The 258,653-nt window shown below is 39.3% G+C and overlaps 2 protein-coding genes, 1 long non-coding RNA gene and 1 pseudogene across 13 annotated transcripts; 1 reads left to right on the top strand and 3 right to left on the bottom strand.

Annotated features, from left to right (window-relative positions):
- Positions 1–24,022: 24,022 nt before the first annotated feature.
- On the bottom strand, positions 24,023–27,072 carry LOC144309454 (bromodomain-containing protein 3-like; annotated as a pseudogene).
- A 10,594-nt stretch (positions 27,073–37,666) lies between these two features.
- LOC144309455 (uncharacterized) lies at positions 37,667–79,027 on the bottom strand. 2 transcript variants are annotated; one of them, XR_013375449.1, is made up of 4 exons: positions 78,673–79,026; positions 78,108–78,256; positions 77,401–77,615; positions 37,667–38,357 (listed from the first exon to the last, which is right to left on the bottom strand). It is a non-coding gene; the product is annotated as an uncharacterized LOC144309455 (long non-coding RNA). The 2 variants fall into 2 exon arrangements; XR_013375450.1 differs by lacking the exon at positions 37,667–38,357 and adding an exon at positions 38,368–38,507 and having other exon boundaries at positions 78,673–79,027.
- Positions 56,242–97,165, top strand: LOC144309464 (MAM and LDL-receptor class A domain-containing protein 1-like). The gene is made up of 4 exons (XM_077890537.1): positions 56,242–56,272; positions 56,332–56,745; positions 60,395–60,806; positions 97,041–97,165. The coding sequence occupies exons 1-3, from the start codon at positions 56,242–56,244 to the stop codon at positions 60,766–60,768; spliced, it is 819 nt and encodes a 272-aa protein (XP_077746663.1). The 3' UTR covers positions 60,769–60,806; positions 97,041–97,165.
- A 3,494-nt stretch (positions 97,166–100,659) lies between these two features.
- LOC144309456 (ankyrin repeat domain-containing protein 26-like) lies at positions 100,660–257,849 on the bottom strand. 10 transcript variants are annotated; one of them, XM_077890499.1, is made up of 27 exons: positions 257,697–257,848; positions 257,366–257,539; positions 250,488–250,591; positions 237,280–237,394; positions 236,949–237,122; positions 229,912–230,018; positions 226,096–226,166; positions 223,041–223,074; positions 217,177–217,246; positions 210,545–210,599; positions 210,248–210,429; positions 203,543–203,766; positions 198,729–198,899; positions 196,979–197,012; positions 196,438–196,591; positions 186,408–186,621; positions 184,439–184,535; positions 173,738–174,688; positions 168,308–168,378; positions 167,668–167,761; positions 163,760–163,872; positions 156,163–156,295; positions 145,941–146,234; positions 144,458–144,672; positions 142,340–142,568; positions 114,690–114,806; positions 100,660–101,289 (listed from the first exon to the last, which is right to left on the bottom strand). In XM_077890499.1, the coding sequence occupies exons 1-26, from the start codon at positions 257,769–257,771 to the stop codon at positions 114,723–114,725; spliced, it is 4,239 nt and encodes a 1,412-aa protein (XP_077746625.1). In that variant the 5' UTR covers positions 257,772–257,848; the 3' UTR covers positions 100,660–101,289; positions 114,690–114,722. The 10 variants fall into 10 exon arrangements, with proteins under 10 accessions (XP_077746625.1, XP_077746626.1, XP_077746628.1 ...); XM_077890500.1 differs by having other exon boundaries at positions 100,660–101,267; XM_077890502.1 differs by having other exon boundaries at positions 168,341–168,378.
- Positions 257,850–258,653: the final 804 nt, after the last annotated feature.

The raw sequence follows: 258,653 nt of genomic DNA, 5'->3' as shown, positions 1-258,653 counted from the left end.
AAATGCTGAGAATCTTATTATGTACCATGAAGGATATTGAGTTTTGGGATGCCTGGGTGGCTCAGCGGTTGAGTGTCTGCCTTTGGCTTATGGGGATGGAGTCCCGTATTGGACTACCTGCAGGGAGCCTGCTTCTCCCTCTGCTTCTGCCTCTGTCTCTCTCTTGCTCTGTGTCTCTCATGAATAAATAAATACATCTTAAAAAAAGATATTGAGTTTTACATTTGTGTATCCAAATACTTTTATGTACGTAGACCTGAGTGTTTGCACGGGGCTCAGACCTTTCTTTCTCTGGTGTGGTTAGTTTGGGCTCCTGGAGGGCTCTGTTTCATCATAAGCCCATGGAGTTTCCACACTTAGACACCATCTTTCCTATTCTATAGCTTCCAGGAATTCGAGGTCCCTTCTTTACTGACATCCCTTGACCATTGAGTCTGAGACTTGACCTCATTTACTCATGGCAAAATTGAGGCATTCCCAACACTTCTGACATGTGTGACCTTACAGTCACATCGACACAGCACCTCTGCAGCTTCCCAACTACCTTCCTTCACACATATCATCCCATTTCTCTAATCCTTGTTTGGGACACAGGGAAAACTTGATTCTTTCCATTTGCAGATGAGAAATTTGAGAATCTGAAAAACTATATGACATAGGAATGATCACATGAGTGATAGAATTTTGGGTTATTAATTATAAATTATGCCATTTAGGAAAAGTGCCCGATGGCAGCATAAATTATCATCTATCTACAATTATTAGAATGATATTAAAATTTGGTAACTCCCCCGTTATGTGTCGAATTGCATCCCCGCATCCCCCACTCCCCCAAAGATGATGGAGTCCCAATTCCATTCCCCTGTGAACGTGATCTTATTTCAAAATAGGCCCTTTATGGATGACCAAATTAGAATGAAGTCATCAGGGCAGGCCTCAATCCATACTAAGAATGTGTCGTAATGAAAAGGATAAATTCAGACACAGAGACAGACGTGCACAGAGGGAAGACAATGTAAAGACACATGAGAATGCCACCTACAAGCCAAGTAACGTGTGAGTCTACAGCAGCTAAGAGAGAAGCAAAGAATTGGTGATTTCCCCTCACAGCCCTCAAAAGGAACCAGTTGTGCTGACACCTTAATCGCACACTTCTAGCTTCCAGAACTGTGCAACAATGCCTGTGGCTTACATCTCTGGTACTTTGTGATGGCAGCCCCAGGAGACAAATACGCTCACCAAATGTTTGCCTCGCTTGCCATGGTACCAGAGTAATCTCTCTAGAGATGCTGTAAAAGACTCATAACCTACCTTTTTTGTTTCCAAGTGTGTGGTCTTTGGGAGGTCTTAGGGTTTGATGAGAGCCAACTCCCAAAGCCCAAAGTTTTCAACCAAGGAGTTTTGCCAGCCACACCAGCCTCTCTCAAAAGTACAGGAGGTACCACATTCATTTTCATCAGTCTCATCTCCACAGTCATCTACAAAATTACAGCTTTGCTCTGGTTTATAACATTTGCCGTTCTGACATTCTCGAAAGCCAGGGGGACAGATACCTAGAAGACAGAAAACAAATGAAGATGAGGAAATACTACTAACACATCTGAAACTACATGACATCCTTACTTAGCTTAAAAGCTAGTAAGAGTAGATTCACTTTAACACATAAAGAAACATGGTGTTCTTAGGAATGTGAGTTATCTGACTCCTATCCTTCTCTCCTGGTCCCCTCCAGGGTTTTGCCCAATAGATCACTCACGAGGATTACTCAAAATGAAAAAAAAAATCAAGTATCATTTTACTGATCTAGGAAAGTATCCCAAGTCGCCTCACATACAGCATTTCCTGTAAGTTCAAGGATATAAATTAGATCTGAAAGCCAAAGTGAGGCTTTCAATTTTTTATCCTGAAACAAAATCTTTAGGGTACTCAGAGCTTATGTATTATGTTGTATTTGGAAGTCTATTCCATTACCACCCACACATTTCAAGATTTATCAGAAACCAAATAGATACATGGTACTTCTTCAAAAGCAGGTGTATGAATATATAAGTAATATTCAACTTTCTAACAGATTTTTTTCCTTCAAAATGCACATATATCTGTCAATCATTTAGAATTTTAGAACCAATTTGCCTACATAGCAATGTCAACAATAAATATTTTTTCCCACAAAGCTTAAAATAAAGGGCAATGTTTTTGAAGACCTGAGTTTGAATCCTGGTATTGATACTTCTCAGCTATGAGACTTGGCTTAATTAGCTAAGCTCATTGAAGAGACTACTGTTGATATTCTCAGCATCTAGAACAGTGCCTGGCCATTAGTAGGTGACTAAAAAATATGAGTCAAATAAACGGAGAAGTGAAATACAGTGCTCTGGAAATGACAAAGCAGTTCCATATTCACATTTAGGGTATAATTGTTATCCTGCTCTAATATTACAATAGGGCATAGCACCAGGGTAACAATATTTCAGTAGAAAAAGCCATTTGAAGATCCATCTTGGAATATCTACTTCCCAGGCTCTGTGACACTATGGTATCTGAGACTTTCTTCCTTCCTGTCTTTCCTATCTGGTAGGTAGAGGAACCAATAATGCCTCCCTATTTTACTTCTACTTGAGCTTCTATGGCCTGGAGTTGTCTGGTGGCTGAGGATTGGTGTGGATTAGAGCTGAGAAGTAAGTTGGGAAGGTGTTCTGGAAGCTAAAATCTCCTGCTGATTAAAATCTTCAAAGATTTTACAAAGAAGCTTTCATGTCCTCCGTCAGTCCCACATTTTAGAAAATAGAAGGCTAAGAGGGAAGAAGTGGGAGGAGATGGATGTGATGTCATGTAGAAACCACTGGGGGAGAAGACTAGTGTTCTGGAAGCTTCTAGCCATTTTGTGTGTTAAGCTGTTTCTGGACTGCTTGTTCAAAATTGCCTAATTAAATGCCCTTTACACTTGCAAAGCTTTTGAAAATAAGTTTCAACCATGCATTCTGCCTCTAACAAAACTTTCTTGTCTGGGTTAATTGCTAACATTTTCTTTTTTTGCAGCGTGGGATTAAACTATTTGTATTTAGCTGCCCAGTTCAGTTTTAGCAGATTGGGGGTAAGGCAAAAGACCTTTAATGTTTCAATCACAGAGCTTGACTCAGAATCAGAACATTAAAGCATTCCTGAGCTACCTAGAAATGGAGATCATTTACATTAACCTCCATTCATAGATGAAAGATAAATGAGGATTATAGATGTTAAATGACTTGATGATTTTTTGATAGCAGAGGTACAATTTGCACCCAGGTCTATTATCTTCTGAACTATTTTTTAAATCTATTGACTTGAAAAGAAGAGCAGTGATCCAGGTCAACTATCACAAGACGAGACCACCAAGGAAGAGAAATGGTGGTGTTGACCACCAGATGAATTATTTCTCATGGGACTGTTGAAAACCTGTGAAATTACTAGATCATTTAATTTTACACAAGTAGGCATTTGTATTGATTCCGTCAATTCCAGTTTATTTGGGGAGTAAAAACAAAACTGGTTCTTGAGATACTTTTCTCCAAAGAGACTGAATCAAGCTTATATTTAATCCTTTTAAAGCAAATAAGAAAATAATTTGAACATGTTTCTAAATGGAATCACATTACAAATCCCAATATATTACAGAATCAATACAGCTCATATTTTGGAATAATCATAATTTTTAAGTTCTAAAACATAATAGCTACATAATTTAAAAATACAATAATTTAAATATTACATAATATTAATTTTGAACAGAAAACCCTTCACATTAATAAAGACAATTTTACTGCTATCATGTATCCTACCAATAAAACACCTTTTTGCTAAATATCAAGCAATAATCAAAATTATCGACTAATGTTATTTACCTATTTCCAAATTATTTTCCATGTCTGTTGTTTTGTCCAAAGAAATCAGCTACTAAGGGAGGATGTATATCTTTAAGTGATTCTGGGATTAAAGCTTCTATGAAATTATGTAACTTTGATTTTTAGTAAAAATATTTTATTTACATTAGGCAGAGACCTTCTTAGTGGGCAGGGTTTTTTTTTTTTTTTGGTAAAAAAGAACAAATTATGAAAGTAAAAAATCTCCAATGCAAATAAATCTTAGAGACTGAATCTGAAGCTTAACATGCTGAAATGCAAACTCTGATTCTTCCCCTCCAAATTTTTTTCAAGTTAATAGCTTTCTTCAACTGTGTCTATGGCAACTCTACAACACCAGTTACTCAGAGGCAAAACAAATCTTGTAAGGAGCTCTGTGTAATAGAGTCTGACTCTACTTCTTGATGTTAGACTTGATTGCTGACAGCTCTTCCTTTGTGTTCCACATCTGGAAACCTAATAAGATAGTCCAGGTGCTTCCCTTATTGGCAGGAGGTTCACACCAAGTATGCCCTTATCAATGCACAGAAATTCTCACCCCAGACCCATCTTCCAAATACCATAAAACTCTAAGTCAGTTTCTTTTCCTTGGTCTCTTAAAAAGGATTGAAAATGTCTATTACTCACATAATGAGGCTTTCTGTGACATAAGGGTAGCTCCAAGGCATGTCTGAAAGTAGTTTTTTTTTTCTATTTGAGTGAAAGCTCACAAGCAGGAGAGTGACAGAGAGAGGGGGAGAAGCAGACTCTCCTGCTGAGCAGGGAGCCAAACATGGGGCTTGATCCCAGGACCCTAGGATCATAACCTGAACTGAAGGCAGATGTTTAACTGACTGAGCCGTCCAGGTGCCACTGGTATTGTCAGTCTTAACATCCAAACCAAATTTTGAATAGAGGCCCACCTTCTAACTAAGTATTGGCCCCAGTAGTGTGTGTATACAACTTTTTATCTCATAACTCATATACAATTTTTCACCATTACTATTTTGGTCTAAGTGACTATCATTTTGTGTGACTTTATTACAATGCTTTCCTTTCTGATCTCCTTTGACCCTTTATGGTCCATTAAACAAAAGATAGCCATGTGATATTTTAACATAATTAAATGTCACTCCTCTATCCCAACCTCTATTTAAATACTATTTCACATTAAAATGAGCCAGGTCCCCTTGAGAAAATGGTCTGTTTAGAACTAAAAACAAAAAAAAATTCAAAATGAGCCTAGATTTGTTTCTGTACCAGAAAATAAGAAAGTGCTCAAAAAATTATAGCATTAGAATGAAAGGTTTAAGGAGCCAGCTTTTAGAGAAACTTACTGGTCAAATCAGAGACAATTAGAATATCAAGATTAAGTAATTTGTGCCCAATTTAAACACAGTAAGAAACAGTAAAAAAAAATAGTATGAAATTATTCTTCAGCAACAAACAACTAGAAACTTGGGCAAAATACATAAAACAAGTGTTTTCAGATATTGAACATAAGGAAACACAGGACTGTGTGAAAAAAGGCACACCCTATGATCACCCCTAGATTTCTGCATGGAGGCACTTATGAACTATAACTCCTAAAAGGTCAGCCTACCAGAAAATGGGCTTACACATAGGAGGAGATAGAGTTTGGAACATCTAGAATTTTCAATACTGGGTGGTGGAGGAAAGGGAGCTAGACAGAGAAGAAGATCAAGAGATATGCTTAAGTCTTGGAATCTAGCTTTTATATTTGTAGGTAAAATCCCAAAGGATAGATAGAAAACAAACTTCTAAGACAGCAATAACTAGGAGCTATAAACTGAAAAACTGCCAGAATCCACAGAGGGCCATATATATGTGAATTTCTACCAGCCAGAGTGGAGAGAGATTGGTGAATACACAGGGTATTCAGTAGGAACTCCAGAAAGGTACACTTTAGTATGGGGCAAAGTAACTCTAGAAGGAAATAGACTCTACTATAATCTTAAGAACAAATCTGGCCAACCACCAGCTTAAGTAAATAATGTTTTATTGGGACTTAGCCATATCCACTTGTTTACACATCATCTATGGTTACTTTCACACTAAAATGGCTGTTAAGTGGTTGCAATCAAGACCAATGAACTAGGGATCCCTGGGTGGCGCAGCGGTTTGGCACCTGCCTTTGGCCCAGGGCGCGATCTTGGAGACCTGGGATCGAATCCCATGTCGGGCTCTCAGTGCATGGAGCCTGCTTCTCCCTCTGCCTATGTCTCTGCCTCTCTCTCTCTCTCTCTCTCTCTCTCTCTCTCTGTGACTATCATAAATAAATAAAAATTTAAAAAAAAGACCAATGAACTATTGGGACTTCATCAAGATAAGAAGCTTTTGCACAGCAAAGGATACAGTCAACAAAACTAAAAGACAACCTACAGAATGGGAGAAGATATTTGCGAATGACTATCAGGTAAAGGGCTAGTTTCCAAGATCTATAAAGAACTTACTCAACTCAACAGCAAAGAAACAAACAATCCAATCATGAAATGGGCAAAAGACATGAACAGAAATCTCACAGAGGAAGACCTAGACATGGCCAACATGCACATGAGAAAATGCTCGGCATCACTTGCCATCAGGAAAATACAAATCAAAACCACAATGAGATACCACCTCACACCAGTGAGAATGGGGAAAATTAACAAGACAGGAAACCACAAATGTTGGAGAGGATGCAGAGGAAAGGGAACCCTCTTGCACTGTTGGTGAGAATGTGAAGTGGAGCAGCCACTCTGGAAAACTGTGTGGAGGTTCCTCAAAGAGTTAAAAATAGACCTGCCCTACGACCCAGCAATTGCACTGCTGGGGATTTACCCCAAAGATACAGATGCAATGAAAGGCCGGGACACCTGCACCCCGATGTTTCTAGCAGCAATGTCCACAATAGCCAAACTGTGGAAGGAGCCTCGGTGTCCATCGAAAGATGAATGGATAAAGAAGATGTGGTTTATGTATACAATGGAATATTCCTCAGCCATTAGAAATGACCAATACCCACCATTTGCTTCAACGTGGATGGAACTGGAGGGTATTATGCTGAGTGAAATAAGTCAGTCGGAGAAGGACAAACATTATACTGTCTCATTCATTTGGGGAATATAAATAATAGTGAAAGGGAATAAAAGGGAAGGGAGAAAAAATGGGTAGGAAATATCAGAAAGGAATATTAAAACTTTTTTAGATAAACCATTTACAAATATCTTCTCCCATTCAATAGATTGCACCTAATATAATAAGATACCAGGGAATAAGCTTAACCAAACAGTTGAAGGACCTGTCCCTCTCAAAACTATAAAACACTGGTGAAAGAAATTGAATACAACACAAATAAAGGGAAAAATATTCTTTGCCCATGGATTGGAAGAACAAATTTTGTTGAAATATCTATACTATCCACAACAATCTACAGATTTAATACAGTCCCTATGAAAATGCCAAGAGCGTTTTTCATAGAAATAAAAAAAATTATAAAATATATATGGAACCACAAAAGACTCCAAATGGTCAAAGCAATTTTTAAAACAAAAGCTGAAAGTATCACAATTCTGGACTTCAAGTTCTATTACAAAGGTGTTGGAGTCAAAACCATATGGTACTGGCACAAAAATAGACGCAATGACCAATGACCAATAGAAAACGCAGAAATAAACCTACAACTATGTGATCAATTAATCTTCAATAAAAGAGGCAAGAGTATCCAGTTGGAAAAAGTCTCTTCAACAAAGGAAACTGGGAAAATTGGTCAGCGACATGTAAACAAATGAAACTGGACCACTTTCTTATACCATACATAAAAATAAACTCAAAATGAATTAAAGACATAAATGTGAGACCTGAAACCATAAAAATCCTAGAAACGAGCACAGGCTTTCTTACGTCTCTGACATAAGCCAAAACATTTTTCTAGATATGTCTTCTGAGACAAGGGAGATAAAAGCAAAAATAAAGTATTGGGACTATAGGAAAATAAAAAGGTTTTGCACAGCAAAGGAAACAATCAACAAAACAAAAGGCAACCTACTATTGACCTTTTGACCATACATCAGAAAAAAGATCATCTGCTTCCTGCAGTGCGGTTGACCTTGGGTAACTGTGAAACCCCAGAGAACAAAACCAGAGACAAGAGGGGAATACTGTCATATTTACTCTCTGAATGTAAAGTGCACACTACTCAAGTGAATATTTAATGAAGTCAGCCAGAATGGAGACCTTTATAAAACTAAAATGACTTGCAGTTGAAAGCAAACCAGATTAGCTTTAAAACAGTAGCAAAAAAAGAAAACCTCTTTAACTTTTGGTTTTGCTGTGTTGGAGTGTAGAATTTGAAATAAATGCAAGATAGAACTCAAAAGACAAGAACAAGGGTATAGTATAAAAATTCCTTTACTAATTTTTTTCGTATATATAAGAACGCTAGCTCTTACTCTAAACAATTGCCATTCAAGTAAAATTAATGGCAGAAGACTATATAATACTGAAGAATATTCTTTCAAACTATAGTGTACCAATAAATAAGTTGGTCATAAAACTATAGATCTCGCTTGGTTGTATGTTTACAAATCTTTGAAGGTCTCTTTTAAGTTTTTCCTTTCTGAAGGCAGTGCATCCGTTCTTTCTGCATTATACTTATATGACTCTAAAGTTATCCTACTGTCCCTTGAAAATTACTAAGGAAAAGGAGGGGATGGGGTTGGTGGACAATGTTTTGCAAAATTATTTAATTCCTGTTGAAGATCTTTAAGTCAGGCAAGAGGGAAGGTTATAGGAATATCAGATTTTATTGATCTACCGATACCTGAAATGAAACTCAAGTAGTTTTGAGTCAAGATAATATAGGGGCATGGTTATTTTTATGAAGTTTGGTGGAGCATACTATTGGGAAGACTCTTTCAGCAATCCATGCAGAATGTAGATCAGAGCGATGAGAAAAAGGGTGCCTGGGTAGTTCAGTTGTTTAGGCATCTGCCTTCGGCTTGGGTCGTGATCCCAGGGCCCTGGGATCGAGCCCCACATTGAGCCTGCTTCTCCTTCCTCCTCTCTCTCTGCCTTTCTCTCTCTCTCTCTCTCTCTCTCTGTCATGACTAAATAAAATATTTTTAAAAAGAGAGTTGAGAAAAATCAGGGACATTGTTGGGTTGTGATATGTTGGCAAGGTAGCTGTACTCTGACTCATCACAAACCTACATGAGCATCTATACTATACCAAGAGATTCAGTAAATAATAAAATGTGACGATTTTCCTCAAGAAGCTGAGTCCTTTGGGTAAGAAATAGTTTGTATATAGTAGGGTTGTACTGTAATTAGAATAGAGGTCTAAACAAGGTGTTGTTACAACTCTAAGGATTGGAGAATGTGTTCTTTAGAAGGTAGATAATTTTTTTTTAAAAAAGAAGAAGGTAGATAATTTCTCAGCAGGAATTTCTTAAATTTTTTTGTTTTTGTTACAAGAATTATCTATTGAAAGTTTTGACAGGGATTACCAGTTGTAAACCTGTCTCTGAATAGATAAAGACTATTACCAATCTACATGGTTTAAGAACTTTATCTAGGGATTGCCTGGGTAGCTCAGCAGTTTAGAGCCTGCCTTCGGCATAGGGCATGATCCTGGAGTCCTGGGATCGAGTCCCCATCGGGCTTCCTGCATGGAGCCTGCTTCTCCTTCTGCCTGTGTCCCTGCCTCTCTCTCTGTATGTCTCTCATGAATAAATAAATAAATGAAATCTTATCAAAAAAAGAACTTTATCCATATAACTCCTATAATCATGAAAACCAATCTAAGGAGTCACTATTACTAGCCTCATTTTATAGACTTTCTTAACAGTTTGTGTCCATTCAGGAGACAGAAACCACACTAGAAATGTGAACAAGGAAAATGTAATAAAAAGAATAACTATGTAATTTTAAAGAGTAGTTATGTACAACGAGAAACAAAAACAAAACAATAGGAAGAGAGGAATGACAGATGTGAGGAGCAACTTACTACTTCTAGTTCTGACACAGACAGTCCAAGGGAGGCATCATTTTGGATGAGAGCACCCCCCCCTCCATATCCGAAAAATGAGTTTTAGACTTTATTGGAGAGGGTGTGTTACTGGGACCCATTGGAAGGTAGAAAAATTTGCCGGGATATTGTGACCTAGATTTGGTTAGTAGCTGGTAGGGAAAGGGAGAATTTATTCATCAGGATGCCTGTAAAACTCACTGAAGGAGGACTGTAACTGGGTTGCTTTAAATTGCTAGCAGTCACAGGGCCAAAGCAAACAAGCCAAAAAAAACAAAAAAACAAAAACAAAAAAAAAACAAAACAACAACAAAGAAAAGAAAAAAAGAAAAGAAAAGAAAAGAAAAGAAAAGAAAAGAAAAGAAAAGAAAAGGAAAGGAAAGGAAAACCAATAAGTGCACTGGAACCAAAAGGAGAAGCTTCCTACACGCTGTGTTTTGTGGTATCTGACTTGTGCTGTCTGCTAACAAAGCCAAACACTGTAGGAGCTATTCAGAAGAGAAGTGTGTATCTGTGTATGCATACCACTACTTCTTTATTCATTAACTTACTGATGGACACTTAGGTTGTTTCCATGTCTTGGCTTTTGTAAATACTGCTGCTGTGACAATGCGGGTGCAGGTATCTTTTTGCATTAGTGTTTTTGTTTCCTTCAGTATATTCTCAGAGGTGGAATTGCTAGATCCTAACTAGATCTTTTTTTTTTTTTTTTTTTTTTTTTTAGGATTCTCCATGCTGTTTTCCATATTGGATGCATGAATTTACAATCCTATCAGCAAGGATTCCCTTTCCTCTACAGCTATGCCAATAATTGTTCTCTTTTGGTAGAACCCACTCTTTTTCTTTTTTTGCTTCATGTAGGCAACCCTTTTTCTTTTTTAAAAAATTAAATTGAATTAGCCAACATGTAGTACATACTTAGCTGCAGATGCAGGGTTCGATAATTTATCAATTGCATAGTAGCAATTCTAACAGGTGTGAAGGGATATTGTAGCTTTAATTTGCATTTCCCTAATGACTAGTGATGTCGAATGTCTTTTTTTTAAGATTTTATTTTTTTATTCATAAGAGACACACAGAGGCAGAGACAGAAGCAGGCTCCCTGCAGGGAGCCTAATGTGGGACTGATTCCCAAGATCCTGGGATCATGCACTGAGCCAAGGGCTGACCCTTAACCCCTGAGCCACCCAGGCATCCCTGTTGAATGTCTTTTCCCATGTGCTTGTTGACCCTTTATATATCTTCTTAGGAGAAATGTCTATGCATGTTCTTTGCCATTTCTTAATGGACTTATTTGGTTTTTGCTATTGAATTTCATGAGTTATGTTTTGTATAGTGATCCCTTAGAAGATAAATGGTTTATAAATGCTTTTTTACCAGTTTGTAGGTAGTCTTTTCACTTTGTGGATAGTTTCTGTAGAGTGCAAAAGATTTTTAGTGTAGTCATACTACATTAGTTATTTTTGACTTTGTTGCTTTTGCATGAGATGTTGTAGCAAAAAAATGATCCCTAAGACCCATGTCAAGGAAATTTGGTCCTATGTTTTATTTTTGGAATTTCGTGTCTCACACTTAAGTCTTAATCCATTTTTGGTTAATATTTATAAGTGGTGTAAGATATGGGTCCAATTTCATTCTTTTACATGTGAATATTTAGTTACCCCAGCATCATTTATTGAACAGATTGTCCTTCCTTCATACAGTATTGTTGTCTTGCCTGTCAAATATTTGTTGACTTTATGTGTTTGGGTCTATTTTTTGGGTTTCTATTCTTTCTATTGATCCCTTATCCATTTTTGTGCCAGTACCATAATGTTTTGGTAACTAGAACTTTATAGTATGGCTGGAAATCAGGAAGACTGATGCCTCCTGCTTTGTTCTTTTTTCTCGTGATTTCTTTGCCTATTTGAGATCTCTTTTGGTTCCATATAAATTTTAGGAGTGGTTTCCTTCGGGGAAAAAAAGCCATTGGAATCTTGATAGGGATTTCATTGACTCTATGGATGGCTTTTGGTAGTATTGACATTTTAATAGTATTAAATTTTTTAATCCAGTTTGTGTCTTCCTGGATTGCTTTTATCAATGCCTTCTAGTTTTCAGGGTAGATATCTTTCACTTTCTCAGTTAAACTTATTCCTAAGTATGTTACTGTTTTTGATGCAATTGCAAAATGGGATAAGTTTCTTTTCAGAAAATCTGCTGTTGCTATGTAGAAATTCTTTTAAATTTTGTATGCTGATTTTGTGTCCTGTAACTTTATTGCATTTGTTGGTTGGTGTAACAGGCTTTTGGTTGAGTTTTTAGGATTTTCTTTATATAAAAACAAATCATCTTCAAACAGAGACCATACATTAAAAAAAAAAAATTCTGATGGCATTTATTTAGTTAGCTAGTTACTGATTGCTCTAGCTAGGACTTTTATTTCTATATTGCATAGGAATGATGAGAGTGGGCACCTTATCTTGTTGCTGATCTTGGAAGAAAAGCTTTCAAACTTTCACCATTGAGTATGATATCAGCTATGGGCTTGGCATATATGGTTTTTAGTATATTGAGGTATGTTACTTCCATACCTAATTTGTTAACTGTTTTTTCATAAATGTTAGATTTTGTCAAATGCTTTTTCTGTGTCTATTGAGATGATCATAGGATTCTTTTCTTTCATTCTATTAATGTGATGTATCACATTGATCGATTTCCATATTTTGAACCATCCTTTCAACCCAGGGATAAATCCCACTTGAATATGGTCAATTATCCTTCTAATGATTCTTTTGATAGGCCGCTGAATTTTTTTTAAAGATTTTACTTGAGAGAGTAAGAGAGAAAGCACAAACCAAGTGAGGGGCAGAGGAGCCTGATGCAGGGCTCACTCTCAGAACCCTGAGATCATGACCTGAGCTGAAGGCAGATGCTTAACTGACTGAGCCACCCAGGTGCCCCATAGGCTACTGAATTTTTTGTTAGTACTTTGTTGAGAATTTTTGCATCTATAATCATTAGGATATTGGCCTGTAGTTTTCTTTTCTTTCTAGTAGCATTCTTTTCTGATTTTGTTATCAGGATAATGCTAGCCTCCTAAAATGAGTTTGAGAGTGTTCCTTCATTATTAATTTTATGGAGAATTTGATAAGTATTGGTTTTAAATCTTAATTTAAATGTTTGGTAAAATTCACAGTGAATCCACCGGGTCCTGGACTTTTCTTCTTTGGGACTTTTTTTTTTTTTTTACTCAACATATATTTATTGAGCACTTTTTATATGCCAGGAATGAGCACTGATCAAAATGACAAAAAGTCTTTGCCCTAGGTGAGTTTATATTTAAGAAGTGGAGGGACGCCTGGATGGCTCAGCAGTTGAGCATCTGCCTTTGGCTCAGGGTGTGATCCTGGAGTCCTGGGACTGAGTCCCACATTGGGCTTCCTGCATGGAGCCTGCTTCTCTCTCTTCCTGTTTTTCTGCCTCTCTCTGTGTGTGTCTCTCATGAATAAATAAATAAAATCTTTTAAAAAATTTAAGAAGTGGAATGTAGGCTATTAAAGAAGTAAAATGTTTATAGTATGGAGAAAAACTAATCAGGTAATGATAATAGGGAGATACTCATGTGGGGAGGGAGGTTGCAGCTTTAAAAAATTATTTATTTTAAAAATTCCACTATAGTTAACATACAGTGTTATATTAGTTTCAAGCATACAATAAAGCGATTCAGGAACTCTATACATTACTTAGTGCTCATCATAATGAATGTACTCTTAATCCCCTTCACTCATTGCTCATATCTTCCCACCTACCTCCCCTCTGTCAACCACCAGTTTGTTTTCTATATTTAAAAGTCTGTTTTAGGGATCCCTGGGTGGCGCAGCAGTTGCGCCTGCCTTTGGCCCAGGGGGCGATCCTGGAGACTGGGGATCGAGTCCCACGTCGGGTTCCCGGTGCATGGAGCCTGCTTCTCCCTCTGCCTGTGTCTCTGCCTCTCTCTCTCTCTCTCTCTGTGACTATTATAAATAAATTTTTTTTAAAAAGTCTGTTTTAGGTATGTCTTTTTTGTTTTGTTTCTTAAATTCCACATGTGAGTGAAATCATATGGGATTTATCTTTCTCTGACTTATTTCATTTAGCATTATACTCTCTAAGATCATTCCATGTTGTTGCAAATGGCAAGATTTCTTTTTTTCTTTATGGCTGGGTAATATTCTAGTGTGTGTGTGTGTGTGTGTGTGTGTGTGTGTGTGTGTCCACCACCTCTTCTTTTTTTAAGATTTTATTTATGAGAGAGAGAGAGAGAGAGACGGGGGGGAGCAGAGACACAGCGACACAGGCAGAGGGAGAAGCAGGCCCTATGTAGGGAGCCCGATGTGGTACTCAGTCCCGGGACCCCAGGATCATGCCCTGGGCCAAAGGTGGTGCTAAACCGCTGAGCCACCTGGGGATCCCCACAACCTCTTCTTATCCTTTCACCTATTGATGGATGCTTGAACTGCTTCAATAATTTGGCTATTAAAAATAATATTTCAGCAAACATAGGGATGCATGTATCTTTCAAATTAGTGTTTTCATATTCTTTGGGTAAATACCCAGCAGTGGAATTACTGGATCATATAGAACTTCTATATTTAATTTTGTGAGGAAATCCCAAGTTGTTTACCACAATGGATGCACTTGAGTTTGCATTCCCACCATTATTGCACAAAAGTTCCTTTTTCTTCATATACTTGCCAACATCTGTTTCCTGTGTTGTTAATTTTAGCCATTCTGACCCATGTGAGGTAATATCTCATTGCAGTTTTGATTTGCATTTCCCTGATGGTGAGTGATGTTGAGCATCTTTTCATGTGTCTGTGGGCCATCTGCATATCATCTTTGGAGAAATGTTTGTTCATGTCTTCTGCCCATTTTTAAATTGGATTGGTTTTTTTGGCATTCAGTGTAGAAGTTCTTTATATATTTTGGATATCCCTTATCAGATATGTCATTTGTAAATATCTTCTCTCATTCAGTAGGTTGTCTTTTCTTGGTGGTTTCCTTTGCTATGCACAAGTTTTTATTTTGATGTAGTTGCAATAATTTATTTTTGTTCTTATTTCTCTTGCTTTAGAGACATATCTAGAAAAATGTTTCTGTGGCTGATATCAGATATGTTGTCTTCTGGGATTTTTATGGTTTCAAGTCTCCCAATTAGGTCCTTAATCCATTGTGAGTTTATTTTTGTGTATGGTGTAGGTCCAACTTCATTCATTTGCTTGTAGCTGTTGGATGTGAGGGCGATCTGGCTGCGACACCTGTCACCCCATTGATCACCAGGGTTGATTCGGCTGATCTGGCTGGCTAGGCGGGTGTCCCCTTCCTCTCTCACTGCTCCATGTGCGTCCCTCCCGAAGCTGCGTGCTCGGTGGAAGACGACGACCATCCCCAATAGAGGAGGACCGTTCTTCGGTCAAGGGTATACGAGTAGCTGCGCTCCCCTGCTAGAACCTCCAAACAAGCTCTCAATGTCCAGTTTTCCCAGAACCTTTTAGTTAAGAGACGTTTTCCCATTGCATATTCCTGCCTCCTTTGTTGTAGATTAATTAACCTAATAACTGCAGGCTTATTTCTGGGCCCTCTGTTCTGTTCTTGATCCATGTGCCTATTTTTGTGCCAGTACTATATGATTTTCATTACTACAGCTTTGCAATATAACTGGAAATCTGGGATTGTGCTACTTCTAGTTCTGTTTTTCTTTTTCAAGATTGCTTTGGCTCTTTGGGGTTTTTTGTGGGTCCATACAAATTTTAGGATTATGTAGGTCTGTGAAAAGTGCTGTTGGTAGATGGAGATTTTATTAAATCTGTAGATTGCTTTGCGTCCTGTGGTCATTTTAACAATGTTTATTCCCCCTTGGGGCATTTTTGATTACTTATTCAATCATCTAACTAGTAGATGGTCTAGTTGCATTTTCTAATTTTTCCTGATTCATTCTTGGTAAGTTGTACATTTCAGATAATTTTTTTCATTTATTCTATGTTGTGTAGTATATTGGTATATTGTTAAGATCTTTGTATTTCTGTAGTATCACTTGTAATGTGCTTTTTTACATTTATAATTTTATTGATTTGGGTCCTTTGCCTTTTCTTTGTTAGTGTACGTAAGGGTTTGCCTAAGGGTTTATTTATCTTTTCAAAGAACCAGCTCCCACTTTGGCTATTCCTTTCTATTGTTTTTCTATTCTCTATTTCATTTATGTTTACTTTCATTTTTATTTCTTCTAATTTTGGACTCAGTTCCACTTTTTCTGGTTCCTTAAGGCTTAGAGACTTAGGTTACTTATTTAGGATCTTTTTTTGCTTCTTAATGTAGATGTTTATTGCTGTGAACTTCCAATTAGAATTGCTTTTATTATAGCCCACAAGTTCTGGTATGTTGTACTTTCATTTTTGTTTGTCTCAAAAAATAAAAAATAAAAAAACCTTTCCTATTTCTCCTTTAACTATCAATTGATCAAATGGTTTTAAGGAGAGTGTTATTTAATTTGCATATGGTCATGAGTTTTCCAGCTTTCCTGTTGGGATTGATTTTTAATTTCATGCACGGTAGTCAAAAAAGATATTTGGTGTAATTTCAGTCTTCCTGAGTTTGCTAAGACTTGTTTTGTGGCAAAGTTTATGGTCTGTTCTAAAAAGTATTCCCTGCCTGCTTGATAAAAATATCTGTTCTGCCATTGTTGAAGAGAATGTTCTATGTATGTGTTAGGTCTGTTTGGTCTGTAATGTTTTTTAGGTATACTGTTTCCTGATTGGTTTTCTGGATGATCTATCCATTGCATTACTGTTGATTTCTCCTCTGAGCTTTGTCAGTTTCTGCCTTATATATATTCAGGTATTCCAACGTTATGCACAAAATATTTACAATAGTTATTATCTTATTAAAGCATTGGTCATTTTCTCATTATATAATAACCTTCTTTATCTCATATCATTTTTATAATACATGTAATGTAAGTAAATTTAGTGCCAGTAATTTAGTGCCATTTGCTTGAAACGTCTTTTTTCATCGCTTTATTCTGTGTGTCTTTGAGGGTAAAGTGAGTCTTTTTTAGGCACCATAATGTTGGGTATGGTTTTTAATCCATTTAGCCATTTTGTGGCTTTTAATTGAAGAAATCTGTTTACAACTAAAGTAATTATTTATAGATAAGGATTTACTATTGCCATTTTGTTCATTATTCTCTGGTTATTTTGTACACCCATTATTTCTTATTTAAACCTGTTACTTTTTTAGGGTGTGTTTTGATATCTTTTGGTATCATTGTGCTTTGAGTCCCTATCTATGTTTTATGTAATTACTAAAGGATTTTCCTAGTAATTACAATGAGGCTTACATATAATATCTTAAACTTATAACATCTCATTTTAAACTGATACAACTTTGATAAAATTGATAACCTTTACACTTTTACTCCCTCTCCTCCTTTTTGGTTATCGCTTTTACATTGTGTAATAACAGATTAACATAGTTATTTTTAGTACATTTTTTAAAACTTCAGCTAGAGTTTTAAGTGAATTAACTATCCCTGTTACCATATTGCAGAATATATGACTGTATGTTTACCATTACCACTGAGATTTTTGCTATCTTTTTATGTTTTTGTGATCATTATTGTTCCTTTACTTAAAGAACTTCCATTAGCATCTTTTGTAAGGTAGATATAGTGATAAGGAACTCCTTTACTGGTTATTTGCTCAGGGAAGTCTTTATCCTTGCTTTGTTTCAAGGGACAGTTTAGCCAATATAGAATACTTGGTTGACAGTTATTTTCCTCCAATAGTTTGAGTATGTCATCCCATTCCTTGATTAAAATGTTTTGTTTTGATTTTTGACTAAAATGTTTTTGTGAGAAATGTGTAAATAATCTTTTGGGTGTTCCCTTGTGTGTAACTTTTTCCTGCACTGCTCTTAAAATTCTTTCTTTGTCTTTGACTTTTGGCAGTTTGACTATAATGTGTCTCAGTGTAGCCCTATTCAGGTTCATCCTATTTGAGGTCCTCTGGACCTGATGAATCTGGATGTTCATTTTTTCCCCTAGATTAGGGGACATTTCAGCCATTACTGGTCTTTCTCCCTTTCTTGTCTCCTTCAGGAAATTCCTATAATGCAAATGTCATTCCTTTTGATTGTGATTTATAATTCCCGTAGGATTTTTCACTCTGTCATTCTTTTTTCATTTTGCTCCTCTAGATTATTTTCCATGACTTCTCTTTCAAGTTACTGATTCCCTCTTCTGCATGGTTGAGTCTACTTTTGACATTTTCTGTTGAATTCTTCAGTTTACTTATTTTTCAAATCTAAGAATTATATTTGGATTTGTTTTTGATGGTTGCTCTTTCAAAGTTCTCATTTTTATTATTCATTATTTTCCTAATTTCATTTGCTTTTCTGTGTGTGTCTGTGTTTGTGTGTTTTGTAGTTCACTAACTTCCTAAAGGTGGTTCACTTTGAATTCTTTCTGACAGTTCCTAGATCTCCATTTATTAAGGTTTAGCTTTTGGATCTTTATGAGTTTATTTTGGTGGTGTCCTATTTACCTGATTTTTTTTGTGTGTGTGATCTTTGATTCCTGATGTTGGAATCTGTGCATTTAAGTAATTGGGCTCCAATTCCATACTTGACAAGTTTGCTTTGGCAGAGACACTTCTTCACCATTCAGCTCAGTTTCAGTTTCTGGGCATTTGCTGGTAATTTCTTTGGGCAAATGGGGTCTGCTATTGTGGTCTTTTCTTGGATGGGGCCATGCTTCATACTTTAAGGTCAGGGATAGGAGATGTTCCAGTGACTGAGAGAGTTGTATAGGACTGCCAGCTTGGTTCCCTCCCTAAGAAAAGCTATAGGATGGGCTTTGCAGTTGCCTGGCTTCTCTACAATTGCTTGGATTCTCTCCTAATCTGGTTAGGCTTCATGGATGGTCTGGACTGGCTACTATATTCAGCAGTAGATAAGACTATGAATTAGTTTCCCTTCCCTAGCACGACAGCAGATAGAACCAGGGTCTGTATAGCTCATTGTTGGTGGACCCGAATCAGTGTAGTGTCTGCACTGAGTTGCTTGGTCAGGTGAGGCTACTGGTTTTGCTCTGCAGACTGGGGAAGCCACAGGCTATGCTCTTTGTTCAAATGCCACTGTAGGTAGGGCTGTTGGATGGGCTACAGAGCTTTCCTTGTGCTTTGGTTAGATTCTCTGGTTGGATAGACTGATGGCATTCAACAATGAGCAGGGTTATGAATTAGATTCCCTGTCTGGGTGCAGTGGGAGAAGCAGTTAAAGCTGCTATTGTTCTTTGTTTGTTGTTTCAACTCAGGCTGATCCATTCCCCAAGTTCCCTGACCAAACAGGGCCGCTGTGCAACTTCAATTCTACCAGCTTCTCAGCTTGACTGCTATTGGGTCACAAAGCTTTCAGGAGTTTTCTCCAGCCCTTCTTGTCAAATTGGACTAGAAGATACTCTCCACAGTCGAGGAAGGGAGCTGTGATTCAGTTCCCTTCCTGGGCTTAGGCAAACTTGGCTCTATGGTCAACAGTATTCATTTGATCAGAATAAATAAGATCTATATTCTGCTAATTCCCTGGTCAGAGTATATATCCATCTTGGTTCTGATAATGAGGAAAGCCGCTGGTTGGTATTATTACTTGGACACTGCAAGTATGAACTTGGTCGGCCAAGGTCGTATGCTAGTTGTTGCAAGCCTCTCTCCTATTCTTTGTCACAGTTAGAATCCCAGTGTTTGAACCTTATAGTTTTCCAGCAATCCCTGTGTAGGCATGAGATCAGAGTAGGGGTTCAAACAAAGCAGCCACAGTGCTGAGTTGGGGGGCTGGCTATTCCCCCCTGTGCTCTCTTTTCCCACTGGAAGAATTGGAGGCTCAGTTGAGACCTCAGGTTGGTGCTGAAATGGCCTGGATTTGGGGGAGGAAGTGCAGCCAGCGTGTGGCCCCTTCTCTTCCTATGCAGTTTGTCTTGGCCTCTGAGGTGTGGGGAGTACCTCACCATCATGTTCTAGGGTTCTTTCAATGTTGTCTTGCTTTTTTTTTTTTTTTTTTTGTCTTGCTCTTGAATAGTTGTTCATTTGTTTTGGGAGGGGAGTGAAGTCAGGAATATCCTATGTTGCCATCTTGGTGATGTGATTCTTCATGTTCTTTTTTTTAAATAAAAAGAATATCCTTTCCCTTTAGTAATTATTTATTTAATCACATTACATTTAATAAGATAGTTGAAAAGAGGATAGGAGACCATGATTTGGCTATGGACCCACGATCATAGTGAATTGAGTTAGAAAATTAGCAAATGAGCTCCAAATTTCTAGAGTATTTATTTTTATTTCTTTGTCTGATTTTTTGGCAGAGGTAATGTTATACTGTGGATCTGTTTTATTTATAGAAATTGTTTTTTTTTACCCCATTTTTATGAATCTATGTGTTAAAAATTCTGACACTTGAGTTGAGGAAAAGACAAAGAGTTCAGGAGAATAAGAGTAGGGGTCTTTGTTTTGCAGCAAAGGGAGAGAAGCCCATGGATTTTAGGCTGAGAGTCTGGTGGTGGACTGACTGACATATCAGTTTCTCCACAGAGAACCTTAATTGCTTGACAAAACAGGCGTTTCCTATGAGGAGAAAAACACAATACCACCCTGAGGATTTCTATTCATAAACATAAATCCTCCTTAAAAGGAATACTGGCAATCTAGAATTTCAGATATTTAATATTTTTAATGAAATTTATCCTAATTTTCTCATTTTTGTAAGCATCTGTAACCCAACTCGATTTCTCTTTCTTTTAGATGAGACTATTACTTACCTCCAAAGAGTTATTAAATTTGCCATGGATTTAGGTTTTGGGTGCTTCTAAAATATCTCCAAACTTTTTAGGAAAGAGAATACCAAACATATGTTTTAACACAATTTTGGCATGAAAAAAGAATTTTTTTCAAAAATTGGGGATTTCAAAACTAGAGGTTATAGCAATTTGCAGATTATTGAGAATCTTGATTATTTAATTGAATGTTTCCTTATTTAAAATACTAAACTACAACTACTTTAATTCAACCTAAGTGTATTTTATGAAGCCTATCTTCCTGCCACCTTGCCCCCCACCCATTTTTTTCCCTTAAGGGTCACTGTGTTAAAAAAAAACAGTCAAAGCAACAAAATAGAAATGTTCTAGTTTGTCTGTGCTTAAAGTGCATTTTGAAATTTGCTTTTAATCCTCTCATGGTCATGAAGATACTCTTCAGAAGTTTCTATTTTTGTGAAAACATATTAGCTTTCTCAGACTAAAATACACTGAGCTTGATTTAGTCCCAGAAAATAACCCATATACTGGAAAATGAAGATTTCATACATCAAGTAGCACCAGTGGTGCATTTTCTCAAGTCTACGTTGTGTAAACAGGACATTTTTACATTATTTTGTTCTATTCTCCATGGTATAATGTAGATGAGAAAGCCAAAGTTTTCATAAACAACTCTGTACACAGTAAAGATATTTTAATATTCCCAAACAATATTTTTGATCACTGTAATTTATTTCTGCCTGCAAACTTTTGAGTCATGTGCTTTTTTTTTTGAGATCTAAACTATTTCTCATTTTCTACTTTATCTGTTCACAGGAAAACCACATAAGTCAATACTTAGCATTTGGATTCAGTAAAGGCTAAGCAAAGACAGGTGGAGCAATATAGGAAAAAGGAGTGATTTATTATTTTTATGATGTTCATTTTCTTTTTTTTAATTTTTTTTATTTATTTATGATAGTCACAGAGAGAGAGAAAGAGAGAGAGAGAGGGGGGGGGGCAGAGACACAGGCAGATGGAGAAGCAGGCTCCATGCACCAGGAGCCCGACGTGGGATTCGATCCCGGGTCTCCAGGACCGCGCCCTGGGCCAAAGGCAGGCGCCAAACCGCTGCGCCACCCAGGGATCCCTGATATTCATTTTCAAGCTAAAAATACTAATTGTAACTTTTCCTCAAACTACTATATCTGCTAAATATAGGAATGTTGGTTGGCATTTCTGTAGCTGAGATCTAAAAGAGAGTCTTGAATGAGTTTGTGTGTTGGTGCTTCGGAAGCCAGTTCCAGTAGTAACTGTATTCATGTTTTCATTAATTCATTACCCTCTGGTAGTAATTGTTCTATTCTGCATTGAGATTTAGGAATTTCTTTCATCCCATGTATGCTTTGGGAGAAAGCCTGAATTGCCCACCCCTTATGTTTTTTTGCTGTGAATATATTGAGCATGTGGATTTGTGTGTGTGTGTGTGTGTGTGTGTGTGTGTGTGTGTGTGTGTGCGTCTTGGTCTTCTATTTAGGGCTGTGCTTTTTCTGCATATATTGTGAAAAAAATGTTTCAAGAAAGTGTTTTTTTGTGTGTGAGATTTGGCATTTTTAAACTTCATTATAGATTTAAAGTCTTCCTAAAATAGAAGATGGGGAATGAAGCGACTATTTTCTTTTCCAGTTTATGCTCTTTTCTATAAACGTAACTGCAGAATAAACCTAAATTTGTTAATTATCGAGCATCTTATTTTTTATTAAGTGCATATTCATAAATAAGTCCTTGTAGAAAGAAGGGTATCTAGTTGTTTTCTTCTTAGTAAACTGGATTTTCATTGTCATCTTCATATTGTCCTCAAGTTATAATTTAGACACTGTTTGGCAGTGAACAAACACAGTCCCTCGACAGAAGTGATTGTAAAAGACTGGAATGAGAAGTTGTTGAGGTAAAAGTTTCATCGTTACTGTGACATAAAACCAAGAAATGGAGAAAAAGTCCATTCCTTCCCATTTATGGAGTCACTGATCACTGACTGGGGGAAAATATATATTTTTTGTAGACAAGTAAAATCTGGTAAATAACCCATGGTATTTTGAAGAATCTTTGCCGTAGATAATTATGTTGCTGGATTAGAGAAATTCAGGTCAGTAGAAATAAATAATAAAACATAAAGTATATACTATGGAGTCAAGACAAAAAAATAAAATATTTTTCTTATTTGAAAATTCTATTGAGAATAAGATCCATATTTAATAAGAAAGTATTTTTCTATGATTATTCAAGATTAAATTTCAATGAGTTACATTATCAAGGATGTCTATGGAGAGAGTAGTTTTTTTTCCTGTGCCTTTTCTTTGAGCTCCTTTGGATTTTATTTTTCTGCAAGATCATTGTTCTTCACTCAAAAAGTTATAAATTAGAACTATAAGGGGCATTTTTTGTTTTTGTTTTTGCTTGTATGTCAGAACTTCTCAAGTCTTTTTCTTTTCTCCCGTAAGTATCGCTCTGGTCCATTTTGTTTCTATTTTCATACTAGCAGTGTGTATGAAAAGTATAAGAAGAGACAATGATCCTCCCCTAGTCAACACCAAGTTTCCTTAGCAGCCCATGTCTCCTTGCCTTGCAGAACTTTACCATGTAGATAGTGAAATTTACATTAGATTTTCGTAGAAAACTGCTGAACCTTACAAAAAAGTCTCCTTTAGTTTAGTTTTGTTTTTTTTTTTTTATCTTTTTTTTTTTCAGTTGAGGTAAAAGTTTCAGTGTATGGAAAGCTGCCCGTGGCACACGCGCCCCCGTGTTCCCTCCCAGGAGCTCCCGAGGCCCCTCCCTCGGTGCCCACCCGCCTCTCCCCACCCCTGCAGAAGCCCGGACTGGAGCCCGCAGCACCTCCACAGTCCCCCCACCCTGCAGCAAGAGGTGACCCCAGCCGCGGGGCTGAGCTGGGGGGACAGAGACATCGCCTGTTTGCAAAGCTGACAGCCTTCGGTGCAGTACCATCTCAGAGAAACTTCCTTTCAAACAATGCTTTCTGGAGCTACAGACCAGCTTGGGCATAAGAAAGGGGCTTTGCAAGAAACTTCAGATCACATCTGACATGGTTTTCTACGGTCATCAGGTCAGCGTTTGAAGTTGCCGTCTCCAAGCAACTCAACTCAGTAAGGAAGGGAAGGCTTTATGCGGGTTCACACCTTCTCATAAAGCCTCACATACACACGAGAAAGATCTTAGACCTATTAAAGCCAAAACTGGAAGATTCCATAACACTGAGTTTATTTATCTTTTTTAATTTTTATTTATTTATGATAGTCACAGAGAGAGAGAGAGAGAGAGAGAGAGAGGCAGAGACACAGGCAGAGGGAGAAGCAGGCTCCATGCACCGGGAGCCCGACGTGGGACTCGATCCCGGGGCTCCAGGATCGCGCCCTGGGCCAGAGGCAGGCGCCAAACCGCTGCGCCACCCGGGATCCCTGGATTCCGTAACACTGAGTTTTAAAGAAAACCTGCAGGCGCGGAACCAGAGCAGCAGATCAACCAGAGCAAGGGACACTGCAGAGTTCCGGCGGGTGCGACTTCGCTGGTTTTGTCCTGATGTGCGAGTCCAGCGCTCAGTCTGAGTCGCTGCAGTGGAGCTGGATCCGCCGAACTGCTGCTCCCGGACCGAGGAGCTGCTGCTGCTGAGCCGGGCGGCCCTCCCGAGGGCGCAGAGCCCGCTTTCTCCTCCTTGGCAGGCTTCTCGTTGTTGTTCAGCTGCCCACGGACGTCCTGCCGCGCGTCTCCGACTCCTTCCTTTCCGGAGCTAACTCCTCCTTGGACTTGGCCGCCTGCTTCTTCCCGCTCGTGGAGAAAGGCTCCCTTGGCTTTTCCTGTCAACAACACTTGACGCATCTCTCTAGCTCCCGCACAGTGGTGGGTTTCAGAGGCTCAAAGTCAATCTCTCTCTGCTCAGGCCTGGGTCCCTGAGCGAGGGCTCCGGGACTGGATGAAGTGGACCCCGCAGCCCCGTGTCCCCGGGCAGCCGGGTGGTCTAGGCTGAGCTGGCGCCCTCGGCCTAGCTCACGGGCAGGCCTCGCTCCTCCTCTCCGGGTCGTCGAGGCCGATGCCTGCTTGCCGCCCTGCTTCGGCTGCCTGCTGGCCTGGCTGCGCTGCCGGCCTTCTCGGCGGGAGCCCTCTTCGGTTGGGCCTGCTTGGCGGCGGGGCCCCCTTGGCCTTCTCGTCCTCAGACTTGGCCTTGTGCCTCTCCGTGTCCTCGTCTTCGTCCGCGTCCTCCTCCTTCTCCTCCTTTCCCTTCGGCTCCTTCTTCCTCTCTGGCTTGTTCCCGGGCCCGCGACAGGGCGGCGAGCTGCTCGTGCACAGCCTTCAGCTGCTCCTGCAGCTCCGCCAGCCGGGCCCGCTCCTGCTCCTCCTCCTCCTCCTCCTCTTCCTCCTCCTCTTCCTCCTCTTCCTCCTCCTCTTCCTCCTCCTCTTCCTCCTCCTCTTCCTCCTCCTCCTCCTCCTCCTCCTCCTCCTCTTCCTCCTCCTCCTCCTCCTCCTCCTCCTCCTCCTCCTCCTCCTCCTCCTCCGAGCTCTCCTCGCTGCTGCGGCTGCTCTCGGCGCCCCTGCTCAGCACGGGGGCTGCGGGCGCAGGCAGGGCCGGCGCCTCCCCCGGCTCAGCCGGCATCTTAGCAAACCGCACCTCAAACACGGCCGCAGCTTCCTGGCCACGGCCACCACCTTGTGGCCTGGGGGTTGTACTGGTAACAGCTGGAGAACATGAACCGGATGTCAGCAGCGAAGCCCTGCGCGTCTGGGCACTCGCGACTGTCCGTCTTCTTGACAGTGCTGAGGTCCATCGGGTGCTCGGTGACGTCGTGGTAGTCGTGCAGCTCCAGGGCCTCGGCGTCCACCGGCTGGAGAAGGGCCAGGCGCAGGCCGCACGCTTCTTGCACGGCATGTCCTCGAGGACGCTGTCACAGTGCCGCGAGTGCTCGGCAGCTCGCCCTTCCGGCCCGCATGCTGAGGCACCTCGCCGTCCTCTAGACCCTTCCAGGGCGGTGCGATGGGGCGGCCCCCACTCTCTCGCCGAGCCCCCACCTCGGCCTGCTTGGGGTCTGACGATGGCGGCGGCGATTCGCTCCGGCTCGCGGATGGAGTGGGCGTCGTGGTGGCTGCTTTCCGCTTTGCACCCTTTTCCTTGACGACAGGCGCTGTGGGAGGGACCACAGGGATGGATGATGGGCGTCGAGGGAGGGGGTGGGGCGGCGGCGGGGGCGCAGGGACCGACGTGATGTTTGCGGTAATGGTTGGCAGAGGGGGGGCAGCAATGACAGGCGTCTGGAGACAGTGGGGGGACGCTCTGGAAGGGGGTTGCTGGGGAGACAGAGGACACGGCCACCACTTGCTGCCCACCTGCACTCCGGGTTCCTGCGCCGCGTTCCGGCCTTTGCCCTTCGGAGCAGGGGGTAATAATTCAACTTCGTCCTGGGGCACCTGGGCCACTCTCTGCAGAAAAATTTTCTCTAAGGCTTGGGCCGTTAGCACTGTGTCATCTGTGGGCTTGTTGTAAATGTAACAATTTGTAAACATGGTGTGGAAGTCCTGCACGCATTCGCTGGCGCTCCAGTAATAATTATTTTCTAGTCTCTTCTGAATAGTCCCCATATCCATTGGGTGTTTATGATTTTATGGTAATCGGGCAAGTTTAGCTTGATTGCATCCACGGGCTGGTAGAAGGGCCAGGCGAGCTGGTGATTCCAGGGCGTCTTTACCACCACGTTCTGCGCGTACTGCAGCTGCTTGGTCTTGCGGCCAGGCTTGGCGGGGTTGGAGACCTCCCGCGGGTTCCCCGGGATCCCCGCGGGCGCGACCGTCCTGGTGGTGGACATCCTCCGCGGCTCGCTCACTGGCCGTCACAGCAGCGGCTCAGGGAGGCCCTCGCTTCCACTGCGCTCCTTTTGGAGGCCTGACATCCCCTTTGTAGGCCCAGCCAGGCAGCACTTGGCCTCGGCGGCTCCGACGGCCGTCCCTCCGCTCCCTATATAGATTCTGGATAACAGTTCTTTATTAGATGGTTCTTTTGTAAATATTTTCTCCAACTCTGTGCTTTGTCTTCTTATTCTCTTGACATTGCTGTTTGCAGAACAGAAAATTTTAATGGAGTCCAGTGTATCAGTTATTTCTTTCATGGATTATGCCCTGGTGTTGGATCAAAATCATAGCCATACCCAAGTTCACCTGCATTTTCTCCTACATTATCTTGCAGAGGTTTTATAATTCTGCATTTTATATTTAGAACTGTGATCTGAGTTTATATTTGTGAAGGATGTGAAGTCTGTGTCTGGACTCAGTATTTTTGCATGTGGTGTCCAGTTTTACATTATCATTTGTTGAAAATACTGTCCTTTTCTTTCACTGTGTTGTCTAGTCCTTTGTCAAGATCCATTGACTATATGAATCTCATTAACTTTTAAAAGGATGTGATAGAATGAATTTGAATAGCTAAGTGAACATAAATGGGAGGTTCCAAACAGAAGAAATGGACTGTGGTAAGGCATTAAAATGAGTGAGGAGGAAAGTAATCTTGATTTATTAAAGAAACTGTGATAGTTTGAGCTTATGTGCAAGAGAAGTTTGTTGAGTATTAGCTTAACCATGGTAAGGATTATTATACTAAATAATACGAAAGCCATTTAAGGATTTTAATGCAATTGCATGAATTTTAAAGGTCTTTAAATGTTTATACTTTGGCAGTGTGTAGAATGTATTGAAGGGGAAAGTAGGGAAATAATGGTTTCAGTTGGGAGGCTTTAAGAGGAAAGGTAAGAGATTATCATGAACAGAAATGACATGGAAGAGATAGGTCATAATAAAAATTTAATAAGTAGAATAAAGAAACGCTTGGCTGAGTTTTGGGAGAAAGGGAAAAGGGATGTTTTAAGTAATACTCCTGAATTTTTATCTTGACTTATAAGATATAGAGTGGGGGGGGGAGCAGGAGGGAGGGAGGAGATCATTACTTTTTTTTGACACTAATAAGAGAACAGTGCATTAGAGAAACAATATTTGGATTTATTGACATAAATAATTGAAGCTTTGATACTGTACTGGATTTACCTGGGTGAGAGGAAGGTCCAGTGTTCTTAACTAAAACTTTGACATGGCGGCACCACTTTAAATTTTCCATTCTAGCTGAAGTCTGAAAAATGAAGTCTCCTCTTTTCAAAGGAGAGAGGTTGTTAAGTGTAAATATAAATAAGGATAAAGGGTCAAATACTAAACCCTAAGGAGAAGCTCATAATTAAGGAAATGTAAGGAAAGATAAGCCTTTGGAAAAAAATTAGAAGTGGATGAACTATTAAGTAGGGTTGTTTTGGGATACCAGCAAATAGGTCTAACTCTTAAACAGAACCAAGAATTTGATGAAAATGAGAAAGGAGAAAATTTCATATTAGAAAAAGGAATGTCACTAGTGCTCGTTTTTTGAGTACCTGCTATATATCATGCATGATCTGAGATCCCACAGTAAGCAAAGATGCAGATATTCCTCTGCTCTCAGAGTCTGCTTCCTAACTGGGGAGAGACTGAACCTATAATAAATGAGTAAATTACATCTTTTTGAAGGGCATAATGCTGAAGGAAAAAAAAAAGTCCTGGTAAGGGTAATGGGGAAATGATGTGGTTGGCAGAGAACTTTGCAAACTTAAATAGGGTGGTCATAGTAGATCTCAATGACACAGTGATTTAAAGCAAAGACTTGAAAAGATAAGGAAATAAATCTTAAGGCTATTTTAGGTAAAAGTGTTCCAGGCACAAAGAAGGAATTGAAAGGGGAGCATATTTGGTGAGTTGAGCAATAGCAAGGGGACCAGTGTGGCTGGAGGAGAGTGTTTATGGGGAAAAAATAATAGGATTTGAGGTTAAAGGAAGAAGCAACCCATCCAGAGCTACAGTCCTCAATCTTGGCTTCTTTGGAGAAGCTACATAGAGAGCTTCTAAAACTCTGGATGCCATGACCAATTGGGTTACAATCATTGGGAGGTGGAACTCAGGCCCCCCATGTGACTATAACATGCAACCAAGGTTCACAATCTGTCTGCTAAGACCTTAGGAGTCTCTAAGAAAAACTTATGTTTGAATGTTTGAAGGAAAAGCTCAGAAGATCATTCCTGGTTGTATTACATTGGAGATGCCAGTTAGATATTCAGGAAAAGATGTATTTTTTAAATATATATTTTTAAAGATTTTATTTATGTGTGTGTGTGAGAGAGAGAGAGAGAGAGACAGAGAGAGAGAGAGAGAGAGAGGCAGGCAGAGACATAGGCAGAGGGAGAAGCTAGCTCCATGCAGGGAGCCCGATATGGGACTTGATCCCGGGGCTCCAGGATCACACCCTGGGCTGAAGGTGGTGCTAAACCGCTGAGCCACCTGGGCTGCCCAGAAAAAAAATGTCTAATAGAGAATTAGATATATGAATCTGGAGTTCAAGGAAGAGGTTCAGGCTGGAGATACAGATTGGTGAGACATCAGCATAGAGATGACACTTAAATCCTGCAACTAGAAGAGTTCTCTAAAGTAATGAAGATAGAAGATCAAAGATCTAGAAACAAGGTCAAAGGAAGAACCAGCAGAGATGAAGAAAGGAACAATGAGGAAAGAAGGAAGGAAATTCAGAAAATTTACTGTCTTGAAAGGCAAGTTCTCAGTGTTTCAGGATAGTGGAAAACCTGGTTAACTGTCACATATTGCTGATAGACCAAGATGAGGACTGCGAATTGACTTCGGATACAATGTTATGAAGTAATTGTGGATCTTAGCAAGAGGAGAAAGCTTGATTGGAGGGAGCTCAAGAGAAAATTGGAAAGTTATAATTTTCATCAACCTCTAAGACTTCATTTAGGAAAACTGATAAATGAGGTGGTGGCTCTTACATGAAATGGGGCCAAGAGAGTTTACCAACATGTTTCTCTAGGCTTGTGGAAGAGGTGTGGAGAATAAAGAAGGATAGTGTGCATGATGCAAGAGGGGGGAGGATTTTCTGGAGAGATGGAGTTGTTGAATAGCCAAGAGAGGATGTGACCCAGTATATGAGTAGAGAATGGCCTCTGCTAGGAACCCAAACAATTTATCTGTGGTAACAGAGGAGTGATGGAGTATACAGGGGTAGACTCTGCAAGGTGGGGAGCTGTGGTGGTGATCACTATGGAAATTTTGCCTTGGAAACTAGGACTAATGGAGAAATAGAAGATTCTTGGGTGATACTAAAGACTCTGATAGTGGCGGGGGGAGAAGCACATTCCCCCCCTCCCTCACTGGATTAATGACTCCCAACTTGGACCTCTAGGGTCCTTCAGGAAAGAGGAGTCAGTAGGAGGCTACTGCAAATATTTCAAAAAAGCAAGTGACAATTGTATCTTTTCATCTCTTTTCACTTTTATTGAGAGATAGTTGACATACATCACTGAATGAGGTTTAAGGTATACATCATAGCGCCTTCCTTTCTTTAGTTTACCTAATTGTGAGAATACAATATATAATGCGTAAACAAAGTATGTATTAGTTGACTGTTTATGCTATTAGTAAGGCTTCCAGTCAACGGTAAGCTATTAAGAGTCTGCCTCTTAATTTTGGAAAGTCAAATTTTATATGCAGATTTTCAACTATGTGGAGGATCACACCTCGTTGTTCAGGAGTCAACCATATATGCCACAACTGCTCTAACCATTCCTCCATCATTGGACACTTCGATTGTTTCCCTGTTTCTGCTATTATAAATAATGCTGCTGTGTATCGGGAGGTTCATTTATCTTTTCTTGTGTTTTCAATTCCTTTGGATACATTCCCAGAAATGGACTGTAACTAGTTCTATTTTTAATTTTTGAGGAGCCTTCATTCTGTTTTCCACAGTGGCTGTACCAGTTTACAACACACACCGCCCCCAAGAGTGCACAAGGGTTCCCTTTCCTCTACATCCATACCAGCATTTGTTATCTTTTGTCTTTTGGATGATGGCCATTCTAACAGGCATGAGGTGGTATCTCATTGTAGTTTTAATTTGTATTTCCCTAATGACTAGAAGTGTTGAACATCTTTTCATATACCTGTTGCCTATCTGTGTATCTTTTTTTGAAAAATGGTTATTAGGTTTTTTGCTCATTTTTAAATTGGGTGATTTTTCTGCCATAGAGTTATGTGCATTATTTATTTGGTTTGGCTATTAATCCCTTATCAGATATATGGTTTGTGAATATTTTTTCTCTGTTCTGTAGGCTGTCTTTTCAATTAGTTGATGGCTTCCTCAGGTGTGAAGAAACTTTTTAGTTTGATGTATTCCCACTTGTCTATTTTTTATTTTTTGGTTACATTTTAGGTGTGATTTCCAAAATATAATTACCAAGACCAGTGTCAAGGAGCTTTTATCCTGTGTTTTACTTCTAGGAGTCTCATGGTTTCAGGTCTCACAGTTAAGCATTTATTTAATTTTGAGTTAATGTTGTGAGTGGTGTAAGCTATGGGCCCAGTTTCATTCTTTTACATGTGAGTATCCATTTGCTGCAACATCATTTATTGAAGAGACAATTCTTCATTGAGCATTCTTGACTCGCTTGTCAAATATTTGTTGACCATATATGCTTGGATTTGTGTCTGAATTCCTTATTCCATTGTTCTCTTTGCTTCTGTGCCAGTACTCTACTGTTTTAGTGACCATGGCTTTATAATAAATATAAAAAATCAGGAACAATAATGCCTCATGCCTTGTTCTTTCTCGGGATTTCTTTGCTTTTTTTTTTTTTTTTTTTTTTTGCTTCATATAAATTTTAGGTTTTTTTTTTCGAATTTTGCTAAAATAAAAAAAGCCACTGGAATCTCAATAGGGACTGCATTGATCTATAGATGGTTTTTGGTAGTATTGACATTTTAATAATAGTGATTCTTGCAGTCCAGTAACATAGGATACCTTTCCATTTTTTAAAAGACTTTATTGATTTATTCATGAAAGATACAGAGAAAGAAACAGAGACACAGGCAGAGGCAGAGGGAGAAGCAGGCTCCATGCAGGGAACCCAACGTGGGACTTGATCCTGGGTCTCCAGGATCACACCCTGGGCCGAAGGTGGCACTAAACTGCTGAGCCACCTGGGCTGCCCTATCTTTCCATTCATTTATGTCTTCTTCAATTGCTTTCATCATTGTCTTACAGTTGTTAGCATAGATCTTTCACTTCCTTAAATTTATTCCTAAGTATTTTATTGTTTTTCATGCAATTATAAATTGGATATGTTTCTTTATTTCCTTTTCAGAAAATTTGTTATTATAGAAATTTTATTTTGTATGTCAATTTTGTGTCTTACAACTTGGCTCAATTTGTTGATTATTTTAACAGTTTTTTTGTTGAATATTTAGGATTTTCTCTATACAAAAACATGTTATTTGCAAACAGAGACCATTTTACTTCTACCTTTTGAATTCTGATGCCTTTTCTGTTTGTTGACTAATTGCTCTAGCTAGGACTTTTAGTACTATATTGAAGAGGAGTGGTGAGAGTGGGCACCTTATCTTGTTCCTGATTTTGGAAGAAAAGCTTTCAACCTTTCACCATTGAGTGTGACATCAGCTATGGGCTTGTCAATATGGCCTTTATTATTTTGAGGCATGTTACTTCCATACCTCATTTGTTAACTGTTTTTTTCATGAATGACTGTTGGATTTTGTCAAATGCTTTTTCTGTGTCTATTGAGATGATAATAGGATTCTTTTCTTTCACTCTATTAATGTGATGTATCACATTGATCGATTTCCATATTTTGAGCCATCCTTTCATCCCAGGGATAAATCCAAGTTGATTATGGTGAATGGTCCTTTTAATAGGCTGCTGATATCTTTTCTAGTATTTTGCTGAGAATGTTCACATTTATAATCATCAGGGATATTGGCCTATAGTTTTCTTTTTTAGTAGGGTTCTCATCTGTCTTTCAGCATGAAGATAGTGCTGACCTCATAAGGCTTATTGGGAATGTTCTCTGCTTTTTGTTTTTTTGGAGAAGTTTGAGAATATTGGTATATTAATTCTTAGAAGTTTGGTAAAATATACCAGTGAAGCCATCTGGTTCTAGGCTTTTCTTCATAGGAACTTCTTTTTCTGTTTTTTTTTTCTTTTTTCTTTTTTCTTTTTCTCTTTCTCTTTCTTTCCTTTGTTCTCTGTTTCCTTCCTTCTTTCCTTCCTTCCTTCCTTCCTTCCTTCCTTCCTTTCTTCCTTTCTTCCTTTTCTGATTCACTCTCCTTACTAGTAATTAGTCTATTTATTTTCTATTTATTCCTGATGCCATTTTAGTAAGTTGTATGTTTCAAAGACATTTTTTTATATCTTCTCAGTTGTCAGTTTCCTGGTGTATAGTTGTTTGTAGTAACCTTGTATGAATTTTTGTACCTTTGTGGTATTCATTGTAATATCTCCCTTTTCACTTATAATTTTGTAATTTGAGTTCTTTTTTTTCCTGTTAAAATGTATCAATTTTGTTTATCTTTTCAAAGAAACAACTATTAGTTTGGTTAACTTTTCTATTGTTTTTAATTTCTCCATTTCATTTATTTCTGCTCTAATCTTCATTGTTTTCCATTTTCTTTGCTAACTTTGGGCTCAGTTATTTTCTGGTTCATTAAGGATAGAGTTAGGTTATTTATTTGGAATATTTCTTGCCTTTTAATGTAGACATTTATTGGTATGAACTTTCCTCCTAGAAATGCTTTTGCTTCACCCCTTAATTTTTGTAATGTTTCCATTTTCATTTGTCTCAAGGAACTTTTATTCCCCCCCATTTTTTTTGGATTCATTGATTGTTCAGGAATGTGTTATTTAATTTCTGAGTATTCATGAATTTTCCTGTTTTCCTTATTTTCAACTTCTATTGTCTTTTTTTAAAAAAGGTTTTATTTATTTATTTATTCATGAGAGAGAGAGAGAGAGAGAGATGCAGAGACACAGGAGACGGAGAAGAAGGCTCCATGCAGGGAGCAGCATGCAGGACTCAATCCCAGGTCTCCAGGATCACGCCCTGGGCTGAAGGCGGCGCTAAACTGCTGAGCCACCCGGGCTGCCCTCAACTTCTTTTCACATCATTGTGGTCAGAGAAAAATATTTGATATGGTTTTAATTTTCTCAAATTTGGTATGGCCTGTTTTATGGCCTACCATATAGTCTATCCTAGACAATGTTCCATGTGCACTTAAGAAGAATGTGTTTGGCTGTTATTGCACAGAATGTTTTGTATACGTCTAAGTCCATTGGGCCTCTAGCATTGTTCAAATCTGCTATTAACTTATAGATTCCTTGGATAATCTACTATTGTTGAGCGTAACATGTTAAAGTCTTTAACTGTTATTGTATTAGTGTTTATTTCATCTCTTACCTCTGTTCTTTTTTGCTTTATTTATTCGGATGCTTTGATGTTGGTTCCATAAATATCTAGTTGTTATATCTTGTTGATGTGTTGACCTTTTTATCATTAAATAATGACCTTTTTGTTCTCTCTTTTTATAGTTTTACTTTGTTTTTTTCTTTTTTTCACATATTTTACTTATTTACTTGAGAGAGGGAGGGAGAACATGAGTAGGGGTAGAGGGAGAGGGAGAAGCAAATTCCCTGCTGGGGACCCTGGGGATCATGACCTGAGCCCAAAGCATACACTTAATTAACCGAGCCACCCAGGTGCCTCTCTTTTTTATGATTTTAAAGCCTCTTGGTTTGATATAAATGCAGCTATTCCTGCTTTTTTTTCTCATTACCATTTTCTTGAAATATCTCTTCCTTTCCCTTTAGTTGCAGTCTATGTGTGTCTTTGAGGCTAAAATATTAGGTCTTTCTTTCTTTCTCTTTTAAATTCATTTAGCTATTCTGTCTGTCTTGGTTGGAGAAGTATTTACATTTAAAGTAGCTATTGATAGATCAGGACTTATTTTTGCCCTTTAAAAACTTGCTTTTGGGATGCTGGGTGGTCTGTGGTTGAGCATATGTCTTTGGCTCAGGGCGTGACCCTAGGGTCCTGTGATCGAGTCTTGCATCTGGCTCCCCATGGGGAGCCTCCTTTTCCCTCTGCCCATGTCTCTCCTTCTCTCTCCATGTCTAAATGTTTTCTAGTTGCTTTGGAGATGTATTGTTCCATGTTTTCTTTTTTGTTTTAATGTATTTTGGTACTAGTATCCTTTGCCTTCTTTGTCCTGTTCTTTTGTGTGATTGCTACAGTTTTTTCCTTTGTGGTTTTCATGGGCTTACATAAAACATCTTAAAATCACAAACCCTATTTTAAGCTGATAACAACTTTACTTCCTGAAATTCCTAAAGTTGATACTTCTACTTCTTCTCCCCCTCATATTTTAGGTAATTTCTTATAAAATTTACATATTTTTGTATTTGTAACTAATAACAATTACTGTAGTTATTGTATTTTTACTACATTTATTTTAACTTTTAAACTAGAGTTGTAAGTGAATGATGTACCACCATAACCATATTACAGAATCTAACCTTAACTGTTTACTATTACCAATGAGTTTTATACTTTCTTTTTTTAAACTTTATTTATTTATTCATGAGAGACACACACAGATAGAGGCAGAAACATAGACAGAGAGGTAGGCTCCATGCAGGGAGCCTGATGTGGGACTTGATCCCTGGACTCCAGGATCATGCCCTGAACCACAAAGGCAGACGCTCAACCACTGAGCCACCCAGGCATCCCTATACTTTCTTTTTATATTTTTATAAGGCTTATGTTTTACTTTTACTCAGAATTCCCTTAATTCCCTTAGTGTTTCTTAGAAGGCAGGTGTAGTGGTAATGAACTCCCTCATCTTTTGTTTGGGAAAAGTCTTTATTTCTCCATTGCTAAAGGACAGCTCTGCTGGGTATAGAATTCTTAATTATTCTTCAATATTTTGAATATGTCATCCCATTTTGTCCTGCCCTAAAAAGTCTTTGTTGAGAAATCTGCTTATAGTCATAGAAGTTCCCGTGTATGTACTTTTCTCTTTTTTCCTTAATGCTTTTAAAATGGTTTCTTTGGCTTTGACAATTTAATTGATCCTTTTTGGTACAGCTTTTCTCAAAGTCAGCCTATTTCAGGTACAGCCTTTTTCAAAGTCAGCCTATTTCAAGTCTTTTGAGCCTTATGGTTCTGTATGTTCATTTCTCTTCCCAGGTTTGGGAAATGTTTAACCACTATTGCTTTCAGTTTGCTTCTGCCCTTTCTCATTCTCTTTTCCTGGAATTCCCATTGTATTTATGAGTCCCTTAGGATTTTTTCACTCTTTCTCATTTTATCTTTTTGTTTCTCTGACGGGATAATTTTTCTATGTCTTATATTTTTAGGTCACTAATTCTTTCCTTCTGCATGGCTAAGTGTACTTTTGAAATTCTACTAACTAATTCAGCTCAATTACTATTTTTTTTTAACTCTAGGATTTCTCTTTATTTCTGGGTTTGTTGTTTTTTTTTTTCTGGTTGCTATTTCTTTGTCAAACTTCTTGTTGTTTTCATGGATTATTTTCCTAATTTCATTTAATTGTCTGTATGTTATTGTAGTTACCTAAAGTTAAGAAAATTATTATAAATCTGATAGTTCCTAGATCTTCATTTTTTTAGGGTCAGTTTTTAGAACTTTATTAGATTCCTTTTTTTTAAGATTTTATTTATTTATTCATGAGAGAGAGAGAGAGAGAGAGAAAGATGCAGAGACACAAGCAGACTGCATGCAAGGAGCCTGATGCGGGACTTGAACCTGGGAATCCAGGATCACACCCTGAGCCAAAGGCAGGTGCCCAACCACTGAGCCACACAGGCGTCCCTATTAGTTTCCTTTGATGGTCTCATATTTACTTGGATTTTGTTATCTTTGATTTCTTACATTGGTATCTGCACACTTGAATAATTTGGCTCCTCTTCTAGACTCTATAGATTTGCTTTGGCAGAGATAGATCTTCAATAGTCACCTCAGTTTAAGTCACTGGGCAGGTGGTACCTGCTATTATGGTCTAGTTTTTGGCAAGGCAACTTTCCAAGCTCTAAGTTTGGGTATAGGGAAAGAGGTGGAAATCTGTAGGATGCCCCCCCCCCCCAGTTGCATGAATTTTCCATCTGGCTTACTAGATGGTCTGAACTGGGTACTATATTTAGTAGACAGGGCTGTAAATTCATTTCCCTTCACTAGCAGGGGAGGACCCAGTGTCCGCATGGCTCATTTGAGGGTACCTGAATCAACACAAGAGTGTGCACTGAATTTCTTGGTCATCTGCTCTGCAGATGTAGAAAGCCATGGGCTGTTCTCTCTTTTCAAGTGCAGCTAGAAGCAGAGCTTTTGGATGGCCTGTACAGCAGCTCCCCATGTGGTCTTGTTAAGTTCCCAGGTCACAAAAGCTGAAGGCTATATTAATATAATTGGGGCCATGAATTAGTTTCTCTGCCCAGGAGCAGTGGGAGGGGCACCTTTAAAGGCAATAAAGCTCTTTGTGTGTTATCTTATCCTGACCTGTGTCCCAAGTTCCCTGGCCAAATATGAGCCACTGGCTTTGTTCTGCTCACTGTTGTATATGCCTGTCTGTCTCTTGGCTACAGTATTGCTGGCTTTTTGTAGCTCCCTTTTTTCACCAGCCCTTCTGGTCAGGTGGGGCTGGGAGATGCTATCCTCAGTGGTGGGGCTGTTTTAGTTCCCTTTTCTGAATGGGATGGAGAGGTGCTGCTCCAGGCTTCTCTGCTTTTCTGTCTTTTGACTCAGTAAGAGCCAGAAGCTACTCTCTACCTTGGCTATGAGTTAATTCCTCTGCCTAGGTACAGCAGGCCACCCCTCGACACCTGGTACTGGCTTTGCTCTAGACAGTTAGCTCTGCCTTTCTGCTTATTGGCTTACACATTGTTGGTTACAGAGCTTCCAGATATCCTTGCCAGCCCTTCTGGTCAGATGGGGCCTGGGAGCCACAGTGGGTGTGGCTGTGTTTCAGGTTACTTGCTTGGGTGGGGTTGGGAGGGGTGCCTCCTGGCCTTGCTCACATGTTCCCCAAACGAGTTTTTCTTATGGGTGAGGCCATGATGCACCCTCAGCCTTCACTGTGAATTAATTCCCCTGCCTGGGTGCAGCAGGGGAATTTTTCATACCCTGTACTGGCTTTGCCTCGGGGACTGTCCGAACCACCCACACACCTCTTGGTTGGAGTATTGCTGAGCTATACAGCTTTTAGGTTTTCTTGTCAGTGCCCTCTGGCAAGATGGACCAGAAGACAGTTTCCCCAGCAAATGGAGCTACAACTTCTTGCTTGGATATAGTTTCTAGAGTCAGCAAAACTTGTATGAGAACCCAAATCAAGCAGATATGTACTCCAGTGAGTTCTCTGATCACAGTTTGTCCCACACTTGGTTCTGGTGATGAGCAAAGCTGCTGGTTGGGGCCACTACTTGGATTACTAATCACTTAGGGAGTTGTAGTCATGAATTGCATCTGCCAAGATCTGTGTGTTGGTTATTGCAAGCCTCACAGTTTCCCCTGCAATTCTCATGGCACGAGACCAGAGTAGGGGCTCTCATGAAGTAATCTGCAGTGGTGGTGGTGCTGATTGTCCCCTTGAGTTCGCTTCTTTTGGGGGGAACTGGAGGTTCAGGGAAGACCTTTCCATGTGGTGTTGCTCCTGTCTGGGAGAAAGACAAAGTAGTCAGAAAGGAGTTGCTTCTCTTACGCTTCTAATACAGTCTATCTTGGTCTCTGTGATGCAGGGGATGTTTCAGTATCATCTCTATTCTAGGATTTTCTCAGCTGTGTCTTGTTCATCAGTAGTTGTTTTTCTGAAGGGGAATAAAGCAGAAATGACCTATGTCAGCATCTTGGTGATGCCACTGTCTCTTAAATTTTCAGAGTTAGCAAGAATCTAAATTTATCTTCTTTGGGATACACACATACATACACTATATATTTTGGGCTATATATACACATACATAAATTGTGATATATGTATACACATATTTCCATATATGTATATATGGAAATATAAATTAACTCAGGCTCATCAGGATCTCATAATTATATTTGGATTGTGAAATTTCATTAATTTAACATGTTAATTAACATGTTAATAATGGTAGTCATGACTATATTTGATTAGGTTAGTTTAAACAGATAGCTTCATATCTTAAGATCAACTGATTAGTAGCCTTAGTTACATTGGCAAAACTCCTTTGCCATGTAACATAACTTAATAATGTTATAACAGCAGGGGTTGGAGAGCATGAGGGCTATGTTACAAATCTGCTTACTGTAATTTAATCGCTGGTCCCTGTGATTCCTCTCATATACAAAATGCATTCAACTTTTCCCATGATTTCCAAGGACCTCACTCCATTATAGCCACAATAAAAAGCCCAAATCTTCAATTAAATCTAGTCTCTCTGTAAGTCTAGAAATCATCACACAAATTATCAGGTAAATGTAGTATATCTCCTAGACACAATTCCTTCCATCTGTTGACCTGTGAAATTAACTATAGAAGTTATCTGCTTCCAAAATTCTTAACATATAATCATAAGATTGACATCAGGATAACACCTGACATTTTAGTTAAAAAGGAGAGGGAGAATGGAAGGTAGAAAAAGAAGTCATTGGTTCAAAGCAGTTTTGAAATGTAGCTGGGAAAACTTGAGCTGGAGTTCTTTAATTTGGTTGTTAGATATGGGTTCTTACTTCTGTTGTCTGGACTCTTGGTTCCACCTTCTGAGTCATTCTCCCTTTTGCATGAAAAGTAGTATGTGTTTTCTTAGCAGTAACTAGAACCCCTAATCTGCAACCATCTTCCTTTTTTAGCTACTTCCTACCATTTTTAGCTCTCTTCCTGTGTTTCTACCATTCCATCAATATACCAGTGTTACCAGTACCTACAATCTGCTGATCATACCAACACTTCAGTGTCTCTCATCCTTTCATATCTAACTTCCCTTCTTAGGCAGTTTAAATTCCATTGCTTCATATTGGAATGACTGCCTTACGTCGACCTTCAACTTCCTTGTTGTCCTTTGATAGTCACTAAAGCACTAACAGATTTTCATAAAAAGGTTTATTTATTCATTCATGAGAGACACAAAGAGACAGAGAGAGAGGGAGAGACAGGCTCCCTGCAGGGAGCCTGATGTGGGACTCGATCCTGGGTCTCCAGGATCACACTCTGGGCTGAAGGCAGTGCTAAACTGCTGAGCCACCTGAGCTGCCCAGCACTAACAGATTAACTGTGCCTCTCAGCCCCCTCAGCTGCCCAGCTGAATGTGGCTGGGGAAGAAAACAAAGCAGTGTTGTCTGTCCTCACTGTATATGGATGATCACTGCCTTAATTTTGTTCTTGTACTTCCGAGGAATCATTGTGTTTCTCTACTCCATTCACTCACCCATTTACCTCAGGGTATAGCACATTTTTCTCCTGTCTTTAATATCCATCTTCAGCGTTCGTGTCCCTAGCCTCAGCTGATGATCTTATATCTTATTTCACTGAGAAAAGAGGAACAATCAGAAAGATTTTAGTAAGCTCCAACAAGCCTTCAACCTATCTACAAACTCTCTTTTCTCCTTTATCCTGGATAAACTGTCCATGCTCCCAGCAATTGTCACCCCTTTCTCCTGTAAGTAGAACCCATGCCTTCCTGACATGACTCCAGAGACTTTTCTATTGGCCTAAAGACAGTTTTTGTATCTCACATCTTAAAAAAAATGTTTTTCTCTCCATCCTAATTCTTCCTCAGCTATTATATCATTTTCCCCTTTTCTTTATAAAATATATACCTAAAAATAATTATATATATTGCCTTTAGCTTTTATCTTTAGAATTTCTTTTTAATTCACTTTAGTGAGGGCTTTGCTGTTACCATCAAGCAGACACTGTTCTCATCAAAGTCACCAGTGATTTAGATCCAGGGGTCTCTTCTCAACCTTCATCAAACCTATCACCAGCTTTTGACATTGATAGTTTAATAGCTACTTGACTTGATGTCCTTGACATTAGGAATCACTCTTAATCTTTCTCTTATTTTTGTGCCTTATTCTTGCCACTTTGATTATTTTCTGATTTATATCTCCAGCCTGAAATTTTCACCTGAGGTACAGACTGATTAATATATCTAGGTCTCTGCTAGACATGATTACTTGAATACCTAACAGGATCTTAAATATAGCATGTCCAAAACATAGGTCCTGTTTCCAACTCACCGAAAACCTACTTCTTCACAGTCTTCTCCATTTCATAAATGGTGTTTCCATTGTTTCATTTTTTAAAAATATTTTTAATTGAAGTTTGATTTGCTAACATATAACTCCCAGTGCTCATCCTGTCAAGTGCTCCCCTCAGTGTCCATCACCCAGTCACCCCATCCCCCGACCTGTCTCCCCTTCCACTACCCCTCATTCATTTCCAATACTTGAGTCTCTCATGTTCTGTCTCCCTCTCTGATATTTCCCACTCATTTTCCCTCCTTTCCCCTATAATCCCGTTCACTATTTCTTATATTCCCTGAATGAATGAAACCATATAATGTTTGTCCTCCTCTGATTGACTTTCCTCACTCAGCATAACACCATCCCATTCCATCCACGTTGAAGCAAATGATATTCATCCTTTCTAATGGCTGAGTAATATTCCATCATATACATAGACCACATCTTCTTTATCCATTCATCTTTTGATGGACACCAAAGTTCCTTCCACAGTCTGGCTATTGTGGACATTGCTGCTAGAAACATCGGGGTGCAAGTGTCTCGGTTTTTCACTGCATCTGTGTCTTTGGGGTAAATCTCCAGCAGTGCAATTGCTGGGTCATAGGACAGTTCTATTTTTAACTCTTTGAGGAACCCACACACAGTTTTCCAGAGTGGCTGCACCAGTTCACATTCCACCAACAATGCAAGAGGGTTCCCCTTTCTCCACATCCTCTCGAACATTTGTTGTTTCCTGCCTTGTTAATTTTCACCATTCTCACTGCTTTGAGGTGGTATCTCATTGTGGTTTTGAATTGTATTTCCCTGATGGCAAGTGATGCAGAGCATTTTCTCATGTGCTTGTGGGCCATGTCTTTGTCTTCTTTGGTGAGATTTCTGTTCATGTCTTTTGCCCATTTCATGATTGGATTGTTTGGTTTTTTGCTGTTGAGCTTAATAAGTTCTTTATATATTTTGGATACTAGCCCTTTATCTGATATGTCATTTGCAAATACCTTCTCCCATTCTGTAGGTTGTCATTTAGTTTTGTTGACTGTTTCTTTTGCTGTGCAAAAGCTTTTTATCTTGATGAAGTCCCAGTAATTCATTTTTGCTTTTGTTTCCCTTCCCTTCATAGATGTATCTTGCAAGAAGTTGCTGTGGCCAAGTTCAAAAAGGGTGTTGCCTGTGTTCTCCTCTAGGATTTTGATGGAATCTTGTCTCACATTTAGATCTTTCATCCATTTTGAGTTTATCTTTGTGTCTGGTGCAAGAGAGTGGTCTAGTTTCATTCTTCTGCATGTGGTTGTCCAATTTTCCCAGCACCATTTATTGAAGAGAATTTAATGAAGACCTTCATTTTTCCAGTGGATAATCTTTCCTGCTTTGGTAATTATTAGTTGACCATAGAGTTGAGGGCCCATTTCTGGGTTCTCTGTTCTGTTCCATTGATCTATGTGTCTGTTTTTGTGCCAGTACCACACTGTCTTGATGACCACAGGTTTGTAGTACAAGCTGAAATCTGGCATTGTGTTGCCCCTGGCTTTGGTTTTCTTTTTCAATATTCCCCTGGCTATTCAGAATCTTTTCTGATTCCACACAAGCCTTAAGATGAATTGTTCCAACACAGTGAAGAAAGTCCATGGCATTTTTTTTATTCATAGAGATGCAGAGAGAGAGAGAGAGAGGCAGAGACACAGGCAGAGGGAGAAGCAGGCTCCATGCAGAGAGCCTGGGGTGGGACTCGATCCAGGGTCTCCAGATCAGGCCCCGGGCCACAGGCGGCACTAAACTCCTGTGCCAGTGGGGCTGCCCAGTCCATGGTATTTTGATAGGGATTGCATTGAACATGTAAATTGCCCTGGGTAGCATAGACATTTTCACAATATTAATTCTTCCAATCCATGAGCACGGAGTATTTTTCCATCTCTTTGTGTCTTCCTCAATATCTTTCAGAAATATTTTGTAGTTTTTAGGGTATAGATCCTTTACTTCTTTAGTTAGGTTTATTCCTAGTATCTTATGCTTTTGGGTGCAATTGTAAGGGTTTGATTCCTTAATTTCTCTTTTTTCAGTCTCATTGTTAGTGTATAGAAATGCCACTGACTTCTGGGCATTGATTTTGATCCTGCCACACTGCCAAATTGCTGTATGAGTTCTAGAAATCTTGGGGTGGAGGCTTTTGGGTTTTCTATGTACAGTATCATGTCATCTGCAAAGACGGAGAGTTTGGCTTCTTTTTGCCAATTTGAAAGCCTTTTATTTCTTTCTGTCATCTGATTGCTAAGGCTAGGACTTCTAACAATATGTTGAGTAGCAGTGGTGAGAGTGGACATCCCTGTCTTGTTCCTGATCTTACGGGAAAGGCTCTCAGTGTTTCCCCATTGAGAATAATATTTGCTGTGGGCTTTTGTAGAGGACTTTTAAGATGCTGAGGAATGTTCCCCCTATCCCTGCACTCTGAAGGGTTTTGTTCAGGAATGGATGCTGTATTTTGTCAAATGATTTCTCTGCATCTATTGAGAGGATCATATTGTTCTTGTTTTTTCTCTTGTTGATATGATCTATCACATTGATTGCTTTACGAGTGTTGAACGTCCTACATCCGGGGGATAAATCCCACTTGGTCATAGCGAATAATCTTCTTAATGTATTGTTGGATCCTATTGGCTAGTATCTTGTCGAGAATTTTTGCATCTGAGTTCATCAGTGATATTGGTGTATAATTCTCCTTTTTGGTGGGCTCTTTTGTTTTGGAATTAAGGTGATGCTGGCCTCATAGAATGATTTTGGAAGTATTCCATCCCTTTCTATCTTTTGGAACAGCTTTAGTAGAATAGGTATTGTTTCTTCTTAAACATTTGATAGAATTCCCATGGGAAGCCATCTGGCCCTGGACTTTTGTGTCTTGGGAGGTTTTTGATGACTGCTTCAATTTCCTCTCTGGTTATTGGCCTGTTCAGGTTTTCTATTTCTTCCTGTTCCAGTTTTGGTAACTTGTGGTGTTCTAGAAATGCGTCCATTTCTTCTAGATTGCCTAATTTATTGGCATATAGCTGCTCATAATACGTTTTTAAAATTGTATGTATTTCATTGGTATTGATTGTGATTTCTCCCCTTTCATTCATGATTTTATAATTGGAATATTTTCTAATTTCTTTTGAATGAGGCTGACTAATGGTTTATCTATCTTATGAATTCTTTCAAAGAACCGACTCCTGGTTTTTTTGATCTGTTCTACAGCTCTTCTGGTCTCTATTTCGTTGAGTTCTACTCAGATCTTTATTAACTCTCTTCTTCTGCTGGGTGTAGGTTTTATTTGCTGTTCTTTCTCCAGTTCCTTTAGGTGCAAGATTAGCATGTGTATTTGAATTTTTTCCAATTTCTTGAGGGAGGCTTGTATTGTGATGTAGTTCCCTCTTAGGACTGCTTTTGCTGTATCCCAAAGATTTTGAAAGGTTGTGTCTTCGTTTTCATTAGTTTCATGAATCTTTTAATTCTTCTCTAATTTCCTGGTTGACCCTTTCATCTTTTGGCACGGTACTCTTTAACCTCCATGTGTTTGAGTTTCTTCCAAATATCTCCTTGTGATTGAGTTCTAGTTTCAAAGCATTGTGGTCTGAAAGTATGCAGGGGACAATCTCAATCTTTTGGTATTGGCTGAGACCCGATTTGTGACCCCGTATGTGGTTTATTCTGGAGAAAGTTTCACATGCACTTAAGGAGAATGTGTATTCAGTTGCATTTGGATGCAAAATTCTGTATATATAGGTGAAATTTGGTCCAGTGTATCATTTAAGGCCCTTGTTTCTTTGGTGATGTTGTGCTTAGAAGATCTGTCATTTGCAGAAAGTGCCATGTTAAAGCCTCCCACTATTAGTGTATTATCTAAGTGTGTCTTTATTTCGGTTATTAATTGACTGATATACTTGGCAGCTCCCACATTAGGGGCATAAATATTCATGATTGATAGGTATTCTTGTTTGATAGACACTTTAAGTATGATACAGTGTCCCTCTTCATCTCTTGTTACAGTCTTTCGGATAAACTTTAATTTATCTGATGTGAGGATTGCTACCCCTGCTTTCTTTTGAGGACCATTTGAATGGTAACTTGTTCTCCACCCTTTCATTTTCAGACTGGATGTGTCCTTAGCTCTCAAATGAGTCTCCTGTAGACAGCAAATAGATGGGTTTTTTAATTTTATTTTTTTTCCAGGCCGAAGCCCTGTGTCTTTTGATGGAATCATTTAGCCCATTCATGTTCAGAGAAACTATTGAAAGATATGAATATAGTGTCATCGTAATACCTATTCAGTCTCTGTTTTTAGGGATTATTTATTTGGGTGTCCTCTTCTTTTTACAGTGTTCCCCTTAATATTTCTTGCAGAGCTGGTTTTGTGGTCACATACTCTTTCAGTTTTTGCCTATCTTGGAAGCTCTTTATCTCTCCTCCTGTTTGGAATGGCAGCCTTGCTGAATAAATATTTTTGGCTGCATGTTCTTCTCATTTAGTACCATGAATATATTCTGTCAGCCCTTTCTGGCCTGCCAGGTCTCTGTGGAGAGGTCTGCTGTTAATCTGATATTTCTCCCCATATAAGTTAAGAATCTCTTGTCTCTGGCTGCTTTAAGGATTTTCTGTTTATTTTTGGAATTTGCAAGTTTCGCTATTAAATGTCAAGGTGTTGAACAGTTTTTATTGATTTTGGGGGGTGACCTCTCTATTTCCTGGCTCTAAATGCCTGTTTCCCTCCCCAAATTAGGGAAGTTCTCAGCTATTATTTGTTTAAATATACTTTCTGGTTCTCTCTCCCTCTTGGCGTCTTCTGGAACCCCAGTTGTTTCCTGAGGCTGTCATTTATTTCCCTTAACCTTTCCCCATGGTTTTTAAATTGTTTTTCTCTTTTTTCCTCAGCTTTCTTCCTTGCTATCACCTTGTCTTCTATGTTACTCACTCTCCCCCCCTCATTAACCCTAGCTGTTAGGACATCAGTTTGGCTAGCATCTCATTTAATTTATTTTTAATTCCAACCTGATTAGAGCTAAATTCTGTAGTAACAAAGTCTCTAGAGTCCTTTATGCTTTTTTTCCCCAGAGCCACCAGGAGCTTTATAATTGGGCTTCTGAATTGGCTTTCTGATATCAAATTGTAACCCATTTTCTGTAACTCTGTTACAGAGAGTACTGTTTCGCTTCTTTCTTTTGTGGTTAATTCTTCTAGTCATTTTGTTCAGTGCACAGTGGCTGTGTGAACGGGCTGAGTCAGGAATATCAGTCACGACCTAAGTAAATTTCACCGTAGATGATTCTGATGAGGTCAGAGACCAGAAAATGAAAACGAAGATGAGAACAAAATTAAAGGAAAGGGCCACTAAAGTGAAAAATAAATTTTTAAACAAAGCAATAAAAGATAAAAGGCCAAAAATACCATAGAAGAAGGAAAAAGTAAAAAAATAAAATAAAATAAAACAAAACAAAAAACAAAAGAGGAAAAAGAGAAAAAAGAAAAGAAAAAAGGGAGATGGTGGTGGTGACGAAGTTGTAGTGGAGGGAGAACGTAGTCTACCTGAGGGGTCCTAGAGGTTGATCCTCTTGGTTCTGAGTATATTAAGTTCTGTATGTTAGAAGATGCTCAGTTCTAAATTTATATAAACCAGAAATACATGTAGAGAGCCCCACCAATGACCACCAAAACATAAATGAAATAAAAGAGGGGGGCAGAATGGGAATGCAGAGAGAGTATAATCTCACAGAATGAACCAGCACGGTATACCACTTGGTTCTGGGTGCATGCTGGCATGGTTTAGAAGGTATGAACTTGTGCCATTGTAGAACAAAATGAGGCAGAGAGAAAACACAAAACAAAACAAAAACCATATCTTGTATATATCCCAAAATTGAGTATGTTGTAGGGAATCTAGAAGTGGAAAGTATATCTAGGACGTGTCATTGTAGAAATTTGAAAGTCAAAAAGGAAGCATCTTAAAAATGAAGAGTTGGTAAAATATTGTAGTAAGGTGGGAAAGAGGAAAAAAAAGAAAATTTACAGTCTGATATAAAAACAAGTTGTAGTGGAATAGGCAGGAAAAAAATAGGAGGGGTACCCTCTGGTTCTATATCGTGTAAATCCCTGGACTTGCCCTGGAGCTTTCCAGTGCTGCTCGGTGAACTTGCTCTTGCCCTGACCTTCCAGCTGGTCTTCGGGGGAGGGGCTGCTGTGCTGACTCGCAGGTGTGTGCACCTGGGCGCTGCCCCGCCCCCCTGCCGGGTGTAGGGCTCAGGGGGAGCTGTTGCCCCGGTGAGGCCCCTGTCCCCTGGCAGCCCCGCCTCTCCCAGGCACAGGGTGACACCAGGAGGGACAACCCCACAGGCGGCGGCCAGGTCTCCCCAGCCCTGGAGTCCGCTCCCGCCGTGACCACCGCGGCTCCCAGTCCGCAGGGGCCTGGGTGCTCCCGGGGCGGGGGCGCCGATCTGCACAGGTCGGGGCGCCGGAGCAGGAGCCTCCTCGCTGTCCTGGGCCCTCCCCGCCTCGGCCCGTCCCGGGGCAGCGCAGGATCCCGGCTGTGTCCCCCGGAGGCCTGGGGTCCGGGGCCTGCGCCGCTGGAGTCGCGCTCCCGGGGAGCCCCCTCCGCCCGGAGCCCCGCCCGACCCTCCGGCTGCGCCCCCAGGCCCCGCGGGGCGCGCTCCGGCCCTTTACGGAGATGGGCGGCTGTGGGGCGCGCTCTCCCCGGCGCCCCGGGATCCCGCCCGGGTCCCTGCTGAGCGCCTTTCCGTCCGGGAAGAGTCGTGGGGATTGTCAACGTGCCCGCTTCCCGGGCGGGGCGCCCTGTCCCGAGGCTCTCCCCGGCCTCGGCGGCTCCTCGCGGCCCTCCCCCACCGGATTCTTTTTTATTTTATTGTTTTCCGCCTTCCTGCCTTGTCAGAAGCGAAAAGCCTTCTCTCTGTAGCGTTCTTTACATCTCAGTTCGAATTTGAGGTGTTCAGGATGGTTTGAAAGTTATCTAGGGGTGTTGGTGGGGCCGGTGTGTGGAGGACCCCACTCCTTTGCATCCTGGCCCGCCCCCGTTGCCATTGTTTCAGATGCTCAGGTCAAAGACTTCAAAATCATATGGATTCATCTTTTTTTTACATTTTGTAACTGATGCCAGTTATTTCTATGATGTCTGCCTTTAAAATATAACCAGAATGCCTCGTTTTTATCTCCTCATTACCTCCCTGGTCCAGACCATTATCATTCCTTATCGGAATTTTTGAAATCTCCTTTTCTTGCTGATGTCACCTTATTTTTATCTTTTCTCAGTACAGTAGCCATGGGGATGGGATTAAGTCAGAATTTGTTAAAGCATCCCTAATTGTTTCCAATACCTCAAAATTAAGGCCAAAAAATTAAAGTGATTGCTCTGAGTTTACCTAGTTGTCAGGTTTTCTAGGACACCTCCCTTGATCACCATCTGTGAATTTTCAACCCTACTCTGTCATGCTCTATTCCTTTCTCTTTTTTTTTTGCCTTATTATCATTAAATGAATTATATATGTCTTACCTATTTCTTTTGTTTTTCAATATCTCACCTAGTATCCCTACCTTTCTCACTCACATTATTTAAATGCCATGAAGACAGAGATTTTTTTCTGTTTTCTTTTCCCCATTTTACTTTTCTGTCTTCTTAGAAGACTCTATACCTGTGCCAAACATATAGTGTGTACGCAGTACATCTTTGTCAAGTGAATGAAGAGTGAATGAATGAGTACTTGTTATTCTGTTGTCATAATTTCCTGTTTATAAATTTCCCATGCTAGATTTTAGGCTCCCTATTGGTGAGCACTATATATATATATATATATATATATATATATATATATATATATATGTATTTTATATGTATATACATAATATTTAATGTAGGATGTGTTGAGAAATGTGAAGAGTCTGAAACTTTACTTATAAGCTAGCAAGTTAGCCTGTGTAGTTCTATGGATGCTGCCAAAATAGGTGAGACTTCTGGTTCAGAGACTAAAGGATTTATTATTAATGGTGTAACACCCAGCATAAATGTCCTGTTTGCCTTAGTTCCTCTTGCTCCCTGAGTCCCAGGAGCAGCTCAGAGGGGCCCAGGCTGATATGCATGAGAAATAGGTTATGCATCACAGCTAAGAAAGCCTGTGTTTATGGAACCCAAATCTTATAGTGGGATTCAAGCAAATGTGTCTGACCTATGTTTAAGAGGAGTACATTTTCCTTATTATATTATACAAGACAATAATTTGCCCTCTCTTATAGATGGAGTCACTACCTCTATTTTTCATGAGCATTTACTATTTTAATATCCTTAAAAGGATGGTCTGGAACAAAGGGGCAGTTAATGGCTCAGCTTATAGGACATGCAGAAACATGAGAGACCCTGGAGAATTATGTCCCAATAGTACCTCTGCTGGTCAGATTACAGGAGATCCTTAAAACCATGTGTAGAATAATGTAATTAATAATTGCTACTTCAAATGCAATAATTTTGAATGTAAAGTGTTACTGTTTGTGCATTGGTGTTCCTTTAAAAGATTTCATCTATTTATTCATATAGCAGTCTTTTTGATTTCATGGTACTTTTACAAATATTTGACTATTTTATGCTTTAAATAACTAATGAATATTAACTTTTGATGAAGACTACAGTTATTTTAACATTACAACTCCAAAATTATTATAACTCCTTTTGAATGCGTGAAAAAGCCTGAAGCTCAAAGAAATACGATGAGTAGAGAACATATTCTAAAATAGTATGCATAGTTTTAATGTATTTAAAGCTTATAATAACCTCTGCTTAATCAAATCAAATAAAGTAGAACCTCAATGTACTAGAACACTCAAATAACTTTTGTCCTCCTTCATGTAACTTTCAAGGAGGGTCATGAAATCTAGCAAGAAAGAGAGATAAACAGGGAGAGTTAACCTAGTGGACTTACAGTTATCATAGCTACGCCTCAGAGATATTGTGGTTTTTGTTCCAGACCACTGCAGCTAAGCAAGTATCACAATAAAATGAATTCTTTGCTTTTCCAGTGCATATAAAAATTATGTTTGCACTATACCTTAGCCTGTTAAGTGTGCAGTAGTATTATGTCTAAAGAAACAATGTACATACCTTAATTAAAAAGTACTTTATTGTTAGAAAATTCTATCATACAAATTTTCAAGGAGTCATAATTGTTTGTTGGTGGAAGGTCCTGCTTCTACGTTGATTGCTGCTGCCTGGTCTGGGTGGTAGTCACTGAAGGTTGGAGTAGCTGTGCCAATTTGCTAAAATCAGACAGCAATGAAATTTGCTACATCAATTGGCTCTTCCTTTCATGAACAGTTCTCTGTAGGATATGGTGCTATTTGATAGCATCTTACCCGCAGTACAACCTCTTTCAAAATTGGAGTCAGTCTTCTCAAACCTTGCTGCTGCTTTATCAACTAAGTTTATGTAATATTCTGAATCCCTTATTGCCATTTCAACAATCTTTACAGATTCTTTCCCAGGAGTAGGAATAGGTTACGTCTCAAGAAATTATATTCTTTTTTCATCCATAAGAAGCAACTCCTAATCTGTTCAAGTTTTTCCCCCCACTTTTAAAGCCTTCATTTTTGGCATTAGTACTTTTTTAAAAATTTTAAGTTTTTGCTTAGATTCTAGTTGGTTAGCATGTGGTTCAATATTGGTTTCAGAAGTAGAGTACAGTGATTCATTACTAATGTATAAAATCATGTGCTCATCACAAGTGCAACCAATAATACTCATCACCCAATTCACCCATCTCCCCTCCAGCAGCCCTCAGTTTGTTCTCTGTAGCTAAGAGTCTCCTGTGGTTTGCTTCTTTTTTTGTTTTCCCTTCCCCTATGTTCATCTGTCTTATTTCTTAAATTCCACATATAAGAGAGATGATATGGTATTGATCTTTTTCTAACTGACTTATTTCATCCAAGTTTTATTATGAGATTGCAGCAGTTCAGTCACAACTTCAGGTTCTACCTCTAATTCTAGTTCTCCTGCTGTTTCCACCCCATTTGCAGTTATTTCCTCCACTGAAGTCTTGAGCCCCTCAAAGTCATCCCTGGGGTTTAGAGTCAACTTCTTCCAAATTCCTATTTCTGTTGATATTTTGAATGCTTCTCACGAATCACAAATGTTCTTAATAGCATTTAGCGTGGTCAGTCCTTTCCAGAAGGCTTTCAATGGACTTTTCCCACATCCATCAGAGAAATCAGTATCTATGGCATCTATAGCTGTATGAAATGTGTTTCTTAAATATTAAGCCTTGAAAGTTGAAAATGACCACTTGATCCATGGGCTGCAGAATGGATGTTGTATTAGAGGTAGAAAAACAGCATTAATCTCACTGTACCTCTCTGTCAAAGCCCTTGGGTGCCCAGGTGCGTTGTTAGTGAGCAGTCATATTTTGAAACGAATCTTTTTTTTTTTCTGAGCAGTCAGTTCAACAGTGGACTTAAAACATTCAAGAAATCATGTCATAAATAGATGTACGGTCATCTAGGCTTTGCAGTTCCATTTATAGAGCACAGATAGAAGGGATTTAGCATAATTCTGAAGGGCCCTAGGAATTTCATAACAGTAAATGAGCATTGGCTTTGGCTTAAAGTCATCAGCTACATTAGCCCCTAACTTAGAGAGTCAGCCTGTCTTTTGATGCTTTAAGGCCAGACATTGACTTCTCTCTAGCTATGAAAGTCCTAACGTCCACTATGAGGCTGTTTAATCTACATTGAAAATCTGCGGTTCAGTGTGGCTGCCTTCATTAATTCTCTTTGCTACAACTTCTGGATACCTTGCTGCAGCTTCTGCATCAGCATTTGTTGCTTCACCTTGCACTTTTATGTCATAGAGATGGCTTCTTTCCTTAAACTTCATGAAATAACCTCTGCTAGCTCAGACTTTTCTTCAGCAGCTCAACTAATTAATTATTAGGACTTTTTTTTTTTCAGAACAGTTTTCAAGTCACAGAAAAGTTGAGGAAAAAGTAGAGATTTCCCACATACCTCTCCTGCCCTAAACACACACACACACACACACACACACACACACACACAGAGAGAGAGAGAGAGAGAGAGAGCATCTCCTACATCAGATTTCCCAGCGGGCAGGGGAGGAGGGCATTTGTCACAACTGATGATTCGACACTGATACATCATAATTATTCAAAGCCCAGTATGGTCCACTCTTGGTGTGATACATTCTGTGGGTTTGGAAGAATGTGTGGTAAAATCTATTTGTCAATATGGTATCATACAAAGTATTTTCATGACATTGCTCTTGTATTGAAAATACTCTTGTGAATCACCTCATCAGCCTTCCCCCCACCTCTAAATTCTGGCAACCACTCCTCCTTTTACTCATTTCATATTTTTGCCTTTTCCAGATGTTAAATAGTTGAAAGCCTACAGTATGGAGCCTTTTCAGCCTGGTTTCTTTCACTTAGTAACATGCATTTAAGTTTCCTCCATGGCTTTTCATGGATTGATAGCTCATTTATTTTTAGTGCTGAACAACACTCCACTGTCTGGGTATAGTACAGTTTGTCCATTCACCTATTGAGGGACTTTTTTTTTTTTTTTTTTTTTTTTGCTTCCATGTTTTGGCAGTTAGGAATTGCCATGTACAGGTTTCTGTGTGGATGTGTTTTGGGCTCCTTTGGGTATATATCAAAGAGTACCCTTCTTTAAATTTTTAAGTCTTTGCATGAGACCCAAATTATCAGCTCCAGTGCTTTGCTCATTTCATGTTTATTTCTTATACATGATTCTCTGTAGGAATCATCTCAAACCATCAAAGAAGTTCTAACAGTGAGTCTGATATAAAACCATCTGATTCTGTATCCATCACCCTGCCAAGGTTCCTTGGCTCCTACATAAATTTAATTTCTTCTCTCCTAGTGAAAAGCTCTCAACGTGACAGTGATAGTGTAGGAGCCTGTGTGTCTTTCTACCAAATATCCCCTAACATCCTTTCTTTGGGGGTAGCTACTATAATTATATTTATATAACTAATAGTGGCAACAAGAGTAATTTTACTGAAAATAATTAAAAGCTGCTATAGAGTCACTAGGTTTTTTACTCATATCCATAGAAATAGAAATAGACAAATAAGTTTTAGAAACTTTATGTCAGGGACACCTGGGTGGGTCAGTGGTTGAGCGTCCACCTCTGGCTCAGGGCATGATCCTGGGGTCTGGGATCGAGTCCTGCATCAGGCTCCTGTGGGAATCTTGCTTCTCCCTCTGCCTATGTCTCTGCCTCTCTCTGTCTCTCTCATGAATAAATAAATAATATCTTAAAAAATTAAAAAAGAAACTATGTCAACAGATATCCTATGATGAGCATAACAGCTTCTAGCACAAAGCTTGGTATACAATAAACCCTGAAGTAGTGATAACTATGGTTCTTGCAAATTATGCTGTTTCTGATAATGATGATAATTAAGAAAGTCAATAGTGAGGCTCCAGAAAAGTGAACAATCTTTGAACCTCAATTGTTAAAATTTACCCAGAATATTATATCTCTAAGTCAGAAAAGACTGTTTTTTTAAGATTATTTATTCATTTATTTATGAACAACACTGAGAGAGAGACAGAGACTTAGGCAGAGGAAGAAGCAGGCTCCTTGCAGGGAACCCAATGTGGGACTCAATCCTGGACCCTGGGATCACGACCTGAACTGATGGCAGTTGCTCAACTGATGAGCCACCCAGGCGTCCCGACATACAGAATTTTTAATAGCTGTTCTTATGAAGTGTATATTTGGTTAACAGCTAGCTAAATTAATTTCAGCTGGTTTATTACATCTCTGAACAGCTGAGGTGAGTTTTTAAAATGTGTATAGAAATCTAAATATTTGGGAACACAGTATATTAGATAGGCATATTTAAATTTTAGCAGCAAAGCATCTGTTAAAAATTGCTGTCTTTGATGGATCTTATCTAATAAAACTAGAAAATTGCCACAGTGGTTTCTGAAATTTTACCACCATTAGTATATTCATTTATTTCTACATTGGTATCTCCTTGGATAGCAGACAATAGACAATAAGGCTCCCTTTCCAGGGAACTATGTGTGATAGCTATTCCATAGTAGCAATAACTTGTTTTCTTTCTGTATTTTCGTAAAAGAACTCCTGGATCCTTTTTTTTTAAGATTTTATTTATTCATGAGAGACAGAGAGGCAGAGACATAGGCAGAGGGAGAAGCAGGCTCCCCGCAGGAACCTGATGTGGGACTTGATCCCTGGACCTGAGATCATGCCCTGCACCGAAGGCAGATGCTCAACCACTGAGCCACTCAGGTGTCCCCCTTTGTTTTTTTTTAATTGTCTGAAAAAGGAATCAAAAGCATTACTTTCTCAGGGATTGAAATGGCAACTACATACTTTGAAACCACTGAAATCTAGGTATATTTATGAGTTATTTATATATTATGTATTTATAAACAGAGATGGCCTATAAAAATGTAGTTTTAAATATTCTTAGTATTTTTCCCCTAACCTGTCATAATTATCATTGAAGTGAAAAATCTTTGGATTTCAATCCATTTACATAGTTTCCTAACTCTATGACCTTAGTTAGATTAATAACTTCCCTGAACTTTCCTTTCTTCCTTGGGCTATTGTGAAAGTTGGATCTATATAAAGTGTTTAGTACAGGGTCTATGACATAGGTATCTATTAAATATTAGCTATAATTCATACTATTATTATAACTTCTCAGTCCTGTCTTTCTCTTCCTCTTTTCTAATGGCTTTGTGGAAATTAACTATTTCTTACCTATTTCCTGAAAAGTGGGTCAAATTATTCTGCCCTATAAATATTATGCAATGCATATAATACTTTGGGAAATATTAAGCTCTACAAAATTGGTGGTGAACGTAATATTAATTATAATAATCTTGGTTTTTCAAATTTTAATCTTTTTGAAGTAGCTACTTTTCATATTTTAGTATAAAATAATCTGTAGGAACAATGAAGTCTTCCAAATAATGTCATAGTGGCAGAGAAATAACATGAGTATCGAATAAATTAGGTAGACCTTGGCAATTCTATACTCAATATAGCTGAATAATGCTGTTTCTTTGAAAAATTATTTGGTAAAAATGTAATTTCTTAAATTGATAATTCTGCTTTATTAATTTTTCAGTATGGAAAGCACAACTCTGGTTTTTATTTCTTTCAGATCAGATAGGATCCATTTTTTCCTCAAATGTATCCTTTAATGTACTTAGAGAAGTATAACAAGGTATTTCAGTTGAGCTTTACGATTCTAAAGTATATGAATACTCCGGAGAGCCATCCTAGGAGTCACATTTTGTTTTTCAGGCTCCAAATGTGACTTTGAAGCAGATAGCTGTGGTTGGTTTGAAGCAATTAGTGGTGACCATTTTGATTGGGTATGGAACTCTAGAAGTAACCTTTTGGCTGAATTTGAGCAACAGGCTCCACCTAGGGATCATACTCCCAACACAACTGAAGGTAATAAGCAAGGAGAGGCTTTTGTTCACCCTTGGTCAGGCCTGTTAAGAGAAAGATAAGCATTTAAAGCTCTATGTTACTGCAACAAATAGTGTGACAAATAGCTAAATAGTGTCAATTACGTTTATGTTGTTAGTGTGAAATGACTCCTTTAAGGGTGGTGGGGAGGGAGTATAGATATGCTTTTGGCTGAATTCACTTAAATTATTAACTTTTTGCATGATTTTCAACCTGGAGGTAGATACTAGTTTAGTTTTCATAAGAGCAAATTTGACTCATCATATTTATTGATTTTTGATTGTATAGTCTTAATTTTAGTCAGACACAGAGCTTAGTACAAGGTTAAGAGGCAGGTGCCTCAACTCAGTCGGCTAACTTACAATTTGTATTTGTATCTCAATAGGGCATTTTATGTTCATTCTGAAGAAAGCAGAAGCTTGTCACAAGTTGCCAAACTCCAGAGCCCAACGTTTAGCCAGGCAGGACCTGGATGCATACTTTCCTTCTGGTAAATACTAGAAACTGTGGTCAGCTACCCCAGCAACCCGGTGGTTGCAGGCGTACTTCTGCACTTGTTAGACTTTATGATTTGCCCTTGGTTTGCCTTTAAAAATAGGTACTGTTATATTTATACAATTAGCATTTTACTTAGAAGCACATTATCAGTATTTGTTGTGTTCTTTCTTTAGATGAAAGAGACTCTTTCCCTCCAACAGTGGATTATAATTTAATTAACTCTGCCTCCTCTGTTCTAGATGGAACTCCTTGAGAAAGGCTCCCAGGGTCCTGGAGCCAGAGTATGCACCTCAGCAGATAAGCTCTCGCATATGAGCAGCAATGATTACTGCAAGAAATAAAGGCGTCCATTGTAGCTAATTATTAATCAACGGTTGACTGAGTGGAAGAGCCTATAAGTTAAATATTTAGTCTATGCAATAAATCATTTCCATTCCTTGTGTTTGTTCTTTTTCAGGTTTTATGACCATGGTCTGTCAGTGGGAGCAGCTGAGCTACAGCTACATGTGGAAGATTCCAACGACTCTACAGTACTCTGGAGAGTATTGTGTAACCAGGGCAACCAGTGGTCACAGGCCACTATTCAGCTTGGACGCCTTACTCAGCCCTTCCATTTGTCACTAGATAAAGTCAGTCTTGGCATTTATGATGGAGTCTCAGCTATTGATGACATCAGATTTGAAAATTGTACCCTTTCTCTTCCTGCAGAGAGCTGTGAAGAGCCGGACTTTTTCTGCTGTCGACGCAGCAAGGCTTGCATAGAAAAACTTCTGTTATGTGATTTGGTAGATGATTGTGGTGATCATACTGATGAGGTTGACTGTGGTAAGTGCTTTGTTGTTGTTGTTGTTATTATTATTAATTATTATTATTATTTTGGTCCATCGTATTTTTACAGTGGAGATCTTGATTTGTTCACTGTTTTCTAGCCAATCAAGGCAAAGACAGGAAACATTGTTCCAGAGTTGACGACCGTGATGAGTGGTTGATTAATCAGGTTACCGATATTTGTTATGTGGACTTATTAACTAGATACTATAGATAAAGTGCTAACCACAATGACTGAGTTTCAGATCTCATGGAATTTACAGTCTAATTGAGAAGTAGATATTATTCAAATATTGTTTTAAAAATACAAACTGGAAGCTTTGATGGGAGATACGGAGAGGAGTGCGGTGACTTTATAATAATGGTATTAAACTTTCTAAAGGAGATGACTTAGCTGAGATCTGAAAATAAAAAAGTCAAAGCATATATATGCAAAAGCCCTGATATGTGACCGTGTAGCAGATGGAGGCCAGCCAGTGCGGTAGGAGCGAGGAGGTGAAGGAGAGATAGGGTGCAGTATAAGGACAGAAATGTGAAGGAGGCCAGATTTGCAGATATTTATAGTCTATATTAGGAAAGTTTTTCTTCATTTGAGGGTTTTTAAGAAGGAAAGTGGTATAATAAAATTGGCATATTAAAACATGTCAGTGTAGATACAGAGTGATAAGTGGATTGGAGGAGAGTGGATTTGGGAGACCCATCAGGAGGCCATTGCGATAATCCACTGAGGAGGGGTGGGCAGCCTGTATCACAGCGGCAGTGATGGAGATGGAGGGACTGATGTTTGGGGAAATAGTTAGGAGGGACATTTGATGATGTTTTGGCTATAGGGAGCAGGGAGTGCTGTGTCAAAGGTAAGTCTTGAGTTTCTGGTTTAAATTACCAGAAAGTTTATGGTATCTGATGATTGTATACATTTTATAATTTAATAAACCTAGCACCAGGTAGTGCCCATTGCACTTGCTCCTGAAAATGAATCAGAAGCTTATAGCTGTTTTTTACTTCAATTACAAAATCAATCAGAAAAAGAATTTGCATCTTTCTTTGTCCAGAAATAGCAACAATTCTTAAAATTCAAGCTATATGCCTATTACATTGAGAGGCTAATTATAAACCAAAGTGAAGCCATAAAATGCTTGGTGCATCATAGGAAACACTGCATTAAGAAACTTCCATATAAATTATTGTACAGCATGCTGCATATATGTGATCTTTGATACAGTCAGGTGGATTGAAGTCAGAATTACCATGCATCTCATTACACAACTAATTCTTTGAGTGGATATGAATAAAGTTGATAATTTAGACAATGGCTAACATAAGAAGTGTAACTTGTCCCCAAGGTAATTTATTTTTGTGGCTTTAGAAAGCTTTTTCATCTTTCTGAAGCTCTCCGAAGCCCACTCCTCAAAAAAAAAAAAAAAAGCAAATTATCCTTAAAACTACTATTAACTTAGATGGAGTTATGTCAGTACAACTATAATAATCAAAATACTACTTGTGACTAAATATTAGTGAAAGAGAACAGTAGTGGTATCAGAGTGTCAGTTTCTCTCGCAGCTTTCCATATAAATGTGTTCCTGGATTCCATAGAAAGCATTAGGCATCCAGAAATCTATGTTTTATTTCCTAAATCTTCCTACGTTTAGAGATAGGGTTTTTTATTTGAAGGTGGAGCTACGTGCATTCCCTTTCAAAATAGAGATTGAACATACAGTCAATATGAAGACAGGCAATATCAAAATCTGTTGGCTTTAGTGCCAGTTTTATGTCAAAAAACTTAGCAGCTTGACATTCTCCTTCTGCTCCACAGCCAAAGATTGACACCCGGAGAGTATGCTGTGGGTCCCCAGTTCACGTCACAGCTGGGCTTGATTAGTCACAAGTGAGGAAATATCAAACAAAAGCTCATCTCCCATTTGACATTTACTCACTGGGCTCCCATCATTAGTTCTAAGCTCCTGTTCCGTGGTTTTCAAAGACAGATGATTTGTTCTAGCCCGGCTGCATTTATCCACATTTGCTTATATTTATTGTTTCAGAATATTTATTCCCCTTTGGCACCAAGTGCATTTACTAAGATGAATAGTGAAAGGACAGCTGACATTTATATGTTTAAAAAATATTAACTTCGGTGAATGAAGCTAAAATGTAAAACTATGCATTAATTCTAACTCCTGTTCCTTCTACCCAAATAATGCTAAATGTTTTTATTCTAAAAACAAATCCTTGTTGTCAACAAAATGTTCACATCCTGAAAATGACTACATTACTATATTCTGGAAATTGTGGTAGATAAGCTAGGTGACGAGGGGCTAGTCAATCCTTTATAAGTGCTTTGAATTCTTCTAGTGCCTGGAAGGAGTTTTAAGCTTAAAAGCTCCAGCTCAAAGGAGCTGCAATCCAGTGAGAAGAAAAGACTGCCTCTCAGGAGATGCTGCCAAGAGCCCGCAGCACAACAGGAGGCATAAATAGAGAAGGAGAGAGGAGTGAGGTGTTTAAGGCAAGTGGGGAAGGTGGTGTATGCTAAGAAAAGGCTGGCCAGGGACAAACAGGAAGTTAATTTAACTTGGGAAAGGTAAAGCTTGAAAGAAGAGCTTAGATTTCAGTTTGGATTAAATGAGCATGTATGTACAGGAAGAAAATGATAAATTGCCATGGAAGGCAGAAGAATGGTCTTTCTGGCACTGATGGAGGGAAATGTGGAATTGGGGCAAGATGAAACCAAAGGGAGGAGTTTTTCAGCCTGAGGTCTGGAAAATGCTGGCATCAGGATCATGTTGAATACTTGTTAAAAATATGGATTGCTCGGTCCCCCATATCTAACCAGGTAGTGCTGGTATGGAGCTTCGCCATGGAGCAAGCAATTATGCTGTACACATCAGGTGATTCTGAAAGATTGGACTCTATTAAAGTATGACTCTTCAGTTCTGCATGTTAGAATCGCCAAGGGAGATAATGAATTATCTTGATGTTCAACCGCACTATTTGTGGCAGTTCAGTCAACATCTCCGGGGGGGCTGGGGGGGCTCAGTTGGTTCAGCATCCAACTCTTGATTTCGGCTCAGGTCATAATCTCAGGGTTGTGAGACTGAGCCCCTGTAGGGCTCTGTGCTCAGTGGAGAGCCTGCTTGAGATTATCTCTCCCTCTGTCCCCTGACCCCCCTTTTCTCTCTCTAAAATAAATAAATCTTTTTTTTTTAATAAATAAATCTTTAAAAAAATAAATCAACATCCCTTAAGATAAGTTCTGGAACTTCATGTTTTTTGTTTTGTTTTGATTTTTAACATTCACTGGTGATTGGGACATTTGGCTAAGGCTGAAATCGACTGAGCCAGAAGTTTATAGTATTGAGTCAGTCATGGTGCCCTCATCATTTGCATAAAGTTATAGTGCTGGAAATGGTGAAGGATGGGTATAAAAGGCATTTGGAAAATAATGGCTGAAGTAATGCCCCCCCCCAGTCTATAAAATATTATTACTTGATATAAATCTAGGATTTATTCACTTTTTAAAAACTTTTAGTGTCGTATTTAAAAAACATTAAAATCATTAACCTTGGCAGGAGCCAAATATCAACAAGTATTCTTAATCATGTTTTTTGTCCTTAATTATTTTTTTGTTGTTATTTCATGCCAATTTCAGTACCTGAGTTCCAATGTAACTTTGAAAATGGAATCTGTAACTGGGAACAAGATACAGAAGACGACGTTGATTGGACCAGGAAGCACGGTCCAACTTCAACACTTAATACAGGGCCAATGAAGGCTCATACCTTGGGCACAGCTAAAGGACACTATCTCTACATAGAATCTTCGGAGCCACAGGTTTTCCAAAACAGAGCTACTTTACTCAGCCCTGTCCTCAATGCCACCGATGCAGGGGGCTGCACCTTCCGCTTATATTACCACATGTTTGGAAAGCATATTTATAGGCTGGCCATCTACCAGAGAGTTTGGAGTAACACAAGAGACAGCTGCTGTGGCAGATATTTGGGAATCAAGGCAACAGATGGATGAGGAAACGCCTCAATCTTTCCAGCAGGAAGCCTTTTCAGGTATAGATAATGGCTTTCGTAATGTGTATTTAAGATGCATTCAGAATGTCTAAGGAATATGAAAGATCACTATATCCTTGAATTAAAAGCCAGTGGAATTTGGTCAGAGTTATTTGGAAGTACATTTATCATGCAATTAAGGTTGTGCCAAAGCATGTTAAGTTGCTTTCCTCTTTGACTACCTCCAATAATCTGTGATTAAAATTTCTAAAGGTGGACACATGGCATTGGCAGCAGCTACAGGTCCCTCTGACTTTAAGTCATTTTTCTCTTGAAATAAAAAATCTGGAGGGAAAAAGAGTTTTGCACAATATATGGTACTCTGCCAAATGTTCAGGTTCTAAAATCTGTGATTTTTAAATATTCCATCAGACTTTTCCACCTTTTATAGGTAAGCAGCAGAAATTCGAGAAGGGTGCATGCTGTGTTGGAGAATCACACAGCTACTCTGGGGCAGAGCCAGAGGTCTAGCTAGGTCTCCTCACTCCTGCTGAAATATTCTTTACTGTGATTCTCACCTACCTTCTCCTAAAAGGAAAACTTGGGGGCAGCCCGGATAGCTCAGCGGTTTAGCGCTGCCTTCAGCCCAGGGGCTGATCTGGAGTCCCGAGATCCAGTCCCACCTCAGGCTCCCCGTGAGGAGCCTACTTCTCCCTCTGCCTGTGTCTCTGCCTCTCTCTCTCTCTCTCTCCTCTCTGTGTTTCTCATGAATAAATGAATAAAATCTTAAAAAAATAAATAAAAGGAAAACTTGGAATGGTGGGTTTAAATGCTTACGTGGCTTTTAAGATTTTATGAAGGCAATTTCTATTATCTCTTGGATTCCCTTAGCAATTCCCTGAAGTGGGTAAGTCAGGATCTTTTTTATCAGTTTTACAAATATGAATAAAACATTTGGAGAGGTTGTTATTTATATCTGGCCAAATAGATGGTGCACAGCAGGATGGGGGCTTGGAATGGAATCTGCAGTTTCCAATTAATTCACATTCATTCCCTTTCTAATATATCATACAGCCTGTCATGTGTAGGAGGGTCGAATATTCTTTTTCTCTTTGCTCCAATAGATCTAGATGTAATATACAGGGAGGAACTCCTTACCACTCCTGGCTAAACTTTTTTTTTTACATGTACTGAATTTCTCTGTTCCCTTATTTAAAGCGCTGTTTCAACCTAAATATCTTGAGAGCCATGATAGAGGGGCGTCTGGGTGGCTGCATCAGTTAAGCATCTGCCTTGGGCTCGAGCCATGATCTCAGGTCCTGGGATCCAGCCCTGCATTGGGCTCCCGCTCACTAAGAAGCCTGCTTCTGCCTCTGCCTGCCACTCCTCTTGCTTATGCTCTCTTTCTCTGTGTCAGATAAATAAATAAAAGCTTTTTAAAAAGCCATCATAGATATACGTTGTATATGACTCACTAAAGAATACATTGAAAAGGGTGATTTGTCCAGATAGACACAGGCGGAAATTATGAGAACTAGTCTGCTATATGTAGAGTGTTATTTTGCTGTTCAGCCATGTGGCAGGTGCATGTAATCACAAGAAATGAAATGGAAGGAAGGTTCTTCGACTTTTATTTAATAATGGATCACCCACTTCAAATTTAATCAGATGAATTGTAAGTTGGGTCAAACTAGTATCCTTCTGATATTTACTCAAGAGTTGGTTGCCAGGAGAAAATCACCTTGGCAAGGGAGCTGTTTCGCATTCAGATGAACAGAGAACTAACCAAGGAATCCTTTAGTTATGAATCAAAAATATAGAAATTGGTGTGTGGAACCAATTTTGGGTTATACATGCAGTACTCTGTTTTTATCCAATGGTTCTTCTAGGCTTTATTTTTTTCCAATGACATTCAGGCTTGAGAAGGTAAAATCAGATTGTGCTTGTGGTGTAGTTAAGATAATAAAAATTGGGTCCAATTTCAGCGACCAGAGATATTCCTTCATTGAATAATAAGTATACAGAGTTGTGGTGAGAGCAGAAATAACCAAGATTTTACTTAGCTGTGATATTGTAGGTGAAATTAGCTAGTGTCAGTCCAGCAGGTAATGTGCTCATTAAATGTTTGTTTAAAAGAAAAATCCAAGGATTTTTCAGGAGCTATGTATGTATATATAGTTGACACACAAGGTTACATTAGCTTCAGGTGTACAACATAGTGATTCAACAAGACTATATATATATATATATGTTTTTTATAAATATAAATATATATATATATATTTTTTTAAGACCATATATTATACTATGTTCACCACAAGTGTAGCTACGGCCTGTCCTGACACACTGCTCTTACACCATCTTTAACTGTATTCTTCACGCTGGGCATTCATTCTTATGGCCTACTCATTCAATAACTAGAAGTCTATATCTCACACTTCCCTTCACCATTTTGCCCAACACCCCACACTCCTCTCCTGTGACAACCACCAGTTAGTGGTCCGGATTTATGCATCTCATTTTGCTTTTTGTTTGTTTACTCATTTTTAAAAACTTCCACTTAAGTATTTGTCTGAGGTATTTCACTTCACACGATACCCTCTAGGTTAATCCATGTTTTCTCAAATGGCACACCTCCTCCTTTTTATGGCTATATGATATTCCGTGTGTGTGTGTATGTATATACATAATACTTTCTAATCCATTTGTCTATTGATGGGCATTTAGTTTGCTTCCATATCTTGACTATCACAAATAATGCTGTGGTAAACATATGGGTGCATTCATCTTTTCAAATTAGTGTTTTTGTGTTTTGGGGGTAAATAATAGTGCATTATTGGATCATAAGATATTTCTACTTTTAAGCTTTTGAGCAACCTCCATACTCTTTCCACAGTGGCTGCTCCTCTTGCATTCCCACCAACAGTGCAAGAGGGTTCCTTTTTCTATATGTCCTGCTAAAACTTTTTGTATCTTGTATTTTTGGTTTTAGCCATTCTGACAGGTTTATAGTGATATCTCATTGTGGTTCTAATTTGCGTTTCCCTGATAATTAGTGATGTTGAACATATTTTCATGTGTCTGTTGGCCATCTATATGTATTTGGAGAAATGTATGTATGTCATTTGCCCATTTTTTAATTGGATTGTTTGGCTTTTTTGGTATTAAGTTGTATAAATTCCTTATATATTTTGGATATTAATACTTTATTACATATATCATTTGTACATATCTTCTCCCATTCAGTAGGTTGTCATTTTGTTTTGTTGATAATTATATTTGCTGTGTAAAAGCTTTTTATTTTGACGTAGTCCCAATAGTTTATTTTTGATGTTGTTTCCTTGCCTCAGCAGACATATCTAGAAAAATAGTGCTATGGCTGATGCCAGGGACATTACTGCCTGTGCTCTCTTCTAGGGTTTTTATGGTTTCAGGTCTTATGTTGAGTTCTTTAATCCATTTTGAGTTTGTGTGTGGTGTTAAAAAGTGGTCTAATTTCCTTCTTTTTCATGTAGCTATCCAATTTTCACAGCACCATTTATCGAAGGACTATCTTTTCTCCATTGCATATTCTTGCCTCTTTATTCATAGATTAATTGACCATTTAATCCTATGTTTGTTTCTGAACTCTCTCTTTTGTTCTTTTGATTTATGTGTTGATTTTTTGTACCAGTACCATAGTTTTTTTATTAGTACAGTTTTGCAATATATCTTGAAATCTGGAACCATGACACTTTTAGCTTTTGTTATTCGCTCTCAAGATTGTGTTGGCTATTCAGTCTTTTGTGGTTTCCTACAAATTTCAGTATTATTTATTGTAGTTCTTTGAAAAATACTTGGGATTTTTCTAGTTCCGTAGACATGTTAAATTGTTTATTGGAGCTTTATTTTGATTCTTGAGGTAGGCTGATATCCCTATATATTTCTCTCTTAGAACTGCTTTTGCTGCCTTCCCAAAATTTTGGACCATTGTGTTGTCATTTATATTTGTGTCTATGCATTTTGTTATTTCTCCTTTAATTACCCTGTTGACTGTTTGGTAGTATGTTGTTGAGTCTCCATATATTTTTGACATTTTCACTTATTTCTTGTGATTTATTTCTAGTTTTATAGCATATGATCAAGATATTTATAATTGCCATATCCTCTTATGGATTAATCCCTTTATTATTTTGTAATGACCATCTTTGTCTCTTGCTACTCTCTTTGTTTTAAAGTCTGTCCTGTCTGATATAAGTATTGCCATCCTGGACTGTTTTGTTGTTGTTGTTGTTGTTGTTGTTGTTGTTGTTTTGCTTTTCCTTGTATGGTGAATTTTTTTTTAATCCTTCATTTTCAATCTTTATGAGTCTTTAGGTCTGAAGTGAGACTCCTGTTGGCATCTTTAGATGGATATTGTTTTTCTTTTCTTTAATATTTTACTTATTCATGAGAGATAAACAGATAGAGGCAGAGACATAGATGGAGAAGCAGGCTTGCTGTGGGGAGCCTGATCCAGGACTCGAACCCAAAACCCAGAGATCATGACCTGAGCCAAAGGCAGATGCTCAGCCACTGAGCCACCAACGTGACCCCAATGGATATTGTTTTTCTTATCCATTCTGCCACCCTTTTATCTTTTGATTAGAGCTGTTAGACCATTTACATTTTTTTTATTTTTTTAACCCTTTATTTTTTATTTTTTAATAATAAATTTATTTTTTATTGGTGTTCAATTTACCAACATACAGAATAACACACAGTGCTCATCCCGTCAAGTACACCCCTCAGTGCCCATCACCCATTCACCCCCCACCCCCGACCCTCCTCCCCTTCCATCACCCCCAGTTCGTTTCCCAGAGTTAGGAGTCTTTATGTTCTGTCTCCCTTTCTGATATTTCCCACACATTTCTTCTCCCTTCCTTTATATTCCCTTTCACTATTATTTATATTCCCCAAATGAATGAGAACATACAATGTTTGTCCTTCTCCGATTGACTTACTTCACTTAGCATAATACCCTCCAGTTCCATCCACGTTGAAGCAAATGGTGGGTATTTGTCGTTTCTAATGGCTGAGTAATATTCCATTGTATACATAGACCACAGCTTCTTTATCCATTCATCTTTCAATGGACACCGAGGCTCCTTCCACAGTTTGGCTATTGTGGACATTGCTGCTAGAAACATCGGGGTGCAGGTGTCCTGGCCTTTCATTGCATCTGTACCCTTGGGGTAAATCCCCAGCAGTGCAATTGCTGGGTCGTAGGGCAGGTCTATTTTTAACTCTTTGAGGAACCTCCACACAGTTTCCCAGAGTGGCTGCACCAGTTCACATTCCCACCAACAGTATAAGAGGGTTCCCTTTTCTCCACATCCTCTCCAACATTTGTGGTTTCCTGCCTTGTTAATTTTCCTCATCGTCACTGGTGTGAGGTGGTATCTCATTGTGGTTTTGATTTGTATTTCCCTGATGGCAAGTGATGCAGAGCATTTTCTCATGTGCATGTTGGCCATGTCTTTGGTAGCATGGCAGGATACAAAATCAATGCCCAGAAATCAATGGCATTTCTATACACTAACAATGAGACTGAAGAAAGAGAAATTAAGGAGTCAATCCCATTTACAATTGCACCCAAAAGCATAAGATACCTAGGAATAAACCTAACCAAAGAGATAAAGGATCTATACCCTAAAAACTATAGAACACTTCTGAAAGAAATTGAGGAAGACACAAAGAGATGGAACAATATTCAATTCTCATGGATTGGTAGAAATAATATTATGAAAATGTCAATGTTACCGAGGGCAATTTACACATTTAACACAATCCCTAACAAAATACCATAGACTTTCTTCAGAGAGTTAGAACAAATTATTTTAAGATGTGTGTGGAATCAGAAAAGACCCCGAATAGCCAGGGGAATTTTAAAAAAGAAAACCAGGGATCCCTGGGTGGCGCAGTGGTTTGGCTCCTGCCTTTGGCCCAGTGCACGATCCTGGAGACCCGGGATTGAATCCCACGTCAGGCTCCCGGTGCATGGAGCCTACTTCTCTCTCTGCCTCCCTCCCTCCTCTCTCTCTCTCTCTCTCTCTCTCTCTCTCTCTCTGTGACTATCATAAATAAATAAAAATTTAAAAAAAGCTTGTTTAAAAAAAAATAAAAAAGAAAACCATAGCTGGGGGCATCACAATGCCAGATTTCAGGTTGTACTACAAAGCCGTGGTCATCAAGACAGTGTGGTACTGGCACAAAAACAGACACATAGATCAGGGGAACAGAATAGAGAACCCAGAAGTGGACACTCAACTTTATGGTCAACTAATATTCGACAAAGGAGGAAAGACTATCCACTGGAAGAAAGACAGTCTCTTCAATAAATGGTGCTGGGAAAATTGGACATCCACATGCAGAAGAATGAAACTAGACCACTCTCTTGCACCAGACACAAAGATAAACTCAAAATGGATGAAAAATCTAGATGTGAGACAAGATTCCATCAAAATCCTAGAGGAGAACACAGGCAACACCCCTTTTGAAGTCGGCAACAGTAACTTCTTGCAAGATACATCCATGAAGGCAAAAGAAACGAAAGCAAAAATGAACTATTGGGACTTCATCAAGATAAGAAGCTTTTGCACAGCAAAGGATACAGTCAACAAAACTAAAAGACAACCTACAGAATGGGAGAAGATATTTGCAAATGACGTATCAGATGAAGGGCTAATTTCCAAGATTTATAAAGAACTTATTAAGCTCAACACCAAAGAAACAAACAATCCAATCATGAAATGGGCAAAAGACATGAACAGAAATCTCACAGAGGAAGACATAGACATGGCCAACAAGCACATGAGCAAATGCCCTGCATCACTGGCCATCAGGGAAATACAAATCAGAACCACAATGAGATACCACCTCACACCAGTGAGAATGGGGAAAATTAACAAGGCTGGAAACCACCAATGTTGGAGAGGATGCGGAGAAAAGGGAACCCTCTTGCACTGTTGGTCGGAATGTGAACTGGTGCAGGCCACTCTGGGAAACTGTGTGGAGGTTCCTCAAAGAGTTAAAAATAGACCTGCCCTACGACCCAGCAATTGCACTGCTGGGATTTACCCCAAAGATACAGATGCAGTGAAACGACGGGACACCTGCACCCTGATGTTTCTGGCAGCAATGTCCACAATAGCCAAACTGTGGGAGGAGCCTCGGTGTCCATCGAAAGATGAATGGATAAAGAAGATGTGAAAGGGAATAGAGGGGAAGGGAGAAGAAATGGGTAGGAAATATCAGAAAGGGAGGCAGAACATGGAAAACTCTTAACTCTGGGAAACGAACTAGGGGTGGTGGACGGGGAGGAGGGCGGGGAGTGGGGGTGACTGAGTTGTGGGCACTGAGGGGGGCACTTGATGGGATGAACACTGGGTGTTATTCTGTATGTTGGCATATTGAACAGCAATAAAAAATAAATTTTCATTAGAAAAAATGAAAGAAAGAAAGAGAAAGAAAGAAAGAAAGAAAGAAAGAAAGAAAGGGAAGAAATAAAGAAAGAAAACAAAGAAAGAAAGAAGAAAGAAAGAAAGAAAGAAAGAAAGAAAGAGAAAGAAAGAAAGAAGAAAGAAAGAGAAAGAAAGAAAGAAAGAAAGAAAGAAAGAAAGAAAGAGAAAGAAAGAGAAAGAAAGAAAGAAAGAAAGAAAGAAAGAAAGGGAAGAAATAAAGAAAGAAAAGAAAGAAAGAAAGAAAGAAAGAAGAAAGAAAGAAAGAAAGAAGAAAGAAAGAGAAAGAAAGAGAAAGAAAGAAAGAGAAAGAAAGAAAGAAAGAAAGAAAGAAAGAAGAAAGAAAGAAAGAAAGAAAAAGGGATCCCTGGGTGGCGCAGCAGTTTGGCGCCTGCCTTTGGCCCAGGACGTGATCCTGGAGACCCGGGATCAAATCCCACATCGGGCTCCCGGTGCATGGAGCCTGCTTCTCCCTCTGCCTCTCTCTCTCTCTCTCTCTCTGTGTGACTATCATAAAAAAAAAAAGCAGTGGTTAATTTTTCGGAATAACTTTAAAAAGGACATCAGAATTTTATGCTTTTCCAGAATTTCCTGCCTTATACTGAAATACAACATCCTTATTTCTAATGGTTCAGTTTGAATTGCTATGCACAGCAAGGGACAAGAGGCCTAGGGGCCGAAAGCAAGACCGAGGGTAATTCAGGAGTGTCACAACCCTTCCAGGGACAAGTACCAAGTCAAAAAAAGTGTTTTTCTTATCTCTTGAGAAGAGATGAAGAAATGAAACATCGTAAGTATGTCAGATGGGTTTTTTGTATGATACACTAGAAAACAATCTCTGAAATTTTATTCCAAGCTTTGTACACACTCCTTCAAATACTTCATCCACTCGAAACTAGCTAGGAGCTCAAAAGTATATTTGCTTGAATGCTAAGTGACCTCAACAGGAGCTATAGTCAGGGTGCCACCACCCAATTTATGTGACTGATAAGTTTTAAAAGGGGCAATATGAGAGTTTACAGACATCGATAATAGCTTCAAATATGACTCGCATATGTAAGGAAACCTTTTAAGGTATCTTAACCGGTCCAGAAACCCAGACAGTTAGTATTCTGTTTTCCATTTTCGTTTTCATTAAATCGTCCTCAATCAGCAATGTGACTAAGATAAATAGACAGCAGTACACGAGATAAAAATAGGAAGGCTCCTCAAAAACTCTCCTTAAATTCTATGCATGATTCATATTCAGCTTGAAAACCATTAGTTAAGAATGAAATAGCCAAAGATTCTAGCATATGAAGTGTGATGTATACCAACTTCTTAACCCTACAATATAATGGTAGGAAAGCTAACTCTGAAACCAAAACTCCATACCTAAAATAATTAGTACCAATACTTAGAATATAGCAAGATTTATTTTTCTTCCATTGTCTCTTACTTTCCACACAATAAGACAGGACATTATCAGGGTTGCCTGAACTATGTATGAAGTCAAGTCTATTTTTTTCTATCTGGCTATCATTCATAAAAACAAAATTCAAGGTTCTATTTACTTTATTTTAAAAAATATATTTTATTTATTTATTCATGAGAGACACTGAGACAGAGAGGCAGAGACGTAGGCAGAGAGAGAAGCAGACTTTGTGCAGGGAGCCTGACGTGGGACTGGATCCTAGGACTCCAGGATAATGCCCTGAGCTGAAGGCAGACGCTCAACCGCTGAGCCACCCAGGCGTCCCTCTATTTACTTTCATTAATTCAGCTAATAGGAGCTTTTGGGGGAATGAGAAGGGTACTTAGTGAGAAAAAGAGAGAAAGATAACGGTTGTGCTTATGTGTCCCGGAGAAGTAATTCTCTTCCTCCTACTACTCCATATACTAGAGTTACTATAGTATTCTTTTCTCATGTTTTAAAGACTACTATTCAGCAATTTAGGGGTTTTAAGGATTTATAACCTCCAGTCAAAATAGTATTTCATCTATCAATTGTCATTTCCATATTGGCACTAGCTCCTAGTTTCATTCACAAAACTAGGGTTGTCAGGGCCTTAATGAGGCAATCCTTCTGCCTCCATCACCCCACTGGTTAGGCCTAACATATGCCTACCCATTCAGTTCTGAAACCACCTGCAGAGAGGAAGTTAAATGAAGAAAAGTAAAGCATCACACTGTCACCATCTTTAGATAAGCTCTAATTTTACCCAAAGGAGAAAACTTTAACCACGATAACAAAGCTGGCAATGACCATGATTAAATGATGCCTGTCATTCTGTCCTACCCCTGGGAGCTGCTCTCCACCCACTCCCAGGTGATGGATGTGTTTCTCTTGGTACACTGGGTTTAGATTGGCAAAGGAAGCAGATAGTTAAATTCATCAATCACCAGAGTGGGCAAAGCAGTATTTGATCTGCTCTGGAGAAAGGATGGGGACCTGAACAAAACTCATTGACAGCACAAAACCAAGGTCATCTCCCAGTACCACGAATACATCAAAGCAGGCTCATTTAGTCTCAAAGTGTGAGTCACAAATACTAAGCCTGGAAGAGATCTTAGAGAACCTGAAACCAATCCATTGACACACAAATCAGAGAATTCCCTCCCTCCACAGCAATAAAACAAAACCAGACTCCATGACTCAGCATTTGTTATCCATACTCTTGAAATTTGTTATCTATTAGATGTCAATGTTCTGAATTCCAAAGCTATACCCAGTTACTGATTCCACATGGTATATACTTCCTGACCAGTAAATCTACATGAAAAAAAAAAGTTTAAATGTGAACAAATTTGCTGCTTATATCAACATGAAAAACAAAACAAACAGAATCCAACTTATCTGTCAACCCCCTCTTTTTTTTCCTTTTCCAAATTGCTTTTTAATGCCTGAAATTTGAAAACCAACAGCTACTTCTACAGGCTTTTTCAAGGCCCTGAAAACAATGACGTACTAGTAAATCTCTTATTAGTATCCTATAGATTCACAAGCTCAAGAAAACTCAAGATGACAGGTTTCATGAATATTTTCTTTCAAGAACTTTATAGTTTAACCATCCCATGAAAAATAAATCTCCTTATTATGATATCCTGCTAAAGAGATAGACCCAAAAGTGTGTCCCTTTGTACAAGTATGTACTTCTTAACAGTGGCCACAAAGGAACAATAGGCATACAAAACCAAATACTATATTTCCAAATATCTGAAAAGAAAAAAAAAAGAATCATACCACCGCCTATTTTGTTCTCCTCATTACCTGTCACTCTTTTTTAGGGATAAATGGCCTGATGATTTTCTTACAATAGTTCCACAGCTTAAAGCAGCAAAAAACATTTAAAATTTTTTTAAAAAAGCAAAAAAGTTATGATTTCAAAACAGAAATGAGAAATTCACTTTTGTTATTTGAATGTGTGCTGCATGGAAAATCATTATGATCCTTCCACTTGCAAATGTTTCGGACCCTTCGGTAAATATGTGTTTTCTAATTAAACAGTAACTCTCTGTTTAAAATAAAAATTGGTATGATAGGTCCATGTCCATTTTCAAAAAGTGTATTTTTCAATGACATCCAAGATAGGTCAGCATTTTCCCACTACTGCAAAAAACAGCAATGTGTATCCTCGACGCAGGTATTACAACACATAAATACACTGTTGCCCTGGCTCTCCCTCTGGTTCCATCTACTCTCTTGCTGTGCAACAGCTATAGCATAAAAAAGCCTATTCTCACACGCTTTTGATATTACACTATTTAATCACATACAGCTGTGGCTTACAAGACTGCTACAAAACACAATTTTAATGTAGTACTCGAAGCCAATTGTGGATAAACATCAACCATTTACTCCAAATAAGAAGTCCAACACTACAAAGATTTTCTTTTAAAGAAAGACTGGTTTTCTTAGAATTTGGCATGGACGTAATTGTGACTGAGCCCTCTCTCTGCCAAAAAGACTGATAATGTCAAAAAGGATTGTGTAAAATCATATTAGTGCAATAATGACGCTTTCCAGAATTCCTGGAGCCAGAAAGACCTGAAATGAACTTACATCCTACTTCTCTTCTTTTGTCTCCCTCCCTGCAAATCACCCCTACCTCCAACCCTCTAATAGATTTAATTACTTCAGAGAAATAATTTTGATTTATAATTCTATTGTTCTTTTCCCAAACTGAGAGAAAGCGAAAGGAAGCTGTTAGGAAGATACTGTTAGAACAAATTGACATGAGGTTTCTTTTGAATTAAGAATGATTCTGGAGAGAAAGACAACAACAACATGAACTTTTTACATAGCTCCTCCTTTTAGCTAGGCACTAAACTTAGTACTGTGAGAACAATGGCTGCATTATAGAAAAGACAATTCCAAAGATAATTTAATATGGGGGAGGAGGTAAAGAAAACAGGACAACTAGAAAGGGAGAGTGGCCCCTTGTTACTATTTTTCTCTTATTCAAAACCAATTAAAATTGTGTACATTCTCAAATGAGACAAACAAGATTTATCATAGTTTCATGCTCTCATATTACCCCCTGAAGCGAAAGACATATTTGGAGTTGTACCTCAAGGTTCTATTGCTGGACAATTTTTAGAAAACCAGTTTTGTATGTTTCAGCCTTTCAAAGGAAAACAGAACTTGGGAGTTTTCAAGGCTGTTTTAAAACTGGCAAGTTACCAACTCTGGCTATCAATGCAAATCTGAGGCAGGAAGTACTAAGGAAATCCTAAACTCTTTCCCTCCCTCTGAAGGATTTTCTACATTTTCATGTGCAAGAAGCATGTTAAGGGGTTGTCCTGTTTTGCTTTTGAAGGATCTGTACATTCACATCTTTGAGAATATCCCTTGCCCCATAGGAGCCTCTCTCTTCCTTTCCCTACTCCTTAGTCCTTCGTGTTTCAAGTGTTTGCTCTCTCTATGGCACAATCAATCGGGCTCTAGCTAGACTTTGAGAGATGAGCAGCTGTCCAGGCTGCAGATGGTTGGAAACTCAGCCTGAAGTCAGTGTGCAGTTGATGAGTTACTCCCTATACCTGACCCCAACTCCAACTTCACACCAGGTTCTGAATACGATCTGAGTACCAGCAGCCAGAAAAACTCTGTTGGGTCCCACAGATCTTTCTGCAAGATCTTCAGGGGAAGCAGATGGTCCAAGGTGGGAAAGCAGTAGGCTGATGGAAAAGCAGCATGAGTAGAAACCATGCCCTGGATCGGTAGAAACATCGTGACCCGGTCAGGGTAAGGAAATGGAAGGAAGGACTAGCTTGCTGTGTGCGTTTGGATGCATTTTAAAGTTTTGGGGAGGTGATAAAGTTTTCCAGATACCACACATGAGGGAAATATCTTTCTCAGCAACAAAGTATCAATTCACCAGGCTGTGACCATGTTTTACTCTTTTTTAGCCTTCCTAGTTATGATTAAGTTGCCTTTCCAAGAAACCCTCCACAAAATAACTCAGATTGCGATTCACCCTGGGTCTCACAATGCAATAGCAACAGGTTGCTTGCTTTGAATGGGCTATAACAAAATTGCTGAGAAATATTAGGTTGTGACTCAATCAAACGTGATTATGGATATTATCATTAAGCTAATGAGCTATTTTTTGGTCCCCTTTCTCTAAAGTTTGCTGATTATCCTGGTGGCCTTCAAAGAGCAAATTCGTTTTGATGAAGATTTTTTTTTTTTTTTAAATCTGGCTATGGCTCTTATGTAAGTATTAAAACATGTCATCAAGATTGCTTCTTTTCTGCTCAATCACAATGTTTCTTTTTTAAATTGCTTCTTTTAATAGGGGGAAAAATGGCCAAAAGAAAATTGACAAATGACAGCTTTTAATGCAAGGTCTTGGAAAACATGCATCCTAGAACAATACCGCTACAAGATAGCTATCAGCTAGTCATTGGGTTTTCATTTTACTTCTATGTACATTTATCTAATATAATAATTTAAGCATTTGGAAAATTATTCAAAGGGAGAGAAGCATAAGTAACTTATTTCTAATTTCTTTTTCTTTTTAAGCAACAAAGGTAGTGAATTAGTTCTAATGTGATGGGAAAATAAGAGGATCAGAGAAAGCAGGGAAGTGCCCCAAGTTTTTCTAAAACTTTAATTGCATTGGAGGAAAGGGAAACCTTTCCATTTATTTAGACACCCTACTCTCATTTTGTTTTATCATAAGAAAAGAGCAGCTGTATCTAACACACACATTTAAGTAGAAAGAAAACGTTCAGTATTTTGTACTGTCTGAATAAATGCAATGATACACCTTGAGTTCTTTAAGAACCCCATAAAGATTCTTCACCCCAAACTAATGTCAGTAAATGGCTTTTGTTGATTAGTTAAGAACACCTGGTTTTACAGGACAGCTTAAATTATTATGATGTCACCAGAATATGACTTTTATAGTCAACCACAGAACTCTATTTTTATCAACCATAAGTATTCTTTATGTATCAGTATCATTTTAAATAGCTCTGATTTTTAAAATAGATTATAACTATAAGCCAAGGCTAGGACTGTAGATTTTGTGAATTCCACCAAGGCTTGCTTACCAAATAAACATGAGCAGCATGTATTCCCCTCAGAATTATTATAGGTAATATTTTAAGATAAAAATATAAAAGGAGCAAAAAGACAACACTGAAATAACCCAGTTGTTTTCATGCTATACTGGGTCATGATAGTACTTTCTTACATAGTATTCATGCTGCCAGAAAGTCCCCACATTTTAAAGTATGATTGATCCTTATTCTCATTCCCTGTGTGCCCAAGTTTCAAAGCAGGGCACGTTTTCACATCTTCAGCTTCCAGGAATGTTATTAATGTCTATCATTTCAGAGCCACCGAAACAGTATTCGACAACTTCACAGCTCTGTCGAAAGTTTGCAACATAATAATCAATATGAACTACCATGATAGCCAAAGTAGCTGATCCTATATTATACCCCACCACCCTGATCTGATTGCCCGAATATCAGTTTAGGTCACCTAATGGATCTACCTTCTTTAAAAATGTTCCAGAAGTTGATGGCTTTGACTAGCTTGAAAGTAACAAGATCCAGATGCTGCCTGTCTACACACTAAACTACACAGGACCCCAAAACAGATTTTTTTTAAATTCCCTCTATGTTTTTCAGGCTCTCCTCTTTTCCCTCACCACTGCACTTTCTTTACCTCAATCCCTCTCTCTCTCCCTCTCCCAGTCTCTCTCTTCACACACACACACACACACACACACACACACACACACACACACTTCCCATCAGTGTAGCTCATCCAACATCCTGTCCTTAATATAATGTGCAAGACATTATTTCCTGCTAGCAATAAGTTAAAAGAAATCTCAGTCAGGAAAGCAATTATTCCATTCATTTTTATCTAAAGTTTCCTTTCTGAATATGCTTCACAGTCAAAAAAAGAACCAAAAAGAAAGCATGAATTTTGAAACATTTGGAAAAATTTAGCCAAATGAGTAAAAGGGATGGAATGTCCGATATTTTTCTTTTCATGGAACCCTTGGGTTTGTTGTTTTTATTTCTTGGGGGGGATGAGGAATGACTATAAATTTCCTCTTTTAGACTAGCCCTTGCTTTGCCATTTCCTTGAGGAAGGCAGACAGCATTCTCCACCCAATCCCCCAAAGAGTTAAAACACACTGCACTGCACGGGAGCAGGAGGGCTGGTCTACTAAAGCAGCAGCCCCACAAACTAAATGCTCACAAGGGCAAAAAGCAATGTGAGGAGATCTTGCAGGGGCAGGGCGAGTCATGGAGCGATTGAAAAAGAAAGAAAAAAAAGCAACAATTTTTAATAGAATTCGGAAAGTCTGCTGCCTCGTCTGGTTTACAAATAGGCATTGTTGGAGGAGACAGAATAAATAAGAGCTAACTACAGCATGGATTACCGAACACTAATCCCATCAACGAGTCCCGGTGGCAGCACAGATCACTCAGGCACGCCTTGGTCACTCTCCGCATATTTATTTATTAAGAAGACAGTGGAGTCTGGCTAATGCGATACAAAATTAATATCACCTGTAAAGAAACATAACCCATACATTCAAAGCGATAACTCTACCGACACCCTCCCCCCCAACTCATCAAGTCCAATTTAACTGACAAATTGGAGCAGTGATTTCACACCTGAGAGCCTTTCAGGTCTGAACTGCAGGATCAAGTTCATGGTTGGCACTGCCCACTGCTTAGTTACGTGGGCTTTCCACTGGCCCCGTAATGGTCATTTACGCACACACATAAAGACTAAAGTATTAAAAATTTTTTTTAATTTTTTTTATTTATTTATGATAGTCACACACAGAGAGAGAGGCAGAGACATAGGCAGAGGGAGAAGCAGGCTCCATGCACCGGGAGCCCGACGTGGGATTCGATCCCAGGTCTCCAGGATCACGCCCTGGGCCAAAGGCAGGCGCCAAACCACTGCGCCACCCAGGGATCCCAAGACTAAAGTATTTAACCAATTCGTGTCCAATTATCATCAGTTATATTTCATCCCGTTTCAAGACCCACAGGCCTCCTGATGGCAGCCAGCACAGAAAAACAGAGCTTCGAAAAGTAAAGAACATCTATTGTAAAGCTCCAAACTTCAGTCTCTAGAGTCTTGATCACCCTCCATATAAAATAAAATATGTAAGGCAAATACACAAAAACAAAAGCACACCCAAACAAACTCTACGGGACGTCAGTTAGTCGTACTATACCTTCCCACACCTTCTTTCATTCTATACTCTGTGATTGAAAGTCTGAGTTGCCCCCACCCTGGTGCATCCTATCCAGTGAGAAAAACCCTTTCAGAGCCACAAAGAACAGCTCACCAGAAAAGCCTCTGAAATCGTTGTTGTTCCTGATAATCACTGTCACAATCTCCTTTCTAACAACCCTGTCCATCTGCAAAGCACTTTACTACGGATATCAGGAACATCTTTATGTTGCCAAATAACAACAAAGGAACACGAGCGAAACTATTATCTCTGCTAGAAGAGAAAAACCACAGTCCCAGGGCTTGCTTTCTTCTCATATTCTCCTCTGCCTCATTAACTCCATTGCTATGTTACTAATTTCAAAGAAGCAGGAAGAGGTGATGGGAAAGGGGAGGTAAATAATAATCCACATGCCTGTTTCCCATCCCAAGTGCAGGATACACACTGCTTGCCAGACTGTGGGTCGAGCCATACCTTGGTTTAGAGACAGTGAGGATAGTAGTAAGTGTACTGGGGGTACATTTGTGGCTGATCCAGGCGTTTACCCATGTAGCTGGAATCTTTATCTCCGAGGCAGGGAACTCGATGACACGGTATGGTGCCCCAGGCCGAGCGTCCTCTTAAACCACTATTCCTGATGGTCCCGATGACTGATGAGGCTTCAGAGATCCTTCGTCTTCCACCACTCACTAGTTCCAACACGGCAGGAATTTAAAAAAGAAACACACCAAAAAAATAAGAAAGAAAGAAAGAAAGAAAGAAAGAAAGAAAGAAAGAAAGAAAGAAAGAAAGAAAGAAAGGAAAGGTATTGGTAGAACAACACACGCACACACACACGCGCACACACACACACACACACACACACACAGCCTTCCCAGATCCTGCCTTCCTTCCCCCAGCTGCCAGGGTCCACTTGGGATGAGGCACTTTGTTCTCTACCCAGGCTGTCTGTAGTGATGTCAATTGCCAGCGTTTGTAAAGAGGGAGAGAAGAAAAAAATCAAAGTCTTTTTAGCACAACTCCGAATCCTTGCAGATCAGCTTCCTGTCTCCTGTTTGTCTCTTTCCCCACCTTAAAGAAAAAGGGAAAAAAAGAAAGAAGAAAGAAAGAAAGAAAACAAAAAAATGAAAAAGAAAAAAAAAAAGAAAGAGAAAGGGGAAAAGAAAACAAAACAAAACAACCTTGCACAGCCTGGTTGCTGCTGTCTCCCTTCCAGAGTGACATGGTGTTCGGGCTCCTCCTGTCCTTTCATTCACTTCCTCTCCTTCCAGCTGGTGGGTGGAACCTCTCCAGGGAGCAGGGTATGCAGTCCAGAAAGCTGCAGTATTTCCTCCAAGAAAAAAAAAAAAGCCTGCTTCAACCCCTGCTGCAAGCAAAGTCCTGATTCCCTCTGCTGGCTATCTCGAACAGCAAAGCAATTTTTGCAGCAAAGCTGCTGCCGCTGGAACTGAACCCAGGGAACTCAAATTCGGGCGGTGGATTATTTCTTATCCTTCCCTCCATCTACCCCACACAAGAGCTGCCTTTTTTTTCTTGCCAAGTGGCAAGGTAAGCCACACTGCTAAAGCAAACACAGAAGACCACGGGAGGGAAGAGAGGACGAAGGGAGGAAGGAAGAGAAAGACAAAAATAAAAGCAGACGGACGACCCGTGCTGGTTAAAATGGAACAAGTGTGTCCCAGATGCTTTCAGAACCTGTTAACATACGAAAGCCAGATGAATCCAAGACCCGGTCCAGAAACTAACCTTTTACTTCTCGGACGACACGGAGGATGCTAAGCATTGAAGAAATTTGAGAGTCTATGCCAGGACTACTATTAGCAAGCCCTGCATCGTCAGATCACAAGGACCCACTTGCCATAGCCGAAATGATCATTCTTACCCTTACATCCGTTTTGTAAGCATCAAAGGAGGTATCCCATTAGGTTTACAGGCGTCTTCATAAATAAAAGCTCTGGTTCTCTCACTGTCTATCTATGATGATTTTGATTCAGGGATGCTTTAATCACTTTCCCGATGTCATCACAAAAAAAAGCACAATTACCTGACAGAGTTTTTCCCCACCAATAATAAGTAATATTCTGACATGTCTGTCGGCTGTTACATTATAATACAAATGGTTTCAGCGAAAATATATTTCCTTTAAGGGTCCCTTTTCAAGGCAGTCAAGGCTAAAATTAGACATGCCAGCTGTGTTTTGCTGTGAGCGCTCACGCATGCCCAAAGCGTGGCCAGACCAACATTGAGCGCCTCTCCACTTCGTCAAACCAGCTCTGTTCTCCCCAGCCTAGAGCTGCCTTTTCAGATAAGAGGTTCCTGGTACAAATCCAGCTTCCTAGTGAGGAAGAACAGAGAATTCCAGCCCGGTGCACAATATGGTATCCAGCCACAAACAAGCCCTGCCGCCCGTGAGGTCACTGGCTTTCACTCAGGGGTCTGGTTATTAGAAGCTGTGTGAGTGCATGGATATTCCTTGGAAAAAGTTAAGGATGGTGGATAAATAGCTTTATGTTTGACAAGAATAACAACCAGAAAGAAGGAAGGAGAGAGGGTGGGAAGGTAGGAGTTAGAAGCCCTGATATCACTGTCATTAAGAGAATTAAATCAATTCCACCAACATTGAAATGTGTTCTTCTGGGCCTTATTCGTCCCATCCAGAAAGTGGAAATGCTGCCAACTTATGTGGCTGAAGGTGGTAAACGGAATCAGATACTAAATCAAAACTACATTGATTTAAAAATCATTCAGTGGCATCTCAATGCTCAGACAATAAAGTCTTGGCTTCTTGGAATAGTTTTCAAGACCCTTGAAAACCCAACTTTATTCTCCAGCCTCAGACAGTAAACTCTGGCCCTCGTAGTCTATATCTGAGTCACAGTGAACTGCTTTTAAAGTGGAATGTGCGGAGGATCCCTGGGTGGCTCAGCGGTTTGGCACCTGCCTTCAGCCCAGGGCCTGAATCTGGAGTTCCGGGATCGAGTCTCACGCCGGGCTCCCTGCATGGAGCCTGCTTCTCCCTCTGCCTGTGTCTCTCTGCCCCTCTCTCTCTGTCTCTATAAATAAAATCTTTAAAAAAATAATAAACTGGAATGTGCCCTCTCAGGGACTTCTGTCATCTGCTCTGCCCCAAATGGTCTTGCATCCCCATTCAGCCCATCCTTCAGCTCTCAACACGGATATCACCCCTCGGAATAGCTTTCCCTAAAGCCTCCTTTCCCTGCTGCACCTTATATTTGCCCTAAAAGGATGCTTATCCTGGGCAACTGTCTGTTAATTGCATGTTTGTTTCTTCTAGGATGCCGGAAAAGCATCAGGAAAAGCAGAAAAGTAGGAGTCCCCATCATTCTCATTCACGTTCCTATTTCCACAAACTGTCATGGAATCTGACACAAAATGGTGCTCTGCAAGTGTTTGAAGAGTAAGATACCTTAAACCCGATAAAAATTCTAACTCAATTCGTATCCTCTCTCAGTACATTTCAGTACACTTCTGGATGCAGGGGATAGAGTGGTAACACGGATCAGAACAATGTCCATCCCTCATAGAATATATATTCTAGTGAGGGAGATAAGCAAAGAAGTAAGCAAGTAAACAGGCATTATCAATCAGGTAATATGTAGTACTGTTCATAAATATAAAGCTAAGTAAACAGAAAGAGTCACAGGAATTCCACTTTAAATAAGATAGTCAGGAAATGCTCACCAAGAAAGAGCTCTGAGGTTAAAGGAAGAGTGGGAACCACACCCTGGGTGTTGTGTACTATGAGAGCACTTCTTGTGAGAGCCAAGGCCTTCGTTCCAATCCTGCCTTTGCCAGATCACTCTGCCTCCTTTCTCATCCATCCAGTGTCACTACACACTTCATACGGTTATCATGAAAATTCACCACAACAAACATGCAAAGCATTTATAACCCCTTGGAACATACTGGATCTGCCCAATAAATGTCAGCTTGTCTCTGGGGGAAGATCATCCCAGGCAGAAAGAACAGGAAGAACAGAAGGCCTGGCAGCAAGAACACTTCTTTTGAAATGTGTGAGAAATGGCATAGGGACTGAAATGGAGCAAGTAAGAAGTAAAGACTATCAAACAAGACTAGAGAGGTTCCCTAGACCAGATCATATAAGCCTTGATGAGGAAAGCTAAATTGCTGACAGGTAATAGTATAGCCTGGACTCTACCCAAATATTTTGATTATAGATCTAGCCATCTTCAACTATGGAATGCTGTTCTCCTAAATGACTTATTAAGGCTCCTCCAAATACTAAGACTTTTAAGGTCAGGATCCTCAATTTTGCCATGATGAGCAAAGGCTATCAATATTCTTTTACTAATAACTGGCCTAGCTACTCCTTGGAAGGAAAAGATTAGTGTCTTATTTACAAATGAAAGACCAAATAAATAACTCCTTCACCCACGCTATAGCTCACTTATATGTAAAGTTCCCAGCATGTGTTGATGCTTTCTGCAATTTCTACACAAATTGCCACTTTACAAAATGGTATTGGATTATTGCTATATTCTTGGCATCAACTGTCATTAGTCTAAGCACATTCATCGAACACTTAAAGCTTTTCTTAAATAATGCAAAGACAGTTTACCACTTGTGAGAATCGCAGAACCTGTGTTTTATTTATTTATTTATTTATTTATTTATTTATTTATTATTTATTTGTTTGTTTGTTTGTTTATTATTTATTTTCCTTCAGAGATACCAGTAGCCATCACAACTGAGGAGGCAAGATACTCGTGTCGGAAATGGTTTTTATATCATGTCTACTCTGTTGGAGCCATAGTGCTTTCCATTTAAATGATCAAGTTAAGGTAGGAGGTAACTAATTTAAAACACTCTCTAAATCAGAAGCCAGCTGTGTCCCATTTGCCAAGTAACAAACAAATTTTGTACAAATCCAAGAGCAGCAAACTCATCAAAGGGCATGGACTCTTACAGATTCACGGGATTCATGGCACAGACTGGAGAGGCACTGATTTAAGACAAGTTCTTGGTTTCTAGGATAGAGACAACATCTCAGACATACCATCCATAAATAGAGAAGTGACGGTACCGAAACGAGGTTCAGTTGGGTAGAGACAGAGATTCTCTTCTGGTTTGCTCTTGATCTATCCAGTCAAAGAATAACTGGGTCCTCTCTTTGGCTGATTTATTTTTTAAATGACAAAGACTTAGTCAAAAGCAAAAGGAAAGAACAATAGAGAGAGAGGCATCATCATCATCATCATCATCACCATCATCATCACCATCATCATCATATGCTATCTTTGAAAGCAAGTATACTATTCTTACATTCATGATCATGAATAAATTAAAACAAACAAAACTGCCACTCGGTATTTGTTGCCCTCTTTATTCAAATTTGTGAAATCTCTTCAACACAGCAGTTGCCAAACAGATATTAAAGGTAAATGTTGTTGTTGTTGTTGTTGTTGTTGTTGTTGTTGTTGTTTTTAGAAGACAAGATGGTAGATCACAAACTCCAACAGTAAAGTAGTAGTCTTTTGTCCTACTGGACATACCCGAGACAAACTAGGAGAAAGAGACCACTAGTGATTCAAGCATTTGTGGTCCAAATTTAAACTATAATTAAATGTAAAATTTTAATGTAGATAAAAACAATGAAAATTGGCCTTGCTTCTGAGCAAAATTATAATGGACTATATTTTAAGACAGTCAACCAAATGGAGAAGAATAATTTAAAACAATGAACATTATTAACTTCAACGAAGTTTTACTGAGCATCTTGTATGTGCCTAAATAACCAAGAATAGCAATATAAAAACCATCACCCTTGTCCTCAAGTAGACTTAACATCTCCATATCTATTAAACATCAGTCATTCATAAATGACCTAAATGCCTTTCCTCTTATCTAAATACTAAATTTTAATAATTGTTATTAAATAACTTTAAGTTGACCCAATTTTTTAAATACATATTTTATTATAAATTTAAACAATGATATACTTGAAAACTTATGTTTATTTTGTTTTATTATCTTTTTAAAAATACTTATTTATTCTCTTGTTTTTTATATACTTAATACTGTGGTAGTCACATATGTTTCTCCTTTACCACTAGGATTACCAAGAGTCACATTTCTCCTCTTCATTGAAATTAGGCATGACAATGTGACTTGCTATGGCCAATAAAAATATGAAGCAAAAGTGATGCATGTAGAATCTTTTAACTGTTGCTGTTTGATTCACTGGTCCACTCTTCCCTGATGGAAGCATGTGCTTAGATGGAGGAAGCATATTGGAAGGCTTAGAATAGCTGCTTCAAATAGTCACCTGAACCAGCCACTGACTTGTCACGAGCAAGAAATAAACTTTTGTTGTAATTATGCTAATGAGATTTAGTGACTTACCACAGCATCACTTAGCCTACCCTGACTAATATGATATTACTTGTAGTGTGATTTTATGCTTATTGATTTCTTTCTTTGAGAGTCTCTCCCACTAATATCCAAGCTAAAAGGGCAAGGAATTTATCTATCGTCTTCACTGTTAAATCTCCAGCACCCAGAACAATCCTTGGGATTTAATAGACATTTAATAAATATTTGTTAGATAAATGAGTAAAATATTAATTTAAAATCATCTAATTTATCTATCAGTGGTTAAAATGCAATACTTCATGAAATAGAAGGGAAATGAGGCTTATACTTAAAATGGAAAAAATGTTTAAGTCTTCTAGGAGGAAAATTGCTACGAGTGGAACTACTAAATGTTCAGAGACAGGGAAGGTTTTTTTGTACTGATCATATAGATGGCCTTTCATATACTAGATGCTGTACTAGAATTTCAGAAATGTTTCCCCAGTTAGAACTTAACAAGTTACTGGAAAATGGGTATGATTCTCCCTACTTTTTAGTTGAGCAAATTAAGAAGGAAAGGGTTTAGCTATCCAAACCAAATTAATACAGTTGTAACGTGGTAGGGGAATATTCCTAAGTCACATCTGCATAAAGCCCAAACCCAGATTTTTTTCTCAGCATCACTTGATGGAGATCTTAAATGTTTTATTCCAAAACTAGATTAAGATAATCTTTGTGTTTACAACAGAAAACTCACAGTATACATAAAAGTCCTAAATAAGTCAGTGTGTTTTCATAGAAACAGATGGTACTGAACAGAGAAAAAACTGGAAAGAAAGAACATGGCCTTCTATCAAATAGTATAAACTCTATTTGGACCACAGATGTGATGGTTAATTGTATGTGTCAACTTGGCTAGGCTATAGTGCCCAGTCATTTGGTCAAATACCAGTCTAGATGTTGCTGTGAGGTATTTTTCGATGTGGTTTACATTTACATGAGTAGACTCTGAGTAAAGCACCTTATTCTTCACAATGGGACTGAACTTCATCCAAAAACGTAAAGGCTTTAAGAATGAAGACTGAGATCCTTTTAGAAGGAAGAAATTCTGTCTCCAGACTGCCTTTGGCTTCTAGATTCGACGTCAGCTCTTCCTGAGTCTTCAGCCTGACAACCTGACCTGAAGTTTGGGGATCCACTCCCACCCCCCAGAATCACATGAGCCAATTCCTTTAAGATTCTCTTTGCATACAAACACATCTTACAGGTTATGTTTTTCTGGAAAACCCAGACAAATACACTAGGTTAATAAAATGAAATAAATGACAGCAATGAAGGTCAGTGATATAGGCACTCTTACACATTCCTAGTAAATATCTATAATGGTTCTAATAGAGCTTAACAAAATGTATAGCCTTAAAACTTTTCATCCTTGTCAGTCCCAGTAATTTCGGTTCTAGGAATCCAAACAGATCATCACTAGACATTTAGGAATAGGTAATTGGAGAACTCTGAGTATCCAACTCTAGTTTGGTTAAGTAAATCACAGTACAGAGTATGATTCAACCATTAAAATGATACTTAAGAAATACTTTAACATATGGGAAATGCTTAAGTCAAATAGTTAATGAAAAAATCAGAATACAGGGACACCTGAGTGGCTCAGCAGTTGAGCGCCTGTCTTTGACTCAGGGGGTGATCCTGTGGTCCTGGGATCAAGTCCCACATAGGGCTTCCTGCATGGAGCCTGCTTCTCCCTCTGCCTATGTCTCTCTCTCTATCTCTCATGAATAAATACATAAAATATTTTTTAAAAAAGAAAAAATCAGAATACAACCTTGTATATACAGTAGGTTTCCAACTATGAACTAAAAACACATAGACAAGACAATAGAACAACTACATCGAAGTAACAATAGTGGAAATGTTTCCTCTATGATAGTGTTATTGGTGATTTTACTTTTTTTCCTTATCCTTCCAGAAATCCCAGCATTTTTCAAATTTGTCTTAAAATGAGCATATATTTCATTATTTAAAATAAATATTATTTTTAAAGAATTCTCTTAGGTAAGTATATTCTTAAGATTTTTGTTGTTGGGGGATCCCTGGGTGGCGTAGCGGTTTGGCGCCTGCCTTTGGCCCAGGGCGCGATCCTGGAGACCCGGGATCGAATCCCACGTCGGGCTCCCGGTGCATGGAGCCTGTGTCTCTGCCTCTCTCTCTCTCTCTCTGTGAATATCGTAAATAAATAAATAAAAAATTAAAAAAAAAAAGATTTTTGTTGTTGTTGTTGTTGTTGTTAGCTGACAGGACATTTTAAAACACCCAGATATGACATTAAAATAAATTGTGTGTGCACTTGAAATAGCCATTTCCTTCTTACCTGAATCAAACATCACTTTAAGAAAAGTTTACCTTTCTTTAAAGACTGGGAGCATAAATTCTATAATTTAACAATGACAAAACTCTGATTTAAGGCCTATAACCAAATATCCTCATTTAAAGAAAGAAAAACAGCTACCAATGGCAAAGGACATATCTTTGCAGACACTACAGTAAACCTACATAAGTATCTAAAACATTAATTTTTTTTTTTTAAAGATTTTATTTATTTATTCATGACAGTCACAGAGAGAGAGAGAGAGAGAGAGGCAGAGACATAGGCAGAGGGAGAAGCAGGCTCCATGCAGGGAACCCGACGTGGGATTCGATCCCGGGTCTCCAGGATCGCGCCCTGGGCCAAAGGCAGGCGCCAAACCGCTGCGCCACCCAGGGATCCCTAAAACATTAATTTTTTTAATATCCACTAATTCTGCCTTTGCATTTCTTTCTCTTTTTTTTTTTTTGCATTTCTTTCTCATAAGTTTATTTGTAAACATCAGTTTGCTTACAATATGCTGTAGAAACAGGGAATTTCTTTCTTTCTTTCTTTCTTTCTTTCTTTCTTTCTTTCTTTCTTTCTTTCTTTCTTTCTTTCTTTTTGGGGGGGTGGCTATCACTGTCTCCTTGTATATTTCCGTGCAAAGAATTCCACTATTTGCAGACCACTGAGCCAACTTTGTCTTCATGTAGCTGGCAGATTCTTGTGGCCTTCTTACAAACACACCTTCCGCCATGACTTTTTCCAGCAGTGAACCAGAGCTTTAGAAAACACCAACTAACAGCCTCAAAGTCAGGACAGATGAGTAGCTGCTTTGTCACATGAGAAACACATTTTCCTAAAAGGAATATCATTACTTTGTATTCACTATTCAGCTTCCAGCTGCCAAAAGCTAAGCAAGGTAGGTCAATATGACCACATTTGATTGGCTGGGCTGAGCCTTCTCTCTAGAAACATCTGCAGAAGTCCAGGCTAAAAGTTCACTACTAATTAGAATCACTATGCTGTACACCTAAAACTAACATAATATTGTATGTCAACTATATTTCAATTAAAAAATTTTAAAAAAGAAATTAAAAAAGAAGAATTACTGGATAAAATACAAGATATCCAGTTAAACTTGAATTTCAGACAAACGATGAATACATTTTTTAAAAAGATTTTTATTTATTTATTTATTTATTTATTTATTTATTTATTTATTTATTCATGAGAGACACAGACAGAGAGAGAGAGGCAGAGACACAGGCAGAGGGAGAAGCAGGCTCCATGCAGGGAGCCCGATGTGAGACTTGATCCCGGGTCTCCAGGATCACACCCTGGGCCGAAGGCAGGTGCCAAACCGCTGAGCCACCCAGGGATCCCGATTAATACATTTTTAATACAAATTATGTCCCGCCCAAATATTGCACATGGCACTTCTCATGAAATATCTGGGCCATACTTTTAAAAAGCACTCAATGCTTATCTGAGACTTAAATGTACCTGGGTGTTACATACTTTTTATTTCCTAAAGCTAACAAACTTAATCCTAATTGATGCACTTAGAAGGTCTACAGGTCTTTTAGAGGATATAAGAATTGGTAGAAAGTTCAAACTTAATGACAACGGAAATGCTTAATATATTCAATCCTCTTTACACTCAAACCACGTAAACCAAAAATGTCCCCATTTTAAGTCTCTTAAGAAGAATCCATACACTGATCTCTGGGTTTTTTGTTTTTTTTTTTATGATTGTAAACTTGTTTTTTTTTTTCCTTTTACACGAGGAAACATTTAAATTTTTTCTTAAGTTGTTATTCAACGCAATAAAGTACCTATCAAAAATGACAGATGCCTAGATCCTATCCCTGATATCAGAAAGTTGCAACCTAGAGAACCAGACAAAAGCACAAAATAATAGAGAAAAAGAGACCAAGGCAGTTCTCCTGTGTCCATGATCAGTGTGTACTGCGATCAAGAATAAGTGTCTAGCAACTATATAGTAATTTGTCAGCAGAAGTTTATGTCTCTTGTCTCCAAGAAATAAAAGTTTGGACTTGTATTTTGAAAGTCTACACTTCATTTTTTTCTAGTAATTTCTATCGCACATTACAGAGATATCAGCTGAGGTCAATTAGAAATAAACAAAAACCTGTCTTTCATGACAGTTTGAAAAGTGCTGATCTAGAAAATATTCAATTGTCTTATTTCCTTTCATTTCCACTTGCACATTTCTAGTGGTGGAGAAGTTGCATCGATGTGTTTTCTGATTGAGATACAAGGAATAATGAAACTCATATGAACTACAAAGGAAAAATGCAATTCTCTCAGATTTACTTTTCTTGTCTTCCTAACTCACTTTTTAAAAATCTATTCCTTACCCTCTAACCTATGTCACCTTCCTGACCCCAAGGACAATATTTAAGAGTACCAAACCCAAAGCCAGGAGATGTGAGACTTGTTGCTTGGGACCCTGGATAGAATGATTCCCCAGCCAAAGCCTCTTGTGTAAAATGTAGGTTGTAATGAGGTCATCTAAGGTCGTTTCCTAACTCCAATAGTCCATGATGCCGGGATGTGCTTGTTAAACTCCGATGACACCGCATCATTTTAGCTCCAGGGATACACTGGCTGGCCCCTGGGGTGGATGGCGAGCTTCAGGCCAATAGCACAAGCTTGACATGCTTCAGCCAGGGGCTTTATGTGACGCCCAGCCATTCCCAACAGCTGTAGGCTGGGAGGCCCCAAGTCCAAAAATAGCCACACAAATTATGATTTCCCTTCTAGAGATGACATCTCTGTGAATGGCACTAAATCAAGGCCAAGCAGTTAGCCTGACACTCTAGCCAATGCCTCGAAAACAGCTCAATCCCTGGAAGTCTAGGTGTACCATCCATCCCACCCAGGGCTTTCAGTATTTGAATGTTGATGCTCATTCTGCAGTCAGGAAACATAATTATTCGTTTTTCTTTAAGGAAGTTTATGACCGAAGGTAATGGGGGGAACATAAATGTACTGACTGTTTACTGACACTCATAAATGCTATGAACACAGACATATAATTGTCTCCTGAAGATCTGCTCTTGTAGTGTAGAATCTTCATTTTTAGCAATTTAACTACTGAAAGTTTACCCACCTTGAGGAGAATTATTTAGTGGAAAATAAAACTTAGCACCTATTTCATTCCGTGCTCCAACAACTTTCATCCTTTCAGAAAACTGGCTTTCCCATAAAATTTGCAGAAGGTAGCTTGTTATATAGGGCTAGTAAAACTAAGAGGTAATTAGTACAAACCAAACCTCTAAATAATAATGTCAAGTTTTAACATTTGCAGAGTTCTGGATCAACATTAACTAATAACTCCTCTCTCTGTTTTCCTCTGTGAGAAAAAAACTTTGTTATTCACAAATTATCAAGATAGAAAACAAAACAAAGAAATTGGTTCTGGCTAATTAGAAAAAAAAAAGAAGAAAGAGGAAGAAGAAGAAGAAGAAGAAGAAGAAGAAGAAGAAGAAGAAGAAAAGAAGAAGAAGAAGGAGGAGGAGGAGAAGTAGAAGAAAGAAGAAGAAGAAGAAGAAGAAGAAGAAGAAGAAGAAGAAGAAGAAGACGAAGAAGAAGGAGGAGGAGAAGGAGAAGAAGAAGAAAGAAGAAGAAGAAGAAGAAGAAGAAGAAGAAGAAGAAGAAGAAGAAGGAGGAGGAGGAGGAGAAGGAGAAGAAGAAGAAAGAAGAAGAAAGAAGAAGAAGAAGAAGAAGAAGAAGGAGGAGGAGAAGGAGAAGAAGAAGAAAGAAGAAAGAAGAAGAAGAAGAAGAAGAAGAAGAAGAAGAAGAAGAAGGAGGAGGAGGAGAAGGAGAAGAAGAAGAAGAAGAAGAAGAAGAAGAAGAAGAAGAAGAAGAAGAAGAAGAAGAAGAAGAAGAAGAAGGAGGAGGAGGAGGAGGAGAAGGAGAAGAAGAAGAAAGAAGAAGAAAGAAGAAGAAGAAGAAGAAGAAGAAGAAGGAGGAGGAGAAGGAGAAGAAGAAGAAAGAAGAAGAAGAAGAAGAAGAAGAAGAAGAAGAAGAAGAAGAAGAAGGAGGAGGAGGAGGTGAAGGAGAAGAAGAAGAAAGAAGAAGAAGAAGAAGAAGAAGAAGAAGAAGAAGAAGAAGGAGGAGGAGGAGGAGGAGGAGGAGGAGGAGGAGGGGAGGGGGAGGGGGAGGAGGAGGAGGAGAAGGAGGAGAAGAAGAAGAAGAAGAAGAAGAAGAAGAAGAAGAAGAAGAAGAAGAAGAAGAAAGAAGAAGAAGAAGAAGAAAGAAGAAGAAAGAAAGAAAGAAAGAAAGAAAAGGTAAGCAGCTCAGGTCAGAATTCAGCAAGTGCAAGCAAATGTTTACACCTGTTCAGAGTTAAGAACAATGGTCACTTATGACTAGGATGGACCATTAGGTCACACTGAGCTCATTTTTAGGAGACCGTCCAGGAAGGCTTGGCATTGCAGAATGGGAGAAACCAGTGTGAAATCCCTAGACTTTTGGATTACTGCTCTCCTACCTTAACTGCTGCAATGACAGGTACATGTGTGTGTGCAGGGGAGGAGGGACAGAGACGCTGCAAGTAACTCAGTGTGTACATGGCCTGCCTGTAGCTCTCCCCCAACCCCCCAATGGGCAGCTTTGCTAAATTTGTCAGTTAACCTTGCCTTACCCCTTCCAGGAGTGGCCGTACTGTCAGGGTCCCCAGGATGTCACCTCTTGGCTAGCAAAGAGAGTTAAAAGTGAACCACTCCAACAAAGGAAAAAAATAACAATGCTGAATAAGACCCCTTACCAGCTCATCTCTTTTCCTTCCTCTCCAAATTCAGTAGGAAAGAGAATTGAGAGCTTGTCAGGATTAGCTGCATGGCATTAAACAGTCCCTCCCAGGGAAGGCACAGAGAAGAGACTCCCTGGTACCTTGCTTTGGGGAGTGGCCCATAGGAACCCAGTGTCAGCAAGTCTCCAAAAAAGCAGCATCTGGAAAAGGAGACATCTCGCCCAGAGATGCCTCTTTCTTCCTCCCCTCCCAGACCTTAGGCTGAAAACATTGAGTTCTCTTGGTCTATAAAGGAGGACATATTATTAAAAGGGCCATAGGGAAGCCCATCTATTTCTCAATGTCCTAGAATGCCATCCAACCATCTGGGGTCAGATGCCCATTCTTCATCTCTCTCTGACTAGGGGGTGGGAGGCTCATGCCAATGCTTGAGTTCATTCTGATTTTAAGATTAAGACAGAGTTTTCTCTCCCCTCCTGAGAGAAAGGTACACAGGTGTCCAGAGAGAGGGAAACAGTCAGGGACCACTGTGCTAATGTGGACCTGTGGATCTGGTGGTTTTGACAATGGGAAACCAAAGGTGGTTCTGAAATGGGATCTGGTGTCCAGATCCAGCTTACTTATTTTTGCTGAAAACTTTAAAAATTAGTTTCCTGGTAAAGAAACAATGTTGTGTCAAGGTCCCTGGAAAAATTAAACAGTGTTATTCTGTAAGGTCTTAATGGGAGGATCTATCCATTTTGACCAGGGATAAATGTATTCGATTCAATATGTTTGGTTTGGGAAATCTCTTTTTGTCAAACCCAGGATAACCAATTGTCCATTATACCATGTCCTTGCTAAGAGAAGCTGATGTAGAAATATTTAACCACCCCATCCATAAACATTTCTTTCCTCCCAGAGCAGAAAAAGGCTGATCTTCTCAAGGCCTAATGTTATTTATTTTCCAGTGAAGGGATATGATTTTTATGCCAGGTACAGTTTTCCTTTAGCATTTTTAAGTGCCTGCTTTTTAAGTGACTCCTAGAACTGAGATCCTGACCACTTGCCCTTGTTAAATATCTGGTGATCCTTTTACCCAACAGATGGGAAGGGCCTCCTGATATGCCCCTGGCCTAATTTCAATTTGGGTAATTGCATTCTGTCGACTTGAAATTTCCCCACCAGTTTAACCTGCCTGGGATATGGTGCCTCCTTCTCGGTCCTGAACTGCCTGGCGTGCCGATGGAGGCTGGGGAACACCTGGTGCATTCCACCCCAGAAGTGGATACATTTTAGTGGCAGGTGCAAAGGTTTTCTTCAGCTGAATACAAATTCTAACATAGGAATGAGCCTCTTGGATGCTTTTTATTTTTATTTTTCTCAATGAACATAACTTTCGCAGAACCAAAAATATAAAAGCATCCAAAGCATCAATATGAATGGAAAAGAAAATACATGCTCACTAAAACCAATCTATTGTGTGATCATTTTGCATTCCGTGAATCTTACAATGCTTCTAGATTTGAATGTTGACAATAAGGATAAATAATTCACATAAAGCAATCATTCCTTTTCTCAAAGAATTTTACACACAAATACATGTACACACGGGGGCACATGGGTATGTGCACACATCCTTCCATGCACGTATAGGGGTGTGTGTGTTTGGGTATACCAACTCTTACCTCCCTCTGGAGGGTCCTTTTTAGTTGGGAATAAAAACAGCTTTCCCCACAAAAATACCATGTTAGGCATTCTATGCATATCTTATTTGAGTAGGTAATACATTTAACTGTAAAGAGCTTATCTCCTGTAACAAACTGGAATCTTAGAAGGTATCCTATCCGTTTCTGTTTCCCTGGCACCTAGAACATAGTAGGTACTTAACTAATGGATTAAAATATAGACTACGTAGACAAACCTATTTAATCTTTAGCTCTAAGACCCAAAATGCAATTTAAGGACTGCAGGTCAAGGTATAGTTTTTTAAGGTACACCTTAAAACTCCGGGAACATTGGTGGCCCCAAAGTCACATCCCTTGGCTACCTGAGCTCTAGGAACAGTTACGTGCAAGCATAGGCTCACCTTGCAAACGACCAATACCATCTCTCAGAGGTGACTGCCAGAGATGCTGGTCTGCAGATTCAAGGCGAGTGCACCAAACCAACAGTAAACCAGTGGAAGATAGGGGCTAGTAGAGAAATGCTCCTGCCTTCCAGACTTCAGGCAGACAATCCTGGAAGTCCTTCCATACCTTCTCTGCATATCTCCATAAAACTGAATCCCACTGACCAACCTCAGTTTTTTTTTTCTTTTTCTGTAATCTTTTTCTCTGTGACCTTGATAACACACCATTGTATTGGACATTTCTCCTTCCCATCTTCCCACTCCCTTGCTCCTGCTTCAGGGAATCACCTCTCAAATGGACTATCTGCCCCCTTGCCTCAGGCTCCGAATTTGGGGGAACCCAGACTCTAATGACTTAGGACATCACCATGCTGACAGTCACACCAGCAGACTATCCACATATGAACACATAGAGTACCTATTCCCCCACCATTCATTTTCTTTCCCTATCATAGGACAGATAAGCCATACACCAAGACCACTCTGATATATATATAGGCTGACAGATTATATGCTATATTTATGCCAGGAAAAAGGAGGAGAACTAAGATTGTGCCTTGATGTATTCTAACCATATTAGTTTAGCTCTAAATATCTTACCTTACCAATGGCTCAAGAGGCATTCCCAGAGTCTCATAATTAGTAGGACAGTCCAGATTCTGCCTCATTTTAGCCTCTGCAGGTCATCATAAATTAGCTTAGAGGCCCCAAGCCTCTGTATGACTCAAGCTGACTTGAATCCTAATTTGTACTATGCAGCAACCTTAGCAATGCCACTTGCATGCTTAAGTCTTTTGCTCTCTTGGCCCTTGGAAAAAACATATTTGCAGTAGCACCTGTCTCTGCCATCCCTGTTTAGTGTAGATCATCAATGGGTAGTGTCCTAACCTAAGAATACAGCCTGATGAAGACTTGGGTCCACCATGTAATGACTATGCACGTCATGAAGCCAAGGGCGGGCTGCCACAGAAGAGGGCCAAGCCATCTTTGAGTTGACTGCCTCATACTCACTGGAGGGCTACCCTGTTGGCCACACTAGATAGAGAAATGCAGGGAATTCTCAGCAGTTTTGAAGACACCGGTGTTTAGACCTCTGGCTTCTTTAAGGGCAAATTGAGGCCAGTGCCTAATATAGTAGCCAGAGTGGGCCTAAGGTGAGCTGAGGGACCAGTCTTTCAGTTCATGGAAAGGACTGTAGTACCTTAAAAGTAGTATTAGAGAAGACCCATGAGGGATATGGATCATCCTTTGATTCTCATAAAATTGATGATTTTTTATAAGACTGTAAAAGCTCTACTTTCTCACTATAAAATGCAAAATTGCATTAAAACAATTGTATAAAAATTACATTAAACATACATCTCTTGGGATCCCTGGGTGGCGCAGCAGTTTAGCGCCTGCCTTTGGCCCAGGGCGCGATCCTGGAGACCCGGGATCGAATCCCACATCGGGCTCCCAGTTCATGGAGCCTGCTTCTCCCTCTGTCTGTGTCTCTGCCTCTCTCTCTGTGTGTGTGTGACTATCATAAATAAATAAAAATGAAAAAAATTAAAAATAAATAAATAAAAGCTGCACTTAAAAAAATACATCTCTGATCCTATCTGATCCTATCACACAGAGGTAACAGCTATTAATATTTGCTCTATTTGTTTCTAGTTTTTCCTATGAATAATGAATATATATTTCTCTCTTTCTCTGTGTTGTCCCTCTGTCCATATATGTGAGATCTAGAAAAAAATATTGTATTTCTGTGCACTTCCTTCTTCTGACAACATACCATGAACATTTTCTTTGAACACAGCACTTAATGGGGGCATAATATATAATCATAATATTTTGTAATTCTCTGTTAGGGATGTATAAGGTTTTTTAATGTTTGTTATGTATAACCTTATATTTATATATATTTCATATATACATGTTTTGAAATCTGCCCCCCCCCTCAGTGTGGATTCTGGGATTCCTTTCTGCAACAAGGGCCAGATATCCATCAGTGGGCAGTGTCTGGGTCATCCACATGACCATGACAAGCCACCTTCTGTGTGTTGATATCTAGCCTCATGGTCACAAGATGACCACAGCAGTGTTGGCCACGTTATAATCGCCCACCTCAAGTGGTTTCTTCTTCCTCTGGTATCTTTTAAAAATGTAAGAAATCTTACTAAAGGCTCCTGCCCCCAACAGTCTGCTCCTCACAGTTCATTGGACAAAACGGGTCACGTGCAATTTCCCAACTCATTCACTGATGCAGATGGAAGGGTAATGATTGGTTTAGACTACGTAAGACACACCTCCCTCTGAGCCTAGGCAAAAGATCATTGGCTCCAAGCAAACAGCGGCATATGGCTGGAGAATGGAACATGTGCTGTGGACAAGAAGTGGAGTCCTCCTGAAAAGAAAGGGGGACTTAAAGAGGAACTATATTCAGGGAGGCAAGAAGCAATTGTCTCCAATATAAATTAAACTTGTTTCGTTATCTTCTCACCTACATTATCACGCTCTCTTCCCCGATAACATTGTCCTTCCTTAATTTACCAGCTAGACACTCCTTTTTAATCAAATGTGTGCTGGTTATCCATGAATCTCTAAAAAGTTAACTGAAAAATTAACATCATAATGATAATGAGTTTAAGGTCTTGCTCTCCTTGGGGGCATTTCTGTTCTAAAAGGCAGTTCTGAAAGATATAATCATCTTCACGATCTATAAGACCAAAGTAGTAATGGTAGTATGGCAGGCAAGAAAGGATTCAAGACCCACTGTGACCCTCCTACCTTGCTCACCTTCCTCACTCTGTTACACTCACACTGGCCTCCCTGCTGTCTCTCCAGGAAGCCAGGATACTTACACTTGGGAGCCTTTGCACTTGACTTCCCGCTGCCTGAAACAAGCTTTCTCTAGATAGCCTCAGGGCTTAATTCCTTGCTTCTTATAGTTTTCTTACCCATATGCCACCTTATTAAAGAGGCTTTCCTTGATCCTCTTACATAACATAGTACCTTCACTTCACTCTGTAGCCTATTACCCTACTTTCCACATATTTGGCACTTATAACCACCTGACATGGTATGTAGGTGTTTACTATCTTTCTCCTAAATAGAGAGTAAATCCTATGAGACTAGAGTTTATGTTTTTTTAGATTGATTTCTTTTTTTTAATTTATTTATGATAGTCACACAAGAGAGAGAGAGAGAGAGAGAGAGAGAGATGCAGAGACACAGGCAGAGGGAGAAGCAGGCTCCATGCAGAGAGCCCGACGTGGGACTCGATCCCGGGTCTCCGGGATCGCGCCCTGGGCCAAAGGCAGGCGCTAAACCGCTGCGCCACCCAGGGATCCCCGAGTTTATGTATATTCATTGTTCGTTCCTCTGAGCCTAGACACAGTGCCTAAAAAGCAGGCATTCCATTGCTAAACATTGATTGAGCTGCATCAGAATAGAAGCCTGATGGCAAGTGATGCAGAGCATTTTCTCATGTGCATGTTGGCCATGTCTATGTCTTCCTCTGTGAGATTTCTGTTCATGTCTTTTGCCCATTTCATGATTGGATTGTTTCTTTCTTTGGTGTTGAGTTTAATAAGTTCTTTATAGATCTTGGAAACTAGCCCTTTATCTGATATGTCATTTGCAAATATCTTCTCCCATTCTGTAGGTTGTCTCTGAGTTTTGTTGACTGTATCCTTTGCTGTGCAAAAGCTTCTTATCTTGAGAGACCACCTCACACCAGTGAGATTGGGGAAAATTAACAAGGCAGGAAACAACAAATGTTGGAGAGGATGTGGAGAAAAGGGAACCCTCTTACACTGTTGGTGGGAATGTGAACTGGTGCAGCCACTCTGGAAACCTGTGTGGAGGTTCCTCAAACAGTTAAAAATATACCTGCCCTACGACCCAGCAATTGCACTGTTGGGGATTTACCCCAAAGATACAAATGCAATGAAACGCCGGGACACCTGCACCCCGATGTTTCTAGCAGCAATGGCCATGATAGCCAAACTGTGGAAGGAGCCTCGGTGTCCAACGAAAGATGAATGGATAAAGAAGATGTGGTCTATGTATACAATGGAATATTCCTCAGCTATTAGAGATGACAAATACCCACCATTTGCTTCAACGTGGATGGAACTGGAGGGTATTATGCTGAGTGAAGTAAGTCAATCAGAGAAGGACAAACATTATATGGTCTCGTTCATTTGGGGAATATAAATAATAGTGAAAGGGAATATAAGGGAAGGGAGAAGAAATGTGTGGGAAATATCAGAAAGGGAGACAGAACGTAAAGACTGCTAACTCTGGGAAACGAACTAGGGGTGGTAGAAGGGGAGGAGGGCGGGGGGTGGGAGTGAATGGGTGACGGGCACTGGGGGTTATTCTGTATGTTAGTAAATTGAACACCAATAAAAAATAAATTAAAAAAAAAAGAATAGAAGCCAATGGGACCTAATCCTGTGTAGTCATCTTTCTGTCATAACTCTGATGCCCACAGTAAGTCTAAGGAGGTCATATTTTCTTTTTCACCTATTTCCCTGTAGGCAAGACCTTCATTTTCCAGGATGCACTGTGTAGCTGTGTATGTCTTGAAATCTGAACAGTATCTATCTCTCTACTATGAAATAAAAGGCAAGTCCCAACTTAAGACACATCCTATAACTTGTAATACTATCTAATTAATAAAATGTGTTTCAATTCTGATTAAAATTTATCTTGAGTGCCAGAAATACTCATAAAAGCATATCTAAAAGCTACAAGGAAATAAGGTAATGTAATTATTCAACAATAACTTAAGAAGTACATTACCATGTGACTTGGAGCTCCCATCTAATGCTCTGGTTGAGACAGATACACACACACACACACACACACACACACACACACACAGAGAGTTTTATTTTTTATTTATTTTTAATTTTTTAAAAATTTATTTATGATAGTCACACAGAGAGAGAGAGAGAGAGAGGCAGAGACATAGGCAGAGGGAGAAGCAGGCTCCATGCACCGGGAGCCCAACGTGGGATTTGATCCCGGGTCTCCAGGATTGCGCCCTGGGCCAAAGGCAGGCACCAAACTGCTGCACCACCCAGGGATCCCCTCCCCACACTGTTTTAGAGACTTTCAGGCAAAATGGTGATTTGAATATGTGGACATAATCACCCACATGAAACTATGAAAAAGCCTATATTTGACTTGGGAAAAGGACACGCTAGGAACCATATAGATGTACCAGAGAGCAGGCATGATTTCTGGTCATTTTGGTGTAAATATGCCAGATTAAAAGAAAGGCAACCACACCACCGTGACAGGGAAGTGAGAGGGAAAAAAACTAAGATAAATAAGAATGAGGTTCCAGCAGAACCTACATCACACTCACTGCCTGTGTGGAGACAGTGATGGTAGTGTATGTCTGGACTCTAGCAGCATCTCTGGGAAGACTAAGGTAGCAGACACCTTCGTGAGCAGCCTTCCTAGGCTTGTGTTATGCTAGCATAGCCCAGTCAGTGCTGAAGGGAGATCGGGGTACCCTGACCTCAGACTTTGACCTCAGAACAAGGGTATCCTTGCCTGTCAAAGAACAGAGCTCTGATCAGCTAACTCTTGGCTTCCTCACAAACTTGAGGAGTACACTGCTCAGCAAATCTCCAGGCAAAGGGGCTCTAGAGTGGCAAGATAGGAGCATAGCATGCATAAGCTGGTCCCTTCTCTGAAAGACTTCTGTAGGTCACCCCTCAATCTCTGATGGCACCCAACCCAGTTCTCAGTTCCATGTATTGGGTAATATATTCTATTTGTGGAATGCTATAGAACTTTCATTTTAAATACCATATTCTCAACTAAATATTCAAGGATGCAGAATATGATACAGAATATCCTCATGTCATGATATATGTTGTATTAAGTGAATGAAAAAGTGCATACATGAGTCAGGGGTATTGGATTACAACTTCACAATATTTTATACATACAGCACACACATAAATCCATACAAAAGTAGTAGAAAGATATACTCCATTATGGTAATAATAACCAAAAAAAATTCTGAAGTTATCTTTATTTTTCTTTCTATTTTACATGTTATGAGAAAAGAAATTTAATTGGCCCTTCATTCCAAATATTTCCAGAACCTATACTCTATTCACCACTGCAAATACCCCAGTCAGAAGCACCATCATTTTTCACCTGGATTAGTGCATTAGCCTCCTAATAGGCCTCCTGGCTTCCATTCTCATAGTCTATCCACTACACAGCAGCTAGAGTAAGTTTTTAAAAATGTGAGTCAGATTCCTCTGCTCAAAACTCTCCGGTGGCTGCATATCATACTCATTTCATAAACCTCTTTATTACTTTACATATTTCTCCTGCTATCATCCTTGTACAGAATCTAGTAAGATAAGATGGGTCTTCTTTCCAGTCTTCAGACTTGCCAAACATCCCCTTCTATTTGCACAGGCTGTTCCTGCTGCCTAGAACACCCTTCCTTTCAATAGCACCATCTTCAAGTCTTTAATGCCTCCTTTCCTAGCAGCCTAGCCATCGCCCCAAACACCCTCTTCCTCCCTCCTGTAAGCAAGATTCCACAACTTACTTTCTTGGGGCCATGTTGCAAAGTTACAGGGAGTGAGATTCTCATAAAGTAGAATGTGAACCATGCCCTCTGACATTGTGAGCAATGTAAAGACCCCACTTTATTTTACTCTCTCCCTCCCCCTGTGAGACTGTCAGCTGCATGAGGGCAGAAATGTCTTTAGCAGTTATGGCTTTCACCACAGTTTCTAGAATAATGCTGGCATGTAGCACCTGCTACTGGATGAATGAATCACAGGATAGTAGGAATAAAAGTGATTTTTATTTTCTTCTGTAAATGATCTCTGTTTCCCCTATTATTTATAAAAACTAGAAAATAATTAGTAAAAAGAAAAATGTATACTACTACTCATTTCATTTCTCTTGCTCTTAGCCTGGAAAGTAAATTTCTTCTGGACTCACACTAAAGAACAACTAAAGAAGATTATCTGTTTAAACTATCATTGAATCAAATACCCAGTAAAGCATCTCTAAGCTCTTCAGTTATTTCCATGGGTTTTCCTCACTCCCACTGATTTTGGTGTAGTTTCTGATCAGTCATGATGGTAGGAGATGACCCAATTTCATAACATCTGAAGCTATTCAATTTTTCTATGATATGATTCCATCATGGGCCAAGTCGAATGGTCCAGCAGAGAGATGCTCTCACATTCTCTTAAAAGGTTATCCTTTGGGTTTTCTTTTAAGATAGTGTTTCTTAGGAGAAAAATTGAAGCTTATATCTAAGGACATACTATACGATGAAACTTTTTCTCTGTTACGAGTCCTCCTACCCTCACACGTGGCAGAAAACATTCTGAAGACTCAGACTTTCAGCTCTAAAAATGTTAATGACCAAGTGCATTTGAACCCATCTTTAAATCTGCTTTTAAGTATTTTTAAAGTCAGTTAAGGTATTAACCCACTGAAAATTTTGATAATTTGCAAAATATCTCTGACCTGACTCTCTGACAATGGTAAATAAAACCAAGCCAACAAACAAAAACCATATATGAGATTCATCCTTTGCCACTCTTTGCTTTATTTAATATTGCAGCAATTTCCTCTGTAATAAACAACTCAAAATCGAGCAAAGACATACCAACCATGGAGGAGAAAATGAGTCTGGTCAGCAGAAATATGGGACCTACCTTTAATCCTTTAATAATGGTCCAGAAAATAATTTATCTCGTGCTGTTATTTTGTATCTGGCAGTTCAACCAAAGACATCATTCCGTCCTTAGGAGGGAGAATCACTTTTACTCTAGCCTCGGTGGATAGCTTTATATAATTTATATAGTTTTTAATTTTGGTAATAGCAACTAGCTGGCTAAGGCAATAAGCCCTTTTTAACAAAGACTAAATAAAGAAATCTCTCATATTTCAATTAACTAACTGAACCAAATCATAAAGAGCACGACTGTTTCATTTCATTTGGCTGTTGCTCAAAGAATGTTCACTCAAAAAAGTTTCATTGTTAATATTTATAATGTTCACACTAACATAAACATTATAACTAATACTATAATGTTCATACTAATATTGGAAAATTAGAAAAACACAAATCTGAGATAGAAGGGCCATCACACCAACTAAAACTCTTGTTTTTATTGAATTAATGGTGTTGTCCTTGGCTTTTTACCTCTAGAAATGTGGCAGGTGCCAGGCAAGCAATGGGTAGGAATGAAAGATGGTGTGTCATACAAAAGTACACATGAGTGGTCCCATTTATTTAAAAATCTTGAAATTATCAATAGTCTCACTGGTTGTATGTTATGGCTGCAGATTTTTTAAGTATACAGGTGATAACACTATTTTCAATACCATATATATCATTCTTGCAAATCATAGTAGTCATTGAGTAACAATTGATAAATATAATTAATCTTTTCTTAGGACACATAATGATTGTGTATGAGAACATCATATAATTGCCCTCAATTAGATATAAGTTTCAAAAATTATTTGTAAATTCTATCAAAAGTCCATCCCTCTGATCAACTCACAAGTACATATAATTCTTACAAACACTTGCATGTACTATATTATTTTAAAATTAGTAATAATTGGGATCCCTGGGTGGCTCAGCAGTTGAGCACCTGCCTTTGACCCCAGGAGTGATCCTGGAGTTCCAGGATCGAGTCCCACGTCGGGCTCCTCGTGTGGAGTCTGCTTCTCTCTCTGCCTATGTCTCTGCATCTCTAATGAATAAATAAATAAAATCTTAAAATAAAATAAAATAAAGTTAGTAATAATTATTTTAAATAACCCATTATAGAAATTATTTCTAAGAGATTAAACTTATTAATAATCTAATATTGTGAAATTCTAAATAAAAACATCTTTCTACTTGTCATTTGGTCATCCATATTCATAAATTTCCAAATTTCATGCGCACTTTTTTTAAATTTTCTTTTTTTTTTAAATTTATTTATGATAGGCACACAGTGAGAGAGAGAGAGAGGCAGAGACACAGGCAGAGGGAGAAGCAGGCTCCATGCACCGGGAGCCCGACGTGGGATTCGATCCCGGGTCTCCCGGATCGCGCCCTGGGCCAAAGGCAGGCGCCAAACCGCTGCGCCACCCAGGGATCCCTAATTTTCATTTCCGCATCTCTGAGAGCAGGTTGTGTCACATAATGGATGATATGAAAGTACCGCACACTAGCTTAATAGGATGCCTTTTGTTCTCCTTCCCAGTTGGAGCGATAAAACATAAAATGATGATGTTTCTTGTAATCGTTGCTTCTTGAATTCAATGAACTATAGGAACAGACACTGTTTCCCTGGCTCACTAACTAGGTTTGTCGTATGATATTATACCTGGCCGAAAGTTGGTTAACTATATTCCAGGACAGATGGGTCCCCGGTCCCACACGCGAGGGTACTTAGCACTTCGCCTGGCAAAAAGCAAGCTTTCAACCAATGAGAACAACTGCCTTCTTTGGCATGAAATATCTGAGTATGTGGCGCAGATGCCGATCCTGACTCTGCTAATCTCCTTTATTAAATTCCTGTCCCCAGGCCCTTCTCTTTTCTGGAGGCGTGCTTTGGTCTAAAAAACCCCCTTTACCCAGAGTAGCCTGGGAGGTTGCAACTATCTGCCCCCCTGGGTGGGGGGTGGGCGCGCGCACGTGACCAGAGTAGACAATCCCAGCTCTTTTGCCTACAGGCAGGCGATGCAACTGCTTCAGAGCTTCTTCCCCAGGGAGAAAGCTAAACTGGACTTCTGAAAGCAGGCCCTTGCCTAACGCCTCCCCGTCCTACTCAGCTTCCCTGACTCAAAGCTTTTCCGTGAGAGCACACCTTCAGTGAGTCACTTCTACACGAATCACAAGAGCTTCTAGACAGCCCTGCCTAAGAGCATGTTTGCGCAGGTTTCGCCTGGGTGAGGTTTTCTACTGGTGTCTACAAGAGGTTTGGCCAGCATCATCGTCTGAAAACAACCAGTTGAGCCTTAGGGAACCAGACCTAGGGATTTACACGGCTGCCCTCACGGCCTCAGGGGGAAACAGATACGTAAATGAACAATCACAAATTAGTAAAATGCACATAGATGAAGGGTGCTAAGAAATACCGGAGAGAAGAGTGAATAATGATGCTGGGAAGTCACTGAAAGCTCTGTTGAGAGAGTTAAATTTGGGTTCAATCATGAAGACATGAAAGTGGCTGAGATTTGCTCAGGTAGACAAGGGGTAAGGCTGAACCAGAGAGAAAATGTCATGTTTAGTTAAAAGAGGTTTGAGAAACATGTTGTGTTCACAAATCTGCACGTAATGTGCTAAGAGGGAATAAGTTGCAAATTGGTACAAGATGAATGTGTGTCTGTGCATATGCACATACATAGAATTACATAGAATTTTCGATCAATTACGTGATGGAGAACCGGAGAAAGATAAGTAGGAAAATGACATAGATTTCTTTAAAAAATTTTTAAATTAATTATTTTAGTTTAGGTGAAATATGGATGAGAAAAAAAACTCAAAATGTATAACATGATATAAACATTTAGTTAAAGAAGATTCTAGCAACAATATAGAGAATGTAAGGGAATGGAGTGGATCTGCAGGAGGAAAAACCATTTGAACGATGGGAGTAAAGGTGCCAGAAACTCTGCAGGCTGGGAGGATGCAGGCTCTAGAGGAACTGGTCTGTAATTAAATCTACTTATACACTCAGATGTGTTGGGGTCATTCTATTTCTTGCACTTAGTAGGTAAGTAGGCGGAAAGCCAGACCCCCTACATCTTTCAGGATAGGTCAGAGAGTATGGGACTCCACGTGAGAAGGGCAAAGAAAAATTCTCAGTCATCCGTCAGGTCCTATTATCAGCAACAGGATCCCTCTGTGAAAAAAAAGACATTTGTCTCTCCAATGGGGTGAATGTTTCTGAATCTCCAGCTCTGTGAAACCATTCCCACGCAGTTGATATCTTCCATCTTTTCTTTATATTAAAGGGACTTGTATTCTTTGATTTCTCTGTAAATCACCATTATGCTTTTGACAGGCACACAGCAACCCATTACAATATCCCAGGGAAGAAGTGATAAGGGTTAAACTAAGACAATGATCTAGGGAAGGAGAAAGGGATGGGAGGATCACGATGGGGCACTGAAAGATTTATGTGGTAAAAATAAAATAAATGCAAACTGGCTATCCTTTGGAAGTAAGATAGGCTAAAGTAGAAAATACCTATTTATGCCACCTTAAAAATCTTCATGCTCAGAAATGTCACAGTGTTAGCACACTAAAATAATATTAAATAGCTTCTTGTTTGTTAAACCACAAAAGTGTATCAGTTTGCAAAACTCAATTCGAGAGAGGCAGATAAGGAAAAGGGAAATAGAGAGAGACATAAACAAAAGCTATCTTCCTAAATCATAAAAGTAAGATATGAACATTTAGCTAGGTCTGAAAGCTAGGAAAACAACAAAAAAGGTGTCATTTTTCTCTTGTAAAATTTCATCATTAAACTCTGGGTTTGCTAACTATGGCCATGAATCATAGCTACATGGCACTGATGCTACGCTACTCTAGTCTCCTCTGGGAGAGGCCACTATGCCATTGTGTTATGACAGCAGGTCTGAGCCCAGCCAACATTGTCTAAACATTGTCTTAGGCATCCAATGACCCATGCCCTCCTGCCAAAAATTCACAGGCTCAGCTGTGAGTTGTATCCTCCTGTAAGCAAGTTGTTAGTGACTTATCTTACTAGGAGGGAGGGAAAAGGAAGCAAAGATACTCCCCCTTTGACCAAGGGAAGTGCCTGGCAATGCTTCTTCTCCTGAATGCACATGAGTGTAGACAGATCCCCTTTATATGGGACGTCTGGGTGGCTCAGTGGTTGAGTGCCCGCCTTTGGCTCAGGGCATGACCCCAGTATTCTTGGATCCAGTTCCAAGTCGGGCTCCCTGCATGGAGCCTGCTTCTCCCTCTGCCCGTGTCTCTGCCTCTCTCTCTAGGTCTCTCATGAATAAATACATAAAATCTTAAAAAACAAAACAAAACAACAAAACAAAACAAAACAACCCAGATCCCCTTTATAGAGCCGGTACACCCATCCCCCAGCTCCTGTGCATAAGAGCTCACAGCTGCCCTGCCTCCGGATAATTACCCAGAGTCCCCACTTTCCAGAGAGAAATACTTTCTAATATGACTTAGGTTCCAGGACCCCCAAAGATCAGGACAGAGCTGATTGTTTTCCCCTGAGAGCACATCCTTGCTTGACTCTTTTCTCTTTCCTATTCTGCTTCCCTCACTTCCCTGATTTATTTATTTTTTTCCCATTTGCTTCCTGAAAAGCACTCTTACAGTAAATCACTGAGACCCAAATGTCTCCCCCAAGGCCTGCTTTTAGGAAACGTGACCTAAAATAAAAGGCTTAACAATAATATGGCTGACCTAAAATAAAAAATTGGCAACTGAGATTTTCAGCAAAATAAGACAGGGAGAACACTATTTGGTGGTAATATTCATAATCCTAACAATACTGGCAAAAGAGAAGAGATGCTTATATTTCATTAGGTCTCAAGATAACATGATGGTCCAACAAAGAGGAGTTATGTAGTAATTATCCGTGACAACAGCAACATCACATCAGCAAGGCAGACTAACAATTACATGTTGTTTTCCTTTGGAATTGTATTGACAGTAATACAACACTTGTACCACATCGTTCTATTTGTATGCCATTAAGTATGTGACCTTGAAAAGAAGTTGCTTAATCTTTCTGATCCTCAGTTTCCCTATCAGCAAGATAAATTTAAAATGCCTTCTTCCTGTAATCATCATGAATATTAAATGAGAGGCTCCAGCAAAGCAATTAGCATAACACTTGGCTCTCTCCAAATATTAATTTCCTTCCACTTTCCTACCATGTCACCATCAATTAATATTTCTTTTTAACGCACTGGCTGTATTGTACCGTAATCAACACTAAGATTTAATCTAAGTTTATTCTTTTATCATTGTTCAAGGTGATGTGATCAGTATGAGAGATTATTTCCCATGCTTCTGAGAACAAATTATGGGAAACTGACAGGATTAGCTCATTTACTATAGTGGATATTTGTGTTTTTGCTTGCCCAGCATATCTCTCTCTCTCTCTCTCTCTCTCTCTCTCTCTCTCATGTTTATTTAGTGCTGGCAGCATGCTAATTTTTCCCTGGGGAAGTCCCTCTGTATTTCTAAATTTTTATTAAAGATGGTCTCCCACCCATAGGAGGGCTGGGCATCTGACTCAGCTGAACCAATCAGATGTATTTCCCAAAACTGTTTGTCTTGAGTGACCACAGGATGCAAAATGGTTGACATTTCTTCCTCATCACAGTGATGCTCTGAACAGAATTCTCATTAGTTCCTGCTCCTTGATCTCTCAAATTCAGCTCTTCTTTGAGAGGCCTTTTATTTCACAATCTACTTATCATTTCAATAAATGGCTTCTACTGCTGTTAGCCAAAGATAGTCTCTGTTGCCTGCCACCAAATGAGCCCTATAAACAGTGATGCTTAAATTTTAAAAAAAATTCAAGAATTTCAAATAAATCTTTAAAGATGGACTTAGGACTTTACATTCTAAAGTGGAATGCTTTAAAGCAAAGAAGAAGAAGAAGAAGAAGAAGAAGAAGAAGAAGAAGAAGAAGAAGAAGAAGAAGAAGAAGAGGAGGAGGAGGAGGAGGAGGAGGAGGAGGAGGAGGAGGAGGAGGAGGAGAGGAGAAAAGAACATTCTCAATTTTATTTGAAGGGATCAATATCGCGGTTATTCATAAATATATATGTTTTATATATAGGATCATTTGCCAGTTCTGACACCAATGGATGATATATCTTAATTAAATATGTTTTACATTAGAAATATATTACACATGATGATAAATTTCAGATAACCCGATGCCACTTTCATGTTTCACTTGTGTTTTAAAACATATGCCCCTTCTCAAACTAAAAATTAATACAATAGCAGATTATAATATCCCTACTAATATATTAGCAGATTCAGTATTCCGTAAGTACTAATGATATTATCAAATCATAACTAAATTATGGTAGAATAGGAGAGTATCCCAGAACTTCTGATTACAGATGAATCACTATAAAATTAACAATGTACTATCCCATAGAGTATGTTCTGGTATCTATTATTTATCTGTCAAAGGGGAATTAATAGGGTATCCCAGATCCTGAGTCACACCAGGATGATTCTCACAGCTCAGGGGAGTATCCCTTCTAGACATACCTTCTATCCATCCCACACATATTATTACCATATTGCTGTCCCACTGCTAACCTACATGCAAGTATGCTTAGACTCGGTAGGCAAAGAGACCAGAGTCTCTATGGAACTCTCAGCAGGGCAGCTCCTGGTCCAGGGAAATGTAAGCCCATGGTATTCTGGAGATCAAGTGCAGGTTCCCGAGGTGCCGCGACATTCTCAGGACAGCGCACTTTGCTGTTTAGCCACTTAGAGCTCCAAGTTCTCCTCCCCAGTCCCTATGTTACTCTATCTCCCTCAGAGAAAATACTTCAGGTCAAGTCTGTGCCATTGCAAACTCATGCATCTATTGAACAGACATTTATTGCTTGGTGGTAATGTGTCAGGCTCCCAGCTGGACTCAGAAAAACAGTGGTGAACAGAACCGATGAAATCCCCACTTTCACATTTGGATGTGAGTGGCTGGGATGGGCAAGAAGCAGGTAAATAAGTAGACTAACTAGACAATTCCAGATAGCCATAAGCACTAGGCAGAAAATAAGGAAGGTGAGTTGATTGAGAGGGAACCATTTGGTAGTGACAGGATGGTTAAATTTAGTTTTGGTGATTAGGAAGGGTCTTTCAGGGGAGGTAGCCTTCTTGTCCTATGACTGTGCCAAAGAACTATATAAACAGATTTAAATTTTGTGAGAAGAGCAGAGGACATCAAAACACACCCGCAATGTACTGGTTATTATAGGGCATGTGTCCCATCGGCCTGTACCCATCTGAAACACACAACTACTGCTATTTGAAATGTCAGTATCTAGGATATGATATCCTCCTCCGTGCCCACTCCTCATTTTTTTTGTTGTTGCAATTATATTAGCTTAAAGGAACTGTGTATCGAGATTTAGCCTCCAGATTCTTACCCAAATTCCTACAAAGTAGTAATATTTGAATGAGTAGAAAAAAAAAAAAAACCCTTAAGAGTTGTCTTGGTCTCCTGTGAGCTTATCTTTATTGCTGGATATTCTAAGACAACGATTTCATTTTCTGTTTCTCTTTTTGATGAGGAATGATCAATGGTTTTTCAAGTAAGGATTTTAAAATAAATGAAAAACAGCTCCTTTCTCTAAAAATTAAAAAACAAAATCTTGAGCAGCCCAGGTGGCTCAGCGGTTTAGTGCCGCCTTTAGCCCAGGGCATGATCCTGGAGACCCGGAATCAAGTCCCATGTCAGGCTCCCTGCCTGGAGCCTGCTTCTCCCTCCCCCCTCTTTCTCTCTCTCTGTCTCTCATGAATAAAAAAATAAAATATTTTTAAAAAGTAAAAAAAAATCTTATTCAATATTTATTTCTTTAATGGCGTTTCAACATAGTATACTATAGTGTCAAGAGGAAAATATCTATTGCCAAGGTAAAGTACATGGCGTGTACTAATACCTTATGGTTGAAAGAGTGAATATATGTGGTTTCTCATTCAGACTGCCCCCACCCCACTAGTTTGACTTAGACAAATTCTTCATTCCCTAGAGACCACCAGCCTGATCACCTGGAGAAAGAGAGGTTACATCAGATGGTCTATAAGGTCATGTCCAACCCTACAATTGTATGACTCAATAACTCAGCTGGCTATTCCCGATGACATAGTTAAAATGACATTGACTTTAGAGCCTACATTTCGAGACTGGGTACCTATGGCAAGATAAAGCATTCAAGGAGCCAAGCTGGCAATGGGACTTGAGAAAGGCAAGTGGAAGCAATGCTGTTGCTGGCAAAGACCCAGGTTTGGTTCTCCATGCCACCTCAAATCATTCCAGACCAAGCTCATAGTCACAGAGACCCAGAGACCAATACTCACTTGGGAGAATTCTTTAAAAAGAAGAAAAGCACTTCACTAAAATACTACCCTACCTGCAGCTTTGTTCTCAGATGGACCTGAGGTCAGAACCTGTGCTAAAGGCTAACCCAGATCTCAGGAAGACATCTAAAAGCCTCAATCTCCACATCTATAAAACAGAAAATAAAAACCGTATTTCCCTCTTTGAGTTTTTGTGAAGATTAAATAAAATAGTGATTGCAAAGCACTTAGTATAGTATCTCTTATTATTCTTTTTCTTAAAGATTTATTTATTTATTTATTTATTTATTTATTTATTCATGATAGACATGGAAGGAGGGAGGGAGAGAGAGAGAGGCAGAAACACAGGAGGAGGGAGAAGCAGGCTCCATGCTGGGAGCCCGATGCAGGACTTGATCCCAGGACTCCAGGATCACGCCCTGGGCCAAAGGCAGGCACCAAACCGCTGAGCCACCCAGGGATCCCCATCTCTGATTATTCTTAGGAATTTTTATAAACCTCTCTGACCTTTGGACATAAAAGAATCTGCACTCAGGCTCACCTACACCATGCTTTGGAAACATTAAATCATTCCAACAGCAAGTCAAAAGAATTTCTCAGCAGGTAGCAATTTACTTCCTTGAAGTTAAATTCAAATGTTTTATTTTATTAAAACAAGCAAAACAAAGGTAACAAGGTTCTATTTCTGCTTTGTAGCTGAACATGTGTATGAATGTAATTGTAGTTGTGCTCCATAAATCTGACAGCCATTTTCAAACTTGATTGGTAGAGTTTATGCAAGTGTATGCAATGCACATTATGCTGTACTCTTTCAGTTACAAATGATATATAAATACAGGAGGATGAAAATTTAGAGAACCACTCGGAGACCCACAAAACACCAAAAACAACTTCAATATATAGACTACAAGCCTGGAATACCCACAACCTTGATGTTTATCATTGGTCATGCTGAGCAGGCAAGCCTTTGCTTTCTGATCTAATCAACTTCAGAATGATTGTGAAGCCAACAGCTGTGTCAGAGCAATTGGAAAAATAGATTCAGAACAAAGGGGAAGACCCATCTCTCTAGGACATCTCCCTCTGGAACACATGCTAAGCTTCAATGGAATGTATAAATATTTCATTCACTATTTTGTACAACATTACTCCTATGATTTATATGTCCAACCCATTACTTTTAAAAGAACATTGACATACCCTTTGAACAGTGCCTCCTCTAACCTCCCTCTTCCCTTACTTAATGAGCTTAGGGGGATTAGAACCCTAAGTAGAATCTTTGCCTGTTCCATATAACATCACAGGTATATTTATATACCAAAATATAAAGTCATTTACTTTCATTTTGTAGAAGTGTAGCTTCCCTTAGGACAGCTGTTATCTGGGATATTTTCTGTTTTGTGTTTTCTTTCATGATATTTTGAGAAGGACAGAGGCATGAGGAGGTACTGAGATATTGTACTTCCTATCCCTATTGCATCTGAAGGGAACAGGAAGATAAATAAAACGACAGGCATGTAGAGGAAGAGTGGGAAGAGGAGAACTGGTTGACCCTGCTAGAAGGAGCTGCAGGTCCACAAGCTGGCTTGCTTTCACAACCTCACAGTTGGGCCAGTGGCTTCAAGGACACAATTGACCAGATAGACATGGCCTCCTTCAATTGCTGATTCCTATCTTTGCAAATTTTAAGGAATTCTAGAGTTTAAGTGGATTGGGATCAATGCAATTTATGATTAAGCATGTTTTGGTGATTTTTACTTTCTAATAATGTGTATACTTAAAAATCCAGAAAGATGTGGGCCAGAACACTACTCAGTATCTTTCAAGTCAGGAAACACAGGATTTAAAATATATTATTTATGTTTTAATAGTAAGGTAACACAATTTTTGCTAACCTCCAGACAGTTGAAATAGCTAAAAAATTAAAACAAGGGGTCAACAGTTCACCCAGAAAAAGACCACAATAAATAGTCTATTTTTTTTTCTGTTACCAGATGTTTTGGATATTCTCAAGCAATCCCGATCCCCTAAATAGAACTCGTCCTTCACTGATAAGGAATAAATGCTTTAGGGGATCCCTGGGTTGCACAGTGGTTCAGCGCCTGCCTTTGGCCCAGGGCGTGATCCTGGAAACCGGGGATCAAGTCCCGCGTTGGGCTCCCGGCATGGTGCCTGCTTCTCCCTCTGCCTGTGTGTCTGCCTCTCTCCCTCTCTCTCTCTGTATCATGAATAAATAAATAAAATCTTTAAAAAAAAGGCGAAAAAAAAAAGAATAAATGCTTTGGGATGGGTTTTTATTTTTCTCATTCAATGACAGGTTCCTTTTTTTTTTTAAAGATTTTATTTATCTATTCATGAGAGACACAGAGAGAGGCAGAGACACAGGCACAGAGAGAAGCAGGCTCCCTGAAGGGAGCCTGATGCAGGACTCGATCCTGGGACCCCAGGATCACGACCTGAGCCAAAGGCTGACACTCAACCGCTGGGCCACCCAGGCATCCCAATGAGAGGTTCCTGCTCCAGGAGGGATCTGCTCAGTCTGCCCTCATTCCAACCTTGCCCCCCATCCTGCCGCCTGTTAGGGAGGGGACCTGGTACACAGATTATGCTTCCCAAGTTCTTGGGTCTGCTAGCTTCTGCCTGGGTTCCAACTGAGCAGAGACTAGACAGCAAAGAAAAGGAATATATAGGTTATCCCCTCCTTCTTCCCTGCCTTCGGAGGCTTCTCTATCAGTAATATGCTTCTCTGTAGTTTCAGTTTCAGTCGACACCTTTCTGGAGCTTCAGCTGCATAACTTCTTCCATTTGCCCCCAGTCTAGGGGTGATGGTGGCTAATAATCTCACGGAGCTTGCTTGGCTTCTCAGTTCGTCACCCCTGGACACGATCCCCTGAAACACATTCCTTTTTGTTTTAATAACTAGCATGGATTCTGTGTTTCTGGCTAGCCTCTTCCTGATATACCTCCACAGTAATTTATAGACTGTTACCTTTTCTTTAGTTCATTCAACAATTCTAGAGCATCTAAATGTAGCAGGTACTGCTTGAGTGGCTAAAAGTACAGCAGCAAACAAGGCCAACAGTATGCCTGTTCTTGTGAAGCTCCATAAGTTTCATGAAGACGGACAATAAACAAAAATATAAAATGACAGATAATAATATGTAAAATTCAGAGGAAGAAGGCTAGGCAATGTGCGGATGAGAGACTGAGCACTACTTTAGTTTGGAGAGTTACAGGAAGCCTCACAGAGGAGGTGCCATTTGAACTGAGCTATGAAGGACAAGAAGGGACCAGCTATGTCACAAAGAAGAGACGGAGCACTCCAGGTAGAGACAGGGAAACTTGGGCAGGAAGAAGTTTAGAATAGTGGAGGGACAGCGAGGCCAGAAAGGAAAAGCTCCTCCTGAGCAGAGGTCAGGGATGGAGGTAGAAGACTGGTCATGGAGATAGGAATTTGAACTTTATTTTTCTAAGTGGGATTAGAAGCCATCAGAGAGTTATAAGCAGAGGTAGGGAGCATGATTTAATTTATAATTTTAAAAATTTACTCTAACTGCTTTTGGGAGAGTGGATCGAGGGAGGGCAGGAGGGGAAGCTTCCAGGTGAGTCACCTCTATTACCAGGGTACCTATGATGGTGGAGATTGGGCTAAGGTGGTAGCAGTAGAGAGGGAGGCGATGTAACTGCTGTCAAGGGAGAGTGGATGGGATTGCTGATAAATAGAATGTCAGAGTAAGATCAGGAAAGAATAATGAAGGATAATTGTGATTTTTTTGGTTGACCAAATAGATGGATACGTAAACCAAAAATCATTCTCGATCATATTTCTTTCATCTTACTAGAGTTAACATTCTTCTCTTGAGAAGTATTCATACATAAATGTAAACCTGGTATTTGTTTCATTACCCAGCATTTTATTTTGAAAACTTTCAAGTCTTTGAAAATATTACAAGGACATTACTGTAAACACCACAGGTTCCTTTTCCTATATTCACCAGTGTCAATATTTTGCTACATCTGCTTATATCATTTTCCCTCTATATATCACCCACACACACACACACAGTTTCACTAAAACACTTAAAAGGAAGTGGCAGACATGACACTTCCCCTCTTGATTATTCAGCACATATCTTCAAAGAACAGGACATTCTCCCATAAAGCTGTTCTATTTTCACTCCCAAGAATTTTTACCTTAATGTGAAATTATTATCTATCATATAAGCCCTCTTCATATTTCTGTTTCCCACAAAATTGTTTCTTACAGCCCTTATAGAACCTCCTTTCCCCTCAAAATCTGCTATCCAATAAAGAATCATTCATTTTTCATATCACTATTGTCTCCTTAATCTAAAATAGACCAGTCTTTTTTTTTTTTTTTTTGAAGAGTCTAAGCCAGCTACGATGTTCCTCAATGGAATTTTTTCTGCTTGTTTCTTCAAGATTGAATTAAAGACAAACTTTATTTGGTGGATTACTACAGAGATGATATTGTGCCCTTCTTAGTGATCAGCCAGGAGGTGCATGCTATTACTTGGATCCAATTATGGGTCAGATAAGTTTGATCACTTGGTTAAGATGGTGGCTTTTTAGTTTTAATCAATAGAATCTTAATAGCCTTCAACCAACTCATGAAATTAGAGAAATATCTCTTTGCTATTTCAAAACATAACAACAGTCACTGCACAGAATGTTCATAAAAATGTCCACTCCCTTGAAGGTGGATAGCTCTCTCTGGAAATATAGGGAAACCGGTAACAACAATAGTGAAAGAAGACTGTATGTGTGTCACCTGTCTTAAACAAGCAGCCATAGGTAGTTTCTATTATAAATAACTCTTTGGAGAAGAGTTAGAACATAGCATGACATGAATGGAAAGTGATGTGCAGATCTAAATTTAAATGATCACAGAGGGACACCTTGGCAGCTCAGTAGTTGAGCTTCTGCCTTTGGCTCAGAGCATGATCCCGGAATTTTGGGATCAAGTCCCACATCCGTGGGGAGCCCGCTTCTCTCTCTCTCTGCCTGTGTCTCTGCCTCTCTGTGTGTCTCTCATGAATAAATGAATAAAATCTTTAAAAATAAATAAATAATAAATGATCACAGAAAGTGGGTTCCTCCATGCATAATGCCAATCCTTTGCTTGAAATAAGTGCCACGGGCTAATTCCATAAAAGAAAAGTCATATGCAAATATTTACACAAAACGGTACACTGGATATTCTCGCACCTGTTCTCACAATTAATCCTCAGGTTGTTTCTTCATACATGTAATTAAGATTCAGAAAGGCTCCCTAAATTTCAATAGTTCAAATTCTCAAATTCAAGTCTCAAAATTAATTCTCAATTCTCAACGTTAATATGTTCCAATTTACCATTGGAATCTATAATAAAGTTACTCTAAAATACATGTACTATCCAGAGTGGGGGTGAATGGGTGATGGGCACTGAGGGGGGCACTCGATGGGATGAGCATTGGGTGTTATTCTGTATGTTGGCAAATTGAACACCAATAAAAAATAAATTTATTATTAAAAAAAGAAAATGAGTAAAGAAAAGTGAAATAAAACAATTTTTGAATTCCTAATTGACCCAACAGACAATGGTTTGCTCAAAAACCAGCAACCAAGTACTCAGCGATCACAGCTTATGAGTAAGTGAGATGAGGGCCCTACGGCATGAGAAGGAGGAATTGAGAATACTCTGTTCTGAGGAATGTGTATTGTGTGTGAAGCCTGTGAGGGCACTCGGATTCTTTATAAATGCATCCTGCAAACTCTTTAAAAAATAAGAAAAGAAGCATAATCTAGATACTAAGGAGGGAGAGAAAATGCAATCACAAAATGTTGAATTAAAACCAAAGGAAGCAGGAAAACACTGGAAGACATAAAAATAAACAAAGAACAAGGGCAATAACAGACAACAGTAACCAATATGGTAGATATTGATCTAACTATACTCAGGATCATGTTAAATATCAGTGGTGTAAATATGCTAATTAACAGCCATGTTAAGACACTCAACATCACCCAGCATCAAGGAAACGCAAATCAAAACCACAATGAGCTACTTACCTCATACCTGTCAAAATGGCTAAAATGAACAAATCAGGAAATGGCAGATGTTGGTGAGGATGTGGAGAAAGGGGAGTCTTTTTCCACTGTAGGTGGTAACGCAGGCTTGTGCAGCCACTGTGGAAAACAATGCAGAGGGTCCTCAAGAAGTTAAAAATAGAGCTACCCTATGACCCAGAAACTGCACTACTGAGTTTTTGCCCCAAAGATACAGATGCAGTGATCACAAAGGGCACATGCTCCCCAATGTTTGTTGCAGTATTATCAACAAAAGCCAAACTATGGACAAAGCCCGAACGTCCATCAACGGATTAATGGATAAAGAAGGTGTTGGGGGTGTGTGTGTGTGTGTATGTGTGCGTGCGCGTGCACACACACACACACACACACACAGAGCGAGAAATATTACTCAGCCATGAAAAAGAATGAAATGTTGCCATCTGTCATGCTATGGACAGAGTTGGAGAATATAATGCTAAGGGAAATAAGTCAGTCTGAGAAAGACAAATACTGTATGATCTCACTTATGTGGAATTTAAGAAACAAAAGAGATGAATATATTTGAAGAGAAAATAAAAAGAGAGAAGTAAGAAAAGAGACTTTTTTTTAATAGAATTCATTTATTTATTCATGAGAAACACAGAGGGAGAGAGAGGCAGAGACACAGGCAGAGGTAGAAGCAGGCTCCCCGCAGGGAGCCCGATGTGGGACTTGATCCCAGGTCTCCAGGATCACACCCCAGGCTGCAGGCGGCACCAAACCGCTGCATCACCGGGGCTGCCCAATCACAGTTATTTTAAAGTCCGCATCTGGTAGTCACTGAAGGTTGGAGTAGCTGTGCCAATTTGCTAAAATCAGACAGCAATGAAATTTGCTACATCAATTGGCTCTTCCTTTCATGAACAGTTCTCTGTAGGATATGGTGCTATTTGATAGCATCTTACCCGCAGTACAACCTCTTTCAAAATTGGAGTCAGTCTTCTCAAACCTTGCTGCTGCTTTATCAACTAAGTTTATGTAATATTCTGAATCCCTTATTGCCATTTCAACAGTCTTTACAGATTCTTTCCCAGGAGTAGGAATAGGTTGCGTCTCAAGAAATCATATTCTTTTTTCATCCATAAGAAGCAACTCACTATCGGTTGAGGTTTTTTTCCCCCCACTTTTAAAGCCATCATTTTTGGCATTAGTACTTTTAAAAATTTTTAAGTTTTTGCTTAAATTCTAGTTGGTTAGTATGTGGTGCAATATTGGTTTCAGGAGTAGAGTACAGTGATTCCTTACTAATGTATAACATCATGTGCTCATCACAAATGCACCCCTTAATGCTCATCACCCTGTTCGCCCATCTCCCCTCCAGAAACCATTAGTTTGTTCTCTGTAGATAAGAGTCTCCTGTGGTTTGCTTCTCTTTTTTGTCTTCCCTTCCCCTATGTTCATCTGTCTTATTTCTTAAATTCCACATATAAGTGAAATGATATGGTATTGATCTTTATCTAACTGACTTATTTCATCCAAGTTCTATTATGAGATTGCAGCAGTTCAGTCACATCTTCAGGTTCTACCTCTAATTCTAGTTCTCCTGCTGTTTCCACCCCATTTGCAGTTATTTCCTCCACTGAAGTCTTGAGCCCCTCAAAGTCATCCCTGGGGTTTAGAGTCAACTTCTTCCAAATTCCTATTTCTGTTGATATTTTGAATGCTTCTCACGAATCACAAATGTTCTTAATAGCATTTAGCGTGGTCAGTCCTTTCCAGAAGGCTTTCAATGGACTTTTCCCACATCCATCAGAGAAATCAGTATCTATGGCATCTATAGCTGTATGAAATGTGTTTCTTAAATATTAAGCCTTGAAAGTTGAAAATGACCACTTGATCCATGGGCTGCAGAATGGATGTTGTATTAGAGGTAGAAAAACAGCATTAATCTCACTGTACCTCTCTGTCAAAGCCCTTGGGTGCCCAGGTGCGTTGTTAGTGGGCAGTCATATTTTGAAACGAATCTTTTTTTTTCTGAGCAGTCAGTTCAACAGTGGACTTAAAACATTCAAGAAACCATGTCATAAATATATGTACGGTCATCTAGGCTTTGCAGTTCCATTTATAGAGCACAGATAGAAGGGATTTAGCATAATTCTGAAGGGCCCTAGGAATTTCATAACAGTAAATGAGCATTGGCTTTGGCTTAAAGTCATCAGCTACATTAGCCCCTAACTTAGAGAGTCAGCCTGTCCTTTGATGCTTTAAGGCCAGACATTGACTTCTCTCTAGCTATGAAAGTCCTAACGTCCACTATGAGGCTGTTTAATCTACATTGAAAATCTGCGGTTCAGTGTGGCTGCCTTCATTAATTCTCTTTGCTACAACTTCTGGATACCTTGCTGCAGCTTCTGCATCAGCACTTGCTGCTTCACCTTGCACTTTTATGTCATAGAGATAGTTTCTTTCCTTAAACCTCATGAACTAACCTCTGCTAGCTCAGACTTTTCTTCTGCAGCTCAACTAATTAATTATTAGGGCTTTTTTTTTTTCCAGAGCAGTTTTTGAGTCACAGAAAAGTTGAGGAAAAAGTAGAGATTTCCCACATACCTGTCTCACCCAAAACACACACACACACACACACACACACAGAGAGACAGAGAGACAGAGAGAGAGCCTCTCTTACGTCAAGATTTTCCAGCGGGCAGGGGAGGGGGGCACTTGTCAGAACTGATGAATCGACACTGATACATCATTATTACTCAAGGTCCATAGTTTATATTATGATCCACTCTTGGTGTTATACATTCTGTGGGTTTGGAAGAATGTGTGGTAAAATCTATTTGTCAATATAGTATCATACAAAGTATTTTCATGACATTATTCTTGTATCCCGGGGATAAATCCCACTGGGTCATGGTGAATAATCTTTTTAATGTATTGTTGGAGCCTATTGGTTACTGTCTTGTTGAGAATTTTTGCATCTGTGTTCATCAGGGATATTGATCTATAATTTTCCTTTTTGTGGGGTCTTTGTCTGGTTTTGGAATTAAGGTGATGCAGGCCTCATAAAATGAGTTTGGAAGTACTCCATCTCTTTCTATCTTTCCGAACAGCTTTGGTAGGATAGGTATGGTTTCTTCTTAAAGTATTGATAGAATTCCCCTGGGAGGCCATCTGGCCCTGGACTTTTGTGTCTTGGGAGGGTTTTGATGACTGCTTCAGTTTCCTCCCTGGTTATTGGCCTGTTCAGGTTGTCTATTTCTTCCAGTTCTAGTTTTGGTAGTTTGTGGTTTTCCAGAAATGCGTCCATTTCTTCTAGATTGCCTAATTCATTGGCGTAAGTTTTTAACATCGTTTGTATTTCCTTGGTATTGATGGTGATCTCTCCTTTCTCGTTCATTATTTTATTAATTTGAGTCTTCTCTCTCTTCTTTTTAATAAGGCTGGCTAATGGTTTATCTATCTTATTAATTCTTTCAAAGAACCAACTTCTGGTTTTGTTGATCTGCTCCACAGTTCTTCTGGTCTCTATTTCATTGAGTTCTGCTCGAATCTTTGTTGTCATCTTCTGCTGGGTGAAGGTTTCATTTGCTGTTTCTCTCCAGCTCCTTTAGGTGCAAGGTTAGCTTTTGTATTTGAGTTTTTTCCAGTTTTGAGACGGATGCTTGTATTGTGATGTATTTCCCCCTCATGACTCCTTTTGCTCTATCCCAAAGATTTTGAATGGTTGTATCTTCATTCTCACTAGTTTCCACAAATCTTTTTAATTCTTCTCTAATTTCCTGGTTGACCCTTTCATATTTTAGTAGATGGTCCTTAACCTCCACCTGTTTGAAATCCATCCAAACTACTTCTTGTGATTTCGTTCTAATTTCAAAGTATTATGGTCTGAAAATATGCAGGGGACAATCCCAATGTTTTGGTATCGGTTAAGACTTGATTGGTGACCCAGTATGTGGCCTATTCTGGAGAAAGTTCCATGTGCATTTGGGAAGAATGTGTATTCAGTTGTGTTTGGATGTAGGATTCTATAAATATCTGTGAAATCCATCTGGTCCAGTGTATCATTTAACACTCGTTTCTTTGGAGATGTTGTGCTTCGAAGATCTGTTGATTATAGAAAGCGCTGTGTTCAACTCACCAAGTATAAGTGTATTATTATCTAAGTATGTCTTAACATTGGTTACTACCTGATTGATATACTTGGCAGCACCCACATTAGGTGCATATATATTTATGATTGTTAGGTCCTTTCTAGTATAGATCCTTTAAGTATGATATAGTGTCACTGTTCATCTCTTACTACAGTCTTTGGGATAAACTAATTCATCTCATATAAGGATGGCTACCCCTGCTGTCGTTTGAGGACCATTTGAATGGCAAATTGTTCCACAACCTTTTATTTTCAGGTTGTAGGTGACCTTACGTCTAAAATGAGTCTCTTGTAGACAGCAAGTAGATGGGGCCTGCTTTTTTATCCAGTCAGAAACCCTGCACCTTTTGATGGGGTCATTAAGCCCATTCACGTTCAGAATTACTATTGAAAGATATGAATTTAGTGTCATCATGATACCTATTCAGTTCCTGTTTTTGTGGATTGTTTCCTTGGACTACCTCTTTCTTTTACTGAGTCCCCCTTAATATTTCTTGCAGAGCTGGTTTGGTGCTCATCATATTCTTTCAGTTTCTGCCTATCTTGGAAGCTCTTTCTCTCTCCTATTCTGAATGAGCTCCTGCTCGATAGAGTATTCTTGGCTGCAGGTTCTTCTCATTTAGGACCCTGACTATATCCTGCCAGCACTTTCTGGCCTGCCAGGCCTCTGTGGCGAGCTCTGCTGTTATTCTAATACTTCTGCTCATAAGCGTTAGGGATTTCTTGTCTCTTGCTGCTTTAAGGATCTTCTCTTTATCTTTGGAATTTGTAAGTTTTACTATTAAAGGTCGAGGTGTTGAGTGGTTTTTATTCATTTCCCCAGGGCAGGGGTGGGGGGGAATCTATCTCCTGTATCTGAATGCCTGTTTCCCTTCCCAAGTAAGGGAAGTTCTCAGCTATGATTTGTCCAAATACACCTTCTGGTCCTCTGTCTCTGTCGGTGCCCTCTGGAACCCCAATTAAACGTAGATTTTTTCCTGCTGAGGCTGTCATTTATTTCCCTTAACCTTTCCTCGTGATCTTTTTTTTTTTCTTTTTTCCTCAGCTTCCTTCCTTGCCATCAACTTGTCTTGTATGTCACTCACTGGTTCTTCTACCTCGTTAACCCTCATTGTTAGGACCTCCAGTTTGGATTGCATCTCATTTAATTGATTTTTAATTTCAGGCTGATGAGATCTCAATTCTGCAGTCATGAAGTATCTTAAATCCCTTATCCTTATTTCTAGAGCCACCAGTAGGTTTAGAATTGTGTTTCTGAATTGGCTTTCTGAATTTGAATTGTATTCCAAACTTTGTAACTCTATGGGAGAGAGGATGTTTCTGATTCTTTCCTTTGTGGTGAATTTTTCCTTCTAGTCATTTTTCTCAGTGCAGAGTGGCCAGAAACAAGTTGTACTGGAAAAAGGAGAAAGATAGAGAGAGAAAAAAAAGGGGGGGGGGAGGCGGAAACAGAAAACAAAAAACAAGAGGGAGTATCCTCTGATTCTATATATTGTAAATCCCTCGACTTCCCCTGTTAGTTTCCAGCACTGCTTTGGTCAAGAACTTGCTTTCCCTGTCCTTCCAGCTGGTCTTCTGGGGCATGGGCCTGCTTCTACAAGCAATGCTGATTCTCAGAGGTGTGTGCACCTGGGGGAGCTGCCCAGCCCCCTGCCAGGTGCAGGGCTCAGTGGGAGCTGTTTATCCTATGAGGCCCCTCCTGAGTCCCTGGTAAAAAGTGACAGTAGGAGGAACAACAGTGGCGGCGGCCAGGTCTCCAGCCCTGGAGTCAGCTCCCGCAGTAATTACCACAGCTCCCAGTCCGAAGGGGCCTGGGTGCTCCACAGGCGGGCTGCACCCAGAGCAGGAGCCTCCTTACTGCCGTGTGTTCTCTCGGCTTCCACCTGTCCCGGGGGGAGTGCCAGATCCTGGGCTGCTTCCCCTGGTGCCCTGGGATCTGGGGCCTGTGCCGGTGGAATCACGCTCCTGGGCCATGCAGCCCCCTCGAAGCGGAGCCGCCGCCTGAGCCGCTCCTGGCCCCTCCGGGCGCATGCTGCAGCCCTTTAGGGAGCTCGGCCCATAGTATGTGGCGCCCTCTCCCTTGGGGCGCAGTTCCTCTGTTAGTGCCCCTGGGAGCCTGAGGGCATCCCTGCCCATCCTGGGATCCTGCCCGAACTCCCTGCAAGTGCCTTTCCTTCCGGGAAGATTGGTAAACCTGCATCTCTGGGACTGGCCTTTCCTGTACTGGGGTCACTTGCCGCCAGGTCTGAGCCAGGCTCTTTGCGGGGCCTCCTCCCCCTTGGATGCTTTTCATTTTTTCCGTCTTCCTACTTTGATAGAAGTGAAAACTCTTTTCACTGTAGCATTCCAGCTGTTTTCTCTTTAAATCTCAGGCCGAATTCCTTGTGCTCTCTTAAGTAAAATCCTTTTTATTTTAAAAGTGGCTTAAAAAAATCCATGGATGCTACATTTGTGGTGAGCATAGTATAATGCATACAGAAACCGAATGCCTATGCTGTACACCTGAAACTACTGTAACGGGTTAACTATACTCAAGTAGAAAAAACTTTTAACTCCATAAAATAAAATAAAATAAAATAAAATAAAATAAAATAGGAGATAAAAGAACTGATGCCACAGATATACAAGTATCACAAGAGATTATTGTGAACCATATTGCAAGCACCCATATTGTGAAGTCTATATGGCCAAGAACAAGGAACAGCCTTGCTCTACACTGAATATTTCTATACCCACTCCTCCAAACTCAGGTTTTAAGTCTTAGTGTTCAATGTGATGATATTTGGAGGTGATGCCTTTGGTAAGTGATTAAGTCATGAAGGTGTAGTCCTCCTGATTTGAGATTAGTGCCCTTCTAAAGGAGGCTGGAGTGAGCTCCCTTGACCCTGTCCCTTATGAAGACATAGGAGGAAGACAGGCACTCATGAACCAGGAAGCAGACCCTCACTGGACACTAATCTGTCAGTGCCTTGATTTTGGACTTCCTAGACTCCAGAACTATGAGAAATAGTAAGATAGTTTATCAAGATAGCTGATCCTGGGGATCCCTGGGTGGCTCAGCGGTTTGGCACCAGCCTTTGTCCCAGGGCATGATCCTGGAGTCCCAGCATCTTGCAAGCCCAAGTCTTGCATTGGGCTCCCGGCATGGAGCCTGCTTCTCCCTCCTCTTGTGTCTCTGCCTCTCTCTTTCTCTCTCTCTCTACATCTATCATAAATAAATAAATCTTAAAAAAAGATAGCTGAGCTGATAGAAGCTCAATATGCAAAGTATTTTTATTTCTATAAGCTATAAACAGGAAATGAAGTTGATTTTTAAAAATAATTTAAAATAGGATCAAAAGTATCAAATAACTGAAAATAAATCTAAAATATATCTTGCAGGATCTTTATAAGAAATTTTTTTAAACACTGAGAGTAGAGCAATTAAAATATTGTTTGGAAAACTCAGTATTATAAATGTCTCTTCCCTTCAAAATATTTATAGATTCAATGCAATCCCAATCCAAATCTTTGCATTGTAAAGCTTCATAAATTGATTATAAAAGACCTATGGAGCCCTTTCCCCCTTTATCCTTTCCGTTCCCAAAGATTTCAGTCCAAAAGCACAGGAACAGAAACAAGGAGCGGTGGTGTCCCAGAGGGAGGTATTGGAGCCTGGCACAGAATTGGGAAGGCATAAATGTAGGAGTGCCACCTGAACAGTCTTAGAGTTCAAGACATAGCATCTCTGAAAGGTGAGTAACTTAGGATGAGGTATCACAGACTTCAAAGGTTCAGGAGGCATCCACACAGGGAAAGAACAGCCCAGCATGGGTTTTCAGAGCCTGTAAGTGAGGCACATCATCTGCAGAAGTGGCCTGGTACAGGGTATCTCAGAAAGGAGGTTTTTATATATCTCAAAGTACTTCTCCATAAAATACTAATTGTAAAGTGCAAAGTTAACATTCTGGGGAAGAAAACTGAAGATACTACTCCAGCGATCAACATCACCAACCATGGGACAAATCAAAACTGTAGGTCACGTGATATGATGCAATGAGAAGAGTAGAGGACCAGTTCAGTTGTGCTCTTGCTAAAATACATATATGTATATGTATATAAATATAATCTTAATTTTATCATAAGGAAACATAAGATACGTAAGAAAAACCCACACTGAAAAGACATTCTACGTTACTGGAATGAACTCTTCAAAGGATTAAAAGTCACAAAAATCAATGGAAAGACTAAGGAACTGTTCTAAACTGAAAGAGACTAAGAAACACAACATCTTAGTTCAGTACATGGTTTTGAATAGGACCTTCCTTGCTATAAAGGATACTACAGACAAATGTCAGAGCTTTAAAAGAATATGAGGTTTATTTTATTTTTTTAGAAGATTTTATTTATTCATGAGACACACACACACAGAGAGAGAGAGAGAGAGAGAGAGAGAGAGATGCAGAGACACAGACAGAGGGAGAAGCAGGCTCCATGCTATGAAAGGAGCCTGATGTGGGACTCGATCCCCGGTCTCCAGGATCACACCTTGAGCTGCAGGCGGTGCTAAACCACTGCGCCACCGGGGCTGCCCAGAATATGAGGTTTAGATGATAGAGGGGATAGTTGACGTAGCAATTGCACAACTGGGTATTTACCCCATAGATACAAATGTAGTGAAATGAAGGGGCACCTGCACCTCAATGTTTATGGTAGCAATATCCACAATACCCAAACTGTGGAAGGAGCCAAGATGTCCTTCAACAGAGGAATGGATAAAGAAGATGTGGTATGGGACCCCTGGGTGGCTCAGCGGTTGAGTGTCTGCCTTTGGCTCAGGGCATGATCCTGGGATCCGGGAAGAGTCCCATGTCCGGCTCCCTGAATGGAGTTTGCTTCTCCCCCTGCCTGTGTCTCTGCCTCTCTCTCTCTCTCATGAGTAAATAGATGAATTCTTTTAAAAAAAAAGATGTGATATACATACAAAATGGAATATTACTCAGACGTCAGAAAGGATGAAAACCTACCACTTACATCAATGGGCATGGAACTAGAGGGTATCAGGCTGAGTGAAACAAGTCAACTGGAGAAAGACAATGATCATATGGTCTCCCTCATAGGTGGAATATAAGAAATAGTGCAAGGAGGGGAAACTGAATGGGGAAAAATCAGAGAGGAAGACAAACCATGAGAGACTCAACTCCAGAAAACATACTGAAGGTTGCTGAAAGGGAAGTGAATGGGGGGATGGGGTAAATCAGTGATGGTCATGAAGGAGGGCATGTGACGTGATGAGCACTTGGTGTTACATGCAACTGATGAATTATCGAAAACTTTATCTGAAAACGATGACCCTTCTAAATGTTGGGAAATTGAATTTAAATTTAAAAACATAATGTATACCTAACATAGTTTGAATGGGTGTACTTATATGCCAATTTTTAAAAAACACAGTACTGTAAATGTATTTTCTCTTCCTTCTTATCTTTTTTTAAAAGATTTTATTTATTCATAAGAGGCAGAGAGAGAGAGAGAGAGAGAGAGGCAGAGACACAGGCAGAGGGAGAAGCAGGCTCCATGCAGGGAGCCTGATGTGGGACTTGATCCCGGGTCTCCAGCATCACACCCGGGCTGAAGGCGGCGCTAAACCGCTGAGCCACCCGGGCTACCCTCTTCTGATTTTTCTTAATAACATTTTTCTCTAGCTTACTTTATAAGGAGAATATAGAATGGAATACATATAACACACAAAAAATAGGTTAATTGACTGTTTTGGTACAATATTCTGGTCAACAGTAGATTAGTAGTAGTTAAGTGCCTGGGGAGTCAAAAGTTCACAGATTTTTACACAGAGGATCAGTGCCCCCCTAAGCTCCACATTATTCAAGGGACAATTGTATTAGTGTTGATTTTCTGATTGGCAGGGTTGTACGGTAGCTATGTGGAATGTACTGACTTGCAGGATATAGGGGCCACAGGAATTGAGCACAAATTAACAATTTACTTTCAAACCATTCTGGAGGGAAAAGGTCGTTTTCTCTATTTTTTCTTTTCTCTAATTTTAAGACTCTTCTCAAAAAGTAAATTAAAAAAAAAAAGAAAAGATAAAAAGCCTTAGGCAAATCTTTTTCACCATGAGGAAAGAACTATGAATAATAAGTATTTAAAATTGAAATTATACACAGGGTTTATGGCACTATAAAAATTGAAATACATACAAACATTGGTGATAGCTTTAGCAGCAGTATATCAAAATGATGTGTGTCTAAATCCATATGTCTAGTAATAAAACATAGAAAATACAAAAAAAAAAAAAACAACTACCAATTACCAGCCCCAAAACATTATCAACAACTTGGTCCGATCTACTTGGGCAGATTGGAGCCTGTAAAACTCAATAATGCTGGTTTCCATGTAGAAAATATGCTTAAATTTAATCAGATGCCAAGAAACATAGCTTAAAATAATATATAAACTTTCATTACACACGATATAACAACATTTCCTTTAATAAAGATTTTTTGTACATCAGATATTTACTGGGAAACAATTAAAATGTTATATTAAACATCTAGGTAATAAACTTTTACTATATAGCTTTCAGATCATATACTTTCTATTCAAAATCTCTACATATTCTCGTGATGCTTGCAGTACTAGATCTTGATTTACATTTGATTCGTCAGTAGGTCCTAAAGGAGAAGATCTACAGAATCCTGATTCTCAATCATGAGCAACTGAAAAAGAGAAAGAATAATATTCTTTATCTGAAATACTTTGTAGTTAACTAGAAGTTAGTAAAAAAAAAGTTGGAATCTTCTGAGTGTTAAAAGGATGAAAAATATCTACATATAACTACAATATAAAATACAAGATTACTATTAAATCAAGTTTGCTCACGATTGCCCATTGAATTAATTACTACTGTGGATAAACACTAGAGCTTCTGGTTTTCTCATTACAAGATGAGATTGCAAGCTGATGGCACAGTCCACCCCTGAACAATCATATACTATCAACTGAAAAATCTAACAGGCAATATCTAGAGTCAAATATATCATGGCAGGTTTAAAACAAGACATTATAAGAACACACAGAAGGGACATCCTGGTTTTCTATCAATATTGTCTGCTTTTCTGTGGAGGGAATAGGAAGGCTGATACCTGAAAGATTACTCTCTGCAAAGCAGCAGAGTAGGGTAATGGCGACAGAGAAGGCTCACCAATGTGGCAAGAACCAAATTGATTTGGGTGCTTATATTCCATGCTAAGAAACCTGGAATTTTACCCAATGGCAAAACCAGTGGCTGGAGATTGAAATGTCACCTGTCAAGGGACAGCTATATGAACTATATAATTGCTTAACTAAGTATTACTGAGACAAGTCTGGTCTGTTTGGTCTTCTACCACTAGCAGAAACAAGAATTTGAGAACGCCCACATTTTCAGATTGACAGTTCCATAGCGATGGCACAAGTGAAGGAAGATTACAGCCAAAAGTGCTAACAGGCATACAGGCTGCAGGTTTTTAAAAAAGGTATGAGGGATCCCTGGGTGGCACAGCGGTTTGGCGCCTGTCTTTGGCCCAGGGCACGATCCTGGAGACCCGGGATCGAATCCCACGTCGGGCTCCCTGCATGGAGCCTGCTTCTCCCTCTGCCTGTGTCTCTGCCTCTCTGTCTCTCTCTGTGTGGCTATCATGAATAAATAAATAAAATCTTAAAAAATAAAAATAAAAAAGGTATGAAACACGATGACCAAATGAGGAATAAGTCTCTTATTCACTATGTTTATGTTTTACATTTTTTATTAGATATATCTAGACAAAATTTTAACAAGGGGAAGGGATGCCAGTTACTATTTGTGGTTTATTTCAGAAATTAATGACCATCTAAATTTGTGAATTTGGCAACATACCTTCTTTTAGTTCTCTGATTATACTGTCTTCCAACATCTGCTGCATCTGAAATAAGTTAAACGTTACTTACAATGTTCAAGTTAAACAAGAGACATTATTGTAGGAATTTTATTTTGCTTATGAAACGTGGTCTGGAAATGATACTTTTAGAAAGTAAAAGCTACAATTTGCTTAAATAGAAAGCTAATCACATAAATAAAATAAATCCCTACTTATTTTAATCTGGATAACTGAGAAGAAACCTATAATGCTGTTTAGAGGATTCTAATAAAAAGTACAATTAATATTGATCAATCGAATATACAGAATTTCTGGAAGAAGAGGACGATGGTGGAGGAGTAGGAGACCCTAGTTTTGTCTGGTGTCTGGGATTCAGCTACATAGGTATCAAATCATTCTGAACACCTGTGGACTCAGACAGAGATCCAAGAAAAGAATTGTTGCAATTCTACAAATAGAACAGCGACCGCTTTCTGCAAGGTAGGAGGTGTGGAGAAATGAATCAGAGGCATATATCAGAAGATTAAACCAGGGCGGCAGGGAACCTCTGGAAGCCAGAAGGCAAGTCCTGGAAAGTGATATAGCAGCAGAGTGCACAACCAGAACTTTTAAGAGGTCTGTTCCAGTGAGGACATCCCTGTCTGAAAGATGCTCAGGTGGCAACGGGGGGCAGCATCCTAAGTGGGACGGACAGTGTGGTCTCAGGATCCCTGGGGGGGCGGGGTCACAGAAGGAATGGGGGCGGCGCCTGAGTATGGCAGTTGCCAAGGCGTTTGAGCGGGGAAGCCAGTTGCAATCAGTGAGCCCAGGAGTGGGCATTCAGCTCAGTGTTGCCATAAACCCCAAACCGAGGAACAGTCAGGTGACCACTTTCCAAGCAGGAAAAACTGGGCAAGACCTCCTCCTTCCCCCCAGAGGCACAGTGTGAATGGGAGCTACAGGGGTCTGCAAAGTTTGGAAAATCGAAAGGGGGTCTGTGCTTGAGATAAAAATGCTTGGTCACAGGCTGGGTGAATACAGAGTGCAGACAGAAACCAGGGAGACACAGTAGGGAGTGAGATCTTTCAATTCCAGGGCTGGAAATTAGGAGGCCACCATTTTCATTCTCATCCTCTAAAGCTGCCCAGAAAGCCTTCAGGGAACAAAAGCCACAGAGAGCAATCTGGAGCTGCTTACCTGGCCTGGCCCCCTGGCAAGGGTGGTGCAATCCCACCCTAAGCAAAGACACCTAAGAATCAGTGCAACAGGCCTCTCCCTCAGGAGGTCAGCAACAACTTCCTGCTAAGACCAACTTTACTCATCATACAGAGCTGCAGAACTCCAGTGCTAGGGGCAAACAGTATACAGAACTCATGGCTATTTCTCATGACTCCTTAGTCTTTCTATTTTAATTTTCTTTTTGCTTTCAACCATTTTCTTCATTTATCAACTCTTACAATTTAACTTTTTACACTTGCATTCAATCCTTTCACTGCTCTTAATATTATTCCTGTATATATTGAAGTTTTTCTTTCTGTACCATTTCGGGAAGTAGTTCCTTCTAAGAAATAGACTAAAATACAACCAGAATCTACTATACTGCTCTATTCTCTTCATCTGTCTGATTATAATATTTTTAAAATCTATCTTAATTTTCATATTTACAGTTACATTCTATCCTTTCATTGCATTTAATTTTATTTTTGCATATAATGAAGTTTTTCATTCTTTACAATTTTGGGATGTAGTTTCTTCTAACAAACAGACCAAAATAAACTTATGATATAGTATATTGCTCTGTTCTGTTCAACTGGCTGATAATATCCTTTTTATTTTGACTTTTAATTTCCATTTTTACACTTACATTCTAGACTTTCCTTGTATTTAATTTTATTTTTGTATATATACAAGGTTTCCTCTTAACCATTTGGGGATGCAATTTCCTAACAAAAAGACCAAAATTCACATAGTATCGGTGTACTGCTCTGCTCTCTTGATCTCTCTAATTCTATTATCTCCTTTGTTAACCTTTAAATTGGCTTCGGGTCTCTTCTGATTTGTTTAGCATGTATTTATCTGGGGTCATTCTTGGTATTTTTCTATTCTGTTCTCTCACTCATCTCTTCTTCTCTGGACAGAATGACAAGATGGAAAAACTCACCGCCACAAAGAGAACAAGAGGTAGTACTGACTGCCTGGAACCTAATCAGCATGGATAGAAGGAAGAGGCTGGAGCGAGAGTTCAGAATAATGACCATCAAGATAATAGCTGGGCTTAAAAGAAACACAGAGGACATTAGAGAATGCCTTTCTGGAGAAATAAAACAACTGATATCTAATCAAGTTGAGATAAAAAAGGCTAATCTTAGTGAGATGCAATCAAAAATGAAGGTTCTAACTGCTAGGATAAATGAGGTTTCACAGAGAAGTAGTGATATAGAAGACAAAACAATGGAGAATAAAGAAGCTGAGGAAAAGCGAGAGAAACAACCACTGGACTATGACAGGAGAATTTGAGAGATGATTCGTACCACACAGCAAAACAATGTTAGAATAATGGGGATCCCAGAAAAAGAGGGGAAGGAGGGGGCAGAAGGCATATTTGAGCAAATTATAGCAGAGATATTCCCTCATCTGGGGAAAGAAACAGGCACTCAAGTGCCAGGAGGCACAGAGAACCTTCCTCAAAATCAATAAAAAACAGGTCAATATCTCCAATATAATAACAAAGCTTGCAAATTTCAGACCCAAAGAGAAAATCCTGAAAGCAGCTTGGAACACGAGGCCCTGAACCAAGAAGGAGAGAAATATTCAACTGGCAGCGGATCTATCCAAAGAGACCTAGCAGGCCAGAGAGAGCTGGCATGATATACTCAGGGTGCTCAAGGAGAAGAGTCTACAGCCAAGAATCTTATCCAGCAAGGCTCTCATTCAAAATACAAGGGGAGATAAAAAGCTTCCAGCACAAACTGAAACTAAAAGAATTTGTGATCCCTAAAACAGCTTTGCAAGAAGTGGTAAAGGGGAAACTTTAAGCAAACAGAGAGCCCAAAAGTAACACAGACCAGAACACGGACTTTACACATAATACAATGGCACTACATTCATATCTTTCAATCCTTTCTCTGAATGTAAACAAGTCAAATGCCCCAACCAAAACACACAGGGTATCACAGTAGATAAAAAAAAAGCAAGACCCACTGATATGCTATCTGAAAGAGACTCATTTTAGACACAAAGACAACTTCACATTGAAGGTGAGGGAGTGGAAAACCATTTATCATATTAAAGGACATGAAAAAAAACTGGAGTGGCAATATTTATATCAAACAAATTGAATTTTTTTAAGATTTTATTTATTTATTCATGAGAGACACACAGAGAGCGAAAGGCAGAGGCACAGGCAGCGGGAGAAGCAGGCTCCGTGCGGGGAGCCTGATGTGGGACTAGATCATGACCTGAGCCGAAGGCAGATGCTCAACCACTGAGCCACCTGGTCATCCCACAAATTGGATTTTAAACCAAAGACTGCATTAAGAGAAGAAACAACAACAAAAGATGAAGAAACTCACTATGCCATAATTAAAGGGTCTATCCAAAACTAAAATTGGACAATTATAAGTTTTAATGTGTCTAAAGTGGGAGCAGCCAACTATATAAATCAACTTTCTGTTAAGATTTCATTTATTTATTTATTTGACACACACACACACACACAGAGAACACAGGCAGTGGCAGCAAGAAAGAGAGAAGCAGGCTCCCCACTGAGCAGGCAGCCTGATCAGGGCTTGATCCCAGGACCTTGAGAACATGACCTAAGCCAAAGGCAGAGCCTTAACCGACTGAGCCACCCAGGCCACCTTATAAAGCAATTAATAACAAAAATAAAGGAACACATGGATAGTCATATAATAATAGTAGGTACTTTAACACAACACTACTGTAATGGCCAGATCATCTAAGCAGATGATCCACTAGGACGCAAGGGCTCTGAATGACACATTGCACAAAATGGACTTCACAGATAACTTCAGAGCACTCCATCCTATGACAACAGAATACACATTCTTCTCGGGTGCACATGGAACAAACATTCTGCACAACAGATCACATACTCAGTCACAAATCAGCTCTCAACTGGTACCAAAAGACTGGGATCATTCCCTGCATACTTTCAGACCACAATGCTTTGAAACTGGAACTCAATCTTGACAGGAAATTTGGAAAGAATTCAAATACACAGAGGTTAAAGAATCCAACTGGGGCAGTAAGGCACATTTTAAAACCTCATAGAAACAAATGAAAATGGAAACACAACTGCTCAAAACATTTGGGATGCAGCAAAGGTCATGGAAAGAGGATAGTATATAGCAATGCAAGCCTTTCTCAAGAAATGAGAAAGGTCCTAAATACACAACCTAACCCTACACCTAAACGAGCTGGAAAAGAACAGAATATTAAAGCCTAAAACCAGCAGGAGAAGAAAATTCATAAAGATCAGAGCAGAAATCAATGAAATAGAAACCAAAGGAACAGTAGAACACATCAATGAAGTCAGGAGCTGGTTCTTTGACAGAATTAATAAGATCGATAAACCCCTGGCCAGACATATCAAAAAGAGAACGGAGCCAAAAAATTAGGCAATCTAGAAGAAATGGACGCATTCCTGGAAAGCCACAAACTACCAAAACTGGAACAGGAAGAAACAGAAAACCTGAACAGGCCAATAACCAGGGAGGAAATTGAAGCAGTCATCAAAAACCTCCCAAGACACAAAGGTCCAGGGCCAGATGGCTTCCCAGGGGAATCCTATCAAACGTTTAAAGAAGAAACAATGCCTATTCTACTAAAGCTGTTTGGAAAGATAGAAAGGGATGGAGTACTTGCAAATTCGTTCTATGAGGCCAGCATCACCTTAATTCCAAAACCAGACAAAGACCCCACCAAAAAGAATTACAGACCAATATCCCTGATGAACATGGATGCAAAAATTCTCAACAAGATACTAGCCAATCGGATCCAACAGTACATTAAGAAAATTATTCACCATGACCGAGTAGGATTTATCCCCGGGACACAAGGCTGGTTCAACACTCGTAAAACAATCAATGTGATTTATCATATCAGCAAGTGAAAAACCAAGAACCATATGATCCTCTCTTTAGATGCAGAGAAAGGATTTGACAAAATACAGCATCCATTCCTGATCAAAACTCTTCAGAGTGTAGGGATAGAGGGAACATTCCTCAACATCTTAAAAGCCATCTACGAAAAGCCCACAGCAAATATCATTCTCAATGGGGAATCACTGGGAGCCTTTCCCCTAAGATCAGGAACAAGACAGGGATGTCTACTCTCACCACTGCTATTCAACATAGTCCTGGAAGTCCTAGCCTCAGCAATCAGACAACAAAAAGACATTAAAGGCATTCAAATTGGCAAAGAAGTCAAACTCTCCCTCTTTGCCGATGACATGATACTCTACATAGAAAACCTAAAAGCCTCCACCCCAAGATTGATAGAACTCATACAGCAATTTGGCAGCGTGGCAGGATACAAAACCAATGCCCAGAAATCAATGGCATTTCTATACACTAACAATGAGACTGAAGAAAGAGAAATTAAGGAGTCAATCCCATTTACAATTGCACCCAAAAGCATAAGATACCTAGGAATAAACCTAACCAGAGACGTAAAGGACCTATACCCTAAAAAGTATAGAACACTTCTGAAAGAAATTGAGGAAGACACAAAGAGATGGAAAAATATTCCGTGCTCATGGATTGGCAGAATTAATATTGTGAAAATGTCAATATTACCCAGGGCAATTTACACGTTTAATGCAATCCCTATGAAAATACCATGGACTTTCTTCAGAGAGCTACAACAAATTATTTTAAGATTTGTGTGGAATCAGAAGACCCAGAATAGCCAGGGGAATTTTAAAAAAGAAAACCACATCTGGGGAAATAAGATCATGAATGAAAGAAGACAGATCACGACCAGCACCAGAGAAATACAGACAACTATAAGAACACATTCTGAGCAACTATATGCCAACAAACTAAGCAATCTGGAAGAAATGGATCCCTTCCTACCAAAACTGAAACAGGAAGACACAGGAAACCTGAACAGACCCATAACCAGCAAGGAAATGGGAGCAGTCATCAAATATCTGCCAACAACCAAGAGTCCAGGACCAGGTGGCTTCCCAGGAGAATTCTACCACACATTCCAGGAAGAATTAATCTATTCTTCGGAGCTGTTTATAAAAATTAGAAATGGAAGGGAAACCTTCCAGCGTTCTCTGTGAGGCCAGCATTACTCTGATCGCAAAACCAGAGCAAGACCCCACCCAAAAGGAGAATTACACTCCAATATCCCTGATGAACATGGATGCCAAAATTTTCACCAAGACACTGGCTGGGAGGATTCAACAGTACATTAAAGGATTATTCACCATGTCCAAGTGGGTTTTATGCCTGGGCTGCAAGGGTGATTCGACATCTGCAGATGAATCAATGTGATACACTACAGAAATAAAAGAAAGGATAAGAACCATAGGATCCTCTCAAGAGATGCAGAAAAAGCAGTTGACAAAGTGCAGCACCCTTTCCGGATCAATACTCTTCGCAGTGCAGGGAGGGGGGGGAGCATATCTCAATATCATAAAAGCCATCTACGAAAAGCCCACACCTGATGCCATTCTTAAGGGGAAAAACTGAGAGCTTTGCCACTAAGGTCAGGAACACGACAGGGAAGTCCACTCTCTGGACAACCAGTGTTGTTCAACATAGCCTCAGCATTTAGACAACAAAAAGAAATAAAAAGGCGTCTGAATCAGAAAAGAACTCAAACTCTCACTTTTCTCAGAGGACATGATATCCTATGTGGAAAACCCAAAAGACTCCACCCCAACGTTGCTAGGACCCTTTCCTGAATTCAGCAAAGCAGCAGGATAGGAAATCCATGCACAGAAATCAGTTGCATTTCTATACACTAACAATGAGATGGAAGAAAGAGAAACTGAGGAGTCGATTCCATTGACCATTGCAGCAAACACCATAAGATGCCTAGGAATAAACCTACCCAGAGAGACAAAGGATCTATACTCTGAAGATGACAGGACATTCTGGAAAGAAATTGAGAAAGGTGTAAAGAACTGGAAATACATTCCATGCTCATGGATTGAAAGAATTAAATATTGTTAAAATGTTTATGCTAGCTCCATCAATCTATATATTCAATGCAATCTCTATCAAAATACTACCAACTCCTTTTATACAGCTGGAGTAAATAACGGTAAGATTTGTTTGGAACCTTAGAAGACCCCGAATAGCCAAACATATGTTGATAGAGGTAGCCATAGCTGGTGGCATTACAAGCCGGACTTCAAGCTCTATTTTAAAGCTGTGATCAACAAGACAGTATGGTACTGGCACAAAAGCAGACATGTCGATCAATGGCCCAGAAGAGAAAACCCAGAAGTGGACCCTCAACTCTATGGTCCACTCCTCTTCAACAATACTGGAAAGAAAATCCAATGGAGACAAAGCAGTCTCTTCAACAAATGGTGTGGGAAATCAGACCACCACATGTAGAAGAATAAAACTGGACCATTTTCTTATGCTATACACAAAAATAGAGTCAAAATGGATGAAACACCCAAATGTGAGATAGGAATCCATCAAAATCCTAGAGGAGAACACAGCCAGCAACCTCTGTGACCTCGGCTGCCGCAACTTCTTGCTAGAACATGTCACCAGACGCCAAAATGACCTACTGGGAATTCATCAAGATAAAAAGCTTTTGCACAGCAAGGAAATAGTTGACAAAACCAAAAGACAACTGACAGAATGGGAGAAGGTGTTTGCAAATGCCTTATCAGATAAAAGGCTGGTATGCAAAGTCTATAAAGAGCTGATCAAAGTCAACACCCAAAGAAAGATAACCCAATGAAGAAATGGGCAGAAGAAATGAAAGGACATGTCTCCAAAGAAGACATACATATGGCCAACAGACACATGAAAACATGCTCAACATCAGCTGGCACTAGAGAAATACAAATCAAAACCACGGTGAGTTTCCCCCTCACACCTTTCATAATGTCCAAAATTAGCAAGTCTGGAAATGACAGATGTTGGCAGGAATGCAGAGAAAGGGGGATCCTCTTATGATGTTGGTGAGAATACAACCTGGTGCAGCTCCTCTGGAAATCAGTACCGGAGGTTCCTCAAAGAGTTGAAAAAGGAGCTACCTATGTAAAACCCAGCAATTGCGCTAGAAGGTATGAATCCCGAAGATCACTTTGGTCGGGATCCAAAGGGGCACCTGCACCCATATGTTTATACCAGTAATATCCTCAATAGCCAACCTGAGAGATATGGATGTTCTTTGAAAGAGGTATGCATAAAGAAGATGTGATGTAGATATAAATAAATAAGTATCATATTTATTTATTAGACAGAGAGAGAGAGGGAGGGAGAGAGAGAACAGAATATTACTCAGCCAATAAATAATGAAATCTTGGGACCCCTGGGTGGCTCAGTGGCTGAGAGTAGGCCTTTGGCTCCGGGCATGATATATATATCATAACATTATAAGCTAGTTAATTGAATTTAAATAAAAAATAGTAAAGAAACCAATGGAGCTAGGAATGTGAAATAAAAGAATATACATAACTTCTGAAGGATCTTTGTAACTTCTGTTACAAAATTGTAAACAAGAGTCATTTTACACTTTAATAGTTTGTGATTTTCAGAAAAAGTGCCCTTTATGAGAGATTAATCATTTGTTTAATAAATTATTCCTCCGAATGAACTTTCCACTTTTGCACTTTTGCACTTTTGATTTTGCACTCAACAAAATCTTGAGGTATGTTGTATGCTCTATTTTTCAGCACAGACTCTTAAATACATAAAACAATGGAAGTGGGACTACATAAAGTCATGTGGAATTTCTCCCGGTAATATTGAGTAAAACTATTTTGTTATCTATATGATGACTGATGTACTTCTTTTCATGTGAACACAGAGATTTCAGAAAATCTGCTTCAGGAAAGGAAAAAATATAAGCTAGCACTAGTTTTCCAACTTAGTTTCGCATTGATACGTTTCTAGAATTAGAAACAAGGAAAAGAAATTTTAACTGTAACTTTGTTTCCTTTCTATGAATTAGGACCAATTTTTGAAGCACCTGACTTACTATAGTTATCATTATCTACTTAATTATGAAATATTTAGGAATATTTCAGACTACAGTTGACCTTTGAGCAACACAGTGGTTAGGTGCACTTACCCCCGTGCAGTCAAAACTCTGTATAATTTCTGATTCTCCCAAAATTTAATTACTAATAGCCTACTGTTGATGGGAAGCCTTACCAATAACACAGTCCATTAATACATGGTTTGTACATTACATGTGTTATATAATATATTCTTAAAATAAAGTAAGCTAGAGAAAAAAAGGTTATTGAGAAAAACATAAGAGAAAATACAGTACAACACAACAGCCAAGAAAGTCCATGTGTAGGCTAACTAGACCTGCAGCTTCAATTCCATGTTGGTCAAGGATCAAATGTGCATTACAAATATTCCCATCTAGAATGCTCTTATTTCTTATAAAAGGCATCCTCTCATTGAATTCCCAAAATAGGGTCTAAGTACGGTACTAAGTGGTGCCTAGGTGGCCCAGTCACTTAAGTGCCTGCCTTCATTTCCTTAAGGAATGATCAAAGGAATATAATGATCTTTTCGCCAAAAGTCTTTTCCTAAATACTTGCTTCTGTGACCCTGGTTTATTTCCAGGTGAGAATTGAGTTAGATGGTAGAAATAGCTTGCAATCCATTAATAAAGAGAACATATTTGCAATTTTATTTATACTTTTCCATTTATCAAAAACATAAGAGGGTAAGAAAATTATACACATAAAAACAACGTATCAGCAAATTTTAATTCGAAGACTCATTAATTAGAAGGATTTTCTCATAACAGTTTGTTTCCAAACTACCAATCATAGAAATCTAAGGTTCCATTGGGGATACTGTAGGATTGAGGGACAAAAGTCTCCAGCTGTAGTCTCATCTCTCTTTTAGCTACACAGCTCCACTGGTCTCGGTTTTGTATAATACAGTTTAATGCAAAAACAGAAACAAACAAAAAAACAAAACAAAACAAAAACAAATTAAGTTCCATTCTTTGAAAAAAATATTGTTTTCCAAAAGGTAGTCACTAATTTAGTCAAAGTCCCTAATTTTTTTATTTTAATTTTTATTTATTTATGATAGTCACAGAGAGAGAGAGACAGAGACACAGGCAGAGGGAGAAGCAGGCTCCATGCACTGGGAGCCTGATGTGGGATTCGATCCCGGGTCTCCAGGATCACGCCATGGGTCAAAGGCAGACGCCAAACTGCTGCGCCACCCAGGGATCCCAAAGTCCCTAATTTTACATAAGAGACAAGAAGGCCTCAGAAAGATTGCAGTTTGCCTCAGGTCAAAAGACCAAAGAGTTGCAGGCCAGGAATGTGCTTTAGGTCCTCCTGAGCTGAGAGTTTTTATGCCAGTTACTTCATCATCTTCAGGAAAAATACCTACATTTTTAACTATAACTGACTGAAAATGAACACATAAAAGTTTGTCATGTGGCTCAATAACGACTAGGCATGAGGCACAAAACAGCTTTCTAATTAAATTATAAATTTTAAAGTCTAAAGTGTAATTTAAATTATAAATTTTAATGTTTTATGAATAAAAATACAGCAATGGAAATGATCTTTACTCCTATTGGGAACAGTTAATAGACTGCATTTATAAGCACAAATTTTTTAAACCACAAGACACGGAACTTGAAGGAGAAAATCTTTAGTTGAACCAAAGAGGCTGAAATGGAGGAAACTCTTCCTGGAAAGAATTATTCTTTTCCTCCAGATAAAACTTGGTTTACCAAAATCAATCAACAAATGAGTTATCTATGTTGTGGATTATTAAACACAAAACAGACTTCTCTTTACCACCTAGTATGCTCTGTCCAACCTCTCATCATTATGAGAGTTGGTATGTACAAAAGACAGGACTAACTTTAATTTAAATCCAGTCAGAAATTAGAGGTAAACCATCATTACCCACAAGTGGATTTATCTCTACCTTCCTCACAGCAGGAAGGGAGATTTGCCTAATGAGTGAATTGGGGAGAAGGCACTAGGCAGTGCTTAGGAGATTCCAAATCTCTTTTTTGAAAAGATGTGCTCACCCATGGTAACATGAATTCAGGTCTGCTCTCATCTTCGTGGGATGGGCATCAAACATTTGTTTCCTCCATTTACAACTGTGTGGGGAAGTGCCTAATTTGGGATAAAGAATTGGGAAGCCCACTGTGGCTACATACCCACCCAAACCACATCCTCCAATCTGTTAGCATGTATTAGTAACAAAGGCTACTAAGTTTAACTCCATCTGCCTGACTCCTGTGCTCTGAACTCAGAAAAAGAAGAGCACTGTCCTCTGCCACCTACCCCACCACAGCTCCAATGAGAGAAATGACCAGACAATACTTTGAAAAATGTTTCTTCTTGCTTGACTTTATAACTAACATTCATTGTTCAAAGCAACATATTTTGAAGAGGGAAAAGTTGGAAAGAACAATTTTAGAAACAAGCAGAGAAAGTCAGACAAAACGAGGAGACAGAGGAGTATGTTCTAAATGAAAGAACAAGGCCACGAGATAGAACCTCAGAAAAATAACGAAATGAAACAGAGATAAGGAGTCAGCCTGATAAAGAGTTCAAAGTAATGGTCACAGAGATGCTCAGCAAACTTGGAAGAATGGACGGATTCAGTGAGAACTTCAACAAAGAGAAAATATACAAAAGAACCAATTAGGGCTGAAGAATACAATAACTGAAATGAAAAATACACCAGACACAATCGACAGCAGATTAAAAGATGTGAAGAACAGATCAGCAATCTGCAAGAAAGGGTAGTAAAAATCATCCAAGCTGAAAAGCAAAAAGAAGAAATAATTTGAAAAATTAAGATACAGGGACCTCTGGAATAGCATCAAGTATAATAAAACTCACATTAGAGAGGTCCCAGAAAAAGAAGAGAGAAAAGGGTGAAGAACTTATTTGAAGAAAGAATACCTAAAAACTTCCCTAACCTGGGGAAGAAAACAGGCCTCCAGGCCCAGGAAGCATTGCCAGTCCCAAATAAAAGGAACCCAAAGAGTTTCACACCAAGACACATAATAACAAGTCAAAAATGAAAGAGAAAAGGAGAATCTTAAAAGCAGAAAAAAAGAAAAGAAAAGAAAAGAAAGGAAAGGAAAAGCAATTAGTTATATCAAAGCGAACCACTACAGGGATATCAGTGGATTTTTCAGCCAAAACTGTGGCATGCACTCTGGAAAACTGTGTGGAGGTTCCTCAAAGAGTTAAAAATAGACCTGCCCTACGACCCAGCAATTGCACTGCTGGGGATTTACCTCAAAGATACAGATGCAGTGAAACGGCAGGACACCTGCACCCCGATGTTTCTAGCGGCAATGTCCCCAATAGCCAAACTGTGGAAGGAGCCTCGGTGCCCATCGAAAGATGAATGGATAAAGAAGATGTGGTCTATGTATACAATGGAATATTACTCAGCCATTAGAAACGACAAATACCCACCGTTTGCTTCAACGTGGAGGGACCTCAAGGGTATTGTGCTGAGTGAAATAAGTCCATCGGAGAAGGACAGACATTATAATGGTCTCATTCATTTGGGGAATATAAAATTTAGTGAAAGGGAATAAAGGGAGAGAAAATGAGTGAAAATATCGCTGAGGGTGACAAAACATGAGAGACACCTAACTCTGGCAAATGAACAAGGTGTAGTGTAAGGGGAGGTGGGCGGGGGGTTGGGGTGACTGGGTGATAGGCACTGAGCGGGGCACTTGGGATGAGCACTGGGTGTTATGCTAAATGTTGGCAAATTGAACTCCAATAAAAATCGGAGAAGGACAAACATTATATGGTCTCATTCATTTAGGGAATATAAATAATAGTGAAAGGGAATGGAAGGGAAGGGAGAAGAAATGGGTAGGAAATATCAGAAAGGGAGACAGAACGTGAAGACTCCTAACTCTGGGAAATGAACTAGGGGTGGTGGAAGGGGAGGAGGGCAGGGGATGGGGGTGAATGGGTGATGGGCACTGAGGGGGGCACTTGACGGGATGAGCACTGGGTGTTATTCTGTATGTTGGCAAATTGAACACCAATAAAAAATAAATTTATCATATAAAAAGAAAGTTAAAAGAAAAGAAATTGTCGCATGATATTTTCCAAGTGCTAAGAGGAAAAAACCTAGGATATTTTTGGCAGGTTTATAATTCAGAACTGAAAGAAAGATAAAGAGTTTCCCACACAAAACTTAAAGAAGTTCATCACCACTAAATAGGTCTTATAAGAGATGTTAAAAGGACTTCTTTAATCAGAAAAGGCCAGGGTACCTGGACGGCTGTCAGTGAAGAGTCTTCCAGGACCCTGGGATCAAGCTCTGCAAGGGACTCCCTGTTCCCTGCTCAGAGAGGAGCCTGCTTCTCCCTCTCCCTCTGCCCCTCCCTCCCCTTCACTTGTGTTCTCACTCACTCTGCTCTCAAAGAAAGAAAGAAAGAAAGAAAGACCATAACTAGAAATAAGAAAATAATGAGACAGTTTTATCATAAAAACAAACATACAGTAAAGGTAATAGACCAATCATTTTTATAAAGCCAGTATGAGGGTTACAAGACAAAAGGAATAATATCAATTATATCTACAGTAACTAGTTAAGGGATACACAAAATACAAAGGTGTAAACTATGACATCAAATTTATAAAACAAGGCAGAGTGTAAAAATGCAGTGTTTTTAAAATCTGTTTGAACTGAAGTAACCATCAACTTAAAAGAGATTGCTATACATACACAGGATGTTATATATGAACTTCATGGTAATCACAAACCAAATATTTATAACGGATACACAAAAGGAAGAAAAGCATCCAAACATAATACTAAAAGTCATTGAATCAGAAGAGAATAGAGCAAGAAAACAAGGAAGTCGAATGAAAGAACAAGACTAAGGCTTCATTTAACATGAGTCTATGCTACATTTTTCTACATTAATAAAACCACGAATATACTATCAAAATCATAAGCCTATGTGCATTGATTGAAATGGGTATTTTAACAACAATGATACATAATGGAAATGGGTTGTTATTAAAGGCTCCCTATCACTGCCATCTTAGTCATCAATCATTCAAGTGATGGCATCAAGGTAAATATATGTGAATTTCATTTGAAATATCCAATTATTTGTGGGGTGCCTGGGTGGCACAGTCAGTTAAGTGTCAGAATCTTGATTTTGGCCCAGGTCATGATCTTAGGGTCATGAGATCCGGCTCCACTCTGAGCATGGAGCCTGCCTAAGAGTCTCTCTTCTCTCTTTCCCATTGCCCTTTACCACCTGCTTGCTTTCCTTCATTTTCTCTCTCTCTCTCTCTCTCAAAACAAAAAAAAAAAAAGAAAAGAAAGAATCAAATATTTCTTTGACTTACTTATTTAGAAAATCTCTACAGTTGCTCAGCAAGCCATTTTATAAAAATTGAAATAGAAGTAATATAAGTTAAAAAAAAGGTGTTATAAGAAAGCAATTAGGGATGTGCTCTCATGTAAGAAAATGCCAAAACTTACAACATTTTTTAAACTGTTTTATTTATTTATTCATAAAAAGTACAGAGAGAGAAGCACAGACATAGGCAGAGGGAGAAGCAGGCTCCCTATGGGGATCCTGTTGCGTGACTCAATCCCAGGACCCCTGGATCATGACCTGAGCCAAAGGCAGATACATGCTAAACCACTCAGTCATACGGGTGCCCCCAAAACATAGAACTATCAATTTAGTGTTACAAGTTTATTTAATTCATAAAAAGGACTTACCGTGGAATCGTTAAAATCATAAATATCCCTACATGGTTAAGCGTTTGGATTCTAATCATTCACTTATGCATAGGGGTGGAAAATTGGGTTACAGCAAACTTTAAACATATTATAAACTATTGCTAATCAGAGAATAAGTCAAAGCATCTAAGTGTACTTTGGGTTAGTAGGTAATAATATTTACTTTCCAAAATCCAATTTAACATAGCTTTTCAAGGAAATGGGTCTGTTTGGGGGTGCCTTGGGAACTCAGTTGGTTAAGCATCCAACTCTTGATTCCAGCTCAGATCATCATCTCGGAGTCATGGGATCAAGCCCTGAGTCAGGCTCCACACTCAGTGGGGAGCCTGCTTGAGATTCTCCCCCTCCCTCTACCTCTCTCCCCACTCATGGGCACACTCTCTTCTCTCTCAGATACATAAAATCTTTAAAAAATAAGAAGATAAAATGTGTCAGTTTAGTGGTATTTATTGAATAAAGTTAATAATAGGTATCTCTTGACAATAAGAGCTCCAGGAGCTTAAAAAAATACCATAAAATTTCTGTCCCATTTCCTTATTAGCACAAACCAGTATAACTTTTACTTAATGAGTATTATTCAGTTAACTCAGAATTTCACCAAATTAAAAACAAAAATTTTATTGGAAATCTGAAACTCAAGAAAAGAAAGATAATATAACTAACCTTGAACAAGTGAGTTTCAATGCTGCTAACTGAAGTCTGCGGCCTTGAGGTAGGAATCATTACATTTTCTCTTGGAGTAACATTTCTATCCAGTAGTAAACTACTAGTCAAATTTCCAACAGAAGGCCCTTCCAAGACTGGTCCCATAGTAAGAGTGCTGTGGAAAGGTCTGTTCTGCTGTCTCTCCACCAGATATTTGGTAGTGATATCTGCCAGCCTCTCATTAGTCCTGTGAAGATTACACAACACAAGTGCTTAGTATTTTATTTCTACCCAAATCATTCCTGCATGACCTGCATTTTTTTAAGTTTCCATAATAGCAAACAGAATGTGCCAGTAAACAGTGTTTTAACACTGAAAATGTGACAGAGCAGAGCTACTACATATATTTATAGGTTTAAAATTATTCCAAAGGAGTATATATGATTCCAGGGATAACTAACTAACAAGAAATTCAAATTAGGGGAGGGAAAGAAATGGCTGACAGTGATGTACATGGATTGACAGGTAATACTTGCTACCTTCTGGAATGGCTGTAATTACAAGATTCTGGAGAATGCCGTTACACATATTTGTATTTAGTAAACCAGTTTGAACATAAAAATAAACCATCCCTCAAAGACATTTTCAAGGATGTGCTTTCACCACTCTTGTACATTTTACTCATTGCCTCAGAGAAATTGAGGGTTTCGCACCGAGGAATACCTCAGACCAACAACCTCTAGGGGCCAGGTAGATGGCAGAGCAGTGATCAGAAGGACCGAAACAGCTCCAGAGGCAATTAGCTGATAACACACTTACCAAGGCCCTGGAAGTAGAATCTGCCCTTTTTGTCTTCCACACACCCCCTCATGCCCACCATGATGCTATTTTTAGCCACGTTGGGATTTATACTGCCTTTCACCCCAGTGTGAATCTTTCTCTGTTTCACATGTATACTTTTATATAAAGTAGAAAACATACAAAGGTTTCCCCCACCCTCAGGCTCTCTAGTAATAATACCAAAGACACAATCAAGAAAGTTAATTTACCAACCTGTATACTATTGGCACTTGATCTTTTGGGTTAAAGGTGTAATCTTCCAAAAATGAACTCATTAATATTTCTATTTAGGGTAATTCTGACAAAAAATTTTATAGTAATATGCTGTCTATATACCCACTATTTGCTTCGATGTGGATGGAACTGGAGGGGAGGGTATTATGCTGAGTGAAATAAATCAATCGGAAAAGGACAAATATTATATGGTCTCATTCATTTAGGGAATATAAAAATTAGTGAAAGGGAATAAAGGGAAAGGAGAGAAAATGAGTGAAAATATCAGTGACGGTGACAAAACACGAGACACACCTAACTCTGGGAAACAAACAAGGGATGGTGGAAAGGGAGGTGAGCAGGGGGTTGGGGTGACTGGGTGATGGGTACTGAGGGGGACACTTGGGCGGGATGAGCACTGGTTGTTATGTAATATGTTGGCAAATTGTTATGCAACATGTTGGCAAATTGAACTCCAAAAAAAACAAAACAAAACAAAAAACCTTTTAAGTAGGGTTGTAAAGATGCAGGTATGTGAATCTGCTCTTTCCACTATAAATTTTATGAAGTTTAAATATAGACACGTATTCCCAATGAAAATTTAGTGTTCTAATTGAAATATACCATAATTGTAAAATACATGCTGGATTTTTAAGACTTCGAATGAAAAAAATATGAAATATCTCAGTAATAATTTTATATTGATCACAAGTTGAAAGGATATTTTTTGACATATTGTGTTAAATAAAATATATCAACTTTAAAAAAATAATATTCTGTCTAAATTATAAAGTTTTAAACAATTAGTTTGTAAAGACAACAAGATAGAGTAACTGAAAATATTAACGGGAAAAAGTAAAATCATATACCCCCCCCACACACACACACAAAAAGAGGAGAGAGGCAAACTATCCTGGATGAACATAAAATGGTAAGTTTACTTACAAACGTTATTTTCCAAAATTATACTATCCAGTTGGCTTTCACTTCCTACTAATCTCATGAACCCATCTCCATAAAAATTATGCTTTAGAGGCAAATCAATAAGCTAAATCTATTTTCATTGATTCTGTTTTAACTTACTTGCTCAGTTTTTTTGTCAATGACATTCGCATTTCTGATTCTTCTAGGTAGAGTTGCCTGTACTTTTCCAATTCTATTTTAAGTTCCTGAGAATTTCTTATTTGGGATTGAAGTTCAGATTCCAGCTCTTTAATTCTGAGTGCCACTTGACTTCTTATTGAAGCATCATGACTTGCTCTTAACTGCTCTAAGTTTTCTTGAGATGCTGCTTGTCTCTAAAGCAAATTAAAAGCACAGTTTTAAAACAGCTAAAACTTGAGTAATTATAGTATATTTCTTTCCTTCAGTTGGGACTCAATGATTCAGAGAGCAATTTTAAATGTGTAAAAAAAAGCTGAAGTGTAAAATATTTATCACCAATGTCACCTGAATTGAATCTGAATGATAAAAATAAAGTTTAATCATTCTTATATTAGTACTCATGCAATCTGATACTTCAAAGAACAAGAGAATCAATTAAAAATTTTAAAAAGTGCATAATACAACTTGAGAATAACCTGTTTCTTGATTTCTGCTCAGAGCATGTTCTCAGTCAGAGGTCCTGAGGCCAAGCCCTGTGTCGCACCCAGTATGGAGTCTACCCAGGATTCATTCTGTCTCTCTGTCTCTCCCCCTCTGCCAATCCCCCTGCTCATGTTCAATAAATAAATAAGGAAATAAATAAATAAATGAAATCTTCAAAAAGGAAGAATAACCTAGGAATGGAACATGGAGCCCAATGCAGGGCTTGATTTCACAAACCTGAGACCAAGACCTGAGCTGAGATCAAGAGTCTGCTGCTTAACCAACTGAGCCACCTAGATACTCCATGGTAAAAGTTTTATTTTTTTAAATTTATTTATTTTTAAAGATTTTATTTTATTTATTCATGAAAGCCAGAGAGAGAGAGAGGGGCAGAGACACGGGCTGAGAAGGAGGCTCCACCCTGGGAGCCCGATGTGGGACTCGATCCTGGGACTCTAGGATCACGCCCTGGGTCAAATGCAGGTGCTAAAACCACTGGGCCACCCAGGAATCTCCATGGTAAAAGTTTTATTTTATTTTATTTTTTTCCCCATGGTAAAAGTTTTAAATCACAATTTTTTCTTTTCCTCTTAATAGTCTTGTTTCAGGGGATCCCTGGGTGGCTCAGCGGTTTACCACCTGCCTGCGGCCCAGGGTGTGATCCTGGCATGGAACCTGCTTCTTCCTCTGCCTGTGTCTCTGCTTCTCTCTTCCTCTCTCTGTGTATCTCCTGAATACATAAATAAAATCTCAAAAAAATAGTCTTGTTTCATACATACTGGTCATAAATCATTCTGAAAGATCAATTTAGTGAGAATAATGATGAAAACTGAAATCTTTACAGGGAGGAACGAATGCCTCCAGAAATATACCAAACAGATTGCTGTAAAGGAAGCAGAGGAAACCTACACAATGCATATAACCAAAGTGTAATTTGTAATGAAATAAATGAAAGCATATCACAGATCAATAAACTAACCTGGAAAAATAGATTGACTTCTTTTAATCTTTCTTCTACAATCAATCTTACTCTCTGGTCAATCTCCCATTTATAATACTTTTCTACTTGAATGCCTTGTACCACATTGACTTCTGCATGACTTCTGAGGTTTACTACTTTTTCTTCCAAGTTCTTTTTAATCTGTTTTAGTTTTTCACATTCCCTCTCTGTTGCTTTCATAGATAATAACTCCTGTTGAAGAACTTGATTTTTTGCATCCAGGTCTATACATCTTGAAGATTCAGTTTCCAATCTTGCTCTAAGATCACCAATCTGCATGAATAGAACAATACAGTTCGGAAATGGAATGAAATTAGTTTAACTCAAAACTATAACCAACATTTTAAAAAACATTTTATGTTTAAGTCTCTGTACTGAACCGTAGGCTCGAATTCATAACGTCAAGATCAAGAGTCATATGCTCTACTGACTGAGTCAGCCAGGTGCTCCCATTTTAAAATAAATTCATTTGCAATAAAATATAATCTATATTGTAGTAGAGTCTTAGAATGTGGAACCCTGAAGCACTTAGAAAATTAAGAACAGTGTTAAAACCACTAGGAGTTATTAAAAAAGATCTCTGCTATCATTGTCTTTGCCACACAACATTTGTACTTCATTTTATGTATTTTTCTATGACTGCTTCAGATCTTTCCTCCATAAAATAACTGTAAGTCACCTCTTAGTATAAAGTCTCTTATATAGTCAAATTGAATTCAAATAAAATTTTAAAAAAGAAAAGAAAGTCTCTGGCCCCTTCCCCTATCCTAACACACCATAATTTTTAAAAATTATTTATTCATGAGACACATAGAGAGAGGCAGAGATATAGGCAGAGGGACAAGCTCCACAGGGAGCCCGATGAAGGACTCGATCCCAAGGCCCTAGGATCATGCCCTGAACCAAAGACAGATACACAAACCACTGAGCCACTCGAGTGTCCCAATGAATACTCCCATTAATTTTTAAAAAGTTTTAGTAATATCATATTGACTTATGTAGGTCTGAACCAATAAATGCTTCCTAAGAGAAGACCTTGAAAATAAGACTCTAATTATTGAATCTATAAATACTGATTCTAAGCCACAAGCCTTTTTCTGAATTACAAATGATTTACATTAATTTGAATTGCATTCCCAGGAGAAATGATTCTCAGGATTAAGAAACCACACCTCTCAGTATAAAAATTTAGTGAGATGAAACTTATACTTTCGGACAAAAAAAAAAAAAACCCGCCTAATTGAATAGTATTATCTTATAATCCTCTGTTACTCCCACAAAACAAGGGAACATACTAAGCACCAAAAACCACCACTGAAAAACCTGACAGGGTTTCAGTGATTCTGAGTTGGGAAGAACTTCTTTCTTCTGGATATGATTGATAAGACAGGGTAAGTGGATGTGGTGGTTTTATAAATTTTTTGACACTTCTCCCATGATAATCCCACCCCTTAAAATGTGCTGACCTTAGTAATTGGTTTCCAGTGAATAGAATTCGGCAGAACTGCTGTGTGATTTTTTTAAGGCTAGGTTAAAAAATGTGATATAGCTTCCATTGACATTCTTCTTCTAGGGAAACTAACCCTTAGAATCTAGCTGCTGTGGGAAGCCCAGGCCACCTGGTGTGTCTTCATGTAGACATTTCAGCTGAGACTGACCCAGCTAACGTCCTTGCCAAAAGCCAGCCTCAACAGCTAAACATTTGCATGAACATGATTTTAGATGATTCTAGTCCCCAGCTTCCAGTCATCTCAGCTGACACCAAATGAAGAAGAAATGAGTTGGCCTTACTCGGCTTTGCCTAAACTAAATACTTGTGAACCAAATAAATGCTGTTTTGAGCAACTAGGTTTTCAGGTGGTTTATGATGCCGCAATAAATAACTGGCACAGAAACTGATATTAAACATGGGGTGCTGACATTAAAATATTTAAACCTGAACCTCCTTTGAACCGAGAGGTAGGTAGAAACTGAAAGGATGTAGGGAAGAGTAAGAATGAAAACCAAAAGGGCTTCCAACAGACTGTTAATGGAAACCTGATGGCCCTTGAAGAGGCTGACAGTAAAGGTTCCAGGCAAGTGAAGAAAATGACACTAGAGGAAAAGGAACTTGCGCCACAAACCACTTGAAAGTAAAACGGGACACAAAAGATAAACTAAACAAGGTCTATGCAGTATGAAAGACCCAGACAAACTGGGTGCAAATATTTTGTCCACATTTATAGCCTTTCCATATGCTGAAATGTCAAATAATGCTAAAATAAAGAATTGCATCCTGGGTCAAGAGCAAATCCAGGAAAACATGGCCTATGGATGAAGCCAAGATTATAAAAACTTTTGTTAAGACCTCAGAAGGATTTCAGGTATGCCTCAAATTTCTTTTAAGGATCTTAAGAGTATGAGCTTCACAGGAGAGCCCAGTTGAAAAGTTTATCTCAAAAAGATCTGCGAGACTGGCTTTTCTACTGACATAAAATCAATCCATTGATTCTCACAGAAAAACTCAAGAAGTTAAGAAAATTATAGCATCAAAACCACTGTTTGCGAGCTTGGACTAAAAGAGACCTAGATAGCACGGACTGAAAATAGGCCTTTGGGTCTTAGAAGTCCCCACAGGGAGGCAGCAGGCTGAAAACACAACTGCAAACACAGGTCATTGGACAGAACCAAGAGCTCAGAGAGGATAGACAGCAAAGAGCCATGGAGAAAAATTTCCATGGTTTCAGACTAAGTCTGACTGAAAAATGGACAGCATGCATCAGGCTGCATTTCAAACCTGCTATGGTCTAGTGTGACTTCCATCTTCTTTCTGAATGGAAGAGTCTTTAGCAAGTAACCAGAATGTTGTGTTTTCAATAGTAGAGAACTGTTCTCTTTAATTCTCAAGTCTTCATTCCTATTAAGAGAACCTGCACTCCAGGGACTAAAATTTAGACAACATAACCCTGGCACCTTATCCCCGCTGCACCTGATTAAGATGGCAAGATCTTGGACTCCATCCTGAACCCGATGCCATGATAACTGAGATTTGTCGGAGGTACTGGGAGGAGGTGAGTGCATTTTTCATGTGAAAGGAATATAGAACACTGTGGCCAGTGGGTAAATTACACTAAAAATTGCGTTCTTCATGTGTTCATAGGTGTTCCAGTATTCCATTAAAACTAAACAAAACAAAAAGACCGTGGGCTAACCTTAGTGACTTGCTACTAACGAACAGAATATGGTCAATGTGATGTTGTGTGTATTCCAAGGCTAGGCTACGAAAGGCAACACAGCTTCTGCCCTGTTCTGTATCTCAGCCTGCTTACTCGGAATTTAGCCCCTCCTCTTGTGAGGAGGCTCAGGCCACAAAGAGAGTCCAGGTGTGCCAGTGTAAGCATTTTGGCTGCCTGCCCTAACTATAAATCTAGGCAACAGCCAGCATCAACAACACCAGACATGAACTTTTTCTCTTGGTTTTTCCCCATTTAGGAGGACATTATCTGTGCATTTTTTCATATATTCCCTTTATTATGTTGAGGTATGTTCCCTCTTAAACCTACTTTGTGGAGGGTTTTTATCATGCATGGATATTGTACTTCATCAAACGCTTTTCCTACATCTATGGAAATGATGATGATTCTTCTTTCTTTTATTAATATGGTGCATCACACTGATTGATTTGCAGATACTGAATCACCCGTGTAACCCAGGAATAAATCCCATTTGATCATGGCGGTGATTTTCTTAATGTATTGTTAGATTCAGTTTGCTACTATTTTGTTAAGGATTTTTGCACTAGAAAATTGGCCTGTAATTCTCTTTGTGGTGTCTTTATCTGGTCTTGGTGTCAGGGTAATGCTGGCCTCATCAAATGAATTTGGAAGTTTTCCTTCCTCTTCTGTTTTATGGGACGGTTTGAGAAGAACGCATACTAACTCTTTCTTTAAATGCTTGGTAGAATTGGACTCTGAAGCCATCTGGTCCTGGACTTGTGTTTGTTCCAAGTTTTTGGATGAGTGATTCAATTTCTTGGCTGGTTAGCATTCTGTTCTACTTTCTTCCTGCTTCAGTTTTGGCAATTTATATGTTTCTCGGAACTTATCCATTTCTTCTAGGTTGTCCAATTTGTTGACATATATTTTTCATAATATTCTCTTATAATTGTTTGGATTTCTGCAGTGTTGGTTATTCTCCTCTGTCATGTGTGATTTTATTTGGGTCCTTTCCCTTTTCTTTTTGAGAACTATGGCTAGAGCCTTATCAATTTTATTAAATTTTTCAAAGAACCAGCTACTGTTGATCTGTTCTATTTTTATTTGTGTTTAGTTTCTTTATCATTTATTTCCACTCTAATGTTTTTTTAAAGATTTATTTATTGGGGCGGGGGGGAGGGGCAAAGGAAAAGGGAGAGAGAGAATCCACCAGTAGACTGAGGTTGGAGGCTGAAGCAGGCTTCAATCCCAGGACCCTGAGAACGTGACCTTAGCCAAAATCAAAGAGTTGGTCAGTTAACCAACTCAGCCACCCAGGACCCCCATTTTTCCTCTAATTTTTATTATCTCCATCCTTCTGCTGGCTTTAGGTTTCATTTGTTGTTCTTTTTCTAGCTTCTTTAGGTGTAAGGTTAGTTTGTGTTGAGATTTTTTTTTTTTTTTTTTTGCTTCTTGAGGTAGGCCTGTATTGCTATATATACTTCCCTCTTAGAATCAGTTTGGCTGCATCTGAAAGGTTTTGGGGGGATCCCTGGGTGGCGCAGCGATTTGGTGCCTGCCTTTGGCCCAGGGCGTGATCCTGGAGACCCGGGATCGAGTCCCGCATCGGGCTCCCGGCATGGAGCCTGCTTCTCCCTCCTCCTCTGTCTCTCTCTCTCTATCATAAATGAATAAATAAATATTAAAAAAAAACATTAAAAAAAGGTTTTGGACAATTGTGTTTTCATTTTCATTTGTTTCCATGTCTTTTGAAATTTCTTCATTTATTTCCCGGTTGGCCCACACATTGATAGTACGATGTTATTTCACCTCCATGTATTTGTGGTCTTTTCAGACGGTTTTTTGTAGTCCACTTCTAGTTTCATAGTATTGTGGTCAGGAAAGGTGCATGGTAGGACTTCAATTTTTTTGTACTTCCTAAGGCCTGTTTTGTGGCCTAATGTATGATCTAGTCTAGAGAATATTCCAGATCTGTATTCTAATTTCATTTATTGCACTCTTCATCTCAGATTCTTTTTAAACTCTTCTATCTCTGTTGTAAGGGTCTCACTGATGTCTTCCATTCTTTACTCAAGTCCACTGAACATCCTTATGGTCACTGCTTTAAATCCTCCATCAGGCACGTTATTTCTCTCTCTCTCACTTAGATCTCTGGCCCTGTGGCATTATCCTGTTCTTTCATTTGAGATAAATTCCTCTGTCTTCTCATTTTGTCTAGGTCTCTGACAGTTTCTCTGGGTTAGAAAAGCCAGTTATGTCACTTGTTCCTGAAAGTAATGGACCACTGAAAATGGTCCCGTAGTGCCCAGGGCCTGGTGCTTGAGGGAGGGTCTCCAGGGTGTGCGGCATGCACTCTGCTACTGGGTTCTGGCTCCTCTATCCCTCAGGCCAGTCATCTGAGAGATAGGCTCTCAGTATCTGCTGTGGGCAGTGTTTGGTACTTGGCCTGAATCTAGCGGGTTTGAACTAGCTTGCGAAATGAGACCTGTCACAGTCCACTGGAACTGAGACCCTGCAAAACTCTGGTCAGGACACATGGTGTCCGCAGGGGTTTGTACTGGTCTTCTGGGGGAAGGGCTTGCTGTGCTGGAACTGAGGCAAGCATGATTCAAAAGGGCAGTTCCCCTGGAGTGCAAACGGGTGGTGGCTGGTGTAAGCAAGTTAGGCAGCTGGTGTCAGAGTGGCACTGATTCCCACAGGTGGCTCTGTGTTTGTGCTCAGGGCCAGGGGAGGGAAATGGCACCAGCCAGCTGCTTCTGTTCTGTGTGCCTCTCTCCAAGTATAGTGCCCTACACATTCTACCATAGCCAAGCCCAATAACCTTTAAAATTCCAGGCTTTAAGCCCTCCATAGTTGCAAGAACTCAGGAAATTCAGCCACTCTCCTTTTCCAAGCCAGTGGCTACGTGCATTCCCAGGTGTTCTCTCCTGCCCTTCGCTGGGACCACTACTCCCTCCCATCTGCTGCAGATAGGATCTCTTTCTCTTCTAAACTATATCTCTGTACTTCCGACTTTCTTTAAAGTGGCCTCTTCTCTCTCTTTAGTTGTGACCTTTGTTCTGTCAGTATTCAGGTAGATTTCTGGGGTATGTAGGATGAGTTGATAGGTATCTAGTTGTATTAGTGGGATGAGGTGAGTCTAGGCTCCTCCTACCCTGCCACCATCTTCCTTTCTCTAAGACATTTTTTCTAAAGAATCCCTTCAATTACAAATTATTAAAACTAGACAAGAACTCCTCTTTTAAATTTCCCCTCATGTTAGGGGAGAAAAACGACTGGCAAGCAGAGAGACATGTGATTTGAAGTATAACAGCTGAACAACTAGTAAAAGTTTAATAAGCAAAACGGAACCTTTTATCTGAATTCAAGTAACTGCAATTCTAAAAGAAAGGCAGCATTGAGTGCTTTTAAATCAATAATCTTCATTCTCCCTTCATCAGTGATGACATAAGGAGAACGTTATGGAATAATTTCTAATCTTTTCATTAGCGAAACAAATGTATTGTCCTTTGGCACACTTAAATTAAATATAATTTCTCCTTTATCTTACTGCAAGCTTATTTTTCAGGGAAGGTAGTAAGACTATCTCATCTTTATATCGTACTAGAATGCTTCTCCATATCATATAGGTTCACTTTGAAATTTTTTTGTGATTCAAATTGCTCGCCTACTATTTGTCTCTGATAATTTGATTGTTTTTAAAAATATTTAATTTATTTATTCATGAGACACACACACAGAGAGACAGAGGCAGAGACACAGGCAGCGAGAGAGGTAGACTCCATGAAAGGAGCCTGACGTGGACTCAATCCTGGGTCTCCAGGATCACGCCCTGGGCTGAAGGCAGTGCTAAACCACTGAGGACCCGGGCTTCCCTGATAATTCAATTAAATGCAACAAGATATTTTACAGGTGTATTCTTGACATAATGTAATGAAATGTTTATTCTATTAATTACGTATTGACCTATCAAAGTACAGCTATGCATATCTTTCTATTTCAGTAAAAGAAGATGGATACAGGCAACTCTGTTTTCCAAGAATGTAGGATCTGTGCCAAGAACAGGATCGGCGCCAGTCTTGTATGCACAAGAACCAGGTCAAAAGAGTATCTAATTGTGAACTTTAAGATGATGGATTAGCAAGACTTCCAAACAGGAAGGCTGATAACCCAGAGTTAATCCTTTATATCCTAGATGGTGAAATCTATGGGTGAGTCTATGCATTATAACAAGTTAATAAAACACAACGAAGTACATAGTAGACAGTGGATCCTACAACCAAGACGATGGAAATGGATGCGGGAGGCACTGAGTGAGAAACTACAGGTATTACTGGAGAAGAGAAACGGGACTCTATCTTTTTGAGCCTGGCTTCTCATTGTGTCAGGTAGTCAGCAAGACATAAGCTGGCAAAAGGCTCCTTCAAAAAGTATAAGTCTCTACAGGAGTAAAGTTAGGTTCTACTACATTGACTTATTACATAATTGTAATATAAATGAGTGGTAATTTGCAAGAGGACTAGGAAAGAATTCTCATAAAATTTGATTTGGTAGTGGCCTAAGGATAGACATATAGGTCAATGTATTAGAATTGAGAATCTAAAAATAAACTCTCAAATTATAAGGGGATCCCTGGGTGGCGCAGCGGTCTGGCGCCTGCCTTTGGCCCAGGGCGCGATCCTGGAGACCCGGGATCGAATCCCACGTCGGGCTCCCGGTGCATGGAGCCTGCTTCTCCTCTGCCTGTGTCTCTGCCTCATTCTCTCTCTCTCTGTGACTATCACAAATAAATAAAAAAATTAAAAAAAAAAACTCTCAAATTATGGTGGATTGATTTTCAACAAGGGTGTCGAGACACTAAAATGGATTAAGAATAGTCTTTTTAACAAATGGTACTGAGACAAATGGATATCCACACACAAAGTAATAAAATTAGACCTCTACCTCACAACATATGTACAAACTTAACATGAAATATTAAGAGCTAGGGATCCCTGGGTGGCACAGTGGTTTGGCGCCTGCCTTTGGCCCAGGGCGCGATCCTGGAGACCCGGGATCGAATCCCACATCGGGCTCCCGGTGCATGAAGCCTGCTTCTCCCTCGGCCTGTGTCTCTGCCTCTCTCTCTCTCTCTCTCTGTGACTATCATAAATAAATAAAAATTGAAAAAAAAATATTAAAAAAAAAGAAAAGAAATATTAAGAGCTAAAATTATAAAACTCATAGAAAAAACAGGTGTGTATGTTCGTGATTGCATTTGGCAACAGTTTCTTAAATATGGCATCAAAAGACAGAAACAGATTAAGGATTTCATCAAAATCTAAAAAATAAAAGCTTCTATGCTTCAAATGTAACCATCAAGCAAAAGTGAAAAGGCAAGGTGATGAATAAAATATTTGAAAATCATATCCCTGATAAGGGGTCTGTAGTTAGGATATAGATAGAACTCTTACAATAATGAAAAGACAGTCCAATATAAAAATGGGCAAAATAAATGATTAGTTCTTTAAGCAAGATATAGAAATGAATAATGACCACATATAAAGTGAGATGCTCAACATCACTAGTTCTAAGAAATATGCAAATTAAAACCACAAGACAGATGGAACTCAACAAGTGTATTATGCTAAGTGAAATAAGTCAGAGAAAGACAAATACCATATGATTTCACTCCTATGTGGAATTAAGAAAAAAAAAAAAGCCAACAACAGATGAACATAGGGGAAGGTGGAAAAAAAGGAGAGAAAGAGAGGCAAACCATAAGAGACTCTCAACCATAGAGAATAAACTAAGTGTTGCTGTCGAGGTGGGCAGGGGGGACTAGATGAGTGATGGGTATTAAGGAAGGCACTTGTACTGATGAGCACTGGGTATTTAAGTGAGGAATCACTAAATTCTACTCCTGACACCAAGATTACATGATATGTCAACTAACGAGAATTCAAATAAAAATTTGAAACAAATGAAAATACCCCTACAACGTGTCATTTTACACCCAATAGAATAGCTATAACAAAAACAACAGATAATGACAAACATTGACAAGAATCAGGGAAAATGAGAATCCTCAAACACTGGTGACATAAATGTAAAATGGTGCAGCCAGTTTGGAAAATAGTCTGGCAGTTCCTCAAAAGGTTTAAACCAAAAATGTTAAAGGTCCTTTAACATATGAACTAACAATTCCATTTATAAGTATATACCCAAGAGAAGTGAAATGTTCACGCAAAAGCTTGTACATGCGTATTCACAACAGCATTATTAACAACAGCCAAAAAGTGTAACAGCTCAAACGTCCACCAAATGATAAATACATAAATAAAACGTGGGCTGTCCATATGGTGGGATAGTATTCAGAAATAAAAAAATAATAAAGTTCTGACACATGGCACAAAATAAATCTAAAAACATGCTAAACCAAAGAAGGCAGTCACAAAGGATCAAATATTTGGTGATTCCATTGAGATGACCTGTCCAAAATCAGCAGCAAATCGATAGAGACAGAGACTAGAACGGTGACTACCTATGGCTAAGAAGAATAGGGAGGGGGAAACTAGCATGACGTGCCAGTTAAAGGGCATAGGGTTTATTTTTACGGTGACAAAATGTTCTAAAATGGATTGTGGTAGTCTTTGAATATGCATCTTTTTTTTTTAATTTTTTTTTAATTTTTTATTTATTTATGATAGTCACATAGAGAGAGAGAGAGAGAGAGAGGCAGAGACACAAGCAGAGGGAGAAGCAGGCTCCATGCACCGGGAGCCCGACGTGGGATTCGATCCGGGGTTTCCAGGATCGCGCCCTGGGCCAAAGGCAGGCGCCAAACCACTGCGCCACCCAGGGATCCCTGAATATGCATCTTATGTTCATTATATCTCAATAAAGTTATTACCAAAAATATATATCAAGTATGTAAGATTACTAGGAAAATCTGTATTTTACTGCTCAAAGCACAGAGGGATTTATTTCCCAATGATTTTAGAGTCCCAAAACTAATTAAAAATTACCTTCTGTCTTAGCATATTAATCTGAATTTCCATTTCCGTTTGACTGGTTTTTAAATCTCCATAGAAAGGAAGCTCTCCATTTTCATATTTACTTAATATCCTTCTTAACATGTTTATTAAGTGGTTCTTAAGCCTGCAGAAGGTATAGAATGAGTAAGTCAGGTCCTTTAAGAAGAAATATTTAATACTTATTTAAATAGATAATATGTTCTATCACATAAACAAATCTATACTTATGATATCTCATTTGTTCCAATCTCTCATTGTTTGAGAGAATACCAACTAAATTACATTGCTAAGTAAAAAAATATGGAAAAGATTTTTATGACACATATGGCAGTTGAAGGGTTAACAGGGTAACTATATTAAGAGTTCTTGTAAGTTATTATTAATATCTATTTTCAGTATGTGAATATAAAAATTAATCTATTATTAGGTAGTAGAGGCTAGTAATCCACGGTGAGGAAGAAAAGCATCCTCATCTATTAATGTTTTATAAAGACACAAAAATACATTTTGGTACCCACCTACCCCAGTCTAAAAGAAGGAAAGAAAATACAGACAAAAAACATCAAAGGAGATCATTCAAAACAGAAAGAGAAACAGGAAAGAAAAATATTTATAAAGTTTGAATTCAGAGGAAGAAGGAAGAGGCAGAGCTTTAGAAGAAAGGAAATCAGCAGAGAGAGAATGTATGATGATGGCCTATGAGACTGTTTTAAACAAAAATCTAATACCTTGGCTAGTACATTCTTAGGAAAGTGAAGGATGCCAAACAATGCAGAGAAACAAAGTTGAATGACAGAAAAGTTTTGGCGGATCAGAGCAAAACTTAAATACTCAGCAAATAAGCAGAAAGGAAGCCAGGTGGGAGCTTCAGAGACATCGGAAAGACTTTTTTAAAAATCTGAGTAGTGAAGTTGCTCATTTTATTCTTCATGAAGTCAGACATGTATTTTTGTATGAATGACATATTTTATAACTAGAAAACGCAGGAAGAAAATGTAAGCCACTTGAGTCAGAGATGGCAGAGCAAGAGGAGAACATAGTTTTGTCTGATCCCAGAAATTCAGCCAGAGAGCTTTCAAATCATTCTGAACACCTGTGAAATCAACCAGACATCTAAGGAAAGAATTGCAGCATTTCTACAAATAGAAAAGTGACCACTTTTTGCAAGTCTTGGTTAACTTTCACCTTCAGAGTTACATTCTATTCTTTCACCGTACTTAATTTTATTTCTATATACATGTAAGTCCTGCTTGTTTTTCCTTTGGGATATATTTCTCTAACAAAAAGACATAGGATATGGTATATTGCTCAGTTCTGTTCAACTGGGTGATAATATCCTTTTTTAAAAATTTATTCATGATAGTCACAGAGAGAGAGAGAGAGAGAAAAGAGAGAGAGAAAAAAGACAGAGAGAGAGAGGCAGAGACATAGGCAGAGGGAGAAGCAGGCTCCATGCACCAGGAGCCCGACGTGGGATTCGATCCCGGGTCTCCAGGATCACGCCCTGGGCCAAAGGCAGGCGCAAAACCACTGCGCCACCCAGGGATCTCTGATAATATCCTTTTTATTTTGACTTTTAATTTCCATTTTTACACTTACATTCTAGACTTTCCTTGTATTTAATTTTATTTTTGTATATATACAAGGTTTCCTCTTAACCATTTGGGGATGCAATTTCCTAACAAAAAGACCAAAATTCACATAGTATCGGTGTACTGCTCTGCTCTCTTGATCTCTCTAATTCTATTATCTCCTTTGTTAACCTTTAAATTGGCTTCGGGTCTCTTCTGATTTGTTTAGCATGTATTTATCTGGGGTCATTCTTGATATTTTTCTATTCTGTTCTCTCACTCATCTCTTCTTCTCTGGACAGAATGACAAGATGGAAAAACTCACCGCCACAAAGAGAACAAGAGGTAGTACTGACTGCCCAGAACCTAATCAGCATGGATAGAAGGAAGAGGCTGGAGCGAGAGTTCAGAATAATGACCATCAAGATAATAGCTGGGCTTAAGAGACACTCAGAGGACACTAGAGAATGCCTTTCTGGAGAAATAAAACAACTGATATCTAATCAAGTTGAGATAAAAAAGGCTAATCTTAGTGAGATGCAATCAAAAATGAAGGTTCTAACTGCTAGGATAAATGAGGCTTCACAGAGAAGTAGTGATATAGAAGACAAAACAATGGAGAATAAAGAAGCTGAGGAAAAGCGAGAGAAACAACCACTGGACTATGACAGGAGAATTTGAGAGATGATTCGTACCACACAGCAAAACAATGTTAGAATAATGGGGATCCCAGAAAAAGAGGGGAAGGAGGGGGCAGAAGGCATATTTGAGCAAATTATAGCAGAGATCTTCCCTCATCTGGGGAAAGAAACAGGCACTCAAGTGCCAGGAGGCACAGAGAACCTTCCTCAAAATCAATAAAAAATAGGTCAATATCTCCAAGCAAAGCTTGCAAATTTCAGACCCAAAGAGAAAATCCTGAAAGCAGCTTGGAACACGAGGCCCTGAACTAAGAAGGAGAGAAATATTCAACTGGCAGCGGATCTATCCAAAGAGATAGCAGGCCAGAGAGAGCTGGCATGATATACTCAGGGTGCTCAATGAGAAGAATCTACAGCTAAGAATTTTATCCAGCAAGGCTCTCATTCAAAATACAAGGGGAGATAAAAAGCTTCCAGCACAAACAGAAACTAAAAGAATTTGTGATCCCTAAAACAGCCCTGCAAGGGGAACCTTTAAGAAAACAGAGAGCCCAAAAATAACACAGACCAGAAAGGAACAGACACAGTACACCAAAACACAGACTTGACACGTAATACAATGGCACTACATCCATATCTTTCAATCGTTACTCTGAATGTAAACAAGCCAAATGCCCCAACCAAAACACACAGGGTATCCCAGTGGATTAAAAAAAAAAAAAAAAGCAAGACCCATCGATATGCTATCTGTAAGAGACTCATTTTTAGACACAAAGAAAACCCCAGATTGAAGGTGAGGGGGTGGAAAACCATTTTATCATATTAAAGGACATTAAAAAAAAACTGAGGTGGCAATCTTGATATCAGACAAGTTGTATTTTAAACCAAAGACTGCATTAAGAGATGAAGAAAGACACTATGCCATAATTAAATGGTCTATCCAAAGAGAAAATTGAACAATTATAAGTTTTAATGCCTCTAAAGTAGGAGCAGCCAACTATATAAACCGATTTTCTGTTAAGATTTCATTTATTTATTTATTTGACACAGAGAGAGAACAGAAGCATGGGCAGCAGGAGAGGGAGAAGCAGACTCCCCACTGAACAGGGAGCCTGATGAGGGCTTCATCCCAGGACCCTGAGAACATGACCTGACCAAAGGCAAGGGCTTAACCGACTGAGCCACCCAGACCCCCTTATGAACCAATTAATATCAAAATTAAAGGAACACATTGATAGTCATACAATAATAGTAGGCACTTTAACACACCACTCACTGTAACGGCCAGATCATCTAAGCAGAAGATCCACAAGGGCACAAGGGCTTTGAATGACACACTGCACAAAATGGACTTCACAGATAACTTCAGAGCATTCCATCCTACAGCAACAGAATACACATTCTTCTCGGGTGCACATGGAACATGTTCCATACTAGATCACGTACTGGGTCATAAATGAGGTCTCAACTGATACCAAAAGATTGGGATCATTCCCTGCATACTTTCAGACCACAATGCTTTGAAACTGAAACTTGATCACAAGAGGAAATTTGGAAAGAATTCAAATACACGGAGGTTAAAGAATCAAGCCAGGGAATAAAAGCACAGTTTTAAAAACCTCATAGAAACAAACAAAAATGGAAACGCAACTGCTCAAAACATCTGGGACGTAGCAAAGGTCATCCTAAGAAGGAAGTATATAGCAATACAAGTCTTTCTCAAGAAATGAGAAAGGTCCTAAGTACACAAGCTAACCTTACACCTAAAGGAGCTGGAAAAGAACAGAAGATTAAAACCTAAAACCAGCAGGAGAAGAGAATTCATAAAGATCAGAGCAGAAATCAATGAAATAGAAACCAAAGGAACAGTAGAACACATCAATGAAATCAGGAGCTGGTTCTTTGACAGAATAAGATCAATAAACCCCTGGACAGACATATCAAAAAGAGAACGGACCCAAAGAAATAAGATCGTGAATGAAAGAAGACAGATCACGACCAGCACCAGAGAAATATAGACAACTATAAGAACACATTCTGAGCAACTATATGCCAACAAAGTAAGCAATCTGGAAGAAATGGATCCCTTCCTATCAAAACTGAAACAGGAAGACACAGGAAACCTGAACAGACCCATAACCAGCAAGGAAATGGGAGCAGTCATCAAATATCTGCCAACAACCAAGAGTCCAGGACCAGGAGGCTTCCCAGGAGAATTCTACCACACATTCCAGGAAGAATTAATCTATTCTTCGGAGCTGTTTATAAAAATTAGTAATGGAAGGGAAACCTTCCAGTGTTCTCTGTGAGGCCAACATTACTCTGATCGCAAAACCAGAGCAAGACCCCACCCAAAAGGAGAATTACACTCCAATATCCCTGATGAACACGGATGCCAAAATTCTCAACAAGACACTGGCTGGGAGGATTCAACAGTACATTAAAGGATGATTCACCATGTCCAAGTGGGTTTTATGCCTGGGCTGCAAGGGTGATTCGACATCTGCAGATGAATCAATGTGATACACTACAGAAATAAAAGAAAGGATAAGAACCATAGGATCCTCTCAAGAGATGCAGAAAAAGCAGTTGACAAAGTGCAGCACCCTTTCCGGATCAATACTCTTCACAGTGCAGGGAGGAGGGGAGCATATCTCAATATCATAAAAGCCATCTACGAAAAGCCCACACCCGATGCTATTCTTAATGGGGAAAAACTGAGAGCTTTGCCGCTAAGGTCAGGAACACAACAGGGAGGTCCACTCTCTGGACAACCAGTGTTGTTCGACATAGCCTCAGCATTTAGACAACAAAAAGAAATAAAAAGGCGTCTGAATCAGAAAAGAACTCAAACTCTCACTTTTCTCAGAGGACATGATATCCTATGTGGAAAACCCAAAAGACTCTACGCCAACATTGTTAGGACCCTTTCCTGAATTCAGCAAAGCAGCAGGATAGGAAATCCATGCACAGAAATCAGTTGCATTTCTATACACTAACAATGAGATGGAAGAAAGAGAAACTGAGGAGTCAATTCCATTTACCATTGCACTAAACACCATAAGATACCTTGGAATAAACCCACCCAAAGAGACAAGGATCTGTACTCTGAAGAAGACAGGACATTCTGGAAAGAAATTGAGAAATCATAAAGAACTGAAATCATTCCATGTTCATGGATTGGAAGAACAAATATTGTTAAAATGTCTATGCAAGCTCGAGCAATCTCTACATTCAATGCAATCTCTATCAAAATACTACCAACTTTTTTTTTAAGATTTTTTATTTATTTATTCATTAGACACACACAGAGAGAGAGAGAGAGAGAGAGAGAGAGAGAGAGGCAGAGACACAGGTAGAGGGAGAAGCAGGCTCCATGCAGGGAGCCCAACGTGGCACTCGATCCTGGGTCTCCAGGATCACACCCTGGATTGAAGGCAGAGCTATACCACTGAGCCACCTGGGCTGCCCCCAACTTCTTTGCATACAGCTGGAGTAAATAATACTAAAATTTCTTTGGAACCTTAGAAGACCCCGAATAGCCAAAGGTATGTTGAAAAACGTAGCCAAAGCTGGTGGCATTAGAAGCCAGCCTTTAAGCTCCATTGCAAAGCTGTGATCAACAGGACAGTATGGTCCTGGCACAAAAGCGGACATGTCAATCAATGGCCCAGAAGAGTAAATCCAGAAGTGGACCCTCAACTCTATGGTCCACTCCTCTTCAACAATACTGGAAAGAAAATCCAATGGAGACAAAGCAGTCTCTTCAACAAATGGTGTGGGAAAATCAGACCACCACATGTAGAAGAATAAAACTAGACCATTTTCTTACACCATACACAAAAATAGAGTCAAAATGGATGAAACACCCAAATGTAAGATAGGAATCCATTAAAATCCTAGAGGAGAACACAGCCAGCAACCTCTGTGACCTTGGCTGCAGCAACTTCTTGCTAGACATGTCACCAGACGCCAAAATGACCTACTGAGACTTCATCAAGATAAAAAGCTTTTACGCAGCAAGGAAACAGTTGACAAAACCAAAAGACAACTGACAGAATGGCAGAAGGTGTTTGCAAATGCCTTATCAGATAAAAGGCTGGTATGCAAAGTCTATAAAGAGCTAATCAAAGTCAACACCCAAAGAAAGATAACCCAATGAAGAAATGGGAAGAAATGAAAGGACATGTCTCCAAAGAAGACATACATATGGCCAACAGACACATGAAAACATGCTCAACATCAGTTGGCACCAGAGAAATACAAATCAAAACCACGGTGAGTTTCCCCCTCACACCTTTCATAATGTCCAAAATTAGCAAGTCTGGAAATGACAGATGTTGGCAGGAATGCAGAGAAAGGGGGATCCTCTTACGATGTTGGTGGGAATGCAACCTGGTGCAGCCACTCTGGAAATCAGTACCAGAGGTTCCTCAAAGAGTTGAAAAAGGAGCTACCTATGTAAAACCCAGCAATTGCACTAGAAGGTATGAATCCCAAAGATCACTTTGGTCAGGATCCAAAGGGGCACCTGCACCCATATGTTTATACCAGTAAATATCCACAATAGCCAAACTAGGAGATCCAATGTTCTTTGAAAGAGGTATGTATAAAGAAGGTGTGATATAAATAAATAATCATATTTATTTATTTATTGGACAGAGAGAGAGAGAGAGAGGGAGGGAGAGAGAGAACAGAATATTACTCAGCCAATAAATAATGAAATCTTGGGACCCCTGGGTGGCTCAGTGGCTGAGAGTAGGCCTTTGGCTCTGGGCATAGGGGAAGGGAAGGAAAAGTAAAACAAGATGAAATCAGAAAGAGACACAAACCATAAGTCACTCAATACTAGAAAACAAACTGTGGGTTGCTGGAGGGGAAGGGATTGGGGGCGATGGGGTAACTGCCTGATGGGGATTAAGGAGGGCACGTGATGGCATGAGCACTGGGTGTTACATAAGACTGATGAATCACTGAACTCTACCTCTGAAACTAATATTACACTATAAGTTAATTAATTTGAATTCAAATAAATAATATAAAATAAAAAGAAATACAAGCAAATCCAAGATAACTTTTGATGTTGTTATATGACACAGTTAAGTTTTTAGAGATTAGGATATCTGCTCTAAGAAAAGAACACTATTAAAAGGAAAGATTACCTAAGAACAAAGATATCTTGCAGAAAAAATTCACGGTGGACAATGAAAAGCGCAGTTGACAATATATGTCAAAGGCATTGTTGTTATTATTTAAGGAATCACGGAAGAGTAAATGTAGTATTTTGGCAAGAATTTCTATTTAGGTTTTTATAAACTACAATTACAGATAAATTAGTTAATTAATGGTTAAAGTGATGTGAAATATTAGTCTTACCCAGTATTCTCTTTTTCCAATTCCTCATTTTTCTTCACTTCTTGATCCAACCTGAACTGCAAAGGCTGTTTTAACTCCATACATTTCTTTAGGTTTTCCTTTTCATCACCACACTTTGGAAACAATTTTTTAAGAACATTAGTTTCAAAAATCAAGAGACTCCTTCTTCTTTTATAAAATGCTATTTCTCATGAATCCATGAGTAATATGTGTTTAGACAGGTTTATAAAATACATATAAAATGTAGGTTATGAACCAAATGTCAATGAAAAGAAATCTCAAAAATAAGGATGTTTGTTAAAACAGCTTCAACTGAGTTTATATTTTCATCATTTTTGTTTCTAGAATTTAAATTGCCAAAATTTACTTGGGAAATACAGAGGTTTTTAATCCACATTAATGAAAAAATCTTTAAGGTGGCTATACTTACATCTGAGTTTCTAGAGATGTCCTAGAAGCAGTTTCACCAATGTCTTAAGATACTCTGGGTTTTGTGAGATCACAGCTTAAGATACAGTCTCTGAAAAATTCCCATACTGTCCCCATTATAATTTTGATGATCATCTGACTTTAGGATGAGATACTCTCCTTCTCTGCAAGCATTTCAAACATTTCTCTGCAAGATTTCAATGTCTTCTTTTCTATTGACCACTTTTCTCTCTAAATAAAATTCAAGGCTTCCCAATATTCTATAAAAACGTTTCCTTACTCTTGCAGCATTTTCGATCATCTTGCTTTTCCCCTTTCACTGGACTCGAACATTCTTTAATGTGTCATCTCAGCCACAGATTCATCTTTTCATCGCGTCTTTTACACTAAAATCTGACTTTCAATCCTGGAATTCCACTAAAAAGTTTTGACAATCATCAAGGATCTGTTTTTACAAGTCCTGATCCTGCTTTACTTCTCAGCAGCAGCTGAAAACAATGCCACATCTTCCCTCTGCTCTTCTAATCCCATTTCATTTCTAAATGACAGCAAACGCTGACATTCAGTCCTTGGACCCTTGCTATTCCTCTTTTTCACATCCTCTCAGAGTTCTCCAAATCCCAAGGCTTCAAAACCAGATGCTCTATTCTATACTTTCAGCCTTGACCCATTTACTGAGGTCATGTGTATGCTTCCATCTTCCTTCTAGTTCCTCATAGACAATATTTTCAACCACACATTCAATACCTGTTACCTGATGTGCATTACCTTTCTAGTTAACTAATCTGTTATTTTTATATATTTTTTTAATTTATGTATTTGAGAGAGAGAGAGCATGAATGGGGAGAGGAGCAGATACAGAGTGAGAAGCAGACTCCCTGCTGCAGAGGGAGCCTGATGTATACAGGACTCGATTCTGGGACCTTGAGGTGATGACCTGAGCCTAAGGTAGATGTTTAACCCACTGAGCCACACAGGCACCTCACACAGTTAATCTTGTACATTTTATCTTGACTCTTTTTGGGATTACTTTGAGTTATTTTTTAAAGATTTTATTTATTCATTTATTTATTCATGAGAGGTACGGAAGGAGAGGGCGGGGGGGCAGGGAGAGAGAGGCAGAGAGAGAGAGAGAGAGAGAGAGGCAAAGAGACAGGTAGAGAGAGAAGCAGGCTCCATGCAGGGAGCCCCATGGAGGACTCCATCCCAGGACTCCAGGATCATGCCCTGAGCTGAAGGCAGACGCTTAATGAGAGAGACACCCAGGCATCCCGAGTGTATTTTTTTTTAATTTTTTAAAATTTATTTATGATAGTCACACACACACACACACACACACACACACACACACACACACAGAGGCAGAGACACAGGCAGAGGGAGAAGCAGGCTCCATGCACCGGGAGCCCGACGTGGGATTCGATCCCAGGTCTCCAGGATCGCGCCCTGGGCCAAAGGCAGGTGCCAAACCGCTGTGCCACCCAGGGATCCCAGTGTATTATTTTTTAATCTGGGGGGGGGGGCACCTTTACCCTCAGGATGCTGACCATTGTACTTTGTCTTGCTTTTCTTTTATAATGCAAAAGTTCAAAAAAAAATAATGCAAAAGTTCTTCCCAAGGGTTGGATTATGAACGGTTTGCCTTTGTTTCCTTTTGAATACTTTCCTATTCCATAGAGACGTGAACTTACGGAAGTCTTCTTCTAAGTTCTTTTCAGACACATACTTGACTATTTTCTTCAGAGGCTTAAGTCAGCTAGAGCTAACTCTTCTTCCCAATCCATATTTCTTCACCTCAAAATGGTGTCCATGAAATATCTTAACACAGATGTAGTCTCTGTCCTGGGGATTCATGAGGTGAGAACCTTCTAGAGAAATTAGGGCTATGAACTAAGTTGCTGGAAAGCTATTTAAGTTTTTATTTTATAGGGTAAGCTTAAAGTGGCTAATCATTTTATACCATAACCCTAATTCATTTCTATAGGAATATGCAGAATTATCTATGGATATTCTTACAAACTCTGTAATATGTGGTGGCTTCCTAATAGATTCCTGTGTGATATTGTAGGGGGACAACTCATGGCACTCTCAGTCAGAGAGAAGACTCCTTGTCAAGTTAACTGCATGAAAAGTACAGTAAAGCAACTTGAGCAGTTTTATATGAAGTCAGGAAAAAAAGTTTTTTTCGATGTTTCTTTGGCCACAGAAAGGACCAGTCAACAGAATGTGCTAGTTCCCCTGATAGGTATGATTGTTTAATGAAATTTGCATGTACCTAACTTATGTCACTGAAAGAAACTAGTTGTAGGTCCATCTACCTCATAGTTCCAACTTAGAAGTCCCAAAGCAATCTTCTCATCTTAAATCATTGGTAGCCACTCCTACAAAGGACGGTATGAATGGCACGATAATCCTGTACTGCTTATAAATGGTTATATAGTTTTCACTACCTATCAATAAACTGGAGTCCTGGATTGCACATTAATCTTTTCTGAGATTGGACTGTTAAATCTCTGAAAGTATGATTAACTCAAGGTAATAGAAAAACATTCGTTTCTGAACTTGCAATGAATGCTAGGAGCACTAGGTTACTCTCTAAGGCCCTGACTGAGCAGTCATTTCTACTTTTTCACTGGCATCTCTTTTCCTTTACAAAATCCAACAAGGAGAAAACTACATCCCTTTGAGAAAAATGTTTGCATAATTACCTAGTAGTCATTCTGCTTTTTTCTAAGATTCTATTTATTTATTTATGAGACACACACAAACACACTCACACACACACACACACAGAGGCAGAGACACATGCAGAGGAGGAGCAGGCTCCATGCAGGGAGCCCCATGTGGGACTCAATCCGGGGACTACAGGATCATGCCCTGGGCCCAGGGCAGGCACCAAACCACTGAGCCACCCAGGGATCCCCCTCGTAGTCATTCTTAATGAAGGCAACACACTACCAATTTGTAATTACAAATCACCACAAATTATTAGTAAAGTAATTCATTCTCAAAATCTCAGTGAAGGGTTGAGATTACAAGAGAAAGTCAGCATTCAAGATCAAATTATTACTCAAAGTTTGGGGAATTTTAAACATATTGAAAAATATTAGCAGGGACTCAGACATTAGTATACCAATATTCATAGCAGCATTACCAACAATAGCTAAGAGGTAGAAAAACCCAAATGATCACTGACAGATAAACAAAATGTGATATATATATATATAAAATACTGTTTTGCTTAGGCTATCACAATCCTTTTTATTAAAATCTTACTACAAAAATGATTAATTTATGCATTCAGTCAACTTTATCTATAAAGAGGAATTATACCAAGAGTAGTTAAATAGCAACCATATGAATATAATAAATATTTTTATGAGTGAGAATTTTCATATTATCCAAAATGTTCTTATACACTACTACTAGAGATATAAAAATTCCTTCTCCTTAGGACAGAAATTAAGAGACTGACTTACCGAACTTGAACTTAACAGGTCTTTCTGAAGCTGTTCAATTTGGCCTGCTTGCTCCTTGACTGTAACTTTTAACTCGGCATTTTCAACTTCAAGCCTAAAATGCATATTTTAAAATATTTATTCTCAGACACAAATTTTAAACATACCACATAATTTCTAAACAAACATCTAAAGGTCTTACATAAATTCTTAGAAATTTAAAAAGTAGATTTGGCAATTGTGCCATTTTTCTGGTTGTGTTTTGGGGTTAATGTACAAAATTTAAAGATCGTAAGCAAAAAAGAAAAAAAAAAGGATCGTAAGCAAAAATTATGCATTTCAAAATCCCACAAAGCTGATATTTTTACCCAGCTAAACAACGATGTATTTATCATAATGGATATATTTCTCATACTATACTACTTATCTGCTTTATAAATACTCAAGTTATTTTCTGTGCTGCTTTCACTTGTCCTGTTGCGGGACGCCTGGGTGGCTCAGTGGTTGAGAGCCTCCCTTTGGATCAGGGCACGATTCTGGAGTCCCAGAATTGAGTTCTGCATCAGGCTTCCTGTAGGGAGGCTGCTTCTCCCTCTACCTATGTCTCTGTCTCTCTCTGTGTCTCTCATGAATAAATAAAATCTTAAAATAAATTGCATACTTTTTTATGTCATCTCTGAACTTCTGAATGCACCTTACAACCTTTGTTTGTAACTCCTTTGCTTCTTGTCGCTAAAAAAGAAAAGAAATACTTTTAACTACTGACAATCTAGTATAAAACCACCATCATCTGTTTTTGTAAATACAATGTCACTGGACACAGCCACATTTTCCTCTACATACTGATTTAAGGCTTCCCCAGAATTATACTGCTACAATAGAGACCTATGACTTGCAAAGCCCAAAATATTTACAATCCCCTGACAGAAAAGCTTTCTGAGCACTCTTCTAGTATTAAAAAACAACATTCTAACGTTTTTAAATTATATTTTATCAGGTACACATACAAATTTACGTATTGTTCAAAGGCAGAAAGACAGGAAATTACCTTATGGTAAACTTTTCTAGTTTTCTATTCCAAGCACCACATCAATTATAATTTTAAATATTCACATTTACAAATCACCATGGGCATTCCAGTGATTATACAAGTTAACATGCTGCTTTCAGGGACACTCAGATATTTCAAGTAACAGCTTCTGAGGCAGGATCTCTGTAGGAACCAGAATGCCTGGATTTGAATTCCCAGCTCCCCTGGGCATTTGCTGTTTGACCTTGAAAAATTACTTCAAATTCTGTGTCTCAGTTTCTTCATGTGTAAAATGAAGTTAATAATAGTATCTACCTCACTGTGATAGTCGGAAGTTTAAATTAGGGAATATACATAAACTACTTAGAAGAGTATGTGGCACATACCAAATTCTAAGTGTCTGCAATTAGCATTATTATTGTTGTTGTGTTTTACGTTCTAATGATATTTGATATTTTAGGCAGACGGCAGGCCAATGAAAGTGGTCTCTTACACAAGTTATATTGAAATCATTCTTCATACCACTGAAAGCGGTAGCAAATGGGGAGCATAAGGCCCAGGATATAGCCTCAGGACTTCAAAACACTTTCACTACAGGTGCCTCAGTGGCTCAGTCAGTTAGGCATCTGCTGTGGGCTCAGATCATGATTTTGGGGTCCTGGGATTGAGACCCCAACATCAGGGTTCCTGCTCAGCAGGGAGTCTGCTTCTTCCTTTCTCTCTGCCCCTCCCCCTGCTTGTGCACTCATGTTCTCTCTCTCTCTCTCTCCCTCTCCCTCTCTCTCTCTCTCTCTCAAGTAAAATATTAAAAAAAGGGACGCCTGGGTGTCTCAGCGGTTATGTATCACTTGAACTGGGACTTGGCTCAGGCTTGATCCTGGAGTCCTGGGATCAAGTCCCACATCAGGCTTCCTGCATGGAGCCTGCTTCTCTCTCTGCCCGTGTCTCTGCCTCTCTTTCTGTCTCTTATGAGTAAATAAACAAAAGTTAATTTTTTTTAAATCTTCAAGAAAAAACTTTCAAAAGTTCCACTAGCCAATGGTACTTTCCTCCACTTATAATAATTTTAATTTACCTCCTCTCTATACTACTCAGTGAACAATGCTCATGGACTACAGTGCAAACAGTAACTCCTACACTGAGTGATACATAACTTACATGACCATCAGAGGCAAGGTAAAGCCACTGACGTGGAAATAATGGACTCTTGCTAAACCAATGTTCCCAAATCATTTTATGTTCATATTGTTCATCTTAGCAACTGTTTATGTTAGAGGGCTTTAGCAAGTACTCTGATGAGTAGAGATTAAGGCTCCGTGGTGTGGCATATCAGAAAAGCTGCCCTCAGGGGCACCCGCTGGCTCAGTTAAAAGAACATCCAACGGTTAACCTTCAGTTCCTGTTCAAGCCCCACAATAGATGTAATGATTATATAAAATAAATAAACTTAAAAAAAAACCTGTCCTCAGAGCTTTATAGTTGGTAAAGTGCTGGAACTCTGTAAATCTCAGTTCTGGTTGCATAATGAAGGCAGGCATATTTAGACTGTTTTGCCATAATCAGAAAAAAACAGCATCTGATTGAATACTTTGTCCGATCGGATTAAATGCTTTCAGTTTTACACTTAACTGCTTAAAATACATTTAGAATACAGCTTTGTTATGTCAATGTGTTTCAATCAGAAATTACTGCTATGGTATAAAGTACTTAATTTTATCCTAAAAACTGTTAAGATATTCTCAAATTTAGGCAAGGACAGGTACCATACACATAAAATATTTTCCCTCTTAGATACATTTGTACATAAGAAGACAGAATTATCGCTCATGAAAAAAAATAAAAACAATGTAAAATAAAGGACTAAACTGGTCTGCACAGACTAGATAATACATGTAAAATAAAGGACTAAACTGGTCTGCACAGACTAGATAATACGGGTGAAGAAAGTAAGTTCAGGGGGAGTTACAATAATCAGAGAAAGCCTCATGGAGAATGAGAGACAATGAGCCAGGACTCAATAGTGTAGGATTAGGCAAGAGGAAGGGAAACTAAAAAGACAGAAAGGGTAGAATGAGTAAATAAAAAAGGGTGAGAGATGGTAAAATCACCCCAATTAACTTAAAGGATAAAATCTGATGGCAGAGAAATACAGATGTCCACACAACTAAACCAATGTTCACAGCAGCATTATTAATGGCCACAAAGTGGAAATAACCCAAAGGTGCATTAAATGATGAATGAACAAGGGCGTTAGCCCACAATGGAGGACTGTCTGACCAGAAAAAGAAATGAAGCACTGACAGATGCTAGAACACAGGCGAACCCTGAAAACAGGAAGTGAAAGAAGCGAGTCGCAAAGGACCACACATGGTGTGACTCCCTTTATAGGAAACATTCACAATAGGCAACTCTATGGAGACAAGAAGTAGACTTCTGGTTGCCCGAGGTCAAGGGCAACAGCTAAGGGTTTTTTTTCAGGGTGACGAAAATGTTCTGATGGCAGTGATAGTTGCAAAACCCTATAAATATACTCAGCGACAACAACACATGTTAAATGGGTCAACTGTATGGTAGGTGTATTTATAGCTCAATAAAGCTTTTAAAAAGAGTCAATGGCAGGACCTAGATAATTTTCTTAATTCTCTCTTTTGGCTTTATATACATCATCTGAATATTTCCATGCATTTTAATATATAAATATTAAAAATATAAATATTTTATAATATTTATAAATAAATATATTAAAAATAAATATATAAAAGGAAAAGAAAATGAAGGAAATGCCTCAGTTCCACTAGTCGTAACCTTTCTTTACAAGTTTTCCTGAAATCAGTACAGAGTCTATATCCATCAATAAAAGTGAAGATGAGAAGTAAGACGATTTTCTGAAACATTCCGTTAAACCTTATCTTCTGATTTTATCTAGCTCGCCTCATCATGGTAATAGAGATCTCAGTAGAAAACATTGTTTTTAGGGCACCTGGGTGGCTCAGTTGGTTTAGGCGTCCAACTCATGATTTCAGCTCAGGTCATGATCTCATTGGTGGTGGGTTTAAGCTGGCATGGGGCTCTGTACTCAGCAGGGAATCTCCTGGAGATTCTTTCTCTCTCCCTGTGCCCCTCCCCCTACTCATGAGTGTGCATGGACATGCATTCTTTCTCTCTCTCTCAAATAAATAAATAAATAAATCGTTAAAAAAAATCGTATAGCAGGAGAAAAAAGTCCCTCAATTTCTGTGAATGGGTAAATGCTATAAGGAAAAACATAGAACACAGAGAGAGCAGAATGAAAAGTCAGAATTTAATAAATAAGTGCATGGTGAAGACACTAAAATTATGCTAAATTGAAATGAAAATACAAAAGAAAGTGGTCCATGGAAATTAGCATCCTAAAACATTTATATTATTTAACCAGCTACAGAGGAACTGTTGACATGTTATATGTAATACATATGTGACTTTCGATTTGATCCAATGTTTTTAAATCCTGTACCTCATCTTCTAAATTAATACGATAATGTGATAACTCCGGTGAAGCCTGTGACATACATTGCTTTTTTAGGGCATCAGCCAGTTCTTGTTGAAGTTCTCTCATAACTACCTAATAAGACCTTCTGTTACTGATTTTAGAAATCATATTATTATGTTAATAATATAATTCTAACGTATGTACTTTATCACCACATACATCAACTCACCTTTTATTCCTAGAATGTACACACTGCTAAGTGAATTCAGTTAAAGACACAAAAAGTGTTATCCCTCCTGCCTAGTCAGTATTATGTTACACAGATAATTATTTCAGCCCCACTCTCCATTCCTTGTTGATGAATTTGCAAAGCTTCCCAGCCTGCTGAAGTCTCAAAAAGAAATGGGTATTGTATAGGTGAGACTAGCAGTGGTAAATTCTACATTAATCAAATATTTTCTCTCTTTTTTATTAGAGGCTAAAATTAACTTCTAAGTTCTTCACATACTCAATCCTCTGCTCAAATCCTTCCAATAGGTTACTATCTCAGAACAAATGTGAAGTCATACTAATGGCCCTCAAGCCCCCTACATAACCTGGCTTCTGCCTCCCTCCTGGCCTCAGCTCCTAGAGATCCCTCCCCTGTTCATGCTCACTCCATTCCTGCTATACAAGAATCCTGCCATCCCTCCCTCAGTAGCCTGAAAATGGAGATCCAGTGCCAAATTAATAAATCACAAAGATACAATTCTATTGGAAAATTTTAAGCCCAAATGGTAGTTACCAATGGAGTTTTGAAATGAGCAAATTATTTGAAAAATGCTTAAATTATAAACCGTGGTGGGAAGATGAAATCAAATACAGCTTTGCTAAGTCACCAGTTATCCCAAATTATGATTTAGTGAAAAGTAGATGCCTTCAAAGAGTGAAAAGGTCACAAGAATAAATGATTTGAGACTAAACATTTAAATTTACATAAATAAAAATAAAAGTATGCTAACTGAAAATGCTTAAAAAGCTATCAAAAAAAAGTACTGAGATACAGCACCTACACTTCAGTTCATGTGACAAATCTGGAGTTAGTTGTCAAGGTAATCCACTTATTTGAACCTCAAGGTCAAAACACTCAGGTATGAGCATTTCCACTTATCTGTTCATCATGGTATTAAAACGTGGTGACAAGAATTAAAACTATTTTAGTAGTACTAACAATAAATTATTAATATCAGACTCCTTTCTTTAACAATGTATAACTTAACCTCTTGAAGTTTCTCATAGATGACGTGCATTTTTATTCAAATTAAAGCACCTTTCAGGTCTAATTTTTATTTGCTGGATACAAGTTATGAAGATTCAAAACTGACCCATAATCATTCAGGTCGTGATCTCGGGGTCATGAAGTGGAGCTCTGCACTGGGCATAGAGCCCACTTTGGATTCTCTCTCCCTCTCCATCTGCCCCACTCCCATTTAGGTGCAGGTGCACTATTTCTCTCCAAAAAAAAAAAAATAGTACTAATAAGCCATAACCAAACATTACTTTGAACTTTCTAATAGGAAGCTTGAAAAATATTTGTCTTTCTGAATACTTACTTCTCTTTCTTCTTTCTCATCTTCATATCTAAATGCTCTTTCCATTATCTGTTTACATTTATTGATTAACTCCTTATTTCTTTCTCGCAGTTGAAGAGCTCGTTTTTCACCTGCAACTCGAACCATTCTTACAATAACCTGAACCTGGTCTTTGAGATAAATTATAGTCTTTTCTTTACATTCCACTCTGCTGTAGGCATCATCTAGTTGCTCTCGGAGCAACATATTTTCACTTTGTAGTTGAGATAATTTCTCTTCTAAGGATTCATGCTTTCCCATGTATTCATTCACTTTACCTTGTTCGTTTTGAGATTTCTGCTCAATTTCCTTCTTCTGACCCTGTGTTTGTTTTGGGTTTCTTTGTAAATGTTCTAAAGCCAACGTCTTTTCTCTGAGAGCATCTCTTGTATACTGCAGCTCAATTTCTAGGGCATTAAGTTTACTTTCGACTTCAGAAAGTTGCTGAGAAAGCACCTCATTGTTATCTTTTAGGTTAGACATCTCAAAGTTCATTTTGTCCTGTAAATGACACCACTCATCTTTTGCTCTCTGGAAAGCAAGTTCTAGGTCTCTTTTTGATGCCTGACTTTGATCACGATCCTGTATAGCTGTAGCGACTCTAGCTCGGTATGATTGAAGTTTTGCTTCCAGTCTTTCTCTGTTTAGCTTTTCATCCTGCAATTTAGAGTTCAGCATGGTATTCTCAGTTGTCACAACATTCAGCTGCCCACTAGATTGGAATACTGTATTTGTTAATGTTACCTCATTCAGTTTTATGGCGTTTTGAAGACTGTCATTCTTTTCTTTTTCAGTTTCAGTGTCTTCACAATACCTCTTTTCCTGCTTCTGATTCCTTATTGTGTCTATTTCCAGTCTTAGCATGGCAAGTTCATCTTGCAACATGCGGTTTTCATGTAACAGACCTTTTTCTTTTTCATGAGGAGGAGAAACCTAAGTAAAACAAGAGTCTTTTAGCTGGAACTCAATAAAATGACATTATCATGATTTTCTCTGAAATCAAAGAATATCCTATGTTTATACAAGGAATGGGTTGCAGTTAAGTGGATATCCAACTGGAAAAACACAAAGTTGGATCCAAGCTCAAACTTTTATACAAGCATAAATTCCCCAAAGTTCAAAAGTTTAATTGAAAGCAATGAATGCATGAAAGGAAAAAGAAATCATGACAAAATCCTAAGAATCTCAGAATTGGAAAGGTCTTTCTCTGGTTTACAACAAACTCAGAAGGCTTGAAAGAAAAAAACTAATACATCTGACTACACTAAAATTGAGTTTATAGTCTCATGTCTAACACAGTCCACAGGAAAACCCTTAGCTCTGCATATATTTGGACAGATTCAATTTCCTAACCTCACTTTGTCCTGAGAATATTCCATACGTATTCGACTTTTCTAACATTTCTATACTCAGTTATAAGAATTTTATCTACTGATAACTAATAAATCTAGGCATTGTACTACAAACATGTCTGCACACATTAATTATCTCTTTTAGTTATCACAATTCAAAAATGGAGAGGTTAAAAATACTAAGTGAGCTGCAGGACATTCCCCAGGTCTTTGTACCCACTACCACTATTCTGGCACCAAACTGCAGCTACTTCTCTAGTGTGAATCTTAAATACAAAAGAAGCCTTGTATTTCAGGAGTGGCTGGGTGGCTCAGTCAGTTAAGCCTCTGCCTTCAGCTGAGGTCATGGTCCCCGGATCCTGAGAGCAAGTCCCGTGTCAGGCTCCCTGCTCCACAGAAAGCCTGCTTTTCTCTCTCCCTCTGCCTCCACTCCCCCTGCTTGTGCTCTGTCAAATGAATCCATAAAGTCTTTTAAAAAGAAAAAAAAGCCTTATATTTCAAAATACCAATACTAACTAAGGTAAAATTTATGTAGCTCCTAGAAAAATCATGAGATTATTTGTGGCTGCAACTAATTTTATTTCCTCTTCAGATGTTTAAAATGGCAATAAATGCAGAAGAGGGGAAAATACACTGAGCTATTTTACTAGGAACAAAAGACTTATCAATAAATTATCAGTAAGTATATATTACAGCATATGATTATTTCAAAAGCTCCTTGTAGGGATCCCTGGGTGGTGCAGCGGTTTGGCGCCTGCCTTTGGCCCAGGGCGCGATCCTCGAGACCCGGGATCGAAGCCCACATCGGGCTCCTGGTGCATGGAGCCTGCTTCTCCCTCTGCCTATGTCTCTGCCTCTCTCTCTCTGTGACTATCATAAATAAATAAAAAAATTAAAAAAAAAAAGCTCCTTGTAATGAAATCAGATACTACTTGGAGCAAATTGTTACTCATCTCAAAAGTAGGAGACTAACATCTGAAGTAAGGTCTTAAAACGGGCTACACTTTTCCTCCTGTTCATCAGTGGAAGTGTGAAACTAACCCCTCTATGAATATAGAGGTGGTGAAGGAATTGCCAAAAACTAAAACATATGTTGTTAGTAGCAAGAGTTTTGTGCTTATGGAAAGCTCATAAATTCCATACTATTTTCCAAAATAATAAAAACTTCTACTTCAGATAAGGGCATTATGAATGTCACTATTTGACACCTGCAGACAAATGCATTTAAATTAATGAATGGACTACAAACTTCACTCCTCCCTATATAGACCCGTATGTGTATGTATGTACATATGTATATATGTATATACATACACACACACTCACCCACAAATATATATGTATTCTTTTAAAATCCTCTGTACTTACCATAATGTACAGGGTTGGTTTTTAGAAATATACACATGCATGGAGAAAAATAATAATTCCAAAAAATAAAATATACATACGTACAAATACATACACACGTACTTCAAAATAACTAAAGAAAATACCTCAGAATTCATTTTAGTATGAGACATTTCTGACTCATTTCGTTTGCAAAGGTGATTGTTTAGAATCCCATCTTGGGTGGGGCGGGGGCAAGGTGAGGGAGGAGTAGGGATCCTCAAGCACCTGGCCCCACCAACTTACCTTGATAACTTTCAAATCATCCTGAACACCTACGAATTCGACCTGAGATTGATTGATGATTGATTTTTATTTACTTTTTTACTGGAGCTCGATTTGCCAACATATAGTATAACACCCAGTGCTCATCCCGTCAAGTGCCCCCCCCTCCCCTGGCAAGTGCCCGACCTGAGATTTTTTTTTAAAGATTTATTTATTTATTTATGATAGAGAGAGAAAGAGAGAGAGAGAGGCAGAGACACAGGAGGAGGGAGAAGCAGGCTCCATGCTGGGAGCCCCACGTGGGACTCGATCCCGGGACTCAGCCCTGGTCAGCCCTGGGTCAAAGGCAGGCGCCAAACCGCTGAGCCACCCAGGGATCCCCCCGAACTGAGATTTAAAGAGAGAACAGTCAGAACGCTACAGAGAGAAGGGTTTTCGCTCCTAACAAGGTAGGGAGGCGGAAAAAAATAAAAAAGAATCAAGTGGGGAGGGGCACCGGAGGAGCCGGGCTGAGGCCTGCAGCGGGGAAAGCCTCCCAGGCGGGTAAGCGCAGCCCTGGAGAAGCAGACAAGTGGGAGCTTTAAAATCCGCCCCGGATTCCTCCGGGATGGAAAGGCGCTCAGCTGGGAACTCCGCCAGGACGTGGGGGGTGGGGACCTCCAGTCTCCGGGGTCACTGACAGAGGAAGTGCGCAGGGTCGAGCGCCCCCCACACCGGCCCAGCTCCGTAAAGGGCTGGAGCGCGCTGCGCGGGGCCTCGGGGAGAAGCCGGTGTGTCGGGAGGGGCTCCGGGAGCCAGACTCCAGCAGCGCAGGCCCCGGACCCCAGGGGACACAGCCGGGATCCTGCTCTCCCCGGGACAGGCCGAGGCGGGGAGGGCCCAGGACAGCGAGGACACTCCTGCCCCTCCTGCCCCGGGAGCATCCAGGCCCCTGTGGACTGGGAGATGGGGGGAGTCACTGCAGGGGGCGCCCTCCAGGGCCAGGGAGACCTGGCCGCTGCCGGTGTGGTTGTCCCTCCTGGTGTCACCCGGTGCCTGGGAGAGGCGTGGCCGCCAGGGGACACGGGCCTCACGGGAGGTCAGGTCGGCTCCCCGTGACCCTGCACCCAGCAGGGGGCGGGGCAGCTCCCCAAGGTACACACACCTGAGAATCGGCACAGCCCGCCCCTCCCCCAGAAGACCAGCTGGAAGGACAGGGGAAGAGCAAGTTCCCCACCCAGCAGCGCTGGAAAGCTCCAGGGGAAGTCGAGGGATCTACAGTATATAGAACTAGAGGGTACCCCTCTTCCCCGCCCCCCCACCCATGTTCCAGTACAACTCATTTTTATATCAGACTGTAAGTTTCCAATTTTCTTTCTCTTTTCCCACCTTAACTACAATATTTTGCCACCTCTTCATTTTCAGGTTTCTTCCTTTTTGACTCATATTTTTACAATTACACGTCTTAGATAGATTTTCCACTTCTAGATTCCCTTCAACATACTCAACTTAATTTTGGGAGCTAGACGAGATATGTTTTGTGTGTGTGTGCTTTTTTTGTTTTCTCTACCTCATTTTGTTCTACAATGGCACAATACCTTCTAAAACAGGACGAGCATGCACCCAGAACCAAGTGGTATACCGTGCTGGTTCATTCTGTGAGACTATATTCTCTCTTCGTTCCCATTCTGCCCCCCTTTTTATCTCATTTATGTTTTGGGGAACAATGTTGGGTCTCTCTACAAGTATTTCTGGTTTATAGAAATTTGGGACTCAGTATCTTCTAACATACAGAACTTAATACACCCAGGACCAAGAGGATCACCCCCTAGGACCCCTCAGGTAGACTACATTCTCCCTCCACTACAACTTCATCACCACCACCATGTCCCAGTCCCCCCCAACATTTTATTTTTCTACTTCTTTTTTTCTTTTTCCCCTCTTTACCTTTGCTTTTTTTTCTCTTTTTTTCTTCCTTGGCATTCTTGGCCTTTTATTTTCTACTACTTTGTTTTAAAATTTGTTTTTCACTTTAGTGGTCATTTTGTGTTATTTTGTTCTTCTCTTCGTTTTCAATTTCATGTCATGGAACAGTCAGAATCATCGAAGGATAAGAAACCTTGGGTGGCTCAGTGGTTTAGTGCCTGCCTTCAGCTCAAGGCATGATCCTGGAGTCCCAGGATCAAGTGCCACATCAGGCTCCCTGCATGGAGCCTGCTTCTCCCTCTGCTTGTGTCTCTGCCCCTCTCTCGGTGTCTCTCATGAATACATAAATGAAATGTTTAAAAACAATCATCTAAGGTGAAATTGACTTAGATTGTGGTTGATATTCTTGACTCAGCCCGTTCATACAGCCACTCTGCAGTGAGCAAAATGACTAGAAGGAAGCTCTCACCACAAAAGAATCAGAAACAGTACTCTCTTCCACAGACTTATAGAATTTGAATTACAATTTGATGTCAGAAAGCCAATTCAAAAGCACAATTATAAAGCTAGTGGTGGCTCTGTAAAAAAGCAGAGAGTATTAAAGAAACTTCATGACTGCAGAATTTTGATCTACTTAGTCCAAAATTAAAAATTAATTAAATGAGATGCAATCCAAACTGAAGGTCCTAACAATGAGGGTTAATGAGTTAGAGGAAAGAGTGAGTGCCACAGAAGACAAGTTGATGGCAAAGAGGAAAGCTTAAGAGAAAACAGAAAAACAATTAAAAGACCATGAGGAAAGGTTAAGGGAAATAATCGAGAGCCTCAGAAGGAAAAAATATACGCATAATTGGGGTTCCACAGGAGGGCCAGAGGGCCAGAAAGGATATTTGAACAAATCATACCTGTGAACTTCCCTAATTTGGGGGAGGGAAAAAGGCATTCAGGTCCAGGAGATAGAGAGGTCCCCCACCAAGGGGAAGGGAAAAAAAGCAGAACTCGACATTTAATGGTGAAACAAGCAAATTCCAAAGAAAAAGAAAGTCCTTAAAACAGCAAGAAACAAGAGATTTCTAACTTATATGGGGAGAAATATTAGATTAACAGCAGACCTCTCCACAGAGATCTGGCAGGCCAGAAACAGCTGGCAGGAAATATTCAGGGTTCTACATGACAAGAACATGCAGCCAAGAATACTCTATCCAGTGAGCCTTTGGTTCAGAATAGGATAAAGAGCTTCTAAGATAGGCAGAAGCTGAAAGAATATGTGACCACCAAACCAGCTCTGCAAGTAATATTAATGGGGACCCTGTAAAAGAAAGAGGAAGCCCAAAGAAATAATCCACAAAAGCAGGGACTGAATAGACATTACAATGACAGTAAATTAACATCTTTCAATAGGTACTCTGAATGTGAATGGGCTAAATGATCCCATCAAAAAACGCAGGGTTTCAGACTGGATAAAAAAATCAAGACCCATCTATTTGCTGTCTACAAGAGACTCATTTTAGATATAAGGACACCTACAGCATGAAAATAAAAGGTTGGAGAACCATTTACCATTCACATGGTCTTCAAAAGAAAGCAGGGGTAGCCATCCTTATATCAGATAAATTAAAGTTTATCCCAAAGACTGCAGTTAAGAGATGAAGAGGGACACTATATCATACTTGAAGGGTCTATCCAACAAGAAGATCTAACAATCATGAATATTTATGCTTCTAATGTGGGAGCTTCCAAGTCTATCAATGAATTAATAACCAAAGTAGGGGCATACTTAGATAATAATACACTAGTAGTAGGAGACTTAAACACGGCACGTTCTGCAAATGACAGATCTTCTAAGCACAACATCTCCAAAGAAACAAGAGCTTTAAATGATACACTACACCACATGGATTTCACAGATATTTACAGAACTTTACATCCAAAAGCAACTGAATACATAGTCTTCTCATGGAACTTTCTCAGAATAGGCCACCCGATACCAAAACATTGGGACTGTCCCCTGCATATTTTCAGACCACAATGCTTTGAAACTAGAACTCAATCACAAGAAGAAATCTGGAAGAAACGCAAACACAGGGAGGAGAAAGACCATCCTGCTGAAAGATGAATGGGTCAACCAGAAAATTAGAGAAGAAATAAAAAGATTCATGGAAACTAATGAAAATGAAGATACAACCATTCAAAATCCTTGGGATACAGCCAAAGCAATCCTAAGCGGGAAATGCATTGCAATACAAGCATCCCTCAAAAGATTGGAAAAAAACTTCAAAGACACAAGCTAACCTTGCACCTAAAGGAATTGGAGAAAGAACAGTAAATAAAACCTACACCAAGCAGAACAGAGAGAGTGAAGATTTGAGCAGAACTCAATGAAATAGAGACCAGAAGAACTGTGGAACAGATCAACAAAACCAGAGGTTGGTTCTTTGAAAGGAAGAATAAGATACGTAAACCATTAGCCAGCCTTTTAAAAAACAAAGGAGAAAAGACTCTAATTAATAAAATCACGAATGAAAAAGGAGAGATCACCACCAATACCAAGGAAAACCTAACCAAAGAGATAAAGGATTTATACCCTAACAACTACAGAACACTTCTGAAAGAAATCCAGGAAGACACAAAGAGATGGAAAAATATTCCATGCTCATGGATTGGAAGAATTAATATTGTCAAAATGTCTATGCTAACCCAGGGCGATTTACATTCAATGCTTTCCTATCCATATACCATGGACTTTCTTCACTTTCTTCAGAAAGCTGGAATAAATAATCTTAAGATTTGTGTGGAATCAGAAAAAACCCCGAACAGCTAGGGGAATATTGAAAAAGAAAACCAGAGCTGGGGACATCACAATGCCGGATTCCAAGTTGTCTTACAAAGCTTTGATCATCAAGACAGTGTGGTACTGGCACAAAACCAGACAAATAGATCAATAGAACAGAAGAGAGAATCCAGAAATGGGCCCTCGAATCCATGGTCAAATTATATTTGACAAAGCAGCAAAGACTATCCACTGGAAAAAGGACGCTCTCTTCAATAAATGGTGCTGGGGGGGATTCCTGGGTGGCGCAGTGGTTTGGCGCCTGCCTTTGGCCCAGGGCATGATCCTGGAGACCCGGGATCGAATCCCACATCAGGCTCCCGGTGCGTGGAGCCTGCTTCTCCCTCTGCCTATGTCTTTGCCTCCCTCTCTCTCTCTCTGTGACTATCATAAATAAATAAAAAATAATAATAATAAAATAAATAAATAAAATAAATGGTGCTGGGAAAACTGGACAGCCACGTGCAGAAGAATGAGACTAGACCACTCTCTTGCACCACACGCAAAGATAAACTCAAAATGGAGGAAAGATCTAAACGTGAGACAGGAATCCATCAGAATCCTAGAGGAGGGATCCCTGGGTGGCGCAGTGGTTTGGCGCCTGCCTTTGGCCCAGGGCGCGATCCTGGAGACCCAGGATCGAATCCCACGTCGGGCTCCCGGTGCATGGAGCCTGCTTCTCCCTCTGCCTGTGTCTCTGCCTCATTCTCTCTCTCTCTCTCTGTGAGTATCACAAATAAATAAAAATTAAAAAAGAAAAAAAAAAGAATCCTAGAGGAGAACACAGGCAACAGCCTTTGTAAACTCGGCCACTGCAGCTTCTTGCAAGATAGATCTATGAAGGCAAAGGGAAACAATAGCAAAAATAAACCATTGGGACCTCATCAAGATAAAAATCTTCTGCACAGCAAAAGAAACAGTCAACAAAACTAAAAGATAACCTACAGAATGGGAGAAGTTATTTGCAAATGACCTATCAGGTAAAGGGCTAGTATCCAAGATCTATAAAGAACTTAGTACACTCAACAGCAAAGAAACAATCCAATCATGAAATGGGCAAAAGACATGAGCAGAAATTTCACCAAAAAAGACATACAAATGGCCAACGAGCACATGAGAAAACACTCCACATCACTTGCCATCAGGGAAATACAAATCAAAACCACAATGAGATACCATGTCACACCAGTGAGAATGGGGAAAATTAACAAGACAGGAAACAACAAATGTTGCAGAGGAGGTGGAGAAAGGGGAACCCTCTTGTACTGTTGGTGGGAATGTGAACTGGTGCAGCCACTATGGAAAACTGTGTGGAGGTTCCTCAAAGAGTTAAAAATAGAGCTACCCTATGACCCAGCAATAGCACCACTCGGGATTTACCCCAAAGATAGAGATGCAGTGAAAAACCGCGACACCTGCACCCCAATGTTTATAGCAGCATTTTCCAGAATAGCCAGACGGTGGATGCAGCCTGAGTATCCATCAAATGATGAATGGATATAGAAGATGTGGTCTATATATAAAATGGAATATTACTCAGTCCCTAGAAATGACAAATAACCAGCATTTGCTTCAATGTGCACGGAACTTCAATGTGCATGGAACAAACTAGGGGTGGTGGAAGGGGAGGAGGGCAGGGGGTGGGGGTGAATGGGTGACGGGCACTGAGGGGGGCACTTGACGGGATAAGCACTGGGTGTTAGTCTGTATGTTGGTAAATTGAACACCAATAAAAAATAAATTTATTATAAAAACAAGAAGTAAAGAAGAGCAATATAGTAAAGAAGTTGAAATCAAACAACTTCAACTTAATCTTAGAAGACGAAACTTGGAATTGAAGGGTGTAAAAAATAATTTGAATCAGGTAAATTTTTGGCAGTAATTGTATATTTCCATCAATATTATTTATAGTATCCCTTTGATATAATACATATTGTTAGGCTTCAAATAGATTAAACATTTCATTTTAACCTAATAGCAACCATGATCTTTGTAGCCACAATTACTACCTTATTGGAATTCTTGGCCTCTCACATATGCCCTATGTATATATTTTGAATGAAGGGATGGAAGGTAAAATGAGATAAATGTTATATTGATTTATTGATTTATGGAATTGTATTTATTTTTACACAGAGCATGGGCTGGGGGGAAAGGAGTAGAGGGAGAGGGAGGGAAATGAATCTCCAGCAGACTCTGGTTCTGAGTCTCATGATCTGAGTCTCCAGCCTCACCTGGTTCGGAGTCTCGTGATCGTGAGATCATGACCTGAGCCATAAAAAGAGTTGGACACTTAACCCACTGAGACCCCAGGTGTCCCAGTTTTGAATTTTTTAATGTTGAAATATGAGCTAGATTTCCTTGAGATGCTGATGAAGCTAGTTAAATGTTTTACACAGAAATTTTATTTCACAATACTATGTCTACTTGTATTTTTACTCTATGGTACATTTTGCTGTCATTTAATTTAAAATTTGAATTATTCATTGAGGATGAAAAGCCTTGTTATAAAAAAGGCCACTCTTGAACATTTTTTTTTAAGTTCTCTTAAGCCTTTTGACTTTTTTTTTTTAATGATAAGATCCAAAATCCTAATGAAAATGTGTCTCTAGGTTATAGAAGAGCAAAATGATGTTCAGAGGCAGCTTTCGCGAGAACAGAATGCCCAGAGTATTACATGATGGAATACTATTTTTTTTTGTATATTTGTTATTGGAGTTCGATTTGCCAACATACAGCATAACACCCAGTGCTCACCTGTCAAATGCCCCCTCAGTGACCGTCACCCAGTCTCCCCACCCCCCGCCCACCTCCCCTTCCACTATCCCTTGTTCATTTCTCAGAGTTAGGAGTCTCTAATGTGTTGTCACCCTCTCTACTTTTTCCCACTGATTTTCTCTCCTTTCCCCTATAATCCTTTTCAGTATTTTTATAGTCCCCATAGAGTGAAACCATATGATGTTTGTCTGTCTATGATTGACTTACTTCACTCAGCTCTTCTTTACTTCTTAATTGCTCCTTAATATTTATATATAAAATTTCAGCACTTCTTCTTTTTTCTTTTTCTTGTTTTAAGGTCAATCTGCAAATGCATGTGTTCATTTTAAAATTTGTTTTGTTAGCAATAAAACTTTTATTTTATGATCTGGTTCCACATATGTTGGTTCATTATCCAAAGGAAATTTTTCTGTTCTCAATTTTTTTCCCTTTCTAGGGCTCATGTTTTTCAATTTATCACTTCAATATCTTCAAAAAGATATATAGTTTAAAAGAAGCAATGAGAAAGCATTTTGCAACTTAGTAAGTTTTAGTCAGTAATAACTCTGGGAGATGTTGTAAGCAAAGGAATTCTGAAATTATTTAAGAAAGGGTTCAAAATTGTCATTTTTCTCCACAAAGTCATAATTACACTTCAATTAAGACAAATCATTTCATTACTAATTAAAAAGAGAAGTTGCTGTTTATCAACAATTTTATAAATTCACTAGAAATACATTTTTATTTCACAAAACATCACAGGTACCTCTAAAAATGATCTTCAGTGTAAGACAGCATCAGCAGATGTCGTTTACACACCATACACCTGCAGATGACTCTGATCCAGCACTAGACTAGGGAGCCTAAAATCTATTGCCCATGCTTTTTATGTTTCTTATTCTGTAATATTCTCAACCTTGTTGATCATTATGTATTTTATAAATCATTTGAAAACTCCTTTGAAAACATCACAGGATCCATATTAATTAAGTAAAGAATAGAGTAAGATGTGCTTTCAGCATAGACTTTTGAATTAATTTTCTTTATATATGTGAGAAATGTTAAAAAAAAACTTAACCATTAATCATTTTTCCATTTTACTTTTTAACCCCTGCATATGTTAAGAATAAACCAATTTTTCTGTCTTGAGAAAAATTGGCCATTTCACACTCTGTTGGGGGGCATATAATATAAAATTCCCTGAGAACAATTTAAAAATATGGATCAGAGACCTCTACTAAATATTTTTATACATTAACACAATACTATATTAAAGAATTTATTCCAATTAACCAAGACTGTAGAAACAGAATTAAATAAAAGACATTCCTTATAGCATTAATTAAACTATAGGAAAATGGAAAACAACCAAAATTCAATTTGTTAAATAATGAGGTTTACATATGATGGACTTCTACATGGTCATTAAAATTATGCTTTAGAATATACATTAAATTATTAGAAGTATTCACTGTTAAAACCTTGCAGTATTATTTCAAAGAATCTCACACTTTACAACTTTTTTTAAAAAAAAAATTGGAGTTCAATTTGCCAACATACAGCATATCACCCAGTGCTCACCCCGTCAAGTGCCCCCCCTTAGTGCCCATCAGCCAGTCACCCCAGCCTCCACTCACCTCCCTTTCCACTACACCTTGTTCGTTTCCCAGAGTTACGTGTCTCTCATGTTCTGTCACCCTCACTGATATTTCCCTCTCATTTTCTCTCCTTTCCCCTTTATTCCCTTTCATTAATTTTTATATTCCCCAAATGAATGAGACCATATAATGTTTGTCCTTCTCCGATGGACTTATTTCACTCAGCATAATACCCTCCAGTTCCACCCACGTGGAAGCAAATGGTGGGTATTTGTCGTTTCTAATGGCTGAGGAATATTCCATTGTATATACATAGACCACTGCTTCTTTACCCATTCGTCTTCTGATACTTCACATTTCTAATGGAGTTTCCTTCCCTATAAAATCCCAGAAGGCAAATTAGCAATTACAAAACTTCTCCTACACATCTGCAGCATAAAAGTAAGTATTTCAAGGGGTTCCTGGCTGGCTCAGTTGACAGAGCATGTGACTCTTGATCTCAGAGTTGTGAGTTCAAGCCCCACGCTGAGTGTGGAGTCTATTAAAAAAAAAAAAAAAGTAAATAGTTGAAATATTTCCTTAAAACCAAGATGTCATACCTTAAACTGTAGAGTTCTCGTTCCCATTTCACTTTTTGATGCTCTAACTGAGATTTCATTTCTTTTGTTTCTGATAGCAACTGTTCTAGTCCATTGACCTTATATTCCACTTGTAAAATTTTTCTTGTAAGTTGTTCACAGTCTTTTCTTTTTAATTCTATTGATCTTTTGTATTTAAGAATTGCATTCTGGATTGTCAATACGCTAACAGAATCTACACCAGAGGAAAAACAAAAACAGAAATAAAATACAGGAGGCATCAGGGTGGGTCAGGTGGTAAAGCATCCAATTATTGGTTTTGGCTGAGGTCATGATCTCACAGTTGTGGGATTGAACCTGGCACTGGGTGCTGCACTCAGCACAGAGTCTGCTTAAGGTTCTTTACCCCCTCGTTCCCTCCCTCTCTGTTCCTCTCCCCATCTCCTGCTCATGCTCTCTCACAAATTTGTTCTTTTAAAAAGTAAAATAAAACAATATGAGTATTTTTTGCATATAAGGGACCGAGCATGTTCACATTAACTCATTCATACATGAAATAAATATTGAGTAACTTCAACGTAAAGAGATTATACCAGGTGCCTGGGTGGCTCAATCGGTGGGTGTCTGCCTTCGGCTCAGGTCATGATCTTGGTGTCCTGGGATCAAGCCACATGGTGGGCTCCCTGCTTAGTAGGGAGTCTGCTTCTCCCTCTTCCTCTGCCTCTCTCCCTGCTCATGCTCTCTCTCTCAAATAAATGAATAAAATCTTATTATCAATAGAACTTTAAAATCTTTTAAAAAGAAAAGAAAACATGACTGAAACCTTTCTAAACTGAATGAAAACTATAATCCCACAGACCCACAAAGGATCTGGCTAGGAGAGAAGAAATGGAAGTAAACTATTGTAATTTTAAAAAAAGATTTTATTTATTTATTCATGAGAGACATGGAGAGAGAGAGAGGCAGAGACACAGGCAGAGGGAGAAGCAGGTTCCCTGAGATAGCCTGATGTGGGACTTGATACAAGGACCCTGGGATCACACCCTGAGCCAAAGGTAGATGCTCAACCACTAAGCTACTCACGTGTTCCCTATTGGAATTTTCTTAAACTACATATAATGTGGTATAACACTACAAGAAGGTGGACTGTGATGCTTGAGTCATATGCTTTAAACCCTAAAGCAATCACTAAAATAGCAAATCTTAAGCTTTGTTAAGTAATAAACAAAGCCCATACATACACATATGTGTATATTTATATATAAGTATAAATTGAACTCGTAAAAATTAGTTTATTAATCTAAAAGAAAGCAGAAAGCAAAGAAAATGGGAACAAAGCAGGTCAAACGGAAAGCAAACAGGATGAGAGATTTATATCAACTGTATCAATAATCAGAGTAAATGAAAATTGTCAAAAAATAAAAGAAAGAAAGAAAATGGTCTAAAAGCCTCGATTAAAAGGCAGACTGTCAGAATGGATAAAAATGTAAGAGACAACCATAGGCTGCCTATAAAAAATTCAATTTATATGTAAAGACACACACACACAAATTAAAATAAATAAATAAATAAATAAATAAATGTAAAGACACAAATTTGTGAAAAGGACAAAAATAAGGATATACCACACTCACACTTGACAAAAGAAGGCTGAGCTTGAGTAGCAATATTAATGCCAGGCAAAATAGATTTCAAAGCAATATATATTCTCGTGATGTATAAGGTCATTTGTTAATGATGAAAGGGTCGACAAATAAGCATAACAAACCTAAATGCTTTTGAATCTATTAATAACATCAAAATACATAAGGCAAAAATCAACAGAACTGCAAAGAGAAACAGGCAAATTTACAATTTTAGTCTGAGATTTTAATAGGCAGAAAATCATCAAGGATATAGAAGACTTGACCACCACCATCTTTCTCAAGTATCCATGGAGCATTTACCAAAAGAGATTATATTCTGGGTCATAAAATAAACCTTAATAAAGGGAGTTAAGTCAAAAGGATTGAAGTCATGAAAGTGTGTTCTGTGACCACAAAGTGATCAAATTAGAAATGAAGAACAAACCTACCTCTGGAAAATACTCAAATACTTGCAAACTGATTAATAATGCACATCTAAATAACCCCTGGGTCTGGGTACCTAGGTGGCTCAATGGATTAAGTGTCTGCCTTTAGCTCAGGTCATGATCTCCGGGTCCTGGGATTGAGCCCCATGTTGGGCTTCCCACTCAGAGGGAAGGACGCTTACCCCTCTGGACCTCCCTTCGCCTATGCGCTCTCTTTCTCTCTCTCTCCTTCTCTTTCAAATACATAAAAATCTTTTAAAAACCCTTGGAATAAAGAAGTAATGAAAAAAGAAATTACAAAGTATCACATATTGAATGAAAATAAAAACATAATATGTTAAAAATTTCTGGAATCCTCCAAGAATAGCACTCATCTCACCATTTATAGCACTGAGGTATATATTAAAAAGAGAAGGAGGCGGGGCAAGATGGCAGAAAAGTAGGGTCCCGAAGTCACCAGTCCCCACCAACTTACCTAGATAACTTTCAAATCATCCTGAAAACCTATGAATTCGGCCTGAGATTTAAAGAGAGAAGAGCTGGAATGCTACAGTCAGAAGAGTTCGCGCTTCTATCAAGGTAGGAAGACGGAAAAACATAAAGAAATAAAAAAGCATCCAAGGGGGAGGAGCCCCCATGAGGAGCCAGGCAAAGGCCACGCAGCTAGTGCCCCCAGGACAGGAAAGCCCAGTCCTGGAGAAGCAGAAATTTTACCAATCTTCCTGGAAGGAAAGGCGCTTGCAGGGAGCTCGGGCAGGATCCCAGAAGGGGTACAGATGCCCTCAGGCTCCCAGGGGCACTAAAAGAGCAACTGCACTCTGGGGGAGATCCCTCCACACACTACAGGCTGAGCTCCCTAAAGGGCTGGACGCCGCGCCCAGTGGGGCCCCAGGAGCAGCTCAGGTGGCGGCCACTGTGCGGCCCCGGGAATGTGATTCCAGCGGTGCAGACCCCAGAACCCAGGGCACCGGGGACACAGCCCAGGATCCGGCACTCCCCCCGGGGCAGGTAGAGGCCGGGAGGACACAGGGCAGCAAGGATGCTCCTGCTGCCACGCGGCCCCGAGCTGTGCAAATCTACGCCCCCTGCCCCTGGACCACCCAGGCCCCTGCGGACTGGGAGCTGTGGTAGTTACTGTGGGAGCTGACTCAAGAGATGGAGAGCTGGCTGCCGCCACTCTTGTTGTTCCTCCTGCTGTCACCTTGTACCTGGGACTGAACAGGAGCTTCACAGGATAAACAGCTTGCACTGAGCCCTGCACCTGGCAAGGGGCTGGGCAGCTCCCCCAGGTGCACACACCTGAGAATCACCACAGCGGGCCCCTCCCCCAGAAAACCAGCTGGAAGGACAGGGGAAAAAGCATTGACCAAGCAGCACTGGAAAGTCCCAGGGGAAGTCAAGGGATTTATAGTATATAGAATCAGAGGATACCTCCTCTTGCTTTTTGTTTTCTGTTTGTCCTCCCCCTTGCCCCCCTTTCCTCTCTTTTTCTCCTTTTTCCAGTACAACTTTTTTTTGGCCACTCTGCATTGAACAAAATGACTAGAAGGAAAAACTCACCTCAAAAGAAAGAATCAGAAACAGTCCTCTCTCCCACAGAGTTACAAAATCTGGATTACAATTCAATGTCAGAAAGCGAATTCAGAAACACAATTATAAAGCTACTGGTGGCTCTAGAAAAAAGCATAAAGGACTCAAGAGACTTTATGACTGCAGAATTTAGATCTCATCAGGCAGAAATTAAAAATCAATTAAATAAGATGCAATCCAAACTGGAGGTCCTAACAATGAGGGTTAAAGAGGTAGAAGAACCAGTGAGTGACATAGAAGACAAGTTGATGGCAAGGAAGGAAGCTGAGGAAAAAAAGAGAAAAACAATTAAAGGGTCATGAGGAAAGGTTAAGGGAAACAAATGACAGCCTCAGAAGGAAAAATCTAGTTTAACTTAGGGTTAATAGGGGTTCCAGAGGCCACCGAAAGAGACAGAGGACCAGAAAGCATATTTGAACAAATCATAGCTGGGAACCTCTCTAACGTGGGAAGGGAAACAGGCAACCAGATCCAGGAGATAGAGAGATCGCCCCCTGAAATCAATAAAAACCACTCAACACCTCGATAGTTAACAGTGAAACTTGCAAATTCCAAAGATAAAGAAAAGATCCTTAAAGCAGCAAGAGACAAGAGATTCCTAACCTTTATGGAGAGAAGTATTAGGATAACAGCAGACCTCTCCACAGAGACCTAGCAGGCCAGAAAGGGCTGGCAGGATATAGTCAGGGTCCTAAATGAGAAGAACCTGCAGCCAAGAATACTTTATCCAGCAAGGCTCTCATTCACGATAAAAGGAGAGAGAAAGAACTTCCAAGACAGGCAGGAACTGAAAGAATATGTGACCACCAAACCAGTTCTGAAAGAAATATAAAGGGGGACTCTGTAAAAGAAAGAGGAAGTCCAAGGAAACAATCCACAAAAACAGGGACTGAATAGGTATCATGATGGCACTAAATTCATAACTTTCAAGAGTAACTCTGAACATGAATGGGCTTATTGACCCCATCAAAAGGCGCAGGGTTTCAGACTGGATAAAAAGAGCAAGACCCATCTATTTGCTGTCTATAAGAGACTCATTTTAGACCTAAGAACACCTACAGCCTGAAAATAAAAGGTTGGAGAACCCTTTACCATTCAAATAGTCCTCAAAAGAAACCAGGGATACCTATCCTTATATCATCTAAATTAAAGTTTATCCCAAAGACTGTAGTGAGAGATGAAGAGGGACACTATATCATACTTAAAGGATCTCTCCAACAAGAGGACCTAACAATCATGAGTATTTATGCCCCGAATGCGGGAGCTGCCAAGTATAACAGTCAATTAGTAACCAAAATTAAGACATACTTAGCTAATAGTACACTAAAACGGGGAGATTTTAACATGTCGCTTTCTGTAAATGACACATCTTCTAAGCCCAATATCTCCAAAGAAACAAGAGCTTTCAATGATGCACTGCACCAGATGGATTTCACAGATATTTACAGAACTTTACAGACAAATGCAACTGAATACACGTTCTTCTCAAGTGCACAAGGAACTTTATCCAAAATAGACCACATACTGGGTCACAAATCAGGTCTCAACTGATAACAAAAATCTGAGATTGTCCCCAGCATATTTTCAGACCATAATGCTTTGAAACAGGACTAAATCACAAGAAGAATATTAGAAGAAATGGAAACATGTGGAGGTTAACTACCATCCTGGTAAAAGATGAAAGGGTCAACCAGGAAATTCAGGAAGAATTAAAAAGAGTCATGGAAACTAATGAGAATGAAGATACGACTGTTCAAAATCTTGGGATACAGCAATAGCACTCCTGAGGGGGAAATATATCGCAATATAAGCATCCCTCAAAAAACTGGAAAGAACCCATATGTAAAAGCTAATCTTGTATCTAAAGTTGCTGGAGAAAGAACAGCAAATAAAACCTACACCCAGCAGAAAAAGACAATAAAGATTTGAGCAGAACTCAATGAAATAGAGAGTCGAAGAACTGTGAAACAGATCAACAAAACCAGGAGTTGGTTCTTTGAAAGAATAAGATACACGAACCATTAGCCAGCCTTATTTTTTAAAAATTTTTTATTTATTTATGATAGTCACACACACACACACACACACACACACACACACAGGCAGAGACATAGGCAGAGGGAGAAGCAGGCTCCATGCACCAGGAGCGCGACTTGGGATTCGATCCCGGGTCTCCAGGATCGCGCCCTGGGCCAAAGGCAGGCGCTAAACCACTGCACCACCCAGGGATCCCCATTAGCCAGCCTTATTAAAAACAAGAGAGAAAAGACTCAAATTAGTCACAAATAAAAATGGAGAGATCACCACCAATACCACGGAAATACAAACAATTTTAAACACTTAGTATGAGCAGCTATACACGAATAAATTAGGCAATCTAGAAGAAATGGGACTCATTTCTGGAAAACCACAAACTAGCAAAACTGGAACAAGAAGAAATAGAAAGTCCAAAAAGGCCAAACACCAGGGAGGAAATTGAAGATATCATCAAAAACCTCCCAAGACACAAAAGTCCAGGGCCAGATGGCTTCCCAGGGGAATTCTATCAAACATTTGTAGAAGAAACAATACCTAGTCTACTAAAGCTGCTCCAAAAGATAGAAAGAGATGGAGTACTTCCAAACTCATTCTATGAGGCCAGCATCCCCTTAATTCCAAAACCCAAGACCCCACCAAAAAGGAGAGGTAGAGAGAATAAGCCTGATGAACACAGATGCAAAAATGCTCAACAAGATAGTAGCCAATAGGATCCAAAAATACATTAGGAAGATTATTCACCATAACCCAGTAGGATTTATCCCCGGGATGCAAGGCTGGTTCACCACTCGTAAAGCAATCAATGTGATTGATCATATCAAGACGAGAAAAAACAAGAACCATACGACCCTCTCAATACAGGCAGAGAACGCATTTGACAAACTACAGCATCCATTCCTGATCAAACCTCTTCAGGGTGTAGGGATAGAGGGAACATTCCTCAGCATCTTAAAAGCCATCTATGAAAAGCCCACAGCAAATATTATTCTCAATGGGGAAGCACTGGGAGCCTTACCCCTAAGATCAGGAACAAGACACGGATGTCCACTCTCACCACTGCTATTCAACAGAGTACTAGAAGTCCTAGCCTCAGCAATCAGAAAACAAAAAGAAATAAAATGCATTCACACTGGCAAAGAAGTCAAATGCTCCCTCTTTGTGGTTGACATGATACTGTACATAGAAAACCCAAAAGACTCCACCCCAAGACTGCTAGAACTCATACAGCAATTCAGCAGTGTGGCAGGATACCAAATCAATGTCCAGAAATCAGGGGCATTTCTATACACTAACAATGAGACTGAAGAAAGAAATTAAGGGGTCAATCCAATTGACAACTGCACCCAAAACCATGAGATGCCTAGGAATAAACCTAACCAAAGAGGTAAAGGATCTCTACCCTCAAAAGTATAGAACACTTCTGAAGGAAATTGAGGAAGACACAAAGAGATGGAAAAATATGCCATGCTCATGGATTGGAAGAATGAATATTGGGAAAATGTCAATGGTACCCAGGGAAATTTATACATTTAATGCAATCCCTATCAAAATACCATGGACTTTCTTCAGAGAGTTGAAACAAATCATCGGAAGAGTTGTATGGAATCAGAAAAGACACCGAATAGCCAGGGGAATATTAAAAAAGAAAACCAGAGCTGGGGGCATCAAAGTGCCAGATTTCAGGGTGTACCACAAAGCTGTGATCATCAAGACAGTGTGGTACTGGCACAAAAACAGACACCTAGGAAAATGAAAAAGAATAGAGAATCCAGAAATGGGCCCTCGACTCTATGGTCAAGTTATATTCGACAAAGCAGGAAAGACTATCCACTGGAAAAAAAGTCTCTTCAATAAATGGTGCTGGGAAAACTGGACAGTCACGTGCATAACAATGAAACTAGACCATTCTCTTAAACTATACACAAAGAAAAACTCAAAATGGATGAAAGATCTAAATGTGAGACAGGAATCCATCAGAATCCTAGAGGAGAACACAGGCAACACCATTTTTGAACTTGGCCACAGCAACTTCTTGCAAGATACATCCATGAAGGCAAGAGAAACCAAAGCAAAAATGAACAGCAAAATAAACAGTCAACAAAACTAAAAGACAGCCTCCAGAATGGAGAAGATATTGGCAAATGACCTATCAGATAAAGGGCTAGTATCCAAGATCTATAAAGAACTTAGTAAATTCAACAGCAAAGAAACAAACAATCCAATCATGAAATGGGCAAAAGACATCAACAGAATTTTCACAGAGGAAGACATAGACACGGCCAACAAGCACATGAGGAAATGCTCCGAATCAGGGGCCATCAGGGAAAAAGAAACAACAACCACAATGAGATACCACCTCACACCAGTAAGAATGGGGAAAATTAACAAGACAGGAAACAACAAATGTTGGAGAGGATGCGGAGAAAAGGGAACCCTCTTACACTGTTGGTGGGAATGTGAACTGGTGCAGCCACTCTGGAGAACTGTGTGAAGATTCCTCTAAGACTTAAAAATAGATCTACCCTATGACCCAGCAGCTGCACTGCTGGGGATTTACCCAAAGATCCAGATGCAGTGAAATGCCGGGACACCTGTACCCCAATGTTTATAGCAGCAATGTATAGTAGCCAAACTGTGGAAAGAGCCTTGGTGTCTTTCGAAAGATGAAAGGATAAAGAAGATGTGGTCTATGTATATGATGGATTATTACTCAGCCACTAGAAATGACAAATACCTACCATTTACTTCGACATGGATGGAACTGCAGGGTATTATGCTGAGTGAAGTAAGTCAATCGGAGAAGGACAAACATTATATGGTCTTATTCATTTGGGGAATATAAAAAATAGTGAAAGGGAATAAAGTGGAAAGGAGAGAAAATGAGTGAAAATATCAGGGACGGTGACAGAACATGAGAGACTCCTAATTCTCGGAAACAAACACGGCATGGTGGAAAGGGAGGTGGGCGAGGGGTTGGGGTGACTGGGTGATGGGCACTGAGGGGGGGCACTTGATGGGATGAGCACTGGGTGTTATGCTATCTGTTGGCAAATTGAACTCCAATTTAAAAAATAATAAGATATCAAAAACAAAAACAAAGATTTATCAACACTTGACAAATGAGAAATAAACCTAACTTTTTAAATGACAAAAATTTTGACAGCTCAATGAAGATATACAGATGTTAAATAAGCTCAACATTATCAGTTATTAGGGAAATGTATATTACAACCATAAATGTATATATTTATACACATATATATGTATTTATGTGTGTGTGTGTGTGTATACATATATACACCATACCCATCCATGGCTATGATTAAAAAACTGATCATACTAAGTACTGATAAATATAGATGGAGGAGTTAGAAACCCTCACACACTGCTGGTGGGTTTAGAAAATAGTACAATGACTTTAGAAAACAATTTGGCAGTTTCATAATAAGGCAATATGAAGAGACAGGAGACTAAGAGTGATGGATATGTTAACTGTCTAAATTACAGTTATGGTTTCACATGTGTATATATATGACAAAACTATCAAATTATATACTTCATACACGTGCAGTTTACCTAACTAGGGCTGTTGGAGAAAGAAAGCCTCTATTATATGAAAAACCATCTAAGACAGTGGCTGAGACATGGATGGAAAGATGGATATGAAACCATACAAGATGAAGCTAGTGGCCTATGGTCTTTCACCTCATAGCATTAAGTAGTAATAGCTAAGCTTTAAGCAAGGGGGTAACGTGATGAAATGTAAATTTTTAAAAATGTATAGTAATTATGGTTGCAGTGTACACCAAGATCCTGAGAGGTGGAATGGCAGGGAAAACAGTCCTGAGGTTAGCTCAGTAATCTAGGAGAAAAATAATGGTAACCTGACCTTGGGTGAAGACACAGAAGAGAAGCAGAGTTCACAAACACATCAAGTGTGCCATTCCCACGTGGACAACCATAATGGAAATTATAGTTCTTTTTTTTTTTAATTTTTATTTATTTATGATAGTCACACACAGAGAGAGAGAGAGAGAGAGGCAGAGACATAGGCAGAAGGAGAAGCAGGCTCCATGCACCGGGAGCCTGACGTGGGATTCGATCCGGGTCTCCAGGATCGCGCCCTGGGCCAAAGGCAGGCGCCAAACCGCTGCGCCACCCAGGGATCCCTGGAAATTATAGTTCTTTGGCTGAGAGTATTCAATAGTTCTCTATTTTAATATAAAACATACTTCTGAGATGAGTAGCTCTATAACTCCTCAGTGTTGTGTGGCGCAGCGCTAGACGAGATGTGCACATATTACTACAACCATATATACAGAAAAAGGCTTTATATTTATACGACGGCCCTACCTTTACAATCCATGCCAAGTTCAATGAGCAACAGGGAACTCTTATAATCAGAGTATTGCAACTTGCAATCCTCTGAAGCTGTTTCAGATGACTGAGTTAAGTCATCAAGATGCTCGTCATCAAGATGCTCCGCAGAATTCACTTGCTTTTTGACCTACAAATAAATAATACTATTTCAAAATGTCATCCAAATATTTATAAAATATACTAAGTGTAGAAAGATGATAAATATCCATCTTTTTATAAAAGCAAAAACATAGGTACTTTTTAAAAGAACTGATTTTTATCAAAAAGACCTTTATCAATAATTGGTGTTTCTGAATAATTTTTTCACAGCAGATGTCTATACAACAAAGGAAAATTTTCATTTTTTCACTATGCGTTTCATAAAGTAATTTTTTTTACCACGGAATAATGTTTCTGATAAATATGAAATATCAACATAATATAATAAAAATATATCATGAATGAAATAGAATTATAATATAATAAAAATATATCATAAATGAAATAGAATTATATATTTTGTTTGTTTGTCTACCTTGTTCTTTTCCTTAGATGTTTTCTTTGCAGGTCTAAAAAGAGGAAGGATTCTTTTCAGGAAAATATTAAATACTTAAAATACAAAGAATATTTAAAGCATATCTAAGCAATATTAATAGCAATATTAACAAAGTATTAAATTTAGATCAAAATTGCAAAAGTAAAGGAAAATCATAATGTTACTTACATTATTTGATAGGGGTAAATATACCACATTTTTTGTTGTCATTTTCAATAAAAACAAGTTTTCACTAAATCAATTTGGAAAGTGCAAACTGTTTTTTTAATGACATAAGCCCTTTTTAAATAATCGTGATATTAGTGTTTTGAAGTTTTACTGTGCAACTACTATGCATTATTTGGGACAGTTTACATATCCTAAAGGGGTTTTAGGCCTTACACAAACCGTATGAAGTAGGCAATTATACTGGGTATCTTTTCACAGGAAGCAAATGAGGCACAGAAATTCTAAGGAACTTCCCCAAGCCCATACACCTGGTAGGAGCAGACCACCCAGAACTCAAGTCCAGGAAATGTCCCTTCCAAACATGTGTTTTAAAATATGTGGTAAAAGTAAGTTAAGTATTTCTAAGTAATGTGATACCAATTGAATCTATAGTATTATTCCATTTCTAGCTATAATTATTCTAGAAATAATTTCTGAATCTTACATACATTTTTAATTTTTTATTTTTTTAAAAGATTTTATTTATTTATTCCTTCACTAGAGAGACACACAGAGAGAGACAGGCAGAGACATACAGAGGGAGAAACAGGTTCCCCCACAAGGAGCCTGGTGTCGGACCCCAGGATCACGCCCTGAGCCCAAGGCAAGACACTCAACTGCTGTGCGACCCCGGCATCCCACACACATTTTTTAATTAAAACACTTCATACCTAGGCAGTATTGAAAATCTACTTTCAATAAACTAAAGATTTAATTCGTCTAAAGAAGTTCATTAATGGGCATTCCTTTACTCATTCAAATGTTCATTCATGGATTCAACAATTACTCATGAAGCACACAATATGTGTCAATGACGCTGCTGGTACAGTAACTGTGGCTCTTGTAATTTAGAACTTTATAATCCAAAAGTAATAATCTATGATAGATGAATAGTTTTTCAATTGTAAATAAACATATTGTAAATAAACAAAACCATTCCCCTTTCCCCAGAACCTAAACAAATATTAACTTAATATAATCAGATACTCCAAAGCCCCTCACAAAATCATAGCTATTCATGATACTGTCAAAGGTACTGAATACCTTAAAACCTATCAAGAAATGATTAGTTCTATTCAGAATCGCCTATGTGTCTGTATATTTACTATTTTATATATATATATATTTTTTTTTCAATCGATGAAGGAAAGTATCTGAATATTCAATTATATGAGAATACTGCACGGTGGAACTGATTCTAAATAAACAACCTCTTACCACAAAACTCATATCCTAATCTGGGGGTCCTGGGATCGAGTTCTGCTTTGGGCTCTCCACAGGGAACCTGCTTCGCCCTCTGCCTATGTCTCTGCCTCTCTCTCTCTGTCTCTCACAAATAAATACATGAAATCTTAAAAAAAAAAAGTCACTCCTCCTCATCCTAACCTTTCAAGTGGTGTTTTTGATATACTTGAGTATTTCTTCCCTCAGCCTGTACGACACTATATTACAGTGTTTTACTTATATAATAATCATAGTTAACGTTCCTTCAGAGGGAAATAAAGAATTTATGGGATTTTACCTTCTTTCATCCTGATCCATTTTACTTAGACTGTTGTCATTACTCACTCGTAGTAGACTACCAGTTAGGGAATCGGCCTCCTCAAAGCCTGGTGTAATCACAGATGCTTTTGATGCCCACTTTACATTTTTATCTTTCTTTATTTCCATGATAGACAAACCAGGATCATTACTTAAAACAAAAATCCAGTTAAAATATCCATTAGAAAGCCAATATTTTCTAACAATTTTACTGGTAAGGAATAAAAAAAATTTTTTGTAAACATCTGTTACCCATCTGAATTCATTTATTAATTCATAGAACAGTTATGAAGTGCAACCATATGCAAGGAAATACACATATACAATTATGATACAATGTCATTTGTGGGGACAAAACTGCCTGTGTAGGACCTGTGGAATCAAGTGCCATTCACCAAGGCACGGGGGAAAAGTCTCATCTGCCCATGCATCGGGTAACAGGCATACGCACTACACACCCAGCTGTGGATCCGGCAAAAGCCCATAAATTGGCGCCACCCTCACCCTCACAGCCACCATCTGGGAGCCCCTGGAAAACACTTAGATAATCACCCATGGGGGTAGAGAGTCTTCGTGGAAAACCAGCTTTCCTATAGAGAAGTTCTAGCACATCACCAGAGCAAAACAATCAGGTTTGGACACATGGGAGCGGTAGTCATTAAAGACTGGAGGAGGTGACTGCTACTTCAAAGGCAAAGACAGCAATGCAAAAGGATATGACAAAATCAAGGAAATATGACACCAACAAAGGATTACAATAATCTTCCTGTAATCAATCTCAGACACATGGAGATCTGTAATTTATCCAAGAAAGATTTCAAAATCTCAGTCTTAAGGAAATTCAAGGAGCTACCAGAAAACACAAAAAGCCAATTCAGGGGTGCCTGGGTGGGTCAGGCAATTAAGTGTCTGACGCTTGATTTCATCTCAGGCTATGATCTCAGGGTCATGAGATTGAGCCCTGCATCAGGCTTACACTCAGCACAGTGTCCCTCTCCCTCTGCTATTCCCCCCTAGCTCACACACTTTCTCTCGCTAAAATAAATGAATAAAATCTTTAAAAAACAGTTAATTCAATAAAATGAGGAATACACTACATAAACAAAATGAGAAGTTTAATGAATAGCTGGAAGGGCTTAGTCAGTTTAAGTGTCTGACTTGGTTTTGGCTCAGGTCATGATCTCAAGGTTGTGGAATCACCCCCAGGTCTGCTTGAGATCCTCTCTCCATCTCTTTCTCTCTCTCCCCACTTGCTCTTTCTTTTTCTTTCTTTCTTTCTTTCTTTCTTTCTTTCTTTCTTTCTTTCTCTCTCTCTCTCTCTCTCTCTCTCTCTCTCTCTCAAATAAATACATTTTTAAAAATAATTTTAAAGGGACAAAGAAAAAGAAAATGTTTTGGTAACTTGTGCATACTTTTAGCCTAGTATCTAATCCTAATACAAAAAGCTAGATTTACCAACAGAAAATTATATATATTTTTTCATGGACTAAATGCATGCAAGAAAATATTATGAGCATATAGCTATGTAAATTTACAAAAAGACTGAATTTTCCCATAGGAGATTATCGGTTGAATAACTTTAGGGCACTGAAAACAAAAACAAAACCAGCAATTACTGTTTTAAAACTGCCATACAGATAACTCTTCTAGTTAAATTAAACATCCAAAAAAGATGGATCTTCCTGAAAGCAATTATTAAACAATTCTTCTCGACCCAAATTTCAGAAGTAAATCTGTAATTATGGATACGAAATAGCTTTCATTTTGAAAACAGTTAATAGAAGCAACTTTTAAATAGAAAACAACTGGTTAAAGACACCTCAAAGTTATGTTGGCGGGGGAATGCTAACATGCAGCCATGGTAACGAGAACCCATCAGAACCAGTTTTAAATGTTTGTAATGATCAATGCCATCTGTCCTCACTCACTAGCCAACCAATGTCAGCTTCTCCCTCATGAAGTATAGCCAATGTGGGACAAAATCACTCCAATACGCATGCCTTGAATGCCAACCAATCAACAACAGTCTTACCCAAATTACCATGGTGGCTTCAGATGATGACAAACCACTTAATTCTCTGAAAGTCTCCCAAGTCTTAAACTCCACTTTTCCTGAAACTGTATATAGAAAGCGAAGACTACTCTGTCAGAAAAGACTGTAAGTGGCCAGCATAGCTCCCTCTTATTAGTCAGCAGTAAATTCCGACTTCACCTTTATATTTCAGATATTGAGGGCTCATATCCTCTGGCAAAAATGTTTAAAGTCCTATAATAATTTACCACCATATTTCATTTTCCTTAATGAAACATAAATGAAGTTTGCTCTTCCTTTGTTCCATTCTACTATAATTAAAACTAACATAAATACCAGTAAAAGAATAAGTAGCAAGTAACCACAAGATTAGGCCCAAATAATCCACAAAATGCAGATAACGGACAGGTTAAATTGTCAGAATGGACCCATGCCAACCGTTCTTTCTGTTTAAGTGAGAATTGGTATTATGTTAAAAACAATACACACGGTTTAGTTAAACTCCATTCACTCAACAAACATTTATTGAATAGCACTATATATGCTAGAATGTTCTCTAAGCACTGAGGACACGGCCATAAACAGAAAAAACCCTACTCACGAGGATAGTAAACATAGTAACAATAAACTACACAGTATGAGAGGAGAAAAACTAAAGCAGAGAAATCAAATTTCAATGTGTTGTAGCAAAAGGGGTGGTCGAAATACTAGTCAGGATAAACCAAGAAGGGCCTTGCTGAGAAAGTGACCTTGAAGCAAAAACCAGGGAGAAAAAGAGGGAGCAAGGAGTAAGCCATGAGGATACCTGAGAGAAAAGCACTCCACAGAGAGTTTATAACAAGTACAGAGGTATGCCTGAAGTGTTTATAATGAGGGTGGGGGGTAAGAATAGTGAGAAATTCAAGTGTGGCTGAACAGAAGGAAAGGGATAGAAAGTAGTTCAAATCAGAGAGACAGAGGGAGGAAAGGATAGGGAGGGACCCGAGATGAACAAGTCACATAAGGCCTTGTAGCTATTAGAAAGAACTTGAGTGAATGGGAGGCCATTAGGTTTTGAGCAGAGGAGGACATAATCTGACTTATGTTTTAATAGATCCACTGTGTTTAGAATTAATGGAAAGTGAATTTTCGAAGATTATATAATATGAAGTCACTATTGAAAAATTTGATGTGGTGCATGTTGAAATATATGCTCTTTAAAATGGAAGAATAAGGGGCGCCTGGTTGGCTCAGTCGGTAAAGCGTCTGCCTTCGGCTCAGATCATAACCCTGGAGTCCCGGGATCAGCCCCACTTCAGGCTCCCCGCTTCTCCCTCTGCCTCTGCCGCTCCCTGCACTCACACACTCTCTCTCTCAAATAAATAATCTTAAAAACATTTTTAAAGGAAAAATAATAGCCTGTATGCAAAGTGCCTGAAAAAGAAGATTCACTGCATTAACAACCTCTTGGTTTATAGCATAGGGATCAAATGTTTATACAGAATATGGGACAAGTTGCCACGTGAAATCTCTTCGTAATAATATTCAGATCAATTTGAGAGTCCAACATTTGAGCACTCGTGCATTGGGAACCAAAACCAAAAACCTAATAATTAGCAGTTTTGTTGGTAATAAGGTAGAGTGCCAGTGTAGCAGGTAACTTCCCTTTGCAACTCAGCAGATATTAAAAGTATTCTAAAGTTATTGTAAGACATCAAACCAAACACTTTAAATATACTTTGGGGGATCCCTGGGTGGCTCAGCAGTTTAGCGCCTGCCTCCAGTCCAGGGTGTGATCCTGGAGTCCAAGGATCGAGTCCCACATCAGGCTCCCTGCATGGAGCCTGCTTCTCCCTCTGCCTGTGTCTCTGCCTGCCTCTCTCTCTCTCTCTCTCTCTCTCTCTGTCTCTCATGAATAAATAAAAATAAAAATTAAAAATTTTAAATTTGTTAAACAATCAAAACCCTGCAGACCTAAATTCATTTTCTCAGATAGTTACATGCTGCATTATTTTATAGGTGTGAAAACTTACTTCCTTATGGATGGAGAGTTAGACTCCCTCCAAGTTTTTGATAGATCATCTTAACATATATATGTAACATGTTTATGTAAGTATTCTTAATATATCTGTCATATTTTATAAATATAATAATATATAATAAATGTTCTTAGAATATGTGTGTCTAAGTGTTGACACAAGTCATGTTTTCCTATAGGATCTACTCCTGGCAATGAAGCCGTTGGGATATAGGGACAGCATATATGAAATTTGAAATGCACTGCTACATCACTCTTCAGAAAGGATTTGTCAATTTTCTTCCTCTCTCTCGCTTTTAAAGATTTTTATTTATTTATTCAGGAGAGACACAGAGTGAGGCAGAGACATGGGCAGATGGAGAAGCAGGCTCCTCATGGGAAGCCTGATGCAGGACTCGATCCCACGACCCCGAGATCACAACCTGAGCCAAAGGCAGACGTTCAACCACTTAGCCACTCAGGTGCAACGGATCTGACAATTTTCACCTAACAACAGTGTATGAGAATGACTTTTTCCTTACATTTGCTAACCTAGGTTATTTTTTTTTTTAGTTAAATATTTATCACTATGCCTGCAAAACAATTTGATACCTTACTGGTCTTTGCCTCTTTCTGTTTAGCACCCTGGGTGGAATATCTCTACTAAAAATATAAAATGTGTTAAACATGAACATTAGCTCCAAACAGAATTTGTTTTATAGAAAAATAATAATTATCTACTGTTTAAATATTGCTATAGGCTTACCTATCAGAATCTTCATTCTGCGTGGTAGGAAACAGGTGGTTATCAGTTTTTCCAGTCTTTCTTTGTTGAATTAGTCCAGCAGCAGGAGCAGCAGCAGCAGCAGCAGCAGCAACAGCAAGAGCAGTACCAAGAGCAGGAGCAGCAGCAGCAGCAGCAGCAGCATCATATATGTTTTCTGCTCCTTCCATTTTATTACTCGTGTGCTGCTTCCTTTCTTTTCCAGTCTTGAATGGAAATTTGATAGTTACAACTTCATTCATTAAAAAGAACTTTTTTCATTAATTGTATCATTTGACTCTTTAATGTAATTTTAATCAATAAAACTATCTTGCACTGAACTTTATCATTACGTGTAATTGTAATTTTTGGAAATTCTGCTTCATTTCTGTTGGAATAGAACAACATAATTTTCCAGAATTCCAAAAAGGGCTTTCTTAATTTTGTGTTCATATCTACACTTTGTTACCTAACATTCCCAACTTCACCCCATCTGACCAGCAGATACAAAGAAATAAAAAGACACAAAAATCTGTCCTCTTCCGTCTTTACCATCTGGATTTTGCTTACACCGACAGATTCAAAGGATGTGACATTGTGATGCTCCAGGAACAAAGAGGAAGCTTTCCATTTCTGCACTGAGCTATTCTTTCCCCAACTGCCTTTTATAATTCTTTTTTCATTTGGATCCCAGAGCTATCAAAAAAGTCACAGTGTTCATTAAAATATGTGAACCAAAGTTCACCACAACATAAAAGGAGCAAAACTGATATTAGTGTCGAATTTTGGGAAATGAGTAATGCTCCCCAAATTTCACATTCCATAACCATAAAATTTTATAGCTAGAGGGTATAAAAATAATTATCAACTTTAATCCCATTTTCTATTGATAATGGGAATAAAACCAAAAAAGATTACATGATTTGTCCAAAGTTCCTAAAGTGGCATTACCTAGCATCAAAGAGATGATACAATTCCTTGATGCTGAATCAAATAAATGACCCAACAAGTTTATTAATCAGCTATGCTAAAAGTGTGACTTTGGCACAGTAATTTAATACCTTAATTGGGGATGAGGCGCTTAGCTAATTTTTATTTTAAAGGAGGATATCTCTAGATTTTATTTTTCACCTCAAACATCAGTTTTCTCCCTTAGAGTCAAATACTGAAGGTTTGCTGAAAATCTATGCTACCTACATGATAAAAGTCGTATGTGTCAAAATATATCATCCTTTATTAAACAAAATGTAAAGGTTTGATTCAACAAAAACACCTGAGAATGATGATTAAACAAACACATATATGTGTATACACACACACACACACACACACACACACACACGTGGACACCTGGGTGGCTCAGTCAGTTAAACATCTGCCTTTGGCTCAGGTCATGATCCCCGGGATCTAGGATCAAGACCCGTGCATCAGGCTTCGTGCTCCGCCAGGAGTGTGCTTCTCCCTTTCCCTTCCACACCTGCTCCCATTTGTGTTCTCTCTCTTGGTGTCAAATAAAATCTAAAAAAAAAAAAAAAAAAAAAAAATTTTTTTTTTTTTTTAATGTAGAGGAGATGCCTGAGTGGCACAGTTAGTTGGGCCTCCATCTCTTGATTGCAGTTCAGTTCATGATCTCCTGATCATGGGATTGAGCTCCGCTTCAGGCTCCACCCTCACTGGGGAGTTTGCTTCTCTCCCTTTCTCTCTCCCTCTACCCCCTTCACCCTGCTCACACACTCAAATAAATAAGTAAATAAATAAGTAAGTAAGTAAATAAATAAATCCTAAAAGAAAAAAAGGAGTCTGTTAAACTTTATCCCAAGAAGGTAGTAGGAGATGAAGAGGGACACTCTATCATACTAAAGGATCTCTCCAAAAAGACGACCTAACAATCATGAATATGTATGCCCCAAATGCAGGAACTGCCAAGTATAACAATTAATAACCAATGTTAGGACATACTTAGATAATAATACACATATACTTGGTGACTTCAATCTAGTGCTTTCGACACTCGATAGGTCTCCTAAGTACAACATCTCCAAAGAAACAAGCGCTTTAAATGATACACTGGACCAGATGGATTTCACAGATATTTACAGAAATTTACAACCAGACGCAACTGAATACACATTCTTCTCAAGTGCACATGGAACTTTCTCCAGAATAGGCCACATACTGGGTCACAAATCAGGTCTTAAACGATACCAAAAGATTGGGATTGTCCCCTACATATTTTCAGACCATAATGCTTTGAAACTAGAACTAAACCACAAGAAGAAATATGGAAGGATTTCAAACACGTGGAGGTTAACACCATCCTGCTAAACGATTAAAGGGTCAACCAGAAAATTAGAGAAGAATTAAAAAGATTCCTGGAAACTAATGAGAATGAAGATACAACCGTTCAAAATCTTTGGGAACAGCAAAAGCAGTCCTGAGGGGGAAATACATCGCAAGACCAGCATCCGTCCCCAAACTGGAAAGAACTCAATGCAAAAGCTAACCTTGCACCTAAAGGAGCTGGAGAAGGAACAGCAACGGAAACCTTCAACCAGCAGAAGACAATTAATAAAGATTCGAGCAGAACTCAATGAGATAGAGACCAGAAGAACTGTGGAACAGATCAACAAAAACCAGGAGTTGGTTCTTTGAAAGAATTAATAAGACAGATAAACTATTAGCCAAACTTATTAAAAAGAAGAGAGAGAAGACCCAAATTAATAAAATCATGAACGAGAGGGAGGGATCACCACCAACACCAAGGAAATACAAACGATTTTGAAAACTTAGTATGAGCAGCTTTACGCCAATAAATTAGGCAATCGAGAAGAAATGGGTGCATTCCTGGAAAACCACAAACTACAAAACTGCAACAGGAAGACATAGAAAACCTGAACAGGCCAATAACCAGGGACGAAACTGAAGCAGTCATCAAAAACCTACCAAGACACAAAAGTCCGGGGCCAGATGGCTTCCCAGGGGAATTCTATCAAACGTTTAAAGAACAAACCATACCTATTCCACTAAAGCTGTTATGAAAGATAGAAAGGGATGGAGTACTTCCAAAGTCGTTCTATGAGGCCAGCATCACCTTAATTGCAAAACCAGACACAGACCCCACCAAAAAGGAGAATTATAGACCAATACCCTGATGAACACGGACGCAAAAATTCTCAACAAGATACTAGCCAACAGGATCCGACAATACATTAAGAAGATGATTCACCATGACCCAGTGGGATTTATCCCCGGGATGCAAGGCTGCTTCAACACTTGTAAAGCAATCAATGTGATTCATCATATCAGCAAGAGAAAGAACCAAGAACCACATGATCCTCCCAATAGATGCAGAGAAAGCATTTGACAAAATACAACATCCATTCCTGATCAAAACTCTTCAGAGTGTAGGGATAGAGGGAACATTCCTCAGCATCTTAAAAGCCATCTACGAAAATATCGTTCTCAATGGGGAAACACTGGTAGCCTATCCCCTAAGATCAGGAACAAGACAGGGATGTCCACTCTCACCATTGCTATTCAACATAGTACCAGAAGTCCTAGCCTCGGCAATCAGGCAACAAAAAGAAATAAAAGGCATTCAAAGTGGCAAAGAGGAAGTCAAACTCTCCCTCTTTGCAGATGACATCATAATGCAGCTAGAAAACCCAAGAGACTCCACCCCAAGACTGCTAGAACTCACAGCCATTTGGCAGTGTGGCAGGATACAAAATCAATGCCCAGAAAACAGTGGCATTTCTATACACTAACAATGAGACTGAAGAAAGAGAAATGAAGGAGTCAATCCCAATTACAATTGCACCCAAAAGCATAAGGTAACAAGGAATATACATAACCAAAGAGGTAAAGGGTTTCTACCCTCAAAACTACAGAACACTTCTGAAGGAAATTGAGGAAGACACAAAGAGATGGAAACATATACCATGCTCATGGATTGGCAGAATGAATATTGGGAAAATGTCAATGGTACCCAGGGAAATTTACACACTTAATGCAATCCCTATCAACATACTATGGACTTTCTTCAGAAAGTTGGAACAAATCATCTTAAGATCTCTGTGGAATCAGAAAAGACCCCAAATAGCTAGGGGAATATTAAAAAAGAAAACCATAGCTGGGGGCATCACAATGCCAGATTTCAGGTTGTACTACAAAGCTGTGGTCATCAAGACAGTGAGGTACTGGCACAAAAACAGACACATAGATCAATGGAAACAGAATGGAGAATCCAGAAGTGGGCCCTCAACTCTATGCTCAAATAATAGTCGGCAAAGCAGGAAAGACTATCCACTGGAAAAAAGACAGTCTCTTCAATAAATGGTGCTGGGAAAATTGGACAGCCACATGCAGAAGAATGAAACTGGACCATTCTCTTATGCCATACACAAAGAAAAACTCAAAATGGATGAAAGATCTGAATGTGAGACAGGAATCCATCAGAATCCTAGAGGAGAACACAGGCAACACCCTTTTTGAACTTGGCCACAGCAACTTCTTGCAAGATACATCCCTGAAGGGAAGAGAAAGCAAAGCAAAAGTGAATTATTGGGACTTCATCAAGGTAAGAAGCTTCTGCACAGCAAAAGAAACAGTCAACATAACTAAAAGGCAACCTACAGAATGGGAGAAGGTATTTGCAAATGACCTATCAGATAAAGGGCTAGTATCCAAGATCTATAAAGAACTTAGTAAACTCAAAGAAACAACAATCCAATCATGCTATGGGCAAAAGACATGGACAGAAATTTCACAGAGGAAGACATAGACATGGCCAACAAGCACATGAGAAAATGCTCTGCATCACTGGCCACCAGGGAAGTACAAATCAAAACCACAATGGGATACCACCTCCCACCAGTGAGAATGGGCAAAATTAACAAGGCAGGAAACAACAAATGTTGGAGAGGATGTGGAGAAAGGGGAACCCTCTTGCACTGTTGCTGGGAGTGGGAACTGGCACAGCCACTCTGGAGAACTGTGTGGAGGTTCCTCAAAGAGTTAACAATAGATCTGTCCTACGACCCAGCAATTGCACTGCTGGGGATTACCCCAAAGATACAGATGCAGTGAAATGCCAGGACACCCGCACCCCGATGTTTCTTGCAGCAATGTTCACAATAGACTAACTGTGGAAGGAGCCTCGGTGTCCATCGAAAGATGAATGGATAAAGAAGATGTGGTCTATGTATACAATGGAATATTACTCAGCCATTAGAAACGACAAATACCCACCATTTGCTTTGAGGTGGAGGGACCTGGACGGTATTATGCTGAGTGAAATGTGTCAGTCTTTAAAGGACAAACATTACATGGTCTCATTCATTTGGGGAATATAAAAATTAGTGAAAGGGAATAAAGGGAAATAGAGAAATTGAGTGAAAATATCAGTGAGAGTGACAAAACATGAGAGACACCTCACCCTGGGAAATGACCAAGGTGTAGTGCAAGGGGAAGCGGGCAGGGGGTTGGGGTGAGTGGGTTATGGGCACTGAGGGAGTCACTTGGCAGGATGAGCACTGGGTGTTATGGTATATGTTAACAAACTGAATTCCAATAAAAAATTACAAATAAAATACAAAATTAAAAAATACAAAATACAAAATATAACAACTATGAAGACTAAAGTTTCCCGAGATAACGTAAAATGTATCCACTGTTGGAGATCTTTGAGAAAGTAAAGGTCATCCTTCTACAAATAATATTGTATACTCTACGGGCAACTTTTCCTTCCTTACGATTCTATAATGATAAATCATCTTATAAAAAAATGATAAATCATGAGTTTATTCATTTGACATGTGTCTCTATTCTAAGCTTATATTTAAAAAAAGATGCATCAGAATCCAGAAAATAGTTTTTATATTTTTTAAGAATCTTGCAGCTTAAAATTTATTTTTTTCATTTAATGGATAGAGATTAAGAACCTCACTTACCTAAGAAAAAAATTCAGTTTTAATTAATGAAAAAACTAAAATGTTTATTTACGTCCTCTCTATTCTCAAAAGATATAAAGTCGACCAAGATTATACCACACAGTAAGTTTAATTAGAAACCACAAGAAAGACAACAGCCAAAGTTCAAAACTCATAATAAATCTGATTATGGCTTAAAACAGACTTCACTTTGTACTATGTATAAACACAACTCTTGCTAAATTAAATATAGGCTATCATACTTTATTAAACTTAAAAGGGTAAAATTTCCTCCCAGTTCTTCATAAAAACCAGCTGTCATTCTGAAGAATCTGAGCATGTTTTGTATTGCCTTTTATTAACTTGCATTTAAAATAATTTCTACCGCATTTTATAATATACAGCATCTGTTCTACCTTAGCCTCACTACTGCTGTGTTTTTAATAATAATCTCTCTAAACTCTCTTATCTTTACATTCATCTCATCCTTATTAAATGAATTCTTACCCCACAACCCCTCCCCTCATCTTCACATCCATCTAGCTATTCTATCCAGTTGCTTTCTAATTCTTTCCCTCCATAATGGCACACCTAAGATTTGTTTATTCCCACCAACCGTAATAAATCTCAACCCAGTACTTACTTCTCTGTTGTTATTACACTGTTTTCTCTTATATTCTTGAGGGCTTCCATTTCTCCCTAAGATTCTTTTCATTATAAGGATATCAAGAGGATAGTATGTGAAAAAACATGGGGGACAAAGTTCAAAACAACTTACCTTTGTAACACCAAGCATTGCTGAAGACGTTTGAGGAGTTTCGGGTGATACAAAAGCAAGAGGAGAATAGTCAGAGACATTGACGGATGGTTTACAGAGAGTTTCAGTCTTATCTTCCCTTGCAAAATTGTTGTCAGCAAATAAAGGTCTATCTTCTTGGCTCACAAGACCACATTTTGCTTCTATTTAGTGAAAAACAAAGTAAAGAGTACATGAAGATATCTGTAACTTTGAATTACTAAATAACACAAAAATGGACAAAACTCCGTGAAAAACACAAATCTTCAAATAGCTTACTCTTGGGTCGCAGAAAAGCAGCCATTTGCTTTCTTAAGTTTAGTTTCGGGACAGTCTAGAAAAAAAATTGATAGTTTTCAGGATTACAAGTATCACATTTCGTAAAAATAATTGTAATATTCACCATTACCAAATGAACACCATTACAAAAAGAACACAGGTTTTGGAGATCATTCAAATACAGATTCAAATCTCAGTTCCGCCATTTACTAACCTACATTTTCTCATGGGGTGAAGATTATAAGAGATTTAATAGTCCCAAAATGTTACTTTTCTTACCCCTGATTATTATACAAAGTCTTCCTCAAAAAGTTAAATAAAAATAGAGCTATCCGGGATCCCTGGGTGGCGCAGCGGTTTAGCGCCTGCCTTTGGCCTAGGGCGCGATCCTGGAGACCCTGGATCGAATCCCACGTCGGGCTCCCGGTGCATGGAGCCTGCTTCTCCCTCTGCCTATGTCTCTGCCTCTCTCTCCCTCTCTCTCTCTGTGACTATCATAAATAAATAAAAATTTAGGGAAAAAAATAGAGCTAACCTATGACCCAGCAATCGCAGTACTCAGTATTTATCCAAAAGATACAAACATAGTGATTTGAAAGGGCACCAGCACCCCAACGTTTAAAGCAGCAATGACCACAATAGCCAAACTACAGAAAAGCCCGATGCCCACTGACAGATGAATGGATAAAGAAGATGCAGTGTGTATAAATACAATGGAATATTACTCAGCCATCCTAAAGAATGAAATCTTGCCATTTGCAATAACATAGATGGGACTTAAGAGTATTATACTAAGTGAAATAAGTTAGAGAAAGACAAATACCATATGATTTCAATCCTATGTGGAATTTAAGAAACAAAACGGAGGTGCATAGCGGAAGAGAGGGAAAAATAAGATAAAAATCAGAGAGAGAGACAAACCGTAAGAGACTCTTAATCATAGGAAATAAACTGAGGGTTGTTGGAGGGGAGAGGGTTGGGGCAATGGGGTAATTGGGTGATGGTAATTAAGGAGGGCTCTTGAAGTAATAAGCACTAGATGATGTATGCAACTGATGGATCACTGAATTCTACCTCTGAAACTAATAATACGCTATATGTTAATTAATTTGAATTTAAAAATTTTAAAAAGGGGATCCCTGGGTAGCTCAGTGGTTTAGCGCCTGCCTTTGGCCCAGGGTGGGATTCCTGGAGACCAGGGATCGAGTCCCATGTCAGGCTCCCTGCATGGAGCCTGCTTCTCCCTCTGCCTGTGTCTCTGCCTCTCTCTCCCTATGTCTATCATGAATAAATAAAAAAATCTTAAAAAAAAATTTTTTTTTAATACTTTCTTTACCAAAATGTCTTAAAATAAAAATCTATCCCTAGGTAATTTAAATTAAAAAAACTAACAATAAGGGCAGCCCCGGTGGCGCAGCGGTTTAGCACCGCCTGCAGCCCAGCGCGGGATCCTGGGGACCCTGGATCGAGTCCCACATCAGGCTCTCTGTATGATGCCTGCTTCTCCCTCTGCCTGTGTCTCTGCCTCTCTCTCTGTCTCTATGACTAAATAAATAAAATCTTTTAAAAAAACTAACAATAAGAAATGTCATTATTGGGACGCCTGTGTGGCTCAGTGGTTGAGCATCTGCCTTCGGCTCAGGGTGTGATCCCAGAGTCCCACATCAGGCTCCCTACATGGAGCCTGCTTCTCCTCCCTCTGCCTCTGTCTCTGACTCTCTCATGAATAAATGAATACAATATTTTTAAAAATTAATTATTTTATTATATTTAAAATTTTTCAAATGTGTTTGAATGATTTATAATTGCATGACGATCTCTTATAAGAGAAAATATTAAAATTTAGTTTCTAGTAGTATTTATTTGGGCAAGTTGGCATTACAAACAGTTTAAGTTGCTTTTGTTTGTCAAAATGCTAAGGACAAATGATTATCTAACATCAGCTCCTTCCAGGAATGTGAGAAAAATAATAAGGCTTGTGGGGTAATGATTCAGGAATGAAAACCACAGACACACACAGACAACAGAAAGGCATAATCAAAAATATTGACAATAAACATAGAAAGAGATGGACTGAAAGAACAGACACTAAAGAAACGTGTTTTGTTTTTTTTTCCCCCATGTAAGGAAAACGTAGGGTACGGGAAAGTCATGTACAAAAAAATGCAGGGGGGACAGCCATGGTGGTTCAGTGGTTGAGTGTCTGCATTCGGCCCAGGGCGAGATCCTGGAGCCCCAGGATCGAGTCCCATGTCAGGCTCCCTGTATGGAGCCTGCTTCTCCCTCTGCCTGTGTCTCTGCCTCTCTCTGTGTGTGTGTGCGTGTGTGTGTGTGTGTGTGTGTGTGTGTGTCTGTCATGAATAAATAAAACCTTTAAAAAATGCAGGAAGAAGAAGAAAAAAAGAAAAACATAAGACGTGACCAATCAAGCATGATCTTAAGGCAGGGAAAAATGTAAGTTAAAAAAGGCCTGTGGAAAAAATGGTTAGGTTAGTATTAACTTATTAGTTAATACTAATTAATTATTAATTATTAATAATACTAACAACCATTTTTCCACAGGCCACACTATATGTGTGTGTATGTGTGTGTGTGTGTGTGTGTGTGTGTATGTATGTATGTATAGTTAGGAATATACAATGAACAGCCGCCTCTGTTTAATATATAAATGTAACATTTATATAATAGATTGCCCCCTATATATTTTCAGACCATAATGCTTTGAAACTAGAACTAAACCACTAAAAGAAGAAATATGGAAGGATTTCAAACACGTGGAGGTTAACGACCATCCTTCTAAACGATTAAAGGATCAACCAGGAAATTAGAGAAGAATTAAAAAGATTCCTGGAAACTTATGAGAATGAAGATACAATCGTTCAAAATCTTTGGGATACAGCAAAAGCAGTCCTGAGGGGGGAATACATCGCAAGACCAGCATCCGTCCCCAAACTGGAAAGAACTCAAAGCAAAAGCTAACCTTGCACCTAAAGGAGCTGGAGAAGGAACAGCAACTGAAACCTTCACCCAGCAGAAGACAATAAATAAATATTCGAGCAGAACTCAATGAGATAGAGACCAGAAGAACTGGGGAACAGATCAACAAAATCAGGAGTTGGTTCTTTGAAAGAATTAATTAATAAGACAGATAAATTATTAGCCAAACTTATTAAAAAGAAGAGAGAGAAGACCCAAACTAATAAAATCATGAACGAGGGGATCCCTGGGTGGCGCAGCAGTTTGGCACCTGCCTTTGGCCCAGGGCACGATCCTGGAGACCCGGGATAGAATCCCACGTCGGGCTCCCGGTGCATGGAGCCTGCTTCTCCCACTGCCTGTGTCTCTGCCCCTCTCTCTCTCTCTGTCTCTCTCTCTCTCTCTCTCTCTGTGACTATCATAAATAAATAAAAATTAAAAAAAATAATAATAAAATAAAATAAAATAAAATAAAATCATGAACGAGAGAGGAGGGATCACCACCAACACCAAGGAAATACAAACGATTTTGAAAACTTAGTATGAGCAGCTTTACGCCAATAAATTAGGCAATCGAGAAGAAATGGGTGCATTCCTGGAAAACCACAAACTACAAAACTGCAACAGGAAGACATAGAAAACCTGAACAGGCCAATAACCAGGGACGAAACTGAAGCAGTCATCAAAAACCTACCAAGACACAAAAGTCCGGGGCCAGATGGCTTCCCAGGGGAATTCTATCAAACGTTTAAAGAACAAACCATACCTATTCCACTAAAGCTGTTATGAAAGATAGAAAGGGATGGAGTACTTCCAAAGTCGTTCTATGAGGCCAGCATCACCTTAATTGCAAAAGCAGACACAGACCCCACCAAAAAGGAGAATTATAGACCAATACCTTGATGAACACGGACGCAAAAATTCTCAACAAGATACTAGCCAACAGGATCCGACAATACATTAAGAAGATGATTCACCATGACCCAGTGGGATTTATCCCCGGGATGCAAGGCTGCTTCAACACTTGTAAAGCAATCAATGTGATTCATCATATCAGCAAGAGAAAAAAAACAAGAACCACATGATCCTCCCAATAGATGCAGAGAAAGCATTTGACAAAATACAGCATCCATTCCTGATCAAAACTCTTCAGGGTGTAGGGATAGAGGGAACATTCCTCAGCATCTTAAAAGCCATCTACGAAAAGCCCACAGCAAATATCGTTCTCAATGGGGAAACACTGGGAGCCTTAACCCTAAGATCAGGAACAAGACAGGGATGTCCACTCTCACCACTGCTATTCAACATAGTACCAGAAGTCCTAGCCTCAGCAATCAGGCAACAAAAAGAAACAAAAGGCATTCAAAGTGGCAAAGAGGAAGTCAAACTCTCCCTCTTTGCAGATGACATGATACTGTGCATAGAAAACCCAAAAGAGGGCAGCCTGGGTGGCTCAGTGGTTTAGCACTTCCTTCGGCCCAGTGCCTGGTCCTGGGGACCCGGGATCGAGTCCCGCGTCCGGCTCCCTGTGTGGAGCCTGCTTCTCCCTCTGCCTGTGTCTCTGACTCTCTCTCTCACTGTATCTCATAAATAAATGAATAAATAAAATCTTAAAAAAAAGAAAGAAAAAGAAAACCCAAAAGACTCCACCCCAAGATTGCTAGAAATCATACAGCAATTCGGCATTGTGGCAGGATACAAAATCAATGCCCAGAAATCAGGTGCATTTCTATACACAAACAATGAGACTGAAGAAAGAGAAATGAAGGAGTCAATCCCAATTACAATTGCACCCAAAAGCATAAGATACCTAGGAATATACATAACCAAAGAGGTAAAGTGTCTCCACCCTCAAAACTACAGAACACTTCAGAAGGAAATTGAGGAAGACCCAAAGAGATGGAAAAATATGCCATGCTCACAGATTGGAAAAATTTCAATGCTACCCAGGGCAATTTACACATTTAATGCAATCCCTATCAACATACTATGGACCTTCTTCAGAGAGTTGGAACAAATCATCTTAAGATTTGTGTGAAATCAGAAAAGACCCCAAATAGCTAGGGGAATATTAAAAAAGAAAACCATAGCTGGGGGCATCACAATGCCAGATTTCAGGATGTACTACAAAGCTGTGGTCATCAAGACAGTGTGGTACTGGCACAAAACAGACACATAGATCAATGGAAACAGAATGCAGAATCCGCAAGTGGACTCTCAACTTTATGGTCAACTAATATTCAACAAAGCAGGAAAGACTATCTACTGGAAAAAAGACAGTCTCTTCAATAAATGGTGCTGGGAAAATTGGATAGCCACATGCAGAAGAATGAAACTGGACCACTTTTTTACACCATACACAAAGATAAACTCAAAATGGATGAAAGATCTAAATGTGAGACAGGAATCCATCAGAATCCTAGAGGAGAACACAGGCAACACCCTTTTTGAACTTGGCCATGGCAACTTCTTGCAAGATACATCCCTGAAGGGAAGCAAAACCAAAGCAAAAATGAATTATTGGGACTTCATCAAGGTAAGAAGCTTCTGCATAACAAAAGAAACAGTCAAGAAAACTAAAAGGCACCCTACAGAATGGAAGAAGTTATTTGCAAATGACCTATCAGATAAAGGGCTAGTATCCAAGATCTATAAAGAACTTAGTAAACTCAACAGCAAAGAAACAAACAATCCAATCATGCTTTGGGCAAAAGACATGGACAGAAATTTCACAGAGGAAGACACAGACATGGCCAACAAGCATATGAGAAAATACTCCAGATCACTGGCCATCAGGGAAATATAAATCAAAACCAGAATGAGGTATCATCTTCCACCAGTGAGAATGGGCAAAATTAACAAGGCAGGAAACAACAAATGTTGGAGAGGATGTGGAGAAAGGGGAACCCTCTCACACTGTTGTTAGCAATCTGAACGGGTACAGCCACCCTGGAAAACTGTGTGGAGTTTCCTCAAAGAGTTAACAATAGAACTGCCCTATGACCCAGCAATTGCACTTCTGAGGATTTACCCAAAGCTACAGATGCAGTGAAATGCAGGACACCTGCACCCCAATATTTATAGCAGCAATGTCCACAATAGCCAAACTGTGGAAGGAGCCTCGGTGCCCATCGAAAGATGAATGGATAAAGAAGATGTGGTCTATGTATACCATGGAATATTACTCAGCCATTAGAAATGACAAACACCCACCATTTGCTTTGACGTGGATGGAACTGGAGGGTATTATGCTGAGCAAAATAAGTCAATTTGAGAAGGACAAACATTATATGTTCTCATTCATTTGGGGAATATAAGAATTGGTGAAAGGGAACATAGGGAGAGGAGAAAAAATGAGTGAAAATATCAGTGAGAGTGACAGAATATGAGAGACACCTAACTCTGGGAAATGAATAAGGGGTAGTGGAAAGGGAGGTGGGGGGGGGGTTGTGGTGACTGGGTGATGGGCACTGAGGGGGTCACTTGGCAGGATGAGCATTGGGTGTTATGCTAAATGTTGGCAAATTGAACTCCAATAAAAAAAAGTTAAAAAAACATAAAATGACAAGAGGCAAGCCACTTTATATTTTAAGAGTAAATAATACACAACACTAAACTCAGAGCAGGAAAATTAATTTTACAAGAGAGTACTTTACCTTGGTACCAGAACTTAAGTCCTCATGTTTTGAAGGCCTTGAATCATCAGTATCAGCTTTGCAGGTACGACTTTACAGCAAAAATAGAAAACAAAGACAAGTTCATTTCTTTAAAAAGAAAAATCGAGTCAAAGTCAGTTGTTTATTAATGAAGTTTCTTGACATACGAAAATTTAGCCTCGTTTTGGTTAAGCTTTTATTTTTAATTCTAGTATCCTTAACATACAGTGTTACATTAGTTTCATATATACAATATAATGATTTGGTAATTCCATACATCACCCAGTGCTCATCATGACTAGTGCATTCCTTAATTCCCATCTCCTATTTCACCCATTCCCCTACCAACATCCCCCCTGGTAACCATCAGTTTGTTCTCTATAGCAGTCTTCTTCTTGGTAAATCTGTCTTTTCTGTCTCCTTCGCTTATTTTTATTTTGTTTCTTACATGTTACTTAGGAGTGAAATCATATTTGTCTTTCTCTGACTTACACTGCTTAGCGTAATACGCTCTAGCTCTCACCATGCAAATGACAAGATGTCATTCTTTTCAATGGCTGAACAATATTCCATTGTGTGTGTGTGTGTGTATATATATATATGTGTGTGTGTGTGTGTGTGTGTATATATATATATATATATATATACACACACACCACTTTTTATTCACTAATCCATCAACATGCACACTTAGGCTGATGATTGCAAATAATGCTGTAGTAAAAACATGAGTGCATGTATCCCTTTGAATTGGTGTGTTTGTCATATCTGGGTAAATACGCAGGAGTGCAACTCTTGGATTGTTAGTTTTGTTTTTAACTTTTTGAGGAACCGCCATACGGTTTCCCATGGTGGCTGTCCCAGTTTGCACTTCCACCAAAAGTGCAACAGGGTTCCTTTTTCTCCACATCCTCAACTACACTTGTTTCTTGTGGTTTTGATTTTAGCCATTCTGACAGGTGTGCAGCGCTATCTCATTGTAGTTTTGATTTGCATTTCCCTGATGACGTGTGATGCTGATCATCTTTTTATATATCTGTTGGCCAACTGGACATCTTCTTTGGAAAAATGTCTGATATATTCTGATCATTCTTGACCTGGATTGTGTTTTGGGTGTTGAGATGTATCAGTTCTTTAGATTCTTACACTAACCTTTATCAGATATGTCATATGCAAATGTCTTCTCCCATTCTGTAAGGTTGCCTTTTAGTTTTGTGGATTGATTCCTTCACTGCAAAAGCTTTTGATTTTGATGTAGCCCCAACAGTTTATTTTGCTTTTATTGCTCTTGCCTCAGGAGACATAAAAAAAGAAAAACCTGGCTACAGCTAATACCAGAGAGATCATTGCCTGTGCTCTCTTCAAGGATAAAATGGTTTCATGTGATATATTTATATCTTTAAACCATTTTGAATTTATTTTTGTAAATGGTGAAAGAAAGTGGTCCTGTTTCAATCTTTTATATACCCATTCAGTTTTCCTAGCATCATTTATTGAAGGAGACTGCCTTTTCAAACCATTGGATATTCTTTCTTGCTTTGTCAAAGATTAATTAGCCATATCATTATAGTTTATTTCTGGATTTTCTATACTATTCTACTGATATTTGTATCCATTTAATGCCAATACTATGCCGTTTTGATTACTACAGCTTTGTAATATAACTTGAAATCTAGCATAGAGATATCTCCAGTTATGTTTTTCTTTTTCCAATATTGCTTTGGCTATTTGAGGTCTTCAGTGGTTCCATATAAATTTAGTGTTGCTTGCTCTAGTTCTGTGAAACATGTCGATGGATTTTAGTAGGCATTGCATTAAATTTGTAGATTGCTTTGGGTCCTATACACAGTTTAACAATAGGTGCTCTTCCAATCTATGAGATGGAATTCTTTCCACGTCTTTGTGTCATCCTCAATTGCTTTCACCAATGTTTTCAGAATACAGGTCTTTCAAAATTTGGCCTCTGTGTTATTTTTTTAACATGTTATTTATTTATTTATTTATTTATTTATTTATTTATTTATTTGAGAGAGAGAGAGAGAGTGTGTGTGTGTGCACAGTAGGCAGAGAGGCAGGTGGAGGGAGGGGAAAGAAGCAGGGCCCCTGCTGAGCAGAGAGCCTTATATGTGGCTCTATCCCAGTACCCTGACATCATGACCCAAGCCAAAGGCAGTCGCTTAACCGACTGAGCCAGCCAGGCGCCCCTTGGCCTCTGTTTTTAAAAAGGGTTTAGTTATCTATTTTGCTTTCACCTCTCCTAACCTGTGAAATGCCCAGTAAAGGCCCAGTTTTAGTTCCCATAACTAAGTGTGACAGGTGAGGAATTCTCTGAAATGTCTGACAGCTAACTGGACAAAAGTTAACCACCATGAATTATCACCTTCCACCTGTCAGAATGGCTAGAATCAAAAACACACACTAAAAAATATTGGTGAGGATGCAGAGACTAAGGAATACTCGTGAGCTGGTGATGAGGATAGAAATTGGGGCAGCCACTGTAAAAAACAAAATGGAGTTTCCTTGAAGAAGTACCAATAGAAATACCACATGATCCAGTAATCCACTACTGGGTACTTACTTACCCCCAAAAAAAGAAAACACTAATTTGAAAAGACATATGTACCCCAATGTTTACTGCAGCATTATTTACAACAGCCAAGATATGAAAGTAACCCATGTCCATCAACAGATGTATAACACACACACACACACACACACACACACACACACACAGAGCAATATTACTCAGCCATAAAAAAGAATGAAACCTTACCATTTGCAACAATGTGGATTACCTGGAGGGTATTAAGCCAAGTGAAATAAGTCAGAGCAAAATAGACAAATACTGTATGATTTCACTTATATGTAGAATCAAAAAAGCAGAACAAATGAACAAACAACCAAAAAGCAGAACCAGACCCATAAGTACAGAGAATTCTGTATTGCCAGAAGGGAAGTGGGTGGGGGACAGACAAAAATGGGTGAAGGGAAGTGGGAGGTTCAGCATTCCAGGTATAGTAAGTCACAGGGATAAAAGTACAGCATAGGGAATATAGTCAATAGAATTGTAAGAGCAATATGCAGTAACACATGGTAGCTACACTTGTGGTAAGCATGGGGTAACAACATAGACCTGCTGAATCACTATGTTGTACACATGAAACCAACATAACGGTGTGTCAACTATACTTAAATTTTGAAAAGGAACTATCTACAGATGTTAAAGAACAAATTTATATGTTATTACTTGGAATACTATTCCCGAAGAGATTAAAAGATTAAAAATTATAAAATCCAAGTTTCACAAGTCCTGCCTTATTTACGTCCACATAAACTAGCAAGACCTTAAAAATCATCAAGGGCACTCAGATACCCAAGAAGAGAGACTGCTATACAAATAGTCCTGATATCTGTGCCTCTATTTACCCACACACTGCCTAATATTTTCTTTTTGTGAGCTACCACTCCTGGATCACTCCTCTGCAGGGCTCAGTGGCACTCTCCAACGTTTAAGTCTTTAGCCTGCCAAGGCACAGATTCCCAAAACAAGGAAAGGCTCAAATGACCAAGAATAGGAGCCATTTCCTGCTCCTGGGAACCAGCTAAATGGAGTCTGAGTCATCCATGCAGTCATCTCAATGTAGGCACCTTACCAACTACCCAAATGAAGCTCCGTTATTGATCTGACAGCTAGTCCTACCCCACCAAACCCTACACATACATGGGAAGGGCATCAGAGAATTACGAAAAGAGGTGGAGCGATCACAAGACCCTGTGACCTTGGGCCATACATTTACATAGTTCAGAATCTCCATTCCCCCCATTATTTGAAAGGATCTAACCCGCCTTCTGTAAGGTGGGGTAGAAGTCGATGATGTCCCATTCCTATTTGCTGTAAATACTCTTGCCAGTGGTTCAACTGATTTTAATGTTTCTCAACAGAAACTCTGAAGTAGGGCAGCCGGATAGCCCAGCGGTTTAGTGCCACCTTCAGCCCAGGGCATGATCCTGGAGACCCAGGTTTGAGTCCCAAGTCAGGCTCCCTGCATGGAGCCTGCTTCTCCCTCTGCTTGTATCTCTGCCTGTCTCTCTCTCTCTCTCTCTCTCTGTCTCATGAATAAATAAAATCTTTTTTTAAAGGAAAAGAAACCCTGAAGTATGCTAGTTCCTTCAATTAAACCAACAAAAAGAGGGATCCCTGGGTGGCGCAGCGCTTTAGTGTCTGCCTTTGGCCCAGGGTGCGATCCTGGAGACCGGGATCGAATCCCATGTTGGGCTCCCGGTGCATGGAGCCTGCTTCTCCCTCTGCCTGTGTCTCTGCCTCTCTCTCTCTCTCTCTCTCTCTCTCTGTGTGTGACTATCATAAATAAATAAAAATTAAAATAAATAAATAAATAAATAAATAAATAAATAAATAAACAAACCAACAAAAAGAAATGCTGCTCAGGACTCTCTTGAACGCTCTATTTTATTTTATTTTATTTTTTTTTGAACGCTCTATTTTAATATGCTTTTATAAACAACAACCAATATCTTGTGTTCTTTCTTTGTGTAATTGACCTTTGTCTACCTTGTCATAAACTCCAATATTCTGTCATCATTTCTAAAACTCTTTTTCCTATTCAACCCAGTGTGGTTCTTCTTGAAACATGCCCTCTCCTGCTAATTCCCGTCTCATGTACAGTAGACCCACTCCCTATCTTTATATTATTAAATCAAAGATGAGAGAAAAGGGAAAAAATCTAAATTTAAATCTCATTTCTGTCAGTTATCAAATTCAAGTAAGTCACTTTAATCCCTTTTCAGTTTCAAATTCTCCACTTCAACAACCACTTGGTAAGGATGTTAAACATGGGTTACAGCATCAGAGAGTATTTTGATTAACACATCTCTAAGATTCTTTAAAACCCTGAAATTCTATCTGCTTTTCATTTTGTCTTTAGAAAAATGGAGAATCCTTAGCTGCAGAAATGATAAAAAGTAATGGAATAAAAGAAACAGCAAGAAAATTGGAGAAGAAAGTTTAAAAAAATCAAGAAAAGAGTATAGAAAGGACATGGAGAAAAGCAAAAAAGTCTACAAAAAAAGAAAAAGCTTCACAGAACTTATCAAGGGTGCCAGCCTAAAGGGAAAATTAGACTGAGAAGTCAGTAAATAGACAACTGTTTAGAAATACCCTCTAAATAGATGATAAATTTAATTAACGTTACATGGTCTATACCTAGATTACATATCCTTCACTTTCAGAAAAATCATTCATCTCAAGGAGAGCAGACGTCACTATATCTAAGAGCTTGCCTGATTAGGGCTTGCTTATGTAAAAGCTATGGTACTGTGGCCATAGGTAACTGAGATCCACTCCAAAATCTTTGACAGTAAAAACAAGAAACTAGTTACCACTGCAATAATTACCTCTAGCTATCACTAGTTGTGTCAAATATATTAGGAAAATGCTTGGACTTGCCTGGTTCTTAAGAAAACTCCAAATCAGAGTTAACATGTAATGAAATTTGACAATCTGGGATGATCTAAGATCTGTATCTTAATTCCAGTGCTGCTGAGGGGCAAAACATGTATGTGGGAGCCACGCAGGCTAACATTCAAATCATGGGTCTGCTACTCATTAACTATGGAATCCTGGGTCAGTTTATCCATCTCCCTGAACTACAGCTGACTAGTTAATAAAAAGTAGGCTATAACAGCACAGCTCCTTGGTGAAACTATTGCAATGACTAATAAGTAATAAGTAAGACGTATTAAGCACATAATACAGTGTCTAGCCCAGAAGACAACACTCAACAAATCCTTTCCTCTCCACTTCCTTGGTTAACACATCATTTTAAAAAAATCCATAAAAGTCCTACCTGCTTAAAGAGACTTCTTCAGACTTCTTAGCCACTAGTAAAGAAAGCAGGAAAATACATTTTAAGTCAACAATAGAAAAATACAGAATATTAAAACTGTAAGACAGATGATGACTTGTTCAAAAGTATTCCTTTGGGACCACACCTGGAAACCACACTACAGTGGATATTAATTGTACTATTGGTAGGCAGTTAATGCATTAAGAAATCTCATTTTCTCCTCTATATTTACCAATGCAAGAAAGAATTCTAGTTATCAGGATGTGGTACATACAAGTGGATGTTTCTAATGACCATTATTGTAACCAAACCAAACCCTATGAGACGGACAGGAAATGGTATCATTAGCAGAATCATTATCATAAAGTGACAATGGCAAACTTAAATAGCATGATTTTCCTGGACTTCCACTACTAGGAGCAGTTAAAACAGACTATACATATTTAGCTGGGACACAACGGAACCTCTCCAGCTCCTCAGTAGAGACTGCTAAGTTCAGGATGAAATGCCTCATCACAAAGTTCGGCTCGGCTCTGGTCACAATCTTGGGGTCCTGGGTGGAGACCCTCAGGGAGTCTGCTTTTCTCTCTCCCTCTGTCCTTCCACCTCGCTTGTGCTATCTTTCAAATAAATAAATAAACTCTTCTCAAAACCTTTTCTAGAGAAAGACATAAGGCCTAGAAAAAGAACATTTTATTTTTTTTATTTTTTTAAAATATTTTTTTCTTTATTTATTTATGATAGTCACACAGAGAGAGAGAGAGAGGCAGAGACATAGGCAGAGGGAGAAGCAGGCTCCATGCACCGGGAGCCCGACGTGGGATTCGATCCCGGGTCTCCAGGATCGCGCCCTGGGCCAAAGGCAGGCGCCAAACCGCTGCGCCACCCAGGGATCCCAAGAACAACATTTTAAATGGAATGAATTGAGCCTCCTGACTTGTTCAGTAGAGAGGGCTGAAAATTTCAAAATGGACTGATACTTGGCTAAGGAAATAAAAGCTTCCTTTGTCTTCCAGTATCTTTAACTTGGTATTCTTCAATCTATCCTCCACACGAGACGCCTGCAAACTATGGCCACAGGCCAAATCCAACCTGCCATCTGGTTCTGTAAATAAAGTTGTAATGGAGCACAGTCACATCTATTTCAATACATATTGCTATGGCTACTTTCACACGACAATGGCAGAGTGTGAGACCCCAGGGCCTAAAATATTCACTATCTGGCCCTTTTAAGAAAAGCCTGGTGATCCCCATTTTATGCCATAACCAAAGGGCCCTAATTCAAATCTAATCTGATTACTCTTCTATTTCAAATTCTCCTATCAATCCCTGCTGGCTCCCTCCCCAACAGCCATTCCATATTCTTCATTCTTGCTGGAGAACCACAGCTTTATTTGGATAGTTAGTGTCCCAATACACAAAGAATGTGGTCTCGCCCCAGCTGCAAAAGGAGAAAGGATTATTCTAAGCTAATCACAGTACCTGACTTACCAGTGACTGGTTTAGGAACAAGCAAGTCATGTTACCTAGCCTATAAAATGTTAGGGGAAGTTTACTGCAAGCTGCTGAGTTTTCTTCCTATATAAAAGAAACACAAAGACAAACACAGTTCTTCTGGTCATGGATATTGTCATGTGAAAATATGCCTGAAGCTGTTGCTAATTAGCCAAGCAGGAAAAGAGACAGGGACTCCTGGGTGACTCAGCGGTTGAGTGTCTGCCTTTGGCTGAGGCCCTGATCCCCGACTTCCCCGATCAAGTCCCATGTTGGGCTCCCTGCCTGGAGCCTGCTTCTCCCTCTGCCTATATCTCTGCCTCTCTCTCTCTCTGTCTCTCATGAATAAATAAATTAAAATCTTAAAAAAAAAACACAACACAAAGACAGCTCTATTCTATTATGAGCACCTTGAAAGACCAAAACTCTCTTCCATCTTTGCTTCCTATAACTTGCAAAACCAAAGCCAACCTAAAGAATTTCTGTGATAGAGATCCACTAAGTCAAAGGTTTCTTCCTACATTTCAGACCATGCAACACACTAGGTGCCACCTCTGGGGAGCAACGGTAACATCTTTGTGACTGCGAACATTTTTGTGCTTTTATTATAATTTGTTGAGCCCAAGTTGCCCTTTTTGAATATTTATTATGATCATCTTTTGACTAATAACAGAGTATCTTATTTCCAAAAAACTACAGTATTATGCAACAAACAGGAGAGAACATTGTTCTAATGAAGTCAACATATCACATTCTGACTTAAGAGAAGTGAAGTCACTAATAGTGAGATTGTGTTGATGCAACAGCATCTAAAATAACCTGTGCTCCTCAACAGGCTTCCGTAGGATAGGTCATCACCTAAAAAATCAAGCAATCTCATTGGTCTTTCTGCACACTAGCTAAGTTTTGCAGTTCTTATTGTTTGCCATTTGTGTAAAGGACCAGCAAGGTACTGCAGAGTTCCAGTTTTAAGGATAATGAGACAAATCACGCTATAATAATATTTACTAAATGAAATCCACTTGTAAAAGTCAAAATACCATTTGTATAACCAGTAATTTTTATAACATGTTTATAGAGGAAACATAAAACATACTAACTTGAAAATCTTTTTTCCTTATTTACACAAAGCTATCCCATAGGATTTTAAGTCTCATAACTAATGAGGGCACCTGGATGGCTCACTGGTTGAGGTTGTGATCCCAGGTTCTGGGATTGAGTCCTACATCAGGCATCCGTATGGAGCCTGCTTCTCCCTCTGCCTCTCTCTTTGCCTCTCTCTGTGTGTCTCTGAGGAATAAAGAAATAAATTCTAAAAAATACTAAGATAACGAATTTATTTTCAGACAATACTGCCTCATATTTTAAATTACCAAAAAGAACTTCTCAAATTCTGAATCCTAGACTATTAAGAAAGAAATTAAGAAACCAAACACCCATGCAATTTACACATCCGATTTGTTTTGTTTTGTTTTCATTGCTTTTTCATGATCAAAACTGCCTTACTCTGACTTCATCTATGTTAGGACCACCATAAGTAATTCACTCTAAAAAATCATACCTAGATCATGATTCTGTGAAGAATTTTCAGGTTTCATTTCTTCTTCATGTTCAGAAATTAGTTGGTCACTGCTACGTATAAGAAAGAGTGATAAACAATGAGACTTTTTTAATACTGATATGAAAAATATTTACCAGATATATCAAATTCTTAAGATTTTTCAAAGAATATCAGGGTTAACATCAAAACTTAAATTACCCGAATAGGTACTTCAAATTTGTTAGTTCTAAAAACTTTTATCAAGTATGTAATTATAATTAAAGGAGAAACAAAAGTAAGGTGAACCAGTCATGAGTTGAAGGCATTTTGCTCAGTAAACTAAGAGTTAGCCTGCCATAATGGAAAGTGTCTCAAATCCCAAAGTCCCAGCTCTAAAACCAGCAGCTTTTTGTTCTTAGACCAGCCACTTCTCTTCCACTCAAAGTCTTTCTCTATAAAACAGGAATCTTACCATCTTATATTACAAGGCTGTTAGGAGGATTTAATGAGGTATTATACCCAAAACGTGGTCTCTCAGGCAAGGTGATGCCCACAACTCTGGGAAGGGCAATATGAGACCTTCCATGACCTAATAAAAAAGGTATTCCACAGGAGTTAAAGCAAGCTTGGGGGGCAGCCCGGGTGGCTCAGTGGTTTAGCATGGCCTTCAGCCCAGGGCATGATCCTGGAGATCCAGGATCGAGTCCCATGTCGGGCTCCCTGCATGGAGCCTGCTTCTCCCTCTGCCTGTGTCTCTGCCTCTCTCTCTCTCCTCTCTGTGTATTCTCATGAATAAATAAAAATAAAATCTTAAAAAAATTAAAAAAATAAAGCAGGCTTCGGGTACAGATGTAGGAACAAAGGGGAAGGAAAGTCCAGTCTCTTCTTGTAGTATTATTTGAACTCCTTTAATAGTTTAGAATGGTCCTAACTAAAGTCTGCTAGCAGAAAAGACAAACAAAATCCTCGAAGGTTAATTCATCATGAAGGTCTGGGCTAATATATGGTTTCCACGTAAGGTTTTTGAGTGTGAAGGGAAGGGTGTATGGGGCTAAAGCCAGAAGGCCCAGCTGCCAGAACAGCATGCCGGTGGCTTTGGAATAGCAGCTGAGCATATAAGCATATGTAATAAACAAAAAAGGGTTGTAAGTTTGAATTCTAAGTGTGGATCACCATGAGGACTGACGAATGAGGATCAGCAAGGGCATCCTATGAGCAAAAGTCAATCATGACTGGACTGCAGAACCAGTTTCAACAGCAATGTTGCAGGAACAGAATCAAAGGAAACCACAGAATGATGAGCATGTCCTTTTTTCCATCCAAAAGGCTTATGAAAGAGGACTGTCTCTCTGGTCTTAGGGAAACCCTTAGGTTCTCGGGAAATTCAAGGGGGAAAGTATAGGCGATAACCCACAAGGAAAAGTATAAAGTTTTCTATGAAACTGAACATCTTAGGACACAATAGTTAGTCAAAACAGACGTTGAGGTGGGTAGTTCAGTCAGTTAACCATCTGCCTTTGGTTCAGGTATGGCCTCAAGGATCCAGCCCTGTGTTGGGCTCCCAGCTCAGCAGAGTGTCGGCTTCTCCCTCTCCCTCCACCCCTCCGCCTCACTTGTGCTTGCTCTCATTAATAAATAAGTAAATAAATAAATAAATAAATAAATAAATAAATAAATAAAATCTTTTTAAGAAGCACCCAGGTATAACATTATGTGAACCCCATGCAGAAGGGTTATAGTTGGAATGAAACAGATACAGTGAGGATCCCTAAGGATAAAGGTCTCAAGAGTCCTGACATAAAGAACCCTGCACCCATTGCTACTTCTAACTAGTCTAGCCTTTTGCTTGGTTTCTGGGTGATGATAGGCTCTAACTCACTGCCACCCCAAAGTGCTGAATCAAATTATACCTTCTCAGCTGTTACCTAGGAAGTAACACTATTTTACTATATTTTAAACCTCAGTTGAGAAATATCTAGCATGTTTTAAGTTATTTTCATTTTTGAAAAAAGATTTTACTTATTTATTCATGAGAGACACACACATACACAGAGAGAGAGAGAGAGAGAGAGAGGAGGCAGAGACATCAGCAGAGGGAGAACCAGACTCCTCACAGGGAGCCAGACGTGGGACTCGATCCCCAGGCCCCGGGATCATGCCCTGTGCCCACGGCAGACACTCAACCGCTGAGCCGCCCAGGTATCCTAGTAATAACTAGCATTTTAATGTAAACTTACATATTAATACTATTAATAATAGCATATTCTTCTGCAGTCCATCCATATACATCTTAGGAAAACCTTCCTAAAGAGAAGACTGACTATATTTCATGGTTCATCTTTTACAGCATATTTTACAGCAAGCATAAGGGCTATTCTAAAATAACAGAGAGATAACTTCATCCTTAAGAACTCAGAGTATTTAAGCACCTAATCTGATATACTTCATCAGGGTAATATCTCACATGTTGCTACAGAATTGACCACTAACATGTCCAAGTGTTCATTTTTGTAAATTAACCCCACGGCTAAAATGAAGGGACAAAAAAGAAGTCTCTGGTTCCACTTGGGTATCATAGTAGAAGTTGCTAATTTAAAACCCTCTGATGAACAAGAAACTATGCCGAGGTCACTGATCTGAATAGGTGAAGGGTTTTTTAAAAAAAATTCCCCATTTTGTGACATCTGGGTGGCTCAGCGGTTGAGTGTCTGCCTTTGGCTCAGGGCGTGATCCTGGAGTTCCGGATCCTGCTTCTCCCTCTGCCAGTGTCTCTGCCTCTCTTTGTGTGTCTCTCATGAATAAATAAATAAAATCATTTTAAAAATCCCCATTTCTTCCTTAAACTGGTACAGTGTACCTCCAAACCACCTGGAGGCCAGGTCGGTATAAAAGCTATCTGTAGGCTTAAAACAGTAATATTCACACTAATGATAAGAAAACAGTCATAGTTGCAGTTAGTGATGTTAAGTTAAACATGTGGTAGGCACTAAATCACATGATTATATATATATATATAATTATTTACACACAACCACCCTTGAAGGATATATTATTATCCTCCTTTTCATATCAGGATATGTATCTGGTGATGGTAAGTAATGTTTCCAAGGTCACATACCCAGCAAGGAGGCAAGCTAACAATTAAACCTAGTCTTCTGTGAATCTAAAGTCCATCTCTTTTCTCTTTATCACTCACCTATGATTTATCCTCATTAAAGGAAGAGTCTATTCACCTAAGGTTCTCTTTCATCCTTCAATCCATTCCAATTAAAAATGAAAATGATAAAACATACTGGACATGAAAAAGTATAAAAACTGATGAACCCAGAGTATCTGCTAATGGTAACCACTTCGGGATCATCTAACAACATCAGTATTCTTCAACAAAAAGTAATAAAGCAAAGTGTCATCCAAAAAAACAAAACAACTCCTACTTATGCTTATTGTATATCTTTTAAAGTATGAAATAGAATCTTAAAAAATATTAATAAAAGAGTTCAGATATCCAGAATTGTGTCATAAAGTAAACTACAAGTTGGGAGTCCCCATTATAAAACTAATAATATTAATATGAAACCCTTTTAATATAAAATCCGATGGCAAAAAAACTATTGCAAATGACATCAATCAATATTACAAAGAAATATGAATTCTGCTATACACTGTTCATGTTGGCCTGTCAGAAAAATTGCTTTCTACCTAAGAGATGACATCCTGACATTTTTCACTATATGACTATAACTTAATCATCTTAAGATAAAATTTATGACATGAGAAATTGTTACCACTCAAGACAAAATAGTAAGGTTTAAAAAACAAAACAAAAAAATACTCTACCTTTTAACCGTATCCCCTGAAAGTAGACGTGCTCCTTTTCCTACTAAAAATTTTACCATTTGCTCTTTGTTTTCATTTAGAGCAACTAAAACTGGTGTGAGGCCATCCTGTAAAAGTGAAAAAACAACTTATAATTTATAAAATTACATATTTGCATGCTAAATTTTAAAATTTCTATACATTCTGCTAAACTTAAAACATATACTGTAGAAAGTAAAATAAAATTAGCCCCTTCCTTCTCACCACTCTGTTTTCACCACCTGCTCCTTCTTTTTAAAAGACTGCTTTCTCAGGGAGCCTGGGTGGCTCAGTTGGTCAAGCATCTGCCTTCAGCTCATCAGCTCAGGTCATGATCCCAGGGTCTCAGGATGGAGCCCTACCTTGGGCTCCCTCTGCAGCAAGGAGTCAGCTTCTCCCTCTCCCTCTGCCCCTCCCCTCCACTCGTGCTCTCTCTCCTGCTTGTTTGCTCTCTGTCTCTCTCAAAAACATAAAATCCTTTTAAAAAGTAAAATTAAAAAAAAATAGACCTCCACTACCTCTTCATAGATTACCTGAAGTCATTCTACAAACTCGCTTCAAACATTGCCTGGCTCCAAGAATCTTTGTTTCTCTCACATAATATACCATGGTACACTCTATTCCACACCATCTAAACCAAGAGCTTCTCGAAGGCAGGGGTGATTTTTTTAATCTCTGTATCTCCACTCTCTAAAACATAGTAGTGAATATTTAAAATATTGTTATTGATTTTAATGGATATCTCTGGAATAGTGTTTTTTCAATTATATTCCAAAGAATACATAATTTGCAAGAAGGAAGACACTGTGCCCCAAAAGAAAGATTCAATGATCATCTATGTTTGTGAAATACTCAAAACTGCACTATACATGTAGCACAAATGAACTCCATTTACATTTGCTCATCCCCATTTGACAATTCCTTTTTTTTTTTTTGTAGCAAACATTAATACTTGAGAAATAAGAGTTCTCAGGGATATAGCTTTAAGAACTTTCCAATAAAGGCGAGGGTTTTCTCCAGGTTGTACAAACTTGCTTGATTCTCTTCTATCAATGGTATGGGATCCCAGATGTCAACACAAAACACTGAGTCACTAAGGAGTCACTAAGGAGATGGACTCTGAATGAAAAGAGCTAGGTTTCAGGGTAGCTGGGTTGCGTAGCCAGTTGAGTGACCCTTGGTTTTGTCTCAGGGTGGTGGGATCCAGCCCCACCTTGGATTCTGGGCTCCCCTGGCACTCAGCACCAAGTCTGTTTAAGATACTCTCTCCCTCTTCCCCTCACCCAACCCCCCAAGACTGTGCATGTACAAGCTGTCTCTCTAAAATACGTAAATAAAGCTTAGTAGAAATCAAAAATAGAAAAAGAATAAATAAATAAATAAAAGAAATAAGCTTCAACTGAACATTGAATGCTTAATACTAAGTAGTTCGTGGTTGGGAAACCTGAGTGGCTTAGAGGTTGAGCTCCTGCCCTCAGCCCAGGGTGTGTTCCTGGAGTCCCAGGTTCAAGTCCCACATCTGGCTCCCGGCATGGAGCTTGCTTCTCTCTCTGCCTGTGTCTCTGCCTCTCTCTCAGTGTCTTTCATGAATAAATCAATAAAATATTTTTTAAAAAAATAAATAGTCCTTGGTCAAGGAGGGCACAAATGATGAGATGAGCGCTGGGTGTTATACTTTATTGTGGCAAACTGAATTAAAATAAAATTATAAATAAATAAATAAATAAATAAATAAATAAATAAATAAATAAATATCCTTGGACTTACTCCTATTATACAATGATAAAGCTTTATCTTAACTGTTAGAAAGCTCAGTATGAGATTTTTCTCATTTTTATCTTTTTGATTAAATTCAATTAAATAACATATAGTGTATTATTAGTTTCAGAGGTAAAAGGTTGTGATTCAGCAGTCTTATGTAACACCCAGTGCTCATTCCATCATGTGCCCTCTGTAATGTCCATCACCCAGTTACCCCAAACACCCATACCAACCACTCCAAGGACACTCAGGTTGGTTCTTATGATTAAGAGTCTCTTATGGTGTGTCTCCCTCACTCTGTCTTGTTTTACTTTTTCTTCTCTTCCCCTCTGATACTCTGTTTTGTTTCTAACATCTACATAATGAATATGACCATATGATAACTGTCTTCCTCTGACTGACATAGGATATTATGCTACGTGAAATAAGTATGAGATTTGGTCTCAATTATATTAATTCTGGGACCCGTAAGGCATATCCACTTCTAAAAATCCTCTTAGTATTCCAGTTTCTACTGTGATTACTATTTATAATTATTTTGTATTTTAGGCAAAGTGTAAATCAGAAATAAAAATATAACAGCTTATCAATAAAAATAGGAATACTGGAGGAGCACTGTGTTTTTATAGATTGGTAAAATGAATTTAAATGAAAAATCTTAATAACAAAAAAATTCTAATACTGGCTTACATAGATTATTTTTAGCACAATCAATAATACTAAATAATTTAATATTCTCTGCAATATGCATAATATATCCAAATAAAATGGATTAACCTCATAGGACTGCAGATATTCCAAAAGGAACACGAATACAGTACATTTAAAGAAAAAATGGTTTTCAAAAAAAAAAAACAACTTTTAAATTTTAACTTGGAAAATTCATCCTGAGGTACCGGGTGACTCAGTGGTTTAGCATGGTGACCCGGGATCCTGGGATCGAGCCCACATCAGGGTCCCCATAGAGAACCTGCTTCCCCCTGTGCCTAGCTCTCTGCCTCTCTCTGTGTGTCTCTCATCAATTACTGAATAAAGTAATGAAAAAAATAAGGAGACAAAGAAACAGAAAATACAATCCCAATCCTAAGAAATTAACATAAAATATAAAATATATATTATAAATTAATATGGAGTGTCTTGAAATCTTGAAATCTTTGTCAACATATACCATAAAACAGTAATTGTAAACTCAATGGTTATGGAGGCAAAGCAGGTGACACGAGTCAGTGAAGAACCTAGGCGGGACACGAGCAAACTGGAGACACACGCCTCCTATAAAGGGACAGCCTCTGCACAGCATACCAAACAGCAGCATGGGCTCAAGGTACCAGAAGTGATCTGTAAGAAAAGCTCAAAATCCAGAGTTCTACATGCGTGCCATAATTTTAAATGTTAGCTCAACTGACAGTGGAAACTAAATACATCCGGGGGCCACATTTAGTCTATAGCCTACTTGTGTTTTTCTATTTGCTGTGACTGTTTCCAATGGCCGTGCATAAAACAAATACTTGGACATCAAACCTTTCCTAAAGCATCAGGATCACGTTTTACCAACAAATTAGGCCCCACCTTCTAAGGAAAATTGCTGTGAAGACTCATTAACACCTACTGTCAGAATTTTCCAATGCTTGTTTCAACTACAATCTATTTGTATTTACTTCCCTCACATTGCTAACCGAACAGACAGGAGTTCAGAGGAATGCTGAAGCAAAGTTATTAAAACAATTACCATCTGTATTGTCACTAACTACATGCTGAATGTTTAACACAGTAGTGATTATGCACTATGCCAGGGCCCTATGAATTTGAAAGACATCCTAAGATAGTCTATCGCACAGCTTCAACTAAAAAAGAAGGTTCACGGATTTCTACTGCTGCAATTGGGAAAACCCTGCTTGTAATAATCAGAATGGTAGCAAAACACGTAAAATCTTTAAAGGGTCAGACTCTACTTATTAAAAGACTACTCATAAAGACTTCCCATCTGGGTGCCGGTGAATGACTGATAGCTGGAAGAAAAGGTAATTATTTTTCAAGCCAACAGAGATGACCAATAATTTTCATCTGTAATTCTCAAAGAGATACAGAGAGATGAAAGGCTAATGTTGGAGAGAGTGGAAGGAAGTAGCCAGTATCCAACTTCAGTTAAATCTTCCAGAGATTTAATATTTTTACATCTCTAAATTTGTATATGTATACCTACCCATTCAGTAGTTCTTAGCCAAGAGTTGTATCAGAATCTCAAAACCCTATTTCCAAATTTCTGCGTACACACGTTATTGGATTCACTCCGTCGAAATCTTCACGGGACAGTTTAGGCTTGTAAATTCTTTTAAAGTTCCCTAGTTGACTGTGATTCACCAGCACAAGTCTAGCTGAGAACTAGTACAGTACACAACCATGCCAGTCTCCTCTTTCACCTATGTGGCCAATTCTCCCTATCACTTGAGTATTCAGCCAAAAACAGAAATGAGTCACTTATCAAACCTGCATTCAATTTCCATGGCTAGAGGTAGAACAAGGACTAGTAAACTCAAAATGCAACTTGATTCCATTATTTACACACTCCTTACGTCCTTCCCATCAAGACATTCTAGATTTGCAAGAAGAGTTTAGACTCGTATCTAAGTGGCTATAGCTGCAAAATACTATACTGTGTTCTTTCCTCTTCTTGTCCACTTTTTTTTAAGATTTTTATTGATTTATTCATGAGAGATGAGAGAGAGAGAGAGAGAGAGACAGGCAGAGACACAGGCAGAGGGAGAAGCAGGCTCCTCCATTCAAGGAGTGCCATGTGGGACTCGATTCGGGAGACCATGGGATCATGCCCTGAGCCGAAGGCATATGCTCAATCACTGAGCCACACAGGCGTCCCTTTTCGTGCCCATTCAACCACCAGTTTACTGCCAATCTGATGTCCTTAGAGTCCTCCTAGAATTGATCTCTATATAAATTTACAACACACTCACTGGTTCGTAAGTAAGAATTACTATCCCTGAAAATTGAAGACTCCTTACCTAAACATAAACACTGAAGAAAAACAAACACAATCCAAAAACCTTGTCTTGATATTTCCCCTCACTTGCCAAATGTCTAAATCACTCTGCATGTTCCTGACTGCTTTCTCCTTTGCCCCTCTTTTGTCCCTCTTAAGTCAAGGCTGATAAAAGACAAACTCTGACCGTGTTAATCAATCACTTTTTGATCAAATAGGAACTTCTCAACAGCAGCAAGATTTGATATTGTAAAATACACTTGTTTTGTGTTTTAAGACAAAGCCTATTTCCAAGGCAAATTTTGCTTTCCTCTGTTGTTTGACACTAAATAAGAAAACAAACTGGGTGAGAAAACATTTTTGAAAATAAAGTTTCAGAACACATTCTGTGTTCTCAAAAATATTTGCCATAAATACATAAAAGAAACCTGTATTCTCTAATGCTTCTTTAGAGGTATCATTATTTAGGGGCAACTGAGTGGCTTAGTCCGTTGAGCATCTGACTCTTGGTCTTAACTCAGGTGATGATCAGAGTTATAAGATCCAGCGCTGCGCCAGGCTCAGCACAAAGTCTACTTCAGATTCTTACTCTCTTTCTTTTCCCTCTGCCCCCACAACATCCCCTGCTTGTAGATGCTTGCTCACTTCCTCAAAAATAAATAAAATCTCACGGCTGAGTAATACTCCATTGCGGACATATACCACAGATTACTCAACAATTAGAAACAAAAATACCCACCATCTGCTTCAACATGGATGCAACTGGAGGGTATTATGCTGAGTGAAGTAAGGCAATCGGAGAAGGACAAACATTATATGGTCTCATTCATATGGGGAATAGAAAAGAGTGAAAGGGAATAAAGGGGAAAGCAGAGAAAATGAGTGGGAAATATCAGTGAGGGGGACAGAACATGAGAGTCTCCTAACTCTGGGAACCAAACAAGGGATGGTGGAAAGGGAGGTGGGTGGGGGGTTGGGGTGACTGGGTGACGGGCACCAAGGGGGGGGCACTTGACGGGATGAGCACTGGGTGCTGTGCTCTTTGTTGGCAAACTGAACTCCAACTAAAAAAATTTTGAAAAAGAAAAAACTAAAAGATAAAATAAGTACATAAACCCCAGAGTGTGAGGTGAAAAAATAAATAAATAAAAAAGCTTAATTAAAAAAAGGAAGGCAGGAAGGAAGAAGTATTATGGTAAGCCTGGGGGGCTCAGTGGGTCAAGCATCTCTCTCTGGTTATGGTCACGATCCCACTCCTGACATCAAGCCCCGTGCATCAGGCTACCTGGCTCAGTGGGAAGGCCTTTTCTTTCCCTACCTCTGCCTTTCCTCCCTACTCTTGTTTGCTCTCTCTCATATAAATACAATCTTCAAAAATAAAAAGTGTTGTTATTTAAAGCAAAAGCTTAGACAGTTATTTCAAAATATTTTCATCCAGGAAATGTTTGAGCTTCCGAATATGAAAAATCGACCCTATCTATGGCACACAACAGTGTTTCTGTAAGGGCAGCGACTGAAGGTAATGCATGTCAAAGAAAACACAGGGAGACTGGCAAGTGTGGTCATCACCAGCTCCCCATGCACACCTACCACCCCACTGAGGAAATACATAGGCTGAGCAGGAGCTACTCTCCGGAATGGGAGGCCTCACCGTGGTACATGGCTGGCAGAGTGGCTACCAGCACAAGCAGACACCACCTGTAGGATGTCATGACCTGATCCCCCTGCTCTCATCTTCTGAACCTTAGGGCCTAGAGTGCCCAAGGCCTATTACAACCTGCTGCTTTCTCCTCCCATTTACATTCACCCAAGCTACTCCTCTGGGTCACGGTCTCCTACTCATCCCCAGAAGCATCCATTTCCTAAGCCCCTGCACACCTTTCGGCCTCCATCATCACCACACTCCCCTCTAGGCCTTCAATCCTTTGTGGGCTCTGAGGGCACCATCTACTCCCAGGCACAAAGGGGAAGATTTTCTTTCTGGGGTGGAAGGGTGGCTAGCAGACAGAATGTGGTCTTTCTATATGCATTACTTTTCTTTTTCACTCACTCTGCTTTGGTTTTGGAGTTGTTTCCATGATGACAGGACCTACTGTATAAAATTCAGTGTCGATGTCTTCATATATATATGTACCTATGTACATATATATGTACATATATATATAAACCTTTTGCAGCTATCTATAAATAAATAAATAAATAAATAAGTATATATATATATATAATGTCAAGTACGTTGTAAAAAAAAAAAGTTGACTTGTACCGTGTTTTTGGCCTCTATATTTGCGTTTTGTAAAAGCAGCTTCTCTGCTATTGAGACAATCCCTTCGTGGGCTGCATAATGGAGAGCTGTGTTGCCCTTGTTGTCTTTCACTTTAGGATCAGCACCGTGTTCCAGGAGAATAGTTACACATGCCTCTTCTTGGCATTGTATAGCCTGTGAGCATTACAACAAGAAACAGAATGTAAATTCTGGGAATTGAAAGGAAACATGCCACAAGTTTCACCAATGAGTTATGTTTAAATGCAACAAATGTTCATTCCAAGGACTTCAATCCAATCCACCTCAGGCAGACATAACTGTGACCACCCACCTTCACGAGAGCTGTCCTGTCTTCGCCATCACAGAGGTTAAGCTGGCAGTGCCGATCTACCAGGAGCTTCACCATATCTTCACGGCCAATGGCACAGGCCAAGTGGAGAGCAGTTCTGTGAGTGTGAAAGGACTTGTCAAGAAATTACAGTGTACCTTTTCAAAAATTGCAAATCAATTCATAGAATTGTAAATGTTAAATACTACATTATTCTCATGACTCCAAAACAAAGAATTAGTTTACTTTAGAAGAAAGTACAATATTTTTTAGTGATTTTTCACCGCTCTATTAAAAGAGCAGCCTATCTGATTAGGAAGAGCATGACCTCAAGAGGCAGCTCAACCTGGGTTTGATTCCCACTTTAACTCTGTCGCTTCACAGTGACCACTTAGCCTTATCGCAATTTCCTTATCCACAAAATGGGCATAAAAATAGTTATCTCAGGTCACCTGTCTGGCTCACTCTGAAGAGCATGTCACTCGATCTCGGGAGCCAGGGGTTCGAGACCCCTGTTGGTTATAGAGGTCACAAAACAATAGTAATAATAAATAAAATAAAAGGTACTTATCTCATAGGACCTCTTGTCGTGATCCTTAAATGAGGATCCATGCAAAGTGTTTAGATACTAGTTCCTACCACAAATATTATTAAAGCTATTACTACAACTTACGAAGACTCACTACAATTAGGTAAAATGATCCAATTATGCCTACTTTGCAGCTACGTTTAAGGATGAGCAAGAATACTCTATTTCAATGATTCCAAGATGCTCATTTTGTCACCTTTTAATATCTCTGACATCGGAATCCAATTTCTAATTCAAAATGTCTTAAAACTATAACTGGCATGATTTCTAAAAATTTCTTCTTGGTACATAAATAGTGGGGCATCATACAATCTACAGTGTGCCTGAAGTGAAAGAATGACATATACAACAGGTCTGTTGCACTTCTAGTCCTATGCTTGGAATTACATTGTTCAAGAACTAAAATAATTTTCAGTAGGTGAAAGCACATGACGGGTAAAAGAGACCACAATAGCAAAAGAATATTTTTAAGTAATTCTTAGTTTGCTTTTCAAGGAAGTTTGAGCCAAAGGAAACTCAGATTTCAAAGAAACAGGCACAGCTCATTTTATCTTTTTTGGAGGGGGGTATGTGGGGAAGCTCATTTTATTAAGCATTTCAATTAATAGAAAAATGTTTAGAATCATAGAAATCAAGTATTTCCAAGTACCAATATTAGTATTTAGTATTATTGCAATGTCAAAAGGGCAGGTAAAGGTAATCTTTTACAATTTCTGATCTTCAGAAATGTTTTCCTTTGACAGGAAGTTCCAAGGAAAAGCTTCAGGTGAGATTAAGTCCTAATACTTCCATTTAAAATTTCTCACCTTAGGGGCACCCGGGTGGCTCAGTTGATTGAGTGTCCAACTTTTGGTTTTGGCTCAGGATGATCTCAAGGTCGTAAGACGGAACCCCACATTAGGCTCCATGCTCAGGGTGGAGTTTGCTTGGGTTCCTCTCTCTCCCCCTGTCCCTCCCCTTTCCCATGACCCTCTCTCTCCCTTTAAAATAAATACGTCTTTTAACTTTTACAAAATAAAATAAAATCTCTCATCTTAGGAGTGCCTGGCTGGCTCAGTCAGTAGACCATGTGTCCTAAAACGTCAAGCCCCACGTTGGGTGGAGAGATTACACTTAACAATGAAAGCTTTAAAACCGGGATCCCTGGATGGCACAGCAGTTGGGCGCCTGCCTCTGGCCCAGGGCGCGATCCCGGAGACCCGGGATCGAGTCCCACATCGGGCTCCCGGTGCATGGAGCCTGCTTCTCCCTCTGCCTGTGTCTCTGCCTCTCTCTCTCTCTCTGTGACTATCATAAATAAATAAATAACTAAAAAGAAAAGAAAGCTTTGAAACCTAAATACATAAAATTTCTCATCTCGTTCATACTGGGCAACATGAAATCTTTTTAAGATTGAAAAGATCCTGAGTAGACTATGTCTGCTACGTAACCGGTGTTCAGGTTCTGTTTGAGAAATAAATGGACTGAAGAATAAATACATTTGGAGAGTTCAATAGTTTTTAAAGATTTATCTATTTCTTTGAGAAAGAGAGAATACATGAGTGCGGTGAAGGGCAGAGGGAGAGGGAAACAATCTCAAGCAGCCTCCCCATTGAACATTGAGCCTGACGGGGGGCTCAACCCCACAATCCTAAGAGCATGACCAGAGCCAATATCAAGAGTCTGATGCTCAACAAACAGCCACCAAGGCACCAGTTATATTTGCTACTTTTTTTCAGAAGAGGGAAACAACAAAAGTTCTATAAGCTATCACGGTATCATTTGTATTTTTTATTTTCATGAGGATTTAACTAAAATAAAATTTTATTGTTATTTACTTATTGCTTGTTATAAAGCTGCACATAACAAAATCATATGTATATATTTAACATATGCATAATAAAATCTACAATACAGATAAAAATATTCCCCTGAGTTCTGAAGAGGCTAAAGGTTGTCAGAAAATACCAATCCTCGCCCATCAATTTTTTTTTTAATAGAAAGAGGGGCACCTGGGTAACTCAGTCAGTTAGGCATCTGCCTTTGGCTCAAGTCATGAACCTCGGGGTCCTGGGATCGAGTCCTACATCATCAGGCTCCCTGCTCCACGGGGTTTCTGCTTGTCCCCCTGCCCCTCCCTGCTGCTCATGTGCCTGATTTCTCCCTCTCAAATGAATCAATGAAACCTCTTAAAAGTAAATAAATAGAAATTCTTTTTGCCTACACAAGATTCATATTCTTGCTGTTCTCCTGGATTACTTCATTGATAATAAAACTTTGTTGGAATTTTTATATACCTTTTCCTGTAGAAATCAGACTTTTTTTTTAAGAAACAAGAAAAATTCACTTACAATCCAAATGTTTCAAGATAACTAATTTTATATTTTTCACATCTTTTTGGCCAACACAAAACCATTGTCTGCTTATGTGTTTGTATCATCAAACCATTTTTCCCCTCATTTAATGATCCACTAAAGTACAGCTTTGCATGTTAATGTGTATCAATTATCTCTGCCACATTCAGTGGTCACATAGTAGTCCAGCCTATGGATACACTGCCACTTATTTATAAAGGCCATTAAATGAGTTCTTAATATACCGCTATTGTAAATAGTGCTGAGAAAAGCATATAGTATATTGTTTATCTTTAATTATTTACTAAAGATATTTTAAATTAATAAAATTCATGGGTAAAAGGAATACATATTTTTCAATTGGGACTTAACCACCGAACTATCTGAAAAGTCAAAAACAACTTTAACCAGGAGTATGAGTACCATCATTCCTTATCTTCACAAAGCCTGCAGATGGAAAATGGGATTTTACTCCTTTTTTATTTTAGATTTTTTTTTTTGACACAGAGAGAGCACCAGCAGAGGGGAGGGGCTGAAGGAGAAGCAGATTCCCCACTGAGCAGGGAGCCTCACCAGGGGCTGAATCCCAGGACCCAGAGATCATGACCCTGAGAGGAAGTCAGAAGCAGCCAACTGACTGGGCCACCCAGAGACCCCCTATTTCATTCCTTTAATACCTTCCCTGTAAAACATATTCTTTTGTATCTGATACACATATGTTGTAAATATTTTGCAAGGACATTCTCTTTTATTTTATTAATATTATTTTCTGATATACAGAGAGTTTTAATTTTTTATGTGGCTGAATCAACCTCCAGAACTCTTGCTTTTATTTTATTATTATTATTTTTTAAGATTTTCTTTATTTGTGAGAGACACAGGGGGAGAGAGGGAGGCAGAGCACAGGCAGAGGGAGAAGCAGGTTCCATGTAGGGAGCCCGACGTGGGACTCGATCCTAGGTCTCCAGAATCAGGCCCTGGGCTGAAGGCAGCGCTATACCGCTGAGCCACCTGGGCTGCCCGAACTCTTGCTTTTAAAGTCATTCTTAAGAATGGTCTTGGTCAACATAAAAAATGGGCATAGAAGCGTTCATGTTTTCTTCTCTTGTACTGTATTTTGCATATTTAACATTTTTAATCTGTATTCCATCTGGAACTTATTTTTATGAGATAAAATTCTAGCTAGTTTTCTCCAAATAGCAGATATGTCATCAACATTATGAATGATTCACCTTTTCCTACTAATATGAAATGTCACCAGCATCAAGTTACAAAGTCTTAACATATACTTAGGTGTTTGGCATTTTCTTATCTGTTCCATTCATTTATCTGTCTTTTCAGCTGTTAGTCAACGAAAAATTTGAAGAAATTTAAGGTACATTTTAATAACTGGAAGGTATTCTATAAAATTTTTTTTTTAAGTTTTCATTTTAGTTCCAGTTTGTTAACATACACCGTTGTATTAAGTTCAGGTGTACAGGGCAGCCCCAGTGGCGCAGCGGTTTAGCGCCGCCTGCAGCCCGGGGCGTGATCCTGGAGACCCTGGATCCAGTCCCATGTCAGGCTCTCTGTATGATGCCTGCTTCTCCCTCTCCCTCTGCCTGTGTCTCTGCCTCTCTCTCTCTGTCTCTATGAATAAATAAATAAAATCTTACAAAAAAAAAGTTCAGGTGTACAATATAGTGATTGCAAAATTTTTCTTAATTTTATCACAATGAAAAGAACAGAGACCGCACGTATAATAAGCTCAGAATTTCTAAAACCATAACGTTTCTATTGCGTCATGGAATACTGATAAACACGGGAAGAGTACACATTTTCAGAAAAATGAGACTTCCTATTCACAGTCAGAACCATCTACCCATTTCCAAATCTCCTTCCAAGGTCCCTCAGTAAATAATATAGGTACAAACTGTACACAGATAGAAGTCAGATACTGCCCTGTATCCAAAGTAATTCTGGGAATTACTTCTCTCAGCATGCACTCTTTAATAACATTGGTACAGGATGTCCATTAAAAACAAACTACTACATATACGTAATTTCATTTCTTTTTTTAAGATTTTAGTTATTCTGAGACACAGACAGAGAGGCAGAGACATAGGCAGAGGGAGACACAGGCTCCGTGCCAGGAACCCGACTGGGGTTCCCAGGACCCAGGATCACAACCTGAAACAAAGGCAGATGCTCACCCACTCAGCCACCCAGGCGTCCCCTTAATTTCCTTTCTACTACTGTTGAAAATCCGTTAAATCACATCAAAACTGTCTGTAAAGCGCTCCCTACGGAGATACGAAGGGGTCCAAAGGCAGCTGAAGACGTTTTGTTGCTCAGTGGGCCGGAGTAGACCCCAGGTAAGGTTCCACGACCTAGGTACGTGCTGCGGGGCCACCAGAAGAAAGACGGCCAAGCGCCCTGGGTGGTCACCCAGGGCTCAGCTCTCCAGACTCAGGCCAGCAAGGTGAGTGCCTCTCCCCGACCTCCTTGCCTCCTCCCCGCCAGCTGCAAAGTCCCTATCACCTGTTCCTCTGGTCTCCCAGCAACAGAATCCCCTGCCACTTTTGCTTTGTGGATCTTTCTGAGACCTGTCTGGGATGTGGTACCCAGGGCCCAGGTTGGTGAGTTTGGTACCACTCAGATGCCGCGGGCTGGGCGGCCCTCCGCCGCCCGATCTTGAAGCCCAAGGGCAGCTCGCCCCTCTTACCCGTGAAGCTAAACATGGTCTTCATCGCAAAGCTTTCAGGCTTCAGACACAGGTTTTTGCCGCCTCTACAGCTCAACACTTAGTGCTGGAGATAAGCCAAGCCGGCCTCGCGGCAACGTCCCAGCAACTGAGCACCGGGGTCCAAAATCTCTCTCTGCAGAACAAATGTACCCCGGCAATGCAGCTAAACACAAATGCGCCTGCGCACCTCAGAAACTGGCGTCACTCGCCTGCTCACAAGGAGCCCATGGCCAAGAGTGCCCAAAGCGCATGTGCCAGGAGGCCCAAGCCTCTCAAATCTCCGCGGCCCCTTGAGCTGGGCTGGCTTCCCCTCAAACGTTGCCGGGATGGCTGAGCATTATGGGACATTTGCAAAAGACTCTGGGGTGTGGAAAAGCAGTCTTCCGGGCCCCTGAGTGGCTCAGTGGTTGAGCGTATGCTTTCAGCTCAAGTCCTGATCCTGGATTTTGGGATCAAGTCCCGCACAAGACTCCCCCGCAGGGACACTGCTTCTCCCTCTCCCTGAGTTTCTCATGAATAAATAAATGAAATCTCAAGGAAAAAAAAAAAACGTAGTATTTACATACGACTAGGGCTAGAGTGCATGAAAGCACGTTCCCCCAGAATACTTCCCTAACGAATGCTCTCCCTCAGTTTATTCCTCTTCCACATCCCTCGGGACCCCTGTCAGTCTCCATGGAATGCAGCGGATGCAGCCAACAGAAAACTGTTCTCATGGTCAGACTTGGCAATGTGTATCATCAAGTGCAAGCTCACAAGGGGAGAACAATTCACATTCCCTAGATGAAATGAAAACCCGTTTCTGCATGCCTCCTAATCCTCCCATTTGGCCCAGCCTTACCTTTACATTTTCTTTATTTTTAGTTTTTGCTGCTATTCCCCAATTGAACCTTTAATCAATCCAAGATTTAGTTTGCAGTGTGGTGCAACATTTAAGTTTTGTTTTTTTGTTTTGTTTTTTTGTTTTTTTTTCTGAGAGAGAGAGAGGTACAGAGGGTGAGGGAGAGAGACGGAGGAACAGGAGCTAAAATCAACAAACACGAAAAATAAAAATAAACAGAGGCTTAACCAACTGAGCCACACAGGCTCCCGCGCCCCAACATTTAAGAACTCTTTAAAAAAATAGCTATTTGCTTCTAAATAACCCATCTTTTCTCACCTAGCTTAAAATGCCACTTTATCATAAATTCTGTTATGGTTTTCTTTTTCTGGGTTTTACACTGGATTCAATTGACCAGTTGCCTTGTATCAATCAGTACTCTAGTATTTTAACTGCTTTATACATATGCTTTAGTATCCAATGCAGGTCCATAGTTCCCCTTCTTAATCTTCTCCTTCAGTATTCTCTTGGCGATATTTACCTCTATGCTACTGGAGATATATTTTTAATCACTATGCCAAATTTAAAGAATTCATGGAGAGAATTTGTAATTAGGTTAAGAGAATTAATGTTAACAGAATCAATCTCCCTGAATCAGTGTATTTAGATGTATGTTATGTCTTTGTGCCTAAGTCTTATTTGACATCCCTCCTTAGCTTCCAGGAGGTTTTTTTTTCCCTTATGTAAATCCTGCATACACTTCGTGATGTATTTATATCCTGGCTTTTTCTTTTTTCTAATGAAGTGATATATTTTCTGATTATAACTTCTAAGTGGTCACTCTTTTGATATCTGTATATTTATTTGGTAATGAGAATAAAGCACATTTTAAACTACATGCTTGTTAACAAAAGTTGGCAGTTTCTCGTAGATACTCAGCGAAGGCACGAATTGGATGGGAAAGATTTCACCAGAAAGATATACATCGAAGAATGGTATGATGTGGTTGAAAAAAAAATCAAGTAAAATGCAAACAGGATAGGCTGTTCATATTTATGTGTATGTGATACACACACACACACACACACACACAGAGGCTGTATACGAATGTCTACAGAAACTCCTTTGAATGTGGTGGTAATTGATCCATTAATTAATTACAACTGGACTACAGGCGATATTCTGGGTGAGGCAGATAGAAAAAAGCAGGAGCAAACCCATGACAACAGCTAATACAAAACTAGCTACCCCTAAACTCACCAGATTCCTATTACATTTGTTAATGATTTTAAGGATTAACCAAAGTAGGAGCTGCCCCTGACTGGCTTAGTTGATAGAATATGCAACTCTTGGTCTTGGGGTTGGGAGTTTAAGCCTCCTGTTGGGACTATAGCCTGCTTAGAAAAGGGAGGGGGTGGGGGCTTAGTCAGGCATCTGCCTTCAGCTCAGATCAGGATCTGAGGGTCCTGGGATCAAGCCCCATATCAGGCTACCTGGTCTGTGGGGAAACTGCCTCTCCCTCTCCCTTTGTTGCTCCTTATCCTTGTTTTTTCTCTCTCTGTCAAATAGATCTCTCTCTCTCTCTCTCTGTCAAATAGATCAGTAAAATCTTTTAAAAAAAAAAAGAAAGAAAGAAATTGACCAACAAAACCTAACAGAAGCCACTGTTGGCACAAGATGCACCAGCAAAATTGGGAAGTTTGGTGTCTGTTTTTACAGCAAGACAAACGCATAGATAGAAGTGTAGGCACTTATTTCAGAGGCCATTTAATGCCATTTTGTGCATGTAGGTCGCATGATTTGACAAGAAGTAGTTTGGAATGAGCAACCTAGAAACTAAGGGGGTCTGCATCTTCAGAAACTGCTGCTGGAATGAGCTACAGAACTCTGGAGACCACTAGGGTCCCTTCTGAGAGGGTGGCTAGTTCCAGGGCAGATCATGTTCATTGGTGGAGGAGCAATGAACAAAAACAAAGGAACAACAACAAGAAACCATTTCTTGGCCCTATTCAGCTTAGCTAGACCAAATGGTATTGGTGCGTGTGAATGATTGCAACTATGAGCATCAAGCATTTGTCTCTTACAGGTGCCAGCTAGAAAATTATCTTTTGTCCCCTTAGAATTCCCCAGGGTGACTTATGAGACCAGTAGAGGCTCTGTGTAGTGACAATTGACTAGAAGACTGACATTTCCTAACGCAACCTCCGATGAGAGGCAACGGCATTACTAGGCTATAAGGAGACAGGAACTCCACACCAGGACTCCAGGTAAGTTGAACAATTTGGTTGACTGTAGTGTTTTTGTATAGATCAGAGATACTCAAAGAGTATATGGTAGTCCAACTCTGAGCTTCTTTGTTCCTTGGTCGAATGCTAGGTGGATCCCCCAAAGACTTTCTCACAATCACCTGAAACCTAAGATTTCCAATTCCCAGACTTCTGTGGAAAACCATTTCGGATCTAGAACAGACATCCTCTAGAAAGTTCCTGATTAGAACTCCCATCCCCATGAGTCTCATGTATGTCCTGGTTCAACTTTGCTGCATACTCATTTGGTAGTTATACCAATGAAAATAACAAAGTGTTAGAGTAATGTATCTTTTATGATGAAAAGCAACTGAGATATGAATGCTTTACCAAATCCCTTAGCTCAGGTTTTCCAATTCTACTTCAGGGCTGTCATGTCTCCTCCTTTTAAGAGTTGCCAAGAAATTCACCACACACTTTCCATAGGGGCACCTGGCTGGCTCAGTCCATTAAAAGGCTTCGTTAAGGGAATCCCTGGGTGGCTCAGCGGTTTAGTACCTGCCTTTGGCACAGGGCGAGATCCTGGAGTCCCGGGATCGAGTCCCACGTCAGGCTCCCTGCATGGAGCCTGCTTCTCTCTCTGCCTGTGTCTCTGCCTCTCTCTCTCTCCTCTGTGTCTTTCATGAATAAATAAATAAGATCTTATAAAAATAAGGCTTCTTTAGCTCAGGTCAGGATTCAGGGGCCTTGGGGTTGCCCTGCCTCCAGCTCTCTGCTCAGCAGGGAGTCTACTTCTCCCCCTTCCTCTGTCTCCACCCCCATTTGTGTTCTCTCACACTCAAATAAATAAAAATCTTTTAAAAACAACCAACAGTTTTTCATAACTGTTTATTCATTCCTTTGGATATCTCTTCCCTTGCAGTCCACTCTATCTACCGAGGAAAACTGAATTTATGTCGTAATTAAACTATGATGAGAATTTGAGGGCTCCAGTGTGTTGAGGATGATCTGGGCCATAGTCTACTAAAAATCCCTGACCTGGGAGAACCACCTCAAAGGGACCACAAAATTAAATCAGAAACGTGTACTGAAAACCTGTATTCTGGCATTGTGGGAGTCAGTGAGGGAACAACAAACATGACATTGCGGTGTTCATGGAGTAGAGGCGAGTTTAATGCCACATTTAGGGTGAGCACAAAGGGCCTACGGAGTCATGTAAAAATAAGGGTAGTGACTCAGGGATGGATGCACAGGAAGAAGCAATATCAAAGCTAAAACTTAACGAGTAGGGGTTAGCCAGTGAGAGGGAGAGAAGCACATTCCAAAAAGAAGGGATAGTGTATCAGTGAGGATCCAAACAAGAGACAAACCACTTAGTAATTTCAACAGGGAACGTTTAATATAAAAAATGATGAACTATAACAGGAGATCAACTATAAAGATGAGAAAAGAAATCCAAATACCCTAAGGTGCAAGATTACCCAAGAAAGGTTACCCAAATGGGTAAATCCCAAGGCTGGGATTCAGGTCTCATTGAAGGAGATGTCGGAACTGCAGTCAGAGTTGCCCGGCCAAAGCTAGTCCGTGCTACAAAGCATGCAAACAGGAACTACCCTTCAGGAGTGCAGGGAGTCCTGTCTGATAAATGGATGTATAGGGAGGGTCAGGGAACAATGAGCCCACCGACAAGCAGAGCAGTGCAAGGCCTCCAGTGTATCATATGCACATGCAGAAGGATGCAACAAACCCCGTAGGGATACAGCAGAGTTAAGACTAAGGACTGGATGCAGAGAGTGAGTAGGGTGTCAACAGCATTTGCTAGGGGCATGGTATCCATTTTAGAAAGGTCACTGGCTGAGGCCCGGACTGCATGCTCTGGAGTGCACAGCTGGGAAGAGTACTTCTGATGCTGGTGAAGCGGGGTTAGCAAGGGAGGAAGAGAAAGGAAGGAGATAGGAAGAAGAGAAGAAGAAGGAAAGGAGGAGGAGAAGGAGACAGAGAACACAAAGACGATGAAGATGAAGATGAAAGAAGACGAAGAAGAAGAAGAAGGGAAGCAAACCGGAACATGGGCCAGGGCCAGTGCTCAATCTCCAGGCTAACAGGAACAACCCTCTGGGACACAAATGAGTTGAGGTTGGTAATTGGATGCGCAGAGGAAGTCAGACATACAGGACTCAAACTTCTCTGCCATCCATCGTGCTTCAATCACACCTTCTTTAGCAACTTTGGACCCCCCCTCCCAAGTTACCTCTTCTGTGGTACTGTCTTCAGACTTCTCTGTCCCACCTTCTCATTACTATCTCATCATCATTTAGTAATTCTTTATATTTACTTCCACTGTTTAAAATACTATGTCATATCTGTCTTCCGATTGGACCCAGACTAATATAGAGGCCAGGGAGTTGCACTCTTTGGATTTGTCTTCTAGAGGATCTACCATAGAGAGCACAGTTGAACTGCAGCTCAAAATGTAGACAGCTGCTACATTTTCATATCCACCGTAGCACTCACACCAAGGCCTTGTGTCTCTGCTAGGCTGTGTCCAGCCAATGACTTAGCACAGAAGGAATACAAGTCATTTCTGTCTCCCGTAGGACCCCTCTACAGGCAAGCTTCTGATGGGGACTCAAGATCAGAAAACCCCGAGGGCCTGTGCTCTGATTCTCCAACAGGGGCTTGCCCTGAGATCCACGGTACAACTTTTCCCCACCACTGACACCATGAATAGCATAGGGTCTACTGGATCCTGCGACCAAAGCAGTGAGGACTCCTAAGCACAGCCTGCACCTGCTGCACAATTCATCTGCTCTGAGACCACTGAAGTCTTGCATTCCTTAGTTTCACCAAGGTGTATGGATGAAACGAGTACTCAATGTAGGACAAGGTTTCCCAACCTTGTACCATGGACATGGTGGATTGTTGTGGAGGCCTCTCTTGGGTATGTTTACCAGCACTCCTGACATCGACCCACTAGATGCCAGCAACATCCTCAGTTGTGAGGATCGGAAATGTCTCCAGACGAATCTATTGTTAGCAGTGTCTATAGCTAATAATACTGCATTGTATACTTAAACTTTGCTAAGAGGGTAGAGCTTATGTTAAGTGTTCTTACCAATTAATTAATTAATTAATTAATGAGACCAGGAAGAGACTTTGGGAGGTGATGGGTAGGACTATGGCTTTAAGGCATTGATGATTTCACAGAGGTCTATACTTATCCACAAACTCACTGAATTCGATACATTAAGTATGTACAGCTTTTGACATGTCAAAAAACAGGTCTCCAGACACTGCCAAATGCTCCCTGAGGAGCAGAATTCTTCTCCCACCACCCCACCCCCAACGCATTGAGAATTAGTGGCGTAAAATATGCTACCTCCAGAACCCAAAGAGGTCTCCCAGTTTCTGTCTTTGTGAAAAGGTATTCAAAATGTGGCAATTTTTCTTTCACTCCTGCGAGAATATCCTGGCATGCCCACTGGATGCCTCAAAACTTCACGGATATGTCAATTCATGCCGTCTTACCAAGGGCCCAAAGCGTTATAGCCTCTTACTGATCCTCATGTCAAATTAGCATGGTGTCAATATGATAGGCCAATGAGATATTCTGGGGATGTTCAAATGGTCTAGCTCCATGAGTTAATAAAACGCTGAGGCAAATTAAATGAATGAACACTTTGCCTATACTCTATGAATATGAACTATTTCTGATTCACTAGCGGACTAGAAAAGAATGCATTTGCCAAATCAGTGGTGACACATACCATGTACCTGATGTCTTATCAATCTGTTCTGGAAGCAATAAGAGGCGCACAATAACTATGACTGGAATTACTCTTTGTTTAAGTTGACAGTAACTACAGATATTTGCCACAATCTATCCTGTCTCTGAATGGGCCAGACTAGTGAATCAAGCAGAAATGTGATAGAGCTCACCAGCCTTTCATCCTTTAGCACTATCCCACTGCACCTCTGCTAGGATGCAGGGTTGTTTTTGGTATACCCTACCAAATGAAGGCTTGGAGACAGTTTCAGAGGTTTCTGCTTGGACTCTCTAAATTTTTTTTTCTCAGTTATATTTCCTTATTCAGGAGAGACACAGAAAGAAAGGCAGAGACATAGGCAGAGGGAGAAGCAGGCTCCCTGCTGGGAGCCCTATGTGGGGCTCAATTCCCAGACTCTGGCATCAAGCTCTGAGCTAAAAAAGAAAAAACTCACAATTTCAACAAGAAACACTTTTAGCTACTGTAAAATCATACAGAAAAAAAAAAAACTATTGCAAATGACATCAATCTATATTACAAAGGATTCTGAATTATACTATACAATGTTCTTCACCATGTCCTGTCAGAGTAATTGTTTTCTACCTAACCGATCACATGCTGACATTTTTCACTATACTTATAAATACTCTTCTTATTAAGTTAAACTTTCCGCCTTGAGAAATTGTTACCACTCTCGACCAAATACTAAGATTCACAAAAAAAAACCTTACCTTTTAGCGTAGTCAACTGCATTTATATTTGCTTTTTCTACTAAAAATGCCACCATTTTCTCTTTTTTTTCATTTATAGCAAGTAAAAGCGGTGTGAGGCCATCCTGTAGGAGTGCAAACAAAATTTATAATTTACAAAATTACATATTTGGATAATGAATCGTAAAAATTCTGAACGATCCTGTAACTTAAACATGTAACATAGAAAGTAAATAAAATTAGCCCTTTCGTTCTCAGCCCTCCATGGTTTCACCAGCTGCTCCTTCTTTTTAAAATACTGCTTTCTCACGGAGCGTGGGTGGCTCAGTTGGTCAAGCATCTGCCTTCAGCTCATCAGCTCAGGTCATGATCCCAGGGTCTCAGGATGGAGTCCCACCTTGGGCTCCCTCTGCAGCAAAGAGTTAGCTTCTCCCTCTCCTTCTGCCCCTCCCCTCCACTCGTACTCTCTCTCCTGCTTGCTCACTCTCTGTCTCTCTCAAAAACATAAAGTCTTTTTAAAAACTAAAATAAAAATAATAAAATAGACCTCCTCTTCCTCTTCAACAGATTACCTGCAGTCATTCCACAAACTCGCTTCAAACATTGCCTGGCTCCAAGAATCTTTGCTTCTCTCACAATATATATCATGGTATACCCTAGTTATTTTCTTCTGCACCATCTAAACCAAAAGATTCTAGAGGGGAGGGGTTATTTTTTATCTCTGTATCTCCACTCTCTAAAACACAGTAGTAAATATTTAAAGTATCGTTACTGATTTTAATGGATATCTCCGGAGTAGTGTTTCTTCAATTATATTCCAAAGAACACATGATTTGCAAGAGATACTGTCCCCCAAAAGAAAGATTCAATGATCATCTATGTTTGTGAAACATTACAAAACTGCACTATACATCTAGCACAAATGAACCCCATTTACATTTGCTTATCCCCATTTGACAATTCCTTCTTTTGTAGCAAACATTAATACTTGAGAAACAAGAGTTCCCAGGGATATAGTTTTAAGAACTTTCCAATAAAGGTAAGGGTTTTCTCCAGGTTGTACAAACTTGCTGGATTCTCATCTATCAATGGTATGGGGATCCCAGATGTCAACATAAAACACTCCAGCTCCAAATGAGTCACTAAGGAGATGGACTCTGAATGAAAAGAGCTAGGTTTCAGGGCAGCTGGGTTGTGCAGGCAGTTGAGGGACGCTTGGTTTTGTCTCAGGTGTGATCTCAGGGTCGTGGGATCCAGCCCCACATTGGATTCGGGGCTCCCCTGGCACTGAGCACCAAGTCTGTTTAAGACACTCTCTCTCCCTCTCCCTCTCCACCTCCCCCACCCCCACAAGCCTGTGCATGTGTGTGCTGTCTCTCTAAAATGCATAAAGAAACCTTTTAAAAATTAAAAAGAAAAGTAAATAAATAAAAATAAAAGAAAGAAGCTTCAAATGAATTTTGACCACTTAATACTAAATAATCTTTGGTTAAGGTGGGCCCACAATGAGATGAGCACTCGGTGTTATTCTTTATGTGGGCAAATTGAACTCCAATAAAAAATTGTGGGTTTTTTTGTTTAAAATAAAAAATAAGAACAATAAAATATTAAAAATAAATAACTAAATAAATAGTCCTTGGACTTTCTCCTATTATACCATGATAAAGTTTTTTCTTAACTGTTAGAAAGCTCAGTATGAGATTTTTCTCATTTTTACCCTTTTATTCAAATTCAGTTCCATATAACATACTATTAGTTTCAGAGGTAGAAGTCAGTGGTTCCTCAGTCTTATGTAACACCCAGGACTCATTCCATCATGTGCCCTCCTTAATGTCCATCACCCAGTTATCCCATCCTTCCACTCCACCCCTCCAGTGACCTTCAGTTTGGCTCCTATGATTAAGAGTCTCTTAGGCTTTGTCTCCCTCAGTCTCTCTGGTTTAAGTTTTTCTCTTCTTCCCCTTCTCCTCTGTCTTGTTTCTTAAGTTCCACATATGAATGAGATCATATGATAATTGTCTTTCTCTGACTGACTCAGGGTATTACGCTAAGTGAAATATGTCAATGAGATTTTATTCTCAACTATACTCATTCTGAGAACCTAATGCACATCTACTTCTAAAAAAACCGGTTTGTATTCTAGTTTCTATTATCATTGCTATTTTTGATTATTTATAATTTAGACTAAGTGTAAATCAGAAATAAAAATGTCATGACTTACCAATAAAAATTCTAATACTAGATGAGCACTGGGTGTTTACATGTTGGGAAACTGAGATTAAGTAAAAACTATTAATCACAAATTCTAATACTGCTTTATACGGATTATTTTTAGTATAATAAAAGCTACTATATAAATTGCGTATTTAGGGAATAATACCAAGGAGAAAGAGAATACTGTCTGGAATATGCATAATCTATCCAAGCAGAACCAGGATTAACCTCACATGGCTTACAGATATTCCAAAAGGTACATGATTACTGTACATATATAGAAAAAATGTTTGTAAAAAAAACGACTTTCATTCCTAACTTAGAAAATTCATCCCGAGGCACCTGGGTGACTCAGAGGGTGAACATCATGATCCCAGGGTCCTGGGATCGAGCCCATATCAGGGTCCCCATAGAGAACCTGCTTCCCCCTGTGCCTAGCTCTCTGCCTCTCTCTGTGTGTCTCTCATCAATTACTGAATAAAGTAATGAAAAAAATAAGGTGACAAAAAAACAGAAAATTCAATCCCAATCCTAAGAAATTAACATAAAATACAAAATATATATTATAAATTAATATGGAGTGTCTTGAAAATCTTGAAATCTTTGTCAACATATACCATAAAACAGTAATTGTAAACTCAACGGTTATGGAGGCAAAGCAGGTGACACGAGTCAGTGAAGAACCTAGGCGGGGACACGAGCAAACTGGAGACACACGCCTCCTATAAAGGGACAGCCTCTGCACAGCATACCAAACAGCAGCATGGGCTCAAGGTACCAGAAGTGATCTGTAAGAAAAGCTCAAAATCCAGAGTTCTACATGCGTGCCATAATTTTAAGTGTTAGCTCAACTGACAGTGGAAACTAAATACATCCAGGGGCTACATTTAGTCTATAGCCTACTTGTGTTTTTCTATTTGCTGTGACTGTTTCCAATGGCCGTGCGTAAAACAAATACTTGGACATCAAACCTTTCCTAAAGCATCAGGATCATGTTTTACCAACAAATTAGGCCCCACCTTCTAAGGAAAATTGCTGTGAAGACTCATTAACACCTACTGTCAGAATTTTCCAATGCTTGTTTCAACTACAATCTATTTGTATTTACTTCCCTCACATTGCTAACCGAACAGACAGGAGTTCAGAGGAATGCTGAAGCAAAGTTATTAAAACAATTACCATCTATATTGTCACTAACTACATGCTGAATGTTTAACACAGTAGTGATTATGCACTATGCCAGGGCCCTATGAATTTGAAAGACATCCTAAGATAGTCTATCGTACAGCTTCAACTAAAAAAGAAGGTTCACGGATTTCTACTGCTGCAATTGGGAAAACCCTGCTTGTAATAATCAGAATGTTAGCAAAACACGTAAAATCTTTAAAGGGTCAGACTCTACTTATTAAAAGACTACTCATAAAGACTTCCCATCTGGGTGCCGGTGAATGACTGATAGTTGGAAGAAAAGGTAATTATTTTTCAAGCCAACGAGATGACCAATAATTTTCATCTGTAATTCTCAAAGAGATACAGACAGATGAAAGGCTAATGTTGGAGAGAGTGGAAGGAAGTAGCCAGTATCCAACTTCAGTTAAATCTCTTCCAGAGATTTAATATTTTTACATCTCTAAATTTGTATATGTATACCTACCCATTCAGTAGTTGTTAGCCAAGAGTTGTAACAGAATCTCAAAACCCTATTTCCAAATTTCTGCGTACACACGTTATTGGATTCACTCCATCGAAATCTTCACGGGACAGTTTAGGCTTGTAAATTCTTTTAAATTCCCTAGTTGACTGTGATTCACCAGCACAAGTCTAGCTGAGAACTAGTACAGTACACAACCATGCCAGTCTCCCCTTTCACCTATGTGGCCAATTCTCCCTATCACTTGAGGATTCAGCCAAAAACAGAAATGAGTCACTTATCAAACCTGCATTCAATTTCCATGGCTAGAGGTAGAACAAGGTCTAGTAAACTCAAAATGCAACTTGATTCCATTATTTACACACTCCTTACTTCCTTCCCATCAAGACATTCTAGATTTGCAAGCAGAGTTTAGACTCGTATCTAAGTGGCTATAGCTGCAAAATACTATACTGTGTTCTTTCCTCTGCTTGTCCACTTTTTGTTTTTTTTTTAAGATTTCTATTTATTTATTCATGAGAGTCTGAGAGAGAGAGAGAGACAGGCAGAGACATAGGCAGAGGGAGAAGCAGGCTCCTCCATTCAAGGAGTGCCATGTGGGACTCGATTCGGGAGACCATGGGATCATGCCCTGAGCCGAAGGCATATGCTCAATCACTGAGCCACACAGGCGTCCCTTTTCGTGCCCATTCAACCACCAGTTTACTGCCAATCTGATGTCCTTAGAGTCCTCCTAGAATTGATCTCTATATAAGTTTACAACACACTCACGGGTTCGTAAAGTAAGAATTATTATCCCTGAAAATTGAAGACTCCTTACCTAAACATAAACACTGAAGAAAAACAAACACAATCCAAAAACCTTGTCTTGATATTTCCCCTCACTTGCCAAATGTCTAAATCGCTCTGCATGTTCCTGACTGCTTTCTCCTTTTCCCCTCTTTTGTCCCTCTTAAGTCAAGGCTGATAAAAGATAAACTCCGACCGTGTTAATAAATCACTTTTTGATCAAATAGGAACTTCTCAACAGCAGCAAGATTTGATATTGTAAAATACACTTGTTTTCTGTTTTAAGTCAAAGCCTATTTCCAAGGCAAATTTTGCTTTCCTCTGTTGTTTGACACTAAATAAGAAACAAACTGGGTGAGAAAACATTTTTGAAAATAAAGTTTCAGAACACATTCTGTGTTCTCATAAATATTTGCCATAAATACATAAAAGAAACTTGCCTTCTCTAATGCTTCTTTAGAGGTATCATTATTTAGGGGCAACTGAGTGGCTCAGTCCGTTGAGCATCTGACTCTTGGTCTTAACTCAGGTGATGATCAGAGTTATAAGATCCAGCGCTGCGACAGACTCAGCGCAAAGTCTACTTCAGATTCTTACTCTCTTTCTTTTCCCTCTGCCCCCACAACATCCCCTGCTTGTACATGCTCGCTCACTTCCCCCAAAAAAATAAAATCTCACGGCTGAGTAATACTCCATTGCGGACATATACCACAGATTACTCAACAATTAGAAACAATAAATACCCACCATCTGCTTCAACATGGATGCAACTGGAGGGTATTATGCTGAGTGAAGTAAGGCAATCGGAGAAGGACAAACATTACATGGTCTCATTCATACGGGGAATAGAAAAGAGTGAAAGGGAATAAAGGGGAAAGCAGAGAAAACGAGTGGGAAATATCAGTGAGGGGGACAGAACATGAGAGACTCCTAACTCTGGGAACCAAACAAGGGATGGTGGAAAGGGAGGTGGGTGGGGGGTTGGGGTGACTGGGTGACGGGCACCAAGGGGGGGGCACTTGACGGGATGAGCACTGGGTGCTGTGCTCTTTGTTGGCAAACTGAACCCCAACTAAAAAAATTTTTAAAAAGAAAAAACTAAAAGATAAAATAAAATAAGTACATAAACCCCAGAGTGTGAGGTGAAAAAATAAATAAATAAAAAAGCTTAATTAAAAAAAGGAAGGCAGGAAGGAAGAAGTATTATGGTAAGCCTGGGGGGCTCAGTGGGTGAAGCATCTCTCTCTGGTTATGGTCACGATCCCACTCCTGACATCAAGCCCCGTGCATCAGGCTACCTGGCTCAGTGGGAAGGCCTCTTCTTCCCCTACCTCTGCTCTTTCCTCCCTACTCATGTTTGCTCTCTCTCATATAAATACAATCTTCAAAAATAAAAAGTGTTGTTATTTAAAGCAAAAGCTTAGACAGTTATTTCAAAATATTTTCATCCAGGAAATGCTTGAGCTTCCAAATATGAAAAATCGACCCTATCTATGGCACACAACAGTGTTTCTGCAAGGGCAGTGACTGAATGTAATGCACGTCAAAGAAAGCACAGGGAGACTGGCAAGTGTGGTCATCACCAGCTCCCCATGCACACCTACCACCCTACTGAGGAACTACATAGGCTGAGCAGGAGCTACTCTCTGGAATGGGAGGCCTCACCGTGGTACATGGCTGGCAGAGTGGCTACCAGCACAAGCAGATACCACCTGTAGGATGTCATGACCTGATCCCCCTGCTCTCATCTTCTGAACCTTAGGGCCTAGAGTGCCCAAGGCCTATTACAACCTGCTGCTTTCTCCTCCCATTTACATTCACCCAAGCTACTCCTCTGGGTCACGGTCTCCTACTCATCCCCAGAAGCATCCATTTCCTAAGCCCCTGCACACCTTTCGGCCTCCATCATCACCACACTCCCCTCTAGGCCTTCAATCCTTTGTGGGCTCTGAGGGTACCATCTACTCCCAGGCACAAAGGGGAAGATTTTCTTTCTGGGGTGGAAAGGTTGCTAGCAGACAAAATGTTGCCTTTCTACAGGCATTACTTTTCTCTTTCCCTGCCCCTGCCTTAGTTTTCCAGTTGTTTCCAGGATGACAGGACCTGCTGTATAAAATTCAGTGCCGATGTCTTCATATATATATGTACATATACAAAGAAAACTTTTGCAGCTATTTTTATTTACTTATTTATTTATTTATTTATAATGTAAAATACGTTGTAAAAAAAAAAAGTTGACCTGTACCTTGTTTCTGATCTCCATATTTACTTTCTTTAAAAGTAGTTTCTGTGCTATTGTGACATTGTCCCCTAATGCTGCATAATGGAGAGCAGTGTTGCCCTTGATGTCTTTTAGATCAGGATTAGCACCATGTTTCAGCAGAATATCTACACATGCCTCATCTTGGGATTGTACAGCCTGTGAGCATTACAACAAGAAACAGAATGTAAATTCTGGGAACTGAAAGGAAACATGCCACAAGTTTCACCAATGAGTTATGTTTAAATGCAACAAATGTTCATTCCAAGGACTTCAATCCAATCCATCTCAGGCAGATATACCTGTCACCACGCACCTTCAGTAGAGCGGTCGTGTTTTCAACATCACGGAGGTTTAGCTGGCATTTCCGATCTACCAGGAGCTTCACCATATCTTCATGGCCATTGGCACAGGCCAAGTGGAGACAACTCCTGTGAGTGTGAAAGGGCTTGTCAGGATTACAGTGTACCTTTTCAAAAATTGCTAATCAATTCATAGAATTGTAAATGTTAAATACTGCTTATTCTCATGACTCCAAAACAAAGAATTAGTTTACTTCAGACTTCTCTGTCCCACCTTCTCATTACTACCTCATCATCATTTAGTAATTTTTTATATTTACTTCCACTGTTTAAAATACTATGTCATATCTGTCTTCCGATTGGACCCAGACTAATATAGAGGCCAGGGAGTTGCACTCTTTGGATTTGTCTTCTAGAGGATCTACCATAGAGAGCACAGTTGAACTGCAGCTCAAAATGTAGACAGCTGCTACATTTTCATATCCACCGTAGCACTCACACCAAGGCCTTGTGTCTCTGCTAGGCTGTGTCCAGCCAATGACTTAGCACAGAAGGAATACAAGTCATTTCTGTCTCCCGTAGGACCCCTCTACAGGCAAGCTTCTGATGGGGACTCAAGATCAGAAAACCCCGAGGGCCTGTGCTCTGATTCTCCAACAGGGGCTTGCCCTGAGATCCACGGTACAACTTTTCCCCACCACTGACACCATGAATAGCATAGGGTCTACTGGATCCTGCGACCAAAGCAGTGAGGACTCCTAAGCACAGCCTGCACCTGCTGCACAATTCATCTGCTCTGAGACCACTGAAGTCTTGCATTCCTTAGTTTCACCAAGGTGTATGGATGAAACGAGTACTCAATGTAGGACAAGGTTTCCCAACCTTGTACCATGGACATGGTGGATTGTTGTGGAGGCCTCTCTTGGGTATGTTTACCAGCACTCCTGACATCGACCCACTAGATGCCAGCA

This window comes from Canis aureus, unplaced genomic scaffold (assembly GCF_053574225.1).
Source record: "Canis aureus isolate CA01 unplaced genomic scaffold, VMU_Caureus_v.1.0 NW_027326411.1_RagTag, whole genome shotgun sequence".
Classification (NCBI taxonomy): Eukaryota; Metazoa; Chordata; class Mammalia; order Carnivora; family Canidae; genus Canis; species Canis aureus.
This window is presented reverse-complemented; position numbering and strand designations above follow the sequence as displayed.

Bases quoted from the DNA above. Each gene is read 5' to 3' on its own strand.
- LOC144309464 (XM_077890537.1), top strand. From the start codon at position 56,242: ATGATTACTGCAAGAAATAAAGGCGTCCATT. The intron at 56,273-56,331 runs GTAGCTAATTAT...TTAAATATTTAG, and splicing joins AAGAAATAAAGGCGTCCATT to TCTATGCAATAAATCATTTC. The intron at 56,746-60,394 runs GTAAGTGCTTTG...TGCCAATTTCAG, and splicing joins TACTGATGAGGTTGACTGTG to TACCTGAGTTCCAATGTAAC.
- LOC144309456 (XM_077890499.1), bottom strand. From the start codon at position 257,771: ATGGTGAAGCTCCTGGTAGATCGGAAATGCCAGCTAAACCTCCGTGAT. The intron at 237,123-237,279 runs GTGGGTGGTCAC...TAATGCTCACAG, and splicing joins ACAGGACAGCTCTCGTGAAG to GCTATACAATGCCAAGAAGA. The intron at 186,622-196,437 runs GTAGGGCCGTCG...CCTCTGGTGTAG, and splicing joins ACTTGGCATGGATTGTAAAG to ATTCTGTTAGCGTATTGACA.